General features: G+C 51.5%; 99 protein-coding genes and 2 non-coding genes across 101 annotated transcripts in view; 46 read left to right on the forward strand and 55 right to left on the reverse strand.

The window, feature by feature from the left end:
- Positions 1–2,321: 2,321 nt before the first annotated feature.
- Positions 2,322–3,706, reverse strand: J4E82_004674 (uncharacterized protein; the record flags this gene model as incomplete). Its single annotated transcript, XM_051730950.1, has 3 exons — positions 2,322–2,369; positions 2,439–2,598; positions 2,691–3,706. The coding sequence occupies 3 exons, from the start codon at positions 3,704–3,706 to the stop codon at positions 2,322–2,324; spliced, it is 1,224 nt and encodes a 407-aa protein (XP_051589157.1).
- Positions 3,707–5,014: 1,308 nt separating this feature from the next.
- J4E82_004675 (uncharacterized protein) lies at positions 5,015–7,180 on the forward strand (the record flags this gene model as incomplete). Its single annotated transcript, XM_051730951.1, has 5 exons — positions 5,015–5,144; positions 5,363–5,604; positions 5,659–6,411; positions 6,459–6,854; positions 6,905–7,180. The coding sequence occupies 5 exons, from the start codon at positions 5,015–5,017 to the stop codon at positions 7,178–7,180; spliced, it is 1,797 nt and encodes a 598-aa protein (XP_051589158.1).
- A 555-nt stretch (positions 7,181–7,735) lies between these two features.
- J4E82_004676 (uncharacterized protein) lies at positions 7,736–9,349 on the reverse strand (the record flags this gene model as incomplete). The annotated part of the gene is made up of 1 exon (XM_051730952.1): positions 7,736–9,349. The coding sequence occupies one exon, from the start codon at positions 9,347–9,349 to the stop codon at positions 7,736–7,738; it is 1,614 nt and encodes a 537-aa protein (XP_051589159.1).
- Positions 9,350–9,918: 569 nt separating this feature from the next.
- J4E82_004677 (uncharacterized protein) lies at positions 9,919–11,247 on the forward strand (the record flags this gene model as incomplete). Its single annotated transcript, XM_051730953.1, has 4 exons — positions 9,919–10,370; positions 10,435–10,591; positions 10,641–11,065; positions 11,127–11,247. 4 exons carry the CDS (start codon positions 9,919–9,921, stop codon positions 11,245–11,247), a joined length of 1,155 nt encoding a protein of 384 aa, XP_051589160.1.
- A 25-nt stretch (positions 11,248–11,272) lies between these two features.
- Positions 11,273–13,084, reverse strand: J4E82_004678 (uncharacterized protein; the record flags this gene model as incomplete). Its single annotated transcript, XM_051730954.1, has 3 exons — positions 11,273–12,411; positions 12,465–12,705; positions 12,764–13,084. 3 exons carry the CDS (start codon positions 13,082–13,084, stop codon positions 11,273–11,275), a joined length of 1,701 nt encoding a protein of 566 aa, XP_051589161.1.
- Positions 13,085–13,796: 712 nt separating this feature from the next.
- J4E82_004679 (uncharacterized protein) lies at positions 13,797–14,897 on the reverse strand (the record flags this gene model as incomplete). The annotated part of the gene is made up of 3 exons (XM_051730955.1): positions 13,797–13,851; positions 13,956–14,574; positions 14,645–14,897. 3 exons carry the CDS (start codon positions 14,895–14,897, stop codon positions 13,797–13,799), a joined length of 927 nt encoding a protein of 308 aa, XP_051589162.1.
- A 2,289-nt stretch (positions 14,898–17,186) lies between these two features.
- Positions 17,187–18,747, reverse strand: J4E82_004680 (uncharacterized protein; the record flags this gene model as incomplete). Its single annotated transcript, XM_051730956.1, has 3 exons — positions 17,187–17,538; positions 17,598–18,493; positions 18,547–18,747. 3 exons carry the CDS (start codon positions 18,745–18,747, stop codon positions 17,187–17,189), a joined length of 1,449 nt encoding a protein of 482 aa, XP_051589163.1.
- Positions 18,748–19,992: 1,245 nt separating this feature from the next.
- On the reverse strand, positions 19,993–20,982 carry J4E82_004681 (uncharacterized protein; the record flags this gene model as incomplete). Its single annotated transcript, XM_051730957.1, has 1 exon — positions 19,993–20,982. The coding sequence occupies one exon, from the start codon at positions 20,980–20,982 to the stop codon at positions 19,993–19,995; it is 990 nt and encodes a 329-aa protein (XP_051589164.1).
- An 883-nt stretch (positions 20,983–21,865) lies between these two features.
- MET2 (homoserine O- acetyltransferase) lies at positions 21,866–23,325 on the reverse strand (the record flags this gene model as incomplete). The annotated part of the gene is made up of 3 exons (XM_051730958.1): positions 21,866–21,976; positions 22,028–23,074; positions 23,131–23,325. The coding sequence occupies 3 exons, from the start codon at positions 23,323–23,325 to the stop codon at positions 21,866–21,868; spliced, it is 1,353 nt and encodes a 450-aa protein (XP_051589165.1).
- Positions 23,326–23,973: 648 nt separating this feature from the next.
- Positions 23,974–26,169, reverse strand: J4E82_004683 (uncharacterized protein; the record flags this gene model as incomplete). The annotated part of the gene is made up of 3 exons (XM_051730959.1): positions 23,974–24,622; positions 24,673–26,031; positions 26,084–26,169. 3 exons carry the CDS (start codon positions 26,167–26,169, stop codon positions 23,974–23,976), a joined length of 2,094 nt encoding a protein of 697 aa, XP_051589166.1.
- A 632-nt stretch (positions 26,170–26,801) lies between these two features.
- On the forward strand, positions 26,802–28,927 carry J4E82_004684 (uncharacterized protein; the record flags this gene model as incomplete). The annotated part of the gene is made up of 3 exons (XM_051730960.1): positions 26,802–26,828; positions 26,883–27,075; positions 27,132–28,927. The coding sequence occupies 3 exons, from the start codon at positions 26,802–26,804 to the stop codon at positions 28,925–28,927; spliced, it is 2,016 nt and encodes a 671-aa protein (XP_051589167.1).
- A 789-nt stretch (positions 28,928–29,716) lies between these two features.
- Positions 29,717–30,856, forward strand: J4E82_004685 (uncharacterized protein; the record flags this gene model as incomplete). Its single annotated transcript, XM_051730961.1, has 1 exon — positions 29,717–30,856. One exon carries the CDS (start codon positions 29,717–29,719, stop codon positions 30,854–30,856), a length of 1,140 nt encoding a protein of 379 aa, XP_051589168.1.
- A 134-nt stretch (positions 30,857–30,990) lies between these two features.
- On the reverse strand, positions 30,991–32,882 carry J4E82_004686 (uncharacterized protein; the record flags this gene model as incomplete). Its single annotated transcript, XM_051730962.1, has 2 exons — positions 30,991–32,769; positions 32,820–32,882. The coding sequence occupies 2 exons, from the start codon at positions 32,880–32,882 to the stop codon at positions 30,991–30,993; spliced, it is 1,842 nt and encodes a 613-aa protein (XP_051589169.1).
- A 1,597-nt stretch (positions 32,883–34,479) lies between these two features.
- J4E82_004687 (uncharacterized protein) lies at positions 34,480–37,956 on the reverse strand (the record flags this gene model as incomplete). The annotated part of the gene is made up of 1 exon (XM_051730963.1): positions 34,480–37,956. One exon carries the CDS (start codon positions 37,954–37,956, stop codon positions 34,480–34,482), a length of 3,477 nt encoding a protein of 1,158 aa, XP_051589170.1.
- Positions 37,957–38,822: 866 nt separating this feature from the next.
- On the reverse strand, positions 38,823–39,905 carry J4E82_004688 (uncharacterized protein; the record flags this gene model as incomplete). Its single annotated transcript, XM_051730964.1, has 1 exon — positions 38,823–39,905. The coding sequence occupies one exon, from the start codon at positions 39,903–39,905 to the stop codon at positions 38,823–38,825; it is 1,083 nt and encodes a 360-aa protein (XP_051589171.1).
- A 1,004-nt stretch (positions 39,906–40,909) lies between these two features.
- Positions 40,910–42,193, forward strand: J4E82_004689 (uncharacterized protein; the record flags this gene model as incomplete). The annotated part of the gene is made up of 7 exons (XM_051730965.1): positions 40,910–40,918; positions 40,974–41,173; positions 41,239–41,261; positions 41,329–41,365; positions 41,414–41,605; positions 41,661–41,856; positions 41,915–42,193. 7 exons carry the CDS (start codon positions 40,910–40,912, stop codon positions 42,191–42,193), a joined length of 936 nt encoding a protein of 311 aa, XP_051589172.1.
- Positions 42,194–42,640: 447 nt separating this feature from the next.
- Positions 42,641–43,997, reverse strand: J4E82_004690 (uncharacterized protein; the record flags this gene model as incomplete). Its single annotated transcript, XM_051730966.1, has 3 exons — positions 42,641–43,386; positions 43,499–43,712; positions 43,782–43,997. 3 exons carry the CDS (start codon positions 43,995–43,997, stop codon positions 42,641–42,643), a joined length of 1,176 nt encoding a protein of 391 aa, XP_051589173.1.
- A 362-nt stretch (positions 43,998–44,359) lies between these two features.
- On the reverse strand, positions 44,360–45,370 carry J4E82_004691 (uncharacterized protein; the record flags this gene model as incomplete). The annotated part of the gene is made up of 1 exon (XM_051730967.1): positions 44,360–45,370. The coding sequence occupies one exon, from the start codon at positions 45,368–45,370 to the stop codon at positions 44,360–44,362; it is 1,011 nt and encodes a 336-aa protein (XP_051589174.1).
- Positions 45,371–46,095: 725 nt separating this feature from the next.
- On the forward strand, positions 46,096–47,196 carry J4E82_004692 (uncharacterized protein; the record flags this gene model as incomplete). The annotated part of the gene is made up of 1 exon (XM_051730968.1): positions 46,096–47,196. The coding sequence occupies one exon, from the start codon at positions 46,096–46,098 to the stop codon at positions 47,194–47,196; it is 1,101 nt and encodes a 366-aa protein (XP_051589175.1).
- Positions 47,197–48,500: 1,304 nt separating this feature from the next.
- Positions 48,501–51,742, forward strand: J4E82_004693 (uncharacterized protein; the record flags this gene model as incomplete). The annotated part of the gene is made up of 4 exons (XM_051730969.1): positions 48,501–48,504; positions 48,755–49,868; positions 49,930–50,141; positions 50,565–51,742. 4 exons carry the CDS (start codon positions 48,501–48,503, stop codon positions 51,740–51,742), a joined length of 2,508 nt encoding a protein of 835 aa, XP_051589176.1.
- A 216-nt stretch (positions 51,743–51,958) lies between these two features.
- On the reverse strand, positions 51,959–52,932 carry CUTAB1 (Cutinase; the record flags this gene model as incomplete). The annotated part of the gene is made up of 3 exons (XM_051730970.1): positions 51,959–52,450; positions 52,507–52,811; positions 52,866–52,932. 3 exons carry the CDS (start codon positions 52,930–52,932, stop codon positions 51,959–51,961), a joined length of 864 nt encoding a protein of 287 aa, XP_051589177.1.
- Positions 52,933–53,705: 773 nt separating this feature from the next.
- J4E82_004695 (uncharacterized protein) lies at positions 53,706–54,452 on the reverse strand (the record flags this gene model as incomplete). Its single annotated transcript, XM_051730971.1, has 1 exon — positions 53,706–54,452. The coding sequence occupies one exon, from the start codon at positions 54,450–54,452 to the stop codon at positions 53,706–53,708; it is 747 nt and encodes a 248-aa protein (XP_051589178.1).
- Positions 54,453–56,325: 1,873 nt separating this feature from the next.
- On the forward strand, positions 56,326–61,292 carry J4E82_004696 (uncharacterized protein; the record flags this gene model as incomplete). The annotated part of the gene is made up of 7 exons (XM_051730972.1): positions 56,326–56,340; positions 56,583–56,648; positions 56,697–57,005; positions 57,055–57,568; positions 57,624–59,749; positions 59,811–60,119; positions 60,168–61,292. The coding sequence occupies 7 exons, from the start codon at positions 56,326–56,328 to the stop codon at positions 61,290–61,292; spliced, it is 4,464 nt and encodes a 1,487-aa protein (XP_051589179.1).
- Positions 61,293–61,716: 424 nt separating this feature from the next.
- On the forward strand, positions 61,717–66,271 carry J4E82_004697 (uncharacterized protein; the record flags this gene model as incomplete). Its single annotated transcript, XM_051730973.1, has 7 exons — positions 61,717–61,923; positions 61,973–62,770; positions 62,820–63,157; positions 63,204–63,316; positions 63,364–63,906; positions 64,718–65,781; positions 65,861–66,271. 7 exons carry the CDS (start codon positions 61,717–61,719, stop codon positions 66,269–66,271), a joined length of 3,474 nt encoding a protein of 1,157 aa, XP_051589180.1.
- A 1,079-nt stretch (positions 66,272–67,350) lies between these two features.
- On the forward strand, positions 67,351–69,678 carry J4E82_004698 (uncharacterized protein; the record flags this gene model as incomplete). The annotated part of the gene is made up of 3 exons (XM_051730974.1): positions 67,351–67,498; positions 67,558–69,435; positions 69,491–69,678. The coding sequence occupies 3 exons, from the start codon at positions 67,351–67,353 to the stop codon at positions 69,676–69,678; spliced, it is 2,214 nt and encodes a 737-aa protein (XP_051589181.1).
- A 449-nt stretch (positions 69,679–70,127) lies between these two features.
- Positions 70,128–70,988, forward strand: J4E82_004699 (uncharacterized protein; the record flags this gene model as incomplete). The annotated part of the gene is made up of 4 exons (XM_051730975.1): positions 70,128–70,130; positions 70,425–70,578; positions 70,664–70,900; positions 70,960–70,988. 4 exons carry the CDS (start codon positions 70,128–70,130, stop codon positions 70,986–70,988), a joined length of 423 nt encoding a protein of 140 aa, XP_051589182.1.
- Positions 70,989–71,632: 644 nt separating this feature from the next.
- Positions 71,633–72,187, reverse strand: J4E82_004700 (uncharacterized protein; the record flags this gene model as incomplete). Its single annotated transcript, XM_051730976.1, has 1 exon — positions 71,633–72,187. One exon carries the CDS (start codon positions 72,185–72,187, stop codon positions 71,633–71,635), a length of 555 nt encoding a protein of 184 aa, XP_051589183.1.
- Positions 72,188–73,423: 1,236 nt separating this feature from the next.
- On the forward strand, positions 73,424–74,058 carry J4E82_004701 (uncharacterized protein; the record flags this gene model as incomplete). Its single annotated transcript, XM_051730977.1, has 2 exons — positions 73,424–73,477; positions 73,531–74,058. 2 exons carry the CDS (start codon positions 73,424–73,426, stop codon positions 74,056–74,058), a joined length of 582 nt encoding a protein of 193 aa, XP_051589184.1.
- A 594-nt stretch (positions 74,059–74,652) lies between these two features.
- On the forward strand, positions 74,653–75,660 carry J4E82_004702 (uncharacterized protein; the record flags this gene model as incomplete). Its single annotated transcript, XM_051730978.1, has 2 exons — positions 74,653–74,932; positions 74,978–75,660. 2 exons carry the CDS (start codon positions 74,653–74,655, stop codon positions 75,658–75,660), a joined length of 963 nt encoding a protein of 320 aa, XP_051589185.1.
- Positions 75,661–76,162: 502 nt separating this feature from the next.
- Positions 76,163–77,303, forward strand: J4E82_004703 (uncharacterized protein; the record flags this gene model as incomplete). The annotated part of the gene is made up of 2 exons (XM_051730979.1): positions 76,163–76,502; positions 76,630–77,303. The coding sequence occupies 2 exons, from the start codon at positions 76,163–76,165 to the stop codon at positions 77,301–77,303; spliced, it is 1,014 nt and encodes a 337-aa protein (XP_051589186.1).
- Positions 77,304–77,992: 689 nt separating this feature from the next.
- LAP1 (Leucine aminopeptidase 1) lies at positions 77,993–79,236 on the reverse strand (the record flags this gene model as incomplete). The annotated part of the gene is made up of 2 exons (XM_051730980.1): positions 77,993–78,970; positions 79,045–79,236. 2 exons carry the CDS (start codon positions 79,234–79,236, stop codon positions 77,993–77,995), a joined length of 1,170 nt encoding a protein of 389 aa, XP_051589187.1.
- A 1,269-nt stretch (positions 79,237–80,505) lies between these two features.
- J4E82_004705 (uncharacterized protein) lies at positions 80,506–81,250 on the reverse strand (the record flags this gene model as incomplete). Its single annotated transcript, XM_051730981.1, has 4 exons — positions 80,506–80,535; positions 80,606–80,642; positions 80,691–80,899; positions 80,951–81,250. The coding sequence occupies 4 exons, from the start codon at positions 81,248–81,250 to the stop codon at positions 80,506–80,508; spliced, it is 576 nt and encodes a 191-aa protein (XP_051589188.1).
- Positions 81,251–81,817: 567 nt separating this feature from the next.
- Positions 81,818–82,236, forward strand: J4E82_004706 (uncharacterized protein; the record flags this gene model as incomplete). Its single annotated transcript, XM_051730982.1, has 3 exons — positions 81,818–81,829; positions 81,908–81,970; positions 82,027–82,236. 3 exons carry the CDS (start codon positions 81,818–81,820, stop codon positions 82,234–82,236), a joined length of 285 nt encoding a protein of 94 aa, XP_051589189.1.
- Positions 82,237–82,420: 184 nt separating this feature from the next.
- On the forward strand, positions 82,421–83,688 carry J4E82_004707 (uncharacterized protein; the record flags this gene model as incomplete). The annotated part of the gene is made up of 5 exons (XM_051730983.1): positions 82,421–82,556; positions 82,613–82,672; positions 82,727–83,011; positions 83,066–83,298; positions 83,347–83,688. 5 exons carry the CDS (start codon positions 82,421–82,423, stop codon positions 83,686–83,688), a joined length of 1,056 nt encoding a protein of 351 aa, XP_051589190.1.
- A 641-nt stretch (positions 83,689–84,329) lies between these two features.
- On the forward strand, positions 84,330–85,194 carry J4E82_004708 (uncharacterized protein; the record flags this gene model as incomplete). The annotated part of the gene is made up of 2 exons (XM_051730984.1): positions 84,330–84,615; positions 84,665–85,194. The coding sequence occupies 2 exons, from the start codon at positions 84,330–84,332 to the stop codon at positions 85,192–85,194; spliced, it is 816 nt and encodes a 271-aa protein (XP_051589191.1).
- Positions 85,195–88,468: 3,274 nt separating this feature from the next.
- Positions 88,469–89,035, forward strand: J4E82_004709 (uncharacterized protein; the record flags this gene model as incomplete). Its single annotated transcript, XM_051730985.1, has 2 exons — positions 88,469–88,592; positions 88,656–89,035. 2 exons carry the CDS (start codon positions 88,469–88,471, stop codon positions 89,033–89,035), a joined length of 504 nt encoding a protein of 167 aa, XP_051589192.1.
- A 146-nt stretch (positions 89,036–89,181) lies between these two features.
- J4E82_004710 (uncharacterized protein) lies at positions 89,182–90,141 on the reverse strand (the record flags this gene model as incomplete). The annotated part of the gene is made up of 2 exons (XM_051730986.1): positions 89,182–89,832; positions 89,884–90,141. The coding sequence occupies 2 exons, from the start codon at positions 90,139–90,141 to the stop codon at positions 89,182–89,184; spliced, it is 909 nt and encodes a 302-aa protein (XP_051589193.1).
- Positions 90,142–90,598: 457 nt separating this feature from the next.
- Positions 90,599–91,939, reverse strand: J4E82_004711 (uncharacterized protein; the record flags this gene model as incomplete). The annotated part of the gene is made up of 1 exon (XM_051730987.1): positions 90,599–91,939. The coding sequence occupies one exon, from the start codon at positions 91,937–91,939 to the stop codon at positions 90,599–90,601; it is 1,341 nt and encodes a 446-aa protein (XP_051589194.1).
- An 826-nt stretch (positions 91,940–92,765) lies between these two features.
- On the reverse strand, positions 92,766–94,061 carry J4E82_004712 (uncharacterized protein; the record flags this gene model as incomplete). The annotated part of the gene is made up of 5 exons (XM_051730988.1): positions 92,766–93,207; positions 93,261–93,462; positions 93,516–93,693; positions 93,748–93,852; positions 93,906–94,061. The coding sequence occupies 5 exons, from the start codon at positions 94,059–94,061 to the stop codon at positions 92,766–92,768; spliced, it is 1,083 nt and encodes a 360-aa protein (XP_051589195.1).
- A 1,092-nt stretch (positions 94,062–95,153) lies between these two features.
- Positions 95,154–96,112, forward strand: J4E82_004713 (uncharacterized protein; the record flags this gene model as incomplete). Its single annotated transcript, XM_051730989.1, has 3 exons — positions 95,154–95,220; positions 95,276–95,698; positions 95,754–96,112. 3 exons carry the CDS (start codon positions 95,154–95,156, stop codon positions 96,110–96,112), a joined length of 849 nt encoding a protein of 282 aa, XP_051589196.1.
- A 268-nt stretch (positions 96,113–96,380) lies between these two features.
- On the reverse strand, positions 96,381–97,520 carry J4E82_004714 (uncharacterized protein; the record flags this gene model as incomplete). Its single annotated transcript, XM_051730990.1, has 6 exons — positions 96,381–96,504; positions 96,564–96,771; positions 96,825–96,998; positions 97,049–97,232; positions 97,281–97,368; positions 97,417–97,520. The coding sequence occupies 6 exons, from the start codon at positions 97,518–97,520 to the stop codon at positions 96,381–96,383; spliced, it is 882 nt and encodes a 293-aa protein (XP_051589197.1).
- A 1,582-nt stretch (positions 97,521–99,102) lies between these two features.
- On the reverse strand, positions 99,103–100,774 carry J4E82_004715 (uncharacterized protein; the record flags this gene model as incomplete). The annotated part of the gene is made up of 4 exons (XM_051730991.1): positions 99,103–99,231; positions 99,279–99,617; positions 99,657–100,164; positions 100,236–100,774. The coding sequence occupies 4 exons, from the start codon at positions 100,772–100,774 to the stop codon at positions 99,103–99,105; spliced, it is 1,515 nt and encodes a 504-aa protein (XP_051589198.1).
- Positions 100,775–102,371: 1,597 nt separating this feature from the next.
- Positions 102,372–103,006, forward strand: J4E82_004716 (uncharacterized protein; the record flags this gene model as incomplete). The annotated part of the gene is made up of 3 exons (XM_051730992.1): positions 102,372–102,572; positions 102,645–102,912; positions 102,966–103,006. 3 exons carry the CDS (start codon positions 102,372–102,374, stop codon positions 103,004–103,006), a joined length of 510 nt encoding a protein of 169 aa, XP_051589199.1.
- A 619-nt stretch (positions 103,007–103,625) lies between these two features.
- J4E82_004717 (uncharacterized protein) lies at positions 103,626–105,255 on the forward strand (the record flags this gene model as incomplete). Its single annotated transcript, XM_051730993.1, has 3 exons — positions 103,626–103,667; positions 103,728–103,799; positions 103,855–105,255. 3 exons carry the CDS (start codon positions 103,626–103,628, stop codon positions 105,253–105,255), a joined length of 1,515 nt encoding a protein of 504 aa, XP_051589200.1.
- A 973-nt stretch (positions 105,256–106,228) lies between these two features.
- J4E82_004718 (uncharacterized protein) lies at positions 106,229–109,431 on the forward strand (the record flags this gene model as incomplete). Its single annotated transcript, XM_051730994.1, has 4 exons — positions 106,229–106,509; positions 106,614–107,043; positions 107,093–108,235; positions 108,283–109,431. The coding sequence occupies 4 exons, from the start codon at positions 106,229–106,231 to the stop codon at positions 109,429–109,431; spliced, it is 3,003 nt and encodes a 1,000-aa protein (XP_051589201.1).
- A 277-nt stretch (positions 109,432–109,708) lies between these two features.
- J4E82_004719 (uncharacterized protein) lies at positions 109,709–110,257 on the reverse strand (the record flags this gene model as incomplete). The annotated part of the gene is made up of 1 exon (XM_051730995.1): positions 109,709–110,257. The coding sequence occupies one exon, from the start codon at positions 110,255–110,257 to the stop codon at positions 109,709–109,711; it is 549 nt and encodes a 182-aa protein (XP_051589202.1).
- A 3,356-nt stretch (positions 110,258–113,613) lies between these two features.
- J4E82_004720 (uncharacterized protein) lies at positions 113,614–114,390 on the reverse strand (the record flags this gene model as incomplete). Its single annotated transcript, XM_051730996.1, has 3 exons — positions 113,614–113,937; positions 113,988–114,218; positions 114,268–114,390. 3 exons carry the CDS (start codon positions 114,388–114,390, stop codon positions 113,614–113,616), a joined length of 678 nt encoding a protein of 225 aa, XP_051589203.1.
- Positions 114,391–118,871: 4,481 nt separating this feature from the next.
- On the reverse strand, positions 118,872–120,932 carry J4E82_004721 (uncharacterized protein; the record flags this gene model as incomplete). The annotated part of the gene is made up of 2 exons (XM_051730997.1): positions 118,872–119,018; positions 119,067–120,932. 2 exons carry the CDS (start codon positions 120,930–120,932, stop codon positions 118,872–118,874), a joined length of 2,013 nt encoding a protein of 670 aa, XP_051589204.1.
- Positions 120,933–122,125: 1,193 nt separating this feature from the next.
- J4E82_004722 (uncharacterized protein) lies at positions 122,126–123,175 on the forward strand (the record flags this gene model as incomplete). The annotated part of the gene is made up of 2 exons (XM_051730998.1): positions 122,126–122,614; positions 122,675–123,175. 2 exons carry the CDS (start codon positions 122,126–122,128, stop codon positions 123,173–123,175), a joined length of 990 nt encoding a protein of 329 aa, XP_051589205.1.
- Positions 123,176–123,294: 119 nt separating this feature from the next.
- J4E82_004723 (uncharacterized protein) lies at positions 123,295–123,990 on the reverse strand (the record flags this gene model as incomplete). The annotated part of the gene is made up of 2 exons (XM_051730999.1): positions 123,295–123,533; positions 123,591–123,990. 2 exons carry the CDS (start codon positions 123,988–123,990, stop codon positions 123,295–123,297), a joined length of 639 nt encoding a protein of 212 aa, XP_051589206.1.
- Positions 123,991–124,498: 508 nt separating this feature from the next.
- Positions 124,499–125,282, reverse strand: J4E82_004724 (uncharacterized protein; the record flags this gene model as incomplete). Its single annotated transcript, XM_051731000.1, has 2 exons — positions 124,499–124,918; positions 124,977–125,282. 2 exons carry the CDS (start codon positions 125,280–125,282, stop codon positions 124,499–124,501), a joined length of 726 nt encoding a protein of 241 aa, XP_051589207.1.
- Positions 125,283–125,565: 283 nt separating this feature from the next.
- On the forward strand, positions 125,566–127,165 carry J4E82_004725 (uncharacterized protein; the record flags this gene model as incomplete). The annotated part of the gene is made up of 4 exons (XM_051731001.1): positions 125,566–125,631; positions 125,721–126,003; positions 126,109–126,481; positions 126,550–127,165. 4 exons carry the CDS (start codon positions 125,566–125,568, stop codon positions 127,163–127,165), a joined length of 1,338 nt encoding a protein of 445 aa, XP_051589208.1.
- Positions 127,166–127,500: 335 nt separating this feature from the next.
- J4E82_004726 (uncharacterized protein) lies at positions 127,501–130,517 on the reverse strand (the record flags this gene model as incomplete). The annotated part of the gene is made up of 8 exons (XM_051731002.1): positions 127,501–128,527; positions 128,578–129,745; positions 129,797–129,842; positions 129,892–130,022; positions 130,077–130,190; positions 130,241–130,285; positions 130,399–130,432; positions 130,500–130,517. 8 exons carry the CDS (start codon positions 130,515–130,517, stop codon positions 127,501–127,503), a joined length of 2,583 nt encoding a protein of 860 aa, XP_051589209.1.
- Positions 130,518–131,511: 994 nt separating this feature from the next.
- J4E82_004727 (uncharacterized protein) lies at positions 131,512–135,639 on the reverse strand (the record flags this gene model as incomplete). Its single annotated transcript, XM_051731003.1, has 1 exon — positions 131,512–135,639. The coding sequence occupies one exon, from the start codon at positions 135,637–135,639 to the stop codon at positions 131,512–131,514; it is 4,128 nt and encodes a 1,375-aa protein (XP_051589210.1).
- A 3,132-nt stretch (positions 135,640–138,771) lies between these two features.
- Positions 138,772–139,740, reverse strand: J4E82_004728 (uncharacterized protein; the record flags this gene model as incomplete). Its single annotated transcript, XM_051731004.1, has 1 exon — positions 138,772–139,740. The coding sequence occupies one exon, from the start codon at positions 139,738–139,740 to the stop codon at positions 138,772–138,774; it is 969 nt and encodes a 322-aa protein (XP_051589211.1).
- Positions 139,741–140,852: 1,112 nt separating this feature from the next.
- Positions 140,853–140,933, reverse strand: J4E82_004729. The gene has a single exon. It is a non-coding gene; the product is annotated as a tRNA-Ser (tRNA).
- A 1,067-nt stretch (positions 140,934–142,000) lies between these two features.
- J4E82_004730 (uncharacterized protein) lies at positions 142,001–143,671 on the forward strand (the record flags this gene model as incomplete). Its single annotated transcript, XM_051731005.1, has 3 exons — positions 142,001–142,485; positions 142,642–142,966; positions 143,294–143,671. 3 exons carry the CDS (start codon positions 142,001–142,003, stop codon positions 143,669–143,671), a joined length of 1,188 nt encoding a protein of 395 aa, XP_051589212.1.
- A 395-nt stretch (positions 143,672–144,066) lies between these two features.
- On the reverse strand, positions 144,067–145,532 carry J4E82_004731 (uncharacterized protein; the record flags this gene model as incomplete). Its single annotated transcript, XM_051731006.1, has 3 exons — positions 144,067–145,011; positions 145,060–145,191; positions 145,248–145,532. 3 exons carry the CDS (start codon positions 145,530–145,532, stop codon positions 144,067–144,069), a joined length of 1,362 nt encoding a protein of 453 aa, XP_051589213.1.
- Positions 145,533–146,093: 561 nt separating this feature from the next.
- J4E82_004732 (uncharacterized protein) lies at positions 146,094–147,273 on the reverse strand (the record flags this gene model as incomplete). The annotated part of the gene is made up of 3 exons (XM_051731007.1): positions 146,094–146,334; positions 146,382–147,106; positions 147,157–147,273. 3 exons carry the CDS (start codon positions 147,271–147,273, stop codon positions 146,094–146,096), a joined length of 1,083 nt encoding a protein of 360 aa, XP_051589214.1.
- A 1,011-nt stretch (positions 147,274–148,284) lies between these two features.
- On the forward strand, positions 148,285–148,830 carry J4E82_004733 (uncharacterized protein; the record flags this gene model as incomplete). Its single annotated transcript, XM_051731008.1, has 2 exons — positions 148,285–148,637; positions 148,689–148,830. The coding sequence occupies 2 exons, from the start codon at positions 148,285–148,287 to the stop codon at positions 148,828–148,830; spliced, it is 495 nt and encodes a 164-aa protein (XP_051589215.1).
- Positions 148,831–149,588: 758 nt separating this feature from the next.
- Positions 149,589–150,836, reverse strand: J4E82_004734 (uncharacterized protein; the record flags this gene model as incomplete). Its single annotated transcript, XM_051731009.1, has 1 exon — positions 149,589–150,836. One exon carries the CDS (start codon positions 150,834–150,836, stop codon positions 149,589–149,591), a length of 1,248 nt encoding a protein of 415 aa, XP_051589216.1.
- A 383-nt stretch (positions 150,837–151,219) lies between these two features.
- On the forward strand, positions 151,220–153,395 carry J4E82_004735 (uncharacterized protein; the record flags this gene model as incomplete). The annotated part of the gene is made up of 2 exons (XM_051731010.1): positions 151,220–153,223; positions 153,273–153,395. 2 exons carry the CDS (start codon positions 151,220–151,222, stop codon positions 153,393–153,395), a joined length of 2,127 nt encoding a protein of 708 aa, XP_051589217.1.
- A 4,717-nt stretch (positions 153,396–158,112) lies between these two features.
- On the forward strand, positions 158,113–160,613 carry J4E82_004736 (uncharacterized protein; the record flags this gene model as incomplete). The annotated part of the gene is made up of 5 exons (XM_051731011.1): positions 158,113–158,469; positions 158,517–158,544; positions 158,606–159,291; positions 159,341–160,134; positions 160,244–160,613. 5 exons carry the CDS (start codon positions 158,113–158,115, stop codon positions 160,611–160,613), a joined length of 2,235 nt encoding a protein of 744 aa, XP_051589218.1.
- Positions 160,614–161,525: 912 nt separating this feature from the next.
- Positions 161,526–162,799, forward strand: J4E82_004737 (uncharacterized protein; the record flags this gene model as incomplete). The annotated part of the gene is made up of 6 exons (XM_051731012.1): positions 161,526–161,569; positions 161,653–161,725; positions 161,777–161,859; positions 161,906–162,500; positions 162,565–162,696; positions 162,767–162,799. 6 exons carry the CDS (start codon positions 161,526–161,528, stop codon positions 162,797–162,799), a joined length of 960 nt encoding a protein of 319 aa, XP_051589219.1.
- Positions 162,800–163,016: 217 nt separating this feature from the next.
- J4E82_004738 (uncharacterized protein) lies at positions 163,017–163,661 on the reverse strand (the record flags this gene model as incomplete). Its single annotated transcript, XM_051731013.1, has 1 exon — positions 163,017–163,661. The coding sequence occupies one exon, from the start codon at positions 163,659–163,661 to the stop codon at positions 163,017–163,019; it is 645 nt and encodes a 214-aa protein (XP_051589220.1).
- Positions 163,662–164,061: 400 nt separating this feature from the next.
- J4E82_004739 (uncharacterized protein) lies at positions 164,062–165,043 on the forward strand (the record flags this gene model as incomplete). Its single annotated transcript, XM_051731014.1, has 2 exons — positions 164,062–164,751; positions 164,810–165,043. The coding sequence occupies 2 exons, from the start codon at positions 164,062–164,064 to the stop codon at positions 165,041–165,043; spliced, it is 924 nt and encodes a 307-aa protein (XP_051589221.1).
- Positions 165,044–167,182: 2,139 nt separating this feature from the next.
- On the forward strand, positions 167,183–168,320 carry FPR1_2 (FK506 binding protein proline rotamase rapamycin-binding protein; the record flags this gene model as incomplete). Its single annotated transcript, XM_051731015.1, has 7 exons — positions 167,183–167,267; positions 167,315–167,357; positions 167,424–167,488; positions 167,583–167,661; positions 167,730–167,750; positions 168,056–168,097; positions 168,281–168,320. The coding sequence occupies 7 exons, from the start codon at positions 167,183–167,185 to the stop codon at positions 168,318–168,320; spliced, it is 375 nt and encodes a 124-aa protein (XP_051589222.1).
- A 5,971-nt stretch (positions 168,321–174,291) lies between these two features.
- Positions 174,292–175,224, forward strand: J4E82_004741 (uncharacterized protein; the record flags this gene model as incomplete). The annotated part of the gene is made up of 1 exon (XM_051731016.1): positions 174,292–175,224. The coding sequence occupies one exon, from the start codon at positions 174,292–174,294 to the stop codon at positions 175,222–175,224; it is 933 nt and encodes a 310-aa protein (XP_051589223.1).
- A 7,303-nt stretch (positions 175,225–182,527) lies between these two features.
- Positions 182,528–184,409, forward strand: J4E82_004742 (uncharacterized protein; the record flags this gene model as incomplete). Its single annotated transcript, XM_051731017.1, has 2 exons — positions 182,528–182,666; positions 182,902–184,409. 2 exons carry the CDS (start codon positions 182,528–182,530, stop codon positions 184,407–184,409), a joined length of 1,647 nt encoding a protein of 548 aa, XP_051589224.1.
- A 1,119-nt stretch (positions 184,410–185,528) lies between these two features.
- Positions 185,529–185,982, forward strand: J4E82_004743 (uncharacterized protein; the record flags this gene model as incomplete). The annotated part of the gene is made up of 3 exons (XM_051731018.1): positions 185,529–185,639; positions 185,698–185,889; positions 185,944–185,982. The coding sequence occupies 3 exons, from the start codon at positions 185,529–185,531 to the stop codon at positions 185,980–185,982; spliced, it is 342 nt and encodes a 113-aa protein (XP_051589225.1).
- Positions 185,983–186,330: 348 nt separating this feature from the next.
- J4E82_004744 (uncharacterized protein) lies at positions 186,331–187,050 on the reverse strand (the record flags this gene model as incomplete). Its single annotated transcript, XM_051731019.1, has 2 exons — positions 186,331–186,628; positions 186,680–187,050. 2 exons carry the CDS (start codon positions 187,048–187,050, stop codon positions 186,331–186,333), a joined length of 669 nt encoding a protein of 222 aa, XP_051589226.1.
- A 1,568-nt stretch (positions 187,051–188,618) lies between these two features.
- J4E82_004745 (uncharacterized protein) lies at positions 188,619–189,804 on the reverse strand (the record flags this gene model as incomplete). The annotated part of the gene is made up of 2 exons (XM_051731020.1): positions 188,619–188,749; positions 188,805–189,804. The coding sequence occupies 2 exons, from the start codon at positions 189,802–189,804 to the stop codon at positions 188,619–188,621; spliced, it is 1,131 nt and encodes a 376-aa protein (XP_051589227.1).
- Positions 189,805–191,407: 1,603 nt separating this feature from the next.
- Positions 191,408–192,963, reverse strand: J4E82_004746 (uncharacterized protein; the record flags this gene model as incomplete). The annotated part of the gene is made up of 4 exons (XM_051731021.1): positions 191,408–191,709; positions 191,761–192,109; positions 192,159–192,780; positions 192,956–192,963. 4 exons carry the CDS (start codon positions 192,961–192,963, stop codon positions 191,408–191,410), a joined length of 1,281 nt encoding a protein of 426 aa, XP_051589228.1.
- Positions 192,964–194,353: 1,390 nt separating this feature from the next.
- On the reverse strand, positions 194,354–194,974 carry J4E82_004747 (uncharacterized protein; the record flags this gene model as incomplete). The annotated part of the gene is made up of 2 exons (XM_051731022.1): positions 194,354–194,764; positions 194,969–194,974. 2 exons carry the CDS (start codon positions 194,972–194,974, stop codon positions 194,354–194,356), a joined length of 417 nt encoding a protein of 138 aa, XP_051589229.1.
- A 1,444-nt stretch (positions 194,975–196,418) lies between these two features.
- J4E82_004748 (uncharacterized protein) lies at positions 196,419–197,042 on the forward strand (the record flags this gene model as incomplete). Its single annotated transcript, XM_051731023.1, has 2 exons — positions 196,419–196,719; positions 196,768–197,042. 2 exons carry the CDS (start codon positions 196,419–196,421, stop codon positions 197,040–197,042), a joined length of 576 nt encoding a protein of 191 aa, XP_051589230.1.
- A 1,463-nt stretch (positions 197,043–198,505) lies between these two features.
- On the reverse strand, positions 198,506–200,446 carry J4E82_004749 (uncharacterized protein; the record flags this gene model as incomplete). Its single annotated transcript, XM_051731024.1, has 1 exon — positions 198,506–200,446. The coding sequence occupies one exon, from the start codon at positions 200,444–200,446 to the stop codon at positions 198,506–198,508; it is 1,941 nt and encodes a 646-aa protein (XP_051589231.1).
- A 1,158-nt stretch (positions 200,447–201,604) lies between these two features.
- Positions 201,605–202,068, forward strand: J4E82_004750 (uncharacterized protein; the record flags this gene model as incomplete). Its single annotated transcript, XM_051731025.1, has 3 exons — positions 201,605–201,855; positions 201,914–201,993; positions 202,049–202,068. 3 exons carry the CDS (start codon positions 201,605–201,607, stop codon positions 202,066–202,068), a joined length of 351 nt encoding a protein of 116 aa, XP_051589232.1.
- Positions 202,069–202,200: 132 nt separating this feature from the next.
- On the reverse strand, positions 202,201–202,899 carry J4E82_004751 (uncharacterized protein; the record flags this gene model as incomplete). Its single annotated transcript, XM_051731026.1, has 1 exon — positions 202,201–202,899. The coding sequence occupies one exon, from the start codon at positions 202,897–202,899 to the stop codon at positions 202,201–202,203; it is 699 nt and encodes a 232-aa protein (XP_051589233.1).
- A 640-nt stretch (positions 202,900–203,539) lies between these two features.
- Positions 203,540–204,922, forward strand: J4E82_004752 (uncharacterized protein; the record flags this gene model as incomplete). Its single annotated transcript, XM_051731027.1, has 2 exons — positions 203,540–203,866; positions 203,921–204,922. 2 exons carry the CDS (start codon positions 203,540–203,542, stop codon positions 204,920–204,922), a joined length of 1,329 nt encoding a protein of 442 aa, XP_051589234.1.
- A 203-nt stretch (positions 204,923–205,125) lies between these two features.
- On the forward strand, positions 205,126–207,001 carry J4E82_004753 (uncharacterized protein; the record flags this gene model as incomplete). The annotated part of the gene is made up of 2 exons (XM_051731028.1): positions 205,126–206,478; positions 206,525–207,001. The coding sequence occupies 2 exons, from the start codon at positions 205,126–205,128 to the stop codon at positions 206,999–207,001; spliced, it is 1,830 nt and encodes a 609-aa protein (XP_051589235.1).
- Positions 207,002–207,651: 650 nt separating this feature from the next.
- Positions 207,652–209,378, forward strand: J4E82_004754 (uncharacterized protein; the record flags this gene model as incomplete). The annotated part of the gene is made up of 3 exons (XM_051731029.1): positions 207,652–207,655; positions 207,794–208,075; positions 208,141–209,378. The coding sequence occupies 3 exons, from the start codon at positions 207,652–207,654 to the stop codon at positions 209,376–209,378; spliced, it is 1,524 nt and encodes a 507-aa protein (XP_051589236.1).
- Positions 209,379–209,624: 246 nt separating this feature from the next.
- J4E82_004755 (uncharacterized protein) lies at positions 209,625–211,147 on the reverse strand (the record flags this gene model as incomplete). The annotated part of the gene is made up of 2 exons (XM_051731030.1): positions 209,625–211,038; positions 211,113–211,147. 2 exons carry the CDS (start codon positions 211,145–211,147, stop codon positions 209,625–209,627), a joined length of 1,449 nt encoding a protein of 482 aa, XP_051589237.1.
- Positions 211,148–211,687: 540 nt separating this feature from the next.
- Positions 211,688–212,182, forward strand: J4E82_004756 (uncharacterized protein; the record flags this gene model as incomplete). Its single annotated transcript, XM_051731031.1, has 2 exons — positions 211,688–211,879; positions 211,928–212,182. 2 exons carry the CDS (start codon positions 211,688–211,690, stop codon positions 212,180–212,182), a joined length of 447 nt encoding a protein of 148 aa, XP_051589238.1.
- Positions 212,183–212,297: 115 nt separating this feature from the next.
- Positions 212,298–213,901, reverse strand: J4E82_004757 (uncharacterized protein; the record flags this gene model as incomplete). Its single annotated transcript, XM_051731032.1, has 3 exons — positions 212,298–212,696; positions 212,775–213,611; positions 213,674–213,901. The coding sequence occupies 3 exons, from the start codon at positions 213,899–213,901 to the stop codon at positions 212,298–212,300; spliced, it is 1,464 nt and encodes a 487-aa protein (XP_051589239.1).
- Positions 213,902–215,000: 1,099 nt separating this feature from the next.
- On the reverse strand, positions 215,001–217,184 carry J4E82_004758 (uncharacterized protein; the record flags this gene model as incomplete). The annotated part of the gene is made up of 2 exons (XM_051731033.1): positions 215,001–216,775; positions 216,830–217,184. 2 exons carry the CDS (start codon positions 217,182–217,184, stop codon positions 215,001–215,003), a joined length of 2,130 nt encoding a protein of 709 aa, XP_051589240.1.
- Positions 217,185–220,227: 3,043 nt separating this feature from the next.
- Positions 220,228–221,808, reverse strand: J4E82_004759 (uncharacterized protein; the record flags this gene model as incomplete). The annotated part of the gene is made up of 1 exon (XM_051731034.1): positions 220,228–221,808. One exon carries the CDS (start codon positions 221,806–221,808, stop codon positions 220,228–220,230), a length of 1,581 nt encoding a protein of 526 aa, XP_051589241.1.
- A 523-nt stretch (positions 221,809–222,331) lies between these two features.
- Positions 222,332–223,813, reverse strand: J4E82_004760 (uncharacterized protein; the record flags this gene model as incomplete). The annotated part of the gene is made up of 1 exon (XM_051731035.1): positions 222,332–223,813. The coding sequence occupies one exon, from the start codon at positions 223,811–223,813 to the stop codon at positions 222,332–222,334; it is 1,482 nt and encodes a 493-aa protein (XP_051589242.1).
- A 352-nt stretch (positions 223,814–224,165) lies between these two features.
- On the reverse strand, positions 224,166–225,479 carry J4E82_004761 (uncharacterized protein; the record flags this gene model as incomplete). The annotated part of the gene is made up of 5 exons (XM_051731036.1): positions 224,166–224,591; positions 224,652–224,720; positions 224,785–224,938; positions 224,993–225,168; positions 225,222–225,479. The coding sequence occupies 5 exons, from the start codon at positions 225,477–225,479 to the stop codon at positions 224,166–224,168; spliced, it is 1,083 nt and encodes a 360-aa protein (XP_051589243.1).
- A 1,253-nt stretch (positions 225,480–226,732) lies between these two features.
- On the forward strand, positions 226,733–228,154 carry J4E82_004762 (uncharacterized protein; the record flags this gene model as incomplete). The annotated part of the gene is made up of 1 exon (XM_051731037.1): positions 226,733–228,154. One exon carries the CDS (start codon positions 226,733–226,735, stop codon positions 228,152–228,154), a length of 1,422 nt encoding a protein of 473 aa, XP_051589244.1.
- A 780-nt stretch (positions 228,155–228,934) lies between these two features.
- On the forward strand, positions 228,935–231,965 carry J4E82_004763 (uncharacterized protein; the record flags this gene model as incomplete). The annotated part of the gene is made up of 3 exons (XM_051731038.1): positions 228,935–229,370; positions 229,431–229,572; positions 229,655–231,965. 3 exons carry the CDS (start codon positions 228,935–228,937, stop codon positions 231,963–231,965), a joined length of 2,889 nt encoding a protein of 962 aa, XP_051589245.1.
- Positions 231,966–232,285: 320 nt separating this feature from the next.
- J4E82_004764 (uncharacterized protein) lies at positions 232,286–233,929 on the forward strand (the record flags this gene model as incomplete). Its single annotated transcript, XM_051731039.1, has 1 exon — positions 232,286–233,929. One exon carries the CDS (start codon positions 232,286–232,288, stop codon positions 233,927–233,929), a length of 1,644 nt encoding a protein of 547 aa, XP_051589246.1.
- Positions 233,930–234,083: 154 nt separating this feature from the next.
- Positions 234,084–234,922, reverse strand: J4E82_004765 (uncharacterized protein; the record flags this gene model as incomplete). Its single annotated transcript, XM_051731040.1, has 5 exons — positions 234,084–234,119; positions 234,173–234,552; positions 234,602–234,671; positions 234,748–234,843; positions 234,902–234,922. 5 exons carry the CDS (start codon positions 234,920–234,922, stop codon positions 234,084–234,086), a joined length of 603 nt encoding a protein of 200 aa, XP_051589247.1.
- A 349-nt stretch (positions 234,923–235,271) lies between these two features.
- J4E82_004766 (uncharacterized protein) lies at positions 235,272–241,297 on the forward strand (the record flags this gene model as incomplete). The annotated part of the gene is made up of 2 exons (XM_051731041.1): positions 235,272–235,647; positions 235,698–241,297. 2 exons carry the CDS (start codon positions 235,272–235,274, stop codon positions 241,295–241,297), a joined length of 5,976 nt encoding a protein of 1,991 aa, XP_051589248.1.
- A 1,203-nt stretch (positions 241,298–242,500) lies between these two features.
- J4E82_004767 (uncharacterized protein) lies at positions 242,501–243,547 on the reverse strand (the record flags this gene model as incomplete). The annotated part of the gene is made up of 1 exon (XM_051731042.1): positions 242,501–243,547. One exon carries the CDS (start codon positions 243,545–243,547, stop codon positions 242,501–242,503), a length of 1,047 nt encoding a protein of 348 aa, XP_051589249.1.
- A 645-nt stretch (positions 243,548–244,192) lies between these two features.
- On the reverse strand, positions 244,193–245,405 carry J4E82_004768 (uncharacterized protein; the record flags this gene model as incomplete). Its single annotated transcript, XM_051731043.1, has 5 exons — positions 244,193–244,408; positions 244,630–245,085; positions 245,138–245,196; positions 245,243–245,319; positions 245,374–245,405. 5 exons carry the CDS (start codon positions 245,403–245,405, stop codon positions 244,193–244,195), a joined length of 840 nt encoding a protein of 279 aa, XP_051589250.1.
- A 2,497-nt stretch (positions 245,406–247,902) lies between these two features.
- J4E82_004769 (uncharacterized protein) lies at positions 247,903–249,571 on the forward strand (the record flags this gene model as incomplete). The annotated part of the gene is made up of 5 exons (XM_051731044.1): positions 247,903–248,147; positions 248,203–248,300; positions 248,363–248,580; positions 248,661–248,897; positions 248,960–249,571. The coding sequence occupies 5 exons, from the start codon at positions 247,903–247,905 to the stop codon at positions 249,569–249,571; spliced, it is 1,410 nt and encodes a 469-aa protein (XP_051589251.1).
- A 1,981-nt stretch (positions 249,572–251,552) lies between these two features.
- On the forward strand, positions 251,553–251,641 carry J4E82_004770. The gene has a single exon. It is a non-coding gene; the product is annotated as a tRNA-Ala (tRNA).
- A 649-nt stretch (positions 251,642–252,290) lies between these two features.
- Positions 252,291–255,047, reverse strand: NIP1 (Translation initiation factor 3 subunit c; the record flags this gene model as incomplete). Its single annotated transcript, XM_051731045.1, has 4 exons — positions 252,291–253,544; positions 253,594–253,966; positions 254,017–254,629; positions 254,717–255,047. 4 exons carry the CDS (start codon positions 255,045–255,047, stop codon positions 252,291–252,293), a joined length of 2,571 nt encoding a protein of 856 aa, XP_051589252.1.
- Positions 255,048–255,987: 940 nt separating this feature from the next.
- On the reverse strand, positions 255,988–258,927 carry J4E82_004772 (uncharacterized protein; the record flags this gene model as incomplete). The annotated part of the gene is made up of 6 exons (XM_051731046.1): positions 255,988–256,778; positions 256,827–257,305; positions 257,354–257,613; positions 257,662–258,021; positions 258,072–258,352; positions 258,420–258,927. The coding sequence occupies 6 exons, from the start codon at positions 258,925–258,927 to the stop codon at positions 255,988–255,990; spliced, it is 2,679 nt and encodes an 892-aa protein (XP_051589253.1).
- Positions 258,928–259,835: 908 nt separating this feature from the next.
- Positions 259,836–261,527, reverse strand: SIDA2 (L-ornithine N(5)-monooxygenase; the record flags this gene model as incomplete). The annotated part of the gene is made up of 3 exons (XM_051731047.1): positions 259,836–259,958; positions 260,014–260,560; positions 260,608–261,527. The coding sequence occupies 3 exons, from the start codon at positions 261,525–261,527 to the stop codon at positions 259,836–259,838; spliced, it is 1,590 nt and encodes a 529-aa protein (XP_051589254.1).
- Positions 261,528–263,062: 1,535 nt separating this feature from the next.
- Positions 263,063–267,132, reverse strand: part of J4E82_004774 (uncharacterized protein) — a gene marked incomplete at both ends in the record, with an annotated part of 4,105 nt that continues 35 nt past the window's right edge. The window contains 4 exons of the mRNA XM_051731048.1: positions 263,063–265,651; positions 265,707–266,361; positions 266,410–266,569; positions 266,633–267,132. The exon at positions 266,633–267,132 is cut by the window's right edge and continues 35 nt beyond it. Coding sequence (XP_051589255.1) covers positions 263,063–265,651; positions 265,707–266,361; positions 266,410–266,569; positions 266,633–267,132 — 3,904 coding nt within the window. The remainder of the gene's footprint in view (positions 265,652–265,706; positions 266,362–266,409; positions 266,570–266,632) is intronic.

Consider the following 267,132-nt stretch of genomic DNA (forward strand, 5'->3'; position numbering starts at 1 on the left):
ATCTTATATCAGTCAATCCAGTCAGTTTAAGAGCTCTAAACTGAACTGACTGATAAGACGAGAGCTCTAAACTGACACTGAACTGACTGCCAAGCAATCAGTCAGTCAGTCAGTCTCATCAGTTTGGGTTGATTGTTAGCAACTCTGTCTCGTACTAACGTCGTAGCAGTCAAGGTACAGCGGTTATAGCGGGAGCTATTCCCAAGCTGTCTACTACCATTCGCGATCAGGTCAAGGGCGTCGTCCTCTTTGGTTATACTCGAAACGCCCAGAACCGTGGTGGTATTCCCAGCTACCCCAGTGATGACTTGGAAGTATACTGTGCTACAGGCGACCTAGTTTGCGTCGGAACGCTGACAATCACTGCCGCGCACTTCTCTTACGCGGATGAGGCTGCTGGGCCTGCTCCAAGGTTTCTGCAAAGCAAGATTGATGGAAACTGAAGTTCTGATGAATTGAAACTAGAAGAGTTAGACGGGAGAAAATGAGCGATTATTCGCGAACCTTTCGGATGATAGTAGATTGATTGGTTGGAGATTGACCAATAAGAGAATTGCCACTGATACAGATTTGTGATTGGCTGAGCACCACAATCCCTTGACAATAGTCAATGCCCTCCAACCGACGAACCTCATCTTCAGGAGCTCAATAACACCATCTCATGAACACTTTATTTGATTGATCGTCAGGCATTCGGACTAGACCCATGTGCGTTATGCTATTTATCAGACAGCCTCGTTGATTTGTACTCAGAAGTGGCGAGCCACCAACACCTACCAAGGCACCGCAAGCCGAACAACCCCCAACCGAAGGGAATGCCTTTCTTTCGTGAAAATTCGCAAACATAATCACAAATGCAAGACTAGGAGTAATAATGGCTTGAGGCGATTCGATTTTCGACTTCAAATCCGAGGTTGATGCGGAATGATGGTTTGAAGCGATGAGAATCTATACCTAGCACTCGTACGCACAACGAGATGATCTCCTCGAGACATGTACAGGTTGTATTCAGGATTGAACCACATGCGATAGACATATGTCTTCGAACTAGACATGCAAGTACATGATCTTCCGAGTAGCAGGCGATCATAACTCTCGAAGATTAGACTCTCAAGTGGAATGACGTACAGGAGGCTTGGTAGTGACTTGATGGTTGCCATTCACTCGATGTAGTAGTACTAAAAGATGGAGGAAATCAGAAACGCGTTCTTGTACGAGATAGGTTGTATGTGCGCCGACGTTGACCCGAACACTTTTCGCAAGGATGCAGGCAAACGACAATTCTTGACCAAGCCGATCACATGAACGTCCTCTGTTGACCGCCAGGTCTTGTCATTCATGGCTTATTCCTTGACCCCCCAAGAAGCTACTGCATCAGTCTATACAAATTTTCTTAATCATTGGAGACCTCACAAACTCCGAATTTCAGTCTATACGTGTTACTGAATCCTTCGCTGCTTCTATCGGTGTAAGTCTTCTTGCCGCTCGCTCTCCATTTTCCAATTCCGGCGATGGTAACACTTGTGCGTTGTAGATCTGCAAGGATTTGGGCTGCCCTATCTGGGGCTATCTAGACTCCACGTGCGAGCTTTGCGTTCCAGTATCGTCATCAAAGCAATCTCACATGTGAACCGCCACTATCAAGTGGATATCTCGGCATATGTTCCCATTTCAAATACAATGCCAGAGACGTGGTGCCAAGAATGCTGTCTTGTTTTGTTTTGTGGATGGTGGTGGTGGCTAAGCCTTTGCATGATGACTGCGTAAAAGGCAGCCAAGGATCATAGCCAAACGGAAAGTTTTCGTTGGATCTCAATAGCGGGATTCAAGGCCGCACTCATGTGGATGCTGACCATTGGGCATCTAACATCTCGTCTATCTCGTCCTTCCGTATTGAATGACTACGAGTCGGCTGTGCATCTAGACAGGATACTGTCGAACGGTGCTAGAAAGGCTATGTAGTAGTCCGGGAATATAAATCAAGTTGAATGATTGGAGGTTAGCGAACAGGGCGTATCAGCTTACGATAAGCCTTGTAGAGTTACTGGTAAGACGTCAATGTGCATCAAATCCGTCGGCGCATCGGTACCATCAGCTAAAGATCGATCTTCGAGCCTGAAAGAAACAGCACAATTCAATAGAACATAATATCGAGTTTTTGTTGTTTGTGGAACTGCGGTGGGTGCCGAGTAGCTTCCATAGGCTGAGAGCCAGCCTCACGCTAGATCCTACGCTAGGCGCGTCCGGCAGTGATAGTCCACAGCTGACAGCACGCATCAAAGGAAATTATTTCCGGTTACCTGGTTGGCGGTGTCTCATTATCAGATCCAGACGACCCGTATCTTGGCATCTGATTTGATAAACGAGTTCTAGGGCTGTAGAGTTCTAGAGCTATTGAGGCACCAAAAGTAATGCCACAGGAACGCAGACCTGCATACCTGCAGGTATTCCATAGCATGTTCACCCGTGCTATTACTCGGACACAAGATGGTGCTCAGTGAGACATGTACAGTTGTTTCGTATCTTGTTGCATATCTAAAATACATGAGACTGTAGAGACAACGCATGAAAGGCGCAAGTCTCAGCTCTGAGCTCGTACTATAGGATTAAGCAATTAAAATATAGGATTGCGTTGAACGCGAGAGGGGTATATCGAAAAGAAAGCGTCAAACAAATTATCCTCCTTTTACCACCGCATAACTTCTAAAAAATTGCGCAACGAGTCGGTATCTTTCCACTCCCTTTCCGAGAATTCCGGAAACTTTGGCAGGTCCAAGACCACACAACCCGTCTCAGAAAATGTGAGATGGGGTGTGTGCTTCTCCCTGATTTGTGCTTGTTGCCACGTCGTCATGACTGCATCCCAATATCGCAGCGGGTCTTCCTTCGCATGCCCAACGTGCTCACTAGTCTCAAATGGAATGTCTATAACGGGTATACCAGCGGTCTCGGTTTCTTCCACGTGTTCGGATACATCTTGCCACGCGATCAGCGTGTCGCTCTTTGAGTACAGGTAACAACGTGGTGCTGAGGGATCAAAATAGGTAGGGTCGATAATTCGTCGTCGGGTTCGGCTGATGACGTTGTTCTCGAATCCTTTGATACCAATGTATAACATCCATATACAGCCCAAGACTAGACTAGCGAATAATATGGCGATATGCCGTAAGACTGGGATTTGTGGCAGTGACTTGTTAAGCGCTTCGCATAATCGTAAGTATCGTGGATGACCCGGTGTGCTGTCTAAACATATTGCTGAAACGGGAAGTCGCATTCCGGTGAACCTGTAGTGAGCTTCTGCTAGCTCACAGGCCTTGTTACTTCCACCTTCGGAGAAGACGTGTAGTAGGATACCAGCTCCGGGCGTTTGTTCGGGCAGATATTGGTAGTTGGAAATGCATTCTATGGCCGGTCTCATGCGCCACTGTTTGCGTGCCGAGTTTCTGAAGCAGAGATCTTTCGCAGAGGTAGTGATGACCATGATACGTGTCGATGGAAAGAGGACTCGGTACTCTGCTGTATATTTGGCGATGTATCGATTTTGGGCTCCTGTCCAAGTGCACAGCAGGATGAGTGACGGTGCTGTAAGGTCGTTCGAAGAGAGACGTGGAAAGACGGATGCGGATCTCGGATCAAGCTCCCATATTGATGGAGCAATGAGTTCGAAGCCTGGGATCGTGTCGTTGTTTCCTCTGTTGTTTGCCATTATACTGAATGATAAAGTGAGCCCTGGTTCCGGAAATAGTGAGACTGCTGCCAACGGTTCGACTGATTCGAGATGTAGATTTGGAGAACGTAGTACTGTCCTCCTAGGACTTCATCCGTGCCTGTTTGTGACACGCGCTTATGTATAACCATGTTGAGGCTTCACATGCCCTTACTACAATTTCAAACTCTAAATAAAGCAACGAGGCTGGTGGTTACGCCATGCCGCATGAATGGCATCGTGATGCTACACGTCAGAAGCAAGCTGACAATCTGCGATCGGGTCCGCGCCGATTTCCTTTGCAAAGCTTAGGGGTGCTGAACGCAAATGTTTTCGTACTATCGATTGACGTCGCATTGAATTTCATCCAGGTCGCTTGCCTTCTCCTATTCAGGGGAGGGTCAGTGAGCGGCTGCAGCAGTTGACCAAAGCCTCAAAGGAGACAGAATGCGTGCCCTCCGACTTGCGACGGAGAATGCGCAGCCACGGTTCCCTTGCCGGCGCCGTTGCATGCGTTGGGACGGCTCTCCAATACTAAAAAGCCCCTAGGCGAGTGTTCAGGAGCGTTTGATGTCTGTGAGGCTTATGCAACCCTTTCAGAGTGCTGGCGCGGTCACCATGTGCTTTTGGCATGCAAGCCACATTTTGGGTTGCACGAAACATGGTCGTCTGGTGGTGTGGAGCCGCACCCCCGTGGCGCGGATCGCAAGCCGAAGCTAGCTATAGTGCCAAGATCGAGCGCTATGATTGGCCAATTTGACGCGTAAGGCTGATACTGCCAGCTGATAACGTAGAAGGCGGTTTCCGTGTATGCAGATTACATTAGCTGTCCTGATGTCACCCGAGCCGTTTTAGCGGTTATTTTTGTATACATTGGCCTCGATTCAACCAAGAGCAGGTGGTGATCTAAATGCCAGATGCAGCTGATCGGTGACAACAATCCTCAGATCAACAAACGCAACCAAGTTGAGATGCGCCACGGCTACCTTAACCGAGTGCAGTTGCTTTTCTTTGCGGATAGCTAGGATAGCTTAGCCAAGTGCGCGCTCGTTCTTTGTATGAAACGGTCAATGCCCTAAGCAGCAACCTCAATCCACGGGATCTATAACTTTCGGGATGAGCCTCATCCGTAGAAGAAGGGGGGCGTTCGCCGTACTTCAATCCGTCAGCTGAAGGTCAATGTCGGTAGCTAGGTCGACACACACACCGCTGTTGTCTAATTAGCTCCGACGATACTGTTGTACCCATCCTGTCTCCACGCCAAGCATTCCTTTGACCAGTACTCGCTCGTTCATCTCGCCCCCAAGGATGATCAGGACAGTCACAACCCATCACAATGAGGCCGACAAGAATTGGGAGTCATTATGCAGTACTCCTACCGATGAATACAGCGAGCAGCCCAGTGCATTTGGATACAGCCCCACCGGCTTTACTAGAGGTAAGCATGTCTTACATCCATGCCACGCAGTCCAGCCGCATGTCACAGTAACATATCCTGTACAGCTATGTTATGCGGACCGTATAACCGAAGCGATGTTGGCTGAAATCAGTGGCCATAAATTTGGAGTTTACCTGTGTCCAGTTCTTAGCAGCTTTGGCATATATTTCACAGAGAGCGTAAACTTACAACAGAGTCCTCTACTAATTGTGCAATAGATGTTGACAGCGGATCAGACTCGCTCGAAAAGCCTGCATTCTCGTACAACACGCGTCCAGTACCTGGCAACACATTCTTGGTAGCTGGCAATATGTCTGAAAGCAACATCGAAGCGAAGGGCGAGATGCAGACGCCTGATATGTGGAAACCGCAAAAGAAAGAGCTGCTCATCATGGTCAGCTTGAGCTTCATATCGTTGATGGTGGCGCTGGATGCTACAATCCTGGTCACGGTATTACCTGTCAGTTGAAAACTCTATCCTTCTCCCTTTTCAAGATGTGCTAATAATGTATAGGTAATTGCCCAGAAGCTGAACGGTACCGCTGCTGAAGCTTTCTGGACAGGAACGTCGTATCTACTCACCTCGGCCATCTTTCAACCAGTCATTGCATCAGTCTCCGCTGTCTTTGGTCGTCAACAACTTCTCATCACCTCGCTACTTTTCTTCACGACAGGTACCATCCTATGTTCCGTCGCGGACAACTTCACTACGTTGCTCGGAGGGAGATGCATCCAAGGAATCGGCGGCGGCGGAATCATAACGTTGACGCAAGTTATCTTTTGCGACATTGTTCCCTTGAGACAGCGCCCGAAGTACTTCTCCATGGTTCTTGGTTGCTGGAGTATTGGATCGATCGTCGGTCCAGTAGTTGGTGGTAAACTTGTCGAAAGCACCACTTGGCGATGGGCATTTCACATCAATTACCCGTTTTGTGGAATCGGCTTCATTGTAGCAATCTTCTTCGTCCACCTCGATGCAACGTCGAAGCTCACGTTTCAGGAGAAACTCAAGCGAGTTGACTGGCTGGGTGCGATGCTCTTCATTGGCAGCATGACAAGCTTGCTCATTGGAATATCTTGGGGCGGTATTCAACATCCGTGGGACTCAGCTGCAACACTTGCGCCCATCATTGCGGGACTGGTAGGGATTGCTCTGTTCTTCTTATGGCAGGTTTACAGGAAGGAGCACACCCTGTTGCCGCTGGCAGTTTTTGGCAGCTGGAGCGCGATTGCCGCTTTCTACAACTCGCTGATCAACGGCCTGCTCGTAAGTTCATATCTAATTGTTACCCAGACACATACTGACGTATCAAGCTCTTCACCACCTTATACTACTGGCCGTTTTACGACATGAGTGTTCGGGGCAGATATCCAACTCAAGCAGGTGTTGATATGCTGCCTGTCTGCCTCCTCACAGTGCCTAGTTCTGTCGCAGTTTCAGTTTTGACGTCGCGCCTAGGACGATTTCGATGGGCAATCTGGGGTGGTTGGGTCATCACTACGCTTGCTTGCGGATTGCAAATCCTTCTCGATGTGGATTCGACAACTGTGATTACCTCAGTGTTCCTTGCCGTCCTTGGTATTGGCATGGGCATGGTACTTACAAGCCTCAATGTTGGCATCCAGGCTATTTCCAAGCCGGAAGACGCGGCGATGGCCGCAAGTATGTACGGCTTTCTCCGAAGTCTAGGAATGCCGCTCGGTGTTGCCGTAAGTTCAGCCGTCAGCTGACTCCCCTACACGATGCTGACTCATCCAAGCTCGCAGGAACCATTTTCTCGAACTCAATGTCAGACAAACTTTCTGAGCTTGGTCTGCCTACATCGATCGCTCACGACTCCGAGCAATATATCTTCGTCCTACGTACTATGGCCGATTCTCCCCAGAAGAGTGCCATCTTATCGTCGTATATGAAAGGTTTCGATTCGGTCTTCATCATGACCACAGCTGTTTCCGCTAGCGCCCTAGTCGTCAGCTTGATCATTAGAAAGTACAGTATGGATAAGATTCTTCTCGCGCAATTTTCCGCGCGATGAGTCGCGATCAGGTATTGGAATACTGTTTCTGGTGGTATCGAAAAGTAATTTTGTTTTCAATTCTCTTCTGCAAGGAGGCACGAGCTCGCAAAGGCCCACTTGGGGTAGCTCGTTGCGTATAGGGGCTATACGGCGTTGGTTGAGCAAGCCCGACGATGCCGCGCATTCTCAGCGTGTCCGTTTAGAGCTAGGTCGGTCTTGCTACAGGTAGGAAATTCTGTTTCCGTGGGTGGCGCAATGGTGTTTGTTCTGATTGCGAGCGAAAGCTATGCAACATACATAAGGTTCGATGTATAAAGTCTACAAACATCTTACATACAGCTTGTATATAGAGGATACATGCCTCACGAGTAGCTGCTGAGGACCAATCAGTGATACCCTCGTATTGAAGGATAAAATTGACGCAAAAACACATGACAGAGGGGACTTGTCTTCCGTGTACGCTTGTTCGGAGAGACGTGGTTTTGGTAGATCTACTGTTATCCATACACCTGAAACATATCTGTCAAAGTCAATATTTGAACATAGAATCCTCTACCTACTCTCATCTATTGGCTACCGCTTCGTTATTGTCTTTTGCTCCTTTGCGTCATCCCTCATCTCCTGCTTGATCCTGCTGATTGTGCCAGCACCGCCATAGATCATGGCAGTATATACCTGTGCCACACTCGCTCCAGCATCGAGAATCTCTCTTGCTTGGCGTCCGTTTGTGATGCCGCCCGTGGCGAATATGACCTTGCGTGGTGCGTTTGGTGCAGGTGCAGTCTTGGGTGTAGAATGGAGGGTCATGGTAGGTGCCGATTCAGAAAGGTCGTCGACGTTGGAGGAGAGGTCTGTTGGGGCCGGTTGGTCAAGGTCGAGCGTTGGCTTGGTCATTGAGGAACCGGTAGAGGTGGATGAGGCGTCAGATGGCGGTGCGACATGCTTGGGGCCTTCGTCGAGTGCTTTTCTGTACCTGCTGACCAGGGCAAGTGTGCGCTCGAAGGTTTGTGGTCCCGAGTATCCGCCTTGCTCGAGAAGCAGCTTTGCCTCTGATTCAGGAAGCAAGTAGCCCTTGGGCAGGGGGTCTGGTCGCTTCTTCGTTGTGTTACCAACGATGACGCCGTCGACACCCGAGTCCCAGACGGCCTCGCAGATGCCAGATACCTGCTCTTCTGTGTCCTCATCTGGGCTGACTTTCACCATGACAACAGGCTTTGTCTTGCGATCGATTTTCTTGACTGCTCCTACAACTCCAGAGAGTAGTCGTGTCAAGGGCTCGACGTTCTGGAGAGTGCGAAGGCCGGGCGTGTTAGGTGAGGAGACATTGACGACGAGAATATCAGCGTACTTTCCGACATGGCCCACGGCAGTCGCGTAGTCGCGCACTACAGCATCGATATCGTTTTCGGAGGTCGTCTTGTTCTTCGCAACCTGGACAGCCATGAGACGTCCCTTGAGCAGCGAACCAGGTGGAACACCGGCTTCGCCGTCGAGGACCCGGCGCTCTGCGTCGTCATCTAGTCCAAGCCCGGCGTGGTAGGCAAACTCCCTGACACGTTGTCGTAACCTCGAAGCAACCAGCTCGGCGCCTTCGGAATTGAATCCATAGCGGTTGATGAGCGCGTTCTGGCTGGGGATCCTGAAGACGCGTGGTTTTGGGTTGCCTTCTTGCGGCAGTAGTGTAACAGCGCCGACCTCTACTACTCCCGCTCCAAGTTCGAATAGCGGTGTTGGTACCTCGGCGCCCTTGTCGATGCCGGCAGATGTTCCAATCGGGTTGTTCAGTGTGTGTCCAAAGACCTCGACAGCCAGATCGCCCCGTGAATCAGCCACGCCACGTTCTCTGGGGTTCAAGCCGAAGCTATGCAGCACCTTGAGCATGTGCGTTCCAGCGTGGTGCGCCTCCTCTCCATCTGGGTATATCAGGCGTAGTGCTGGCACAACGAGCCATTCGTGGATGCTTGCGCGCGTGTCGGTGGCGTATAGGTAGCCAAACGTACCACCGAGCGCCAGAAGGGTACCGTACACGAGGTTCTTGGTGCGAGTGCCCGTCGATCGAACGTTGGTCGCGGCCTCGGTGGCTGTCGTGACACGTCTTGTGGGGTGCTGCAACGCGCGGTGAGAGGGGCGGCAGCGTGGTATCGAGGGCCGCACGCGCAAGGCACGGATGTGGGCGGCGGTGTTCATGGTAAAGAGCGTAATAGGCAGCCCATGCGACGCTCAATGGCTGCGCAATCGCCTTGTCGAGATGAAGATGCCGAGTTGGACCCGTCAAAGGAAGTTCGGAAACCACCAATGACGTGGGCTTGGCAACCACCCATATCTTCTCCTTCCAAGACCATCTCGTCACATGGCCACTTTGCTACCAATTTCTCTTGAAGCAGTCACTCGTTCCCCACAGCATCACCCTGGCCTCCTCATCTATTAGATTACCCGTAGCTCAAGAGCCGAACAAGACCCGGTGGTGTTACACCTACTCATATGGAGAAACTACGACTCTCAAGAATATTGCACCGATCGCATTTCCCAAACCGTGTGTAAAGACTAGTCAGTTCACTGCAGGCGTATAGACGTTAAACCATGATCCTACGTGCTTGCGGGGAGCCATGGTCCCACAAAACAAGCATTCATAAAGCTTGACCATCTTAGCTATTCTCCTCTGCTCTTTGACATACAGGAATCTCTCTAAAATTGACAGAATGCTTCAGCTCAAATTTCTCCATCTATGTTTTCTTATCGTCCCAGCGCTGGCTGGGATGACCAAAACTGGCTCCCTTTGTACAGTTACCCCGTCCGGTTCCAAGGATGATAGTCCTTACATGATGGACGCCTTCAAGCAATGCGGACAAAACGGTCAGATCGAAGTCACAAAAGGTGACTATACCATCGCCAAAGTAATGGACGTCTTGAACCTGAAGAACTGCGACATCTCTATTCGCGGCAAACTGACCTGGAGCGATGATATTCAATATTGGGTCAAGAATAGTGTAGGCGTGACGTATGCTCAGCGAAGTACAGCGTTCCGCCTAGGGGGCGAGAACTTCACTCTACAGGGACACGGCGAAGCGCTTTTCTTTGGCAACGGGCAGAAGTGGTATGACGCAAATCGTGATGGAAGCAATATGGCTGGTCGGCCGATCAGCTTGACACTCTGGCAAGCGAAGAATGTATGGATTGATGGAATCACTTGGAGACAGTCACAATTCTGGTACGTTTGCAACAAGATAGCAACAAGTACCATTCTGCACATGAACATATTGCTGACAGAGCAGGCACACGTTTGTCGCCTACTCGCAGAACGTCACCATGACAAACCTCGACATGAACGCCACTTCGTCTTCACAATGGGGCACTGTCAACACCGATGGCTTCGATAGCTGGAACTCACAAGACATAGTGCTCAAAAATTGGGTTGTGACATGCGGCGATGTAAGCCTTGATGCTCCTCTCCTCCGTTGTAGTTCTAATATCTCCAAAGGATTGCATATCGGTCAAAGGTAACAGCAAGAACATTTACGTCAAAAACGCAACCTGTTACGAGTCCGGTGCCATGGTCATCGGATCAATGGGAAACCCTACTAACGTTCCTGAGACGGTTGACAATGTACTTTTCGAAGACATTACTGCAATTCATAGTTCCAACGCAGCTTGGATCAAGACGTATCCCGGTCAAGGCCATGTCAAAAACGTCACCTTCCGTAATATCAAGTTTCAAGACGTTAATCAACCCATCTACGTCTCGCCTTGTATTTACAGTTACCAAAACTGCGACTCGAGTCGGTTAAAGATTAGCGACATTACGTGGGAGAACATCACAGGCACTTCAAGATACAACGTGGCTGCAGCGATTTATTGCAGTCGCGGAGTACCTTGCACGGGTCTGAAGTTTAAGAACATTGATATGTAAGTGTGCCTGTACGAACTGCATATGAGACATACACTGACGTGGTACGCCCACATCTAGCAAGCCTAAGAATGGAGGCACTGCGAAGATACTGTGTTCAAACATGAACAGCGACAGTGGATTGGCATGTACTGGTACGTGTCCAGCGGGATGGAAGCAGCAGTTGAGCGGAAACGCGTAAGAATAGATTAGCATACTCGGAGCGCTTAGCTACTACCTGCATACAAAGCATCCAACTCCTTTTCATACATTTCCAACAAAGCCTTCTTCTGCACTGTCCCTTTAGCCGTCTTTGGGAACGGTTCTTCCACGACTAGTATCATCTCTCTGCCCACGCGTGCATACACAGGCGAGTCTTTGTTTACATCTTCCACCACACTCCAGATATCACTCACCTGCACGCCATCTTCCAGCCTCATAATCAATGAAGCTACCGGCCTCCTTGTACCCACCATCACCACCTCCGCGACACCAGAGTGGCTCGCAATTCTCTGTTCCGCCGCCGTTGGAAAGAACTTTTCATTCGTGAGAAAAACCAGAAGATCATCCGCACGGCCATAGTGTTTCCATTGCTCTGGGTTTCGGGGATGTTGCGTGAACAAATCCCCGAGTCGTCGCTCTTTTGCATCTGGGAAGATTGAGAAGATGGGTTGGACATAGCCATCATGCTCTGTTCCATTATTCCGGATCATAACGGCTTCGTATAGTGTGGTGCCGTCTGTAGATGTGGAAACAGGGTCAAACCGGATATTGGAGGCTGGGTGGAAGGTGGTGTACTCCCAATATGCGGTTTGCGATAGATCAGTACCGCTTGGACGAATAGTGGGCCAGATACTAAGTTCCGTTGACGCCATGGAGTTCAAAATGGACATTTGCGCTGCCACGGATTCTCCTGCGGCTCGACTCACGCTACCGCCACCCCAACCTACTTGTCGTGTTCTCTGGCTTATCCTACGTATGGCCTCTGGACTCTTGCCCAGATACTCGAACAAGGGAGGCACTAGTGCCACACAGTCTGTCGCCACGCCTCCGTCTCGTGCGGCAATAACGTCTAGCGCCTTCAGAGCGCCTTCCACGCCCGCTTCGGGCGTCGTCCATGTTGGTGGATAGATTACCGTCCCACCGATTGTCAGGGGAAACAGGACCATTCCGATCACGCCACTAGCATGAAATGGAGGGAAAAGGAGCATTATTCGCCTGCCTCTCCCTTCTTTCCTACTGTAAAGAAGCTCTTCCTGCAGGTCATAGCCTGGGGGTGCGTCAAGGTTCATGCTTCGTCCTGCGCTGTTTGCCCACTCATGGGTCCAGAGTATGGGTTTCGGGAAGCCGGTCGTACCAGATGTATCTGAAATGTGGGGTTAGGATCTGGAAGATCAGGACGACAACGTGTATACGTACGAAGGCAGATCAATGGTTCTTTGCTATGCTCTTGAAACGTCTTGTTGTATGGATATGGTTCTGCGGCCGACTTGAGAAGCTGCTCTACACCTGGTATCTGGAGTGTCTTCATGGATCTCTTCGATAGGACTCCTTCTACGACTGGTATTGGTACCTCCGGTGTTAGCATGACTTCCGCATCCACGCTCTCTATCAGTTTCACCAGTGCTTCAGCTCCATAACGTGGCGAAGGGAAGAGCATCTTTTGTCATGGTCAGTTGAGTCCACTCCCTAGTCTTCAACGTTCAAGGGAAGCCTACCTTGTAACCTGCAATCACACTTCCTAGGCAAAGCACTGCATAACGTATATCATTCGGCCCCATGTACACCAACGTCTGTTCACCAGTCTTCTCTTCTTCGCTCAACTTCCCGACATTTTCTTCGATCCACCATGCTATTGCATGAACGGCATTGGCTACTTCGGCGAAAGCGATTTTACGATACCCGTCTTCAATCCTGTTCGGGTCGTTGGGGAATTCTACGTATGTAGCGGAAGGGTTCTGAGCCGCAAGCCTAAATAACGTATGCGGAAGGAGTTCATTGATAGGCGGCGACCAAGGAGTAAGGCGTGGTGCATTCATGATGAGTTGTTGGAGTATCAGAAGAGACAAAACCGGAGAAGGATACAGTAAAACTATATGATGGGCAGGATAGAAGGTCTTGGATACCTGGGCTCACATCATATAATCTTACCCCATCATTCCACGTCTGACACTAGTCGCAACATTGTATAACACCTGCATGTATGACCGCGTAACCGCGATGACTTTGTTGCCTAACAAGGCTTTCCTAGGATACGTGGTGAAGCTTCGGCTTCTCGACTTGGGTTAGATCTCAATCTAGTATAGCTATGGTGACCACTCGGAACATCTCCCTAGACTTCACTCCGCTCACTACAGACTACTGGGGTAGTCATACAGTAGTGTGGGGCTTTATAGGCCAATATAGTGCGTACGTAAGCAAGGCAGGACCGAATGATCGACTAGCCGATGTGGATGTCTGAGCGCTAGATGTTTCAAAAGTGTAAACTTCCAAAAGCGTCATTAGATTGACATGCCGAAAAAGTTTCCTTTGTGGGGAAGCCGCAAGAACCATGCGGGCGCTGTCTTGCGCCACAATACGAGCTTGTCTTCGAGAAAGGAGAACAGAGAAGAAAGAGATTCTGAGTAGCTGTGGGTATAGAACTACGACCATCGCTGACAAGTGTGCAAGCATAACGATAGGATATCCAACAAACGCCATCCGGTGCAGATATTATAAATCTCTTTCAGACACTTAGGTTGGGGTTAGATCTCAAGTTGAAGATAGGTGCGCCCATCGCGCATCGGGATCTACCTCACCATCCTCACTAAGATGCTGTCAGCGCACATATTCTACGCCCTGCACTCTAGATCCCTCCACTCGACATACCTACCACAATACACGCGGACCAATGAAGTCTCGCAAACCTACCAATCATAAACCCATCCGGAGTTGGCCGTCATGAATTCCTCACAAGCCTCCTTGAGTGCTATGTTTGGTCTCAGATCACCAATCGTAAGTGTCTCTCTCGTCAGCGGGTCTGTAGGACTCCGTTTGAGATGCTCAATCAGCGTAGCCCGCTCATACGATCTGCCGTTCTTGGTAACAACGGGATCATGCATAATCTCAAATGTTATGCCATCAACGAGGTAATCTGGTACTTCGCGTTTCTGCTGATGTTCCGGATCTGATATAGCAAAGGCGGTCCGTAGATCATCGCGCTTCTTCTCGAATTCCGTCTTGCGCTCTGCTTTCTCTTCCTGCCCGTCTGATCGACTAGTTTCCCCAGTCTCCATGCGTGCTTCGATATCATCCATGTCCTTTTTGAATTGTGTCTCTAGCATCGATTCAAGGTCGGAGAGGAGATCGCCGCGCCGCCGTATCCGTTCTCGTTCGCGGATATCCCATTTAGCTTTCTTGCATTTTAGAACGAGGGCAGATATGGTGGCTGCGTTTGAGGTTTGTTGCGCCGATGTGGTACATAGTTCGTAGGCCATGAGACTTGAGGAAAGAGCTTCGTTGGGGTGGTTTATGGCGAGTTGGGCTTGTGCTGCACTGTTGTTAGCCTTGAATGTGCTGTTGCAGTGCTTGGCGCATCTGCGCAGAGGGTGAAAGCATACCGAGATAGAAGAAGGCCTTCATGTTGTCCTTCAACAACTCGATGCTCCGTATGCAGTCATCAATCACACCTTCCCACTTCTCCAGCTTCAGCCTCGCATTCGCGCGATTCGTGAACAACAGAGGGTTCGCTGAGTTCTTCTGGATGGCCTGCGAGTACAGCGCCTCAGCTTCTTCATAGTCGCCATTCTTGAAGCACTTGTTGCCGGAGTTCTTAAGCTGCTCGGCGGCATATTCGTTGCCTGGCGGAGGCATAACGGGGTCAGTGACTAGGCGATAGAGGGGGTGAGGCTGCAGGTTAGTCAACGGAAGTGATGGCGGACTTAAGCTTCAATGATTGGTAGCGCCGCGGGGGTGGGGCGGTTTTGTTGCGCCTCGGTATGGAAGCTTCGAGACGGCGACGACGATGCTGATGTGAGCAGTCCGGAGTCTTCGGATGCCATCGGTACCTGCAGACAAGGCCCTGATCAGTTGCTGCAATATCGTAGAGCTTCCAGCACTGCATCGCTGTGTGCTGTATGCGCCACGTACACTTTGGTGTAAACACGCGCACAGCCACGCCATCGTCACCTTGGTGGGACACGAGAACATCTGTCGCGTGCCGTGGTCAGTCGCGACGTGGAGGATAACTACCAGTCAAAATTATACACTACAATCCTAGACACTAAGAGTTGACATAGACTACACTACCATAGTAAACTTATCCCAATCGCCGCATTTCTCCAACACACAGGCCAAACATATCAAAGTCGCTAGTCCGTCAAGTGGGGCACCGCCGCGCTTGCTTCTGTCAAGTTCACAATGTCCACTGCGTGCGTCTTTCCTTCGCCTTCGCCTTCGCCCTTGGAGTCTCTCCTGTCTTCCCTATAGAGGTTCGGATAACTTCTCTGTCGCCGAACCGCACCACCCTCATCCGTCTCTTCACCCCTGTGCCGACTGGGCGGTGCACTTCTCTTTCGGAATCTCCTTTCATCTTCGTCGCTTTCGACGCAAGCATCATCGGCTTCTAACAATGGACTCCTAGTCCTTCCTCTGCTACCGCTTCTGTTGCGAGCCCGCCCCCGGAATGTATGATCCGGCTCGGCATCACTGCGCCTTCTAGTCTTCTTCTGAGCGGATGTCGGCGGAGAGATAGAAGACGTCGGAGACGAAGGTCGGTGGTGTTTGCGGTGATGCTCTCTGTATCGGGAGCCGCTGCGGCGATCGTGGCCACGAGATGGTGAGGATGCACGGCGTGGAGAGTGTTGTGACGACTGCCTACGTCGCTTGAGTCGGCCGCGTTCTTCTGCGTCTACATCTGGTTCGACGATGGTAGGGACATCTGTTGTCATATTCTGTAGAGGCGCGGGCTCCGTTGGCGGGTCCGACATTGTGACTGCTGACATTGGGGGAATTGAGGTTTGACAGGCTCAGCTCAGCTATAAAGGGTGAAAGGCAGCACGCCAGAAATCAGTAGGTCTAGGCATATCAGAACCGTAGAGTCTGAGGGGTGCATTAGTTCCGTCTGATGTAGACGGGCCGTTTGGATGAATGATCGCCTGGGCCTGCATGTGAGCAGTAGTTCAAGCGTCAGATGTAGGGTGTAGGGCAGGTGCGACGTCATTTGCCTAAGCGCCTCAAAGCGCTAGCCTGGTAGGGTCGCTTCAGTTTCCATCATCGTCAGTATCGCGACATCAACATCACAGTACGTACGCACAAGTCCCAAGTCTCATACATGGGATCAAACTTCATTTTTGTTGTGTTTAAAGCTATGGTACATGTTCTCTACACCAACTGGAGGAATGGCATTTCATCCACGCTGCAAACAGCTCGTCAGCTTGCTCATACTCACATTCGATGTACGAACGATCAACACTTGGTCAGATAGAACGGTCCAGCGGCAATGACTTTAGGGTACCAGATGGACAAACTATTATGACCGAAGATGTCATAGACAGCTTTTTGCTGACACCACAGTCTACTCGTTCTAGATAGAGCCAAGTTTTCCTCATTCATCTTGGCTTACAACAGACACCTGACGACTTCGGGAGCTGCGGAACCGTGGCTTACACAACACAAGGGCAGCGGCGAAACTATTTTCATTCTTGGGCTACACAGGGCTACCGCTGCATTGCTCGTCTATGTACGATGCGCAGCGACACAATCGGATATCTTGATAATCAAACCTTCAAGGCATGTAACATGCTACTTTTCGACTTCATCTGGCTGTAAACCACGCCGTGTTCGCATATACACGCACACTTCAAGGTCATCCTACACATGATTTGTTAGGACCAACATGCAAATATGCAGATTTGGGTACACTCAACCCTCTATGTTCGCATAAACACTTAGTGCAGCACAAAACACTTGAATGACACCGAAGATGCAGTATAATAAAGGCTAGTATTGCCACGTAAAAGACCCCTCGCTATGTGGGATATAACCCCTTTTGGTAGTAAAAGTAAAAAATCACACCTTGGGTGGAAAGGTAAAAATGTCACACCCATAAACACCTGTCTAGCGCCTGACGCTTCTAAAAAGTTCCAGTAACAATCTCACCAACTACGCATCATGCTGTTGTTGCAATCCATGATGTTCCTTTTCCTCACTCTCACTCTCCCTCGGAACAGCAAAGCTCTTCCTGATAGCCATATCCGCCTTGGTCTTGGTCATCAACGCATCACGGATATCCTGCTTACTCCTTCCGGCCCAGGACGTGTAGTTCTTTTGGCTGAGGGGCCAGATGGGCATGTTACCGTCGCGACGCATGAACTCACGGGCGGTAGGAGCGGGCTGGGCGGTGATGGTGTCAATGTCCATCTCGAGCTCTTCACAGTAGGCCTCGAGGGGTAGATCGTTGACGTCGTGTCCGAAGGGGTTTTCAATTTCGCGGCCAATGGCTGAGAGACCGATGCTAGATGGATTGTTAGATTCGTGTATGAGTGGGGGATGTATATTTCGACAAAAACTTACATAATGTAGGCAGCGAAGATACAACCTGGGATAGTGATCCAGCGGAGGTCATCCCAAAGTTGGAAAGGCAACATCATAACGTAAACCCATGTGATTTGCGAGATGGCGATAGAGTAGGCGATAGGTAGAGGAGTTTGCAGGACACGGTCCATACCAGTAAGGGCCTCGTTCAGCTGTACAACACCGGTGATAGCTTGGTTCTGGTAGAGACCGACTTTGAGCGTTTCATTGTCGATGATGCTGTGGACGTAGCAGGAAAGGTGGTTCAGAATCTCAAGAGACAAGTTACCAAGAGGCTTCTTGGAACGCTTAATCCTCTTGCGGGGGTTGGACTCGGCGAATGTAACACCAAGGTATTCGCCAACGGCCTTGATCTTCTTCTTGTCGCCCGGCTTGGGAATTTCGAGGTCAGCAGCGCGGGCAAAAGTATCCAGGTATTCGATGCGGTCGCGAAGATCAGGGTAGTCGATACCAGGCTCGAAGCGGAGCCTGTGCTTTACAGAGCAGGCAAAGGCGTTAAGCAGGTTGAGCGCAGAGAGCTTGTTGAGCAGGTCCTCCTTTCCAAGTTCGCCTTCGCGCTCAGCAGTGTGGTACCAGATTGTTCGTGCCATATTCTGACTGACGAAGATCAACTGACTCCAGTATTTTCGGCCCTCGGTGTATCGCTCATACGCAGTGCTTGTTCGGAAGGAAATAGCAAGACCGACGACGAAACCGAGCACGGTCAGAAGGAGTGTGCTGACTTTAAGCTCAAAAATGAACTGCGAGACGCATGTAATCAAGGTAGACCACAGAGTCACTACTGTGAGTGGTATTATCATCTTGGGAAAGACGGAACCGTGCATTCGCATAAAGTACGGCCATTTGCTGTGCTTGGACAAGTCGCGAGGACCAACCTATTGCTTACTGTTAGCAAGCTGTGAGTCTGCAGCAATTGTGAAGAACCCACAAAGTAGTCCTCAGCATCCAAGCTACCATTAGTCTGCCTTCGTGAGGGGACTTGGTATGTAACAGTACGGTGTCGCCATGACCGCGGTGATATTGGTCCGTCAAACTCCTCGTTTGGCTTGGCTGAACCGCTTGTCGAAGGTGGTATTTCGATGTTATCTGGCCGAAGCGTCTTCGTAGTCGAAGCGTTGGACGCAGCCATGGTGTCGGTGAGTCTCAGGTTTAGAGTAAGCAACCGTCCAGCAGTTGAGAGTAATGCTTTTGAAAGGACAGTATATGGTCAATGCTAGCGAGTGTGTAGAGATGATGGAGTATTTTGTAGAGACTGGGAATAAGAAATAAAGAGAGGGAAGGAATGACAGAAGCAAGAGTATGTAAGTAATGAATCAAGCGAGCAAATCGTCCCGTCAGGAGTAAGGATCTCCAACTCAATGTTTAAATATAAAACACGCGTATCTGCACCTCGCACAAAAAATCCTCGCAAACCCATGGCGCCCACGGGGATTCGCTCCCGCACCTTTGGCAGCGCCATCATGGTCTAACATGCGATCCGCGACACACGTTGGCATGCAGGGGCCGTCTTGCACATTGTGCCCCTGAGCCAGACAGACGCGGTCTGGCCAATCGAGTGTGGGGTGCAGTGGAGTCTCTTCGTAAAGTCGAGCATGGCGACGAATGACGGTAGGGGCGCAGCCTGAAGCAGCAAGGGGCGTGACGCGGAGGCCCTGTTTCACGAAACGTATTCCGCCGTGCCAAGCGCGCCACTGAAAGTGTTGGATGCGATGTAGTCAGCGCTGGCACGCCTCATAGCTTGACTTGTTATCCGCCACTATGATCGGACCGCTATCGATAGCGATCTTTGGAACACTATAGCTGGTGTGAAGACGGCTGCATAACAGGACGTGCTGGTGCGGACAATTCGTGTTCGATCGACAAGACTTTGTGTCAGGATAAATGTTCTCGTCGATGCTGGGGTGGAAGGTCCAGACTAGGGCGTGCCGAACCGAGGCTAAGATTACCCCTGACAATGTCGACGAATGGGAACGCTCGCGAACGATTCAACGTGAAAAAGCCTCGTCAGCAATTTCAAGAGCATCGGGAAACTACTCAGGCGGGCAATTTGGAGATTGGCATGCAAGAGGGCCGCGGCAAGCTAGCTACGACGCCGCATCCGCAGCGACGCGGAACAGGAAGGCTAGCTTGACTCTATGGGACCTCGTCTCGATGAACCCGCAGCATTAAACATGTCAAGCACGACGTGTGCATTACACAAAGCTACAGAACGGTTTTGCTTCGTGCGCGTTCTTCTAGACACATCGAAAACGCACAGAGCCTTTACCCAGTCGCTTCATCTCCGGACGCTCGATCACTGTTCCCACACCGCTACGAATCTCTCCGATCAGAGAAGGAAGGAAAGCCCTTAGCTATTCTAGCGGCGCCTGCCTGCCTACCTCCTCTCGATTCTCCTCATCTCGGCTCTTCCTCTTTCGAGCTCGACAGCCAACTCTCTCGTCTTGAAAGTCTTTCCATCTACACAGACGCGGACTCTGTTGATCTTCTCTAGTAGCATTCGATAGTACCGTGCCTGATAATCAACCGTGTTGAAGTCGTTCGCAGTCCAGATCTTTTGCCAGATGTTGACTAACTCGTGGCTGATAATGACAATAGGGCTCTCTGGTTTGAAGTATATATCGTGATCCATATCGTTGCTACCATCTGGACTGGAAGTCTGGGAAGTATTGCCCAATAGGCATGCAGGCAGCAAATTCAAGACGACTTCGTCAATAAATGCTACCTTTCGACTCCTATGAATGGGGTCCGGGCCTTGCTCGAATATATGCTTGAGGACTGCGCATATCTCCCATGCAGTTTGATCATGAGGAGGGAGTCCGCCTGTCTTGGCTGGTGTAAAGAGGCGAATGTCTATCCGTAGCTGCTCAATACTCGTTGTGTAGGCTGGTGTCTTCGCGACGTTGCCGACAACGTGGTGATACGTTCCACCACCAAGAAACAGAGACGCCCAGCTTGATAGGAACCCACTAAGCCACACGTGCCTATCCTCATCTCCGTTTCTGGGCGACTTGTTCTTTTTTGTCCTGACGAGCGGCAGGGAAAGCCAAGTGAAGTAATGTGTTCCATCAATTTCCACACAGTCCATGCATGCAGCAAGCCCCCATTTCCGGTTCGCTCTTGCAATGATTTGCATCAGTTCCTCATTAATTTGACGGTTGCATGCCAGGAAGCTAGCACAGGTGGGCGGTGTGCCCTGTGATGCGATTAAACAGCCATTCTCCCACGGCCCTTCGGGTTCCCGTACGCGGCACCAGCCAGTTGCTGATTGTGTGTTCTTCAGACTTGGAGAAGGTCGACAGGATAAAAGCAGCTCTGTATATATCGCATCGCGCAATTCGCGGGGAAGATCTAGGAACCGTACCATTTTCGATTAAATGTTTACTCTGCTATCACAGTCATGCAAGGATTACAATGCAGCTGTCAATGTAGAGACGTCAAATCCACATCATCTCCACTGTATTGGAGCCTCGCTTGTCGCCCTCAGTACAAGACGTGATCCGAATCCGAAGTCTGGGGTAATACAGGGATGGATGGCGCCTTTCTTCTCTTCTGCGGTGGCGAGTCTGATGGCGTGCCTGAGGCTTGTTTCAGACGTGCAGGTACACCTTGTAATACCGCGGGACACTAAGTTTGGGATGAGTTTTGGGGGACGGCAGATAGCCGTGGTTTAGGAGCTGCAGAACTAGAGGTGACTCTGAACTTCTGAGTAAATTGAAATACGATGCAAATCAGCCAACTTGTGAGGTAGCTGAGATGCGTTGTGCTATAAGTCGGAAGGTACGGGGTTCCGGGACTTCCTACAAGCACGTGGCGTCATGCTTGGCACGAATCTGGAAATTCATCGGACTACCGTCGGAGTGTGAGGCATGATCTCAGCAATATGCATATGTTCGAGTCAGAAGACTTTTTCATCCTGAAGCACATGATTGAATTTGCCATGGTTTTGACAATACACGAAATACTAGGAGTACCAGAGGTTGGATGAAAGCTAATAAGTTGATGTTTTCATTGAACGACAAGGAGATCTTTTTATTCCACAAGAACTCCCGCTAGCAGTAGCTATGCTTATCTAATGTAATCGGACGAATATCACGTTAACATTGGCTTCTCGAGGAAGACAATGACAGAGGTGACTGGGTCAGAGAGAGTTCGGAAGTGAAGCCGACATGTCTGTCGACGTGTGCAAAAAGGGTATCACGTTAATCTACTAGGCAAGCAGAACAGCGGTGACTAATGGGAACAGATGTCTATGACTCTGCTGGAGCAGGGGCCTCTGTGGGCTGGCTTGAGGCAGGGGCCTCTGCGGCCAGGGCTTGGAAGCCTTCGGTGGTGATGTTCACCGCGCCAGCTTGTACAAGCTATACACATGTTAGAGATGGAATAAAACTTTTCGACAAGGCAAAACTTACAGCGCGGCTCAGATCATCCAAGAGATCTTCAGGGTCCTCGATACCAACACAAAGTCGGATGATGTCTTCAGGCATGTTCCTCTCCTTCCTGGTCTTCTCATCAATGCTTGCGTGACTCATACGGCAAGGCATGCTGATAAGGGAGTTGACGCAGCCAAAGCTGACACTAATGCCCCAAAGTCTAGCGCTCTCGACGATGCGTTCGCTGATAGTGACGTCGCCGGTTTCGAAGGACAGGACAGCGCCAGCGCCACGTGCCATACTCCAGTGCAGATCGTACTGGGGGTGTGATTTCAAACCAGGGTAGCGGACCTTGAATCCGTGGGATTCGAGGAACGTGGCAACACGCATAGCGTTTGCCTGTTGCTTCTCCATGCGAACACCCAGGGTCTTGATACCGCGGAGCAGCAGCCATGAATCGAAAGGCGACAGGCCACAGCCAGAAGCGTTGATAGTGAAGAAGAGTCGATCTCCAAGCGCAGAGTCGTTGATGGCAATGACACCTGCCATAAGATCGTGGTGACCCGAGAGATATTTTGTGCCAGATTCGTAAACGATATCAGAACCAAGGTCAAGCGGGTTGAGCAACATAGGCGACATCATGGTATTGTCGACAGCGACCACTGCGGTAGGGTTTGCGGCGTGAGCGATGCTGGCAATGGCAGGGATGTCGCAAATCTTGATCAGAGGGTTTGTAGGCGTCTCAAGCAGAACCATGGCCGTCTTGTTGTTCACGACCTCGCGTACTTTTTCCGGATTTGTGGTATCGACGTGGTGGACAATGATGCCTCCGTGTGTCGAAAGGTACTTGAGCAATCGGTTTGTTCCGCCATACAAGTCGTCGCCAGTCACTACTTCATCGCCCGGTCGTAGGAGACGGGTGATGACGTCTAGCGCACCCATGCCAGATGAGACGACAAGCGCGCGGTTCGCGTTCATGATCTTAGCAAGGTGTCTTTCGAGATGTGTTCGTGTAGGGTTGCCGGATCGTGTGTAGTCGTACTCGCCGCCGCCTCCGGTTGCGGACTCCTGCTTGAAGGTTGCCGACTACGCATGTTAGCCCTTGACTCGATTAATGCTGATGACGGTGAAGTGTCGCATACCTGATAGATGGGCACAGAGCTGGCATTGTACTGGTCGGTGCTCTCTGTGTAGACCAGCTCTGTCATGAGCGCATACTTCCTGCCATTGCGGGGCGAGCTCGGCGCGGGCGACGGCGGGAGGTTGTGGCCGTCAATGTCGAGCGGGATCGCAGCCTTGCCAGCGGCATTGGCCTTCTTAGAGCTCTCTCCGGCCATTGTAATGATGGTGTGTCCGCGGTGCGGACTTGGTGAAAGCCGAGTGGCGGGGTTTTACAAGTTTCGAGCTTCGCGTTGAGGCGATGACGAAACAGTTGTATGTAGAACAAAGCAAGACTCACGGCGAAGCGGTCTGGACAATTGCGAGAATTCAGGTAATGGGTGTATGAGTACAAAGGTCAAAAGCATAAACAGATGTCATTGAAGACGTGCGCACGAGTAGCTTAGCCCCATCTTGTGGGGAGTCACCGCTGGAATTGCGCCATCGAGGACAAATCGGCAGTTCTCCCTTGCTCCGAACGTCGCCCGCGTGTTTTCGCCTCCGACTTGCGGACGACAGGGGGGCCTCTACCCCAGATTGAGACAAAGAATCCACAGACAATCACCCACGAACAAGCGAAAAAAGTGCACCGGTCCAAAATACCAGGATGCTCGTGACTATTTGATATGCGGGTATACCTACTTGGACAAAATTGACATTACAGAAAAAAATTACCTTCCTTCCCATCAAGTACGCTGTGCGCCTGAACCTATTCGCCGAACCAAATGCCATACCGTCCCGGAAGTGCCTTGAGAAATGCAGGAACGTTAAACAAGAACGCAGTAAAAAAGCCATTCTGGAGCCAATGTAACGCCGGAAAGAGTCCATCATCGGGGATTGACAGCAGGAAACGACTTCCTGATATGAAGGTTCATCTTGAATTCGAAAATGCCTTCCTCCGTTGCACAATACAGAGTGCGTCCATCCTGGCTCATGGCCAGTCCCGCCGTCCGTACGCCTAGTCTGGAATCGTGCGTCGTGCGGCTTGACCCGCGCAGGCCCAGACTGAATTCATAGGATTCAAGGATGGGCTGGCCAGCACGCGTGATGCGGAGCCGCTCACGCGCCTGCGTCAATTGACGGATACGACGAAGCTCGCTGCGGAGTTCGGGTGCAGTGGGATTGCTGTCAGTGGCAGCCGCATGTGCAGTAGTGCCACGAGTCGTAGCGCGTTGTTGTTCAGCACTAAGTGCCTCTTCAACAGTACGCCATGCTTCATCTGTCGAGGCTACTATCTCGTTGCTCACGCGACGCGCGTGTGCAGGCACCGTGTTTGGCGAACGCGTGAGAGCAGTGTCAGTAATATTGGTGAGGGTAGCAGGTGCATTGACTGTGCCTTCGTTTATTGAAACAATGACTGAAGTCCGCCGATGAGGAGTTGTGCGCTCTTGGAGCCAGTTGCGTGAGTGCGCCTGCCCAGTCCTCTCTGCCATGAAACGAGCCATAGCGTCAGCGACCTCTCGGGCAGTGGGCTCCCTACATGCTGTTAGTCAAGTCTCACTACAGCAGTCGGGTGCGTAACATACGGTACAGTGTTGAGTTGCTCAGAAGTTGTATAGTTGATACTCCGGGGCGTTATCCCCTGCCCACGGGCCTCCTGGATCTCTTCACGCTGTCTATGACTGGTCCGTAAAGCACTAAGCACCTGTCTTTCGCGTGCCGTTAAGCCAAGTGGATCGTTGTCCGACTCTACGACACCCAGCCGCCGGTGAAGTCTCTGCCGCTCTGAGTCCGCTTCGAAATACTCATTCGCAGCATTCATAGCAGCTGTGTTCCCTTCCGAATCCAAAGCACGTCGATATCCTCGGATGAAATCTGCTTCTCTGCGAAGCTCGTGCATTTCTGGGCTAAGACTGAGATCAAAGTCGGCTATTTCGACGGTCTCGAGACCTTCTTCTTTTGGATCCAGGTTCAAGATTTGTTTGACCTTGAGACCAGCTCGCAAGTCCGCGATGCACACTCTACCTTGGTCTTCGCTCCAAACGAGGAAATCCCATGGTGCCGGTGAAAAGTGCATCGTCCGTACCGCGCCGGGCCCGGTTCGGCTGTCTGGTCTCGTGGAACTTATCATCTGTAGAATTGCATCTTCACCATACTCGACAAGCTTCAGCAACTGGACGTCAAAAACAGTAATGTATCCGCATTCTGAGCCAACAGCACAGAGGCTTCCTGATGGTGACCAAGCTGTAGTGAAGTAGCCGTCTGCATGCGAATGTGCGGGGCGGTAGAGAGTCACTTGCTTCAGTAATTCCCATGCTGGAGGTGTTGATTGTATATGCCCCTCAGGTGCCTTATTACCAGGCTTAGGTGACTTTGTGCGCTCGAAGAAGTAGCCAATAGGGGCATCGCCGACAGCTACCAACATTTGGCCATCGGGCGAGATGGCAGCGTGGTTCATTGCAAAGGGCAAATCAAGCACCGCCAACTCCAGATTTTGAGTCAACGAATAGACGCGCACCGTCTTGTCATTGTTGGTAAGAACTGCGACGATGTCATGCTGACCCTCGCTTTCACCCGGCAGTTTGTGTATGGATATGGAGTTGACGATATCGGTTCCGATCTTCTCGAGACGTACGCGCGATGCAGCGCCTAGTAGGGGCGGTCGAGGCAGGCGGTGCTCGAAGTCCAGGGGCAACGAGGCGTCGCCACGGGACGGGTCTGTCGGAGGAAAGCCGGTCACCTGGATGGCGGCGAAGTTGCCATGTTCCTCTCCACCCACGCAGACATAGCCGTAGCCGGAAGCAGTGCAGCGCGCTTCCCAGGGCAATGTGGTGACATGTGCCTGGGTTCGTGTGGCCGCATTGAGGCAGTAGACGGCCGCGCCGCTTGCATAGTAGAGGAGATCGGGTTCAGGGCAGGAGATGAAATGGCGCAATTGATAGTGTCTGCACTCGTCAGCGTTGACGCACCGTGTGCTTGTCTTTGGCCAGCGCTCACGCGATAGGGATCTTGGTAGGGTAGTAAGCCTTCTGAGCCAACACAAAGGTATCCGTATCTCTGCTCAGGGAGTCATCGACGGCCATAGTTTGCGGTCAGGTCGGAGAAGGCTGCATGTCTCTGGGACGGTAGCAATCTACGTCACAAGTCGTCTAGGCGGAGAAGTCCAAGGGGCCCCGGCAGGAATACAGTGCAGATGGGTTTGCAGGCGAGAGGAGGACGGTAGTTGTGATTTGTGGTCTATTCTAGCACGCGTTGCATGTGTCGGAGCGAGGGTTGATAGAGTCGCAGTGTTTCGAGGTGTTCCAGGCGTCACTATGGTCAAGCATCTTCCCCACACGCGAGCCATATGCGCCAAGCCTTGAACACGGCGACTCATGGTGGAAGTCATAGCACAAAGGCCAGAAGGCGTCATGGCGCCATGATGCAACATTCACCACCTGCCACTGGCAAAATCTGCCATTCGCCTCCTCACCATTCCGAGTCAAGTCGCATGGTCAATTGAATTGTTCGTAGCAACTCGGAAGCACAGACGTTTACAGCGGAACCTCGGGCGGCGATTTTACACCAAAACGAGCTAGAATCTTCTCCGAGAATTTTGTCCATCGTCAAAGCTTCCATCACTACATCATATATACCATCCACCCTCCCACTCATCATCTCTACATCCAATCTTCTGTCGCTTGCATCCCCTCACGCAGCGTCTCACACATTCACAATGTTGTCCTCAAGATTATCACGGACTGTAAGTAATTGCCTTTCTGATTATGCTCGTCAACATTCTCTGACCTCATCATAGTTTTTGCCTCGTGCGGCTTCGGCGGCGCGACGCACACCCGCATTCAGGGCTCCCGCCATGTTTGCGCGAGGGTATGCTGAGGGCGGCGAGGAGAAGGTCAAGGGCTCGGTCATTGGTATTGACCTGGGTACCACCAACTCTGCCGTCGCTGTCATGGAGGGCAAGGTCCCTCGCATCATTGAGAACTCTGAGGGTACGTCAGAAATGATTTTTCACCCAATTCGATCAAGACGCTAATTCTTTCTTCAGGTGGTCGAACAACACCTTCCGTCGTTGGTTTCACCAAGGAGGGCGAGCGTCTCGTCGGTATCGCCGCCAAGCGCCAGGCTGTCGTCAACCCAGAGAACACTCTTTTCGCTACCAAGCGTCTCATCGGTCGCAAGTTCACCGATGCTGAGGTCCAGCGCGACATCCAGCAGGTCCCATACAAGATCGTCCAGCACACCAACGGTGATGCCTGGCTCGAGGCCCAAGGACAGAAGTACTCGCCTTCCCAGGTTGGTGGTTTCGTCCTCGGAAAGATGAAGGAGACTGCCGAGTCATACATGGGCAAGAACGTCAAGAACGCCGTCGTCACCGTCCCCGCCTACTTCAACGACTCCCAGCGTCAAGCTACCAAGGACGCTGGTCAAATCGCTGGTCTCAACGTTCTCCGTGTCGTCAACGAACCCACCGCTGCCGCTCTCGCCTACGGTCTTGACAAGGCCACCGACAACGTCGTAGCTGTCTACGATTTGGGTGGTGGTACTTTCGATATCTCCATTCTCGAGATTCAGGCTGGTGTCTTCGAGGTCAAGTCTACCAACGGTGACACTCACCTTGGTGGTGAGGACTTCGACATTACCCTCGTCCGCCACCTTGTCGACCAGTTCAAGAAGGAGCAGGGCATCGACCTGAACAGCGACCGCATGGCTATCCAGCGTATCCGTGAGGCCGCCGAGAAGGCCAAGATCGAGCTGTCCTCTTCCTCCCAGACCGACATCAACCTGCCCTTCATTACCGCCGACGCCTCTGGTCCCAAGCACATCAACACCAAGCTCACCCGTTCTCAGCTTGAGAAGATGATGGACCCCCTCATCAGCCGTACCGTTGAGCCCGTCCGCAAGGCCCTCAAGGACGCCAACCTGAAGGCTACCGATATCTCTGAGGTCATTCTCGTTGGTGGTATGACCCGTATGCCCAAGGTTACCGAGTCCGTCAAGAGCATCTTCGGTCGTGACCCCGCCAAGTCGGTCAACCCCGATGAGGCTGTTGCTATCGGTGCTGCTATCCAGGGTGCCGTCCTTGCTGGTGAGGTTACCGACCTTCTCCTTCTCGACGTCACTCCCCTCTCTCTTGGTATCGAGACCCTCGGTGGTGTCTTCACCCGCCTGATCAACCGTAACACCACTATCCCCACCAAGAAGTCCCAGGTCTTCTCCACTGCTGCCGATTTCCAGAGTGCTGTCGAGATCAAGGTCTACCAGGGTGAGCGTGAGCTCGTCCGTGACAACAAGCTCCTCGGTAACTTCCAGCTCGTTGGCATTCCCCCAGCTCACCGTGGTGTACCCCAGATTGAGGTCACTTTCGACATCGACGCTGACTCCATCGTCCACGTTCACGCCAAGGACAAGTCTACCAACAAGGACCAGTCCATCACCATCGCCTCTGGATCCGGTCTTTCTGACGCTGAGATCGAGAACATGGTCAAGGACTCCGAGCAGTACGCTGAGCAAGACAAGGAGCGCAAGAACGCCATCGAGGCCGCCAACCGCGCTGACAGCGTCGTAAACGACACCGAGAAGGCCCTCAAGGAGTTCGAGGACCGTCTCGACAAGGCTGAGGCCGAGAAGATCAAGGAGAAGATCACATCCATGCGCGAGTTCATCGCCCAGAGCCAGTCTGGTGAGGGCACCGCCACCGCCGCCGAGATCAAGGAGAAGACCGACGAGCTCCAGAACGCCTCTTTGAGCCTGTTCGACCAGATGCACAAGGCCCGCTCCGAGAGCCAAAACCAGAGCGAGCAGCCTCAGCAGCCTGAGGGTGAGGGCGAGAAGAAGCAGTAAATGCTTTGATCGTTCAGCACTGGTTTTGTCTTTCTCGTTGATGGCTTCTTTACGTCCAAAAGCAGGCGTCTTGCATCCTGTCATGATTGGTCTGGTTTAGGTCACGTCTAGACGTGTACATGTCCCTACACATGTTTGAGCATCTCTGTATCATATTTTCCGACGATTTCTCTTCTCACATTAGCGTTTGTTTTATTACCCTTACGGATCCTTGGTACACGTCGGAATAACGAAAGAGTGATATCCACTGGTGGTCAGGACATGATGTGGAAGGGACGACATAATGGCGGAGTCAATGAGTGTACCATAGCTTAGAGACGCGAGATGGTAGCACTTCGCTTACTTCTCCGCTCTACAATCTACGATTTGAAATGTTCATTACCGTCGATTACAAAGTGACGTCGTTCATTGCCGACTAACAGTCGCCCTGTACAAGTAATCATTTTGGATTTTACTATATGATGTGCCCCGCTATCTGAACCTCGGGATTGCTTCATCATTTCGACCCGCTAAACTCTTACGTCATTACTAATCCGCGGCTTCCGTTCTTTAATAATACACAGTCAGTTTTGTAGCAAACCACCTCCTATGATTCCAATTCGTGGCATTATAAAGCACACTCTCCTCTTCGCACGCGGATCCAACACCACTAGATCCATTACCATCGCATCTCTATACTCTTTATTTAGAACCTTTTCACATCCTACACTTGCCAGCAAAGCATTGATTGGTGGACACATCCAACCTCCCTGTAGTATTCGATATAGCTCTACGAAGGCCAAGCCCAAGATGACAGACGCAACGAATCACCCCTTATCTGGCCTCTGGCAACCTACTCAGCTCCAGAAACTGCATTATGGTGCTGACTCCGTGAAACAACATCTCCTCTCCTGTCTTCCAAAAGAGTCAAGCAAAGCCTTTGTCATTACTGGAAACTCTCTGGCCAGCAAGACGCCTCTGGTGAAGCAAGTTGAAGCGCTCCTGGGCGATAAACATGCAGGTACCTTCTCAAAGATAGGCGAACACGCGCCTGTCGCCCAACTAGACGAAGCAACCGACCTTGTGAAGAAGGATCAAAGCATCGATACCGTAATCTCCATTGGTGGCGGAAGCCCAATCGACAGCTCAAAAGCCATCAGCTACCGGCTGAACGAAAAGACGGGAAAATACCTTTACCACATCGCCATCCCGACAACCCTAAGTGCAAGTGAATGCACCCTGATGGCCGGCTACACACAATCTGACGGCGTGAAAACTGGTGTTCGAGCCAAAGAACTCGTCCCTCACGTCGTCATCTACGATGCCAAATTCGCCCTACATACCCCTGAACGCCTTTGGATGTCAACTGGTCTCCGCGCCATGGACCACGCCATCGAGCTACTGTATCATCCCACCGCCACTGAGATGCCCGCTAGATGGTTGACTCTACAGTCTGCAGCTACACTCTTCGAAGCCCTACCAAAATACAAACAAAACCCCAAAGACGAGGATGTTATTACAAGGTTGCAGCTTGCCGCTTTTGCTTCCCTGGGATTTTTGGGCTACAACATCAAAGGCGGTCTCGGCCTCTCTCATGCCCTAGGCTACGCGCTGGGTTCTCCCTATGGTATTCCTCATGGCATCACATCATGCCTCACTCTGGGACACGTAGTCAAGCTCAAGGCTCAAGACCCCGCTGCAGCAGAGCAGGTAGCTCGCCTGCTTCCATTCATCGGAGAGTCGGCGTCTGGCGATGCCAAGGCTGATGCTGAAAAGGTTGGAGACGAAATCTTGAGGCTGGTCAAGGATCTAGGGTTGGATAGTGACTTGAGGAATTACAAAGTAGGCAAAGATCAGATTCCTGTCATCACAGAGCGGGCAACGGGTGGGCAGAAGGAAGGAAAGGCCTATGATGCTGTTGAGGGGTTGGTAAAGGGATTGTTTGTTTGAGTAATCGAAATGAAGAAGTTATAGGGGATGGGATTTATATTTTGTGACAGCATCATACAAAGACGCTTTGCCAGACATCATGTACTTGGAGGATCACTTGTACTCAGGTAAAGTTTGAGGAAACAAGTTGTTGATTATTCTACTTCACGATTCGGGTCCATAATTCGGGCCAGTTCCAGCATGAGGCGGTATAGATAGATGGTAAAGTCCTCTCTTCGAAGCGCCTTCCCATGCCACTCGCGACCCGCATCGGCTATCTCCTTCGCTCTCCTTTTACCATCTTCATGGCTCGTTAGATATCGCATAGTTTCTGGCAGCTCGTCCATGGAGAGGCTGACAGGGATGTAATGCACCCATGGTATCAAGCGCTCATCATGCCATTCTCGCAGGATCGTCTGCTTAAGCACAACGCTCCGCGATTGTAACAGCGTGTAGTATCGCCCACTAAATGAATTCCCGTCGATGTCAAACACGAAGCGGGATCGTAGCTGTTGACTTTGTTCCTCTATATCTCCAGGGTTGAAGAACTCTTTTTGGTCTTTGCAATCCTGCTCATTGCATTGGAGCACAGCAGTGAATTTCACGTCATAAAGACTGCTTTGATTCTTGACCGCGCTGTATGGTATCCATTGCCCTAGTTTGGATTGCTTGAGAAACGTATGACTGGTGTGATCGATGGCCTGAACCAGCTTCACGAAACGTTGTCGGTGGGAATGTTGCCAGCTGCTGTTCCAGCTATAGCTTCCAGTTGTGCTACCAGCCCAGTATAGGTTGTCATTCTTTGCTTCCCAAGCAGGATCGTCTACCTCCTTATAGTCTCCTTGATATACCTTATCTGTATACCAAGGACTAGGATATATAATGTCGCCAAACGAAGAAGGCGCAGCTTGCGAAAGGATGGGGATTGGAGCTTCTGTCGTCAGACCAGTCATGGGAGAGGAAAAGAAGCCATGCATACTCTCGAACTCGGGATGTGAGCAGACTTCCCGAGCGTGCGATTTGTCTTGGACGAAAGGAAGGCCATAACTGGAGATGAAGGGATTCGCCTCAACACTAGGATTACCCCAACATAGATCATTGGTTTTATCCCATATGGAGTTGTGATTTGCATCTTCGAATGAAGGACGTAATGTACCGCCATTATCGAGCGTTTGTCGCGTGATGATGAACCTAGGTTCATCCAATAAATTGAGAGCAAATACAACGTCAGGAATGTTGCGCGATACTTCATCAAAGAGCCCTCCGAGGTCCTTCCCAAGCCAGTGGTCACTTGCCGAATTATATTCTCCATCCGCAAAGGCGCACTTACGGAGTGCAAGATGGTCGAGCTCAGTGACGTTATTGATATTTTCGCGTAGACGGCGAGGTTCGATCTTCCAGAATGGCATGAGATCCTCATTGATCATGTCAAAGTCATCGATCAGAGGAGATTGGTTGGCTTTGGCGTAGAAAAACCACTTATTAAATCCCGGCGGTGGTTCGCGTGAGTTTCTTCTTCGATACTCCTTTTCGGCTGAACGAAGTGTTTTAGATTGTCGTTTCTGAAGATGCGCGAAATCCTTCCGACCCTTCAGAGCAAGCTCTTCGACAGGGTGAAGTGAGCTCGGTGTTACAGTGCCAGTTGACACATACGGCCATACTGCTTCAGGCAGCGAAGGAACTTGCCTCCCCGTCGAAGTCAGCCGTACAAGCGACAGCGCCGGCCAGATGGCGAACAGATATAGTATGAGACGCCCTTTGGAACTCTTCGGTAAGAAACAAACAATTTGGTACAGACTAAGAATGGCGATTGTTGTACGGGCAAGTGTTTGAAACCCCCCTAGTGGTGTAGTCGCATCCGGAGTAAAGGCATCGGCTGACGCTGTGACATAGCCCCAGATTACAGGCACAACTTCCCACTGTACTTCTTGTGTCTGGTTGTGTTAGCGTGCGATCGGATTAGCACAGATAGAGTTATACATACAAGCCAGAATACGGCAGTCCAATGCAGAGCTTTTACGATGCCAGCAAATAGAGCTTTGACCATGGAAAAAGTTCCACCAAACGGAGAGAGAACCACAAAAATGGTTACCGCGATGCAAAGCCCAGCCGTGCGAAACGAGATGGAGCGGATCACATTTCCGGTGCTCATCCGATGGCCTTCATCTAGGTATTGCCGTCCCAGGTTGAAAATATCGGCGAGTGACCCATATATCCCCACAAGGCCGAGTGCGGTGGGAACAGCGTATACTATCCTGACGGTATCAAAAGTCGGTGCGAGTGCTACAACGAGGGCTGCTCCTAACCCCGATACAAAACATGTATATTTGATATATGACGGCAGCAGTTCGGATAGGCGGGCGAAGGGCGCGGTACGACTTCGAGCGATGAGTGCAAACCCAACTACAGGCTGTCGAATGTATGTTAGCATGCTTGATGAGTCAGGAGATAGCAGGAAAATCCTACTGTGACCCATGTAGAATCTATGACCGAGGATAAAGCTGCTACCATAGACACAGAACCCGCCACTATCCAATACAAGTACTTGATGGAGGGCTTCAAGCCAAAGTTCTCATTCTTCCACAGCCCTGGTACGAAGCGCGAGGAAAACCCGAAAGACACAGTGACGAGACTCCAACATATCACTTCGGCGAGCGCTGGGGCGTATCCATCGAGGTTGCGGGGGTAGAATTGGGCTGTTAGAAGAGCAACTCCTGTTGCTACAGCCAAGTTTGTGACTCGATTTGTGACTGACCACCTCATGACGAATCTAAGAGCAAGTTGTGTCGCGCAATTGGTTGGCTCACAAACTATCCAGAGGCAGAGTAATAGAGGGAGAATTCGCGCGATGGAGGACTCATGGGAATGTTTGGCGTACACGCGGGCCCCAATGACTCGATATGGAAAGATAAAGTGTAGTGAAAGAGCATGAAAAGCAGAAAATAGCTTTCACGAAAATATTCGACCTTGCAAAATTAAGCAAAATTCTATAGGAATAGAGCTAAACCAACAAACCTGCATCGAAACAGCCGTTGAGAGGCCGTGCATTATTTAAAGCTGTAGTAAGCGTGGAACTATCCAAATTTGCGTGCAGTTCCGCCGTTTGTAAATATCGCTACGATTGACTTGGTTTGTACATTTGATCTAAGGGACAATAAGCAACATGCACGTACGAAATGCATCTGAGACTTACACAGACTCCAAACACTTGCATGTAGATAGTGCGATGATCTCTTTGTTTCACTGCTTCAGCATCGGCGCAATTTTTCACGACAACCCAAGCTTTCACCCATCAAGAGCTACGATAAGGTCAAATATGAGTTGGACCAGAAACATCTAGGTACTTCGTGCTGCCTCTATAGCTTTGACAAGGCCAAGCGCTCCGTAGTAGATGGTGTGATCCGGTGCTTGTGATTCTATTCATCTGAAAGCTGTGTTCTCCGTTTAGCTGTCGTCTGTGACGGTGTGTTTAGGAAGTAAGTTGAAATGTACAAGAAGGGCAGGTATGATAACAAGATATGACACTAGAACAATGGTTTACATACACACTCGACCCAAACCAGAGCGGTGAACAGCCTCGCGAACGCCAAACAAAAAAGGATAGCAAAAGACAGCGAGTGGAGAATCACCTCTCGTAAAGCAACTCAGCTAACAACTTCTCCAAGCACGCCAGCCACATAGCATACTGCGGCAGCCCAGATGGCTGTCTTGACTACACCAGCTCCTTTGCGGCCTTTCCTCTTGCCTTTGGTCTCCTGTTGGGCTGGTCCTTGTTCGTTACTGCTTTCCTCTGTGCTGACAACGCGCTCAGCAGCTTGCCTACGCTCAGTGAACTCTTTCTCAAGTTGTTCTTGGCTCTCCTCTGGTCCGACGTAGCCAGTAGGTGAGAGACGGGTCGTCCCATCTATGGGATTGATATTACCTCTCTCCACCGTATTGTCAGTGTTGCCTTCCATTGCGCTCGAGGTGCTCACAGTGGCGAAGGGCTTAGTGGGCGATGTGGGGTTGAGAGCATCGCGCAGTATAAGCATATCCTTCTTCGCAGTGACAATCTCGAGGCCGTCTTTGATATGTGGAATGAACTTCGCAGGCTGATCGAGCTGCGATAGCGCTTCGTGTAGTGGTATCACAGGAGGAAGGTCACGAGGTACAACCGATGTAGAGGTGGTGAGCGAAAGCTTGCCAGTGTCCGGATCGTGCACAAGGATCGTGTAAAGCATCTGTGAGTCCGCTCCTGATGAACGAGGTGATGTGACCGGAGACGATACCTCAACAAACGTCTCATCAGACGCTTTGCCCGGCTTAGGATCCAAGGTAGCGGATACAGGAGATGATGGAGTGTGAGCAGCAGTCATGGTATCCTGAGCAGTTTCGGTTAGAGCAGCAACTGATGTAACCTCTTTCTCAGCCACCAGTTCTGAGCTGTCTAGCTCGTTCACCTGGGTCAACGTCTCGCCTATTGTAGGATCATCCTTCAGCATATCAAACTTGTTCACTTCATGATCTTCCTCGGCCTTGTTATCCTTGATCGGGATCTCTGTCTGCTCGTGGTCAACAGCAATTGATCCATGCGTATCCACATATGCCTTTTGGGTGTCATCAACAGGTGTCTTGTCGTTGAGTTGGTGAATCGCTTTCTCCTCGACCTCGGTTGTATCTACTTTGGACGGCGTCTCCTTCTCTAGGCTCTCCAATACGGGTCCGAAAGGCCTGAATAGGCTGTGAGCAAGAGGTCCTCGCTCCTCAAACGACTTTTTCAGTTCCATCTTCGGTATGCGCGCGTATCCATCGTCTGAGAGCCCACGCATAGCGGACTTCTGTGCATCAACCTCGTTGGCAAGACGTTCTTCAGCTGCTACCTTAGCGCGAAGCTGAGCTTTTTCAACCTCAGTCATACCAGTGTGTACTTTACCTTGGGCTGACTGCCCATGATCCTGCGGATCTTGCGCATTCTGATGTTTACTGGAGGTTTTGATGTCTTCCCACGTATTCGGTGCTACACCATAAATGAGCATGGCACGTTCTAGCAATCGCGCTAAAGCCAATTGTGTGTCTCTAAGGGTCAACAAGCTGTTTGCGACAGCTTTGTAGTTTGGTAGCATAGTCTGGGCAATTTCCGCGTCCTCGAGATGACCCTGTAGACTCCAGATCAAACAACGCGTAAGGTGAGCATTTTTCTGGGTGATTTTTGATGCAATATTGAGTCGCCGTTTGAATGCTGAAGACACGTTCTTTGCCGCATCCGACTTGCCCAGTTCCTCGAGCTGTGCGTATGCCTTAATAAGATCATTGTCTGTGCTCTGGTACTTAAGGCGCAATTCTTGGATAGCTCTGACTTTCTTCGGTGTCAAGGAATGCATCTTGCCAGTTCCTGGACCCTGCCGAAGGGCATTGATAGCAGAGTCCAGTAGATCCTCGTCCGCTTTCATGCGCTTCAAGAGAGGCTTAGATGCTGGAATTTCGGCCTCTAGATCATCAATCACTTGCTTCATAGTCGTACGGCCTTTACGGATACGCGCCAAGATCTTGTCGAAGAATTGCCGTGTTTTTACCACGTCCGCCTCCTCAGTAGGGTCTTGCCAAAAGAAGCTGGAAAACTTGGCGCCGCTTTCTTCAAGCCATGACTTCATTCGCTCGACACTAGACTCCAATTGACTTTCGGTCTCCACGGAATGTGTCTTCCCAATCGGTGTACTTGTTTGCGGTTTGTTAATCTCCTGAGACTCAAGTGGTTTCTCTGGCTGCTGCATTTGTCTTTCAACTCGACGGACGAATTGATCGTTGATGACCTTGGCCTCAAGCATCGGATCGATGACATGGTGTTTCTTGTGAGTATCCTCAAAAGTCTTCTCTAATTTGGCCCGTTCGGCCTTTCTGAGCTCGTCGCTAAGGACTTTGCTCCTTCTCGCGGCCATGTTTGCACGTATGTGATCTGCACTCAAGAAGTCCAAGTCATCTTCAGGCAGTTGACTCAAAATCTTGGACGTAGACCGGGAAGATGAAGTAGTGCCTTGGGGGGCAGGCTCTTGTTGTGTTGAAAGTTGTTCTTGAGGAACATGCCGTCTCGTGCTTGGAAGGGCCGAATCTGTAGGAAAGGATGTAATATGTTCTTCTGTGGGTGACACTGAGGGTGCCTCATGGATCTCCACAGTCGCTGACTCCGGTGCCGAGGGCTTGTCTTCTGCTTTTTGCAGAGGCACGGTGTAAACCTCAGGCTTTGCTACGAGATCTTTTGAAGATCTCCTTTGTAGCGAAGTTTCTCTCCAAGTACCATTCTCAGTTGCACCGCCGAAATACGGATCCTTGTGTCTAGGCGTCTCCGTCAGGAATTGATCCATGGAGGAATCTTCCGTATTCGATGTAACCTTGGCAGATTGTTCGATCTTTGAGGCCGCATCGGATTTCGTCTTCGTAATGTACTCTCCGAAGGACTCTGTGCTCTTCGGTGGCGTAGGCTGCTGGAGATCGTAGCTCTGTGAAATACTTGCAGGATATGCAGAGTTGGTCGCGCTTGCTTCGGGATTGCTCGGCACTTCTGGAAGGCGGCCGGAAGACCTGGCATGAGGCTGATCTCGAGGTCTCCTGAAGTCTGAAGGAGATTCAACCCCAGTCGCGTCATCACGGAGCAGTTGACTTGCCCGGAAGGATGGTTGTGGGAAGTAAGATGCTCGTTCCTTGTGCTCGTGGGAACTCTCATTCTTGACCTCAACTCGTCTCGGATATCTCGGATTGGGATTGCCATCTTTATCATTTTTAGGCGACGATGTGGTGTCGTCATGGATGTCCAGCTCTCTCAGCAACCACTTTGGAAAGCTTTTGCTGGTCCATTCCCAGTCTTTGAGCCCCTTGCCACTTAACATATCGTTGCTAGCACCGAAGATAGCCTGGTATGGGTCGTCCATCAGCCTCTTTCGCCATCGCTGGTATTGCTGTAGCTGCAGCCACTCAAGATTAGACATGCCAGATGGACGCTTGCTGTCATGGTTGTCTTCATGTTGTGCAGATTCAGAGGGCGTACGAGAGAAGCATCGCGTACGGAGAGCAGCCTCGTGGGACCGTAGGATGCGTTGCGCGTAACGTTGAATGGGACTGAAGGTCGGGTCACGGCGCCACCAAGCCATGTTCGAGACTGGGGAGTGGTCCGAATGGAGCTGAAGTCAGAAGATTGGGCTGAAGGTCTTGGCCCTGCATCTCGTCAGTGTCAATTGACCATGTAACATAAAACGAAACATACAGTTGTACCGATCTGTGGTATCTTGTCCAAGGCACCAACAGCTCCTCGGAGCTAGCCTAGGTGAAGGGGCAGTGGCTACATCAATAGCCAGACGACTTTCGCAGAGGGAGATAATGGCGCACCCAGGGTAAGAGGATGGTGCTATCAGAAACGTGTTCAAGACAGAGATAGGACTTCCAAACGAGACGGAACGCTCAGGCAACCTCCAGGGAGTGATGGCGTTGCCATATCCCCGCGTAAGCTCCGTGCCGCTTATCATGTTTCGCGGGGTACGTTACCACCCTCCGCGTGATCGCTTGTTCGCGTCACCACTCCGTGGCGCCGTACATCTAGATCTCGCCACATATCAGGAGGCGCCTTTTACTTTTCGGTGGACACCTACATGTTGATGCAAGCGGCCGTGGATCGCCTTGAAATGACAGACCTCGACGATGCTTGACGCGTACCAAGTCGCGTCTCACAGCCGAGGCCGATAAGGCGATAAGGCAGCAGCGCCAAGGCTCCATCTGTCTCGATTCGACTCTTTGTAAAGTACAACCCTTTACAATTCTCATCACCCTGCTCGACTACACGTGATAGTGCGCAACATCAGCACGCACAATCTCGTGCATTACTAGCACCCAGCCCATCGGACTGGTTGCTCTTGCAATTGACCGAGACTATGGTGAAAGATTCCAATCTCAGTCCAGTCTAACTACAGATGTCAATCTTCAAGGCATACGTTTGTTGCAAATTCATCTATCGGATCTACACTCAATGTGCATTCATCATACTCGTCTCGGAATGGCATCCAATGTACTCGAAGAATTGCTGGTTCGGCTCTAGCACGTAAACCTCGTGGAACAGTCGGAGCGATAACACGTTGTTGAGCTTCTTCGCATACATCAGAAAGCCTCCGAAAATATTGATATGAGTTTGGTGGCTCTTACTCCAGTACTCGAGAGATGCCAGGTCATCAAAGTAACCGAGACCGAACGTCCTCTCACGGTTTGCTGAGAACGACCTAGAGTCTACGACGTCCCACAAATTCATCGCATAGCACCCAATTTCGCGACCTTCATCGCGCAGAAACCTCATACCCTCCATGAGCACGGGATGCATGGTATTGAGATAGAGGTTGCGTTCTTCAGGTAGCGTGTTGGACCAATCCTGACCCGACCGAATTACACACAGGTTGGGCTTGCCGGGTACACGAACGCGCTTTGGAACGTTGTCGCTAACAGGCGAGCCATTGGCGCTGCTGTTGGCAGAGCTCAATTTGGTGCCATCAAGTCTATTGTCTTGAGCAGCTGCCAGCCGGTCGCGCATGCTACCCCAATATGCATGTTCTTCCATCTCGCCCGAGATCCTCTCCTGCATGTTGGCGGCCCCTTCTGGATTCTCGGGGTTCGAAAACACCGTCTCAAAACGATCGATCGTTGGACGCAGGACTTCTTGGAACCAGCCATGTCCATCTTGTTCCCTGTCTGGACTCTGCCACCATGTATCGAAACCAGATTCTTGCTGCCACTTCTTGTGCACGTCTGCGCTGCGCCAGTATGCAATGACAGCAATGCTGTACGCGCCTCTCTTGTCGACAACGGAAGCCACTTCCCAAAACGACGGTCGCTTTGACTCTGGCGCTTTATTGACAAAATCTTGCAGCTTAGAGATGGCCGTGCCATCGTTTCCAGCGACAGAGGCATACTGTGCTCCTATAACTGCCATGACGAGCTCGTCCATCTTGGTGGGAAACCTGGCGCAATACGCAGGGAAAGGCGGAACATAGTTGGGCGGTGTGCTAACCGGGCATGTTCTTTCCTTGTGGAGATGCTCTGGGATCGCGCATTCCAGCATCTTGGGAAATTTCCGAGACTATACTGACAGTGTGGAACAACTTAGGTCGAACTTGTCGTATCTATTCGCTCTACCAAGGAAAGCGGTTCCAAACAAAAGTCTATTGAGAGGCAGCTTTGGGCGAGTTATATTGCTCGCATTTCACAGCGTGCTTGAGCCGACGCGGGACGGCAGCAATGATCTGGAGTAGGTTCACAAGCGTCTTAGCGGACCGGAGGAGCATCTCAAAAGAAGGGCCGGACCTCGCGCTAGACCTGTCACACCCTGTCGTTTGTCCGCAGCTCTACCAAACGACATACCCCCAGACCCAAATTGAGTGTCTATGTGGCGATGAATTCCTTTTTGTGTGCAAAGATCCCACGGGCCTGAGACTGACGTAGCATCTTCGGGTATGCGCGCTTCGACACTGCCACCTAGAGATTCCGCAGAGACTGACAAATCCGAGATCTTCATTTGCGACGACTCCTCATGCGCTTGTTCGCCTGCCGCTAAAGCATGAACGATCATGTATGGTTAGGGACTATGATTCCAACAGACGCTAATCCAAGCTGGTGTCTAGCTGACTGCTACCCCCACCTCATAAGACCATACAAAGACAAAAAGCATATTGCGAACCAATGGTCTCCGCGTCGTCATAGCTATCGGGCCGTTTGATCTTCATGGCGATTTTGCAAGCCTGTTCAGGGTCATATTCTAAGGTTGGAAAGCATACGGAAGCGACGATCATTTCCGATGCGAAGGCGGGAACTTGCTGCGCCCTGACGGCTTCCTGTCCTACAAGGACACCCATACTAATTGCCTTTGCACCCTCACGGATCCATCCACACCCGATTGAGATTCTCGATCTCCATCGTAAATCGCATGTCTTTCGTTTTTTTCCTATTGTTTACTTTTTGCACCAATACTCCTTGTTAAGGGCCTTGTTACCCTGAATAGGTTCAATTAGGACCATCAACTGGTCATGCTCACCCTAGCAACATGTACAACCCTTTCACGACTGAAGCATGGACGGAGTATGCAGTCGGTATGGTCATAATATTCTCCCGCATCACAGCACGTTGTTGGCAGGTCGGATTGAACTGGGATGGAGACGACTACTTCACCATACTTTGCGCCCTCTTCTTTACCGCTGAGCTTGTCATGCTAGAGCTCATTGGTAGATACGGTTCCATTACAGGAATGAGTAATGAGATTGCATTGCAACTTACAACTGAGCAAAAACAACGCATCATTGTGGGTAGCAAATGCCTTCTCGCTGGGTGGATTCTGTAAGAAATGTCCCTGTACCAACTGCACGTGTGATTTGAACTGACTTTGTACACGCACTTTCTAGGTACACCACATTGATCTGGTGTTGTACGTACTACTTTAAGGACTTGCTGCTCACGGTACAAATGGATATACTAACAGTTCGGTATCACAGTGAAAGCTTGTATGCTATTCTTCTATAGAAGGCTCACGTATGGTCCCTTTGCCGTCTTTTGATCACTTTGTGCTAACGGAAACAGCCTCAATCTCCAGCAAAGGAATCTCGTCAAGATCACTGGGGCTGTCTGCATCGCCGCATATATCGCCACCATCATTGTATTTCTTACACATTGCCACCCCATTCATCGGTTATGGCAAGTCTATCCGTATCCTGGTGACGACTGTGCGCTCAACATTTCGAAGTACCTAGCTTTGGTAGTCACAAACGTAACGTAAGTGATCACCGATACTGCTATTTTCGTTGACACAATACTTACTGGCCTTCAGTACCGATCTCATGATCCTTTTCATTCCGTTGCCTCTACTATGGGGCGTCCGTCTACCTTTCAAAAGGAAGCTGCTGTATTTTTTCTGGCTCTGCACAGGGATCTTCATCATGACTGCGACATTACTCCGTTGCATTCTGTGTCTCCAAGACGTTTCCCAAATTAACGTTGGTACCATATGGTCGATCCGCGAAACGGTATGCTTTCTTCGCCCCTGTATGCCATCGCATGAACTTTGTTAATGCATGTCTCTAGTTCGTCGGGATCATAGCCGTCAACGCACCTATCCTCAAACCCTTCTTTACTCAGGCCAAGAAAGCTGTTTCCTCCGGCAAGCCATCACACAACAGTTCTGGCAACGGTCTCCCGGATAGTCTTCGGTTGTCGCACGTTGAGAGAAAGGGGAAAAAGAGAACTGTCCATGACATCACTAATATGGACACGATGATGAATGAGAGTGAGGAGCATATCATCAGCCCAGCGGGTAGACCTCGCAGCGAGATCAGTTCAAGAGAAGAGAGAGGCGATGTGTGAAACAACCACTACAGATAAAGCACATGCGACCCTCACAGGTCATGAGCCTATGAGTAGAAACGGACGAGACGTGTGACGCAGGTGACGCGGCAACGTTGATCGAAATTCCGCGGAATCTGCCTTCTCCTCGCGATGTGCTTTTCAGCAAAGCGATGCCTGAGGAGATCCCATCGGCTGCCACGCAATACACCACATATGTGGGTATGGCCTAGTCACGATCTGCGCACGAACACGAACACCAACTCACGCGACGCCAGCTGCTCCCAAATTCTGCGCTACTAGTCAGCGAAGTTATAGAGGGGAGGATGCCGGACGGCAGAATAATCTGGGTAGAGTAAGATTGGAAGAAAGGATCTGTGTTTACTAAAACACATCGAACCCCACAACGAAGAACGATGCGCACATGCATGCACACATTCGTCACGATACTATGTAGCCAGCTCTCAATTAATCGTCTTCTCGCAACAGCCTCCTCTCCTCATCGTTCACAGCCTCAACCTTTTTGCCCTTTCCATCCTCCTTCTGTAGACTGACCGCGATCGCTGCTCCAATAATAAGCACCGCCCCTACCAAGCTCTCAACCGGCGGTGTAGTCCCCCAGATTAACTTTTCAACTACCAGTGCAAATACAAGTTGTAGGTAGGTTAAATTTGTTGCTCTTCCACCCTTTTCCCTCTGCAGACCTTCCGTCAGCAGGAATTGTAACAGAAATCCAAAGAGTCCAATGATTGCGATCAATCCCCATTGGCCGAGCGTCTTGGGCATAACGAAATGCAGCGAAGGATGAACCAAGATGAGCACAAAAGAGGCCATCGTTGCAATGAAGGAAAAGTAGTTGACCGAGATTAGCGAATGTGCGCGTTTACCTATCACACGAATAGTAGCATACGCAGTGCTTGCTCCAAAAGTGCCTAGGATAGCAATGAGGATCGCCATAGTCCGTTGTTCTGCCGTTATTGACGACGCTGGCGCTTTCCGGTCCGAGTCATCGACTACAGGGTTCATATGTGAGGAGGGAAAGAGCCATGGTGGTCTCGCGACGAAGAGAACGCCGCAGAAAGCGATGAAGCTGCAAAGCGCTTCTTTCCAGGTGAACGGCTCACGTAACCAGACAAAACATACGATTGCGGTCATGGTTGGAATCAGGAAGGTTATGACTGTTGCATCCGAGATTTCGAGCCAGGACAGAGAGTCTATGATCGTGCGTTAGAACTTCCTCGTGCTCGGCTCATGATATAGTATTCTCCTCACGTCCTGGAACGCCAGCGATTCATGCGAAAAGAGTGGAGAAGAAGCGATACCTACAGTATAATCCGAAGAGGCCCACAAAACCCGCAGTACCTCTCAACACAAGCAATCCCTTGATCCCTTTCTGGCCAAGAGGGAAATCAGGCACAGCGTGGTACCAGGAGTAAATCGAGCATATAATTGTCGTGCACAGCATGCGGATAAAAATGATTTGCAGGGCATGGAAATTGATCGATGGGTCATTGGCCAAAAGTTTGGCGGCTGTGTTCATCTAAAACGGCTGTCAGTATCAGGTTCGAATGAAATGCAACCACTGCACAGAGAAAGAGGCCAGACGTACGATGCTCCCACAGGTCTGAGCTAAGAACACTAGGAACAGTCCGAAGTTGCGGTCATAGAACACCCTCAAACTTGCCGTTACCCTTCTCCACAGGGCTGGCTGATGTGCTTCTTCTGCATCTCGCGCAGTGTCTGAAGCTGCAGGTTGCAGATGTTGTACGAAATCTACATCTGAATGTCCTGGCGCCGTTGGCGGATCTACTGTTCCATATGACATCTTTTGTCTGAGGCGATATATTGGTGATTGCAGAGTCGAATGCAACAACAGATGTCGTAGCAAAGAAGAGCAAAATCCTACCGAGACCAGACCCGCTGACCCACTAGTGGGTCGCGTTAGGCCGGGAGCCGTGTCTAGCCCTGCTTACATCAGCTGGACCTGCTCAAGTCACCAAACACCATCTATCGGCACTTGCTGTAAGAGACGATCCGCACAAACTTTTAAAATTGTTATGAGAGATTTGAGAAGCAGAATGGTTTCAAGATGGATGATTGATGAAGAAAAGCGACACTCAGTGCCAGTAAAATATATACAAGAAGACACGCCTTCACGTACGAGCTACATCCGTGAGCGCGTTCAACCTAAGACATGTAGGCTGCATCAACCCAGTTCTTGTAGTCGCTACCCAACACCGTAGAGACGCCAACAGCAGCCGTGAGCTTCTTCGAGAAGGACGCCCTGGTACCCTTGGATCCATCACCAGTGTTCGCATACTCGCCATATGTGACCTTGTCGGTCCTGGGGTCGTCGGTGTTCCAGGCCCTCCAGCCCGCGGCGTTAATGACGTTGGTCATGCTGGTGTTCTGGACGACGACACGAGAGTAGTTTCTCCAAGGGCGACCGAGGAAGTACGCACCGGCCTTGACCGTATTACCAGGGGCCGCGGCGATCTTCGAGTTGTTGATTACGTAGTATGAGGGATTGCTGTCTGATTCGCGACCGTTTGCGGTAACATAGCCCTGCGAAGCTGCGAGAACACCGATAGAGACGTTTTCGAACCATGCAGTGGCTTTCTGACCGAAAATGAAGTCGGTGGCACCCTCGATGTAGGACTTGGCATAGACCTGGTTACCAACCTGGGCAAGGATGGTATCTTGGTAGCCCATGAACTGGCACCCATAGTAGCCTTGCTTGTCGGCGTTGGCACTCAGGGCAAGAGCTTGGGAGCCCAGTCCACGAGTGTTGACCAGGTTGATGTTGTAAACCTTTAGGTTTGGAGTCCATGCGCGGAGAGTGGCAGTTTCGTCATTGTTGGGAGTATTGTCCTGACTCTTGCCTTGGGTGATGGTCACGGTGTTGCCGCTGTAGCTGCTGGTGTCTGTAGTCTCGCCGTAGATGGTCAAGGCTGACTTCAACGGCTTGATGTAGACTTGCTCCTTGTAGGTGCCTTTGGCGATGTAGATGCACTGCGCAGCCGTACCGGAAGCGCTGAGTGCGTCAACAGCCGATTGGACAGTCTTGTACTTTCCGCTACCACCGACAGCCAAGCAGCCTGCAGGAGCAGATGTGCGCCCAGCGCGTGGCACCAGTGCCGTTGGGGCTGCGACAGCAGATGCTGCGAGCGAAAGAACGAAAGCGAGGGATGCAAGCATTGTGAAGAAGTGACAAGAAGCTGTAAGGAAGGAAAGTGAGCGAGCGAATGTTGAATTAAGCCTGAAGACACGCAGTATCTATACATGCAATAAGCTCGGGATGCCGGGTATGCAAACTATATTGGCGGACTCTCACGGTCTGACCAAAACCTCGAAACAACCGCCTAGCGAGCTACGTCGTCGTTGTTTCCCCGCTACAAAGCTTGTCGAAACAAGTAAAGCAAGCCATCGGAAAATTTACAACGTCTGCACCCCAGAATGCAGGCTGTCGAGTCGCGGAACGGCTGCGCATATAGGCGGCTGGTTGGTGGAAAACTAGTCGTTGTCCGTGCAGTGATTTGGTTTGATTGTAGCGTGTTACAGAGGGCTGATGAAGGGTGGAGAATTGATCCCCGGAGTTACGCCGCTTGTTCGTATCGCATTGCTGGGGTTGTTATAGCTGACGCGTTTGTTGGACCCGCGGATGCGCCTGTGTGATCATAGGCCGATGTTCGGGATTGTGATGTGCGACGCGAAGTTTGTGGGGTAAAGCAATCAGATGGAATCTCAGTCCGTGCTCGTATCACGTGATTTGGCGTTGCGCTAAGATCGACACGTTACGATGAACTCTAGCTTCCATCCGTTGTACGACGCTGGGGCCGACTTACGAGACTCAGCGGCACTGGAATCGATTATTCACGTTGTATTACGTTGGTTTCCAGCTTGCTGCCATTCTTATCCTTACAATGGCGCGCTCACAAACACCCATTGATTGGGATTCACTCCACAACAATGGCCATCAGACAATCGACCTCACTCTTTCTTCCCCAGAACCAGAGCCAGAACCTCGACGACAGCCACAACCGCGGCAACAGCAAATGCCGCCTCACAGACAAGCTCAATTGTACTTCGGACGCGAGCAACGCCCGTACGGTATGCCAAACGTTAAGATGGAAGCTAGCCAGCCGGTGACTTCCGCGCGGAACCATGTTGCGCCACAAACAGCGCGTCCCATCAACCCTGAGCATATTAAACAGATCATCACCACAGCCGACCCGCGCGCCCTGCAGAGAGTGCTGCTCGAGCTCTGCCAGGTATCCCCGGCCTTCTCTGGTGCCCTCATGCGTGGACTTGCGCCTCACTCAACATCTGCACAGAGCATAATCAGCCAGCATTGGATACGATCGCGACAGCCTAATGTTAAGGCGCAAGATGATGAAGGCAGTGACGACATCTACAAAGCGGCTAAACTGAGGCTAGCTAGGTCTGTACATCCAGCCCAAAATCACAGCAATCATCACGCACAATCTCGTGAAGAAAGCAGAGGTCGAGCCCTACAAGAAACATATGGCTCTTCGTCCACACCACGAGTAAAGCGTGAGACACGTGGCCGTTCGGCCTCTAATTCGGATAGTGAGCTGCATCTTCCTGGAGCCTATCCTCGAACTACACCACATCTACCCACACTACGAACGCCAATAAGGACTACGCCCGGGCACCGACCTACTTTCAGCCAAAGCCCAAGGCTGTTGACCAAAGTTACTCCACAGCCAACCAGTATCAGCAAAGCGCCTGCACCTTCCACGAAAACCTGCATCGTATGCCACGAGCAATTCGTGGATGTGAATGCACCCTGTGTTTCTCACGCTGGGCGTAAGATTCGACAGGTAGACGGGTCAATTATGTGGGATTGTTGTGGCGAAGATGACGATCATCCTGGCTGTAACTTCTACGGACAACACGTTACTAAAGAGGAGCCTGATGGAGATGGTCTCATTCAACGTAAAAGACCGAGTGTATCACCGGGTCCGAGTCGTCCCACACAGAAGAGACCCCGGGCATTCTAGTGAAAACTCCAGGATCCTTCTAGATAGCCTATCGCGTTTTACGTCTAAAACCAAACGCAGTAGTTTTATGCTTTGATGATGAAGATCAGCAGAGTACGGCATTGTGGACTCTGGCTTGAAGTGGTTCAAACCATTGGCTCATTTTTGGTCTTGCGGGCATAGCTTAGGCGTTCTGGATATGAGGACTGATAAGACTGCGCAAACATTCAGCTGTTTGCAACTTGAGCCTGCATTGATTTAGGGAAATATCTGAGACACATCTTGGGAATGTCCCGTTATTAGATATAGCGGCATGCTATCAATATCGCCTTCACATGGGAGCGATTGTCTTATCAGTTCTTCATGGTTCTTTGGGAGAATCAGCATACGTTTGTCCTGCAAACTGACAGATATCCACTGTTGAATGTGGGATCGGTGCATCATCAGATTTTGGCTTTGTCGACTTTTAGGGTGAGTAGATACTTTTTGAGGAAGCAGGAGCCCATGGTTGACTTGTCTGTTGAAAGGGCAGTTCCGATTCGAAGCATAATGCGACTGTTGATCCGCTCCCATCAAAGGGCTGAAAGATCGGTTGCAGTTAATGAGGGCGCGGCTTCGACAAATCAGACTTTAGTCATATTCATTTATCTATGATAGGTACTTCTACCTCCCCTCCCCTGAGAGAGAACTTCTAGTAGTATACAAATCAGTCGATCGACCGGTTTGTCATTTGGCGCATGGATGTTACTCATGTTCCTGAATCGTTATCTGCGGGATGTCGATTCTGAACTCGTTCTTCTTGTGTGACGTCATGCCAAGTCTCTTGCCTGCATTATCAACGATACGCTAGCCTCCGTCTCTCCCACTTCTGCACGAGCTGTCAGAGCAAAGTACCAGGTGCAACGATATCTGCACTCCGCGTTACAATAACTTGCGAGATCGAACCGAAGTGTTGACTATATAAGTTTGCTAAGATGCCCTGTCATGGCGCATCTGAACTTTGCCTTAATATTAAGCTTTCGCGTCGCCTATCATGAGGCTCGCATCTTTTTTGCACTTTGCAACCATCGTGGAAGCAACTACCGTCTTTCAGCTTAACTCCACATCGTACTATTCCCCAGACCTTGTCGCAGCAACCCTCGCATTTGAGAACGAGAGAACTGAAGCGGTGCCAATTACCTACCTTTCTTTCGCCGAACCTACCCTTACTGCGGAGCTACTAGAATCGACCATCACTTCATTTCTTTCTCACGATGATGTGTACACAGAACCTTATCTCTCGACGCTGGTGCTTGGTGGCTTGGGTACCCTGTCGGACGGCGCGCATGCGTAAGAAAAGCTCCTGTACGAACTGCACAAGAGACACACACTGACTTCGTACGCGCACCTTTCAGGTACGTTACTTCGCTCGGATGCACTAAAATATATAGCGTGGTGGATGTCGACTTGAGTTCTGGTCCATATTTGCTCCACCCATCAAATGCTGTTACTAGGGTTTATCGACTGTATTGGGATCACAACTTTGCTTTCGTGGAATCTGTCACTGAGGGTCCAAATGGTACTTTCGTTCCTGTCACAGGTTTGGCTTTGACAGATGCCTATGGAGCTCTTAGTATCGCAGTGCCGTCTCGACTATACTATCCACTCCCCACAGAAGACAAACCATTATCAGGAAAGCGACTCGGGGTCAAAGATATCTACGACCTCAAGGGAGTTCGCACTAGTGGCGGGAACAGAGCGTACCGAGACCTCGTCAATCCTGCCCCTGAGAGCGCGGCAGCATTACAAAAGCTGATTGATCTGGGCGCTGTCGTTATCGGAAAGACGAAGACCACACAATTTGCGCTTGGAGAGCGGCCAACCGCTGACTATGTGGATCAGTTAGCACCCTTTAATCCCAGGGGAGATGGTTACCAGCATCCTCAAGGGTCGTCGGCGGGTTCCGGAGCTGGACTCGCATCATACAACTGGATGGACATTGCAACTGCGTCGGACACGGGTGGATCTGTTCGCCTACCAGCCATGGCAAATGGTCTTTTCGGCATGCGTGTCACTAACGCCTCACTGCCGCTTGATGGAATTCTACCCATATCAGCAATTTTCGATACGCCGGGCGTATTGGCTCGCTCGGCTCGGCTGCTACAAGCCGTACATAGAAGATGGTATCCAGCCAAGGTATATACGTCTTATCCCAAGCGTATCGTTTTACCCGACCTGTTCTGGCCCACTGTGAATGGAACAAGCATGCACATCTTCGATTCGTTCATCTCCCAGCTCGCTACCTTCCTTGATGCCAACTTGACAACCTTCAACGCCAATGCCAGCTTTAATACATACACGAACACTTCCGAAGGCCCGGCATCATACATTGGCTCCACATACTCTGATATCACCAACGTCGATCAATACCGCGACCTAGGTCTACCATTCAGGGAGCAGTACATCGCCAAGTTCGGCAGAGCACCGTATTGGAATCCACAAACACGAGCGCGATGGAACCGGGCTGCTACCTTGCCAACCTCCAGTTACACCACTGCTATCGAGCGCACAAAGACGTTTCAATCATGGTTTCGAGAAACTCTAACGCCCACATGTGAATCCACATTGGTGTTATATCCCATGGGCGCTGGTACAGAAGACTATCGTGACATATACACCACTGCACCGGGTGGTATCTTTGCTGCGGGGCTACCGTAAGCTCTTCTGTATGAATCACACTTGGCACATATACTAACTCTGAGTCTTTGAATATAGCGGGAATCAGATGTCTGTTTTGGCTGCACTGCCTGACTACACTATTCCAATTGGTGAAAGGACTTATTTCAGCAGGGTAACCGAGAGAAATGAGACGCTGCCTATTACAATTGGCATGGTAGCTGCTGCAGGATGCGATCATATGCTCATGGACTTCGTCGCTGAGCTTGCAGACGCTGGTATCATTTCTGGGGACGTGAAGACAGGCTCCAGTATGTACTGAGATGAGCGCAGCAAGTGGGAGCACCTCTACGGAACACAATACCCCGACGAACCGAGTGTATGCTTGTATACGCTACACATGTTGCAGGATCTGCACTGCATCGCTCTATCCCATACTTGTCTGAGCGCATCCTGTGCCGTGATTGGCGGACTAACGTTTTAGTTCCCTTGTCGATCATGAACATCTGGGGTAAATTAAAGGAACAATCCACCCTGTTTTGTCCACCTAACCGCGACTCAGGATGCTGTCCACGAGCAGCGAGCTGCAATATCGCTAGCTCTTTTCATTATTCCAAGGCATGCCATGTAGTGGATTCGTATAATAACACATTTGTCTGCCCATGTTTCTGTTTTTCATCGCGTCCATTATATCACCATAAACATGCATATATTTGCTCTTCTTCCCTTCCTAGTGGCTTCCGCCGCTGCCCTTGCCTTTCCAGGTGCAGAAGGTTTTGGTCGCAACGCGGCCGGTGGTCGTGGCGGTACCGTTTACGTTGTCACCAACCTCAACGACAGCGGTGAAGGCTCGCTCCGTGATGCCGTTTCCAAACCCGACCGCATCGTTGTGTTCGCCATCGGTGGGTTGATTAAGATCACTGAGCGCATGGTCGTGTCGAAACGCATATCCATTCTTGGGCAAACAGCACCTGGTGATGGCATTACAGTATACGGCAACGGCTGGAGTTTCAGCAATGCTGACGATGCAGTCGTACGGTATTTGCGCATCAGAATGGGAAAAGGAGGTAGTAGTGGCAAAGATGGCATCACGATTGCAGAGGGGAGCAACATGATCTTCGACCACGTCTCTGTAACCTGGGGCCGAGACGAAACTTTTTCGATATCTGGTTCAGAAGTCGGTAACATCACCATCCAGAACAGTATCATTGGGCAGGGTCTTCAGACACATTCTTGTGGCGGTTTGATGCAAACAAATGTCGGGAATGGTATCAGTCTGTTCCGCAACTTGTACATTGACAACAAGACGAGAAATCCAAAAGTCAAGGGTACGAATGACTTTACCAACAACGTTGTCTACAACTGGGGAGGAGGCGGCGGATACATTGCTGGAGATTCAAGTGCAGCGAGCGAAGCGAATATCGTTGGAAACTATTTTGTTAGTGGCCCGAGTACCAGCGTAACAGCCTTCACGCGAGGAAACGAGAACTTCAAGGGATACGTTGAAGGAAACTTCTATGATTCTAATCGCGATGGTGTATTGGACGGATCGGAGCTTGGTGTAGCATCCAGCAACTATGGCGGCATGAACATCCAGGCAGCAAAATTTCCTTTTCCGGCACCCGAGAAAGCCTTGTCAGCCAACGATGCGTTGACGCTTGCTGAGAAGTCTGTTGGTGCAAGCAAAGTCCGCGATGCGGTTGATGCGCGACTCGTTGAAGAGTTGAAGAGCTATGGGAAGACGGGAGAGTTGATCAGTGATGAGAATGCTAGTCCAATGGCCGGACCAGGAACTATTGATGGCGGAGAGCAATGGGTTGACGCGAACGGTAATGGCATACCCGACGATGTCGAAGAACAATTCAAAGACGTGGAGGAATGGGCAAATAGCTTAGTACCGAGTAGCTACTAGGTGAATTTGGTCTGCGTCGTTAGCATCATCTCGCACGACGCATCGGTTAAGTTTATTAACGATTGGCTTAATTCGAAGACTAGCGACTGCTGTAAAGACTGCATCCTTCATGTAATAAGACATCCGAGCACCTGCTTGAACTGACAACCGAAACGATAGCACACAAAGTTTTATCCATGTATGTTACACGGTGCTCCTCCAAAACCTCAGAGCCAACTATGCTGCGGCGATCTGAGCCCTCAAGAAGATGGGTGCCTGCACAGCAGCCTCGTCCGAGTACAAAAGATGTGCGGGCGTAATGATGAGCGTACCGGTGCAGACCAAGTCTCCAGTCTCGCAGTAAATCCTGGTCTTGCTGGTAGGAAAGTTGGGGATCCTCCCTCCATTCTGCAGGTTCTTAGTGTAGCCGAACAACACCACACCCTTGATCTGATTTTGCACAGCCGCACTGAGACCGGGGATCGCATTAGACATGACCGCAGCACCTTGAGAGTAACCACCTGCAGTGATGGGCGTGTTCGGGCATTTGCTCGCGGCAAGGTTGAAGAGACGCTGAGCTTCGCGGATGGCGGCTTGAGAAGTACCGGCTGGAAGAGTGTTCTCTGCGATACCGGCAGTGTAGGGGCCACCTACGCCCTGAATCCAGACGTTTGACGCCCCGTACGCATTTTCAAGAGCGTTTGCTGTGAAAGGGCCGACAAGTGCGCCCTATGATGGTCAATTACTGACATAGAGAAGTATGTGGTGGACCTGTTTGTGCTCACCATATTTCCAGCTTCGGTGCTTCCCCTTGCAAAGATAAAGATGGTGCGTGGGCATGCAGCGCTGCTTCCTGTCTCGAGCTCATTGCTGGTGGCACTAGACTGACGGGCTTCGAGAGTAATAAGTTGAGGCTCATCAGCGGGCGCAGTGACGGGTACTGCGACGGCGATGGGCGAAGTAAGAGCGAGAGAAGTGAAGAAAGAGAGGATCGCAAGATACTTCATATTGGCGATTGGGATAGCGATAGACTGTGCCTGATGGCTCTGGAAGGTGGGTATTCTGAGGAAGTTGAGAGTCGACTGCTTGGCTGAGCTGTGTCTCTAATCGTAACGCATCCCCTTCCTTTTATGCTCTTTCTTACATGTACAAGATACTGTCTTCACACTGGCACCCTCAACGACTGCCTCGGTATCTAAACTGCCTAGCATCTTGGAATGCATCTCTGATATTGATGAACGGACATGCTGTCCCCAAAGAGTGCTGTAGCCGTTCACATACCATCTTTGGGAGATCGAGATCTGGTGTTTACTGTTGACTGTCGATAGTCTGACCAGTAAGCATCTTGGTCGCATCTGAGCTTCCTCGGCCCAGGAATCTGTGCCTGGGATCTGTGTCTAGGCATGCATATGAAGTAGACATGGATGAACGGCTGATGGTGGGATGGATGGGTCGCGTGGTACGGGGACGAGGATTTGCTGCGGGATCGAAAGGACACTATCGAGCGTTGCGGTCAAGCTCGCGAGTCGAAGCCGAGGCACGGTTCAGTGTTCATGGATGCAACGAACCATCATCCTGGGTGAGATGACAACTCGTGATGTGGGGTGCATACATCGAAGGTTCCGTTTCGCGAGAATACGTACCCCGCATCACATCCACTGCAGAATTCAGAGAGCGCTAGAGACCCCAGGTAACGCGAAGCGAATGATTGCGCGGAAAATACCGGACTGCGATATTTGTAGTCTTGACAAAGGTCGGAACTCTGGATGTTGATTACCGCCTATCGTCGAGTAAAGGAAGAACGGCATGGGAACTTGGTACCTTCCCAAAAGAGAGTGTGTGCATTCAACGCATACATTGCAGAGGTGATTATCCCCGGGTTCAAGATCCTACTTTCGGCATTTATCTCAAAAGCAATCATGACTGCTGAATTGCGGCTAAAAGGCATTCATCAAGCGCGGGATGTCCCATCCCTCTTCACTGTCTACCCTTGCAGCGGACTAGCTACTGCATTCATCTTCTTAGGCGTCCGAGACTTTCGCTTTGGAGGACTCAGAGTTACATGAGACATGACATGTACACTGGCGCATACAAGCACGAAGACGAACGCATAGAATGCCAGGAGGTTTCGAGCCAAGACTAATGTGATCATGCCGTAGATCAAGCTGGAAATCGGCCAGAAGAACTTCTGTACGTACAACCAGGTATCGCATAGGTTGCAGAAGAGGTTTTTCAGCAACAGTTGAATGCGAGCTCGGTAAGCCTGAAGGTAGTCGTCCGTTGTTGGCGGCGCAATTATTCTCTCCCAATGCTCTCGACGAGCATCATGTGCCAATGTACGTACATCGAGAGATGTAGGCGCTCTTGTCTCGAGGAGGTACTCCCATACGATCTTCAGCTGTCTGTTCCAGCCATATGGTTTTTCTCGATGCATGAATTTTTCCCATTTCTTCACGGTCCCGACTGCCATCTCTTCAGTAACCTGAAACCATTCCTTGTGTACCGATTTATGTTTGTCGCAATGAAGCGGCACGCAATGGCTTTCCAGATCAGTATGCACAAGCTTTTCCAGCCGAGAACAGTTTTCAATCTCGTGATCCGAGACGTGGATTATATCAGCTGTGAAGTTGCAGCCCTTCTCATGTTCGATGATACGTTCTCTGAATACTCGAGTCGTCCATCCAATCTTGTAGCCTCCTCTCTTATTGTGCGGATCACACAAGACATACATGAAGCCTTTTTGATCAGTAGGAGTCAACTTTCTCCGTAGCTCCCTATATAGGCTATCGTGGGTAGATCTGGCGGTCTTCGGGGTCATGCCTGGTGAATGACTATTGTTGTCTTGACGGACTTGTCGAGTCGTTCTTTTGTTCGTATCGGGGGTCGATAGAGAAGCCGAAGACCTTGATGTGGATGAATTATCCACATCCGGATCCGGACTACCATCGGACCGCTGACGCTTTCGCGGAATAGATTCCCTGGGAACTCGAACTGCTTCTGCAGCAATTCGTTCTCGATCTTGGAACGGATCAGAGACGAACCGAGTAGACCGATTCAAACGAGTGTTGCAGGTAGCCGAATCAACTAGGCTGTGCGATCGGGTGGCGATCTTGCTGATGGGTGAACCAGTAGAGGCTAGAGTCTGAATGCGGTGGTACGAAGTCAATATACGACCCACATCCAATTTGTGCCGGGATACTCACTGTGGGGTCGCTGTTGGTGGCTGTGAGTCGTTGTCTCACCGCAGGATATTTTATGGTTGTGAGATTTGGATCATTAGGTTCAATTTTAGATTCTGATAGTGAGCTTGGTCTTGATCCATGCAACTGACGGAGGCAAGAGGTGTCTGAAGGGGTGCGGGAAACCATACTTGAGTGTGAAAATTATGGATGATAGATGATGTACGATATAGAAAACTGGCCATGTGGTAGAAAAGAAGTCCATACGCTAAGGTTGTCATTTAAACGTATCAGTTGTGTTCATTGAAGCGCTGTAGGATTGCTCTCCAGCAAATGCAGAGATCGCATGAGCGTACGTGTGGCGGTGCGGAATGTCACTGCTGTACCATTTGTTTCGCATGTTTCATAACGCATCCTCGCATTGACAACAGGGTAAGAATGGCACGTTCAACAACATCAGCCTCAATCGATACTGTCCATGTCTATTTTAAATCAGTAAACGATTCGGATAAGGCCGTAGTGAGTGATAGCCAGCGACGAACGATGTGGTCGTTCGATACCATCATTCGCAAGTACTGATTGCAGTAAGTTAGACTACGCCGTGTTTGTCTGGTGCAACAGACGTGCATATCCGACCGCTGTGCCCAGTCCAAGACACGTAGATACAACTAGGACGGATGTCTGATGGATGTCAGGCTGGTGATGGCTTTGGTCCCTACATCGCATTTGCTGTAGGCAAGGCTGCAATGTAGGAGCCTCGCAGCCTTCCTAGGATCGGTGCCATACTTGCGCAACCCAACAACCGAGCGTCTAGATTCGCAGTCTAGACACTGGACCTGTCTAGGATGATGAAGTGGCTTGCAGTGGCGGTGGCTGGCAATGCCATGGAAGAAGTAAAGACTGTGTTCTGGGCGCGCTGACGAAGGAGATGCAGGCAGCGACGTGGGGTGCGTCATACTGTGCTCTCTTCACATGGTCGAGGCGCCGATATCGAACAGTAGGATTCGTCCTTCAAAAGCGAGATAGGAGGGCCAAGGTGGTTGGGAGGGAGCGTGGTGTTTCGTCTATCCTTCGGTTCTTCCGAAGATTGCGCCTCTTCTTAGCGCCTGCTGCATTAGCGCGTATTCGTGGGAACACAGAGAAGGACCACGATGTCATCGACCTGTACCCCCATCATGGTTTGATCGGTGAACAAACTGCATCCTCTAATATTATTTGTGTCAATGACGCGTTTCCGCTTTTCGTCTTACTGTGAGCGGCAAGGCCATCCCGTCGGCATGCGTTTAACATCCCGAGCGCGCGCATGCAACCTAGCTCTAGTGCTACCTCATGCAGGAGAAAGGTCGAGCTGTGATGCTCCGGTGCGTGTAGGATACCAGATACTTCATACTGCGATGATGTTCTGCTCTCTCCCGAACACCTGCAATGGCCATCAGTGGGGTACGCTAGTGCGGCCGGAGCCAGTCGCCGCGCCGTTGCCGTTGCCTTTGAAGACTTCACCGACATTCGCCTCGCTGGGGACCTTTTCCATTGATGCCTAGGAAAACCGCGTAAGACATTGTATACATGCTCACTACTGCTCGACCAAGTGTTCATCGGCTGGGGCTCAGGTGGAAGGAATTGTTGTCTAAATAGGTCTTGACGCGCAAACGTAAGAGGCAAGCATTATGGCGTCCTTCCAGATCCCATTGTCTTCGGCTCCAAGATTTCCCGATATACCACCAATATCGCATTGCCATCGAATTTGGGTCAGTACAGCTTCAGATAGCTTCTTAGAATACAGCTGACCTCACCAGGATACAAGAGCAGCACAATTTACCCCATGTGCTCTGCCTTTTGTTGCAACTATACCAGCTATACTCGCGGCATTAGTACTGCTCAAGTACTCGCTACGGGTCATCGATGGGTATTGGCCAAGATGGACGAAACCTTTTGTACACGAGGCAAAGGAGAAGTCGAGTGAGGCAGAAACACCTTCGACACGTCGGCCTGTGATTGGGACATTTTCCCTCTTGGCCCTAGCTACGATCGGCCTGACATTCCAAATCCTCAATGTCTTCTTTCCCAGCCGTCAACCAACAGCTATATATCCAGCTATCGCATGGGTACGTGAGCTCTAGCGTAGCTGGGATTGTCGACTAACAATTGTTTTAGGCCATTACAGTGGCGATTATCCTCGTAGAGCGTCCAAGAAAAGCTTCTTTGCCACTGTTGCTTCTGTTCACGGGTCTCTTACTGGAACAGCTGGTCGCACTGTCCCATAGGTCATCTAAATTCCTAGCTAAGGATGTTCCCTGGGTCGTCGCGCCTGCGGCCGCTATATTGGGCATCATTACGATACTCAACATGCCTCTTAGAGATCCTGCATTACCAAGAGAAGATATCTGCCCTGCCTTTGACACCCCAACAGTGCAACTTCGGACTCCTGAAGACAACTTGACTCCCTGGCAGTACATGACGGTGTCTTGGATGGAACCGCTGATCAAAAAAGGTGTGACACGCCAAATGGAAGACGAGGACATCTGGGACTTGGGTTGGGAGTTCAAGCATGCTCGGCTCCACGAGGCATTCCGAAAGCTCCAAGGTTCGGTGACGAAAAGAATCTTTGTCGCGAATGGTATGGACTTAGTACGCACCACTGTCTTGAACGTGATACGATTGTGTGCGAGTAAGTCTAGAATCTAAATCCTCTACTTTGCTTAGTATGGATCTGACGAAAGCAGCTCTACTCACGCCGGTACTCTTGCAGCGAGTTCTCGCTTCCTTGGAGGACAAAAACAACAGCGCTACGATTACCTACGCCTGTGTCATCCTGGGGTTGCGTCTGATATCTGCTCAGTTGAACACCTTCAACCTATGGTACCAGAGACGAGCGTACGAGAGATGTAGAGGTGAGCTCATCACGATGCTTTATGAGAAGACACTCCATCGCAAGATCTTGGGTGCCAAACAGGAAGTCAAACAAGACCAAACCAATGGTCACAGTAACCATGAGGCACGCGCAACGAACGGCGTGAATGGTGGTGATATTGACGCAACGATCAAAGCAAGTCCCAAAAGTTGGTTAGGACGTCTGAACATGTCCGTCCGATCAGTCTTTACGAAGAGCGTCCAAGCGCAGGTCAAAGATGACAAAGACGCCGCATCAATGGGAAAGATCCTCAATCTGATGCGCAATGATGCGTACGAGATAGCACAACGCTTCTGGGAGTTTTCCGATATCGTTACTAAGCCTGCCGGTGCCATCTTTGCGACTATACTGATTTGGCGCATGCTGGGTTGGGCATGCCTGCTCGGTGTTGTGGCACTAGCAGCTTCACAGCTACTCAATATCGTCATTGCTCGCTTTCAGGTCCACTTCGAGAAGAAACGCAGAGTGGCAACGGACGAGAAATTGCAACGTACGAGCCAATTTATAGAGTCTATTCGTCACTTGCGCTGGTACGGCTGGGAAGGCGCATGGCTGGATGGGATACTGGAGTCTCGTCAAAAAGAGTTGCATCTTCGCATCATCAACATCATCTTTTCGACATCCCTCTCTTTCATTCTACGATTTGGTTCTGGGCTGTTTCCTGCGGTTGCTTTCTACGCCTTCACCAAGTTGGCCGGCCAAAACTTGCGCATTGATCTAATATTTCCTGCGTTTGATCTGTTTAACCTGCTGGAATCGTACCTTCGAGCATTGCCGCAACTCGTCACTACTTGTCTCAATGCATACGTCGCGATGGGCCGTATTGAGGAGTTCATGGCTGAACCAGATAAAGAAGAGACGGATGTCGTGCCAGAAGGATCTGCTGATCTCGGTCTCCATCATGCATCTTTTGCCTGGCCTGGAGTAGATCATAACGTCCTCGAAGACATCACGTTGTCTTTCCCTGCTGGGGTCACGGTGATATACGGCGAGGTTGCCGCCGGTAAGACAGCGCTGCTGCAAGCTCTTCTGGGCGAGCTTGATACAACAGCCGGTGAGCTTGTGCGCCCTGATCAGGTAGTTGCGTACTGCGCGCAGACCCCGTGGCTTCAAAGCATGAGTATTCGCGACAACATACTCTTCTCGTACCCCTATGAAGAGAGTCGCTACAAACAGACCTTGGAAGCATGTGCATTGTTACCCGACATGACTGAGCTCAAGCATGGAGACTTGTCAAATATTGGAGAGAACGGCATTGGCTTGTCTGGAGGCCAGAAAGCTCGCGTGGCGCTGGCGCGAGCTGTCTATAGCCGCGCAAAAGTGCTGCTGCTTGACGATCCGTTGTCAGCTCTAGACCACCAGACAGCCGAGTTCATCGTCGCCAAATTGTTAGCTGGACCATTGCTCGAAGGTAGAACAACCGTCCTTGCTACACATCGAACAGAAATATGCCATGGCATTGCGAAGCAATGGGTTCACCTAGAGCAGGGCAGAGCTACGATCCACGAACCAAGTCAAGTTGAAGATGCGAACGCACTGAAGCGCACTCAGACGAACGAAACTGAGGCAGAGGAGGACGCAAAGAAGCGAGAGGAAGAACAAGCAGCGGCTGTACCCGACAAGTTCATCGAAGATGAACATCGCGCAAAGGGAGGTGTCAAATGGAGTGTCTATTGGCGCTACATCCGAGCAGGTACTCTCCGATGGTGGTCTGTCGCTATATTCGTCATGGCGTTGTTCCGTTTGCTTGACGTTGCGCAGACCTGGTTTATCAAGTCCTGGGCTGAAAGCTACGAGCCGGGCAAACACAAGGGTATCTTTGACTTCCTACCACCACCAGCGGAAGATGTGGTTCCTTGGCTTTGGACTTTTTTCCTGTTCATCACGGCGACCGCGGTACTCTTTTGGTGGACGAATCTGATCATGTTCGGCGTGGGCGTAAGTGTCTCTCCACAAACTACATGTAAGACATGCACTGACTTGATACACCTACGTTTAGTACCACGCTGCCAAGACCATATTCAGGGAAACTGTTGAGCGCGTTGCCCATGCCACGTTCAGATTCTACGACGTAACACCAGTAGGGCGATTGATGAACCGATTGACTAGTGACATGAACACCATTGATGGAGAACTAAGCAACGCCTTTATTGTGTTTGCATGGCAGGCCATAGGCTGGATGAGTGCCGTCGTCATCATTTTGTCTTCGACCCCAACTTTCCTGGCTTTTGGCCTGCTGCTTGGTTGTGGGTTCGTCTATTACTTCTTCCGCTTCCTGCCAACGTCACAGAGTTTGAGACGACTTGAGGTGAGTCACGCAAACTCACACAAGGTTTTGACTACTAATCGGAGACAGATGGTATCGCTATCACCACTCATGAGTAACTTTGGTGCGCTCCTCGAAGGCCTTACCACCGTTCGAGCTTTCAGTGCACAACGGAGATTTCAAGCTCGTGTTATTGAGGTCGTCGACAACTTCCAGAAGAACGATCATTTCTACTGGTCGCTCCAAGCGTGGCTTGCGCTTCGGTTCAGTGTTATGTCGGCTAGTGCTACGTTCGTTATGACACTCATCGCCGTGTATACACATATAACCCCCGGACTCACTGCGTTTGTGCTCATCACCGCGGGCAAATTCGTTGTTCACACAGAGTGGATGTGTAGGATCTACGGAACACTGGAGATGGACTTTACCAGTGTTGAGCGTGTGGTTGAGCTGCTCGACATCGAGACGGAAGCACCCGGCGTTGTCAAGCCGCCAGCACACTGGCCTACATACAGTGGCGACATTGAGTTTGACGATGTGACGATCCGTTACGCAGAGAACCTTGAACCTGCGCTTCAAAACATTACCCTGAAGATTCCAGCAGGTTCCAACACAGCCGTCATTGGGCGCACGGGTTCTGGGAAGTCGACTCTGGCCCTCTCCCTCCTTGCCACCATTGCGGCGGAGAACGGGCGGATCTTGATTGATGGGATCGACATATCTACTGTGGATAAACAGGCTCTCCGCAGCCGTGTTACGTTCCTCGCCCAAGAGCCTGTCCTCTTTCCAGGAACCATGCGCAAGAACTTGGACCCTCTGTCTGTCTACTCGGACGCTTCTTGTCTATCAGTGCTGCAAAAGATCGGTGGCGACCAGTACGACTGGACTCTTACGACGCCTATTGAGGGCGGCGGCAAGGGCCTTTCGCAGGGCCAACGACAGCTTGTCGGATTAGCTAGAGCCATGTTGCGGAGGAGTCCAATACTGATCATGGATGAAGCGACGGCTAGTATTGATTTCGAGACGGCACAGAGGATTCAAAGCGTACTGCGGGAGGAGATGAAGAGTAGTACGGTGGTGACGATCGCACATCGATTGGAGGCAGTCAAGGAGGCGGACTATTGTGTGGTGCTTGGGAAAGGCAAGCTGATCAAAGCAGGTAAAGCCCAAGACATGCTTAGAGAAGGCGGCGAATTTCAGGGCATGTTGGCCTAGATGTCGAGGTCTGAGATGTTGTTTTTAGCAAAAAGTGTTTCATGTAAGGATGTATAGACTACTTGTGTATGGATTAGTTGATTCTTTGACAATTTGCTGTCGCGTGGAAAAATAAGTGGCTGCTGAAGCCGGGTTCCGGATTTAAGCATGAGGCTTGCGTGGCACCGCCACGATTTGCGTTAGCAGCAACAAGGATGTGTGGGCGCAATGGGGAATCGCGAACGCCGCATCTTCCGCGTCTGCAAAGCCTCACAACTCGCAATCCAACGCCAAATCCTCAGTCGTCAGCATGCTGTGACACCCGAACAAGCTTTCCCAATCTCTTGCCCAAATTCCGATCTCTCTGCCATCTCAACAAGCGCGCTACCACAATCCGGAGGTGTAGTAAGCTCCGCAACCAAGCAGCATCACGCGGATCCCCGACATGGCTGCTACGCCATCAGACAGCAATGGAGCCTCCCCGGGCGACCACGAACTCGAGGTCATGGCGGACAACAAGCCCAGCCTCCCAGTGGAGGAGGACATAATGCAGTTGGCTCGGCTGGGAGAAATTGCGGCTATCCAGAAACTCTTCGACAGCGGCAAGGCGGATGCGACATTCAAAGATGAGCAGGGCATAACACCGCTACATGTGCGCACACCAAATGGCTTGAGAATGACCGACTGCTAACTTGCTGCAGTGGGCCGCCATCAACAATCACTATGCTCTCTGCCACTTCCTTATCCAAGCCGGTGCGCCCATCAACGCAAAGGGCGGCGATGCTGTTGCGACACCCGTCCTCTGGGCTGCGAAGCGTTGCAACTACTACATTGTCAACCTCCTGCTCGACCACGGCGCCGACCCTCTCCTCACCGACGACCAAGGCTTCAATCTCCTGCACAGCGCCACGCTCGACGGCAATGTGTACCAGATCGTCTTGCTGCTCCACCAGGACATACCCGTTGATATTCCAGATCCCCAGAGCCATACCCCGCTCATGTGGGCTGCATACAAGGGCTATCCGTCTTGTGTTGATTTGTTCCTCAGATGGGGCGCCAACGTGTACGCGACCGACGACCAGGGCTTCACTGCACTCCATTGGGCCCTGGTAAAGGGGAGTCAGGGATCAATACAGAAGCTACTAGAGTATGGCGCCGACCGATTCGCTAAGAACAACGACGGCAAGACACCGGAGGTCACGGCGCAGGAGATGAACACTACTCGGCAATGGCGTCGCGCCCTCATGGAAGCTGGCTTCGATCGAAATGGAAATCCGAGACAGTTCCCCATCCCAGGTATCAAGGACACGAGATGGTTCCTGAGTCGCTTCATATTCTTCTGGCCGTTTGCTTTACTTTTCACTGCCCTTTTCCTCGTCAGCCACTACCCGGCGTTTGTTGGTATACCCTTGTCGTTGATTGTCGCCTATCTCATGCAATGGGGAGCACAGTGGCTTTTGCGATGGGGTCCCTCCAACATGCGAAGCATACATCATACTGTACGTCGACTGCTGGCTTACTTGTGCCTTGTCGCTAACCAAATCCCAGCCTTTTTTGGCCGGCATCTTCGCCGGCACACTGTTCTGGGTCGGTCTCCGTTGGGCAACAACAGTCTTACCCTGGACAATTCGAACCAACTTCTTTATAAACTTTCTCTTCGCAGCATTCTACGGACTCACGGCCTATTTTTATTTCTTCACCATGACTATTGATCCCGGCTTTGTACCCAAGTCGGCGAGCAGGAGTGCTTCCAAGGCAGTCATTGACGAGCTTATGGAGCTACGACAATTTGATGAACGCCACTTTTGTGTAAACTGCATGGTGCGGAAGCCTTTGCGTAGCAAGCATTGTAAGAGATGTGAGCGCTGCGTTGCAAAGAGTGATCAGTGAGTAGTTCACGTTGACAGCATAGGATGGCGCTAACCGTGACAGTCATTGTCCATGGGTGAACAACTGTGTGGCGAACAACAACCACAGACATTTCGTGCTGTATGTACTATCTCTGGAACTCGGTATTGTTATGTTCATAAGGCTGGCCCTTGCTTGTAAGTCAAAACCTGGTATGCTGGTGTCATAAGGCTAATGTTAGTAGATCTGGAAATACGTGACGCGCCCAAAGATTTTCCCAAGTGCGCAGTCATCTCGCCGGATCTTTGCAAAGTCCTCAACAAAGACCCATTTACGATTGTACTGTCAATATGGGCTGCCTTTCAACTAACATGGGTGACCATGCTTCTCTGTGTTCAGCTTCTTCAGATCGCGCGCAATCTCACGACCTACGAAAGCATGCGCGGACACCTTCATGGTGGCACACCTGCGGATGCGCTCAACTCATTTGTGACCACCGGCGATACGAGCCAAGACGTGTCCGGCGGTGCCGGGAACGCGCCCACGAACGGTTTCGGCTCTGGTCAAGATACAGGCGACATTCCACGTCGTCCTCAACCTAAAGCTTCTATTTGGGATCAATGGAAGCGTCTCCTTGGAATCGACACCTTCCTTACAATCGCCCTTCACGGAAGCCAAGGAGAACAAATAATGCGACAAAGACGGGGCAACCCCTTTTCACGAGGTATCGTTACGAATTGCAAGGATTTCTGGTGCGACGCCAGTCCAATGTTTGGTTCAAAAGAGAGTGGGTATGCAAGGCTGGGTGGTGAGAGAGTGGACTATACAAGGTTGTATGAGGTGCCCAAGATGAGGTATCAGAGAGGTGGTGGAGGTGAAGGAGGGAGGTATGAGAGTGTGGCTGCGGAAGAGGAGTCATGATCACGACGCAGGTAGCGATAATGGTAATGATGATGAAGAGTATGGAACGCTAGTGGTTCCCAGGACCATACAAATACTTTGTCGTGAACTATGCTGTTCTCACGTCGGCTACTGAAATGTGGCCGAAATCCCTGCAGTTGTACCAGACCGGAAGTCAAAAGCCGAGGCTGCAGCGAAGAAACTCCCCGCGCCACCCTAAACAACCCGTCGTGGGTCGCGCACATGCTTGACGCTCCACTACCCTGTTCAACTTGGTCGCCTGGCTTTTGCTGAGCTTTCTTTTCCACTATGCCCTAAGTCTAATTTACTTCTTTTCCTTGTTGTTATCGTCGCAAGCTTTTAGGCTGTGCGCCGAATGTCGAAAATGACATCATCCGAGGCCCTGAGAGGGTTGAGGACCCTTTCGCGATGCGCTGGCCCGACGCCGAAGAGAATTGCGGTGGGACGCAACCTGACAGTCGATGGCAAGAGGGTGATATGCACCAACTGCACGAGAAGTTCAAGACAGGCGAGGCATGCGCCAGGGCACGCTCCTGCGCGCCCGAGCAACGTTGCCCATGTGCCGAACAGAGTTTCCTTTGCGCCGGTAGGTTGCAGAGGGTACGCGCAGGCTGCGCGTGAATGTACGTTTCGTAACTGAAAAGACTGCTTTTCAACATGAGTGCTGATCCTAACAGATGCAACTGAAGACCCTGAGCGAACCCATGGCCCCATGGCCGAGTACGATGCGCGCGTCGAATCCGGGCGATTACGAGACGACGAGCACCAACGCAACATCATCAGGAATCTTCAAGACCTCCACGATATGCTGCAATCCTATGAACAACCGCCCGTCCAGCAACCTACCATCGAGTCCCTTCAGCCACCTAAAAAGTCCTTCTTCTCTTTCCTCTCATCGTCCAGCCCCGCAGGATCGGCCCTGCCACCCATACCAGAATCACTACCAAAGGGCATGTATATGTTTGGAGATGTAGGCAGTGGGAAGACAATGATGATGGATTTGTTCTACGACACACTTCCGCCAAACATTAAGAGAAAGACGAGGATCCATTTCCACGCCTTCATGCAAAGCGTACACAAGGACTTGCACAAGATGAAGATGCAGCATGGGAATGACATTGACAGTATACCCTTCGTCGCAGCGGGTATAGCAGAGCGGTCCTCGGTTCTTTGCTTCGACGAATTCCAATGCACGGATGTCGCCGATGCCATGATCCTCAGGAGATTAATGGAGAGCTTGATGGCACATGGAACAGTCATCGTCACGACGAGTAACAGACACCCAGACGACCTATACAAGAACGGTATACAAAGAGAAAGCTTCATACCTTGTATCAATCTTCTAAAATCAAGACTTACGGTCCTGAACCTGGATTCATCGACAGATTACAGAAAGATCCCACGGCCGCCAAGTGGTGTCTATCACCACCCGCTAGACGCCTCCGCGCAAACGCATGTAGAGAGATGGTTCCGCTTCCTCGGCGACTTCGATAACGACCCACCACACCCGGCTGTTCACGAGGTCTGGGGAAGGGAAGTTCGCGTACCGAAGGCTAGCGGGAAGTGTGCCGTGTTTAGTTTCGACGACATCATTGGACGCGCTACGGGAGCAGCCGACTATCTGGAACTTACGAGGCAGTATGAGGCGTTTGTCATTACAGGGGTGCCTGGGATGAACTACAGGTCAAGAGACTTGGCGCGGAGATTCATCACTTTTATAGATGCCGTGTACGAATCAAGGGTAAGCGAGATACTGGCAGTGCGGGAGCTCATACACGGGGGCACGTGGTTGGAAGTATACAGTACTAACGGAAGACCAGGCCAAGCTAGTAATGACAACAGCTGTTCCCCTAACAGCCCTTTTCCTCGACCAGTCCGAACTAAACGACGCTGTAACCGCTACACAGAAAGCTGGAAAACTTCCCACTACGACCTCTCCTTCGCCCAAGCCACCTGCCAAATCTGCCGAAGCAGACAACCATGAAGCTATCTCGGATGTTATGCGTAATCTCATGGATGACCTTGGCATGAATATGGACATGTTGAAGAACAGCAGTATTTTTTCTGGTGACGAAGAACGATTTGCGTTTGCTAGAGCCTTGTCGAGATTGAGTGAAATGGGAAGTCAAGAGTGGGTTGAGCGCGGGTTGGGATTGGAGAAAAGAGGCGGAAAGGGAGAGATGGAGGGGTGGCAGAAGGTTCGAAGCAGATGGAGGGAAGATAGCATGTAGGATTGACCGCTTACACTATACCATATCTGAGCTCAAGGACACGAATTTGCGTGTTGAACACTTGCTACCGCTGGACGCGGGCATTACTCTTACCTCTGAAGTGAGGTTGTGGAGATTGAGAACACGGAAGACGATTGCGGTACATTGTTTCGATCTTGATTGCAGGAAATATTAAGATAATCAGGATCGACGCATCTCTTGCTAAGGTTAACCGCGATGTGCGGTGCGATGCTTGTATCGGACGATGGCGTACGTGTCATTCCATGAATCGTCGTGATCGTATCAGTGTATGGAAAATATTGCGATATTGTGGTGGTGAGAGCAAGCATGCGGTTGATCGACCCGTTTCAATTGACCGAAAGCTGTGGAGCCGCGGTTTGGCCGACATGATGTTCGTTGGCACAGACGCGATCGCCTCGTGTTCGCCAATATTGCTCCGTTCCAACAGGGTTGTCGGGCAGCAGCGTTCGGGCTTATGGGCTGTTTCTTACGAATAGCGGCTGCATATTCTGACAAGCACGTGTTACAGGCGGATAATCGCACAGGCAGTGTCGCGGAAAGGGCGGATAGGGCAAGTATCGCGTGCGTTATTGCTGTGGCTGGAGAGGTGTTGCAACGAGGACCATGTCTGCGCATGTCTGAGCACGACTAAGAGTGTTGGCGGTGAAGGTCGAGGCAGCCAATGAGGCGGGCTGTCTCAGCCATACCAAGTCACATGGACCTTGGCAGTACGTCATGGCACTGGCGCTAGCAATGGTAGCCGCGATATGCACCAACGCGGACCAGCGATAACACTCTTTCTTGAGCACGCGCATTGTCTGTAGTAACCACATGTTTGTGCTGCCTCCCCAACGTGGATATGGAGACTCCACATCCCGTCACCTGTCCTTATCGTGCATCTGCAGCGGCGTGGAGACTTGGGCCGTTGGTGTGGAGAAAGGGTCCTCGTGAGTCTTGCTCAAGGAACTAGTCATCAGAGCCTTGGTATCGATTACAGGGTACGCCGTATGATATAGACCTTACCGTCTCTTACATTGCTCTTTCTCCGGTTGGAAGTATTACACTCTCGGACAGACGCCATGGTCAACTTCACCCCCTGGCGGAAGTCGCAGTCAGCCGACGAGAGTCCCGTGGCTTCGACTGCCACATCCACACAAGAGAAGGACGCCCCACGACGGAGGTGGAATCTGGGGATTCTGAGCGACCCACAGACTGACGAAGTGCCTGGTAAGGACTTTTTTTATTGATTGTTCTAGGCGAATGGCAAACTAATCCTCTCCTCTCAGGCTCCGTTATTCTCCTGTCGAAAACGCACAACCGCAACGAACCGTTGGGACTCCAGCATGCCCACGCACGCACATCGGCCTCGTCGCTCCCCACCGCGTACCGACCCAGGCCTCAGCGAACTGCCTCGCAACCGGGCTCCCGCCAGTCGTCCCGTTCTCGGCCGCCCGAGAAGAAGCGGACAAAGGATGGTCGTTTCATTCTGGACCCACAGCCCGAAGAGTCGGCGAACGATCCGCTCAACTGGGCACAAGTGCGACGAGATCTCGCTCTCTTGTCGCTTGGATTCTACTGCATGGTCGGAGGAGGAATGACGCCGCTGTTGGCCGCTGGTTTCAATGATGTGGCTCAGACATACGACGTGACGATTCCCCAAGTGGCCTTGACTACAGGCCTATACATGCTGGGACTTGGTCTGGGTAGCGTGGTTGCGTCACCTACTGCCATTCTGTTTGGCAAGCGGCCCGTATATCTCGGTGCCATTATACTCTTCACCGTCTCCTCCATATGGTGCGCGGTATCGCCCAACTACGCCTCCCTCGTAGTGGCGCGCATTGTCCAAGGCTTTGCCGTTTCTCCAGTCGAATGTCTGCCTAGCGCTACTATTGCCGAGATTTTCTTCCTCCACGAGAGAGCGTACCGCCTGGGAATCTACACGCTACTTCTGCTTGGCGGAAAGAACTTGATTCCTTTGGTCAGTGCCGTTATTGTGCAGTCTTTGGGCTGGCGATGGGTCTTCTGGATTACCGCCATTGTCGTCGGTTTCTGTTTCTTCCTCATCTTCTTCTTCGTGCCCGAAACCTTTTGGGACCGAGCACCCAGGCCAGCCAAGCGACACAATCGCGCCCGTAGTAAGAGTCCAGGACAACACCATGGACACTTTCATCTACCAAATATGCACCACAAGAAGGCTGTCGATGCATCGCAGGCACAGAATGCATCAGTACCAGCAACGCCCTTGCCCACATCGCCTCTGGCAGCGCCCAACGAGGTGCCCGCCAAGCGTCACAAGAACACACATGTTGGATTCGCCGAGCCAGACCCTGACGAGAAGACTGGTCATACAGATATTGCTGATGGTACTGGGCGACACGCAAGTGTGCCGCCGACTCCACGCTCTCCGATGAGCATCCACTCCACGCCTGGCGAGAACCCGCGTCATGACTATTTCGGGCAATTTCCGGAAACCTTTGTAGCTGATCCAGAGAAACAAGATAGTCGTCCTGGCAGCGAACATATATCGACGGATCCTGCCGAAAATGACCATGTGTCAGAACAGTTTTCGATTCATTACACCGACTACTACCGTGACGCCCCGGCAAAGTCGTATCGCCAGTCGCTCAAGCCGTGGAACGGGCGTCTTGTCAAAGACAAGTGGCTTCGCGTAGCCATCCGCCCATTCATCCTCTTTGCCTATCCCGCCGTCCTTTGGTCATCGCTTGTTTACGCTCTTGCAGTTGGTTGGCTGATTGTGCTTTCTGAATCGGTTGCCCACATCTACCACGACACGTCGTACAACTTCACCCCACTTCAAGTGGGTCTTGTCTACATCTCACCTTTTGTAGGTGGTGTTCTGGGTACTGCAGTAGCAGGCCGAGTCTCCGACCTTGTGGTACGATTTATGGCACGCAAGAATGATGGCGTATACGAGCCAGAATTCCGTCTCCTCATGGCGGTCCCGATCTCCATTAGCACTGTTATTGGACTTATGGGCTTTGGTTGGAGTGCTGAAGAGAGGGACAGCTGGATTGTTCCGACCGTTTTCTTCGGCGTCATCAGCTTCGGCTGTTCGCTGGCTAGTACCACAGCCATTACTTTCGTGGTTGACAGTTACCGCATGTATGCGGGTGAGGCGCTTGTCACGCTTAATTTCTCAAAGAGTACGTCCAGCCTGATGTTACCTACATTTACATGGAAACTAACGCATTCTGACAGACGTTTTACACGGCTTCATCTTTTCTCTCTTCTTCCCGCATTGGCTAGAGTCGAGCGGTAGCAAGGATACATTCTTAGCGATCGGAGGCATTCAATTGGGATGCATGCTTTTCAGTATTCCCATGTACATTTATGGCAAGAGAGCACGGATGTGGACCGTGAGAAAGAACCTGATGGAGAAGTTCTAGATATTTTTCACTAGATGCGAGGGTGTGAATAGAATGGAGTTGCAAGATAGCAATATCTCCGTGTCTCAACGTACTGAGCATATGGTCTCATAGTTGCAGGTGCAAAGTGCGGGATTGTCTTGACTGAGCACAAGATACGGCCGCTCGTGTTGTATATGCACTAGCTAGAGGATTCTGAGCATTTCTTGGAAATCGATAGCTTGTTGTTGTGCCTAACATGGACGTTGATGGACACAGCTAGTACACCGCTGGTTGCTTAGACGACGGCGCATCGCCCTTGGCGGCGGGCAGTATTTTGCGCTCGACGCACTCGGCGGCCCACGCTCAGGATACATCTAACAGCCCCTTCAACACCAGATTAAACCCTCACACCGCCTATACCACCGTTTTCGGAATTGCTGAATATATTTCTTGTCACCAAGCAACTCTCGCAGTACACATTATACACAATGGTAAGTCGAGTCTTTTCTTCTTCGGAACTCGGACCCCGCATCGCTCGTGGCCTCTGGGCAATCGTTGGTTGGCCGCGGGCCAGGTCGTCCCTGCCCTGGCGTGCGGGCAACGGGCAGCGGCGAGTGGCCGCAGCAAAACAACGCGCGTGCTTCATTCTGTTGCACATGGTGTCAACACTGCAACTCGACTTTTCCAACGGCAGCATCGCAAATCCACGCCCAACAGTCCAACAACCCCACCACTAGCGATTTGAACAAGACGAGAGAAGAACAGCCATGGATAACAGTCATCAGGCCTCTACCAACTACCGCGAAGCTTTCCAGCTCTTCGACAAGCGTGGCAACGGCCGTGTCGACCGCGGTGCGCTGGGTGACCTCCTCCGCGCATGTGGACAGAACCCTACACTGGCTGAGATTGCCGATCTCGAGCGCGGTGTTGGCGCAGACTGTACGTATCCGCCATGCACGCATTCGCTTTCCAAGCGTTTTGCGCCTGCTGCACATGGGTTCCGGGGCTAACAGGTTGTTCACAGTCGACTTCGACACCTTCTCCAAGATCCTCAACCGCCCCGGCGGCTTCCGCGAACCCTTTGACATCGAGGAATACATCCGCGGCTTCCAGGTCTTCGATAAGGACCGGAGCGGGTTTGTCGGCAAGGGTCAAATCAAGTACATTCTGACCAACCTGGGAGAGAAGATGAGCGAGGAGGAGGTCGATGAGCTGTTCAAGAGCACCATCGATGCAAGCAATAACGAGGTGGACTACAGGGGTAAGTTTCTACACCTTTGAACAGAGCATCAGGAGACTTTGACTGACTGGTGATTGCAGAGTTCGTCAAGACTATTGCGGAGAACTAAACGTTGGTTCTTGCAATTCTTGTTCGTCCCTTCTTCTCCTTCTCCATTGAGATTTTATGCGAGCATGTCTGAAACGGGTCACGGTTTTTTGCATGCGGATTACGTCGGCGTTGGAATTGTCTTAACATGATACATATATACACTTCTTTGATATCTGCACATTGTAGGGCAGCAGGGCATGGGAGTCGGACAGCTCGAGAGCAGCGAATATGATGCTAAGACAAGATTGCATTAGTGAAGTCTCACACTCACACACGCACACAGATGCACACCAGTGATATCTTGATGTAAACAGGGAATACAACACTGTTTTTGGATCCATAAGGGACGCTGTCTGTTTGTAAACATATAGGCTTCTTTCCTCCTGTAGCATGAGAAGCCTTGCGCGTTCACCAATGGGGTATCTAAATGTACTGATAATGATGATGATGAAAGGAAAACGTCCCGCTGATCTACACGTCCCGAACTCCGAAAAAGCAACTGAAATCAATAAGCGCCGAAAGCAAGACTCGTCAGGGCAATCGTAATCATGATTCCATAAGAACGTTCTGTTGAGGAAACCTGCGCATGCTTCCCCGTGGAGTAAGCTGCGGAAGGCGGGGAGCCCCAGAGTTCAACGGCTGACGCAGGTCGGACGGATCCGCCTACGCTTTGACTTGGGTGACACTGACCGTGCCCATGCCCGCGCCGCCGACTGCTGAGGCGGATGTCGATGCGGTAGCTGCTTTTCCCATGATCATGTCGCTCGTCTTGACGAAACCGCCTGGGAGAAGGAAGACGTAATCCTCGCGCCTACCAGACCGGTCGACAGAGAACTGTTGCCAGTCCAACTGGTATCCTACAACCAGATTGCACCGTCCACAACGCTGTAGGTAACGCTTCTCAAAGCCCTCGTCGCTGGTTATTATCTCAGCTTGGCGGTCTTGTCGGGTAGAGAGGAGGAGTCCATAGTGATCCTGCGACGGCGCGTTCTTGTTGCGGCCCGAAGTGGGTGCTGGCGGAAGCGGCATGATATGTGCAGCATCGCGTGTATGTTGGCGTTTGGGTAGAGAAGGGAGCGGTGTGGTGGTTGCCAGTAGGAGGTGGTTGCACAGGCAGTGATAGGTGTAGACTGTGTTGCTGGCCTGGAGGGAGATCTTCTCCTCAGGAGTGGGAGAGGGCATGGCAAAGTAAGCGCGGGAAGTAGTGGCGATATCCATTATGGAAGTTGTAGATGTGTGAGTGAGTAGTTGGATGGTTGTTGTATCGGAGATTTAATGCTTGTGAACCGTAAGAGGAGATGCCGAGAGACTTTTATATATAGTCGGCTAGGAGTGATGCGCGGTACCGATCAACGGAAACCGTGGTACGATGAGGACAGCGAGAAGGTGGGCTGGAGCGTGTGTGGTATTCGCGCTATGTAATCGGAGTGGAACGTTGTGGAATATGGTATATCCGACTTGGGGGCCAGAAGAGCAGAAAATCGGAGGTCCGACCCTCTTATACTTGGACCGAAGGAATCTGTAAACGAACCCTGATGCTGGTTCTTACGCTTAGGGAACAAGCGTACGTGGTGGGACTGTGGGGATCCTTCCTGTCTCGTCGTCAGGATGTAGGATCGCCGCAGCGCAGAGTGCCAAGTCAATCAATAGTAGCTTGTCGCTCGTCTGCACAAAGGCGGGTGAGGCGGAATCGTGTTTGTGCTGGAGGGTGATTTGTTTGAAAGACGGTCCGGGCTCGAAACCCAATACTCCAGCCAAGCTCACTTGTGAGACCCTCTTGGCGTGTCTTGCTGGTGGAGTTGCGGCTGTCCAAGTAGGCTAAGCTGGGAGTCAGAGGTGTGTGCTAGCAAAAAGGTCTGAGTAAAGGGTCCACCAGGTGGCTCCACAGTAGTAACGGGTATTGATAAGAGCAAACAGGACGTATTGGAGTCACACAGAGGCTATGTTGAGGAGGTAAGATTTATAGTGTAATAGGTGGCCGGCGGTGGATGAGTAAAAAGACAGAGCAGGAGGGCGGCGGCGGCGTCATGGCGCGTCAGCACGCACACGGAGCGGGCAGCCAAAAGCACAGGGCAAACCCCACGATGCGTCCCCACGGTGGTGGACGTGGATCTGGTTGTGCGAATGGATTTGCAGCAGCTCACCACGCGTCGCAGCTGTTTGGACTCTGATTGCGCCGCTGCAACTCATGTGACAGGAGCTGAGATTGGGCCGAGAACGGGGTCCTCTGCTCGCCTCGAGTTTCCGGTGTAGCGTCGGCGCTAAAGGGCAGTGGGGTGAAGGAGGTATGGCGTGCATACCGCAGCACGCAGTAGAAGGTGCGAGGAAAGTTCCGTGTGGTTTCAATCTTCGGCGCGCCGCCGCCGCCCGCGCGCGCCCTTGCGTTGAGACTGCTTGGCGCCTCAGTACTTGCGACGCCTGTTAGACACGACTTGAGGCGACGAACCGGGGAGAATGCCGCTCACAAAGGATGTCATCAAGTTCGGCACCTTTGTGGTGACGAACCAGGTGCAGCCACAAATTCAGACCACACACGACACAGGCTAATCATGCGCACATAGGTCTTCCACGTAACGCGCCTGTCCTTTGCCATAGTCAACCTCAAGCCCCTTCTGCCTGGTCATGTCTTGGTGTCGCCACGCCGTATCGTGCCGCGTTTCAACGATCTGTCCGCCGCCGAAGTGCAGGACCTATTCTTGACCGTGCAGCGGGTGTCCCGCATGGTGGAGCGAGTCTTCAGCGCCTCGTCCCTGAACATCGCCATACAAGACGGCGTAGACGCAGGCCAGAGCGTGCCCCATGTTCATGCACACATCATCCCTCGCAAGAAGGACGACTTGGAAGAGAAGGGTGGCACCGATGCTATATACGGCATGATGGAGAGCGAAGATGCGGACCTGAGCAAGCAGCTTGCCGACAGGGAGAAGGCAGCTAAAGCACATCTCGCGGGAGAAGAAAAGAAGGGGCGCTTCCCTGCTGTGGACAATGATAGCCGCAAGCCCCGGACCGACCAAGAGATGCAGGAAGAAGCCGAGTGGCTGGCAGAGGAGATGGCGAGGGACGGAAGAGACGAACAGAGCGTTGTCTGAAAGCCTTTGTCCAAACTGCATCTGCGCTCAATGCCTGGTCACCAGCTATGACCTCCTCCGCGTTCGAGCCTGAGCCTCGCGTCACTACGGATGGACCTCTGTCTCTTCTACAAACTTGTGCCTGTCTTAGACATAATACAGATAGGTTTTGAGGTCCTTCCTCTGTAGTTGACCCCATTTCGCCCATGTGCTATCGTACCTTTCACACTTGCCTGACGTCGAGCAGAACACTACTTTCGGAAACAGTGGGAAGGCTCGCTTGGCGATGCAGCCTGCAACTGCGCCCCAACACCACGCCGTCTTCTGGATCTCACGTCTCTGCTGCTGCCCTACTTGAACTGCTCTCTTTGGCACTCGCGCCGCCCAAATACATGTTCTCCCACTACTACACTGGTCGTCCCAGCTCACCTCAATACACCATTTCGAGTTCGTTGCTGCCTACGTAGAACAAGTGATCTTGGCGCACGTGGGCTTTGCTATTTGTCCCTGCTCATCTCGCCTGCTGAGTTCGTTGCGTTCACCCACTCGACTTTTGGTCACTACCGACACCTCTTACAAGTTCAACATCGACTAAGCCTCCTTGCCTACGAAACCATGACAAACTTCCGCCTTCTTGATCTTCCGGCGGAGCTCCGATACCATGTGTACTCTTTCTTGATCCCAAATGATATGGTCATCACATTTGAAAATTGTGGTTGGTTGAGGAGCGGCGAGCCTGACTGGACCACATATGGCATCCGAAAGGGTGAAGACGTTCCTAGCAGGATAGGTGGAAACCCCTTCTACAAAAACACATTGGTGCGCCGCTGGAACCATATCACGGTCGAGACGCAGCTATTTCGGGTGAGCAAGTTCGTTTCCAACGAGGCGCTATGTAAGTTGTCACCATATTTGCATTCACTTTTGTTAACTGTTTCAGCGGTTCTGTATGGACTGAATACCTATAATTTCACTGTCCATGGGCAAACCATGTGGCCAAAGTCACTACGGAGTCCGTTCGTCTTCGGACCTCTTGGTCATCCCGATCGACTCCCATTGTTACGCAATCTGCGGCGTATTCATATCGAGGTAGTTCCCGATATCAACAGCCATTGGGCCGTCAAGCGTCAGCGGTCACGACTAGAGTACCTTGTCGAAATCCTAAAAGAGTATGCAGATGATAGCGACCAGAAATCTCTATTGGAAGACCTGAAGGTCGATTTCCAGCTTACTTCACAAAAGCCAGCTCAATCTGCTTGCGGGAACACTGTTCGGGGCATCGTATATTCCTGTGTTCCCAAGGACACAGAAAAGTTCATGTTCGGTCTTGAAAGCCTTGCATACCTTCGCGGCATCAAGGACGTAGAGATTACTGGGCTACCAGAGTGGTATACGAAGTGTCTACAGTTATCAATCCAAGGTAGAGGCGGAGGCGTCGAGAAGATAGATTGGCCGCTTGTGGAATTCAGGCGCCGCGCGAAGGGGAACAGCACGCAGTGGAAGAAGTATTTGGTGTCGGCTCGCAAGTGGCATCAACCTACACTGAACTGGAAGGAGTTTGCCGAGCGCAACGAAATCACTACTCCAGCTGATATTGAGGATCTCTATGCGGCTGACGGGTAATGCTATTTGGTTATGATGTTTTTGTGTTGAGCTGCTCATGTTACTTTCATAGAGAAGCTGCAGAAGCGGAAGGCGACGGATGACATGTGATAGACGGGCTGCGTACGCTTCGTATTTAGCTCGTACAGCACACAAAAGAACCACGACCGTCAATAACTACATCATCACCTTTCTGGCCTTGAACGAACATAACGTTGAGTGCATGTACAGTCACAGACGTGTGACTCTTGCTGTCTCACTCCATGATGCGCGGCTTGCCCCACGTTTGCCGCTTGATTGGCTTGCGAGCACGACGCGAACTACGACCATGACCTAATGACTCTCCTATCGCGCCGCGGCCTTTATCGCCATCTGTCCCTGAACACATCTTCGGTGTGTAATAGAGCTTCTGTCTCCTTGTCCTCTATTCAGACATCTTCTTGCTGGGTGTACTAGCACTTCCTCTCTCTTGGACTTCATCTATACTCCTCTTCTCGTAGTTCACACCCTCAACGCCACCACAATGGCCGTCGGCGATATTCCCTCAAGCCCCCAGCAGGCAACTGCCCCACCTCAACCCATCGATATTGAAGCGTGGACCGAGCAGGCGACCGTTGCGCTCAGTTCTGTGGCCATATCTGCCCCTGGAGATGCGCTTCAGGGTACCTCGGTTACGCTTGCGATCCCGCTCGATGAACACGATGCGCCTGCAGCTGCCAGACAGCCCGTAGGTGCTTCAGCAGCTGCAAAGGAGGGCGGCTACTACCGTCGCAAAGAACCACTCCGCCGCGACAGCTTGAAGAGGCGTGAAGCTCTGCTAAAGGGCAAAGAGGGGTCTAGGCGCAGGCAGCGTTGGGAGAATGGTACGTTGAGGGTGTCCCCTCCCCCTCTCTCAATGACACTTTGCGCACTACAACACGGCTCTGTCATCACCACTTGCAATTTAAGCAATTCATTCTTCAAAGTACGCGTCCATTGATTTCTAGACAGACCGTCTCCTGAACAACCCCTACGCCGAGCCTCCACTGCCAAAAGACTGGGAAGTTCATCCTACCTACACGGCTAAAAACGTGCCCTACTATCTTGCTCCCCTCTGGGATGCCGGCCTTAAGCGCCAGTCCAACGAACGCAAGACCGCTGCAGTCGCTCAAAAGGCTGCGACCAAGACCGTAGCCAACAAGCCCACAACTCCCGGTGTCGTGCCCAAGGAACTGCGCGAGAAGCTCAAGCGATCGCGCGGCGCCAAGGGTCTTCTCATGGACCTCGAGGGCGAGGTCCGCAAGTTCGTCGCCGACTGGGAGGAGAAGGAGCGCAAGGCAGAGCAAGATGGCTTACCTGCTGATCCAGACAGCGAAGACGACGAGATCGTCTTTGTTGGAAGGAACGGACAGATGAACGATCTACGCTCACCCACAGAGGCTGAGGCTATCAAGAAAGAGCTCATGCTCTTCGAGACACCTGAGGAAGACGTTGGTGGCAGCTTTGGACGCTGGCTCGTACATCATATCGGTGTCTACTATGGCTTGAAGACGTGGAGTGTCACTGTTGGCAACCCAGCCAGGCGCGAAGCATACGTTGGCTTGAAGGGCGCGAAGCTCAAGGCAGGAAACAACGACAGCCAGGTCTGCAGCTCTTTGCCGCGACCACTCTATGGCTTGGTCTAGTTCTCCGTGGCCTCGAGCTCGTCTCGAGACCCCTCGCATCCTCTACATTCGCTTGTTCAGTCTGCTTTACTCATGTATACGGCCTGACACGAGTTTATACTCGCACTGCATCTGCATATAGACGGATGGGTTGTTACCATTGAATTATATATGCCGCTTTTGTTGACAGTCTTGCTCAACAGCTAATCGTGCTGCTTTTGCTATGCCGCACGCACCAGCAACTCGTCATCCAGAGCATTCGCCGTTTGTACCGTGATGAGAATATCCTGTGGTTTATGATGCACAGGATAATGTACCACCACCCCATAATTATGTACGTGCATACCTACAAACCAGGGCTTTGCAGCATGAGAAGGGGTGTGTCGGTGTCCAGAGTGAAACCCATGACGAGTACTCTGACGGTAACGACTTAGATGACGTAGAGGGTAGAGGTGACTGAGACGGAAGCTATAGAAAGAACATGCGGCTATCAATAGGGCATTGTGCTAGTATATAATTCCTTTCCGCAAATCCTGTAACATACAGTGCTGAAGGTATGCATATGTCACATATATTTAGAGAGCTCGATGATTCTTGAGCATCGTTCATGAGGTTGATTCATAAATATAACATCGTTGGCTGTTCGTGCAATGACAATAAACCATTCAAGTCGACTGTACAACTTAGATCTCATTACATCCTATCCGACGCTACTCGAACTTTGCAAAAGCAAGTTCGTATGCCAGAGCAAGTGTCATCCGCGCATGCTGAAGCATGTGGTCGAAGCTTAGAAACTCAATCTTGTCCTCGGTTGTGTGAATCTTGTTGTCGCTGTACTTGAAGTCTGACTCAATGACGAAAGCTGACGGGTAGCCGGCCTTGGATGCGCTGGCATGATCGGAACAGGCGTAACCACACTTGGTCAGGACATACGGAATGCCGCAGTAGACAGTGATGATCTGCTTGATGAACTCGGTGAGGCCAGGATCAACAAAGTCGGTAATGACACCAACAGACTCTGGCTCGCCTGCATCGAGCGTCTTCTGAACGTAACCAGTCATGTCCTGCTGAAGCATAGCCTTGACTTTGCGAGCCTCCTTCTCGTAAGACTGGAAGATGGCCTGCGATCCTAAGAGACCTCCCTCTTCGGCAGAATACCAGTGAAACTCAATTGTGTTGTCTGCCTCGCCCTTGAGGATCTCCTTCGACTTGAGCAGTACGCGTAATGCTTCGAGGATGGTAACGGTACCGCTGCCGTCGTCGTCGGCTCCTGGGGCAGCCAAGAGAGATGGGAAGAAGAGGTTTATGCTGTCTTGATGGGCACCAATGACAATCGTATTATCACTCTTGCCAGGGATTGTGGCAATGATGGAGGATTGGCCCCAGGGGTGGGGAAACGCCTTCACGGAGGCGTTGAGAGCGCCTGCATCGGCGAGAGTCTTGTCGACCTGCTCAAGAAGCCATGCCGAGCTCTCTGCACCGTATTTCGACTTGTAGTATCGGGTGTGGAATGAGGTAAAGGTCTCGAGATGCTCGCGCATGTTGTTCTTTTCCAGCTTCTTGAGTAGCGGAGCGATGGTTTCATTGTAAATGGGCTTTTCGGGGAACTTTACGCTCTCAGTCTTGAACTGGCGGTTGAGCGTACCGAGCTCTTCGTTGTGCGTAATGTCGAAGAAGTTGATGTTTTGCTAGGCCATGTCAGCGACAAGCCTCTGAACGTACATCACGCGGATAGCTCTCGACGTTGGGTGGTTCTCCATACCTTACGCAGCTCCCACTTCTCGTCTTCGGTGACCCATCTTGTCTCGCCAGGTGATAGCTCGATGAGATACTCATCCGGCTCGACGATAGTAAGCTGCGGCTCTTGCAAGACGACTTGGGGGTCCTTGGGATGTGAAACCGTAGCAGCAAAGGCTGCAGTGTAGAGTGGTAGCAATAGCGTAGTTGACTTCATGTTTGCTGAGAACGAAGATGGTAGTGAGAGCTATGATAAGGTGCAGCCTGGAGACCTATCGGTGGTTGACGCGGTGATGCGGAGATAGCGGTGGAGCTGTCGTAATCAGGTTAGCGTGTTGTCGCGACGTCACGCGTCATCTGTTCCGAGGTTCCTTCACGGCAACCCTTGAGGCTGTTTTTCGCTCGCGTCACACACACATACATACTTCAAGACCATACACGTTCTCAAATAACACGACTCTGCATTGCATTCTGATCCATGTCTTCTATGATAAACAGAATATATGTCTATGGTATCAATCCTTTCGCCTGGTCTACACACGCTGACAATGCTTTCTCACGCATCTGATATCTGCCACGGTTTATCAGGCGTCCACATGACACTTGCCCATTGAGAAACTCTCTGACGATGCTCCGAGCCTTCACTATGCTTGGTTACAGCCAGTCCCAATCTGAGCACGCCCGTGGCAATCGTCCGCCAGTGGATGCCCATAACAATACCTAATTAGACGGAACGACCAAGCTCTCGTAATAGAGCCCATTGGTTTCTCTCAGGCCCGCAAAACACAAAATCGATTGCTTCTGGATACCGTAAAAAATTCGTTGTCCGGAATCCGGACGCTTTCTACCTTGGTTCGAGCCTCTAAGGATATGACGTTTGATCCACTAGACGCTCTACACTCGAACAATGACTGCTGTTCTTGCTGTCCTCGGTGTGGCTCTTGCTGTTCCTCTTGCGGCTTTCCAGGAGTGCTCTGACGTCTCTGATCGCGCTGCACCCTCTTCACCAATTTGTAGAAGGACTTTATAGGATGCGACTGCTCCATCTTCACCCATTCCATTTGACGCCCAGGGATTCCTGACTTCTTGCAAGCCGTGTGCAAATTCCGGGCCAGTTTATCAATCTGATTATCTTTCAAGTCGTTCTCCATCAGAGACAACCTCAACACTAGAAAAGATCGTTCAGGATTTTGTCTCTGGAATGAAGCGTCTCTTTGGGCGCTGTAATTGAGGTGGTGAAGATCGATATTCCGGGTTTCACGCTGGAGGCGGTTCCATATAAGTGCAGTATCAGACGTTCGTTTTTTGTTAATCGTCTCCCAGAGCCGGTATACGGAGAAGCTTTCTCCCTTGGAGTCTCGAATCAATTCTTCGAGTGAATCACAAAACGCCGTGGTGAACGATTTTTCTCCTGGACCATTCGTATTACCTTCGAACGTCGATGCTGCCAACAATTGATATGCTCTCAACTCTATGCTTCTACCCTTCACTGCTGCAGTGCTAGCGCAGCAACAGTCTAGGATGGAAAACACATCAGCTCTGGCGAGAGTACGCAAAGGTTCCTCTGCTAGGCCCCAAAATGCGACCGGTGCAATGTCACCATGTCCGCTCGAGTCTTCTGTTCTGAGTAACGTTAGCATCACATCATCACACAAAAGATTTATGCCTTACGCAGACAGCTCAAGATTTCGAACCTGACCATTTCGAACCTGACTTCCATGGCCTGTGTAATACACAATGAGCAGATTGTCATCTCCGTCATGTTGGCGTATATGCTGGAGGATCTTGAGGTTGAAATCTACTTGCGGATGGTCATCTTTGATGCTTGCGACCGTGACCCCATAGCCAAGATCGGAGAAAATGCCCTCCAATCTTTGGACCTGGGAATTGTATCAGTATTGGCATTCTACTTCCATGGATCGAAGCTTCACCTCCTGATTGTGGCCCTTTCCAAAATCATCGATGCTTTCATCCCAACGGAGTATGAGAACTTCGACTTTGCGGTATCCGTTGGGTATGTCGAACTGGTTATTGGATATCTTCTGGAACAGGGTTCGCCTTGCCGCTTCACGTTTCAGTTCTTCTGCGTCATCACTAGGGCGCAATGAGGTGGTAGTTTCGATCACAATTGGGGAGTTCTGACGGGACAGGTTCTTCGGTGTAGAGTTTTGACCGGCATTGACATACGTGGCATTACCATGTCGTACGGTGGAATGACGTGAGGCTGTCATAGTGGGATGAATTCCTGGGTTGAACTCGCTGCGCAACACGACAGAAAGCATTTGCCTTATGTAACCCTATCGCGTCGTTCGTCGCGGTAACACAGCCATCATGAAGGACCTCAAGCGGCTGTGTACTCACTACTCAGCCCAATACCTTGTTCGTCACGTTCATCAGTCGCGAGAACACCTGTTCGCCTAGTTTGCCTACGGGTCCGCCTTGGTATCTATTGGCTTGCGGGATCTCGATACAACCCCGCTATCGTCCTCCAACGCCACCACTTTATCCGCCAACCATAGCGCGAACCGGTCCTACCTTACAAAGCCGTGCTCAATCTTTCATTGGACGAACGGGGGATATGAGGCTCAAACTCCAAATGAGGGCCGGTCCGATCGCTCATGGGGTACTTTGATTGCCTGTAGGACTGGCTACACTATGGCCCTCTCGCGAGGCTATGACTATAAGAATCACTGCTGCGCACAGGTCTGCCTTGCTGCCTTGACACCTTAATATTTCTGGTCTAGAGGACCTGTACTCAAGGCGATCAATCTTTTGAAAGCGGGCATTGGTTGCCTGCCATGTCCTCTCAGGTAATGTCACACGGACCGCATTTTCACGTGCGACCTTTTATTAGGTTCACGCTGACCGGAGCTCTGTCATTTCTATAGGCGACTATACCCGAAGGTGAGCGAAAGAAAGCCAACGTGGCACGAGACGCGAACGCCGCTGAGGTGAGTTCAAGCGATACGCTCCTAGGATCAGAGACAAACTGACCGGCCCTCTAAAGCGCGTAGCAGGTTTCAAGGTTGGGGATAAAGTCAAAATGAAAGTCATAGAATCTCTGGAAGATGGTAGTACACGAACTAGCTTCAGAACGTTCACAATTTCTACTGCGCACGACAATGGTCTTCGATGGGTTTACCAGCTTAGCAACTCTGAGGGCTCGTTGCACGAAGATGGCGCCCGGTTCCCCGAAACAGAACTGAAGGCCGCTTGAAACTCATCTCCACCGGAAAGCTAGCCTTGCGCTAATCAATCAACAACCTTCACGGCATAGCCACCACCTGTCGTATCTCAGCCTTATGTGACGACTGCTTTGTCTTAAGAAGCCTTTACTTTTCCACTTCTTTCGTAAAGCATCTTTTCAATCTGATAACAGATCTCATGGTTTTCTCCACAACATGCAATCCTCCGCTCCATTCGCCGACGTCGAGAAACGTGGGTCAAATAGCTCGCAAGGCTCTGGAGATGCTGTCATCGACATCGACATCGATATCGGCAGTCGTGCAGTCACGCTAGTGAATAAGGACATACCCCGTTCGTGCTCCGCCCCCTAGCAATGCCTCCTGAGTCGTACTGAAACAATCTTCCAGGCCCAAAACTATCTCGTGCTCAGATAGATAAAGAGATTAACACAACTAAGACCATACCTTGTGAGATTCGCCCATCGAATCAGCCTTATGGCATATCACTAACGTTCTTATCAGTGCAGGATTATTCGACAGGCTACCCCCTACAAGCAGCCTTCCAGTCGAGTGAGTCAAGCTGGTCCATTTACCGTGGCTTCAGCTATCTTCACGCTCGTGTCATACTTGACTTGCAAGACGAGTTACGCTGTCTGGAAGAAGACCTTGAAGAGATAGATCTCGAGAACGAGGGGGAGAACCGGCTGCGCTCCCGTAAAGATGACCTCAAGTACGCAAAGGAGAAAGGTGTAGTGAGCCCGCGTGCATGCATACTGGACAACATAAGGAGCAAGCTCATTAGCTACGGTCGGTAGTTGATCCTTTCGCGATTTCGCAGCGTTTAGCTGACTCTTTGATTAGATGAAGTACTTCTCAAAGCCAGAGAACTCAACGCTTTCCAACGACCGTCGAAGCGCGATTATCGCAGCTTTCGCACATGGTTTTGGAACAAGAAACCGCTCAGCTACGAACTAGAAGAGCAGTTCATAAAGCGCAAAGAAGACCTCGTTTCACTCCGACATGGTCGCGAATGGTCTGGTTTTGATGGCTTCATCGAGTCGTGCATCCAGAGAGTGCATTGTCGCATCGTCCAGGTATGATCTTTCGCATCCACTTCAAGATTTACACTAAACAATACATAGAGGATCTTCGCAACCAAAGAGCTTCGTGAGAAGACCAACGACGAGCATGTGCACTACTATTCACAGTCTCGTATTGAGAAACTCGTCGGTTTATTTATTACGCTCATAATCTTCATACTACTTGTACTTCCAGTCGTCGCCATGTACAAGTTGACCTCTGTAGGAGACCGCAACTCCACCTTTGACGCCGTCGGCCTCTTGGTGGTGTTCACATTGCTGTTTTCGGCTGCTATGAGCCTTTTGACCAAAGCCAAACGCCACGAACTCTTTGCTGCAAGTGCAGCGTACTGCGCAGTGCTGGTAGTGTTCATCAGCAACTTCAATAACGATTCGAGTCGCTGATAGGATCGAACCGAATTCAATAACGTGCGGTACAAGCGGTAGCATCTCTCTTGGTCTTTTTTTGTTGTGCAATTCCTCGTTACTTGTCCTTTTCTTCATCTGGCCGCTGGTTATGTGCTTGTAATGTAGACCATCCTATAGGTATGATAGTTTCAGAGTTCCTTTTGAAGCTGGTATTTCCAATCACGGACCATGTAGAACATAAGATCAATGTATTCAGGTTTCCTCGTATCTGGGTGGTCCCCAATGCCGGTCCCCTGATGACCGTGGTATAACCTCGAGCCCTGGGAGCAAATCTGTAGGGGCGTACCAGTAGTAGGCTAGATCCAGGGTCAGAGATCGCCATTCTATTGACGTCGGTGCCCGGCACTGGCACGAACACCTTTTCATGTATGAGGTAAGTTACGGAAACATGTTGATCTCCTTAATAACAATAGTTCTTCAAGTACTACACAACTCTCAGAGCAATGTGTTGTTGTTATCTGCTATGGTCGTTGGTAATGCGGGGGACTTAGCTCCGGGTGGGGAAAATCGTCAACAGCACGATAAGACCTCGGGGTTATAATGATATACTCTCTACGAAGCTTGCTCAGGTGACACCTTCAGAACTCATTACACAAGCTTGCAGCCTCTCGACCAAAATGACCGACCCACGAATTGTTCTTATCACCGGTGGCAATACTGGCATCGGCTACGAAAGCGTCAAGGCTTTGTATGCTTCGCCACAACCGCACACCATCCTAATGGGTAGTCGCTCCCTCGAGAAGGCGGAAAATTCAATCTCCAAGCTCAAAGCCGAGGTCTTGGAGTCCGAATCGGAGGTCGTACCGATACAGATCGACATTGAAGACGATGCATCTATTGAGAAAGCGTTTAGAGAGGTCGAGAGCAAGTATGGAAGGCTTGATACTTTGGTCAATAATGCCGGTAAATGTCTTCCTTTTCTCCGTCGATATGATAATCTGATTCATGGTAGGTGGATCATTCGACGGCATCATGCGCGAAGATCCTAGCCCCAAGGGCATCCGCGCAGCTTGGAATAAAGCCTACTCTCTTAACACAACCTCCACCCATGTGATAACACATGTCTTTGCGCCCCTCTTGATCGCCTCCTCTAATTCTAGGCTTATCTTCATTACCTCTGGTCTGTCCTCTTTAGAGAATTGCTCCGGCAGTTTTGACTCCAAGCTCCTCAACACGCCACCGCCAAAGGGCTGGCCTAAGCCACCATCCATGGCTCAAACAGCATATCGCTCTAGCAAGACTGCTCTGAATATGCTGATGCTGCACTGGGCGAAAACTCTTGGCGTGGATGGTGTCAAGGTATTCGGTATCAGCCCCGGGTTTTTGGCTACAGGACTGGGGGGTGCGGGGCCGGAAATGATGAAAAGATGGGGTGCTGGCGATCCAAGCATCGGTGGTGGCTTTATCAAGGATGTTGTCGAAGGACAGAGAGACGATGATAGCGGAAAAGTCATTAACAAGGATGGCGTGCAGTCTTGGTAGATCTGACACCTACAACATGATTGGCCACCGCAGGTCACACAACCTTAGTGGTGTCTAATAATATCTACTCATGTCCGTCTCGCACTGTTGATTTGTGATCCAAGCAGCCCAAGTCTGCTATGCCAATGTCCTTACTCTGCAGCTATTTTACTGATACCTAACTATGTTAAGTTCATCCTCCAATGTATACTTGACTCTACCAGTAGCAATCTATTGGGGCATAGCTCGAAAGATCGTGCATTACACTGCATATTATGATAAGGCTGACCCGCCTCGCAATTACTTTCGATTATTGCTCTTCCAAAGTTCTTCAAATTCCTCTTCAACAACTTCTGTGATGGATGTAGAGCCTTCTGCCGCATAACAGAATTGCATCCGATATAGATATTGCATCGCGTAACACTGTAGCTCGACACGAGTGTAATTGCAATACTTTCGCCACTCAGCCTTGTGTGTTGACTTACCTTCTTAGGTATCTCGTGGTCTTTTCCGCCCCCACCACCTAAATGCATAAGTCTATCGTTTCCGCCGTCACGGATTGTCGTGATAGGCTCATTGGAAAATCACACTATGCTGCGCCTCGTCACCTTCGGCCCTTCCTTTCTTGGGTTCTACGGTATGCTTCTTTATCTATCAATATGACAATCTTGTTTGTACGTGCATTCTACATGGATATATGAAACGCCTCAGGTCCAGCCCCAGAGAAATTTCGGTTTCATTAGCCATCATATAGAAAGCCGTTAGTGCCCCTAGAAAACACGTCAAGATCGTTGCCATGGAGTCTGAGCATGAGTCGGTGTATCTTGGAATCTGGACGAATTGGTCTCATGGCTCTGTTGCCGGACTCACACTCACAACCACCCTGCAAAATGGCGGCTTGCTTATTGCTTTCCTCGCGCTTTTCGTAAGTAAATTCCTTGTATGAGCCATGTTCTTACATGTGCTAACTTCGTTCACTAAATTCAGGTGACCTTTACTGGAACATGTTTCTGAGCAATCGTTTCGTTTTCTATCCACCAAAAGATGAGTAGGAAGGCACCCCAGAGTGCATTGTACCACCAACAACAAGCGATACTTCGAAACTCAGACACAAGCACAGCAGCGCTATGGAGGCTGTCAAGGATGTCTTGGACCTGGCGCGGAGTTGTGCCATTGGCCATGCTCAAATCTGTCTCGCTGCCACTAGTCATGAGCTTAGCAACTTTCTGCGCCTTCACTACCGCTGGAGTGTTTTCTTCGCGAGTTGCTACATCGAGAGGCAGTGAGGTTCTTGTCGTAGGCGATAAATGCGCTACGCTAAACGGGTCGCTTTTCACAACACAAAACATCCGCTCGTCACAATCATATCTTGCTAGTCGAATCAGATCGAGCGCCAACTATGAAGCAAGTTGCTATGGGAAGTCCAGGTCGGCAGAGAACTGTCGCACTTTTGTCCGGGATACCCTTCCGATAACGATCACAAAGGGCAATACCTGTCCTTTCCCAGGAAATGATAGGATATGTCGTTCGCCGGCATCTGCCCTCCGTCTGGATTCCGGATTCTTGGATAGTCACCGCGACCTAGGTATCAATTCGCAGCCATCCTCAAGATTTCTCTATCGAACTGTGAACGAATGTGCTCCGATAAAAGACGAAGGTTATATGAAGTGGAACACATCAGCGAGACCACGGAATGTCCAGTTTCTGTACGGAAACGATCCGGTGATATGTGGAGAGGACCAATCCGGGTGTACTAGGCAGTTCGATGTTGTGCGTTTTGGGGAGGGAGGACCAAGAACAGCTCGCAGTGAGTACGGTATCTCGTGAGTATAGCTAATGGAAAGACATGTCTCGTCACTAACACCTTGGTCAAGTTTAACCACACGTTATGACGTACGCGTTGAAGACAACCTTCAATCCCATGACTCATGGCAACCTATCCCTGAACTTTCAGTCTCTGATGCTGATGTAAGCGTCTTCTTCCTTGAGACGAACGATATCGTTTACTCGACGCCTGTCGTCGATCCGTGGTTTGCCGCCGAAGAGGGTCCCTTCAGCCGTTCCACGAGTTACGGGAATATCACCTACTACCAAAGTAATCTGCCGGTGAAAGCGCTAGCGTGCGTACAGCAGTACCAATTTTGTAACCCTTCTTTAAACCACAATGAAAGCTGCACGCCATTGATGGGTATATTCGAAGCAGCAAGATCAGCTCCTGCAACAGTGTTCTCACAATCCAAAGACATCGATCGATTTCTCTGGTCTCTAAGTGCCATCCAAAACATGGCTGGAGGTTTCACTGAAATCAGCATGGTCTTAAGAGGCGGATCTCTCCTAGCAAGTGACTACGTGTCTCAATTCGGACAAGATGGCCTACCTGATAATCAGTGGGAACTTGAACTTGAACATTGGTTCAAGTTCACCATGGCCGATCTACAACGGGCGATAGTTGATCAAGCGACTGGTCCAGTCGTACCAGAGGCTCAATCATTCCACTCACCGCCTACGTCTCCCGAAGCGCGAGCAATCTGTAGCAACCAGAAGATTCGGAGCGATTCCTATACTTCCTTCAATGTGCTCGGCCTTATCTTGATATTCTCCCTTGGTAGCCTTATAATGCTCATCTCGGCTTGCCTACCAACCGTTACTGCGCGTGTGCAAAGGTACAAAAGCCCGTTTGCCAGTATCGAATGGGTTACAAGCGATACGTTGCAGCTCCAGCGGCTTGCACATGAGGCCATTGGCGCTGGGCAGTGGGAGGGCGCATGCGACGACTATCCGCGAACACGAAAAGGCGATCTTCTGGCTGTAATCGACATCTCTGGCCGGCAGCATCCAATACTCCGAGCTCCTGGAGAGACCAGAGTTCCAAAAGAGGTGAAGCACGCAGATTGTCAAGGAGATGAGAAGAGGGTGTCAGAAGAGCAAAGGAACGACTCGGCCCAGGAGTCCCTATTAAGTGTAGAGCTCCCACGCATTTCCTTGGAGCTATCGCATCATTTCGCAGCTGGAGTATGTTAGTTTGCGCATAGATACTTGATTTTCTAGGACAGCTCGTACGAATGAGAGAAAAGTCTCAACAAATTCATGGACGATATACTTAGCCTACCCATGTTGATGATGATTCTGGAAAGCAAAGGCACGACACCGGGGATCGCGTGCGGATGACGACATGACGCGTGCCTCGGTTACTTAGGACGTTATCGATAAAACGCCTAGGCATGCTGCACTATTACAAACCAGCCCTCAAAACCACTGCGAAATAACAAACACTATTGAAAGATAAGAGCTTCACATGCCAACAACACGAGGCCAAAAGCGCGACGCGGAGATGGAGGCAGCACTAAAACTCTTTTTCTCAAGCCCACGCTTCGCAGTAGCCGGCGCTTCTTCCGATCCATATAAATACGGGCACAAAAGTATGGTAACATCGGTTCTTCCAGTCGTACCTTCCGTACACCATATCTGATGATATGTTATAGTCTTCGCGTGGTATCTCCAGCACTCTCTCCCTGCGACGCCACTAAACCCAAAGAGCCCGACTGTCACGATATTAAACCGTGCTCATACCACTGTGCCTTCACCACTCGCTCTCCAAGATCCACCAGCATCAGATTATTCTCTATCGGTCATCACGCCACCTGCCGTTACAAGGCAGTTGCTCAAAGAGGCGAAAGAGGCAGGCATTCCCGCCGTATGGCTGCAGCCTGGGAGCTTCGATGCAGAGGTTCTGGAGTATGCGCAAGCTAACTTTAAGGCGGCGATTGGTGGGAATGGCGGAAGGGGAGGAGAAGGATGGTGTGTACTTGTTGATGGAGAGGAAGGATTAAGGGCAGCTGGACGAGAGGCGTCAAGACTTTGAACCGGATGGAAGATCGATTATACAGTATGTTCTTCGCTCTGCTCCGAAGTTTGGAAATGCCCGATGATGTAGATTGCTCACGGAAGTCTATGATTACAAGTCGCTGCGCAATCCAGTTTTCACTTCCTCTCATCAGCTGGCCCCTCTCAGCCCTTCTTCCACGCGCTTTCCGTCTCAAGCCAAGTCGCAAAATCCTTCATCCCCGGATTCACCTTCTTGCATCCCTCAACATCTGCGCCAAATCCCACGTCACGGAACCAATTGAACATATATCCAAGCTCTTTTGACATCCAGCACAACGCGCCGGCAACAAATCGATAAGTCATCGGAAGCTTCTCTCCCGTCTTCTTCTCGAACGTTTCTTTGAATTGCTGAAAAGACAATGCCTCGCTTGCTAGCGATATGCTCTTGTCCTTATATACCGGATCGTCATTTTTGAGAAACGCTTGAGCGGCGAAGAACCCAATGTCACTGGTGCCAATTAATTGCAACTTCTTTTCCCTAGGCATCTTGATCGCCCAACTCGTGGTGAAGACCTTGCCAAAGAAATTCGGTGTCAAGTTTTCGAAGAAAGCTACAGGACGCAGGACCGTGTACGTCATGCCACTTTTCTTGGCCTTAAAGAAGAGGTGCTGCTCGATGTTGTGCTTCGTGATGAAGTGTGGGACTACTGTCGGATCTGTGTCCGAGTTTGCACCTCCACGGTCCGCAGAGGAGAAGATGAAGTGGGATACACCATTCTTGATGGAAGCATCCACAAGGTCTTTGCCTTGTTTCTCTTCGTTCTTGCCGAGGGCCTGTGGGACTATTTAGCAAAGCCCAATGGTCAATCTTTGAAGCGCGCTCACCTGAACGCTGTAGACCCCCCAGATTGGGGCCTGCGTCGATTTTCTGGCTGTCTCGAATATCTCATCGACTGCATCAAGGTTTCCAGTGACTAGCTTGATGTTCGGAGACTTTTGCTGAAGCTTCTTGGATGATGAAGATTGAGCATCCCGCGTAAGGGCTAGGATCTCATAGGGTGCGTTCGCTTTCAGTAAGGCATCTACGACCGAGCCACCTTGCTTGCCAGTTGCACCCGTGACAAGAACTGTTCTGAGAGCCATGGATGGTTGATAAAGTATTATATGATGAGGTTGAGGCGAAGAAAGCGTGACTTTGACTGTTGTCGATATTGGAAATTGGGTAACTTCTGCATGTCTTATAAGGGCCCATTATGTGACGTATAATGTTAAGGCATTATCAAAGCATTGCAAGTTCGCATGGTGTTGCACGCAGCGAGCGCGCGAGCCGGCACATTGTTCGTCCGCTTTTGGCAGTGGCTGACATAAATGACGCTGATTGGTGCTCGGCCTTCCGAACAACGAACGCGAGGCGGCATGACAGAGCGATCCTCCCGGTCACAGCTCCATCACATTATGTAAGCTAACAACATAAGGTAACCATGTGGATGCTCATTGACAAGTAGCGCATTAGAGCGCAAAAAAGGGTATATGTATATGCTAACTTTACAGTTCCTAACATTCCGAAATGACATGTATCGCGTTACTTAGCCAATGAAAGTTACATCTCCTTCGCAACAGCCTCTAGAGACTCCTTGAAGATGTTGCAAGCCTGGCTCAATTCCTCCTCGCTGATTGTGAGTGGTGGGATGAATCTCAGTACGTCGAACACGGAGGTACTGAGAAGAAGCATGTCTCGCTTGACACACTCCTGTACAATCTTGGGTGCTATCTGCGGCTGACTCTGACCATTACGTGCGGCGGTGTTTGACGAGTCGCGTTGTAGCTCCGGGTTCGCGAACTGCACACCGACCATGAGACCTGATCCACGAACATCTTCGATCAAATTGCCGGCCTTAGTCCCAGAAGACTTGAGATCATTGAGGAATGAGAATATTTGCTTGGAGCGTGCAGCGACGTTATCTAGAATCTTTTCCTCGTGGAAGGCTTTGATTGTTGCTGTCGCGGCGGCGCATGCGACTGCGTTGCCCGCATATGTTCCACCCATCGATCCGGGTTTCTGGAGATCCATGAGCTTCTTGCTGCTGGCGATACCAGATAGAGGGAACCCATTGGCAATGCCCTTTGCGAAGACAAGAATGTCTGGCCGTACGCCCGACTCTTGGACAAACCACTGGTGTCCCGTACGACCCATACCAGATTGGACTTCGTCGGCGATGAAAAGGACATTGTGCTCGTCGCATATTTGCCTGACACCATGTAGGAACTCTGGAGGGGCTGGGACGTAGCCTCCCTCACCCAGAACAGGCTCCAGGATTACAGCAGCGGTGTCTGCCGGAGACGTTTGCTGCTGCAGAGTAAGCCTCAACTGAAGCAGTGCCTGGCTCACGAGCTGGTCCTTTGGTGTGTCTGGTGGGAGGCCAAACTGGCTATAGTATGGGAACGCAGACGCGAAGACGCCGCCCATTAGCGGGCCATGACCCTCACCATAGATAGTCTTTGATCTCGTCATCGATGCAGTGGCGTTTGTGCGGCCATGGTAGGAGCCTTGCATGACGATGATGTTGGGCTTCTTCGTCGCGGCACGAGCCAGTTTAACGGCGGCTTCAACCGCCTCAGCACCCGAATTCCAGAAGAAGACGGTATCGAGTGATTCGTGCGGGAGGATTGGAATCAGCTCTTTGAGAAGAGCGATCTGTGCGGAGCTGAAGCCAATGTTGACTTGGGCGTGGGTAATCTTGTTGCATTGTGCCGCTGCAGCGGCACTGACCTTGGGGTGACAATGACCAAGGTTCACGACTCCGATGCCAGCAGTCATGTCCAGCAGCTTAACGCCCTTATCCGTGGTGATGAAGGTGCCCTTGCCATCTTCGAAGACATGCTTTGTGAGGCGGCCAATGCCCTTTGCAATGTGTTGTTCGCCGAATGCCGCTGTATCCATGTCGGAGGACGCTCGTCGTGTAGTAGTAAACGTTCGTAGATTCGTTCGGACGGGTCGTGGGAAAGAGGATGCAAGGCTGCGGGAAGCTGGCACGCCGGCTCTAAGAAAGGTAGTTGTCTTCATTATGTATCGTTGTGATGGTAGTGCTACGCTCGAGCGCCGTGGAGTATAATGCGGAGGGGTTCGGCTTGAAACGGCCTGACGTAGCTAGTACGCACCGTTCGTCGTTTATCTCCGAAAATAGACGCCTTACACGCGTTCATGTGACCTTCGCGACAATTCACGGTAGTCAACAACTCAACTATAACATGCCTACTAACCCATTTGGGCAATTCAAGAGAATTTATCGCCAAGACTGTGTGTATGTTTTGCCCAGTAACAGATTGTCTACACGCCCCACACGCCCGATCTCTGTAGAATGACCACCAGCTGTTGCTTGGGCAGATTTTGTTTCAACTATGACTACTCGTATGCCGCTCTTGACTCGGCGGCCCAACACACCACCTTACAAGCAACTGAACCGAAGTATACTGATTGGACGGTAGCTTCAACATCTATGACTATCTTACAAGCGTGGGGTATATCGGGAGATAAACGATGAGCTTAAACTGCCTTCTTCGGCCTATTCTCGGGTAGTGCAGTACTTCTCCGCAACCTCCTAGAACGTCAATGGACTGTGGTTCTATGGAGAATACAGCATGATGGGAGCCTTCCACGATTACGTTCAGAATATAGAGAAAATTGGGTGGCGCATGTTCGTTAAACTGTTCAAAGCCTTTGGTTCTTCGACTTCGCTCGGTTTTCCTTTGATTGTAGGCACATAGTCTCAGACATGGCTTCCCTCCTTACGGTCCCAAGACATTGACCCATGGTTTCCATGGCCTCCGGCAATTGTTGATGTTACAGTGAACTTAGTCTCCTTGATAATGTTCTTCTGCGAGTCGCCGTCGCTATGATCAGCGTCATCATTGTCACCCAAAGTCTGGAATGTGTCCATAGCTATCCCACGCGAGCGCAAGGTGGGCTGCCTGCCATTCGTCCCCGATTGGTATGCTCTTCCACTGGATGCGGCAGGTGTATTAGAGCCTGCGGATACCCTGATGCGAAGGGAGAGGAGAGGGCGAAGAGGAGGCAGTGAGCCGGCGATGAGGCCGATGCCTACTTCGGTCAGAGACCAGAAGCCGATTTTGCCCGTACTGTACATGAACTCGCCAGGGTCACTGTAAAGCGTGAGGTACTTCAGGCGCACGATGGTGGCGCACGATGCACTGAGTCAAGTTAGTTGTTGGCCACGTAGTATGAGGGGTGGTGGATGCCCTACAAAGAAGCGAGCGCTAGCATCACCGCCACTGAAGCCTTGACAGCCCCCTTCATCTGAACATTCCAAAGCAGGATCGCTGGCATAATGGAGAGACTGAAGTCTGCTGCAATTTCGATGGCTGAATAGAATAGACTGACGTTCGTGTTGAGCTGCAGATTGCAGGTGCCGTTTGACTCGCCCCAGAGAGTGTTGATAGGGTGACCTAGTCGAGTCGTTAGCAACGGTATGTACCCCATATAGAGCAAGTTGACCCACAGATATTTGCGATACCTATACAGAAAACAAGGGCTGCAACGATAGTAGCCCCAATAAGAGCCCGCAGACCCCATGTGAAGAATTGACGATTGGCGGCGATACGGAGAAGCGCCACTGCAACACTGATCTTAACGAACATGGCGCTGACAGCATAGAAATACTCCGCGATATAGAAGAGCTGGTAGACGTCAGTTTGGGTCCCAGTAGAACTTTGTGTAAAGGATGTATCTACCTTTGTCCCCTTGGATATTGTTACGGGTGGCAGCTCCCGTGCAAATTGCCCGGAGCCATAGAAACAGCAGACTATGCAAAGAGAGGCCGTGACTGAGAATAGAATCTGTAATAAGCTATCAGCCTGCGTATCACATACTGGTGGTGTCCAATTCTTACAACTCCAACAAACATAAGGTAGTCATCCATACCCCACGCTTTTCTCCATACCCGAACTCCGACTCGCATGGAGAAAACGACCCAACTCAACACGAGCAATATGATCGCGCAATACAACAATGCCACTCCATCTCTAGCTACCTCGACAGTCGTCATACTCCCCACGCAATAATGATAAACAGATTAAAGACTCGAAACGAAGCAAGCAGGTGAAGAACAAGAGATCCTGGGGCAGCTTGGGGCAGCTCACCGGACGACATATATTGGACGTTTCATCTCTACCATGTTGTGCCATAGGAGGTTGCCGCTTTTCGGTCGATTCATGTCCTGAACTGTGAGCCGTGCGAACAGGGCCTCGTGTCGAAATGTTAGGCCGCGGGCGCTAGACGGAAAGAGCTTCGTCTGGATGGGATCTAATGTGTCACTTAGCCGCGGGACCTACCAACGTGGTAGTGTTTGGTCTATCAATGCCGGCTGGTCCGACATTCTCTTCGAGACCCTGCCATGCGGAAGTCTAGCTTTCTTCACGCATGGTCCATCACGGGCCGCGACGTGACAGGAGCTGCTTGCATGGAAGGAGCTTTCTGTGTGCTATCTTGCGATTGGCTTCAAAGATAGAAAAGCCGTTGAAGCGTGGTTGACCCCTTACCATGCTCTATGTACGTACACGATACATGGGTCGCGTGATTTTCTTTTCCTGTCGGGCCGTTGCCAGTTAAAGTGGGCCTTGCAGCTTTTACAACCCTGAGCTTTGTTCCAGCATCGGCCTTACACAGATTACGTGAGTAGGAAACGTTCGTTCCCAGCCAAGACGCCGGGAAAAGTTGGGCAATTGCTCGGGCTGGTCTGCTGCCGTTGAAGTGCAGCCTCTGACTAATTGCTGGGCAGGCAAAGACGCTTGGCTTGACACCGATTTTATGGCTCCTGGGCCGCGGCTCGCTTACCACGAGCCGCATCCTTCCCTGCGATAAAAAACGGGCCCTGTCTGGAAGACCTTTCCGAGTTCGTTGTCTTCCCTGTAAATCTCCGGAGGCTTCCCAGATCTTGTTTGAGGTGATGTTTCTAGGCCTAGAATCCCGGCAGCCTCACATTCAGTCGTTGACTGTTCCAAATCAGTGCACTCTTGCATGAGCTTGAGCCGATACGCTCTGATGTGCAGGGGGCCCGATATGTCTGCATATTACCCTCTCCCTTTCTGGTTTTCGTTTGAACTTCCATTCGTCTACTTTCATCATACCTAATTTCGCCATGACATCCTTCCAGATCCAAGACTCTGACCTAACAGGCTTCCAGGGCAAAGTTGCCGTCGTGACCGGTATTACGACCCCGTCAAATAAGCTTCGAGAACCAAAGTACTGACATCGTCGTAGGTGGGTCATCAGGCATCGGCCTCGCCACAGCTGAGCTATTGGTCTCTCTAGGCGCACTAGTTGTCGTTGGCGATATTCAAGCACCACCGGCGTCTGTGGCTGATTGTCACTTCGTCCAAATCGATGTCAGGCGCTGGAACGATCTTACGAAACTTTTCAAATCCGCGAAAGAAAAGCATGGTCGAGTTGACTTTGTATTCGCCAATGCCGGCATTGGACCAAGGGCGAACTATCTGGCTCTTGACATCGACGAAAACGGCGATCCAAAGGAACCAAATGAGGACACCCTAGATATCAACCTGGACAGCGTGGTCAAGACCGTTACGCTTGCTACTCATTACATGAAGGACCAGGCCGAGGGTGGATCTATTGTCATCATGGGGTCCAGCACCGGCTTGCATCCCGTCCGAGCAGTTGATTATTGTGAGTAACAGGTTCGCCGATCATATGTAGATCTCTAACTGACAACGCGACTCAGCGACGGCTAAAGCGGGTGTTCTAGGCTTCGGTAGGAGTTTCGCCCTTTTGGTAGAAGCTGCTGGTCTGCCTATCCGTGTCAACACACTCGCCCCTTCATGGACAGCAACTCAAGTCTTGCCCAATTTGAAGGGCCTTCTAGATGCGGTCTCAGAGAACTGCCAGTCTACCGCAGTGGTTGCCCGGGCTGCCGCATATTTGATGGCGGACAAGTCTCGCCGCGGGGATCTCATCTTTGTCTGCGATGGTAAATACACAGAAATCGAGAAATCCGTGCTCGCGCCAGCGTATGCAACCATCAAAGGAGATGGACCGAGTGACGACGCCGTACTCGCAAAGGTTATGGCTCTAGGTAGTTAGGAAGTTGATGAATTCGAAAGCAAATTTGAATGTATTAAAATGGACGGCGGGCACACCCGCAGCTGGGATAACAGCGTGGTGACATGAGTAACGGTGGCAAACCCGTGGATTTGGAAGAACGACAAGCCCCTGCCAAGACGCTACCTATCATCCCGCTTCCGATTAGGCGTCCTGGTATCTAAATAATGCAAGCGCGCTGCAACTTATGCTAGTAATAACGGGAATTCATCATACGAGCTGTCAGGCCTAAACACACTGACTGTAGTAGTCACCGTTCGCCTTGCATGTTGATCCACTCGCACAGTTCGTGCATCCACTGTACGTCATACCGCCACACTGCGCATACTTTGCTACTTCGCATATAGGGGCAGCCGATGCAGTCGGTGCAGCAGCTGTACTAGTTATCAAAGTAGTAGGGGTTGCTGGTTGAGCTGTTGGTGCAGCAGAAGACGCTGGAGCAGGAGCATTCCCCGTACCATCCCAGACAGCGGGGCCTGGAATAGGGTATGTGGTTGCCTTCATAGCTTCGGGAGAGTCGATGTTGAAAGCGATTCCGGGTTCTGTTCCGGTGTATGCACCAGGGAAAGACACGAGCGCAGATGACGGAGGGGAGGCTGTGCCAGAACCTGTCACGGTGAACTGAGCGCATTCAGGATAGACTAGCGGGTGTCAGCTGATGTTGTGATGCAAGTGCATCGAATAAGAAGCTTACACTGTGGATTGTTCGCCTGATGGACGGCGATGAGCTCATGTCGGATCAGGTAGTTACCCGCTGCGAGTGTGGCTGGAATGGTGACCGTGGCATATAGAGTGTCAAGGATGGCATCACCCGCCCAGATTCCTGCGTTCTCAGTGCCGGATATAAGACCTTGCTCGAATATCTTGACTGTAGTTACGTGAGCAACGTTTTACATCCAAGGGAGAGCTGACACGTACACCAGACCTTGCCTGCTCCATCAAAGCTGTCACAAGATCCTGGACATTTCGCCATGTATACGAGAAGTGAAGTCGGCCTATGAGTCCATTGCTTCCAGTGTGTCTTCAACTTTGCGCCAGCGGCAATGGTACCTGACACGCCTGTACCGAGCGTGCCCTTGTTGTTGCAACGGATGTTGACTGTCTATGGAGTGTTAGCTTCTGCTTGGTCCACCTTGGTGCAAAGTCTTACAGAAAGATCTTTGATGTACATAGGGTCGTAACTTGAGTACTGTCGCTGAATTGTCTTTTGACCCGCAGCCGAGTTGTAGGGCGACCATCTTGAACTTGTTAGAGTACGCAATAAACAGACATGATAAGATCGTTACCCTTCATATGTTGTACCTCCGACAATATACTGATCAACTCCACCATGTGCGGTTGCGGTCGCTATCAGCGAAGCAGCTCCTGTGAAGACTGTAAAGAACTTCATATTGCCTTTCGATATTACTGAGGAGAGATGAAGGATATTTTGTTTGGCTGTGTGAGAAGACCAGAAGTCGTACAGACCGAGAGTGCATCATCTCATATACACTTCGTCTGCCCCTGCAAGCTATACTAGCGTGTACCGCGTGACAAGACCGGGTATTCAGTCATGTCGCGGAAGCAAATCTCCACATGTGCCATAGATTGATGTCTACTGCTAGGCCGCATGCTCGGTTTGCCACAGCCGCATGGCGCCTCGGTCTAGGGAGAAGCTCGTGTTATCGGGCTAGATCTGGGGAAGAACAATTAATCTTTTTGGTCGACCAATGATGCTGGGAGACGAGTGAGGCTTTTTGGGTAGTCCGACGGAGAAAGCAGCCGTTGTGGGTGTATATAGATGAAGTTCGCAGGGATGTTAATAGCCGGAGGTCAAAATTCGCGGGAACATCGGTAGCTTGTGCCCATGACTTCGATGCTTGGTATATGAGGGTGTGGGTCATCTATAATTTGAAAAAAGTCTTGAATCAGAGATGCTCGATGCTTGGTTGACTGTGGAGACCGCCTAGGTGAAGTCCAGGGCTTGAGTCGCATGGTTGTCTGGGATTTGACTCAAGACAAAGCTGGTGATCGACATCAACGAACTACTGTTCCTGTAAAACATAGGCAAGATTGATTACGCACAAACTTGTAAGAAGTACCGATTCGGAGGCCGTTTACCGAAGAGTTGTAAAATCGCTTATGCGCGTTGCGACAGTATTCATTGCACGTGCAGATTTGCAGACCATGCTGAGCGAGATGGAAACCTGGTTGGAAAGCTTGGCTGTGGGAACATCCCATGTCATTCCAGGGTGCGATGGCTTGTCTGAGCGAGGAAGACTGAACGGTGAACCGAATATATTCAGAACATACAATGCTTCGGTAGCTGATGTCCTCGTCACCGGTGGAGGTAGGTAAGATCGTGCGACCGAGGTATCGGGCAGGCTGTCACTTAACCTGGTCGTCTGACAAGACGGTATAGTGTTCAATAGCGCCATGCAATGATGCCCATCGTCGGATAAGCACTGGTATGCGTGGGGTGCCATCCTACGTTGAGCAGAGAGTCGATAAATGAAGACCGATCCGAGTTCCAGGTCCGAAAGCATCTCTCGGAGACGGAGTGGCGCTCAAAGCTTAATTAAGGCTTCTGGTAAGTTGGAAACAATTTGGTTGTTGCCGGACTTACTCAAATGGCAACCTGGCTGGAGGAGAGTACCATGCGAAGAGACAACATGATAGGAAATGACTTTTATGCACTACCTGGTTCCCCAAACGCCATAGTGGTGGTTCTGAAATAGTTCGGTAACCAAATGATGGAAAGCAAAAAGCAGAGTGGCGAAGGACATAAGATCTTGAATCAGGTGCCATGCAGACCCACCCATTTTCCTCGGCAGAGACTGATAGATCCGCCATGTGTGCCGCTTGCGGTGTCGCAGAGATAGACGAGTTCAACGACCCCAAACTTATACCCATCGCAAATCGCAAAATCCAACCTGGTGTACGTTCTCCATGAACAGCAAACTCTTTATCCAGTCGAGCATACGCAAGCCAGACTACTGTAAATAGCTTCCAGGGTTGCGCCCTTGAAGTGTAACAAGGAGATCGTAGAAGTCCTTCCTCCAGTCGACACACTCAAGGTATTCCCACCAGAGGCGAAGTGCAGGTTCTTCATCCATATCAGACTGTATTTGATTAGCTTCCATGTTGTTTGCAACTCCATGCCACTTACCGCATCGAAAGCCTTGAGAATAGACTGCTTTTTGATCATGGCGGTCTTCATATTGGCCTCACGCTCCCACTCGCGAAGTTGTTCCACGTACTTGCGCACGTCTTTGGTCATCTTCTCGGTTAGTGCGATCTCTGCATGAGAATCGATAGTGGTTTCGTGGTCTAGGGCAGCAGAAAGACGGCCTTCGTACTCGGGCTTGCGAAAGAAATGCTTTTTGAGCTCTTCGGTAACCCACTCTTCGCGCGTTGTCGACGTGAGCTCCTCAGCCCAGTAGTTCTTGACGTGCTGAGGTACTCTAGCTGTCATGGTGTCGTAGTCCAACTTATCAGACCATCGTGTCTGGGAATAGTTTCCATAGTACATGTAACGCTTGCCGACCAGAACAAACATGGGTACGTTCTCGTATGAGTTTGAGTCGTCATCAAGTAGATCCGCAAACTCTTCCTCTGGAGCCTTATTGAAGAAGGCAGTGAGCTTTGCACCATGGTCTCCAGGCGCCTCGGGAAGGTATGGTTCGTTCTGCGGGTCTAGCTGGTAGTACGTGCGGTTCTTGAGGATACATGGACCCTTGCCTTTGACGAAGCGTAGGCCCGGTGACCAAGAAGATCCGCCAAGGATGTTGGCAAGGAAGTCAGGATGGAATGTGAAGGTAGTGTCGCCTGGAAGAATTGGACCTGAAAAAGCGTCCAGAGTTGTAAGATGGTAGGGCTTCCAAGCTCGGTTCAAGGAAATGCGTTCGAGAGACAATGCTTGATCCTGACCAACAGTCTTTGGTGAGACAGGCGGAGTTGGCGCTGGCATAGGAATCTGCTTGACTGCTACATCAGTCTGAACGTTGCTAGTGACATGGTTCTTAGAATTGCGGGCCACGACCTGTTCTTTAGTACTGCATCACGGTCAGTTTCGAATAAAGCACAATGTATCAAGTATTTTCACGCTTGTAGGCGGTAGACTCACCTGCCGTCATTGCTGGGTTCGGCTTTCTTGCCACGCAAATGTGGAGGCAGCGAACTCTTGACTGTACCGCCACTGGTCACACTAGCAGCTCTGAGATGGGGAGGCGTACTGCCATTCGTCTTGGAGGAGGCAATATCATTCGCCTTTTGCACGTCAGCGCTGCCCTTCACAGATGCGTGTACCTCGTCTTTGAGGCTTTCCAACTCTGCCCGGAGTCGTACAGCATCCTGGTGTGATGTCTTTGCGTCCACTTCTTGAAACGGGCCAACATGTACTGGCCAACCGCCTTTCTTTGGCTTGTCGACGGAGAAGGAGAGGCCGTGGTACAGTTCTCGGAGACCATTGACATCCTCGAGCAAGCTTGCATGTCCCTCCTCCAAATTGAGAACCCGTGCCTCCAGGTATGACGAGGAAGGGCTGCTCACCTGGCTGGCCGTACCGTTTTGCTGAGGACGGGTTGGAGCGAAGTTGTTGGCCGTAGGGTTCATCATGTACTGTGGAGAGTACGGACCGTGGAGGACTGGATCGCGGTCAGACATTGTACCTCGAGATTACTGGACCACTCCAAACCAAGGCGACTTGTGAGTCTGTGATGATCTGGAATTATCTGGACTGCAATACAGTGTGAGTCTACAATGAATGTGAGGGAATGAGGGTCGGAGTCTCACCGTGAGATAGTGATTCAAGGTCGTGAGAAGTCGTGAGTAAGTAAGGCGTACTTGAGTAAATGGAGCAGAGAAAGCAATGGGAGGGAGATGGAAGAAGAGACGGTAGCAAACCTCATAGGACTTGCTTATATAGGCTATAAGTGAGAGTACAGAGGCGGTGATAAGGCGGCACCTTTCGTGCTGCCTCGAGTGAGAGAGCAATGGACGCTGTCACATGTATCGATAGTGAAGTTTGCTGACAAGCATGAAGTAAAGTTTGTCCCACCAGGAACATCAGTACGGCCCTCGTGTATGGCGCTGATGGCATGTTACTAGGCATTCAGAATCACCATGTGGAGGTGGATGACCCGTCTTCTGTTCTGTGATTAGACTAGGAACTATCGCAGGCTTGGTCAATCGCCATAGTCGAATCTGGCATTGATCACGTCCTGTAGCATCTGATGTGAGGCTCTCATCGTGTCGTTCAGTATGTAATAGGCACGCACGTATCGCGTACCTGCCGCCGCCACGGTTAAGCTCTGGCACTAGCTTTCCCGTGCTGCAGCTCCTTCCTCGAGATCACGGCTGGCCGGATTTGATGCCTACGCATTGGTACCTGCTGGGCATCGAAGTGAGCTAATCGCAAGACGCGGGTGTCCGGCTTCCGAGGTCTCACCGACTCAAGTTGACGACTGCTCTTTGTCTATACTCTGACAACCACTCACAACGACGCCGGCAAATTTCTCTCGCTCCGTGGCCTTTCGCTTATCGTGGTTCCAGTTCCTGGCTCTTGGTACCCCGCGCTTACGAGGTCGACGAATGTCATATCGGAATGCGCATCCCGAAAATTGATGCATACCGTCTCTCTGTCCCCTGATGTACTGCCATGTGCTGAGATGGATGGAGTGCCCTACCTACCATAGCGCGTCTCTCCCGAGTCAACTTCACACCTCAGCACTAGAACTGCACGGTCCTGTGTCATGGTCAAGCCTAGGGGGTATTTTCCGGCCATGTACACCGTCGAGCTCTGTCTGCAAGGCTGCAAGTCTCCGTGTATTGACAAGTGCCTGGCGCTGCCATTTGGGGATGCACTACGCGAGCGACCGGGATAGTGGGGAAGCCGCGGCACGCGACATACGCGACACAGCGTGAAGTAGGAGATGGCACCTAGGTGTATCGCCAAAACAGTCGGAAGCGCAGACACTCTAGTAAACGGCACATCGTGTGATAGATAACACGTCGAGATTGGAAGGAGCTCGTAGTAGCTTGGCCTAATGCAGGGGAAGGGAAAGGAGGACCCTGACCGAGAAGCGCGCCAACGTCATTGCGCGCTTGGGCCTTGCCCGTCATTTTGCTCTCCATCTCGCTGGCGATCAGTACACGACCACCGTAGGCTCATCTTCGCGAAACCCTAAGGGACCCTGACAAGCTTCAGAGCAACCGCCAACACATTTCACTTGTCGTCGTAACACGCCATTGGTCCACCACCATGCCCCCAAAACGTACTCATGCTCACGACGAGGCGCACACCTCACTCAAGGACAAACTGCAGAACCTCCAGGGCTCCAACGCGCGGGGCGGCCGTCGTAACGGTGGGCCGAATGTCGCAAATGGCAGTGCTCTGAAAGAAGTAGACAATGCTTCTACCCACAGCGGCCAGACTTCTACCGATCTCAGCTCGTCAGGAAACGTTCGTCGCGCCCTTGTCCTCACTACCTGCACACATACATTCGCGGTCGCTGACACATCACCTCTGCAATAGATCAAATGGTCGTCGCAAGACCCGTCCGTCCTCCAAGGCTACCGAAGAGCCTATCGCCTCGACTGCCCTTCCAGCTTCAAGAACCCGCTCAGCCACGTCGTACTGAACCAGGGCATTGGACGAATGTCTCCGACCATGGCCCGACCGAAGGGAAAACGACGTGTTCACAAGGACCAGCTCGGCATGGCTGTCAAAAAGAGCTTCAACTCTCAGGCTGTCACCGAGAGTGACGTGATTGTCGACTGGCTGTACAAGTCGAAACACCAAGGTAAGGCGTCCAGACACGGTCCGGCACGTTTCCTTTGCTGATCTGCATACCAGACAATGAGTTTAGAGTACGATTCGCTCCTCAAAGGAAGTGACTGGGTCACTCCGCGCATACACATCGCTGTATTTCCGACTTTCTTCGACGATACCCCTCTTTGGCACGATAGCCACCACTTTTACATACGGATTACAAGCATTGAACAGGAGTTTGGGATACTGGGCATTAATGAATAGGGAATGGTTATGCATCATGGCTCGGGTTGGCCGCGCGGGATCGGTCTGGTCTGGACACACAACGTGAAGCATGGCATGTACAAGCATGAGGGTTATCAATAATGAGTATTTGGTAACGCTGAGATTTGGGCTCGAGGCTACGGATGCGCCGCAGGCGCATCAAGTTCATAGCACGTTTGCCATGCGCCTCCCGCACAACGAACCGAAGGTAAATAGCAAAACCAATGGCATGAACTGGAAAGACCAGCCGTAATATATGCATCTGCTCGTTTGTCTGCCCCGGCTTTTCCGTGAGCGGCAGTCGCGTCGTGGTAAACTCTCGAAGCTTCGACGCGCTCTTTACCGAGGGTGACCAATGACGGTGCGTCACCGGCCCGTGCCCGCAAAAAGTTGTCAATTATCGGCTTATACATCACTGGGCGAAGCGGAGAGCGAGAAGCAGCATCAACATACCCATTGCCCTCCCCAGATCATTCCAAGATGAGTTTTGCTGGTCCCATGCCGCTCAAGGCGGTGGCTCCTGTACGCATTGCTGGCTCGAGATCTTTCGCCAAATGTCAACGACGATGTATAGCGACGCAGGCCTCAAGAACACAATCGCGGAGACCTTCTATCGCGCAGAAGCAGCAAGTCCACAATGCGCAGTCAATACGGGTATGTGTTCTCATCCGTGCCCTTCCAACTGTAGATACTAATACGCTATGCACAGTTCTTCCACGCCTCTTCCCCGTCCTTCGCCATGGCCGACCCGTACAAGACACTCGGCGTCAGTAGAGATGCATCCGCTGCCGACATAAAAAAGGCCTACTATGGTATGGCGAAAAAGTACCACCCCGACACAAACAAAGACGCCGGTGCGAAGGAGAAATTCGCTGCCGCACAATCCGCATACGAAGTTCTCTCGGACGCTGAGAAGAAGAAGGCCTTTGATTCGTACGGAGCCGGTGCTTTCGATGCAAACGGCGGCTTCAACCCTGGGGCCAGTGCGGGAGGACCAGGAGGAAACCCGTTCGGAGGAGGCTTCGGCGGCTTCGGCGGGTTTGGTGGTGCTCAAGGTGCGGGAGGATTCCAGGATATCAATTTCGAAGACTTGTTTGGAGCATTCACGGGTGGGCGACGAGGAAGAGGGGGAGGTGGGAGAAGGAATCCCTTTGAAGAAGAAATCATGGTGGGCGACAACATCGAAGTGCAAACAAACATCTCATTTTTGGATGCGGCCAAGGGCGTCAAGAAGGATATTCACATTAGCCCCATGGCAGAGTGCGGGACATGTAGTGGCAGTGGTCTGAAGCAGGGTGCTAAGAGAGCAGAATGTAAGAGCTGTGGAGGTACCGGACAAAGGGTGACGAGCATGGGTGGCTTCCATATGAGCGCAACCTGTTCATCTTGCGGAGGATCCGGATTCGCGATACCTAGAGGCTCGTCTTGTGGCACTTGCGGCGGCGATGGAGCAGTCAAAGACCGGAAAACCATCACTATCGACATACCTGGTGGCGTAGAGGACGGCATGCGGTTGCGCGTTAATGGCGAAGGAGATGCACCGCTGACAGGTCACGCCATGTCTTCTGGCTCCGTCCGCGGCCAGAAGGGAGATCTCTACGTCCTGATTCGCGTAGCAAATGACTCGAAGTTCAAGCGCAATGGCTCTGATATCCTTCATACCGCTACCATCCCATTCACCACTGCTGTCCTCGGAGGAGAGATTAAAGTCCCCACGCTCGACGGCGAAGTCAAAGTCAAGGTTCCTACTGGATCTGGAACTGGCGACCGCATCACACTTTCTGGCATGGGCATGAAGGTGCTCTCGGGCCGACGTGGCGGCAAGGGCGATCTGCGTGTTGAGTTCAAGGTCAACATGCCCAAGTATCTCAGTGTCAACCAGCGGACAATTCTTGAGATGCTAGCGGACGAAATGGGAGACAAGAGCGCGCAACGCGTCATCAACCCCGGGAAGATGAAGGATGAACATGGGAACAGCGTAGGAGACGACCACTCGAATGAGGGCTTCCTGAAGAGCGCGTGGCACAACCTCACGGGACAGCACAAGCACCTGGATCCAGAGGAGAGGAGGAAGGCGGAAGAAGACGAGAAGAAGAAAGGGTCTGGCTGAGCATGTGGAGAAGTTGTGAGGTGTTGTATAACAGGGCCGGCGTACAGGACGACTCATGCGACTCATGTTTTCATGTTTGCAGCAAGACGATTGAAAGCATTTGATGGCGTACATGACGATGGCTTGGACATGGTGTATAGAAGTATCCGTATTTGGCCTCTCGACTCAGGGCTTGTATAATATTACGCTGTTCATGATCAACCAAGAAGGGCATAGTTTTGCAGTGTTCTTGAGATGCTTGACTAGCTCTGTAGCCAATATCGCGGGCGCGTAACGAGGGCCAGATTCGGCCTCCTTGCATGGTAATTGGTCGACGCGAGCCGCACAGCTGGGGTTGGCTTTGAGGTTGCCATAGATTGTCGCGACGGTGTGACGAGGTTGAAGAGTCACATATCGATAGCGGTCTGATTCTCGTGGCGTGCCTGAGGCATGATAGGTGGGTGTGGATGAGGAAGTCGCAGCTCTGGTGTTGCTTATGCATGTGCCTGCGTCTTCCCCACCAACCTCGCTCGCACCCTCCGAGCTCACCGTCAGCACCAGACATCGTCTGCATCGTTACCACGTAGACTTTTAAGCGTCGCCTGCGCCGCACGACAATCGTTCCCAGGACCCGGATTGACTAGACTGTGCCTCATGCGGCTGTTTCCCTGCGAACGCTTGATTCGGTGAACAGCCACCCGACCAGCGCATCGTGCCGCTGTGCATATCCCTACTTTCAACGCCATCTGCTGCGTGATCGCTTTGCCGCCCCCCAGGGACATTCACTGTATTCATACGAGAGAACTAGGCAGAAGGATTGCCAGCTACCGCCCTAGCGTATCCTCCGAGGCCCACGACAGCCCACTTCCCACGTTGTCGCCTACGCCATTGTCGCCGATCACCACACCCGCACGCCCAAGGACCAACCCTCGCGGCGATACCTCTCCAGAAAGCGCGCCCAGCGGCGGCCTCCTCAGCGCAAACACCGCCCACCATGACGACGCAGATACCCATGATCTCGGTGCCGCTGAAGCAGACGAGCGAGATTGACTGGATAACCCCGCTGAAGCAATACATACGCGCCACGTATGGCGACGACCCAGAGCGCTACAATGAGGAATGTGGAACGCTGAACCGCTTGCGTCAAGACATGCGAGGAGCCGGCAAGGACAGTGCAGCGGGCCGGGATCTGCTCTACAGATACTACGGACAGCTCGAACTCCTGGACTTGAGATTCCCCGTCGACGAGAACCACATCAAGATCAGTTTCACATGGTACGTCCCGAACCGATAGTTAGGTTGAATGGAGCAGAGGGCAGAGGCAGAGGGCAGATAGGGGCAAAGTAAGCAAGAGGACAAGCAAGACTAACGATTGCCAGGTTCGATGCCTTTACGCATAAACCTACCTCTCAGTATTCCCTCGCATACGAAAAAGCTAGCATCATTTTCAACATCTCTGCCGTCCTATCTTGCCATGCCGCACACCAGAACCGCCACGAGGATGTCGGGCTCAAGACCTCATACCATTCGTTCCAAGCCTCGGCCGGCATGTTCACATACATCAACGAGAACTTCTTACACGCACCGTCGACCGACCTTAGCCGCGAGACAGTCAAGACACTGATAGCGATTATGCTGGCACAAGCGCAAGAGGTGTTTCTGGAGAAGCAGATTGCTGACGGCAAGAAGGTCGGCTTGTTGGCAAAACTGGCGAGTCAGGCCGCGTTTTTGTATACACAGGCAACGGAAGGTGCGCAGGAAAACGTCACAAATGCCGTGTTTGAGAAGGTCTGGCTTTTGGTTTGCCAGGTAAGAACATCACAGTAACTTTTGCAATTGGAAACTGACCGTCTCGCAGATCAAATCGCATCACATGGCTTCGCTAGCCCAGTACTATCAGGCTCTGGCCGACGACGATGCGAACACCCACGGTGTAGCCATCTGCAGACTACAAGTCGCCGAAACGCATGCCAAAGACGCCAATCGAACAGCTCACGGCTTCCCGAACAACGCGCCGGCAAACTCGAATCTGACCTCGGAGACTGGGGGAATATTGGCAGAGATGACGAAGAAACATCTGGCCAACGTTCAGGAAAAGTTGGCAGAGTTTTCCAAAGACAACGACTTTATATACCACCAAGGCATTCCGAATGAAGCGGCCTTGACGCCAGTGCCGAAAATGCCTGCTGCCAAGGCGATACCCGTCAGCGAGTTATACCAGGGACAGGACATCCAGAGAATCATCGGTCCAGACATCTTCCAGAAGATTGTCCCACTCGCAGTCACTGAATCAGCTAGTTTGTACGATGAGGAGAAGGCTAAGCTCATACGCGCCGAGAGTGAGCGTGTCGAGGTCGCCAACGATGAGATGGCCGCTAGCCTGGACTACCTGAAATTACCTGACAGTCTAAATGTACTACGAGGAGGCATGGACCAAGACAACCATGTCGACAACGAATTCCGAATGTGGTGCGAAGAGCTCGCTGGACACCAATCGTTCGGCCCTGCGTTTGAGCAACTGGATAGGGACAAGTCGGAGATACTGGGTTCACTTGATGCCAGCATGAAACAACTAGACATGGAAGAGAGTGTCTGTGAGAAGATGAGGTCCAAATACGGACCTGACTGGACACAGCAGCCTAGCTCTCGGTTAACGTCCACGCTGCGAGACGATATCAGAAACTACCGGGGCGCCGTTCAGGAGGCGAGCACTAGCGATGCACAATTATACAACACATTTAGGCAATGTGAAGCCGACTTTGACGAGATGCGATCGGCTGGCGAAACGGATGAAGCCGATGTATTGTACTCAAGAGCTATGGTCAAAGCAGGCGCAAGTAAGGGCAAAAGCCCTAGGCCTACTGAAGGCAATCTCATCGATGATGACATTGATGAGGGTCCATCGGTAACGGATCAGATTGCGGCTGTTGAAGATATCTTGCGGAAGCTGAACCTTGTCAAGAAGGAGAGGACGCAGATACTCAAGGACCTCAAAGACAAGGTATGTGATCATCGACGCTCGAGTATGCCATGTATTGACTTTGACAGGTTCACTCTGATGACATTTCTAATGTACTAATTCTGAACAAAAAAGCCATTGCGAACCAGGAGTCGCAATTGTTTAAAGCTGAGCTGGAGAAATTCAGGCCCCACCAGAATCGCATACTACAGGCCAACCATAAACAAGCTTCATTCCTGAAAGAGCTCACTCGAACTTACTCGGATTTACTCAAAGACAAGCGCGTGCGATCTGAGCAAAGCAAATATGAGGCATTTTCAAGACAACGAAACATCGTCATGACCAAATATCGCAGAGTATACCAAAGCTTCAATGATCTTGTTGCTGGATTGTCGCGCGCTCAAACCTTTTATTCAGAGATGAAGGACACAGTGTTAAGCCTACAGAAGAATGTTGAAACTTTTGTGAATAACAGACGCAGTGAGGGCGGACAGCTCCTGACTAAGATTGAGGAGCGCAACAAGGCACAAGGCGCAGATCAGGAACAACAAAGAATGAAGGAACTAATGGAGAGGATGTCACTGGAACCTTCAGGCTCACCTGTATCACAAGGTGGAGGCCGTAAGAAGAGCATACCACCTCCGCTTTCCTCAACACCTGGTTATCCGTCAACATCAGGAGCTAGCCATCCGGCGTATAATCCTGCAGCTTCACCACCTGTTACGCCACGCTATCCAATGACCACAGGCCCAAGCCAACAGTTCATGTCGCCACAGCAATCCTATGGCCAACCCTCGAACGGCTACAACCAGCAGCAACCCCCACGACGGGAGAGCTATGGACAGCAATATCCCACGCATCAAACGCAGAACTCGCAGAGCTCATCGGCTTATAACCCCGCGATTCACAACCAATACAACCCCACCTCACCACCAGCACACCAGCAATTCTTCTCTCCACCGCCTGCACAACACCAACCACATCAGCCATGGGGTCAACCTCCTTCAAACCAGCAGCAACAGTGGGGTGGTGCACCTCAGAATAATCTGCCACAGGGTTATGTTCCACCGCCACCTCCGCCGGGACCGCCGCCAAGTCAATATCAGCAAGATTATAGTCACTTCAGCCAAGGAGGCTATCCAAATGGACCCGGGGGATACGCGAACCAGCAGCGACCGGCACAAGGACAGGGTCAGAACGGGAACGACCCCTGGGCGGGATTAAGTGGTTGGAAATGATGAATGTGGAGAGATGGAGGGAATACTACCTTCGCGCAGGATACCGTCGTAACAAGAAGAGTAGGGCCCGGATCATAAATTCAGTTCGTTCATTATTGGCGATTCGAAAAGTGGACTTGAAATAACATCAGCGTATTGCTAAGGTAGGTGTAGATAATGGATACATCGTACATCATACACGGCAGTCCTCACGGACGTTGGCTTTTGGTTTAATCTTTACTCTTTTTCATATAGCCTAATTCGTGGTTTCAAACATTTGACCTAACAATCAGACAAGCTATTCGCCAACAAAGTCGTAGACCATCCTCACTCTCAACTCTTCACCCTTCTCATTGCTAACTCTTACACGTCTCGTATGCCTTCTCTCCCCATCAACCATCTCAAAGCCCCAAAGGTGGCTAGCCTCCCATTCACCCTGCTTCTTCCCCTCCGCATGAATCAACTTTCCCTCGCTATCCCCTTCAATCCATTCACCCTCGCCCTCGCCAACTACGCCCGTCTTCCTCCCCTCCTCGACACTGACCCATCGACTTCTTCCTGATACCTCACCGAAGAAACCATCCTGGTTGGTGCGCCACTCGTAGTCCAAGGTATAATCCTCTGTAGTACCAGGGATTTTGCCGCTAGTTATCGACTGCGCCATCTTGATATGTTGATCGTCTGGTTGACTGATTTTGAGATGGATAGATGCTGCGGTGGCTGTCTTGCGGACTAGAACGTTTACGCCTTGGAGCGCGAGGACTGATGCAAAGTCATCGGAACAGGCTTTGTTTAGTTGCCATTTACCCGATAAGGACTGTAGGGATTTGTTGGATGGAGCAGCCATGGTTTGTGACGTGTTGGTCGTTGTAATACAGAGTACTGTGAGCAGCTTTGACAGGTCTCAGATGGTGTGAGGCGCCGTTTCATAGTCTGGAATCGTGTCGTCACCACCCGCATGCTTTCTGTTCATCTTGTTCCAAAGCAGCAACCCTTCTCTATTAGGCATTAGAATAGCTCAGTAGGTTGATTTGACGAACACCATAAACACCAAGAGCATCATGGTTGTGTGATAATGGTAGTTGTCTCGAATTACTCTCCGTTAGTGGACGTGGATCGCCTTGGCTCTGATGTTGGTGGTACCACTTCTTTCCACGGATCTGGTCTTCTCTATCCTCGCACTGCATTAGTTCTATCAACAACACAAAGCGCGCAGCATCAAGTCTGAGACATTCTATCACCAACTAGGATGCGACATAGATTGCCGTTCCAGGATATCCCCGCGTCTTTCCCAACCTTGTTGGGGCGGTATCACAGCGCCGGTGCCTTTGACATCATCGCGGACAACGCGGCATCTTTGAAGTATTGCAGACAGCTATGCTCGTTACATCGTCCCCTTGCTAGGGAAGCACAAGTCAGGGTTGCTTGGTATAATCGCATTAGAGGTGGCTATGGGCGGCGATCTTTGGTAGGCTAAATAACGATAGACGCACAGCGCTGGGGCTGAATGCGCTGACGAGGAGGTTGGCCCTACCAGCTACCCACATTGACATCACACCAACAGGCATCAATCAACGAGGCGCAAGAATACTTATATAGTATTCAGCGCTTCTAAAACTGCGAGATCACTCACCAGCGATAGGAACCGCTATCACATACATTTACTTCGACATCTAAACAATCTCTAACAGTTGTTGAACCCGCCGCGATGTTGCACACCTCAGCCGCTATTCTCGCAGCAGTCTTCTGCTCGTTGGCCTCCGCGCTACCCACATCCAATATCGTTGCTCGAGCAGGCGGGCCCGCGATCACGCCTATACCCTCGAACTGCACCGTTACGGATCCTCTGCCCACCGATCCAAACACGTCTTACGTGCCAGCACCAGCTGCCCACGACGATATTCTATACAGCTCTTACTACCCTTCCTACACATCAAACACAACTGCCATGGCACAACAGTGCCTCCAGCAATGTTACGGCTACGGATATCATGTCGAGTGCAAGACAGCATACTGGGCAGAGAACGTCGTGGTGCCGGCAGGATACTATGGCACGGCTGGCGGACAACTCGAGACGGCTTGTCTAATGTTCAGTAGAGCACTCACAGGCGACGACTTCGTGGCAGCACCAGAAGGCCAGGGCACGAGTGCAACTGCGAGCAACATTGCATGCTGATAGTGTCATTCCATGATGGTCAAAGTTTATCTTAGCGAGTCGGCCCGTTGGTCATGAGAAACGATCTGAAACATGGAGTTTTTGGAGTCTGGCTTTACGTCATAGGGTAAAATGAGGATATACAGTAATTGCCGTTTGGCAAGATAGGGTCACCGGTGTAGATGGGGTTTCACCTTCTCTCTAGGCCAAACGTTCAACCGAGTTAGATGATAGACGCTACGTAATGATTTAGCCATTTGTGTCTTTATGAGTGCAGATGTCACTAGTGTTGTGATGGTACCCTACAACTGTTGGTGTTCTGACGAGTAGGATTATAGAATGGTTGCGGAAAGATGTCAAATGCTGGAGCCAACATGGCAGTACCTATGAATTCGTGGCATCTAGATGAGTCGTCTCAAAGACTCACCAAACAATAAATCTACCTAGCTAGCAATGTCGTCATGCCCACTACTAAATTAGCGAGGTCGTATCGTCTGGAAGAACCTATTTTTGGGTGACACAAGCGGCAACGTCCGTCTCGTGAAAAGTGAACAGGGTAACAATCAAGCTTTCTTAGGTCAAAAGCCTCGCGAGACCAGTCCGTAAAGAAGCGAATAGTACAGATACAGGCTGTGAGTCCCGGATCGCATCGTCTATTCTTACCTCTTCGCCTTCCCCGTGTTGTCTAGCTTTGACGGATTTTCCAATGCACATGATGGTGGGGCAAGAAAGACGCTGGAATGCAAGCGGTTGGCGGGCTGGCGTGGTGCGCCTTCAGCCGTTGCGTGGAATGACCTGCATTTACGAGGTCACTCTCGCGTCGCGCTTTCTTTACATCTTCTCGCCTGTTCGCTCTATTTTTTGTGCTAGCGTCTCGAAAGCGCATATCGGAATGGTCTACTAGCATAGCCAGCTTCGGTAAGGTGGGATATACAATACGTCCCAATAGCATGGCTGTGGGTAGCCAAGCCTTTGAGGCGTTATCCTTAACGGGTGTACTTGCTTGGTGGGTCACAGGTCAGGAACATCCCTGATACATCACATTATCTGGATAGCTAGAGCTTCTCAATGCGTGGATATTGGATGCAAATTACCATCGCACTTGCCTCTAGACTCGAGGAAGACGGTCTTTCCGCGGTGAAAGGTAATGCACGTGCAACAGCATTCATGGCGGGCCGACCATCCGGGTACCTGTCCCGCGCTACTTCGTCCCTCTCATACTTCATGTCTCTCCTCGGATTTTGTCCAACTCACACACAGTCTATTGTCGTGTTAGGAAGTTGTTAATACGGAGATAGAACGGAACTCTATATGTTACTGCACGTGCTACAGTTATTGCGTTACTCTACACCGAAGCCTATCAGATGAGCACTTCCCTACCGCCTCATTTCGGCTCATTGGATGCCACCAACATAGCTACCTTTAGGGCCGCCGTCAAGGTTTCCCCATTCGCTGTTAGCCCTTGTATACCACAGTCAGATTTTGGGGCTGGTCAGAATGAGCGTACTCCGACCGGAGCTGCTGAAACGTTTATTGGTGGCATTGCGGAGATGTGTGGAGAAGGGGGCTGCTGATGACGGGCCGGCTTCCTATATCGGCATTGCAACTGATCTTGTTGGGAATATGGGGGAGTGTGGGGGCTGGAACGGTACTCTCACAGAAGGCAGACATTCATACTTTCGTTCTCCATACGTAGACTACGCACGGATTCAAGAGGGAGAAGCTCACAATATTCATGACTCAGATATGTGGTGGTTACAAGTTGGTATTAGGTACTATATAGATAGATCGGCCGTAGCTTCGTCAGTCATGAACGTATAGTGAAGATGTAGCCGACTGCAATGGTCAGCTCGCTTGCTAACAAACTAGTAGCTCAGAAGCTCATGATAGGTGCCAGATCACAAAGGGAAAAGCAATTATCGCCACAAAGGGCGCCTTAAACACATCGTCCAATGACCGCTGGTTTTAACGCAAAAGCAAAAAGGGTATAGACAAGAAGCGAAGTAAGAATCATGGAAATCTGTTACCCCATGTTGAATGTCCGCAGACTAAAATACTTCTGTTTTCACCGGTGCCGTTCCCTTGAACTCTCCATGCAATATATCCAGGAGCTTGCGGAGGGTGTCGGAATTGCTCCCTCGTCTACGGGCGATTGTTCCTTCCTCGTCTTCACCCTCCGCATCGTCGTCCTGTGTGAGAAGCTCGATTGTCCTTCGGAGCTTTTCATAGGCAGCATTGAGTTCCGTGTGCGATGTTTCGAGCTTGGTGTACTTGTCGTTTAGGATCGAGAGCTGGGCTTCAAGATCTCTGGCGTGCTTTTCTTTGCGCTCTCGAAACGCACGTTGGGCGGCACGATTCTGAGCTCTTCGGCGCTATTCGCACGTTAGTTCGAGCTTGTGTATGTAGAGTAAGATATACATACTCCCGAAGTAGTGTGGGTTCGTTCTGCTGGTGCAGGCTTGTGGGTAGTTCCGAAAGTAGGTTCAGTGTGCTGTAGTGGCCTCGGACTGCAATATGGGCTATCATGCTCTGAGCCAAAATCCGAGGGGGTCATGGGCATGGGATATGATCCAAAGTGCATGGGTTCGTCGACGATGTGAGGGTAGTAAGCTTGGTGGATATGTGCAGGAAACTGGTCATATGTAGAAGAGACCTTTGAAAGATTAGTTGACAAGTTTTGAAGACACAATCATGATACTAACAGGTGATCCACTCAGACTCGGAACTTTAGAGAGATCTGGAGGCATCTCGAATATGGCTGTCTGGTGTGGTGGTGCGATATAGTTGCCTTGTGCCATCCAGTAATCGAATGATTGAGAATCCATCGCTCTCGATTTACAGTTGTATAACAGTGAGGACAGGAGTCGATACGTCTGTGTGCTCGCGAAAACGTGTGTAGAGACGAGTGTTGGTATTCTCTCTCACTAGGTCTATATTGACGACCGCTGATGGTATGACGTGCAAGTGGCTTGTTGCTTCAAGTTAAGATACTTATGTGGTGGAGACAGCTTACACAACGGTGGGCAAGGTGAGATCTTATACACCGTGGGGACGTCGCGTATCTCTCCGTCGGAACCGCGTCAGTCACATGAGATGGCGGCAAGTGGCTTGACAGGGGTGGTTCTGTCATGCAATTCTGCCCACGACTAAATTCAACGGCCACGGCAGACCCTGAAAATGTGGCTTCCAGCGGGAATACGTGCAGAAGTTAGCTTGAGCTGCATGTTCACACAGCTTGCTACCGGCACACGGGTCCGAAGCACGGTCCACCACTGCAGGAAGCACATCAACTGTTGTTATTCTCGTCTTCGAGTGGTTCCCAGAGTTACACAACCAATGGCCATGGGGCAGGGGTCTGCATGGAGGCGTGCGCTATACTTTTTCGAGGCCTTGATAAAAGATTGGCATGCTTGCTGAGCCAAAGCGTAATGATTTCCCGCCAACCAAGCATACAGCGGCCAGGTTAGTCCGTCGTCGCGACCGTAGTAACAGGTAGAGGTACCTGGCGCTGTCTTCTCGAAGAGTAACTCCACTTTAGGATTATCGTCCCGCACACGATGCATGGTAGGGCTGTAATTTTCTCAGTTCAGAAACTCTTGGCTGCGATCGCACATTCGTGCGATCAATCAAACAAGATTCTTCTTGCAGTGAGACGCCCACATAGCTAGACATGATTGCTCTGTAATGCGCTGGGTCTAAGGACCTCAGCTAGGTGACGACATCAGAGCGACATACTGACCCAAGGTTACGTCCAGCTGGCCTGTTGAGTTTTCGCTTCGAGAGCTATGGGCCGAAGTTCGGTCGTAGTGAAGTGTCGTTCGCGCTAGCCGCGAGCAGTGTAAAGTGCATTCCAATTCTGTCACCGCTTTTCCTCGCTGAGCACCGATCCAGGGGGCCTACTAGTCACCGTTGAAGTAGCCTGCTCAGTGTGGCGCCTCTCTTATGAAGGCAGCCATCGCCAGCCCCGAAGCCTTCGAGGTTGGATGCCACACGATATCGAGTTGTGACCATCGAGGTGGACGGCCATCTCATACTTTGTCCGCCTAGTGAAAAAGGACAAAGTGCTTGGCAGACCTTTTCACATGCCTTATCGTGCAGCTAGAGAAAGACAACAGATAGTTGGCGAGGTTGATGACCGATCGGTGAGTGTCGGGTACAGTTACCTAGGGCGCGCCGAAAAGAAAGCCTATAGTGGCAACACGTGGTACGCTAGGTTAGCGAAAAGGCTACGTAAGCGCGTTTGCCATGACTTATCAGTAGCCATGTCCATGTAACGTTCCCAAGCGATTACCACCATCACGAAATGCTCGGCGACGTGAGGTGATATATCCTTACCATATTGCATTTGATCAGGCAACATGGTGCAGCCTGCTTGCATCGTGGGAATTCCAAGGCAGTTGAATTCAAACATACAGTATCGCAGACCAGGCCGTAGACAAGGCCTCATCTTTACCCTATGGCTTCGTTCTTACGCGGCATTCCCATATGGTTAGGAAGACAGCCCTACGGCGCTCTGCTACGACTACGCTGGACTACTTACCCAAAGCAGTAATTCTGCACTTCGAAATGTAGCAGCGCACTAGTGACGTAAGCGGGGAGAACTGGCTAGACCTGCACCAGCGCTTCTGCTGCGGAACGTGCATGAGGGCTGAAAATCCACCGCGTCTTACGCATCCTTCACCGGATCCGCTTTGGGGCTGTTCAATCTAACTTTGTGCAGCATCGCTCATCGGCCGACACATACGCAAGCGAGACCGTACATCTTATCTGATGGTCCTTCCTTGACCGATATGCGACTCGTACCGCCAACAAGCATACTCATTCGGACCGCGTACAGCCTTGATCTTGGCCCTGCAAGACATTAGCTCGCTATCCATAACAGGAAACACAACGCTTCTGCCCCGCTGCTGACACAGCTCGTCCTTCGCGACATGAGCCTCCGGCCTCGCTTCATGAGCCTACGAGATGCCGAGGCTAGCCAACCGGTTAAACAGTAAGCAGCAATGAAGGAGACGAGCCTATGAGACACTCTATACGATCAAGTTACACGTTTGACTTCATCTGTTCCGCATCATAGCACAGCCGCTCCTAAAATCGTACGCAGCGCTAGGCTAAAGCTGTCGAATGTTAATGCAAATACTCTGCATTATCTACACGACATAGTCAATACTGTCCAATGCGAAAAGTGTTTGCCATGTCTTCACTTACTCCAAGAATTAGAGGATGCAGAGTAGCTCACTGGCTGCCTGCTGTACCACTGTGTGTCTCCCATGACATGGTCATGGATCAAGTGTCTCAGTCAAGTCGAACCTCTCCGTTTCCAAGTCATCTTATCACGGTCCCTAAGCGTGATAGTGCTATGGGACGGATGTCAGGGTCCAGCGCTTGTAGATCCTAGCGGACACTAGCAGCCCTACAGGAAGCACGGCTGGCTTTAGCCCCGCTCCTTGTCAAAGCATAACCGTCCAGACCTATCGTACGATGTAAGACCATTATACATGTGCTAAGTCTGAACGGGTGGGATATCTGGCAGATATCGGGGAACCACGATGGCTTCCGCCTACTCCATCTGAAAACGGCGCTTGCTAACGTACAGACGGCCCCCGAAACATTAGAAGATATCCAGAATACACTGTGGACCCGCAAGCATAAGTACATCCAGCCCCCGAAACGTCCCGTATCTTGTCAGATTCTCCAGGTGTACAGAAAGTTAATCTCAAGCTCTGTACTGTGTTTCCAAGCGGATCCGAGTTGGCACCGAAGACACCACCACCATCACCACCACCACCATGGCGCTGACTGCGTACCCGTCTCGCGTAAGCTTCCCAACACGAATCAGAAGACGAGCTACGTGTTTCGGACCCGATCTAAGGCCTGTTCCTTTCGGTATCCAATAGGCTTACGCCTCACGTTCGTCAGTGCGCATTCTGAAGGTTTTCCAGAAGGTGACTCCCTCCGCTTGGACACTGGGGAAGCTTCGGAGATCTCCAAGCGCCAGAGCCTCATCACCGCCTGACATAGGGCTGCAGATACGAAGGCTTGTGCTAGAGGCTTGGAGAGGCTTCGTTAGCGGCTCTTTCCTGCTGATGTCTACACCCGTTGTCGGCTAGACAGCCATGGGAGTCTATACAGCCACTCACCAGCCTCTCTTATTCCCACACAAGGAGTGATGTCACCGGGCACAGACTCTCACACTACGTCACCCATGCAATACTTCGTGTCCCATTGGCATCTAGTATTGAGCACTGACCCTATCCAAACTACATGTCCTTTCTAGAAGGCAGAAGGCACGGGCTTCTATGCGTGTCATCCGTCTTGCATTTGCTACACACACTAGCGAGCTTACACAGTGTACGCCCTACAACTCGTCACTCTCGCATATGCTGTACAAAGGTTAGCACGATGTTGAATGTGCGGCTTGTATTTCTTCCTTCAAGACTAAGTGCCCGTTCAGACGCATAGATACAAACTACACATCACAAAAAACCACTTTTTCACTGTGCTAGAGGACTCCAGGTGACAGCAGGGAGCAGAAAGAGAGTTTTCGGCACAAATATTTGAATTCTCTACAAAAGTGCTATAGGCACAATCTCCTCCCTCCATATCATAACTACCCGTGTCATGTGCACTATTGTGCCTCTTGTTTCGCATCAATCAACATGTAACATCTCACGACAAGCTGTACGATAGGTCTACAGTTAGTAATTGTGTGGTTGGGGATGAGCTGTATATATCAACGTGTATACACAATGCATGGCAACATCACCTCTGTGAGCTTCGTGAACATGAGCGAAGCATCACAGAAGGGAAGAATGAACGCGGATGTGCAGGAGAGCTACTGGGCCTTGGGAAAGGGTGAATGCATGGAGCAAAGGTCGATCAAAGGAAGGATTGGGCGCAAGGTCTAGGTTCGGGTGTATGGTGCGGTGGTCTGGGCAGCTGATATCGTGTGGTGGGTTGTTTGCTAGGGCCAATGCTGCATAGGTAGGGGGGTCCAAAGTCCGAGTAGGGGTTTTATGGCCTGGATGTCGCAAAGAAACCAATACGGGGGATGGCGTAACTGCTTGTTGCTTGGAAATAGTTGTCGCAGGGCGCATCGACAAGTGCTTCGGGGTCGATGATGTTGCAACGGAGCTTACCTTCACACTTCACCTCGACACCACTCATCTCCATGTGGGCCAACGAAGCTGAACATCTAGGTGTTCAAATGCTACAGATGATTAGCAGGAAAACTCCAAAACTCCTCCCATTTTGGGTTCCTTTAACGCCTTATCGCTATGCAAGACAAAAAAACTAGGGGAATACTTTATAGTGTCCACAGACCGCTGCGTCGCTTGCCCATGGGGTAAACAAGAAGGGCAGCCATGAACAGACCAACAGTGATGCCGATAGCAATCTGGATCATGGACGCAGCGACGTTGAAGACGATTGCGTTCAAGCTGTCGGTTGTGGTCTGCATTACGTCAGTGATAAGTTTGGCCGGGAATGAAGAGGTGCTCACGTCGGCCGCTCCCCCTGACCCTTTAATTAGGGCAGATGCTGTTTGAAGAGCAGAGTTGATGCTTCCACTCGATGCAAGAGAGCCTGGAACTTGGACGTATACTGCAGGCAGGAGGACGGCGGCTGCAACTCCGTGACGCAACCGGCTGTAAAGGTTTGCCAGAACACCAATGGTGAAGGCGCCGAATGTGTAGGCGATGGGCGCTGACGACGAGAACTTCATTCCGGCGTAGAAGTTGACGATGTAGCCAGCAAAGGCGATGACAATCATAGCTGGCATCTGCTTGTACTTGGCCTGCACGGTAAACGTCGTGAAGAAGACGTAGAGCGGGACCATGAGAAAATTCCAGTAGGGGTTCATCGGGCTTTGGCACTGAGTCGAGTTGGTAGCGTTAGAGTCGATGGCGCCATATATAGCGGTACCAACAGTGATGCCGTATCCAAGAAAGAGCGAGTAGATGATGGCGAAGACAAGTCGGATGGAACCTGGTACGATAGCGCGAGACTGAAGCTCAAGGGCTGAGCTAAGCACCAACCATCCAGGAAGAATCAGGGCGATGGCGCTCTGTGCAATGGCCGAGAAACAGAATAGGTTCCCGTTGTTGATGCTACCAAACGCGCGTGCAAGGAAGCTCATGAGGATCGTCGCGGTGATCTCGAAAACGGTGCTGTATGTCTTGGATAGGGGGGCGATGACAAGCTGAAGCAGGCCTAGGACGATTCCGAGGACGAATATGACAGGCATGTCGATGGGCCGGGCCTTGAAGAAACAAGAAACCGCGGCACTCGCCAAACCATACATCAGTACAGTCAGCCACCGCGGGTGACGGTCCTTGGCATTGATGACCTCGTCTAAACGAGCGAGAGCTTCATCTAAGCTGATAACATCGTGCAAAACCTCCTTGTAGATGTCGTGGGTGTCCTTGAGCTTGCCAAGGTTAACTCCCTGGGCGGTACGAACAATCTTGACTTCAGCCGTGTGAGTGAGGTTGTCGTCAAAGGAGATGATCATGCAGCCGGGGATATAGAGAAATTGGCTGTTGATCTCAAGGACCTTGGCGGTGGTCGCGAGGTATTCTTCGAGACGATGTGTAGGCGCTCCAAAGAGCATGAGGGCGCGGCACATGCGGATGATGTACTGTTGTCGTTTGAGAATGTTGGCTACGTGGATCTTAATCTTGGCATCCTGATCTTCCTTTGCCTTCCAGACCTTGGCGATGATGTTGTTACTGCTAGTTCGCCTGTGGTTGCGGGGGCGTAGGGGGACATCCTTCTTTTCGTCCTTAGGGTTCGCCAGCTTGGCTGAAGCGCCGATAAGAGTGGCCAGTGTTTCTGTGGACTGTATGGGCTTGTTCGCGTTGTACCATTTTCGCTTTGGGGTGCAGGCGCCTGAAGAAGATCCGGGCCTTTGTGAAGGTGACGTCTCGCTGACTTCTGATGATGTGTCTGTGTAGCCACGCACAGGTGTCTTGTAGGCTTGGAGGAGTTGGTAAAAGACGCCTCCGTTGGCGTTACCTGTAACGGTGTATGCGCCATCAGGGTCCACCTCACTCAATGGCAGAGCATTGAAGTTTTGTGCGTTGAGCTCACCAGCGTTGTGCGCGTTTAGAAGTTCTTCCGCATCGACGGTGTGCTGGTTGGTAGTGATCTCGTTGGAACCGGACTCGCTAACGCGGCTATAGCTACGGATTTGTTCGAGCGGCGGCGGAGGGACTTCAACATTGGCAGAGCTGTTGAATCGTACTCTTGTCTTGCCTGTTGCTTGTTCGGGTTGTAAGGAAGGTGTCGGGTATGTGGGCGGTATTTGCTGCATCTCATGCTCGTCGACGTGGGTGTGCTCTGACGAATTGGTGGAAGAGGGCTCCATTGCGACAGCTATAGCGTGGGAGAGTGTCGCGATGTTGTATTACAATATTTACTGAGATGAAGGGAAGAGTCGAGAGGAGTCGTCACATTAGAGGCGTCATGAGACTTGAATACTACAGCTGCCAGGCGTCGGCATTTCTCCGTTGCGTAATTGTCGTCGGACCGGTACACCCAAAATACATTTGCGTTTGGCCGCGACTTGGCTGTGGATCCGGAACGAGGACCACCGGGTAGAGGCGATCAAAGGGGGTCGCCGAAACAGGAAGCACACTTGCACATGGAGCCCAAACGCGTCGTCGTGGATAAAAAATGATGCAACGCCGACGTTCGAGAGCGACACCATGTGTCAAGGAATTGCTCTGATTGGCGCGTTCCCTGACTAGAACAAGTCCGTTATATCCGTGCCATCTTTGAAATATGGATCTTTGCATCAGCTTTTGGAGAACAGCGCGCATCCCCGAGCTCAACATTGTCAATCCCCATGGGGCGTGCGCATAAGCGTGCACTCAATCCCTCTGTTCTTTGGTGGTGCGTCGGGTGAATAGCAAGCGCAGGGACTGTCGAGTCATCGTGGCGGAAAATTAGGTATCGTCACTTGACTGCGATCATAGCGCAACATCTCTCCGGACTAGCAGCGCGGTACGGGCTATACGTCTGGGTACGAGCTTTGACTAGCATGTACCTCGTTTGCTTCGTTCATAGATCTTCAGCTTTTCGAGGGTCACTATGCTGGAGACCATGACGCATGGTGTATTAGTCAGCCACGAACGTTCTATCGTGTTGACGGCAGCCACACATACTCTGCTTCCACGTTTTGAAAACCAGTCACTCGAGCGATAAGGTCACTGATACTGTCACTCATTATTGTGCTGCATACAAGTTCTGGAAGCTTTGTTGCTATACATGTATCTCTTGTCTGGAGCCTAACTAGGTAGCTTACTCCAGCTTGCGCCAAGGTCTGATAACAGTATTGAAGGGTCGAATCAACAGTCTTTCATGTAGGAGAAGATGTCATGTGGCTGCACCTGTGCCGCTGCTGCGGTAGTCAGACATTGGTATGCACGCCCTGTGGGCAACATGTCAGTTGAACTCGACATTCTTCACAGCATCCTGCTGTTGAAGCTACTCATCATCTTCTTCTGAGCGTCTGGCAGAAGAACGGTCAGATCCAACATCCACACGTACGCAACCGTGATGGTGAGTATGCAAAAGGTCTACGTGACCTACGTGGCAGCAGACTGCGGTTCTATTATCCCAGGGAAGTCCGGAGCAGCCGCGGCTTTCAAAGCAGTCAAGATTCATCAAAAACTGCTCCAAGCAGGTATAGAAGTTGTCGACAATGGGCCTTCGGGCTACCATGATACGTCTCCACAGCTAGACGTGCTCGAAGAAACCATGACTTACCAACCAAGTCCTTTCGTACCGCACGACATCCGCAACAGAGCTGATAATCTGGAGTTCCTTCGCAAAGTACGACGGAGAATGACCAAGAACTTCGACCAAGAGCCCAATGCCTTCCAGTTAGTTCTTGGGGGCGAGTGTTGCATGCTGCCAGTGATCCTCTCTTGCGTTAAAAGACAATACAAATCATACGACATGGATGTGGGCTTCGTATATGTCGATGCGGATACTGATATGCATTCACCAGTGGATGCCGATTGGAACGGCTACTTTGCGAGCATGGTTAGTAGTGTCCTGTACAGACTGGACGTGAGACATACTGACTTCATAACCAACTTCTAGACTATGACGCAGCTCATGGGACGTCCTGGGTCACTTGTTGATTCAAACGCTGACCCTGTGCTCACTCACGACAAGCTCTGTGATGCTGACAACACCGTTTTCTTCGGGACAAATCTCTCCCACCCGGGGAACAAGAATGAGCACCTAGCCTATCTTCACGACGAGCATTTCAAAGTTTTGTCGTCACAGTCGGTTGCACTCGATCCGCAAGCACGTGCGCGTGATGCTTTGGAGCACCTGGAGCGTAAACACAAAGCTATTTGGGTTCGTCTGGACGTTGATTCCATCGATCCAGGCGAATTTCCTCTGGCAAATGTCCCCAACTTCACAGGAGTGACGTTTACGAACATGATGTTAGCCTTGGATGTACTCCTGGCTAGCGAGAATGTTATTGGGTTAACAGTTGCAGAGGTCAATCCAGATCATGATCCTGGCTTGGTAATGACGAAGAGATTGACCGAAACAATTCTGGCTATGCTTGCGAGAAAAAGATTCTCATAGAAGCCCAAAAGAGTCCAGAGCTATGGCGAGACACTCGGAGATTTGGAGATGGTATTGGCATGGGCGAGTAGGACTGTCAGGTTTCGAGGCAGTCCAGCGCTATTCTATTGTGGCAGCATCTATCGTCTGGGTTCATACACACAAGCAACTTCTTCGTACATCTCTGCGCTGACAGGCAATCTGATCCTGCCCCTTTCTGTGAACCCAGCTTTCTGATAGAAGGTCTCGGCTGCCTGAACAGTACTATCCAAGCATGCCGGCACACCCTCTTTGTCGCACAAGTCAAGACCCCAGCGCAACAGCATTGAACCTATGCCCTGGCGAGCATAATCAGACGACACAGCGAGCCACGTGAGATCTTCAACACGAATTAGTCCGTTGCAAAGTTCATCTTGCCGAGTTCAACATGACCTACCATAATGCGGCCTATCTCCAATAACCTCACGCGAAACCTTTCCAGCAGCTGCCAACCAGGGCCTCAAGACACTCCAATCCGTGCCCGCTGGCAGCTTCCAAGCCGGCGGTTTCCAAGCTGTTCCTTCGGTCCTCACAGGATGACACCATACCGCGTAGCCTATAATTTTACCTTGTTCTCCCGTTCCAGCCTCATCAGTATGTCGGGCGACGAGGACCGTCATGTTAGGATCATGTATGTCAGCCGTGAACTTTTCTTCTACACTGCCTTGGAATGCTGCCCAAATAGCAGGGGTGGGATAAATGGCTCGCATGAGGACGTTTGAACTGAAGGCTTGGACATGGAGGGCGGCGATGTGAGGTGCGTCCTTGGGTTCTGCGGATGTGATGGATATGGCCATTGTAAAAGATGCTTTGATTTTTCAATGGATGGATGATGTTCCTTGGCCAGAATTCAGATGTTTGTTGTATTGGTTACTCTACAAGATTGTGGCGCGCATATGTGGAACGTGGCTGGGCTCCATTCGATAGTTTGGATGGGTCATGGGGTAACATCCGCGCTCGTGTACCGCATTCGGTGCCCCCACGAGCGACTCAGCTTGAGCAAGGACAAGTAAGAAACGGAGCAGAATAATTCAGTCTTGCTGCCCAAGTTCGCCCAGGCAGAGGAACAGAGTCGTGTAGTCCGTGGTAGGCGAGCGCACAGCTTCCTACCTTGCCCTTGCTTTTTAGCCATTTTATTTTGCACCGAGAAGGCGTTTACAAAGGAAGAAAGAAGATTGCATGTTGGCTAGAACGGGCTGTTTGTTCTTCAAAGGGGGGACGTGAAAAGTTGAATTACGAAGAATGGCTCGTGCCTCTACCATGAAAATCCGTCAAGAGCGCAATGCGCCGTGAGACTCATATATCTTACCACCACCGCGCTCCAAAAATCTTGGGCGCGACGCTGCTCGATTTGTTCCCAGCTACTAGATCAATCCTCTGATGCCCCTTGACATCCACGGCAAGCGTCTCGTACTCGTAATCATTCTGGCTTGGTCGCTTGGTCAAATGCACATGTACGACACCCTGACCCAACGGACCTTCGACATAAAATTTGAAGCGCAGGTGCTCTGTGCCCCACTTGTCTGTCTCTTCAGTACTGCTGAGGTAGCGGTTGCGCGCCCATCGCGACCAAGAGCCTTCACCAAATGCAGCAATTTCAGCGCCGGGGCCGAGGAGTTTCTGACATCGGGCGTCCTGGCGTATCATAGTTGTCGCGCGGTTGAAGTAGGCGGTCTTGGAGGAGGGACTGAAGACATCGGAGAAGAGAAAGTAGCCAACGCCGCCCTTGATATGTTGTTAGTGTTGCGCTCGCAGAGAGAGGTGGGGTGAGGGGAAACTTTACTGTTGCTACTATGCCCACCAGGACTACTACCAAGTTGAAACTTTGCTGTGTAGTCCGCACTGCTTTTTCACCCGGCGATAGCTCAGACCATCGGACTTGGCCCGTGTCGCCTGTCAAGGAAATGGATTTCCTCTGTGGTTTTGGAGGCGGACTGCTCGTCGAGCTGTGTGTAGCTTGTGCATGGTGGGTAGTGGAGAAGGCGATGCGCCCGACATGCGCTCTCCGCTGTGAGGCATGTATGCGCGGCAGGACGAAAGTTGGACGGAGTAGTGCAATCGCTTCGGTAGGTTTGTATATGGCAGCCATTGTGACTGTGGTTGTTGTGTGTGAATTGTGACGTTCAAGACATGCGATGATGCCATGCGATGCGCCGATGCCGATGCGGAGCGGAGCTCGTGTGACGCCGGAGGTGAATGCAGCCGCGGCTGCAGGTTCCATGGTCGTGGCGGGCCGGTTCCTGGACTGAACCTTAGTTTTGGCATCGACAACGCTCGCTGCAGCAACTCTCAGAGCCGACTTTTGCTTCTTGAGCACGATTCCACGCCAGATCCATACCACAGAGCACCGCTGAAGGCGGAAACCCGGCACCATGAGCTCAAATAAGAAGAGTAGCCTCACCGGCTATCTCCCCGACATCCTCATGGCAGCTGCAGCAGTACGTCCCTTCCCACACATGCGCCGTGTCCTCCCCACATCTGCCCTGCCCCTCACTGTCCTGCAAAGCACCTTCTGACACCTCGGTAGCCTCTGATAGCCTACTTCGTCATTCGTAACCTCCTCACACGCCTCGACCCGGAGGCTCAACAAAAAGAAGAAGCCCGCGCCAAAGCCTCTGCTGCGACGCGTAAACTCGACGCCATCCTTACAAGCAAGCGGCGGAAAAGCTATGGCGAGTACGACAGCGAAGATGACGACACAGAATCCAGGCCCAGACGGCCGAGGATACAGGACCTCAACCTGAGCACCTACGAACAGACGATTGCCATGGAGGTTGTTGCGCCTGAAGAGATTCCCGTGAGCTTCGAGGGTACGTCACAAGCTCCTTCAAGCTTGGCCCTTGGGCTGTAGCATCTGGCGCATGCCAATTGGCATGCTTGAAGCCCTGGCGCAATGGAGAACTGACACCTCGCAGATATCGGTGGCCTCGACTCGATAATCGACGAACTCAAGGAATCCGTCATCTACCCCCTTACCATGCCCCACCTCTACTCGCACTCTTCCTCGCTCCTCAGCGCACCCAGCGGCGTCCTCCTCTACGGTCCTCCCGGTTGCGGAAAGACTATGCTTGCAAAAGCCCTCGCGCACGAATCGGGCGCCTGCTTCATCAACCTGCACATCTCGACTCTGACAGAAAAGTGGTACGGCGACAGCAACAAGCTCGTCAACGCGGTATTCAGTCTGGCAAGGAAACTGCAACCAAGTATCGTCTTCATCGACGAGATTGACGCAGTTCTCGGACAGAGGAGGAGCGGTGAACATGAAGCCAGCGGCATGGTCAAGGCCGAGTACGTTTACACCTCTCCAACAGCGTTCCATTCAACTCGCGACCAAGTCAAGACTAACCCTTCCCCAGATTCATGACCCACTGGGATGGCCTCGCCTCCAGCACCTCCTCCGGCACATCGACTCCTCAGCGGATATGCATTCTCGGCGCCACAAACCGCATCCAAGACATTGACGAAGCCATCCTCCGTCGCATGCCCAAGAAGTTCCCCGTTGCCCTCCCTTCAGCTACACAACGCCACAACATCTTCTCCCTCATCCTACGCGGCACAAAAATCGACCATCAGAACTTTGACTTGAACTACCTGGTTCGCGTTTCGGCTGGAATGAGCGGTTCCGACATCAAAGAGGCATGTAGAGACGCGGCTATGGGCCCAGTCAGGGAGTACATTAGGAGGAAGAAGGCAGACGGCACCCTAAAGAGCAGTAAAGGAATGGCCCAGGGCGATGTACGTGGACTGCGTACAGAAGACTTCTTTGGTCGCGGAAAGGGCCTGCGAGAAATGGAGTCCGTTGACGATACACGCGAGGAGATGAACGCACGCGTACGCAGCACAGTGCACACTACATCTGAGGAGTCCGTGTCCGAGGAAGCGAGCAGCAGCGAAAGCACAGCGAGTGGCGAGGACAGGTTCCGCGATTCGGCATACCAAGGCGCGGCCAACGAAGAGGCAGTCGTGCGGTAAAGCTAGTCTTCTGCCCATGTCTGGTGTGGGAGAAGTATTTGTAAAATGTTTGTACATTTTGGAATGTTACCAAGACGACACGAACGTATATATGGGCGGCGTTACTATCATGGGCTAGACATATGTCTCCAACAAGAGAGGCGATACCACGTCACATTATATCATGTTACAACAAATCACTCACAACTTTGATCATGACATCTGCTTGCTAAACATCTATATCTTTGTATCATTTTCCGTTACCGTACGTACGCTACGTGTAGCAACCACACGACAAAAAGCCCAATTGCAGCTAGAATGCATCCACTAACCACGGTACCACTTTACTTGCACACCTACTTCTCCTCCTCGCTCTCTTCTTCCTCGTCATCCTCTTCTTCTTCATCTTCCTCTTCCTCTTCTTCAGCATCGGCAGCAATCTCCTCGTCCGCGTCCTCTGCCTCTGCCTCATCTTCTTGAATCAAAAGATCCTCCACAGTGCCTCCTTCCTTCTCCAATCGCAAGTATTCATCCCATTCAGGGAACATCTCGGCGTCGCCCTCGCCGTCCTGGGGTGGCGCGCCAAGGAGTCTAGCAACCTTGGTCTTGTTCTCCTTCTCCAGAGACTCCTTCCATTGCTTGACAAGGCCAGCCGTCGCGCTTGGCTTGTACGTTTGGGAGAAGAGGACGGCCTCGGCGAAACGGTTGGTCTTGACGAGTAGGTCGATACACGCCTGGACATCTCCGACCTGCCATAACGCAGAGAAGGCTACGTTATTTGCTGTGGCATTCTCAGCCAATTCAGCAAGTTCACGAAGACCGGCCGTGTCAGACGTCGCACTGTAAAGCAGAAGGAGAGAGCCGAGATCCTTGGCCTTCACAAAGCACTCTTGTGCGAGCTTGACATCCCAGTTTGTGAGGGCAGCATCGCCGACAGTCTTCCACTTGTGTTCTGTGTCTTGCTCGCGAGCAATCTCAACAGCCTGCTGCAAATCGCCAAGAGACAAGGCAAGGTCGAAACGGTGTTCAGGATCGGTGGCAACCTTGAGCGCCATTTCCTTGTAGCCTTGACCTTCCAAGAATCGAGCAATCTTGTTGTTTTGGTCTTTGGGCACAGAAGGAAGCGTCTCCTCAGCGGCTTCAAGGTCACCTCGGAGGATAAGCGTTTGGTACTCAACAACTGCCAGAGACAGGGCGAAAGAAACCACGTTGACATCCTTGTCGGCGATATAAATCCTGGAATCACGGGGTAAGTACCCAAGGACGTAGTGTGGTGAGTCGAAGTGAGAGATGGTGTATGTTTGATCGCCAACAAGGTAGTTCAGGCGGTTGGTGCTGTTTGTGTAGATGAAGCAGTCTCCAACCCAGGTACCAGTGCGAACGCTGTTTTATCATTAGCTTCAAGGTTTCAATCATGTCTTCTTTGAACATACCTCTCGTTGATGTCGCACACAACCTCGAATGCAGATTCGGCGCCGTCCTCGTCTACTTCGCCGTTTTGCACTGCCTCCAGGTAGTTCTCTCTGGAGTAGCGTAGCACGTAGAATGTGTCTTCTGTAGCCAAAGTGACCAGTTCCCCGCTCTCAGACCAGTATACACTCTTGGGTTCGACCTCTATCCGTCGGACCAGAGCACCAGAGTCCCAGTCGAACAGGCCAATGCCACCTTGACCCTTCACACCAAGGAGTACGCCGCCACTCAAGCCGTCGGCTGAGAAGCCTACATTCAGGACACTCCGCTCCTTGAAATTGCGGAATATCTTGACACTGGTGGAGGATTCCCGGATGGCGTAGTCTTTGTCATGTTCTTTCGAGGCCCAGCAAAAGTCAAGTGCGCTGCCGAAAGCTTGGTTACGAAGAGCAAGCGCAGTGTAGATGATGTATTCGCCATCACCGCATACTGCGACGAATCTTCCATTGGGCGAGTGCAGTAGTGCCTGCGGGTATAGCTCGGTTGAGCCAAGGTCCTTGCTGGGAAGGGAGAGGCGCTCTCCATCCTTGAGCTGATCGCTGCCCTTGATCACCGAGGTGAGGATATCGTTGTTCTTCGCCCAAAGCAACTTTCCGCTACCATCCATGCTGACTGCCGGCTCTTCGCGACCCATGGTAATGACGACAGCGCCGTCATCGAATCCGAGCGCGACACCATTCCTTCCTTTCTGGTAGGAAACGCACCATGCGCGCTCCAAGCCATAGTTTAGGGACTGCTCCAACCGGTATGTCGAAGAGTGCCAAATCTTAATGGTACCATCTTCAGATCCAGAAATGATGACAGGGAGCTCGGGATGGTATACGGCGAAGCTGACGTTGGAAGTATGGCCTTCGAGTGTCGCAATCAGCGCTTTTGTGGTGTAGTCCCAGACCTTCACCGTCCGGTCATCAGAGGTTGTGAGAAGGTATGGCTTGTCTGACTGGGGGTAGTAGTCGATGAAGTTGACACCCTTGGTCTCGTGCGCCTCGAGGGTAAAGTTGGGGGTGGAGCTGCCGAGCGACCATATCTTGACGGTTCGGTCGAGACACGCAGAGGCGAATGTGTTTGGGTCCTTGGGATTTATCGCGATACCCATAACATAGTGTTGGTGGCCAGCGAATTCTTGGACACCTGCAGTGTGTTAGCATACGCCATGATGTGTGGCACAGCAGGTCCACATACACTTCCATGACTTGTCCCAATCCCACAGCTTTATTGTCATGTCATCCTGAAGCTACATTAGCTCGATCCTTGTGTTGTTGGAAATTGTTACCCACACTGGCGGTAAGGACGAAGGGTTGTGTTGGGTGCACAGCAATTGCGCGAATATAATCGGGATGCGCCTCGAAAGATGTGACCTTCTCCGAGGTGTTGTAGTTGTAGACGCGCAATTGGAAGTCATCGGAACCTGGACGGCCATGTCAGCCTCTCTTCCTGAGGATTCGGGTGTTTGGGCCCTTGCCTGCTACTATCCAATTCTTCCTCGCGATGAAGCGACCGGCGCGTACGGGTACATCGGTGAGCTCGAAGGTCTTGACGATGGATTGCGATATGTACGACCAGATGTGGACGTGGCCTGCTTCCGTCAGCGCTCTGCCTATGTTGGGGGCTTCCAGCTATGCATACCGCTATACAAGGTCGTGAGGATCCATGGCTCGGTTGGATGAAAGTCTTTGGTCAGGTTTAGCGGCGAATATCTTGGGTAGAGGTGCTGTTCCTACCAATGCCTATGATATGTCAGTTTACCCTCTGGTGGTTGATGTGCGTATGTCGAGTCTGCTTACCTTTGACACGCTCCGACCGCGCGAAGAGCTGCCTCTGTAGTCACAGTCGAGTTAGATTCACCCTTGTCTCCAAAGATATGCCATAGCGCATTGGTGCGTACCTTTACGTCCAGACGCATTGTTGTAGCTTAGGTGTATATGTTGCGGAGGGGTGGATTATGGGAACGTGGCTTTAGTAGCCAGTCCACAAATGCGCAGGCAGACGCCGAAGGATTCGAGGATACGGGAATGGGTATCGCTTGCGTATATGGTCGACAAAGAGGAAAAGCTAGTCACGGGAAGAGTTGGCGTCTAACTGCCTGTTGTCCTCCGCAATGTGTTCGATGTTCGGCGGAGCTGCGCCAAGACACCGACAGGGTTCACGTCGCTACTTCCCAACAGGGCATGTTCGGAAAACCATCGATGGCAGACGAAATGCGAACAATACCACCTCCGCTAGCTGCACGGTTGTAGATCAGAGGCCAGCAGAGGAATCACAAGGTCAACGTGTCACCGATGCTCAACTCTAGTTGTCCATGAGCGTGGCGGCCACAGAGGGCCTCGAAACCTCACGCCTTCTCTTCACGTACATTGGTAATTCTCAGCGAGTAAGTAGATTTTTCAATTCCATCCCTACAACTATATACTCGGAACATCAACCTCCCCACAAGTGCCCCTCGCGCTGCCGCCTATGCATGCACGACGCATCATGAAGATTCTGACTACACTCCAAACCTTCCACCCATGGCAAATATGGCCATTCCATATATCGACAAATCGACGACAGGAAAAAAAACGGTCTAGCTTGTCCGCAAGCATAGACTGGTATCTTAGAAGAGAAATACAGTGAAAGGAGAATATATGTTAAAGTATAGTGTGTAAGTTTATGGTGGTTTGAGCGAACGTGTTGGAATGATAGTGACGAGAGAGAGATGGTTTGCGGCTAGATCTTGTCAAGACACTAGCTTGGATGAGGTCGGTACAATAGATGGTCGTAGATATGAGACAAAGCGTGTTGCCGTGGTGTAAACACATCGGAAGGCTTCCCATCATCAAGGCGTGCTGCTGAGCTACTCACGTCCGGTATATAGTACAACCGCACAGTCTCAGTGAGAAAGAGCAAATCGGCAGTCCTTAGTTCCAGCCAAGAGAGTTCTCGGCCATGACAGGAGCAGAAATCTGTTGTGTGCGAACACTGCGACCCTGAGTGCTACTGCTACCTTGACTGCCGCGACTACCAGGCGTCATCCGACCATTTCGAGCACCGTGCATCCAAGCAGCAGCGCCGCCTGGAATCGAACCGTAAGTCATGCGGCTTGTGCTGGGCACAGAGCTTGCGCGCTGGTGGGCCATGCGCTTGTTCCTGTATCGGCGGGCAACGAAGAACATGGCCGCACCGTACGCGATGGCACCGACGATGGCACTGCTGGCAACAATTGCACTGGTCTTGTTCACAGTGCGGCTGGCGCCGATATCACCACCCATAGCACCACCGTCACCAGAACCGCCAGTAGAGGTGGCGCCTGGCTCTTCGGCCGCGTTGGCAGGGCTGCTGTCACCTGGAAGCTTGCCGGCGGGGAGAGGGCATGCAGTGTTGATCAAGGTAGTAAGGTCGTTGACTGTCGAGTTCTTGTTGTTCCAGAAAGCATCCGCAGGGTTGCGAAGCTGAGCTGCGAGCTTCGTCTGCAAGTCCGCGGGGATGGTGAACAAAGCCAGCGTGGTGATGAAACCCTGGTACTCCATAGTGTTCAGTGGCTTGAGTCCGAAGTTCTTGACCTCAGTGGATGAGATGTTCAAACCATCAGCAATAGCCAGAGGCAAGTAATGGAAAATTTGCTGTCCACCGTCGTTTGCGGAAACGAATGGGTAGTTCAAAGGCCACTTGAAGCACACTTGACCCATGAAGCTGTTCTGAGGGATCTCTGAAGGCACTCCTCCGGGTGGCGCAATCATCCTTGGCAGGTTCGATGGGATAGTGCTGGCAGTAGGGCTAGGAGTGGGCATTGTGGAGGCCTCTACAATTATGCTAGTACCGACGATGAGAGAAGTTGCGCTGTCTGTAGCGGTTGGCTTGAGGGAAAAGATCGGTGGTGCCGTCTTGGTGGGGGTTGGTGTCACCGGGATGATGAGGGAGGGAGTTTCACTCTTGGTCGATGAAGGTGTCTCGGATGTTGGCGGTGGCGTGGACTTTGTGGAAGACGGCAGAACAACGGAGCCGGTGCTGAATACTGATGTGGGAGCCTCGCTGAGTGTAGCATTGGCAGAGCCTGATGCACTCAGAGTAGGCGCGGCGCTGCTAGGAGACGCGGTCGAAGTAGCCGATGAAGGCTCTTCTGAGGCCGGGACGCTGAGTGAGCTACCTGACGAGGTTGGGACTGCTGACGCAGATGTTCCGACGGAACCTGTACCAGAGGGAGTGATGCCTGAGCTTATCGTGCCCGAAGGCAGGATGGTATCAGAGAGTGTCGCAGAAGGTGTAATGCTGGCAGTTTCTGAGGGTGTGGGCACAACGCTTTCAGAAGCAGGTACGCCCGACGAAGACAATGCCTCAGAAGTAGGGGTAGGTACGGCACCAGATGGCAACAGGCCTGAAGAGGGAAGCACGCCAGATGAAGGCAGAATGCCAGAAGAGATTGGAAGGCCTGAAGATGGCAGAACACCTGAAGAGGGCAACAAGCCGGAAGATGGCAGGACGCCAGAGGAGGGAAGCAGTCCCGAGGATGGCAATACTCCAGATGAAGGCAGGATACCCGAAGACAATAAGCTGGAAGGCAAGATGGTCGGGATGATGACAGGACCAGTGCCAGTAGGGAGAGCAGAGTCCAATCCAGATAGAATGCTCGACAAAGCACTGGGCAAAGCAGATGCTGGAAGATCCGAAACAGCCGATGACAAGAGCGAAGAAAGAGCTGGAGGAAGGAGACCAGACGCGCTGGCAGACGCTACAGGAGTGGGTGCAGTGGACGCGAGACCGCTACCAGTAGGCAAAACACCAGGCAGTTCCGACACGACCGACGAGAGAAGACCTGGAATATCGAGGATTCCAGAGCTGGTAGCTGCGGTCTCTGAGGTGGGAATGGCACCAGAGCTTAGAAGAGTCGGTGTCGGAGTTACAACAGCAGATTCTCCCGTGCCTAGAGCGGTGGTAATTCCAATGACGATGCCAGAGGATGGCAAAAGTGGCGATCCACTTGAACCAGACGCAGCGACGCTTGTAGGAAGGACTACGCTCTCGGGAATACCTCCAGTAGAGCCTACTTGGGTGGTGGCTGCAGGAGCTTCGGATGCGAGAAGGGAAGACAAGAGTCCACCGACCAGACCGCCAGATGAGGTAGGCTGCACAACGGTCTCGGGAACGCCTCCGGTAGAACCAACTTCTGAAGTAGGCTGTACAATGGTCTCGGGGAGGCCACCAGTAGAGCCAACTTGCGAAGTAGGCGCAGGTGGAAGAATAGATGAGAGAAGACCGCCAACAAGACCGCTGGAAGAAGTAGGCTGCACAATGGTCTCAGGGATGCCACCAGTAGAACCGATCTCGGCAGTGGGTGTAGGTGCAAGCAGCGAAGAAAGGAGACCACCAACAAGGCCAGCGGAAGAGGTGGGTTGAACAACCGTTTCAGGAATTCCGCCAGTCGATCCGGGGACGATGAAAGGCCCAAGGAAGCTTGATGCATCAGGAGAGCTTGGTGCTGCAGAAGAAGCAGGAGCTGCAGTGGGTGTCACAATAGTCTCCGGAATGCCTCCAGTAGAACCGACAGCCTGCTCCGATGATTGAGGCACAGTCGACGAAACGGCCTGGGTAGGCTGAACGACAGATGTGGGAACTCCGCCAGTAGAGCCGATGATAGGGTTCAGGAGCGATGAGAGAAGTCCGCCAACAAGACCGGCAGAAGTTGGCGTCGCGGAAGGCGACTCAACAACCGACGATGATGGCTGAACGATAACATCGGGCAATCCACCTGTAGAAGCAGGAGTGTTCTCGATACCAGGAGGCTTAGAGGTAGGCGCAGTGGAAGTTGGCTGTACGACAACATCAGGGATACCACCAGAAGAAGCGGGCACGTTGTTTACCACCGATGAAGATGGCTGAACAATGGTCTCTGGAAGACCTCCAGTAGGAGCAACAGCCGAGCTCTGAATGGCTGAAGTTGGCTGTACAATGGTCTCAGGAATGCCACCTGTGGAAGCTGGCTCACTTCCAACAGTGGGAGACGACGGCTGCACAATCACATCAGGCAATCCTCCAGTCGAAGTCGCCGCTACGCTCTGAACAGTGGAGGTAGGCGGCACAACGACGCTGGGCACGTCAGAGGAAGCAGGGATGTTTTCAACGGCAGAAGATGTGGCAGCAGCTGAGCTCGGGGCAGAGGAGGTTGGCGGGACGATGACGTCCGGAAGAAGACCGGTCGAGCCGAGGATAGGACCCAGAATAGGGCTGTCGGCCTTGGTGCTGGAAGCAGGGCTACTCTGTGCTGTGGAGGTAGGCTGCACAATGGTCTCAGGGAGACCGCTGGTGGTACCAATCTCTACCGCTGGTGGTGCAGATGACTGAGCAGCTGATGAGGAAACAACAGTGGTCGGTTCAGGCTCAGGAATAGGCTCAGGTGACGGAGTAGGCTGGATGATGGTCTCTGGAAGACCACTAGTGGAGCCAACTTGAGGGGGGTTCTCCACAATGGGGGTTTCGGCTGGTTTCTTGCTTTGCGGGGCCTCTGGAGTGGGGGTTGAAGCAGCCTCAGAAGTTGGCACAAGGATGGACTCCTGAACTTGGCTCGATGATCCAATGCTGGAGCTTGACGGTGCTGGAGGTGGAGGAGGCGGGGAAAAGACACTGCTTTGCGAGGCAGAAGCAGACGAAGAGCTCTCGGGCAGTGTTGTTGGGAGATCGTCCAGTGTGGAAGTCAGGGTGCTAGTTGTGTCGACATCGCTGGTGCTGACAAGTGAGTCTGAAGAGGCAAGAGCCGAAGTGTCAGAACTGCCACGGAAAAGCGATTCAATGAAGGACGGGAAGTCCATCTGACGCGATGTGAGTTGCGAGGAGTAGCTGCTAGACTCTGGCTCAGGAGACGGAGACGGAGTGGCCGCCGGGGTAGTCGAGTTGGTTACGATCTGTCGCTTCACTTGCCTAGGAAAGTAGTATCGGGGACGGCCTTGGGTTTGTTGAGGTCCTGGTGCAGGCATGGCCTCCGCTGTCGTGAGCGGAGAGCCAGAAAGACTGGCCAGAACAAGGGCGGCGGCCCATACTGTGGCTGAGCGCGGCATGTTTACGATTATATTCCCCGGTTAAGTAGAATTAAGTGTCTTGAGGGTGTCGAAGGTGGTATACGTGAAACCCTGCTGCTGTCAGACATGAATTTTACAGGCAAAGTCAGAAAACATACTGTCAGGGCTTTGGTAAACGAGTGTACTTGACGAATGTCAATGGTTGGTAAAGAATGGACCTGTAGGCTGTCAGTCTCGACGAAGAAGGCGCCTCGCTGAGCGGGCAACTCACTAGACTGTCGATGCAGCTAGGAATAGATGGCGATGCGGTTACAGCGTCGTCGCAATGTAGTCGATTTGGTCGCGGGCCTATGCTGTCATGTTTGACACTGACGGGTACCGGAGAATAGTCGTCGCGCGGTCTAGAAGCACGCGGTAGTGGACCAGGGCCGAGCAGAGGTTGGTTCACACGTGGGTGTCAGCCAGGAAGCAGATGCGCAACAAAGAAGCGTAGCGGTCGGTCGAAGCGGTGGTCGTTGCTGTCGCCTAAGCAGGATTCGTAGCGGGAGCGTTTTCTTTGTTCTGAGCAGCGGGTGGACGTGCGCGTCGTGGTTGGATGCAGCGGGGTTGGGGCGCGTCTTCGTACGTGTGCGATGCTAAAACGAGCGGCGGCGACGTTGATAGGCAACGGTCAAATTACTAGTAATTGCGACGATGGAGCGATATTGCTTTTGAAAGAGTGGTCGTGATTCGGAGAATCGTGCAAGGGAGCGTAAGGCCTGGGGCGACGTGGAGAGCGGTGCTTGTCGGTCGGAGGAGAGAGCCACGGGGAGCCACGGGCGGCGAATGCGCAAAGTCGATATATGAATGCGCCCGTTGGGGGGATTGTCGGCGGGTGGTGGAGAAGAAGTCGGCTTGGGAGCGTGGGCGACGGGTAGTGAAGAAGAAGAAGAGGACAGGGCAAGCGTCAGCAGCAGCACTCGCCCCGGTGTCCAGGCCAAAACGGCGGCAGGCAGGGGTCGCGGGCGGAAGAGGGCAAGCGCAATGGGCTGCGAGTCGCTAACGTGTGCTCCCTGCAGGAGAACCAACTGCTCACCACTAGTGCGAGCGTCCACGACGGGGAAAGGCAGGGTTTCGGACGGCGGGCCTCTGCATTCGATAGTCGCAAAATAGAACGGCGCTTGCTGGAGAGGGAGTAGTCCGGTATTGACGTTGGCGGTGCATTCAATGCAAAATATTTTACAAGAGGAGACGGGAGACTTCAGAAACGAAGACGACGACAACAAGAAAGCCAAGTGGACATTGTGTCCCCATCAGCAGCAGATTGCGCATGCCACCAGTGGATTAATTTGCATCTGGCCGCGAGGCCCTGGTCGTGCAGACGGCTGTATGCTCAAACCGCACTAGCGATGGGTAATATATACCCCGGCTATCCATCCTACTTGATCGACCAACACACTATATCCCTTGCCCGCAACACTACCGTGCAACACAAAAACCCAGAGGAGCGTGAATGCAGCAAACTCCACAGTCTTGCTGTTCGTTTACAGCGCCGTCCTCGTAGCTGTCGATGCGGAGGGTTCTGGCGAACGAGCGACCATCAGGCGGCCAATGAGAGATGGCGCAGCCCCTGCCCTTGCCCAGCCCTTCATTTCGGCATAACACGGGTCCCACTCGCATGCGAATGATGATGATCGCTCACCACCGCGCCTCATGCTGCACCTGCACCCGTGGACATGCTTTGATTATCTGCCTCCAGAAGCAATATCGCGGGACTTTCCCAGTGGCCCTGCAGACTGTAATGCCAACGTCTCTACCGGCTGACATTCAAGGCATGCAGGCCCGTGTATCGCCTGCAGCCACACATTTCGCCTCGTGTCCACAGTCATTCCGAAGTGCGACCAACTGCTACTCTGACCACGCTATCGTTTTTGACGCCCATCTGCCTTTCGCTGACATCTTCGTCTCTACGACTCGCCAAAGTTCGTCCTAGGGCAGACGGCTGGTTTCGTCTTTCTGCTCGCCGCCTCCACGCTTGCGCACCAGGGAACGACATGAACTTTACAGCTGCCCTAGGCAGGAAGTACCATGCCTGCCACCAGCCCCTGTCCGTGCCTGGTCAGCCTACCGGTACTTTCTAACTGGATTGTCCTTCATCTTTCAACTGAGCCTGGCCATGACTGACGCCATTGCATCGACGCCTCAACTTCACATTGCGTGCTCTAGCGTTTCACTTTCCCACACGCCTATAATTGGTAGATGCCGACCCTCTACAAACATTCCCGCATCGTGGTTGCCGAGGTTCGCTGTCCGTGACTCGTTTCAAACTTCTGTGTGCGACTGTACGAGGAAGGCGCCAATATTCAGAGCTCACTGTAGACAAGCCCTTGGCCGATCCAATGGTCTAGCCAATGTACCGTGGCATCGGGCTACGGGGATTCCCCTTTCCGTCGCTTGCTATATCGTCAGTTGCCAACTTAACCGTAATGCCAGTTCAAGGAGACTTCCGTCGCAGCGGATGAAGATGCCATTACATCTCGATCGAAAATGGTTCATCACATGCGCCGCAGAGCTGTACTGAGCGATAGGCCCCCTTATGCCAAGTATCGTTCGACATATCGGGACTGCCGGCATGCGCTTGAACGTTTCGAAACCGCTCCCGTCAACTGAAAAAAGAACATCTCTTAACAAACACATTTATAGCCCCGCACTTACATTGGGCACGGTCACTGCGTTCATGCTATGTTCCTTCTCCTATACTCTGCCTCGGTTTGATCCCAATCCTTGTTCCCATTCTCTTACATTAACCACCGTCTGCTCCATAGTTCGCCTTTGTCTTTTCCCAACTTACGCGTTTGTTTCCTGTCAGATCCACATCCAGCAGGGTGACTGTTCATGGGCTCCACGTCCCGAAACGTGTTCTGTATCGCTATCGCGAGGATCGGTGGGGCATGACGGCACGCATGAACCCAGGAACCCAATCTCCACTTTTTGCTCTGGCATCTCCTGTTCTTGTTGGCTTCCAGAAGTTCTAAGCATGGCTGGTTCATACCTATAATGCTGTGTGAACAGCCATATTGGGCTGCGAGAAGCCACGCAGGCTTCGATGTCACAGCGCTTGGTGCAGGCTACGTCTACTTGAAGAGAAAGATGTTAATATTTGACATGGTTCCGCAGTCATCTCCACGCGATCTAGACAAGATCTACGATAAGAGTTTTTTTGCCTTCAGCTAAACCCCAGTCCCCGACGACCGCTGCGTTGACACTCGTCATAACCCCTCTGTTCTCTCTTCCCAACGCATACAGTACCCAAGCTCCGACCCAACTAGCAAGAATTATCAGCATAGTGCTAACGCGTCCTTCGCCACGACACACAGTGTCATAACTCCACTCCAACCATTCCCAGCTCCTTCGCTCAACTCCTCTCGCTGAGTGAATGTGCCCACAAACGTGTAGTCGTGGTTTGGCACGCCATAGTTCCCGTTGGAGATGAGCACAGCCCTGCAAATACGTAGGATTTGAAGCCGAAGAATCGAGATGTCCTTTGGCCGGGCCATGCGTTACGAGTATGTCTGTTGATTCTGAGATAGTATTGCACCATTTGTCTTCGTTCTCTGGATATTGAAACGCCCAGTTGCCATATTGTGGTGTCATGGGACTGCCGTAGACCCGAACGGTACGGTCCCGGATGTCGAATGTCCTTGATTCGTTGTTCAGGTACATCACACTTCCCCATTTCAGCTCTTTCATTTTACGTTCATTGTCTGGGCTTGCAAGTCGTGGGTTGCGATGGAAAAAGGATTGATCGAGAAGCAAGTCGTGATTTCCAGCTATTACAATCTTGTGATGATGTGGCAGACTGTTTAACCAACCGAGTTGTAGTTGGATTTCTTCGAATGTACCGTTGATGGTCATGTCCCCAGAGTGAATGAGAATGTCGCCATTAGGGACATGTAGTTTCTCGTTATGGGTGTCTGAAATGCACACAACCTTTACTGGTGTACCGAATGTGGGTCGTGGTATGACTATGGGCGGCCGATGGGCGTATAGCCATTGTGCGATTATGAGTAGCGGGTTTCGCTGCAAGTGCTGCCATATCGAGGGTGATTCAGGCGCAAAGATGTTGTTTCTGCCAAACGCAGATTTTGTGTTAGTAGTCATGTTGCTATCCTGTGTCCGAATGAGCTGCTGAATTTTTTTATAGTTTCAGAACTTGCGTTGAGATTGTGTGCGAGTGTGAGGGAATGAGAGAGTTTCGGTGTGGACAAGTGGTCGTGCTACTAGGCAGCAAACCCAATACCAGAACAGTAGAATAAACCACCTGATAATTGCATTGTCCGAAACTATACCTTTCAGAATCGTGGGTCGTGCATTTGGTAGCGAATCCACAACTTTACTGTCGGTTGACTATCCCATGGGACATCGATGTATCTAACACCGTTCGACGAACAATCACACTGCACCAACAGCCTCTGAACCAAGTCTATCGAACTCAAGGGCCCGATGCTGTTTCCACAACCGGCACGATAGCAACAGCGGTTGCAAAGTCTCCATCGTGGCTGATACTGATTTCGCACAGCTGTCCATCAAGTTCGCTCACGTCCACACGTGTCGACACTACGACTGGTGCATCGTCAGAGCTCTCTGTGTCATAGACTTTATCGAGTATCAACCCTTGGGGTCGTGCTGACTGATGCTCGCTGCGATCCACCGAGGTAACGGGTAGAATCATGATATGCTTGAATCCTCTCTCATCGATATCTAGATGACTGCATGCTTTGCGACAAGCTTCCTTCGCCGCAAATCTTTTATTGCGTAAGCCTTCTGCTCGTATCTAGAGCATCACTCGTACACACCTGCCAGCGAGGAATTTGGAGACTGAATCCATCCTCTTGGAGATCGTTTCTTCTGGTCCAAAACGGTTCCAGAAGTACTGGCGTTCGTGATCAGTAAGAACTCGTCTCAAGTATTGGTGTAGAGGTCGCAGAGGCTCGCCGCGATGGTGGCGCATAAGAACGGCTCGTAATCGTGGGACATGGCAGATGTCGGTGCCCACTCGGAAAGGATATGGAAAGGGTCGCAGTGGCATCGAGTGAGTCGAGTGTCACAGAGCATTCAAGCTGTAGGAGAGTGTGAAGGTGCTAGGTTAAGGCTTGGCAGGGTCAAAATGCGTAGGTATGCTGTTTCTCTCGCATCTTGTATAGGACAGGGGCGCGCAAAAAATATAGAGCAGCGGAAGCACCTCTCTCCACCCACTCACTCATCAAAAAATACGACGTTGGCCAGATTCGAACTGACGCTCCCGAAGGAACAAGATTTCTAGTCTTGCGCGATAACCACTCCGCCACAACGCCTCGGTTGTTGTTATCGAGTACTTGTACTTCGATGAAAAGTTGTCAAGCCGCTGTGTATATATTTCAAGACTGTGGTCTTAACATGCAGGCCGGAGAAACTGGCTCGTTTAAACCCCACTTCCAGCCCGCCTCGTCTCCACCACCGCCTACATTGTCCCTATACCTCAAGACCTCGAGGAAGACTTTGACTCTGCATACGTCCTTGCCCTCTTCCATGCGACAGGTCGCTCGATCCAAGTTTTCATGCGTGGCAAAATACGCAAGTCCGTCGATGCGGGCAATAAGCTTTTGTCTCTTTGATCGCGCAAAGAGCCGCGTCGTCACCTTTCGGAGTTGAAAATGAGGCGACAAAGATACTCCCCGTCGGATCCCGACAACCAGTAATTCTCTTTGAGCCTCGCGTCGCATCCCTTTGATTCGCTTGCGCCATGCAGCCTACAGGACCTTAGCACCCGACGTCTTCGCTGCTGACTGTAGCCCATGCCAAGGTGTCCGCGACACTCCAGGGAATACGTTGGATGCAAACGGCACCGAAACCGTCCCATGGGCTGTATAGGTTAGGGGCCCCGGGACGTACGACGCTGTTCTGGGATCCTGGTGGTACGGGACCATGTACCTCAAGCTACGGTTGGCCCGAGGTCGCCTTGTGCGAGTCCGGCGTTGGAACAAAGAGCTGGGGCATCGTGGCTGATGTGCATGCGGCCATGCGCTGGTAAGATTCTGCTGATGGCTATCGCGGGGTGCGGTGATGTTCAAATGTGGTCGATTCCTCGATGATTGTTTCCCTTGTGTGTGTCCTTCACTCTATCGCATGTTTTGAGTAGTGCATACGCGCCTGCGTCGATTCAGGTGCACGCAGTCCAATGCAGTTACAAACTTCTCCACGCCTACCAGGCGTCCCCATCCTGAAACTCGACTCTACCGGGCCGGAATACTCTCGCTGGCGACGTAGCGTCAAATTTGCGCTTGAAACGAAGGATACCTGGAAATACTGCAATGGCACTTTGCCCATGCCCATGCCCAGTCCAAGGTTAGCTTCGTCCATTTGTGTAACGGAGACGAAAGACATGCAGCCGGGCTTGCTAGAAGAGCGAAGGTCATGGGTACGGAAAGATCGAGAGGTCAAGCTTGATATCTTTCTCTCGCTGGCAGAGGAAGTGATGCTGGAGCTGTTTGAAGTCGGACCACCATTACCACCCTCCAACTTTAGCTCGCAGGAGATACTTGAGGCATTGGATGAACGATTCAACGTGTTCAGCTTCTCTGGCTACCACCACGCATTCTGCCATTTCCTGAACCTGCACGTTGATCAATACGCAAGCATCGAGGATTTTAATAACGAGTTCACGACGGTGCTGGAAGATCTGATCGACTACGGCCATCCACTTTCCAATACCCAAGCATGCTCCGCCTATTTTTCGAAGCTCCGATGTACCCAGAATCCATGGGTCGCAAAGAAGTTGGAAGACTGGGATATGCTGCCAGCAATGCCTGATATTTACAACCTCATGCAAGAATCGCCGCCATGGGCATGCATACGACCACTGCGCAGGTCGTCCCAAACTTTTCCTGTACCAACAATATCAGAAAAACATCCTGGAGATTCATGGAGTCATCCCCAGAGCGATATACCGGGTCTCTCAAATAGTAGCACTGCGTCATCCGATGGTTCTTGTTCAAGACAGCTCTCTAGACAAGTAACTCATAGTCAGAAGGTCGCTGTGCATGCTTCAGACAAGAATATCGAACCCGATCCCCAGGACTTGCGCGAGGCAATCGAGAAGCTTCTCACCTCTGCCGAGGCTAAGCATTCTAGCTTGAAGACCGATGCTCCAGTAGCTTCAGTATGCGCTACGCCAGACTGGTTGAACGTACCGCAAAAAGTTGCCCCGAAGATACTGTCAACACCAGAACTACCACCTCCTGTCATATCACTGCCTCTTCGCAAGACTCCCACTCAGTCGCGTGCACGCTCCGCATCACCACGTCTTCCATCCGAATCGTCTAGAACCTTGTCGCAAGCAAGTTTGACAGTACCAACAAGGACGAGACGTCCACGCACAGCAGATATGCCATATAAGATAGTCCAGCCATTCCAGCCTCTTCCGCCCGTACGGTCAAGAACACCAACGTATCCACCACCTCCACTGTCAGAGCACCCGGCTTTTCGAGACAGACCCTTGTTCCCAACGGGACATGCCCAACCAGATTTAATTTCCGTGGATTACTTCAATAGACCTCATCACCATTCCGCACCAATATATCCGCCATATCAGCACTCAGCCTACTCGTCAAATAGTAGCAGCGCGCTTAGCTTGCCACTACAAGGGACCAGCGAGTCGTCATGGTGCTACACAAAGGACAATAGCGAAGACACTCAGGGGCACTACATCCCAATCCTCACGTCTTCTATATTCCTCCAAGGCCGGAACCCAGACATTGCCAATGAGCAAAGCAAAACGTCTCTGCAATCCTCGTCTGCGGACATTACTGCTTTGCCGTCTTTTACCTCAAATATCGACGACTTGATCCCGCCGCTACCAAAGAAGAAGATGTTACGTAAAGCATCGTCTAGTATGGACATACTAAAACGGCTCAGCGGGGATAGTCTGCTCGAGTCTAGCGACGAAGTAAGGGAACGCGAGGAGAAGAAGGTTAGAGAGAAGGAAAGAAAAAGAAAGGGGTGGACTATTGGGGTGAATATTGCGAGATTCACGTATAGCAAGGGCATTCAGTAGACGGGTGCATAGCATGCAACTGTCTGCTGTTCGTCGGCATTTAACATTGTTGCTTAGTTGGTTGTGGCCAGAGTCCATGAGCTGTATACCCTATGCGTTCATCCAAATGTACTACTGTACCAGTTTGCAACACGAAGTGAAAACCAGACGCGCACATTGATATTAATCAACCGGACATTCCTCTTTTTCGGTGTCTACTAGTTTATTAGCGCACTCGATCAAGTGAAATCGGATCTCCACTCCATTTCATGATTTTTGAGAACATAGTCAAGTCTCTGAATGAGGTGAGGATTTAGTCTATGCTAGCTCTTCTATCTCGTATATTCGTAACACATTCCCGGTACCCGCCGTGTCTTAGCCGGTCAGATTACCGAAGAACCTTCACAGGTTGCTATCTACTGCGTCTCCCGCACGACCTTGTCAACAGCCTTGGCAAAGTAGTCAATGTTGTGCGTGTTCAGACCAGCCATGGAGATGCGACCATTCTTGGTCATGTATACATGCGAGTCTTCCCGGATCTTCAGCACTTGCTGCTCTGTCAAGCCAGTAAAGCTGAACATGCCGATCTGCTCTGTGATGTGGTTCCATGTACCTGGTGTGCCCATGTCCTCGAGCTTGCCGCGAAGCGCCTTGCGCATCTCCTTTATACGGCCAGACATTGTACGGAGGTTGTCTTCCCACTCAGCAAAGAGTTGGGGATCGTTGAGGACGGTCGAGGCGATACGGGCGCCGTAGGCGGGAGGATTTGAGATCTCAGAGCGCTGGAGGATGGCGAGCTGCGAGGCGATGCGCTTGATGGTGTTTTCGGCATCGGATGAAGGAGAGGTGACGAAGTGGAAGCAGCCTGCTCGCTCGCCGTACAGGCCGAAGTTCTTCGCATATGACTGCGCGATGCAGAGCTCGAAGCCTTGCTCGACAAAGTAGCGGATTGCCCAGCCGTCGGTTGCGAGATCGCCGGAAGCAAAGCCCTGGTATGCTGTGTCGAAGAAGGGGAAGTGCTTCTTCGACTTGATCACGTCGGCAATCTTCTTCCACTGCTCCTGCGTAGCGTCGACACCGGTGGGGTTGTGGGCGCACGCGTGCAGTACGATGATGCTACCCTCGGCGGCATCCTGCAGAGCATTGATCATGCCATCAAAGTCGAGGCCCTTTGTCTTCTTGGAGAAGTAGGGGTATGTCTTGTGTTCGAGGCCGACATTGGAGAAGATCTGGAAGTGGTTCGCCCATGTGGGGTCTGAGAAGTAGGCGGTTCGCTGGCTCTTGGTCTTGTAGAACTTGGCGAGGAAGAGGGCGCCCAGGTGGACGGCACCGGTACCGGAGATGGTTTGCAAGCTGGCGACCTGTGTGGTGTGAGCTCAAGTCATGACGTGGTGGAGTGATGTGCCTACCCGCTTCTCCTTGATGGCGGGGCTGTCACCGCCGAGGACTAGCTTCTGGGAGGCGGTTGTGAACTCTGCGAGACCGGCGATGGGGAGGTACTCGTGGTTGAGGTTGGGGTCGTCGCGGAGTCTGTCATCGGCCTGTGCATGGTCAGTCGCGGGTAAGTCAGGACAAGAGGAAGGCGTGGTGGGCGCACCTTCTTGACGACGGGCAGGATCCAGGGCTTTGCATTGTCGTCTCGGTAGGCTCCAATGCCCAGGTCGACCTTGTTGGGGTCCTCGTCGCGGCGGAAGGCAGCCATCAGCCCGAACAGCGGGTCTTCGGGCGCCTGGGGGACGACATTCGCGTCGAAAGCGGTAGCAGCCATTGGTTCGATGTGCGAGGAGATCTGGTTGAGTCGGGTCTGGGAAGAAGTCTGGGTGGAAGTAGTGGAGAGGGAGAGGGAGGAGGTGAGTGGTTTGAGGACAGGTGAGTCTGGCATGATGATTACGGCGTATGAGCTCTCCCACGTTTACGTTTCACCGCTGCCGCCGCCTAACTATGGGAAGCCGTGTCCAGCCCACGCTTAACCCCGCAGTTTTCTTTTGGAAGGCGAGATGCGGAGAACCGGGAGGCCGGTTCGAGACGATGCAGTAGAACAAAAGTTGGCTGACATGGCGACGGCATCGCATCCGACCAGCGCATTATATAGAGGTGAAGCTCGGAAGGTATGCCGCAGGGTCGTGTGAGCAAGCAAGCCGAGGCACAAGCTGCCGCTTCCGCAATGATGTCAGCTGTACAGCCCTTCTCACATGCAGGGCAGTCACCATCACGACTTCTTTCAGATGAGTAAACTTGCTACCGCTGTAGCTAGCTACGAACCGTTGTGGGTCTGCATGGCCTGCAGGCTGGCTGCTGGTTCAAGTATGCCGACCCCACATGGCTGCCATTGCTGCTTCTGGAAACTTGGTCCACTCAGAGCGCCCCGGATACTGACGGACGTAGCGCGATATATTCACATGTTGGGTATCTACCAAGAACACCACCGCACCTTGTTCCACTCTCATATGAACAAGTCCCACACAACAAGCGTCGTGCAGAAGATGCTTGTAGCCCAGAACAGCTTCTGCGCCGTACTGCCCCGCTCCGTCGCGCGCTTGAGCTCCTTGTTTCCACTCCCAACGTTCTCCGTTGTATTGAACGAGTCTTCAATGAGCTGGTTGATGTGCGTCTCCTGCATGCTGAGGTTGGACGCGAGCGTCGAGTGCAGCTCCGAGATCTCCATGAGCGACTTTTCGGTTGCACTGCCGGTGTCAGTAGCTGTTCAAGACGAGGGTGTCGTAGCACATACCGGACTTTGTCGAGCTGGTCCTCGTACTGCTTGAGCATGTCCTGGTTCTCCTGCGCAAACAGCTGGAGCTGCTCTGGGTCCAGCTGATTCTCAATCACCGCGCTCGACTCATCCGGGTTATAAGTCGACTTGGCCCGATAGTCCCCAGCCTTGTTCCCAGCATTGTGGCTCTCGTCCATGTCACTATAATCGCTGCTGGCTGGCCCTGTAGCCCTCGTCTTGTACAACACGCTCTTGCTCTTCTCCACCTCCCGCATGTGTCTGATTTCCATCATGTCCGTCTGGAACAGGACGCACTGCTCCAACTGAAAATCCAACGTCCACAATATGCCCTTTCGGTGTTCCCTGATCGTGTTCGCCTTGGCCTCTTCAATCTCCTCCTCGACGCTCTTCGCTGTGATTGCCCCGCCTGCTGCCCATCGTCCAAGCGCACCGAGGCCCTGCTTTGCGCGCTTCTTCAGAGCGACCTGCGTCTGGGTCTCCTGCCTCACCTGTTCAGCAGCCCCTAGCTTCTCAATCGCATCCTTCAGCTGATGTATCGATAGTTTGGCCTGGGCGTCGATCTCGTTGCGCTGCGTGTCGCTAAGGTATTTGGCATCTTTGTCTGCAGAGGCCGATGCTGCGCCTGCTCGCGCGTACTGCTTCCGGCGGGGGGCATGTGCCGTCGAGAGATAGCTCTGTCGTATCGACTTCAAGTCTGTGTGAAGCTTTGCAATGTGACCTCGCTGTGGCTGTTAGCTTTCACCTTCAGGTTCACGCGCGCAACGTGGCCTACAATGCGGTATGCCTCTTTTACAAAGCCGTCGAGGGCTTCGACGCGAAACACGGGAGGCTCAATCGGACGCGCATCGTGCTTCGCGAGCACCTGGTTAAATATTGGCGTGATGTCCATTGTGTTGGAGTGCAGTCAACTTGCTCATGTGAAATGACGATGCTCCCCGCGGGAGTGTCATGCTGGTCTTTCGCTTCCCAGCCAATGACGCACTATTGCGCCTGCCTAAACACCTACCATCACTATTCACTGCTCAAGATTCTTTACATTGAGGAAGGATGCTTCCTATCATGATTTAGAAAAGATTCGCATCAAGCATCTGCAACAGAAAGGTTTATCGCCCCGTAATATGTCTGATGATAATGTCACGTTCGCAGATGTCTTGGGCGTACCTCATTAGCTCTCACCATCTGTCTGCCGCCGTCGCCTTTGTCTGCATGTTCACGACGCTCACGCGCCCGATTGGACGTTCAAACATAACTATACTTCCAACCACGAGAACGTTCAGAGAGGCTAAGAGCTCAAGGGGTACTCGGGACCCAGGGTGTCAAGGCTAACTCAAGTCCAACTTTACTACACAAAGGATTCGCTATAGGATGAGGTGTTGTGTATTCCCAACAGAGACATTTGATACAAGCTCTGTAATAGCCGCTTTGTCTTCAATACCAGTCCCTTGATATATCGCTCACGTATTGGTTGTACAACCCAACACCTGGGCTCAGCTTATACCAAGGCCTGTCCAATCGCGCCATCAGCCGCAAGGCCACCTTGATTGACCTCACGGACTGGTCATGTTAGCTTTGTACAGCCACAGTTCGCTCACTACTTTTCACCTGCTCTTCGTGCGTCTGATTGAGCAAGTTTCTATTGCCCACTTACCCGTTTGCCTCCGCTGACCCCTCCAACAGTACGCGGACAGTGACTCTTGACTGTGTGCTTACGCGCTTGTTTCGAGCATATATTTCTAGAACCTATTCCTGATTCTACCTTCTCATCATCTCAATCAAGTAATTTCCAACTTCCCAACTTAACCTGATATTATCTTTCCAGTGCGACCAACAGTCACCACACTTCCTAGCCTCATCGACACGAAGTTCCACTTTTGTCTACAACCAACATCACAAAACCAAGATGTACTTCTCAAATATACTCCCGGTAGTGTTCGCCGCTGCTGCCATAGCCGCTCCTACTACTATGAACGGCCGTGGCGAGGAAGGCTGCGTTCCCACCTCCTACACCATCTCAGACTACAAGCTAGTTACTTCTCCGACCTCTGGAAGCGTTGATTTTACGTTCAAGTCTGTCTTCCCCACCGGCAGCACCATCGATGACCCAGTTCAGGTCGGCGCTCACTGCAGTGGCTCTGGAACCTCTGTACCCAACAGCAACGAGTGTCAGGTCGCTAACCGTCGTCTTCTATTCGACCTTCGTGGACCTCAAGATGAAGCCTACTACCAGATCACCCATTCCTGGACCTGCTCAGGGTAAGTCTACTAATATTGTCACCTCACAAGCAACAACTAACAGTACAACAGCAACCAGTGGCTATCCGGCAATGCGATCAAAGTCGACTCGCTTGAGTGTCACAACGAGGGCGACAAGCGCGTCTGCACTGGTGGACCCCAGACCTTCGCGCCTCAGAACGTGCGCAAGGTCTGTAACTTGCCTCAGTGCTGATGGCTTCGGTAAGCTCCTTATTGTCCCAAAGTTGAACCGTAGGTCCATCCCCTGGATAGGCGGTGTATCAGCGGTGTGAAGGGTGTAAATCGACTTTGTATCTTCATGGGCATCATTTGGTGTTATTGTGATTCTGGTTATTTTTGAACTTCTTTTCTCTTCTCAATCAATGTGCATAGCATCAAATGTAGAAAATGAAATATAACACACATTCAACTTCTTCATCTCCGTCGCACCGACTCAAAATAGATAAACTTCTTTGTACACTTCAGTATGACACATCATGCTTAATTACCTACTGCGTGACAATTGATCGTTCTGGTACAAGAGATCGGCTGTGTTTGTTTTTCTACACCCGGAACTTGCCAGACGAAAACAGATGTGGTTGGTACATAGCAAACATTGCTTATCGTTCTTTTTCCCTGCCGCCTCTTACGCCACAACTTGTGCCTGCATACGTAGGATTCCAGAAGGGTTTGGCGTCCAGAGGGTTTGACTAAATTCTCTCATTTGTCGAGTCCTTGACGCATGTGTAACAGTTTCTACAAAAGAGCCGGAGTAGACTAAGAAAATAGGTAGAAAAGTTTTCACCTACTACATGATATCATTTGGTATCTTTTCATGTATTGTAGAGGCTTCTAAGTCGTGAATGGGTATATGGCAAAAAAGCAAAATTTGTTCAGCCACCAAAGGCTTGGTGTAGTGTCCAGTTGGCGAAAGTCTTCAAACAACGTAGTCGGTGAAGCTGATTACCGGCCTTACCCAGCAGCGTGCAACTGCTCCATGATCTTCACTAGATTTCTGCGTTTTGCGTTGATACTGGACAGGGTTGCAGCTTCACCACCATTGGTTGCAGCTCGCTCGAAGAACGCTTGTGCTGCTAGTAGCTCCTGATGAGCCCTTCCAAGTCGCTTCAGCTGGTCTGAGACTGAACTTGAGTATCTAGGTAGATCCATATCCCAGTCCTCATCTGAGCCCATCTTTCCCATGGTGAGATCACTTATCCACAAGGCGACATTGCCGCGGAGTTCTAGAAGACTTGGCTGTCTGTCAAAGGGTGGTGACATGATGACCTGATCGAGGCGTTCTGCAATCTCCAGGGCTTGGGTAAGTTCTTCCATTTGGATCGCCTCTTCTTTCGCAGAGAGACCGTCTGACCTCTTACTGAGGTTACTGTCGACCGACACACTTCGAGAAGAGCGTGTTTGATTCGCGATGTCATCACGCAACTCCGTTCTTGCGCGCTTGCTCTTTTCGCAAACCTCGTAAATCCACAGTGAGAACATGGGCGGGTAGAAGGTTCTCTCATCGACAGCATGAGGCTGCAGTTTCCGATTCGGGTGTTGTATGATCAGACGATTGTAATATTCACGAGCAAGCTCAAAGCCCTGTTCAGAGAATCTGTGCTCATTCAGCGTTTGTGATCCACGACGCAGGGCTATTTCAGCACCAATGCCCCAACGTCCGTGGTTACGCGGATCTACCGGGCGCCCACCAGCTACCTGCGTCCGCAAGATCATGCCCCACGCTCTCCCCGCACGCTCGTAATCTCCCTTGAGCAGACAGCAATGCATCAGCGTGGACAAAGAGTCAAGGTGCGCCCTCTTCTGCGCCTCTGGTTGGCCTTGAACGACACCGCTTTTAGAGGTGGCGTTGACGGCGTAGAGGCGTGAAGGCGGCCTGGCCATTTCCTCTTGGACTTTAGCAGGGACATGATGTGGTTTGGACACGCTCGCAGGCGCATGGGGGAAGGGTGCTGGAGGGACCTCGTTCTCTTGGCTGGGCAATAGGCCTGCGACACGCAGCTGAGCTATGCCAGGCGCGGTAGACGAGGTGTACGATTGGACTGTGGCGTCTGGCTGCGTTTCGTCCTCTCCTTGTAGGTCGAAAAGCGATTCGTCTTGTTTCCTTTTCTCTTTATTTCTTCTCGACTTGCGATAATGACTCGCGCGCAGCGAGCGTGTCCTGTTCTGCTCATCACGCAACTGCGTGGTGAAGTGCTGCATGGTTGGTGATGACGCAGGACTGCACGCTCATGCGGCTGTCTGAGCTGCAACGGCCCCTGCTTAGTAGGCCCGGGATGCAGCGGTGAGGCTATGCAGCGGTAGCGGCCACGCACACACTGCGCGAAGGGAATGGGAAATTGGAGTCTGTAGAATAAAGGTGCGGCGAGCAGTTTCAGTAATAGACTTGAGGCAAGAGCAATCGACAACGGTAGCCCCATGCCGTTAGCGCCGTGACTGATTGGGAAGGCTCGGCTGCGCCATACATCACCGCTCTGCCGCCGCTGGACCTCGTCGCTCTGACCGAAGACACATCGACCCGACGACACCCTCTCCGACCGTTTCTATTCTCGAGGCGCGCCTTCCTCGCCGGACGGCCTCACAACATGGGCCAGGCAAACTCGACGGGCGCTGCGGATGCGCAAACACGGCGGCGATCGCGGCCGCTGTCATGGGCGCCTGGGTTACTGGCCTCGTCCCAGCCTAACGACGACACGGTGCCAGAGTTGCTGCATAGAGCCCCGGACACGCCCTCGCGATCCCGCCCCAGTACCACAAGAATCTCCAACCGCCTCTCCTCTCACTTTGGGCGCCACGATGCTGGCTCGTCAGCGCCCGAAGATGCCCCGGTCCCCAGTCGCTCGCGGTCGCGGCTGCACCGGGCGCGCTCGTCGCTCAGTTCCATGACGGGCCTGCTGTCGAGACGACCGCCGCTGCCTGCCCGCAACACCGAGCCCACGAGCGGCTTCGCGGCACCGAGTACGCCCAACAACACCGTGCCAAGCCGCGCTGCTCTGAGGCATACGGCGAGCGACCGAGGGCCCTTCCTTCCACGCGTGCAGGTCCCAGAACTAGGACTAGACTTTGACCAGCTGCTGCGGACCAACTCACAAGCCGAGCGGCCAGACGGACATAGACAGCGACCGCTGGTTCCCTTGAGCCCATTGCGACGGGATGGACGCGCCCTCAGCATCATTCCCTCGCAGCGCCGACTACGCAACATGATAGGACACCCGCGGAGGAGACGATCGCTCTGGCAGGATGGAGAGAACATGGACAATGTGCAGCAGCTGAGGCAAGGCGAGGACCAGGCCGATGTGCTGTCAAGGCTGTTATCGCTGGCTGCAGCTGCCACAGCAGCCTCGTTGGTTGGCGACGACAACCAAGCAGCAACCCGAGACGGTACATTCGACACGTTCCTACAGTCACTGCAGAACGGCAGCATAGCATCGGCGCTAAGAGGCAACGAGGATGGCCAAGGTGGCGACAATCCCGGAGCCGCACAGGCGCCCCTCAATTTCTTCAGAATGTTCAGGTTTGGCACCAGTACCGACAACGCAAGGAACGACACTACTGGGCGCGGCGGCAGTTCATCAGGGAACGGTGGAACAGAAGGAGAGGAAGATGGCGAAGGCAGGATGGTGCCGATAATCATTGTGGGCATCAGATCTATACAGCCCGGAAGCGGTACGGGACAAGAGGATGCCAGCATACCGCCCTTCCTCGACGCCCTCTCAAGCTTCCCCACACCTCCCACGTCACCAGGCGATACCAATGCGAACATTCTACAGCCACCGCAGAACGGGACCCGCTTCAGCCACAGAAGACGAGCCTCGATGGGCGGCTTCAACTTTCCTTCGAATTACGACAGCCAAAGACACCACCGTGGGACGACACAAGAGCGCTCTCGTCCATGGTCATCCGTCACCGACTCGCCTCCAGGGCCCCTCCCCCCACCCTCTACGCCAGCTACGACGCTGAACTTCTCAGCTGGTCCGTCAGGCGCAACGACCCCTGCAACTTCTACCTCGCCCTCTTCACCGACCACACAATCCTCAGCACCCTCGCGGCGGAACAGCTTCGTCCGCAGGGCTGCTGGTTCGACTCTCGAGCCCACCGCGGAAGAACCACAAACACATACCCGGAACGCTCGGCCACGGCGCTTGAGCGAGTCGGACTTCACAAGATACGGCTCAGGTGCACCTCGCAGAAGAGGCGTCGTGGAGCCAGACAACAATCCTGGGGAGGGTTCACGGAGCTGGATCATCTATGTGCTAGGTGGGAGCTATCCTGAAAACCACCCAATTCTTACCACTCCCAGCCTGTTCACCGACTCGCCCACTTACGAAGATATGATGTTACTCTCATCTATACTCGGACCCGCCAAACCACCCGTCGCGAGTGAGGAGGATGTAGCTTCGGCTCCAGGCCTTTTCAGGATACGTGGTGATGCCGGTGCTCTTGTAGCTGAAGCTGTTGAGGGTCAAGAGACAATCAACCTTGTTGCCGGTGCGCGCTGTCTCGTCTGCCTGTGTGATTTCGAAGTGGACGAGGAGGCGCGGAAGCTAGTCAAGTGCGAACACATGTTCCACAAAATCTGTATTGATCAGGTGAGTTGCTAGCTTGATTCGTAGCATTGCGCATGCTAACTTACTTTAGTGGCTGACAACTGGACGCAACTCTTGTCCACTCTGTAGAGGAGAGGGCGTGCATGAAACGGTCAAGGAAACCGATGCCACCTCAGATGCTGCTACGCCTTCGGTGCCGCAAGCAGCCGCTTGATCAATTCTCACTTGCAGCAGGTGATGTTCGGCTCTTCACCATGAGGGCTTCGCTCATTTCTTCACATATACCCCTTTCTTACATGATTGGCTACTCTACCCGAACTATTGGATACGAAGGACTATCGGGTCAGGCTGTTTTCTCTATTTCCTGCAAACTGGAGCGTTCATGGCGTCCGCAATGTATTACTTGGATCTTGGCATATTTGGCATCACGGCATCTCAGGGAAAAAGGGATGGAATTTCGACTGTTTTTCTGGCGGGCAGCATCTCAACGACTTGCTACGAATCTCTCACTGTATATGCGGTAGAACGAGATGGGGGAGTGATCTAGTCTTCGAAGCTACACCGGGCAGACATGACGAACTGCTACGCTTGTGCTCAAGACAGCCGGGCAGGCAGCAATAATGACAAAGGATCTTGTTTCGGCACATCACTTCTCCGACTTGCGTTTACAACGAATGCATATATGGATGCATAATCATTCACATAAGCCTGCCTCGTGTCATGCACACGTACCTTGGTGGATTAGTTGAGGTGATATAGATGCCAACCAACCGCCCTGGGTGCGAAGAGTCGCCCAAACGTTACGGAACGCGTCGTGCCGGCCAATATTCGGTCCTAGTAGTCCGAAATGTCCGAACCGTCTGGCCTCGCGGCCGTACGGATGGGTGTATACGGCGGAACGTTTACGGTAAACGGCGAAGAAGCACAGGACGAGTGTTTCGTTCTGGAACGTGTGGTGCTGACCCGAACCGTGTAGCAGGAGTAATGATAGCCGGGGCGGGCGGCCGCCACAACCGTAGTAATCATACGATGTGGGCGAACTGGCCAGAAGGAGGTCAACGCAGATGTATATCAGTGCACACACCTTTTGATGATGGCGTACGCCTTTTCACAGGCAGCCGCCAAACCCACGATAAATAGCGTCCAGCTATGTCTGGATAGGGCGTAGACGGGTGATGATCTCCTTGTCGCTGCTTCCGCGGAGCGTCGAAGGAGTTGTGATGAGTGAACAGCTTAGCTTGATATAGCTTGATATAGGCTGCGTGGAGACTGAGTTGAAGAAGGGAGGGTACAGAAACCGAAATGGCGTGCGCCTGCTTTCGGGACGGGGAGAGTCGTTGCTGATCGTACTGGATATCCAGACGGACGTGTGCCTGGTTTCGTTATTGCGTGGCATGCGTGGCTGCGGCAGAGTTGGAGACCCTGCATATCGTGGACTATGGATGTATACACATCAGGCGGACCTCCATCTTACAACGGGTGCTATCTGTTACGACATTTGGGATTCATGTTCCTCATGTCAGGATATCTGAACAAGTCGCCCAGTTGCTGCAGCTCGTATATAGTAAACAAATGCACATGGACCCATAGGTAAACAGAAAAAAACATTGGTCATAAAGGATTGTTGTGCAGACGTAAGGATCATCCAAGATGGTGTTTGATGATTCAAGACCACTATCGACTATCGGACCCGGGATGTGCAGTCGCATTGTGTCGGGGTACACCTCTAGGTCATCCCGGCAGCGGTCTAGCGGTCAACACCAAGGGCGGACCGTTGCGTGGTGTCGTGTCTAGATTGTTTTCCAAGTGGCTACAAGCAGGTTATCTGGTCGCCATCTGCGAATGGCTACAGGTTGGCGACCCAGAAAGCAGGCACCGATGGCCAAACCCCGAGCAGCTGCGTGCCCAGGATCAATGGTCCACCGAACAGCTCGGAGATGAGGTTGCCGTTTCAGGCAGGAACAATGTCTCTCGGTCAATACGGAAGGAACTATGAAAGCTCAAAATGTCTCACAGCCTTGCCTTGGAAACTCCATGACTACGTGCCGTACAGGATTGTGCCCAGTCCAAGTAGCCTGAATCTTGACGTTTCACTTGCGACGACTCGACAGCTGATCCGCATGATAGATACATGCGGAGACGATCGGTAGTGTTTATGGGAGGCAGGTAGAAATGACGTTGATGCGAGGAACATGACACTGGAGGATCTCGCAGGGATAGACTGCAGTCGCACATGATGCATCTGGCAGTAGACTCCAGTTTTATTCTGGGCTTACTCAATGTCAGCAGCAGTAGTCGTTCCTTCCCAGACAGACAGAGAAGACCCATTGGAGATGTTGTCGGCGACGTGCCAGAAAGCGTAAAATTCACGAGACACTCTGGTGGAGAGAGGTCACGGAGCGTTTGAAAGTCGGCCTCCTGCTCTTCTTGTTCCATGCCGATTCTCTGGGTCGTCTTTTTGGAAGTGGGCATAACCCTGTCAGCTACACGTGGGTCCTCTGCCGCGGAATAGTGCATCTTCACCTCGCGCCCTTATGTGACGAGTCGTCCAATCTAAGCCTGCTCTTCCTTCAACGACGGCAAAAAAGCTCGACGGCCACCCCACACACTACCTCACCTTCTGCCGTTACATCCAGCCCGTCATTCGCGGCATGCAAGACGCAAGCCACCGGCACACGCAGTCTGCGATTGGCATGCCTGGGGTGGCTTTGGAGCTGCGGCAATGTTTGCGACAATGGACTTTCCAAGGTTCCGCCAGACGTCGCACAGCGTATCTAGGCCCGTCAGCATATGGGCCTCTCCAGCTGCGAGGCAAATGAGATGTGGTGTTAATCATCGAGAGATCCACCCAAAAGGCCCGCCGCTCGCATGACGCACAGCAACTGCACGGTCGCGTCCCGCTCTTTCGCTCGCTCAAGGTCCACCAGTCAGCTGCAGCCGGATTCGCCATTACAGCAGCCGCCATCTACCATGCTGGTATAGGGCAGAACACGACATCAACCTCTGTAAGGTCTCACTGACTGTCAGGGCCCATGACGATATCAAGTCCTGCCCCGCCTTGGTCGAGTCTGCAGTCGCTGCGCACAGGCCAGACAGACGGTTCCTGTTGGCCACTCCTGCATGGCACGAAACAGAGACAGTTACCTCATAGTGCCTCCAAAGGGAACCAGTCTGGCAGTAGAGGATACGGGTCTCCATGCCACTTCTCCCAAGTGCCGTTGCCGCCTAGTGGTGCTGGGCGATAAAAGGCAGATGAGGCGATCCTCATCAGGCCACCTAGCTCTGCATTTGCGCGCCAATCTTCCCGCGGCATGCCAGCAGCATCGCCCAACGTGCAGACAGCCGTGGCGCCTCCGTGCCCTGGGAGACGCAGGCATCCAAGAGCTACCATTGTCACGGGACAGGGACCCGGGGCTGAGCTCGATGCTGCTGATAATGGTTAGCAAGCAGGGTCGCCATCTTCTCGAAGCAGGCTTTATTCTCCCGTCAACGGCCTTCGTTGACTCAGTACGAAGGAGCCGGTGGCGCTGCATGGCTGGCTAATTTGTGGCCGTCCTCACTAGCCGCGTTTGTGAGATGAAATATCAATTTGATATTCTTCCTAACAGGCACTTTGATGAGGCTTGAAAGTCTAAAGGCTGCCACCGGGCAATTGCACTGCATTGCATCGGGGCACTCCCCACTTCAGGAGAGTGGAGTTCGCGGAAAAGTCCATGGATATACCGGCCCTGCCCTATACTCAACGACACCCTCAGGTAGTCTTGAGTAAGGGCATTCGTGTGTAGCGCATACGAGTGTGTGCACTAACTCTGACAGCCGCTTCCAGAGCAGCTTCACATCACGCCCCATTCGCTGACGATTGACCTAGCCCCATGGCTTCTCTAAACGCCCCACATGCCTCACCACCTTGGTGAAATCGGGGCCGATGCACATCATGTCCCAATTTTGTGCTTGCCTCCTATTAGGCTGGGTCCGTCTGCTGCAAAGGCGATCCACGACCTGCCTCAAGCCGTAGCTGACTGAAGTTTATAGTCGCCGTGGCAGCACGCCTAAGAGTAGTTGACAGGCGGGATCAACGGCGGGGATGTGTCAAAATATGGACCTATACGGCATTTTGGAGCGACTGTTCCGGACAGACCCTTCTATTCTCCCCAGAATTCATTCCATGTGGATGCTGGCGAGTGGACCAGTTCGCACGGTGATCAGGAGCGATCAAACCTGGGATCGCAGAGGGCGTCTTGCACGGAGCTAATCCATGGCTGCGCGGAAGGCGGAAGCGTTTAGGTGCACGGCCATAGCACAGCGGCCTGGGAGACAACTCAGCGGCGTGCGGCTTGCTTTTTCCCCTTCACTGCACCCCGGCCTTAGATGCAGACGTTTGATAAAAATTGAGACTATCCATTCCTGGCATTGGACATTGCTTCTTTGTCCGAACTAGACACAAGCCTCCTGTCACGGGCTGACTCTCTCACACGACCTCTGCCTGCGGCTGCTGTACTCTCTCTTCCTCAACGTTGCCCAGTTTCAGTCTCAGACTGGTACTGCACATGCTTCCGTCATCAGCAATTGTGGTGCAGGAGACGGACTTGCTCCTTTGTGGACGAGACGCAGGTCTATCGCATACTTATTCCAGGCCGCTTGGTCTTGGTGCTAGCTGGGGCCAACACCCGCGCGCCCAAACCAGCGTGCATTGAACTAAATCACGGCTTCGATCCTGCAAGCGTGCTTCTACAAGTATATCCCTCCAAAATCCCGTACCTGGCGCCCGAGCCATTGTCACACCCGTGGACACGGCGATCGACCTCGGACCCTTGCAACTGGATGACGTTGATCCTTTTACGGCAAGCTTTACCGTCCACGGCTCACCAACATCTACCAATACAAACAACCTACACTCCATCAGTTTTCTATCCTCTCCAACCCTCCTAGGCATGTCTGGATACTATCCTCCTCCTGGGCATAACACTCCGCCTCAGTACTACAACCTTGATCCGAATGCGATCCCCAATTCCAACATTCAGCATGCCCCACCAACTATAATCTCACATGGCTCGTATGCACCCACCTTGCCAGACAACCCGTTTCAACCTGGTGTTCCTGGACCCTTTGTACAATACGAGAACATTGGTCAACCAAACTACGTTGATCAGTATGAGGACATATCTGGGCCAATGGGCTCAGCGCATGGTGCTAATGGCCGCGCACGAAGAAGGCCAGCGCCTGGCGAACAGGTGAAGCATCGCAGAACACGGAGTGGCTGTTTCACATGCAGGCAAAGAAGAGTCAAGGTATGCGCTCTACCTTGTGGGATAGAGGCTTGACTGATAGGTAACAGTGTGACGAAAACCATCCCGTGTGCGAACGTGAGTATCCGCGCTTGCTCTCACACACTCAAGAACTGCTTAGTCTGACGTGTTTTGCTAGGATGTCGCAAGGGGAGTCGCGAGTGTATCTACCCAGATTCACAGTCCAGTCAGAAATCGACACGCAGTGGATCGAAGTCAGGCAAGTCTGCATCCGCGGGGGATCAATCCTCACCTGAAGCCCATGAAGGAGAGGACAAGGAGCGCCTTCCTGCGATCATGGATGAAGATGAAGAGGACGATTACGTTGAGTATGATGATGACGACGATGACATGTCGAAGAGTCAAGACGCTCGCGATTCTTCACACACACCAGGCTCTTTCCTCGATCAAAGTACGTCTCCATCCACTGAAGCATCCTCGATACCGCCTACGGTACGCCCATCCATGTCTCGGAAAGGCAGTGCGCAAACTACCAAGGGCGCTTCGGCTATGGCGCGAGACCTCCAGTTTTACTTGAACTACTTCCGGAACCACATGAGCGTACATCATTACTCTCTCAAACGCGACACGCATGGCTTCCTCAAAGGCGATTTCCTGAGTTGGGCGACCAAGTTTGAGCCCTTGAAGTACGCTGTAGCTGGTTACGCGGCGTATTTCCACACGCTTGCGCAGCCTGATGGTCGCATGTCCACCTTCCTCCAGTTCTACAACGAATCTGTTTCGCGACTGAGGATAGCCATCACGAAGAACAAGAAGCAGGGGCTCGCAACATTTTTGACCATATTGCAACTTGCGAGTATTGAGGTATAGACCCTTGCAGAAAACCAATATCTCATGCTGACACCGGTTCCAGGAGATGCTCGGCGACTGGGTCAACCTTATGGGCCATCAAAAAGCAGCTTTCGAGATGCTCACCCGTCTATACACGCCGGAGACTATCGTCAAATCCGATTTTCTTTGCAAGGTACTTCTTTGGTACATCCGATTCGACCTGTTTGTTGGCTTTCAGTCCGGCGGTGAAGCAGTGCTTGGTCGCGAGTGGTACGAGGCGGTACATGAATGCTACGTTGAGAAAGTACGCGACAAGCCAGATGACATTGAGATGCTGTACGAAGAGCGCTTTGCGCATTCACGACTGGTAGCGAAAGATTCGAATGACCTGTTTGCAAGGACTGCCAAAGGTCTCGTCAGTCCTCAGGATTTTATGACACAGCTGCCAAAACTGAAGGAGAGGGTGGAGGCGCTCCGAAGAAACCTAGGCGACAAATTGACGGATCCCAGTTACAAGGTCCATCAGATTCCAGGAGAACCAGACCCGGAAGACTTCGTTAACCCCTACGAGCCGGATGTCATATGGGGTGGTCCGCTATGGACGTCGAACTACTTGCAGCTGGATCTATGGGGCATCCAGTTCATGTTCGCCATTTCGTCTTCCATGGCGCTGAAAGTGCCTCTTGATCCGGAAGTTACAAAAGAAGCATTTAAGGCGGTGCAGGTCTTTGAGGCTATATGCGCGTATCCGGAAGCTCCCCCAGGCGCACTACTAGAGGCACAGGTCAGTTTCGCGATTGCGACCCTGTTCCTGCCGAAAGATCAGAAGACTGTGCAATGGCTTCGACGAACGTTTGCGAAAATTGAAGCAGCAGGGTAAGTGAAATCTTTTGTTCGTGCAACGACGGGAGATTAGAGTGTTTTGTTCTAGGCACAGGCTAGTAACATGAGAGTCTTACCGAACCTCTACTAACAGGAGCATCAGGTATATTTATTCTGATGTTCTTCGAAACCGCATGCTCGAATCCATGGGTCTCGGTCCATCAGACTGGTGGCTCCCGAACGACGAAAGCTGCCCACCGATAATCCGATCCATCAAAGACTTCATCAAGGACCGCACACAAGCGCCTAAAGACCAAGTGTCAGACGATCTACGAGAGATGCGAGGAATTTTCAGCTCCCTGACTATCTCGGACTCACCGCCATCTGATAATATGACGGTAACGAGTGCCGACGGCTTGGGTTCGACATACGGATCTCCGGACTGGCAGTCATCAGGGTACGGAAGCGACCGCAAGTCGTCAAGCGCAGAGGCTTATCCGCCGGGGTCACAGCAACAATACGTTGTGCAGTAAGATGTGTGGCGCGCAAGAAATACTGAAGTTATTTAAGACAGTTGCATAAGACATCAGGACTGGTGTCCATGATGCGCAATGCCACGTCGGCAGCGCATACGCCCACGTTCCTCAGACGACGGTTGCGCGCATGACAGTAGAGAGTATTTCTCGTCTAGAACGCTCTATCAGCCCTGTCTTGCCGCGGCCCATGGTCGAGGTGGCCTTCCGAGAGGCGTTCTGTGAAACGTTGTTCCACAGATATGGCCTGGCTTGCCTACTGGTACCACTGCCGCAATGCACAGCATGAAGGTTTGTGTCTAGATGCCGAGGCAGGTCAACACCAAAGAGGAAGAATGGAGCGATGGACAGGGAAAGCTATGTGGTGTAACGTTTGCTGGCGCATGTTAGTTTCAACGTCCCATGGAGATCGGGTGTTCGCTATCCTATCGATAGAAGCACGGAGTAGCAAAGGCGGATCTTATGCATACGGAGGGAAAGTTTGGTCGTGATGGAGGAGGAGACCAAGTTATCATGCGCACTGCTAGATAAGCACACCGTCACCGTAACGCATTGTGGCTCACAAGCGACATGCAAAAGAAAAATTCAACAAGATGAAATAGAATCCCTGTGCATATGATAGCTGTGCAAGCTGTGCGTACCGTGAGAGAGTGTTTGGGTGAAGTTGAGGCGTGGCTGGTTCCGTTGCGGCGCAAGTGGAGCGTTGGAGATGGCGCCCGAAGCAGGCTAGTATGCAGGGATGGTGGGCGGCCCTGACAGGAGCGGGCAGCGGAGACACATGAAAGTCGCAAGAGCACCCCGACCACGACGACGACGTTGACAACAACAGCAACAACAACAAAGACGACGACGCCGCCCAGCCAGAAGACGTGAACAGGGCTCTGAGAGACATAACACGCATTATTATTCGCCATGGACAACCTCGGAAAGATCTCAGCGTTCGGAAAGAACATCTCGTATGCTTTTTCCCGCAATGTCGACCCGCGAGCTGCGCGACGGTTGGGCACGAGGTGGAGATATGCTGACATGGCTTCTGCAGCGCTTCCTTTACACCTTGGGCTGCCCGGACGCAGCAATATGTCAAGGAGCAGGTGGGCAATGTCGAGGACAAGGTATGGCTACCCTGGCAGCACACTTGGGCAGTACTGATACGGGCTCTGCAGACTCAACTCCCCCCGGACTACATCGAGCTCGAGAAGCGGGTCGATGCGCTGAAGAAGGTGCACACGACGATGCTGCAGGTCACGTACGACACCTCCCTCGACGTGCTGGTACTTGGTCTGACTGCCTAGCTCACAATACGCAAACGAAGCCTACGACTACCCAGCCAACATCCGCGAATCCTTCAACGACCTCGGCCGCACCGTCTCCGAGAAGGTCAACCTGCTCTCCAGCGCCACATCGCCCGCCGAAGCCCAGGCTGCCCTAACTGCTCCGCCCTCAGCAAAGCCCCAGCCCAAGACGTTCAATCATGCCATCGCCCGCGCCGCCCTCAACTCGTCGCACATGCTCACCTCGGAGCAGACCAGCTCCAGTGAGGACCCCCTTGCTACCGCCCTCGAGAAGTATGCCATTGCCAGCGAGAAGGTCGGCGAAGCCCGACTAGCCCAGGACGCCCAGATCCAGAGCCGCTTCCTGGCCGGCTGGAGCACCACGCTCAACACCAACATCCAGTTCGCTACACGTGCTCGCAAGGCAGTCGAGAACTCGCGGTTGAGCCTGGATGCGACCAAGGCCAACGCAAAGGGTCCTGCTTTCACTCTGCCCGGTCAGGCTCCAAAGACAGCCATGGACGACGACATCAGTGAAGAGGCGAGAGCCAAGATCGAGCAGGCCGAAGACGAGTTTGTTGGCCAGACTGAGGAGGCCGTCGGTGTCATGAAGAACGTACGACTATAGCTTCCAGCCCGCACCCCCATGTACTGGCACCTAGACGCTAACCAAACAATAGGTCCTCGACACCCCCGAGCCTCTCCGCAACCTCGCTGAACTCATCGCCGCCCAGCTCGAGTACCACAAGAAGGCATACGAGATTCTGTCCGAGCTGGCACCCGTCGTCGAGCAGCTGCAGGTCGAACAGGAGGTGCGTAGACACCAGTCTTCGGATTACTAGCATGTCTTCACCGGACCCGACTAATGCATTGCACTGATAGGCCAGCTACCGCAGGGCTCGCGAGGAGTTGTAGAACGCCTCTGACGCACGCGGCCAAGCAAAAGGAAAGATTGGAGACAAACACTAGCTCAATTTTGGTCACGTCACAATGTCGTCTACGGACGTTCTTGGTGGTTTGCTTCACATTCACACGGCATCTAGTTTATTAGCTCAGTCAATTCCTTCTTTCTTCCGCCATTCCACTTCTGTGACGCTACATGCCAACACACCGTGACTGCCATACCGATATCTTATTGAAATACACCACTCTCATCCCTGAATTCTGCCGCTTGCCCTCTAGCAAACTCCGCCATCCTCTCCCTTTCCCCTTCTTTTCCATCGTCATCTTCCTGAGCCGGAATATACTTCCTCATGACATCCCTCACATAGTCTTCTGGCACACCTAGCTTCACAGCATCTGTGATCCCTTGGTTCATTCTGTACATATACTCCTCTCGCGGCTTATCCGACTGGACACGATTCCTATCGATGTAAACTAGCATGTCCTCCTTCTTTTCCGGATCTTTGCTAGTATCCACTTTGTGCTCTGTGTCAGAAGGCCAGAACTCGCATTGTAGCATCTCTTTTGTGTAAGCCACGGGCACGCCTTCGTTCTTGTCTAGTCTCTTTTCATCTTCTGCTTCAAGTGAATAGACGAGACCAAAGACTACGTCGTCGTAAGGAGACATGGATGTGCTGTTACTATCGGTCACTTCGACGACGTTCGCGTAACCGCGGTCGTTTATTATCCACTGGTAGTTTGGTAGGCGGGCGACTCCTAGGTAGGTCGACGTCGGGCAGCGTGTCGTCATTTGGTGAAGCCAGAGATTTGAACCGTAACCAAAGTATATTATGGGAGATGCGGAGGGCGCCATGGGTAGTTGAGGACTTGCCATGTTGAGATTGGCGTAGATGGCTTTGATTATTGAAGTTGACGACGCGACTCTGTTGCGTACTTTGGGGCTGGTGCAGAGTGAAAGTCGTAGACTATGCCTTTTTGGGCGTTCCGAGGCTGACGGATTACATCATTCGTCTCGTCTCGCGATCCCGGCCAGAACTTTTGGAAGGAACGCGGGACACGCTTGACAGTCTTGCGGATATCTTTCCAAGTACGTCCATCCATTGTGCTTGGACGCATACAGAGCAATCTTTCGTCCTCGCCTAGCTCACGGTCCAGCAGCTTTACTGGTGAAGTAGGAGTCGTCCTTTGAAGGTACCCCGCTACACATTTTAGCTAGCTTTGACACCAGACAGCTACACGCTGCGAGGAATTGAACAAGTAGTGACTGTCGAAAGATGCCTTACTCCCACCACAGCCATTCTGGCCAATTCTGTGGACATGCGCAGAACACGCTTGAGGAAGTCGTCCAGGCAGCAATAGCCAAACGCTTCCATACTTTCTCCTTGACGGAGCATATACCCAGGCCGCAGGAAGACTTCTATCCTGAAGAAGCCGAATCTCACACCGAGCAGAGTCTCGCGAAGCTATTCGATGACTTTATCGTCGAAGCCCACCGACTACGAGACGCGTACTCGGACCAGATCCAGATACTCATCGGCTTCGAAACCGAGTACATCCGCCCATCTACGCTGCACATCATTCGCAGCATCCTCGACAAGTACACCTTCGATTTCTTCATGGGCTCTGTCCACCACACGCACACGATACCAATCGACTTCGACCGCGCCATGTACGAACAAGCTAGAGACAAGGCAGGTGGGACCGACGAGCGCCTCTTTGAGGACTACTTCGACTCCCAGTACGAAATGCTTCAGGAGCTACAGCCACCAGTGGTCGGGCATTTTGATCTTATTCGCCTACTTAGCGACCATCGCGACGCCGATTTCCAGGGCATGCCTGGCGTTTGGGACAGAATAAAGCGCAACTTGGAATACGTAGCCTCTTATGGCGCTCTTCTCGAATTGAACTCGTCTGGGTTGCGAAAAGGTTTGGCCGAGCCGTATCCGTGCTTGCCCATATGTCAAGTCAGTCACACCGCCATATGCCCGAGCTCGGCGTCGAGTTTACTAACGTATGTCATAGATGTTCTTACGCATGGGAGGTGGTTTCGTCATGTCTGACGACAGTCATGGAATCGACCAGATAGGTACAAACTATGCGCGGCTATTGGCTTTCATACGCAAGGCAGGGATAGACCAGATACATTATGCTGACCGGGCCGGTGTGCGCAAAGACAGCCGCTTCCCCAATGCGGGCTTCTCTAGTATTGCTGTAACCGACCTGGCGCAATCGCCCTTCTGGGCGAACCTAGGGTGATATCATCTTCGCCATGGGTAGCCCTTCGGTAGTTGGAGGCGCCACTGAAACCCTCCTTGTTGAAAGTTTCGGGCCACGAAGCCGGCGCCACGCTATCAAGGAACTTTTGTCAACGGTTGGTTCGAGTGAACATGCAGCGCGCATTGCCTTTCGGGTATTTTATTTCGAAGCGAAATTGTCCGCTGATATGGTAATGTGCAGTTGGTGTAGTCCATATCACTAGTCAACTGGGGCTACATGCTCTGCTATTACGATGCTGCACTCCAGATACGTGGAGCTTCTCCACGACTCAGTTACCGCTGCAAGCGCATTTAAACTAGCCAATGTGAAGCGTGCAATGCTCCCAGACCACGCTGTTGGGCTCTCGGCTCAACGCACAGGGCTCGCGATCGTCTTCATCGTAAGTTAGCTGATGGACTGAGAAGGGGATGGTTGAAGCACGGTCAAAAGACCACGTGTAATGGCCATCGGATTCACACTCTTTAGCCCCACACTACTTGCGCTCTCTTACCCTGGTCCAAAATATTTATTCGTTTGCCGCGAGAAGCACGATAACCAGCAATCCCGCATTTGGCTCTCTTGACGAACCGCTGCAATACGGTTGTTCTCCGGGTGGGTCCAGCACCGTACGGCAATCGGCTGTGATCCCGCTATGCCTCTGATTGGCAAACCATAATAGACTTGAAAGCAGAAATATAGCTAGGGTTCTTGGGTCCGCATCTTGTACATGGATTAGAGGCATTGATGAGCAAAGAAGGGGTCTTCAGTTCGCACATTAAGAGTGTGATTTATAGCAGCAGAGTGGATTAGAGGAACGATCAAGTTGTACAAGACCATGAGAGTTCTGAAACCGTGGGGGTACATCTACCGCGGATGAACAAACATTTACTTTTCTGAGAACGGTTCTGCGTTCTCTCACATGTACGTCACCCTTGTCCATACCCCATTCGCAAATCTGTATGACCGCCACTTGTGTCCTCGGAGCTTGAGGGGAGTTTTGCAATCAGATTCTTTTGCGCCCTACTCAGGCTTGATAACAGCCAATTATGCAGGTCCTGATGTGCTGCCGAATCAAAGTTTACACATAGTCTCTGTGACTGTGTACCTAGGTAGCGCAGCGGTCGTGTCCTATTCGACGAGGCCGAGGTTTGTAGCGTCAGAGGCGCTTTTTCTTTTTTGCTTCCATCATGCCACTGCTGATGAGATAGGGACCATGGCCGGCTTATTTGCGCCTTCCGGCTTCTTGGAAGGGATTAAGGTTCTAGCGCCAACGCCGTGCGCACATTTGATCGTAGTGACAGTCACCGCACTTCGCGAGCTTAACCATAGTCTCTTGCACACCACCACCCCTACTTCGATCTACTACCCCTATCGGTGTAATTTCGCACAAGGTTCTTCATCATTGTGCCCGTGTCAAACTAGGAGTGAGGCCGTCTTCGGATGCGACTAAGCCCGCGTTGTCACAAAACAAACGTCGGTAGGTATCCAACTTGGCAGGCCGCTCGGTAGTCGCGGGAAAGTTTAGTACGGGTACAACCTTCCACCATGTCACTTGTGGAGCCCCAATCGCGTGTCAGCTGGGATGTTGCAGATGAAGAGCGGTTTGGAAGGGCTAGACCAACCTTACTTCTGACATTCAAAACGGCCTGAGCTTCGGGCAGGATTCCCCGAGAGACGGACACGTTCTGACGGCTGTGGGTCGTACCATACGTAGCCCGCAATTGCCTTCGAGCCAAAGATGTGGGACAGGCGCATATGCGAAGGGGCTAAAAAGTATGCTTGACGCATCCGAGCAGGCCAATCTGTTGCACAGCTTCGCGGGAAAACCCTGGTATGCTTTTGGTCGAAGCAAAAGCCATGTAAGTCTAAGCTCCAGTCAGAGCCTCTACGGAGCTTCCTGTTCTTGGGTTCACATATCGGCACCACTATTAAAACCTGGGATCCACCCACTTCCCGACCTACACATCCATCTTTACATATTCTCGACTTCTAACAAACGTCCTAGCTCTTTGATCACCACCAAGCGAAGTGTATACTCTACATATTCTGCACATTGTTCGCCTTGAGCTTCACAACTCCCCTCCCCAACCAAGAAGGAATCCTCTATCCTGAACGCTATCCATGATCGACTCCTGCAGTATGGGCGTAGAGAAGCTCGTTATCAAGCCGGGCAACGGTATAGACTACCCGAAGAAACACGATGAAGTCTCTATGGAATACACTGGTAAGACTAGCGTTTCACCCGATATCAATATCTAACGAACGATCCAGGTTGGTTGTTCGACGATGATGCTCCAGACCACAAAGGTGGACAGTAAGCAAGCCGGCAGAGTTCATTGCTTTGGACTCCAAATGGAACGTCTCATTGACTGTATCTCAGATTCGATACTTCTGTAGGTCGGGGTGACCTGATTACTCCCATCGGCGCAGGCCGAGTTATCAAAGGTATGTTCTTGCTGTCCGAATCATCCTGCTTCGTACCTGGTGCATGTGCACTCTGCAAATCTAGATCTACATGTCGACTGACGCTTATGCACAGGGTGGGACGAAGGCATTCTGGGCTCCGCAGAAGCGTCACCCATGACGCTGGGAGAAAAGGCAACTTTGATCATAACACCGTAAGTAATGGTCTGATCGACATGCCTTCTCACGCGGATGCACTGTGCTAACGACACGTGCGATACAGTGATTATGCATATGGTCCTCGGTGAGTCCGATTTACATTTCATACAGCCCGTGACTGGGACGGGAACCAGCAAGACAGGATGCTGCCGAAGTACACACCACTGCGGATACGAAAGCCACACGGAGCTAAGGACCAGCACGGCTTACGACGTTCCGAGGATCCTTTGAGCCATTCTTCTCCGAACTTCCCGAACTTCTGGACGTTGATGCCGCGGCAACCGCGAATCTTGTACGACGCGGGTGTCTGCAGCCTATGACAACCCCTGATTCTGGAACCTCGATGATCTGATAAGATGATGGAATGCAAATGCTGACTGCGGACAACAGTGGATTTCCCGGACATATCCCCGCGAATGCCAAATTGATCTTGTAAGTGCTCAACTTTATCTTGTTTGTCGTTGGAGATACTGCAGCACGCTTGCGACGCCTCTTCCATGGGCTACTAGCGTGGGTTGTTCTTCTATACGACGCACAGCTCACTAGCTGTTCATTTCATCTTGCTGTCGCCAAATCTGTGCATGGGTTGCAACAAGAATGCTGACGCTATGACAGTGACGTCGAGCTGAAAGCCATCAACGGAAAGAAAGCATAAAGCGCTTCGCCTTTGGTATGCACCATTGCGCAGCTGCTGAACATGTTCGTCGACATATACCCCGTTACTACCCGACCTTCGCGGCGCTAGTATTTCATAATTGAGGTCAGCACATGTGTGAACAGGAAATGTCCACCTGCACCGAAGATCAGCGCATGTGCTGCGCCAATCACTCCAGATCCTTAATGATCCTTCGCATGCTTGCAGACGCAAAAGCTTTTTGGTTTCTCTACCCTTTCGGAGTTTGGCGCTTTATAGAGGTACAAGAGACCAGCAGACTCAGTTCAACCCGAGCTGTCCTTGTGGGTGTATAGATACGGTGTTCGTGGCAGAGCTAAGGAAAGCTCATGTTTTTTTGTATCTGATGAACCATTTTCCTCTACACACATAGTGTTACTGCAGCCCTCAGATTTTGTTTCTCTTCCCGTCTGGCGTCACACCGCTCATTGCTCCTGGCAATGGTCAGGCTGTAGAGCATGATCCGTAGGAAGCTTACACAATGCTCGAGTCCAAATATCCGTCAATCAAAAGCAAGCACTTTGCTACGTGCCGCAAACATTTTAATCTCTCATTTCTCGCTAACGAATGAGCTTCTCAAATGGTAAACGATTTACCATAATATTGTTAACCAATGGTATGCAGTAACCCGGGTTAGAGGTTTGCCTCGACGCGGGATAATATTCGGCTGAACACTTTACGGCACGAGCCGATGGCAAAGCTGTACACCGATGATCTTTTCTTCAACCTCACTGGACCACGTTGCCGAAGTCAGATACAAGCCGCTGTCGGTATGCCGAAGACCAGCGGCATGACTCAAATCGCAAGTGTTTCGTTGGCTGGCGGTTGTGGCGGCTTACATTTAATCCGGCAGATATGGCATGTTTTCACCGCAACCGTCGCGCTTGGTTATCAAACTCAACCTTCGCGAAAACCTTACAACCCCCCTTCTTTGCCGTTTCTTGCCACGAGTGGGGAAATGCTGCCACAGGCGAAACGCATCCTGCGAAGGGCGTACCACCATCTGACCTACCAAGACAGACAGCGCATCCGTCGTTCAAAAGTTAGGTGGCCTCTTACCAGAAGTGACTTTCTCAACATCCGAGTTCTAGACCTGTTACTCTCATAACGGGTTAAAACTTCCGAATCTTAAAGTCTACATGGTATCTCAATGAGGCACTTGGCACTTTGCCATCGCATACAACCGGCGCACGAATTCACCGATCAGGAACCGAGTATGTACCTTTGTAGGAGCCTCATCACCACGTATACCATGTCAAAACCTAGCCCTCCCGTATCTTGAGCTTACCCAGGCACCGATCACGGGCCGTGGCTGTGGCCGTTTGATCCATCCTTGAACGTTCCCGGCCGTACCGATTGCGGAAATGGCTCTTGCGCTACATGCGCGCCCGTAAACCTGATCATCGCTCAAGAAAATCTAGGTATGTAAGATGGCTACAGACGGCGTATGTCAGATGCATGTGGAGTTGGGCCCATGCAGCTACATCATGCACGAGTCGATCATGCGCGTGCGTGGCACGGTAATGATGCGGGTCGAATTTTTATGGGGTTCGATGCAATACTACTTGACCGCATAGCTATCCTGCTGTCGTTTAGTTTATACCTTGAGCTATTACTTGGGTCCCGCGCGAGCCGCTGCTTCGAAGCAGTACTTTATTGGATATGAATATGCACGGCTGCTTGTGTCTGTCGCGCCAGCAACCTTGACTTGTTTGTTGCACCAAGGCTAGCCCATATTCTTGCCATCTTGACAATCAAATCTTGATGGTACTACACCTTTCTCCTGCCTTGATCAATTTGATCTTCACAGTATCCAAGAGTATCGAGATGGTCTCGGGAAGTGGCGTGTAGATAAGTTGGTCATGTTGGATATTGAAGATCGGTGTCATGGCTTCCATGGCCCAGCTCCTCAGGCTCTGTAGATAGTAGGACGATTGCACAACGCCATTGCTAACAAGCAATGAGCCACCGCCAGTTCATCGAACAAGGATTTCGTCATAGGTATTTTCTCGTCCCCGAGATTCCTCAGGCACATCTTTGTATTGGCAGTGGTGAGCAAACGTAAGGGGTAGATGTTTTGCAATCAAAGGCAGTCAACGCGAACCTACCGCCGCCACCGCAAAGGCGCTGTTGTATACCGTAAGCAGGCGTAGAATTGCATCACCACTTACCCAAACCATGTATCAATATTCAATGCTGCTGCGAATCGTGTGGGCACTGCAATATGACACACGATTGCGATAAACGAGCATGTACATGATATCATAGGAGCGGATTGCCTCGTTTTCGCTTGAGAAAACACATCACTATTAGTGTACATCGATGATGGCGAACTGGAGTATACCAGAATTAGACCGCGACCGTTATGGCTACCTAGGTACTTCCAACATCGCTTAAGAATGATGTCTGGTTTAACCAAGTTCGACATTGTACATGCCTTGCGAAATGCAAGAATTCTATGCGTGCATTGCCTGCAGAAGATCTCCGCGACGATCACTACCTCCGCGGTGCGCTTCGAGCGCACCTGTGGTATGCTGGTATGGTCCTCCAAACTGCCGCGTCTCGAACTGCTGATCATTGCAGCCCAACCTACTTTTCCATTGGAGACTGCACTTGACAGCGCTAGTTCATTTACCTTTTTTTTCCACAGTCATTCCGTCCACTGAGGTACTTGTGAATCTAGTCCTTCGCATATCGTTCACCGTTCGACGCGCCAAGTAGTTCCTCAAACCGCACCGCTGGGCTATTACGCAGTGTTCTGCAAACGGAAGTGTAGTACGTGAGGGGCAGAACTAAGGAGATACGCCATAGAATAAGCGCAACGATTGCGGGGTGCCATTAAGGCGACCAACCTGTCCTAAACGGTAGAGAATCCGGACATAATGCTCAATCCTGCTAGAGCATTACATTCTGGCGCACCAGGATCTCATAGTATCGAAGTCGGCTATCGTACAGTGACGGACGTGTCAAGACACTGTAATCCTAGGCTTGGGCTGGATACTCCTGATCGGTTCATCTGTCTCGCGGAGGTACAATGACTTGATAAGGAGCCGGATAACGAAGAGATACAATCTGCCAGATGCGGATCCTTGGTACAACTGGGCCGTATGTATCCGGTCGCTTTGGAGGCGGCTGCAAAGACAATGTGAAATCCACCGACGGGCGGCATAACCATGACCGCAACACAGCAAAAGTGGCGCCTACCACGTCTGGACGAGTAAGCATGCAGCTTCCTTTAGCTACATGCAGAGCCGCGTGATACCTGTGACATGAAAACGCATTCGCTTATTTGCAACGATTGAGTATGAGTTAAGCGCTTTGCTTCAAGATAGTCTCTGTAGAGCGCCTCTATCGACGCAGGAGAATAAGCCATACAGCAAAGGATATGGTGGCATGTTTTCCGTGGTCAGTATCTGACAGCTGGTAGCTTTTGGTTGGCGTATCCGGAGCTGATCCAAAAGCAGGTCAGCAGCCCGACTGAGGTGGTACCATAACAGGTGAGGAGCGTCGTTGCTTCGATCGTTGAGTGGGAGCGGATACCGCCGCCAGCCATTACTGTATTCCGTTGATATCGAATCGACCATGAGTGTAAGCCTGAGTGGCCAATATATGGTGCGCTGAACAGCGGCCACTGAGGAGCATGGCGAAAGCGTTCAGAGTCTAAGACAGATGTTGCTCACTGAATCTTGTCAGTATCTCCTGTGATACATACAGTTTGTGTAATGTCTTCTTAAGAGCCAAGATACTACGCGCATTGATCGAATTCTAGCAAACTAATGAGAATGTAATCTAGACGTCTTTAACGAGTGTTTTCGCCTACGCAACCGGATCTTATCAAGACATGAGGGAACTCGATACCAAAAAGGGCGTATGCTCATAGCTTGGTGATGTGCATAGATAGTGATCCACCTAGGAGCTGGCGGCGTCTGAATCTAGCCTATTGCGCTTTGGACTGCTGTCCAGCAGTCGATGGTGGCCATGTCGTACTACGGCTCAAGTAGTCGTGGGACGTTACTCATCGCGTTGTCAAGCAAGACACGCTTCTATACTAACCCGAGGCCTTTAGCTCCACGTGTGCCGAGGTATTCGTGCGCAAGTCATATGGCACAAGTTTATTCCTTGAGTTGACGTCGTGAAATACGCAGTGCGTGATATAGTAACCGCCAATACCTTGCCTGCATGGATTCAGCGTACTATCGGTACCATCGAGCCACAAATTCCCCGTACAAGACTCTGAGCAGAATAACGAAGGAGCACGCATTGAATTGCGGCGCATCTTGTGTGGGCATATTATACCTACCTGGGTAGTTGGACTTGCACTGTGAAAGCTTCCGAGCCGACACGACACGGATTGACGGGGCATGTAGGCGAGATGTCTTCTTGTGGAGGGAGGTCTCGAGTAACATTTACCATTTTCTAGAGCTATTGGTATCAGCTATACTATTAACTGTTTGTTGCATTCAAGATCCGTTTGTCGAAGAAATACGATAGTGGATAAGAAACTGTTAGCTGAAGAAGCAGATCTTTGATGAGCGAACCTTTGTCACGTGCCGAGCAAAAGGCCCCACCGAAATTCTATATGTGAGGCCTAGCTAATGTGAATCTGTGAAGTCGGGCAGATAACGCTTCTCGACGAAGTGCACAACCAGAGCACAACTACAGACGACTCGCTGGCAGATTGCTCTGCATACTCAGGTATGAATCGCATTGCCGAGATGGTCCAGTCGTTGGGCGACGACATTCGTCGCACGCTGCACAGCGCTACGCTCCACCTCCAAGCCAGCCAAGGTCAGTCTTTGTTTGCTTCGATTGAGCGCAATAAAGGGCAACAAAGAACAGAGAGCTGTCATGTGTGGCTGTATTGATCTCATCTTGCACCGCCTACGGTGGGAGACTTCCGGTTGGCGAGGCTGGGAAATGAAAAGTGGAATCGGGTCCTTCCTCAATGGTTCGAACTACCGGCTTTCTGCGACATTGCGACAACACACTGGCCTGGACCTCGCACTTGTCGATGCATGCTCCTGCTACACATCCTCGACTAGTCGTCATCACAAGGATCGCGCAACTCAACGATTACAACACGATTATGACAGCTGTCTTACGACTTGTCCTTGCATACTGTTTGAACGTGATTTGTCGATCCAAAAACTTGTCGCAGATGACCAAGTTCTGGAGGGATTGACAAGGCCTGGACACAGCCCCTATTCAAGCTTTGCGAACGGGAGATGTATCGCTTAAGAGGATAGTCGGGCTCGCCAAGCGGAGTCATCTCGGGTTCTTACACCACCAACTCGAAGACTTCCACATTGCGCACTTCAACAAAGGAGCGCCCAACTTGGTCAATAAGCCAAACAAATGCTTCGCATCTATGTTGTAGTCAGAGTACGACGCGCCCAAGAAGCTGCCTCGTATTAGCCGAAAATCTCTGCAGCCAGTGCAATCCAGCAAGACAACAACGTCGATCGGCGACATCCCTGCCGTAATTTACTCTGCTTTCGTACTTTACCCGACATGAGATGGTCAAAGTTACAACCACTCGCGCTGTAACTGCCCTGACGATCAGGCACCGCGCTTGGCCGACTGGATTGCCCCTTACCCAGCTTGTCCACAACCTATCTGTTCGCGGCTAGCACGTTGTCCCATGCATGTCCTCCGGACTAGCGACGACGTTTGGCCCCGTCCTAAAGAAGTCCATGCCGTGGCGACGACTAGTTCCATGGCGGACGGGCTTCTAAGTGGGCCTGGGCTGCGTGGACTAGGATACAGCCATCTTATTTACTTGCGCATCCCCCAGGTCCCAAACTTCTCCTCTACCGCCCGAGCAAGACTTCGTCACCCACGTTCATTCGCTGAATAACTTCACTCTTTCAGGTGTTCAGCCGACATTCCTTCGATCGATCTCTTCGAGTCTTCAGCTTTTTGTCCAGTTTTATACCGGTCCAACTTTCCAACAATGCAGCTCATTACCTTCGTTTCCGCGGCCTCTGCCGTGGTCGCAACCACCTCTGCCACGATTTTGAGGAGCGCCGTCTCCTTGAACAAAGACTGCGACATGGAGAAGCCCTACGCTCGCATTATCAACCGTTGCGACTACGATGTCCATCTCTGGTCCGTTTACAAGGGTGATGGATGCCCCGACGACGGCATGGTCACTCTCAAGACCGGCGAGACCTACGCAGAGAACTACCCCGAATCCACTGACGGCAAGACTGGTGTATCTATCAAGATCTCCAAGACCAAGCAGTGCAAGGGCAACGACATCACTCAGCTCGAGTACTTCCGCGAGATGTCAGGCGAAAAGCAGTACCAATACAACTACCTCGACGTCTCCTACGTTGACTGCGAGGGCGAGGATTGCCCAGCACGCAAGGATGGTTACTACCTGGTAGCAGGTGACCAGTCTGGAGTCAATGTCGCATCCGCTGGCAACACATTCTGTCCCGTCTTGTCTTGCCACGACGTTGCCTCTTGCGACAAGATCTCTTACGTCCTCCCCGATGACGTTCAGACTAAGACCTGCGCTCTCAACCAGAGCATGGACTTCTACATGTGCGGTGGAGAGGCCCCCTCTGGCGACTACGGCTCTTCTCCCAGCGAGGACGAATCTTCTTCTGAGTCTTCCGCTGAGCCCTCGACCAGCTCCACCAAGCAGGCCGAGTACTCCGCCGCCAAGCCTACTTCTACCTCCGCTTCCGACGAAGATTCCTACACCGCTGATATCGAGGTTGCTGCTGCCGCTGTCACCCCTGCGCCCGCCAAGCAGGATGAGAACCCTTACTCGGGTCTTACCAAGACCAAGGTTGTCTACGTTACCGCGTACGAGTACGTCAACGCAAAGAGGCACGCTCACGACCATGCCCGCCGTCACCAGCCTTTCCATGCATAAGCTTCCTATGTCACTTGTACATTATGGCATTAGTGTTTAAGGGACTGGTTTCTTCCACATTCTACGAGCCGATAATTCAGGATACCTATTTCGCGATATACCCAGAAAAACTAGGAAGGGGAGATTAGAGTTGTTCCAACTCGAGTAATGACAGAGGTAGACAGTGTCGCAGGCCCAATCTATTCATTTTTACACTATGTTATCGACCCGCACCTGTCATGCTTGATTTTGTCATCTCCATTCTTACCCCACGTCTCCCATGCTCTCGGAACGACATATTGGGTGTGTTGTTCGGTCATCCTGAAGGTTGGCGCCTCTGTTCTCTTGCGCATATATTATTTCTCACGAAGTCACGATACGGGATACCACCTTGGGGTTCTAGCTCTCCTCAGCCGGGCTAGCGGGATACTTTTGTTTCATTCATTCGTTTCGTCAAGGATTTTTGACTCCTTTTTACTTAAACACAGACGTGGGGTTGTATACAAAGACGTCTTGGTTTGGTGAATTTGTTTGTAGTTCGAAAATAGATTCAATCGCTGTTATCTCACCGACGCTTTTTGCTTTGTGAACTTGACTAATTCCGGATGTATGCGTGGCTGATTCGCGTCCCATTGCGAATCTCCTTAGACTTGGTGCACTATCGCAACAGAGGTTTGTGCAGGTTACCCGATGCAACCTGTTTTCATTTTGTGTCGCAAGAATCGAGTGGGCTGTGTTTCAAACCGAGTCGTGATAAAAACGCATTTCGAAACACGGTTGCATGCTTATTCGGCTGCGCTGCCTCCTGATATGTTTTGACCACGCGCTCGCCTTGTGCATCACGTCGCGAGCGCAAGCTATTTTGAACCCAGGTCGCTCTGATCAACATGAACATTAAGCTCGTGCATCAGACCATTCGGTGGCTATTACCGAACATGTCCGCAAAACCAATTCATGTCGCAAATACTCCAACCCCCCTTCCGGCGTCACGCATCACCCGCACGAGCGACGTTCCCGCCACTGACAGCGGTCGGGTCGGTCATGGGTGGCAGGTCGCGCACAAGCCAAAAACAGGCCACGCAGCCAGACCTCCGTTTCGAGCCACGGTTGAGGATTCTACCTGTGGAAAGTTCGTATGGCTCACCAAGATTTCTTGAGATCTGGGCGTTCAGACCCAACCTCCGCGACCCGTGAGTCGACATCCATTGCGTCATTCCTTTGCAACGGGTCAGCTCATGGTGCGCCAAAAACTGCCGGTGCCTTGCAGCGTGCAGCACCAAGACGACCCTTGGGGACCGTTCAGTCACCAAAGCGTTGGTTTCTATATGGACCAACGGCAGTCGGGCGTCAGGTGCAAGCCGAACTTCTTAAGAACCACATACGTCATCGTCCGTTTGGCCATACAACATGCTCGCTCTACAAACGATTCGCACACCAAAGAACCAGCAAAATTTGCACTGGATTTTGCGTCCTGCAGTAGTTCGACGTTCCAGAACAACACTGTAGTTGGTCATTTTGCTCCACGCCATCACATTTCTCCACTCATCTATGGGTCCACCCCACACTTACGAAGCTCAGCGGTCGCATCTATCGTTATCGATATCGATCACATATATCTCTCGATACGGTCCTGTACGAACGTACGTCAGCAACGGAAGTTTCGGGCTATCTTACCCGTTGCGGTCCGAGATTTCTGGGGGTTTTAGGACCAACGTCCGGACTGGAGTAAAAGGAACTTCCGGCTTAGTGTACCATAGCATTCTAGATTGTTGACACCGCTTTCGACGGTAACCATCGGTCCTCAAGGCAACTGATGAATTCTGATTGCCCTTCCCGAAGAAGCATGAGGTAGGCATACGACGCATGCGGAGTAGACGGACATTTCGGCAGAACACGCCGCGTACTCTAAGTACATTAGCAACTCCCCAACGAGTACTATTCACTATTTAGCGCTACCACCATGAGCGTCGTCCCCTAGCAGGTAGCTGTAAAGAAACAATCCCTCTCTACTACTATGACTTAGCCCCCTTGTGTGAGAACCAACGTCGTCTCGAGCAACTTTGCGCATGCCAGCCCGTCTTTGGAGCGTCCACCCACTCCACTGCTTCACTGCCTCCAACCACCTCAATGCCCCAACGCCCCTCCCCATCTCTGCCTTTGAACCATCCCAACATAGCTTTGACGTCGTTGGCTTTCTTTAGTCCTACCCCTCGTTCTTCTACTAATCGCATAAGCTGATCGCTACCCGCGACGAGCACCAGTACATCAGCGATGAGTTGAACATCGCGAATCATAGGATTGGTATATTTTCGTTGCAGGCAGCTGACCACGGCTGTAGTGCCTACAAGCCAGATAATGATTGCGACTGACAGATACGTGGCGATTGAATTCAGATGAAGAACTTGAATTCGACGGGATACCAAGACTTCGACCGTACGATTGGTGTTGCGTTCCACGTACTCGCGCTGCGGCAGAGCTCTGCCATCCCGTGTAACTGGTGCTCCCAACATATCTGTACTGTTGTCACCAATCCTTTGGTAGCCAAGACCACCTTGGTCTAGAGAGAGACCATGGCTGATGAAGTGCTGGAAAAAGGTTTGGAATGTTTGATCTGCGTGAGCAACAAGCGTAGCATAGTCGAGCAAAGCCTGTGGATCTTTCTTGGCGAGACTGTACATGCTGTATGTCATCAGATCCATGTTCATACCTATCTCGCGATCGCGCATGACAAAGGAATTATCGTAAAGAGGCTCCATGACATCGCCGGCGAATCTTCTTAGGCCGAGAGTAGGGTCTGCAGCTCTGAACATAGAGCCCATAAATAGAACCCCATAACTTGTGGTTATATTCAACGGCCCATCGTATTCCTCATCATAATGCTGCGTCGAATTCCCGTAGGTCAGAGCATGTCGGACAAACACTTCCGACCACGCTGATTGTGCGGGGTCAATAGACCCTATGACCTCGTATGAATGAACTGTGCCGGTCCTTTGGTCCACAACCACTTTGGCATCTGCCGTTTCGACGATTGGCACGCAGCGAGCGGCCTGTAGATCTGGTGCGTCTTTGAATAGTAACGGTTGTCCGTCCTCCTGGTCCGGCCCAGTGACTGTGAGAGGCCTACCAACAATCCATTTCGTAACAAATGGGATTGGCCACTGACTGTTTGCGTTGGAGAAATTCTCAACATCGACTGGCGACCAGTACCCTATTACTGCTGTTTCTGAATCGCCGTTCGTTTCGTTAGAACAACATGCTAGCGTGGCGTCGGTAGCAAATGCTGACGTGTTTGACGGACTGTCATAGAACATCGTACGATTGAAAGAATAATAATCCTTCAAGCCTTCCAAATCGTATGATTCATCAAGGGATTCGGTGTCGTTGGAACGAATGAGCCATGTTGAAGTGTTGGCAACTTCGGGCACTTCCTCGCATTCTAGCCGAGCTCGAATAGCGGATGTTGTAAGCGTTACGTTGTTGGGGGATTGTACGCTAATCGTGTCATTTGGCTGCAGAATGCTAGCAAGATTGAGAGGCACGAAGCTCCAGCCATCATGAGTCCAGGAAGGTTTGGTACCATTGAGTGATAGTTGAATAGCAGCACCTGGTAACCAACTTCTAGGTGGGTCAAGAAGGAGACTATCGAGCACTTTAAATGGAGGTAGTTCTAGTCGAACAGCTTGAAGTCGCCCTGGTGTGGTCGTCACTGTATTGATGATCGGGATCTGTCGAAGCTCTAATGTCCTTTCAAGAACCGAGTGATCAGATATGTTGGCGGCTTGTCGCTCGAAGAGCGCTGACATCGAAACAGTGACTAAGGAGCCAATATCAGCAAGCTTACTGGTAATTGAGGGGGATGAACCATACGAATCTGGCAAAAAACGCTCCCAACAGCGACTAGGAATAACATCCAGTGCTTGTTGCGAGCGGCCTTGATAGCCGCTCCAGCCCAGGTTTTGGATCGATATGTCAGACCTGCTCCGCTGGAAATCGGTGTCGGTTCTCGTGACATCGCGATATATGGCTGAAGGGTTCTAAAGGTTGAATCTAACTGATCCCACCATAGGCCGATTACTATACTGACGACTGTGGGTGCAATAGATATAGGGGCGAATGTAGAAAAGCTCAAGCCCAATCTCGACACATCGGCTTGGTAGATGAAAGCAAGCTGGGATAATCGAGACCTGGCAGAGAATGCGTTCAGTACTAGGACAGCCACAAGAATAAGGATAAGAAAACAGGAAAGGGAGAGCAGCGTGCGCAAGCGGATTACTAAGGGCTGCCGGAAGCTGGAAGACTCAGAGTTTGTGGAAGCTGTTGAATACATTGTTAGTTCTCAGCTCTGGTTATTTAATAGTTGAAAACTTACGTGTAGCTACACAATCACCACTATCTGCCGTATGTAAACGACCGTTCTGCGTGTAGAAAGTGTAGTTTCTCAGAGTTCGATGAAACTCATAGCTTGGTGCACGATGACCATCCCGAAACGCTGACGACCGCAGTGGTTGGGACCGAAGTAACATAGCATGTCCAATAGAGCTACTAGGGTCCATGTTGAGGTCGAGTGGTCGAAATGACAGTCGCGAGACCCATAAAACTGTGACAAACAGCAGGAAGGACACCAAAAATAAGACAGCCAATGCGATCCCAATCTCTCGGAGTACAATAATCCTATCTTCGGTCGTAGTTGCCTCTCCTTTGACAATACTGATAGCAGTTGCACCCGGATCGCTGAGAGCCTCACGAAGACACTCCGTGAAGAATCGCCCTTTAACTCTTGCCGCTTCAGCTATGAATGCTTCGTCATCTAACATTCGGGTAACGTTGAACGTATAAAGGGCGCCAAGCAGCGGACCAAGTCCAAAGAACGATGGCTGGGGAGTTGTAAGGTTCTCATTCGAGTAAGGACCCTCATATCCATCAAAAGCACTTTCCGCGTCTGTCGCTACGCCTGCGGCGTTGAAGTAATCTTTCCAAGTGTCTCGTAGTGTCATGGATTCGAACATAGGAATATCGATCAGCGCCTTCGTAACTGGCTCGCGGTGGATGTTGTCAGATCGTATGGATGTGATGTTCGGCTCTTTTCCATTTCCTATCGAAGCTGTAACGTTACGGTCCTCCAAAGAGTATTGTGATTGACAAAGCAATGCTTTCATGCGAAAGTCAGGCGAACGTTCGTAGGTCCGATTGAGCTCGATCCCACTTCCTGCGGCCCCACTCATCTCTATTTCGAAAACCTTGGTCCATGGAGTGCTCAGAATGATGATGTCGCGGTCTGCGCATTGTCTGGTAGCGTTGTGGCGTGCATATGGACTAGTTGAAGAGACGTTGGCAGGGAAGGGCATTTTACCAATAGGCAGTACTCCATCCGTATCTACGTAAAGCGTAGAAGTGTTTGACCACTTTAGCCCTCCATTCGCGGCTAGGTCGGCTGCAGGATGAAGACTCATTTCGTATCTGCAGCCATCGTCCGAGGATAGGACATAAGTTACCATAGGTTCCGTGCCCTTGTACGGTCCGTGACCCATGACATCGTAGGCTTTGTATCCCTTTGGCTCAAGATCGGCACTCTCTAGTGCCATATTCTGGCATTCTAGGTCCGCATGGAGTATTGTCGTCTCTGCTGTCCAGGACCTGAATTGAGATACCAAATTCGGACCGAGTTGCGCTGTATCCGTTGATGGCCAAAACGGAAGGGTGATAGAAGTGTCCTCGATCCATACGGAAGTAGATAGGTTTCTCATCAATGAAGACATTGTTCTGAAGTAGGTTTCCCTGTTTGCGACGATTGGTAGTTGGGAGTCAGCCCTAGGGACGGTTTTGCTAAGGTCAAGCGCCTTGGTGATTACAACTTCCTCAGATGTAAGAAGTGCGGAGGACAACGGAGATATAGCGAGGAGAGCCATAACGTTGATGAAAGCGGTGCAGACAAGGCACCAGCTGGTTTTACCAACCGACTTTCGTCTGAATATGATATCCAGAAAAATAGCCCACCATGCTCTCGGCGTCTGAAGCACTGTACCGTAGGCACTGACACCTTCCGAAGGTGCCTGGGCTAATCTTGCGAATGGCTCCGTTCTCTTCGCGTCTTCAAACAGAATGACTGTCATTTGAGTGTATAACACTGCTAGCAGGGTTGGTGTGAAGCGCCATCCAAAGAGGATCGCAGAGGATCCATTATCTGTACCAATGCCGTAATGATGTTGGGAGTACCAAATCAGGAGTGATATAGCGATGCCCAAGGTGGCGGTGGTTGTCATCGGAACCAGCAGGAAATACCATCGAAAGGTGGATGGAAGCCAGCTCCCTTTTTGATCCATCGGTGATTGTGCTTGCCACTTTGTCAGTCGCCTAAATCCATAATGTACGCTTGATATCTAACCTGTGCATGGAGCTGAGGTATCAGCTTCAGGCCGAGCATGAGGACACACTCCGATGGGGGACACAAAACGGTCCGGCATTGGATTCATTGCTATCGACAATCAAAACTCAACACACGATCTACAAACTTGAGAAGTAGACATATACAGACTATTTAAGTCATGCACGTATAATACCCAACCTGTACCTGCATCGGCTCTGTGCGTAAATACATTGCGGCTCAGCAACGTTCATTCCACTTCTGACCCAAGGCGATACCGACGTAGTGGGTTTGTCGAGCTCTCGAGGTCATTGTGCAATAATGTAGTCTGCTAAGCGCCCGGGTGGGAATCGGGTGTGATCCAGCGGTTGGCGCCAACAAGCCAGCGTCAAACACGCGCCGATGTGGGAATACCCGGTGGAACGTCGAACGGAGCAAAGCTCAAGTAGGTCGCTTGCTTCTGAGACATTTTGCAAGAGAGACGAAGGAGCCGCAATAGAATAGCAGGTTGGCGCGCGTTCGTCGTGCGGGCGAATACTACCTAGGTACATGGTCGCTTCTCGCACGACCCCTGTTGAAGCTTCTAGCGGCTACTAACCACAGATAGCGTAGCGTCCTGTCATGCGAACAAGCCAAACCCTTGAGTGTTAGGTAGCATATTTCCGCGCTCTAGCTATGGAACGAGATAGACTTGAAGTATGTAGGTGTGCTGGCTCCACGATTCTCTTTCACGTTCACTTCGCTGATCACTGCGACGCAATGCCTTCTGCCTGACACCGCACGAACATCATCTGATCCACTAAGATAATTGAGAGAGCGTGTTTTCCGTTTCAAAACTCGCAAGCATGTTCGGCCATGACCTTGGTTCCTGCGCGCCTTTCTATGCTCTTCAACTCTCACTCTTCTCAACACTCACAACTTAATATCTGGAACACTTCTGACCTGTATAACATGAGGAATCGCATGCTCAACAATTCCAAGGAAGCCACATCACATGAGAAGAAGCGCGTGGCAGATGTGGGAAAGTTCTTGCTGGCGGCCGATGTGGAGGTGAGAACGCCCAACTTCGCCGATATGCCACTGAGCAGCGACATTTCGACGCGTAACATTCAGTAGACTTATAGTCCAAAACTGCATAACAAGGCTCATAGAAGATTTGTGGAAGCTATAGTAACGAAAGTGGAAAAGGACCGCGTGAAGCTACTTCGTGAACAGGACAAGAACTTGAAGGGTCTTCTCTCGCGGATGGTCAAGACGAAACCGAAATCAAACACACACATTTTCGATTTTGAGAATAAACAAGAAACTAAAGAAACTTAATACTAACATCCCTCTAGAAGCAGATACTAAAGCTCCCAGTGTTGCCGATTTTGTCACCAAGCAAGCGGATGCGAGCGATTTGCAGGCTGAAGGTATGGAAATCAGACGTTTTAAGATCAACCGAGCAAGAGACGACACTCTTAGCTTCAAACGGAACGCCGGGGACGCTCGACGCGGAAATCCCACTCGACCTGTCTTGAGCCGTGCGCTAGCCGTCGAACGCTGTGCTCTTGTACGCGACGCCATCATAGAGGATTCGACCGTCGACACAATCATCTACGAAGACGGCATAGACGGCAACACTGTCGCACGTTTCATCGCGTGCTTCTCGGTCCAACCTGCCTACTCACGATGTTGTCGAGATCTCAGACGCAGGTCACCAGGGTCTGCTGGCCACAAAGATAGAATGGTCTATGAAAGAACTGGAAGATCTTTACAAGTTCGCACACATGCAACGGGAGATTGCGACATGTGCGACATGGTCATTGACCGAGTTCACGAGGAGCTACATCACCCCCAGTATTGCCTAAGACGCTCCATAACTGGTATGAAGGCGGCGTTCAAGCTTTTGGATATTAGTCCTGCGTTCTTGAACCTCCTTTCGAAATACGAGAAAAAGGGTTTCGAGTTCTTCGCCGAAGTTTGGGTTACGACAATTGAAGACACACTGGAGTTGCTGAAGACGTCCGGAATCGGTAGTTGGCGCCACCAAGTCAAGCATACGCTAATCGAGAAGCTGGAGTCTGATGGGGCATCCGAAGCGAGCAAGAACAACACAGCCGCAATCTGCCCACAATACCATCATCGTCAAGGCTCAGAGGTAATATGCTGCAAGTCGAAAGTACCCGAAACGCTGACGGTGGTTGCCAGCGCTATGCAAGAGCTACCCATTCTACCACCAACACCCAAGAAGCAAGTCGAGCCTTCCAAGTGCCAGCAGTCATCTAAGAACTTCAAGCGAAGGAGGCTACGGACTGACAAGGTAGCCTTTGAAAAAATCGAACGTAGAGCCAGAGAGGCGAGTGAGGGTGTACATTCTGAGTCGAACGACGAACGACCCAAGTCGAGGTTCCAGAAATCTCAACAAGAGCTTCATGACAACTGGAATGAGTACAAGGGCATCTGTGATACCGAAATCTTGTCAGAAGATGAAGACTGCAACGCGATCGTTGTTCGTCTTCCTGAGGTGTACAGCAAGGCTCGTGATTTCTTCCGAAGCAGCACTGGAAGTTATGGAGAACCATATAAACATGCCCATGTTTTATCTGGCGCGAAGCAACGAAAGCAGAATACTCGGAGCTCCGATGGTTTGAAGTACCGCGACAAGGGAATGAACCTTGTCAAGGATACGGCGGAGGTGCAGCGCAAGAAGGTAGCAATCGTCGAAGAGAGGCTGCAAACGTTTCACGACTACGGTTATGTGTCGGACAGCGGGAAGCTTCGAGGGGGACCGAAGACTATGTCTAGGCTGGCAAGTAGAGACGTTGAAATGATGGACAAGGATGAAGGTGACCACAGGATCTGAATACTGGTCAATGTAGCGCGGCGACAAAGGTGGTGGTCGTTCGAGCCAGGATGCTTGTGGTGATGTTTGGGCTGAGGAGCTGTTTACGCAACCTAGAGCACCTCATGTTAATGCGGTAGGTCAGCGTATATCAGGGACTGCCTAGGTAGTGTGCCTAGAAATCACCACAGCAGATGTGGTACACAAGCATGAATTCAGCAGCGGACTTGGAGAACAAGACCTACCCAGTGAATCTGAAGAGGATGCTCTTGGAGCTGGTTTGGAGTAGCGCAATAGAAGACGGTAAACACAATGCTTCCATGGTGCACATGCTATCGGTCAAAGGGCAACAACCGATGGTACCTTCGTGATGTCGTTATAGCGATACCTACGTAGTGCAGGTGGTCAGTACCTAGAGTCTCGGGGATTTACGCGCGTATCGTAACATGGCCAAGGGGATGTGGAGTGTCGGTCAAACTGGTTTCAGGAGTCCAAGCCATCGACCTTCCGTCTTTCGCTCCAGAGCACTTATCTGATGTTCTGCGGCGAACGTGCAGGCGTTGATTGAGTCAGCTCTCCCGAGTTCTTGGCCCCACACACGCGCGCCAACGTCATCAAGCCTCGGTCAAATTCGCGTCCCCTTCTACCTGAACCTGCTCATTTCCTAGCCCTACAAACAAGCTCAATTACAAATACGCTTGCCACAACAACTGCCGACTCCTACACAAGACGTCGATAACGTACCAAGGCCACCACGAAGCTGAATACCACAAATGGCGATAGCGCCTCGAATGTTACCCCGGAATACAGCCGGTGGGGCAGCTAGGCGCATTAATCTAGGAGATTGCGCCGTAAATTGTCAGTTTGGCGTTAATCTGTTGGTCTGTGCAGGGTATAGCGATGGTACTCAGGTACATGCTTGTGATATAAGTGTACTTTGGTTTGTGCATCGTTTCCCATTTTGATATCCCAGCTTTACATTGCTTCAACATCGTCCTCAAGATGCAATTCACCATCCTCGCCTCTGCAGTGCTTGCACCTCTAGCCGTCCTAGCTGCTCCAGTCGAGTTACACAGCAGGTCAGACATACTGGCAGCACGCCAGGCGCGTCCCACAAAGCCAGCACCATGCGTGCGCGCGATGAACACGACCGAAGAACAAACTGCGAAACGCGCTGACGCCTTTGCCCAAGCCTTTATCTACAAGAAAGATATCAGTGAGGCATTCAAATACATCTCGCAAGACTATATCGTAAGAGAATTGTGACGTCTACAACAGGATCATCGACGACTAACTAAATCATGAATAGAACCACAACCCCCTCGCACAGAACGGATCTGACTCCGCCTGGAGCATTCTTTCCCCAATTTGGGCTTCGCAAAATATCACACCGTTACGTACAGCTTTTGAGTACCCGCAAAGCTGGCTCAATTACCGAACAGGGAGTTTTGGGGAAGTTGTTGACCGGTTTCGTTGGGAGGGCGGATGTATCGTCGAGCACGTAAGTTTTGCATTGGTGCTGAAACAGAATTCTTGCTAACTCTGCAACTTCTAGTGGGATCAAGGAGAGAGATTCCCAACGCTATACGCTTAGAAAGCCGATAGTTCATGTATAAAGAGACATCTGGGCGCCTAGACTAAAGAGAACGTGTACATAGACGAAATTGAGATGACAATATGAACGTATGTCAACCGCGGGCGCCAGAGTACCATCACAGACTGAGCAAAGGAAAGTCCTATACCTTTTTCATATGTATCAATCGCCATGACGCCAAACTCATCCCTCTAGATTTTTAACAGACCACTACGTCCGTGCATGGGCATCGTTTCTTACCATACCCAATCTCACTAAGTCAAACCCTCCCTCCCTTCTCCTCCGCACCCAGGTGTTGTGTCCCATGACTAGTGCAGATGTCGCACACTCACTCGACTGAGCCCTAGCTCATACATCGATTATGGACTTCCCTTTACCTTCGTCCTTGACATCGCACTCAGGCCGTAGCTGCTCCTCGGAAGGTCTGGCACTTGCATCGATGTATGGCTCCGCATCAGCATCAGTATCAAGGTAGTCCTCTCCACGCAACAGAGTGTAGCGCTCTCCACCCTTACTTGTCTCCTTGTTCTGCTGGGCGCCCACTGTGAAGTTGTTGTGGCAGTTAGGGCATTCGTGCACCAGTGGAGCAGCGAACAAAGCCCACACTGATCGAGACTTGTGAGCGAAGAAGTAGAAGTGAACAAACCTAATAACGTGTTAGCTTGTGACCTGCTTGTTGGCCCTCAAAAGAACTTACATGTTGACGATCATAGGAGCCGTTGTATATCCAGTCAATAGACCATATCCTGGCGCCCCTAACTCACCAATCTCGACCGCCCAAATCGGAATGAGTATCGCCAGATACGTGATACCCGCCAGTCCGTCTAGAAGTGTGAATTTGGGCCCTGGTACACTACCACGCCTTCGTTGGTGGATTATGCTCACAGCAGACGCAACAGCGGTCATAGCGAGTGGAATATAGCCAAAACAGAATGCCGTTACATCGCGGTGATTGTACCAGGAATTAGACTCGAGGGATATGATCGTCGTAGCAATGAGAAGAGGTGTTGCGAGCGCGCTGGTAAAGAGAGTAAGGGTACGCAAAGTGCGTTCTTGAACCACAGCCATCTTTCCTATAGAGTGGACTTTCCGGGTTTCTGGATGGAGGTCGGGGTGAACAGTGTTGCAGTTTGACAGAGATGAACGATACTGTACAATGAAAAGAAGTTGAGCCTACCAGCCTGACAAGTCAAGTATGAAGTATATAGCTGTTGCACCATCTCCCAGGCAACAACAAAAGTACATGTAGCCGCAGTCGCATTGGAGCCGCGTGTACATACATAGCGTCTTGTAGCACTGCCATCCAATTGATCCCACCTTTTCCGATCAGCAACCGAAAGGCCCAACAGTCGTGAGACAGCCGAATCGTGTGTTCTCCCGAGTACGGGTTCTGACCAATCAACAGTACGAAGGGGGTGGCTGTGTTGGCTGTATTCGGTATAGCGCAAATGTGCGGTTTACTCGGGTCCTGTTTGGACTTGCTACTCCGGGCCTCAGCGCATGGATGTACGGTCTTTGAGAAACTGCCTTGCGAGACGGATTACTGATTGTTGTTATTCTGTCTTGCTTTACCGTAGAAGAGCCTTACGAAGCACGTGCCATCATCACTACCGCATCTACTCTATCATCACGGATGCGAAGAAGCTTGTTTTCTTTTTGGTAAGACATCTACGACAGTTCCGAAGGCGATAATCCCGGCATCTATGGTGCACCCTCCAACATCTCTTGGATAGGTCTGTGGAATCGCCTTTCTCAATGCTTGAGGCGTGTCACCAGAAGTAATGAGAAATAAGACTTGTCAGCAACATCAAGACTGAAGAAACGCAGCAGACTAAGAGCGGCTTGGATGAGCACATGGATACAGGAAAGCGCGATACGTGTAAAGACTGTGGGCCTGACTAGAAATCCTTCGAGCTCCGAGCACTCATGGCCGACTAGCAGGCTCGATGTTGGTAAAACCCTGAACGACTGTAACAACGCACGCGTAGTAGTCGATTAAACAAAGTATACCCAGTCTTTCGTCGCCGTAACATTGGTGTACTCCTGATCCTTCTAAGTGGCAGATGGGAACAATTCATAGAAGGCGGTCGGAACACTTTTCCTATCTGGGCCGATGACGCACTTTTATCGATAAGATCGCGTTCTATCCATAACAACGCGAAGCCGACCGTTCCGATACATGTTGCGATGTAAACAAGGACAGAACACTAAACCTACGGGACGCTACTCAAGCTACTATGACCAACCAATAGCCGCTAGAGAGATTCTTTACCTTCGCATGCGATCAGCGGGCGGTGGGCGAATCGAGAATCGCCAGCCTAATTCCAGGAACGCGTCCAAATCTAACGTCACCATCCAGGTGCTCGCCCGTGATCTCAGATACCGCGTCTCTTACTTCACTTACCGCTCCCGAGAGACAATGGCTTCTCGAGACAGCAACACTTCCCTGAGGCGATCTTACTAGACACCAATTTCTGCTAGGACAAGTATGCTTGTAGTCATGCGTTACAACATCACAGAAGCTTCAAAGTGTGAGACAAAGTGGCTTGCAACTAAATTCAGATATATACAACTTGCGAATCCTACTAGCCATGTCTTTCTCGACAACCATATCAAAGACTGCAACAGAGAACAATCTAACCACGGGCCAAGGTGAGTCCGTAAGCCGACAGGATCTCGTTGACGGGCTGGAAGTAGGTTGTGCCACCGGATTGGCAGTTGCCAGAGCCTCCGGAGGTGACACCCTGGGCTTGAGAACCAGAGTACCCTACATATCAAGTCAGTATGTGTACCATGGGGAGTTGGCATAGGATGTTGCTTACAAGAACCGCCGGAGTCACCGGGCTCGGCGCAGACATTGGTCTGGGTGAGGCCAGTAACACGGCCCTCAGCGTAGGAGACGGTAGCTCCCAGAGCGCGAACGGTACCGCAGTAGACACCAGTGGTGGAGCCGGAGCGGCAGACACTGGATCCAGTAGCGCCAGCGGTGCTGCCTGAGATGGCGATTGTGCCGCCGTTGTAGTTGTTGACCCTACCAGCGTAGGTGTTTCCAGTGGTACCGCGGATGTAAGAGTAGTCTCCGTTTCCTGGGAAGACGGATCCAGCGAAGGTTCCGATAGTGGTACCGGAGGAGGTAGTGGCGGTGTTGCCGGTAGTACCGCAGTGACCAGCAGAAACGAAACCGCCAGTGACAGAGAAGCCGACAGAGCATCGTCCAGCTCGGTTGATGTAGTAGGCATCACCACCGTTGACCGTGACAAAGGTGGTTGGCAGAGCGTCAACGGTCTTGACCTCAAACTCGGACTCAGTAAGACCGACCTGCTTGGCCAGCTCCTCAGCCTGAGCAGTGCTGTCTGCAAGGGCCTCGAGGATAAGCTTGTTGGCGGCAATGTCGACATAGTATGACGCAATTCCGGTAGCAGCCTCCGAGCGCTTGCCAAGGGCCGACTCAATGTCGAGGTTGTCAAGTGCCTTCTGGGCGTCCTGAAGCTTGGAGAGAGGAGTGTCAACGACCAAAGCAGTGGCACCAGCAGTGGTAACATCGGATGTCAAGGCCTCGTCAGTGACAGCGACCTTGAGCTCGCCATCGACGAGCCAGGCACCACCGAAGGAGCTGCCAGCCTTGGTACGGAGCTGCTCGATGACCTCGGTGGCCTTGAGCTCGCGAGCAACACGAACATGAGCCTGCTCAGCGTCGAGTCCCAAGTCACGCTTCATGGCAGCGAGGATCTCGGGGTGAAGGCTGTTGGCGGCCGTGGTAGGGGCGCCGTAGACGATAGGCAGGAAGACTGCCAGGGCAGCGAGGAATCCGGTGAGCTCCATGGCGATAGTGTTGAGAACAAGACTGAAGAGACGAGGTGTCGATGTTGCAGAGACGAGATCCTAAGAAGATGAGTCTGCGGCACTGATGGAGTGATTCAACTTGGACGAGAACACATACCTATACTTATACTTGGTCCAGCTTCGCCGTTGTGAGTTGCATCATGCCCTGGCCATCACCATCCAAGATAGAGCCCTAACTTGCATCCGGCGCTACGAAAAGTCTCCTTCCTCATCCGCTGCACGGTGTTGCTACGCGATCCAGCGGTATCAGAAAGGTAGTCCGTAATAGGCATTTCATAAGAGATCCAAATTGCATCAGCGGCAACCAAAAGATCTCCTTCCTCATCGGCCACGAGGTATCGCTACGTGTTTCAGCAGCATCGGAACGATGATCCCCGAAAGGCACCTCACAAGACACCTATCCCATCGTGTTAATCCCCAAAAGGCACCTGACAAGACATCGACCCCAGGGCGTGACTTCGTATCGAAACAGCACTTGTTGACAGGAAACTGAGCAGACTGCATGTACCCCTACGCTACACCATGCCAGTGGCCTAAAAGGAAGGAGGTAGAGATATCGTAGAACTCCAGTAGTATGGAATTAGAAAGTCGCTCGGATCATGTGCCAGCCTTAGGCCATCACCCCGCACGGACGAATCGTAGATGGAGAACCCCTACACACCTCTTTACCATACCTTCCCAATTGAACATACATTCCGATGCCAAGAGCCAAGACCTTTATCGCTTGTAATATCGAAAAGACGTCTAGTAGATAGGAGCTTTGCTACGGCTGCTCTGATTGGCCGACCCCTCATGGCGCCATATTCGGGCGTTTCATCCTCTTGGCAAAGATCGAAGGCATAGTCGACCTCGTCCTTTAGTGCCTTGTCGATAGCAAGTTCCGCCTATAGCAATAGCTGTGCATCGTATCGGCAAGGGTCGCGCTACACATGAGTGAAGATCATAGAGGCTGGATTGCAGCAAGATGCCCGCTTTGGCCGACCAGAGGGTGCGCAACGTCCATCGCCTCCCACGCCCGTCGAGGCTAGCGAAGTACCGGATCGAGCACCTTCGTGATACGCCTCAGTGAACGCCTTCCAGCGGAAGCGGCCTTACCCGCAATGATCGACCGGTAGTCTTTGGGCGATGCTGTGCCAGGAACGCTCCCCGTATCGCCTGGGTGAGAATAAAACAAGGCACCGTAGAGATATCGAAGTGATTGATGATTCGACAGCTTGACGAAAGGCGCGCACGTACGGATTAGGAAGTTGAAGACATCGATGCACTTGTGCGCGTCGAGCCAGATGCGCCGGAAGGAACCTCGTAAGACCCCACATGGACCCATTGCCGTGCGGGCTGCGCCGCTGCGGGCTTCACCTTATCGCATCCTACTCGCATCCTGCTCGCCACGTTGAGCCCATCTCGAGATAGTCAGGACTATCCTACATCTTACACGGACCAATCAAATATGAGGCGAAGAAATGTGGCCAAGCTTGCATCAACAACAACGGTTTCTAGCTGTCTGTCTTGACATCCGCACAGCGCGCTTCGATGGCATGGTCGCTCACACCATTGTCCTACTTCCAACTATGCTGATCATTGGCTATATGTAGATTTCATGTATCCTGATCATGCTGATTACTGATATTCCTTTCACATCTCTCGAATCTCTCAAACTTGTCCTCTGCACACTTCGAGCGCCCGCTTCATCGGTAGCTGCCATAGCAGCATCGTCAGGCGGTGGCTGTGGACCATCTGCCACGTGGAAGCAAAGAGAAGCGTCGACGAAGCTGAGGTCGTCATCAGTTTCTGGTCTGAAAACGGTAATCTTGGTGATAGTCTTCTGGCCGAGCTGCGCTTTGTGCTGCATGAGAAAATATGCAAAGGTAGCACCGTTAGGGGAGCCTCTTCTGTCTTAGTCTTTGGAATCAGTTGTTGGTGTTAGAGGAAACCTACCGAGAAGCGCATGACCTTGGTCTGTAGTAGTAGAGAAGCTAGTTCCAGGCCACTCGCTCAGCTCGGCACCAGCATCACGTAGACAAGAAGCGATGATCTGGTTGGTCAAGTCGTTGGAGATGCCTATCATGAAGAAGTAGCGAATGTTTCTGACGTTTGGGTTGTTGCGAACCCAGAACGCCCACATAATGTCTGAAAAGGCACGGAGCTGGGGAAGATCGTCTCGGTTCGGCTCTTTTGTACCACCACCCCAAATGCTCTTAGCAGAGGCTAAAGCACTCTCAAGGAAAAGACCATAGATGGCGCCGCCTTTGGTGTTGATGCCAAACTCGAAGTGTGCCTTCGTTGCCTGTTCAGATATCAGCGAGAATGTGATTATCATGTGAAGGGAGACTCACGCGGTACTGCTTGTCGTGACCTGGAACGCTGTACCACTGGTTGATGGCCGGAATCTGGTTGCCCTTGTCATCCCTGTTCTCTGGATTCCAATGTTCGATCCTGTAGCATTGATTGTCTCCGCCTTCTGACGCTGGTTTTCCGTCAAGTCCGAGTGACCGCATCGCGTGCGCAAGGTGCCAGTGCTCAGAAAAACTGCAGCTGAACGTCGATGGGCTAGTTTCTCGCCAGTACCAGTCATGAAGCTCAGTCTTGAGATCGCTGTTGTACCGACTCGCGGCAGATGGGGGTTCGCGAGTGTCTCTAATTTGACGACCTGCAACCTGGTCGGAGCCCTCGAGAGCGCATATTAAGGCTCCCCCTTTGGCTGCGCTCTTCTTCCAATCCACCTCTGTAGCGTGATCGTCATCCCAGAAAGCGACCGCAGGGCGTTCTTCGTTCGGTTTGCGATTGATCAAAGCTGGGGATGTGCCACTGACATTGCTGTTGAAGACGCGTGTGGATGGCGAAGGAGTCTTGATGGTTCCTGCAGTGACTGAATGTGTGGCAGCGGCGATGGCGAGAACCAAGGCGAGCTTCATGTTGTCGGTCGCTAGAAGAGGAAATGGAATACAAGGGAAGGTGCTGGATAGGACAAAAGTGCAAGGCTAGCGTCCGTTTCGATGCTGTCGCAGTGACTTCATGGGTGAATGAGCAATTTTTCAACATCGTGGTCCACGCACAGCACTAGAAAATTACTGAGATTACAACATAGTCAGTCAGTCGCATTGACTTGCATTTCCAGTCTCGCGCAGCTCACCTTACCATCAGTCTCGTCCATTGCTCGTCATCACCATACGACCAATGCCATCGATTCGACTGCTGTTGCGGATCTAATTATCCGTCTTTGTGTCTCTCTAAGCGTTCCTTACCTTTCTAAAACACCACGTACAATGCCCCCATCTGCTGCGGCATCGCGTCTCTTTGCTACCATCGTACAACATCCGGTCTTACGTTTGCTGTAAACATCCAATGAATAGAGCGTTTCTCCATTGGCTGTCTGAATTGATCGAAAACTACGAGAGTATTCACGCCAAGTCACGATTGCATTCAATCGCTGTTGTATTTTGAACGTCTGTTAATCCTGCCTTCCGACTTCAATAAATATTCATTTTACAATACATATGACCATCAGGCTCGAGCAAACTGATTAGCAGAAGACCAAGGCAGAACAACCCTTCCAAGAGCACGGAACAGTAATTTGTCGAAGCCAGCAGGAACCGTTGATTGCTTCGAGGGCCTTGTCTCAGCACTGAAGTATAAGTGGCTAACTGAAAAATGGATGGCAGGATGGTTGATAGGGAGTATTTCTGGCGGTATGCAGCCGCCCGCTCTTTCACCTGAAGCACTGGCCACGCCTCTGCCTACGAAGAGTTGCCTCACCTTCTCGCGCCTTTCTCACGGACCCTTACCCTCACCAACTTACTAGTGCGCTTGCCTAGCACCTCCCTTCCATATGACCCCGCCATCCACTCGCATAGTCTCTTTTGCACCACACCGCTCACTTAACCTTTCCGCCCATTCCTCAACTCGTATATCTCCATCGCCCTTTCCACCACCAGAGCAATTGCGAACGACGGCTGTAGCTCCCGAGGATGCGGTTGTCACTCGTCGCTCTGCTGGCATTAGCCTCCACCGGTAGCTATGCCAGCAGCTTCCCGTCCATCGAGGCAACTTCCACGACTGAAGACCCTCTGCTTCCTAGGGAGCCTCAGGGTATACCAACTGATCCGATTTTGATCACATCATCTGTGCGCGGTACCCACATCAAAACTTCCATCGCTCACAGCAACCCGCCAGTTGCCTCGAGTGTCGTTCCGCCAGGTGTCTCGAGTGTCGTCGTTCCGTCTCACAGCATCATAACATCGGTGCAAGATCCTGCAAAACCTTCTTCTGTGGTTCTGAGCAGCCAGTCATCATATCAGATGACCTCGTCTCACATAGAACCTTCGGCACCAGCGCCTACTCCTCCGTCTTCAGCTACATCATCCCCTTGGCTGTCCTCAGTACACGCACCGGCCCCACCTTCCTCTGTCGTTTGGAGCGATCAGCCAAGCTCTCAAGTTGCATCTTCCCAGTGGGTACCTGCTCCCTCTTCATCAGCGACTTGGAACAATCAACCGTCTTCCCAAGGAGGTTCAAGCGTTGTAGTTCCATCTCAGACTGCGTCTTCAGGCTCAGCAAACTCTGCTACACCATCCTCTGGGATCTCTACTCCGCCACCTTCTGGAATAGTTATTCCAACACCTTCTGGAACTCCAGTTAAGCCATCTTCTGGTACCCATGCTGCACCATCTTCAGGGACCTTCGCTGCACTACCTCCCGCGAGCTCTGCTTCCGGTTCCTCTACACCTGCAACTTCTCCACTCGCAGGGTCATCGGCTTGGTCTAGTGCTGCAAGTAGCTCTGTACCATCTTCTGCCGTCTCAGCAAGCTCAGTTACTGGATCATCCGCGATCTTGTCCTCTAGAGTATCGAGCTCTCCTGGTGCCTCTGCCTCCCCTTCGAGCGTCTGGAGTAATCCTACTGGTAGTACTACAGCTACTGGGTCTTCGGTGCCACCTGATAGCTCTGTGTCTGTTCCCAAATCATCTGCTCAGCCTTCTGGTTCATTTTCCACGGTGACTTCTAACTCGCCAAGTAGCTCGGCTGCACAACCCTCGAGTGGTGCAATCTCAAGCGACGATCCAACTTCGGTCCAGAGTAGCAGCACTCCAGGAGGTATCATCGTCATTCCTCCTGGTATCTTGACCAGCAGCACTCCAGGAGCTACCCCCATTATCTCTTCTAGTATTTCTGGTAGCAGCACTCCTAGCGGCATCCATCTTTCGAGCCAAAGTATAGGGCATTCTACTAGCACTCCCGGTAGCATCAATCCTCCAAGTTCGGCTGGAAAGCCAAGTGGTAGCACTCCAGGCGGCACTAGCCCATTCCCCATCGTAACACCGTCTAGCAGCAGACCAGGGGGCACTGGGCCAGTTCCTACTGGAACGCAGTCTAGTAATCCTCCGGGGAGCGTTGGGCCGTTTCCTATTGGAACTCCATCTAGTAGCACTCCAGGAAGCATTGGACCAAGTTCTAGTCGGACTCCAACTGGCATCACTTCGGGAGGAATCTTTTCCAAACCTACTGGAACTTTGAGCAATATCCCCCCTTCGCCCACCACGACGGGCTGTCCCCAAGAGTGCTCTTCGTTTGACTGGTGCAAAATCTACTGCGAGGGATGGCCATTTCCCCGCCCGATAGATGAACAGCCGCCAAATGAATGCCTATTGCCCGAGAATCGTGCTTGGTGCCACCCTTGGTGGTTTGGTCCGGTGGACATTGACGGTAGTGATGGTGATCCAGACTCTCACTCGGATAGCGACCCCGGTTGCAAAGAAAACAACTGCATTGCTGATTGCATCTCGTGGAGACTTATGACTTTCTTGCTATTCAAGCGGCCTGTATGTCCTTGTATCCCGACGAAGTGTGACAAGGATGGTGATAGCGATAGTCCAAGCGATAGCGACAGGGACGATGACAAGGGACCCAAACCCAAGCCAACGTCATATCCCAAACCCAACAAACCAGAGTGCAAACTACTCGGTTGCGGATACGGGTGGATGGGTTTGAACTACGGGCCTGGATGTCCTGGTGTAGACTTCGAGCTAAATATCCCTTGCGGTCTCTTTGGGTGTTCCCCCTGCACCTTCTTTGGTAGTTGCCCGGGCGATAAGCAACCCGTCAACGCCATCTTGGGCTACGGCGGATACTGTCGAGGAGAAGGATGCTCACCCTGCCCACCGGAGCTCTGTAGTCGTCCAGGATGCACGATTCCTGGAGGTTGTGGACCGAAGCCTGGTCCTGCGCCAACTAAGCCCGCGGATGCACCAGATCCGGATCGTTGCGAGGACAAGCAGCGCACTGTTATCACAGAGCGGTTTGTATTTTGTACAGAGGGGTTTGATATTTCAGCTATGCCTTCTACCTCTCGGGGTACTGGTAGCACATCGTCTACGATGATTTCATCAATATGTGTACCGTTAATCGATGCTACTCAGACCATCTGCGGGCCAGCCTTTGGATTCGATACTACTACGACGAAGACCGGCACAAACACGCTCACCTCCGATGCTCCAGCATGTACTCGAGCGCCGCTTTCTCTAGATGATGATGAGGGAAATAACAATCCCGACGATTCGTTGTTTGAAACGTCGAGCATATTTGCCAGCAACACCACAATGTTTGCAAGCTCGACTTCCAAGGGCACTTCTAGTATGACTCCCCGCAGCTCTTCAACAGCGCCAGCACCGAGTCATACACCCATGGATAGGAACGGTCATTGGAAGGTGAATATCGGTCAATGGATGTGGGACGACTATTCGGAAGTGGGATGGACGCTGTACGATCCCAACGGCTTCGAGGCTGGTAAGCACACGACACGTGGAAATGGCCTCAAGGAGATCAAGGAATATATCCAGTCGGTGAATCGTCCTTTCGGTGACTCCATGCCTTTTGGAGTCGACATGACCGCCTCACAGCGTAAGCGAAACTATACAACTTTGTCTTTCTTGTGCTAACCTTTTGCAGCCCACGACCACGATCACTCTAGAATCACCTTTAAAATTAAGAAGGAGGTCAAAGGCTGCGGGGAATGTTCGCCTCACATGACGACGGAGGACTACACCGAGAGCCGGCCATTCGAGATCAATGCTTGCGAAAAGTCTTGCTCAAAACAAGGAAAATCTAGTCCTTTGAAAGCCCTGTCGGATTTATGGTGCGATGACCTTAATACGGCCGATTGGGAGACTTTGGCCAATGGTTGGAAGCGCAGTTTTAACTGTGGTTGGAAGGGTTTTGATTAAGGTTTTCGTCATTTCTGAGTCAGTGTGATAGAGCACGTAGATGGAAGGTTGCTTTGTGCAGCCAATAGAGCGTAACACGCATCAAAAATTTGGAAGTACAAGAACGCAGTGACATGTAACGATTATCTCGTCGCTCAAACTATGGGATGGTTATTTGAAATCGAGCAAATTAATACGACAAGCTTGAACAAGAGATCAGGCTTTGTTGTAAAGATTGAAATGCTTCTCAATTTCCCTCTCTTCTCTGCTTCTCTTCCCCCTTGATATTCTTTCGATCAACGTACTCCATGCCTGTTCCCGAGTGCGTGTTACTCCCACTCTTTGAGTGTTCTTTTTGCGCTTCATAGTCTTCTTGATCCCGCGCTGCTTTCTGGGGAGTCTTGGCGGACTTCTGAACGCCAAATGTGTCCTTGTGGTGGGAGGGGTCGTTGACTTGGTCTGAAAACCTGGGTGTCAGCGAAGAAGCACTCGTGGCATTGAAGCCCTGCGGGAGAGAATGTACCGGGCATGGTTGCTAGCAGTGGGCTGTAACTATTGCATGAACTTTCCAAGATGATGCTTTAACTTTGGTTTCTAAGGCACCTCTAAGTATATGAATACTCTTTTGAAAGGCATTGTGTAGATGTCATCAAAACCTGGGATTTTGTAAACGTCAATATGATGGATCGCGACTCGGTCTAAGGCTCCTTCTTCGCATCAACATATTTCCACACACCGCACATGAGGGAGAAGCTTAGGATTGTCAACTTCGATTTATTCGCGTTCAAGAAGTTTCGCTAATGTGTTCTCGAACACCCGCTGACCCGATGAGGTGGTTCTGTGTAGGTGTTCCTGATCGACGGTCCTAACCCCGCATCTGCCAACCACCTCATTCCCAATCATATTAACCCTTCTTCTCCTGACCCTTACCGCTGTCCTTTTTGTCTGCGTCTTTCTTCGATGCATCGCCCTTGTCGTTGGATGTCTGAGGAGCTGGTGCGCCACTACCGCTGTTCATGAACTTGTCATCGAGTTGGTCTATAAGAGGATTAGCTATGAGAACATACGACATCGAACACAGAAGGCGTACCAGACATATTTTGGTATACGAAGAGAAGGCGAAGTAGGGTTGAGTTTGCTGAGAAGGCTTTGGTTTGTAGAGGAGAAGGGGAAGGTGGTCAGACTTTGGAATGCGGTTTTGCAGTACCTGTCTGGTGGTACGGCATGCGACATGACGTTGTTGTGCCTTTCCCCCTCACTTGACTACTAGGCTAGGATCTAGATGCTGCAGGGCGTTAGTCTGGCCGTTTAGCCGTTCCAGGACATCTGTGCAAGGTCTCACGAGGGAATATTACGAAGAAGTGGGAGGCTGGGGACGATTTGAGTTGTTGTTCGAGGTAGGTACTATTCATCTTGCAAGTGAAGCTAGGAATCGCGCGAAGACCAGTGCGATTTGCAATCGACCAGAGAACCTAACATCATCCCTAACGACGGCCTCTACCACCGCGCGACCCGCGACTACCCCTGTCACCACCGTGACCACCCCTGTTTGGGAAGAACGACGGCTTTCGCCAACTACGGTTACGAAACCACCGTCGGTCATTGTACGTGACAAGCACACCCTCGGCGATGTCTACATCAGGTTCCTTGGCCTGGCGCATGAGGAAAAGCTGACTCTGGGTCAACGGCATGATGGAATAGCCAGCGGCGATACTGTCAGTAATGGTGCGACGCAAGAACGCTGTGAACTGTGACTGGGACGGGAGTTCCTTAAGACCCATCTTAGCCAGGAACTGCGGAAAGGTGTTGAACTCGTGGATCTCACGGATGTCCTCAGCCATGCGCGTTGATGTGCCTTGCGGAGGAGCCCCATGCGCGTCGAACAAGGAGTCGCGTAGCTCGATAAGATTCTTGTTGGGCGGGCGAGCTGCTGAGCTGAACATTTTCATGAACATGATGAGGCGGTACGAGGTGGGCGAGGCAGCGTACGTCATCTTGGTACGGTATCTGGAGATCGCTGAAGGCTCCAGGTATGCAAGCTCAGCCATACCAGCACCTTTCTCGTCGAGCATCCATACAACGTTGCGTAAAATTGCTTCTCGGATGACTTCGTACGTCAGTTCTTCGGTCAACCCCGCATCGCAGATGAGAGTCGCTATCAGTACATGGCCAAGATCAGGGAACTGCGTCTTCGTACGCGGGCCGACCATAAAACGCTGGATGATCTTGTTAGCACTAACGACAATCTCCTCATGCTCGGTTGCAAGGCATAGCAACAGATGAAAGAGACCGAAATAGGCGTCAACGGCTTTTTCCGATGCGTGACTTAGGGTGCTACGTTCATCAGGACCAGCATAACCTTTTTCCGCATCGGATGAGAACTGAACGACAACCGTGTTCATCATGCGATACAATACGTCCACATGGTAAGGCTCATGGCTGGGCATGGTCGCGGTGTTGTGAATGTTCCGGAGGCATGCATTCACCTCCGTCTTGACTTGATTCCAATGACGTCGGCTGAGCGGCATAGGTAGCCAGTTGTCGAAAGAAACACCCTGAACACTGTTTCGGACACCGTATACGGAGAATGCCTCCCAACTCAACAGATCGAACTCGGATCGGAAGACTGACCGATTGCCGCTCTTGGTGGAGACGCCTATGCCGAGCTTGCTGTTCAGGAATGATCGCTTAAGGCAAAAGCATTGTAATTCGCGGATCCGAATAAAGTCGTACGAGCTGACCATGGTCTTGATGGAAGGAATAGCCTCGGCAAAGGCCAGAATGTCACGAGTCTCGAGCTCAGTGAGTAATGCGAGAACGATCTCATCTGATAGCATGAACAACCTTGAGAGCGGATTTGGATGTCGTAGTGGAAGAGATACAAGAGTGGGCACGGGCGCTGAGTCGACCTCCATTTCATCAGTCCGTGTCGACGATGAGCTGATTCCGAATCCACAAGAATAGCATACGAACTGATGTGTAAGTCTCCCATCTGCCTGAGTAACTTGCTGCCGGTACTGAGTCAAGTTGATGGTATTGTTACCATGGTCCTGCTCGAGGGAGTCGCTGCAGAAGAAGCTTAATAATTGAATGACGATACCCTTCAAGGTATACGCTGGTGTCCAACCCTCTTTAGTATTAAGCATCGTAGCACAAATGTAGTCACCGAAGACATTGGGATGAATGATTTGACTTTGAATCTTGATTTCTGGCGCAATCAGTGGATATCGGTCTGGAAAGCTGATCGTGAGGTGGAGCGGCTCCTGTCTATCCGGAGTGAGGACGAGGCACGCCTTCGTGACGTCGTTGTCATTGAACTTGAGGTTGACATTAGGATATGGATCTTGCTTGGTCTCTGCGATGTCTTGAAGGAGCCGACGACGCAGGGAGTTTGACTGAACCATATTAGCTTGGTAATGTGCCATGATCGTGAAAGAATAGTATGAGGTTGAGATCGCAGAGTTGTTGTTCAACCGAGATAATGATGAAGAAGATTTACAAAGAGAAGGGAGAGGTTATAGTACCTAGAGGATGTGCAAGTCCAGGCTGAGACACACACGTGACTAGGCAGCGGCGATAAACGAATAGGAATGTGGGTCACAACGCCCTTATGGGCAAGCTACCACATCGACATCTTACCGCTGTATTGAACATCTGTGGTCGGTTCTGTGGAGTCATAGCGTCGTTTTTCTAATTGGTCAGGTTGTCTGCATAGCACACAGGCATGTTTCAAGCAACCTTCTGTAGGACCATGATGGAGTGGAGTGAGTGAGGGCTATAAATGACACGCGCAGCCTTCTTAACAAGATCAGTTCATAAACTGGATAAGGAAGAACCACATAGACCTCATCTCCTTCAGCAAATTCCGCTCAAACGAGACATTCTGGCGCCCTTCCGCTGCGGAACTTAGAAAAGGGCGCTATGATGTCTACTTGTTAGGCTCCAGGAAGCTACTAGTTAGTACTATACTGAGCTTGCTCCATTGAGTTTCGATAGATTTGGTCTATAAATCCTTCGTAGTACGAGATCCTGTCGAGATGGAAATGAAGACAAAGTAAGGTTGGCACATAGGGTATGCCATTGCTCATAGGATATTATCCTGACGAGCGTTTGCCATACATTTGAACGTGTTTCCCCAGTATGATCATGTTCACAGGACTAAGCCCGCCTAGGCATGTCGTTGTTCTCGGATATTGCGTTTCAAGCCAAGCTGAAGCGATACGAGCAGCGAAATTAAACCTGAACGTTTGTGCAACCGGACACAGCGCGCATTGGCATATTTAGAAAACTGAATGCGAGAAATGCGAGCATAAATTATATAGCTTGACATACAAAGACACTCCTATTGGGTAGATCTGATGTGCAAGTGTTTGCTAAGAATGGTTGAGATGGAGAGTGAGTAAGAGATGCCGACAGTACCACCATCTCCACGTTGTGCGGTCAAAGAACACGAAGAATGCGAGAATAAATTGATACAGCCAAGGAAGTCATGATCGCATGTCTGAGATATAAGAAGCCCTTACCAGTCGACTATCTGAACCAGTCGCCATACCAAGACCTCATTGCAGTCAAACAAGCACATCATGAAGATCACAGCCCCGGCCCTCGCTTTTCTCACGTCCACTGCTTTCGCCCTAGACCCTACAGTCTATCGCGACCCTCTCGTCGGAATAGAGAAACGTGCCATCGTCGGCGCAACCGTCCTCGTAGACGGTCTACGTTACCGAACGTGTCCAAAGACGAGCTGCACAGCTCCGGGCCAGTACGCTAAAGGTACCAAGATCAAGTTGAGCTGCTTTACCAGGACGGATACGACTACGGTGAATGGCGACAAGTAAGTAACAGCATCAATCCGAAAGGTATGGTAACGGATCAAGCTAACGTGAATGAAGAGGCTGGGCCAAGGTCTCTGGTGGCGTTGGTAATGGAAGATGGGTTGCATTGGCTGGGGGCACGTACGTGACTTGGGATGGTATGCTAATTCCGTATTCGACCTTGAGTGGAGGCAGTTCACTGACCTGAGACAGCACCATTGAACGCTTGTTGAGATTGGGGTCCATATTGGGAGGTAGTAATGCTATCATACTATCCTCGCTCACGCGTTTGCGACGAGCTTCATGATGAATTCGCTGTTGTCTAGTTGAGAATACGACAGACAGCTGTATTGGAATAGCAGAACCTATATTGGAACTCCCGCCTTTCCCCAAGTAACTTGTGCATCAGAAGTTGATCGTGCTACAAGCTTGTGACCCGTGATGGCTACATTCTTCCACTTCAGATTCGTACAGTTAATTGTGCCTTTGAACTTGCGACAGTCATTGCCAGCGAAGACGATGTATCCTAGTTCTGTTTCGTGGCTGCCAGCCTTTCTGGGTACACTTTGAGCAGCATCCATAGATTCGCCGCTCCATCGAAACCAGAACTTTGGAGAGCGAAAGCTGTTCTTCTCGAATGTCTCGAAGCGTGTTCTTTCGGGAGATTCAGGCTCGGTATTATCGCTCTCCTCTTCTTCCTCGTCATCGTGCCCGTCGTCTTCCTCTTCGTTCGATTCATCCGGTTCCACCTCTGCAATCGTTCGCCTAAGACTGTCACGACTGCCGGCTAAGATGACCGACGCTTGTAATACTCCTGGCAAAGACAGTCGGCCAACGACACCCTCGCCACCTTCGGTGAGACGATACAACTCCAGCGATGCATCCTGTTCTGGCGGAGCATCTCCGTTGGCACTTAAAGCTTTCTGCCATGCTGGACATTTTACTGAATAACTTGCAAATGTTTTGCGCACATCGAACGCGGCCGTGTGTTTGGACTTGCTACCGCGACCGTTGCGGTTGTGCATATGTCGCGACGAGAAGGCGGCATCCTGCCAGTCGTCCATGGCGAATGATTGGGGTACGTAGGGAATTCACACTTCCTTCTGATGGTTTTCTTAAACTCGCGTGCCTCGTTGCGAAAGTGAGTTGACGTCATAGACTAGCAGAAGAACAATGTGGGCGACTAGACAAAGCATGCAGTCAGCCTGGCTCTTTCGTTCCATCAGAGTGGGTGGATGAGCTACAGACACGAGGACCAGTGAAATGAAGGTGCATCGCGGGGTAGGCATGCGGCACACCTCCAGCCTGTTTATATTATTGTTTCTTCCACGATGCAAGCCATACGCTCGTGATCAGGCCAATCAGCTGTGGCCTTCCGCGACAGACTTGCTAACTGTTCTTGTGTCTCTGGTAGATTCCATCGTTTCGTGCAATGGGAATCCAGCTAGAATGCCATGTTGGAAGACAACATCATATCTTACGGGACGGGTCGAAATCTTTACCGTGATCATGTAGCTATAGCTCAAGTCTTAAGTTAGTTGGGAGCTGATACCGCCACTTTAGGCCAGAAAATGAGAGGATGGTGTTTACATGGTATCGCCCACCTTGGCAGGTGCTCTGCAGTGCTCACGTGAACAGGCGTCTGTCGCAAAACGGGAGTCGCGAATCGCTCCGTCAGCGCCGCCCCAATCACCAACGCCAGCGATGCCACCCAAAGGCTCCAAAAAGTCAGCGCCTGCGCCACCGAACAAGACGCTCGTTCTTGATAATGGCGCATACTCGATCAAAGCCGGTCTCGTTCCCAGCGGTGTCGAATATACCTACGACGAATGCCGCGTGATTCCGAACTGCATCGCGCGGAGCACGCGCGATAAGTGCACCTACGTCGGCGCCGAACTGAACTCGTGCAAAGACTTCGGAGAGTTGGCATTCCGCCGTCCGGTGGAGAAGGGCTTCATCGTCAACTGGGAGGCAGAGAAGGCGATATGGGAGCACGAGTTCATGGGAGACGCCATGGGGGAGGGGCTGAGGGTGGGTACGCACAATCGCGAGCTTATGGCGGACGCATTGGCTAACGGTGCATAGTGTGACCCAAAAGATACAAACCTGCTTCTGACGGAGAAGCCAAATTGTCCAAAAGAACTACAGAAGAACTGCGACGAGATCATATTCGAGCAATTCGAATTTGCTGCGTACTACCGATGCGTGGGCGCGACACTGAACGCCTATGCTACCCCCCAGGCGCACACTGAGTCCTCGTTGTTGTCGCTACCGCGAGAATGCCTCCTGATTATCGATACCTCCTACTCAGACACGACCATCCTACCTCTCTACAATGGGAAACTCATACAATCGGCGGTGCGGCGGCTCACAGTAGGTGGGAAGCTGCTCACAAACTACCTAAAGGAGCTTTCTTCGCTGCGACACTACAACATGATGGAGGAGACATACCTGCTCAACGAGATCAAGGAAGCAGTGTCATACGTCGTGCCTTCATCGCAGCACTTTGCCAATGACCTAGAGCGAACATGGAAAGGACGACTGGGAGATAGAAGAGAGCTAGATTCGAGCATTGTAGTCGACTATGTGCTGCCAGACTACGAGAACGCGATACATGGCCACGCGCGACCCCACGATCCTGCAAAATCACGCATGCGTCGGGGGCTACAAGCGCCACAAGGACCAAGGGAAGATTTACTGCCATTAGGGAACGAGCGTTTCGCTGTGCCAGAGCTGCTCTTCAATCCCTCTGATATTGGCATACAGGAAGAAGGCATACCTGGCGCCGTCATGCAGTCGCTGAGTGCATTACCCGAAGCTCTCAGGATAGGTCTGCTAGCGAATGTTGTGGTGGTAGGCGGAAACTCGCTGATTTCTGGCTTTATGGAACGACTGCGAACAGAATTGAGGGCTCTGGTGCCTGCAGAATATCCGCTGAACGTAGTACAGGCAGATGACCCAATCAAGCATACATGGCTAGGAGGAGCAAATGTTGCTAGCCAACCCGAGTTGCTGAAGGAGTTGCTGGTCACCAAGGCCGAGTACGACGAGAGGGGCTCTACCTGGCTAGTAAAGAAGTTTTCATGATAGGCAATTCAAAATAAGCAGCAACCGCGACATCGTTTGTAGATGTACTGCATCAATTCCAGTCGTGTGACGATTTGAGCTGAAGCTGCTGCACTGCTCGGGGCTGCTGTGGCTGTGATTGGCTCATGTCCGGCGGCTTGGCGTGCTGGTCAATATGTCGAAGGAATTTCCGGTCCACGGGCATCACCCGCATCTCGAACCCAATGCGCCGAATACCGCGCCCCTCGCGGGCAACTGATCCCTCAAATCTCCTGTCCACATCGATACGGCAGACACTGTCGCCATTGCCTTGTCGCTCCGCCGTGTCGCCCTGCACCCATCTCCGCAATGCAACCGCCACTTTCTCCACAACCACACCTCAGTCGTTCCTCCTACCGGGCAAGCAAGACAAGAAGAAGCACCAGCAGTTCGTACGGAGATGGCAGAAGCGTCTGCTCGGCGACTCGGAGCCCATTGGCGCACACGTTGACCCATACGACCCAACATCACCCGTCCGAATAGCACCCGAAGACCAGGGCGAATACGAAGAGGTGCTTGAGGAAGACCCCAACTTCCCCAAATACCGACAAGCAAAGAGCATAGCCGGCCTCCAGCGTGTCGGCGGCGACGAGTGGCTCAGGCAGAAAGTCGAAAAAGACATAGCCAAGGAATTCGAGAAACTGACACTACGCACTTATACGCCGCTGACGCTGGGCATGGCCGATGAAATTGAAGAGCTCACCGGTACCCCATACACTCTCAAGGACGAGAACTTGATGATGGCGCAAACGATGCACGAGAAGACGAACCGGCCGTATACCCAGTACAACTTTGGCCTCCATTCCAAAGCCTCCCGCGTTACCGACATCCGCGCTCGCTTTACGCAAGCTGTCGCCGAGATCTATGCTCTGAAGCAAGCCGGTATCGACATGGACTTGTCCAAATTCGCTAACCGAGGTGTGTACGACCGGCCACGCTGGGTCAAGGATGTCAAGTTGGTCAAGACAGAAAGCGGCGAACTTGCTCTTGCCTTGCCGGAGCACAAGAACCTGGATGATCTTCTGGCAACGATGCAAAGAGCACCATCTTGGGAGGCTGAACAAGCGGAACCAGATGAACTCCTTGTTGAGGAGGTCATTGAGGAGCTCGACGGTACCAATCTTCCACAAGAGCAAGTACCGACCATGGATCCCGAAACACCAGCATACAAGAAGGCAGCAGTGGTCAAGCAGGATGCTGAGAAGCCGTTTGATTTCATGTCGAACCGGCCAGTACCCCGCGCAAAGCCCGTGGCGGAGCAAGTCAGTCAGCCAGTCTTTGAGGAAGTGGTGGTTCAAGAAACCCTCAACACCCCTCCTGTCCATGCAGCCGATTCTAAGCCCGTCAACGAAGTCGCTCCAGCAGCAGCGAGCGAGTCGCGACATGCTATCCTCGAGGAAAGAGCGCAGCGCTTGGCCGCCGACTTTGCAGCTCTGAAGAAGTCGGTTCAGCAAAGCAGGGCACAGTCTTCTGCCACCAAATCCGAAGACACCAAGTGGCGACATATCCCTGTCACTGACATTGACGTCAAGTTCGCTGTAAGCCTACTCACGAAATTTACCTGATATCCGCTGACATTCGTAGCTGTTCAAACGGCTTTACCAATTGACCGGCTTCCGCATCTCAGACCCGCACCTATCTTCAGCACAAACCCTAGGCGATCTATACAGCTACCTCTTGGAGGCCGCCAAACCTCAACCGACCAGTCTTTACTCCGCTATCCACGTAGAAGGTCAGAAGGCACGTGAACGAGCGAAGCAGCAAGCCGCATCGGAAGCCGCTACCAAGCGACGGGCCGATCTGGGCGACTTGATCAATCTGGGCAATGTCGAGCTACGCCGCGTCAAGGCTAACAAGACCGAGAAGCGCAGCAAGACCGGTCTAGACAAGGTGGTAAACTATGCTCTGCGGGAGCGTGGTCTAGGTAATGGAGTGCCTTCCAGGATTCAAGAGATAAGAGCGAAGAAAGCACGCAGTGTAAGGCATGTGCGAACACAGCGTGAATTCGTCAATCCCTTGAGCAGTAAGGCTGCCAAATTTCTGGAAACTAGGACGCAATAGTTGAAATCAGCACAACAATCAGCTGTCTAGGTTGGATTATGAATACTCATGCACTCAATGTAAGGGTCATGGCATGCTTTGTGTCGAGCGACTCAAATACACTGTATAGTATGTACTCTATGGGCAGGATCTGGAATGCATGGAATCGTGCTTCTACTAGAGCGCTCATCAGCACGCGTTCTACCTTAGTTCACAAAACAGAAACTAAGCAAATATGGTGAACTGCAACCTGCTGCATGACAGATAAAGCCATCGCGTAAGCTCATTTCAAGATTTCTGCACCTCATACCAAGTACTGCGTACCTGCATGGAAGCTGCAACATACTCATCTACTCTACACCCATGACATGAGAACGGCACCATATCACCAAGCTAACCAGCCCATGTAACAGCTAGGACAATTGCGGGGGCCGAGTCCTGATAAGCTGTCCACCACATGCAGGGCACACGCGCAGGATTTCTACCGAGGGAATAGTCGATGATTGCCGGAAAGCTAAGCTTTGCCCAGAATTGCTTGTCAAAGATAAGAGTGGACCTACTAGCTCTTGCAAGCCACACAAGCTAGGCGGCATACGGCAACTCTTTTTTCTCGTGCCCTGCCACCGGCGTCAAACGGCTTTTCATGACGTGGCCGGAGCCGATTGTGCGCGATGGGTGGGGTAGTGTACTAAAGAGCAAGAATGTTTCGCTCGGTGCGGACCCTGGACGGTTCACACTCTTTCATGATTACTACTTTTGTACCACCATTCTTCTGAGTATTCGTTACCACGGTACATTCCATGATGTTTTCAGCGGAAAAGGCCCAGGACGAAACCAGCGTCTCAACTGACAGCGGGAGGATCGGCGATGCGACCGTCACCCGCGAAACGGGGCTCCTGGCCAAGCTACGCCGCTTCGAAGCCAGATTAGACGCGAAGCTGGGAATTGAATCAGAAGCCATCAGTCGCAAGCTGCCAGAGGAAAAGGGACACGTACCATGGCATCACCAACTCAACATGTTCTTCCTATGGGCATCTGGAACCATGAACACGTCTTGTTTTGCCACCGGCCTTCTGGGACCTCAATTCGGGTTGAGTAAGGATTTTGCTCCTCCCTCGCTCTTGCGAACTGGTCGACTGATTCGTTTTGTGTGCCTATAGCGCTTCGCCAGAGTATCGTCATCACCATCTTTGCGTCTATCCTTGGTGGCGCTGCCACCGGATTCGCAGCCACTTTTGGTGCGCCGACGGGACTGAGGCAGATTTCAGTGTCAAGATATGCGTTTGGATGGTGGCCTAACAAGCTCATTGCTGCTCTTAACACTATCGTGCAGATTGGCTGGGCGTCTGTCGCTTGCATCACAGGTGGTTTAGCACTAACGGCTGTAGCGGATGGCCATATCTCCCTGATCGTCGGTATAGTCATCCTCGCTGTCGTTGCCACGATAATTTCGTTCGTCGGTCTGCGAGCGATCCTGGTATACGAACGCTATGCATGGTTCATCTTCTTTATCATCTTCATCATCTTCTTCGCGGAGACAGGCAAGTACGCGGACAACAGCACCAAAACCGACCTGAAGGGAGCGGACCTCAGTGGACAGGTTCTGAGCTTGATTGCTATTGTCTACGGAAGCTCAGCATCGTGGCAGACCATGGCCTCCGACTACTATGTCCACTACCCTGTCAACGTCTCGCGCTGGAAAGTCTTCCTCATGACAACCTTCGGCATCGCTATTCCCACTTCTATCGGTATGCTAGCAGGCTGTGTGGTGTCTTCCGGCATGCACAACCGACCAGAGTGGCAAGAAACGTACGACAATGAGGGTCTGGGTTTCCTCATCCAAACCATGCTCTACCCTCGCGGTTTCGCCAAACTGATTCTCACCCTCCTGGTCCTCTCCGGTATCAACGTAAACGTCATTTCCATCTACAGTGCCGCCATCTCTTGCCAGCAATTTGCCCGCCCTTTCGCACGCGTACCCCGTTTCATCTGGATCCTGGTTTGCTTCGCTGCCATCCTTGGTCTCGCTATCGGCGGCCGCGAGCAACTCAGCGTCTACCTTGAGAACTTCCTTAGTCTCCTCGGCTACTGGACTACGCAGTACTTTGTCATTCTATGCAGCGAACATGTCATCTTCCGTCGTATGAACTTTGACAACTACGACCTGGACGCGTGGAACGATCCCAGTCGTCTTCCGCTCGGTATCGCTGCTGGCACATCGTTTGTCATCGGTATCGTGGCGTGGATTATGGGCATGGTAGAAACTTGGTATGTTGGACCGCTGGGAGGTCTTATTGGATCTGATGGTGGTGATGTCGCGAATGAGTTTACATTCGTTGTAACCGCGCTTGTGTATATACCTGCGCGATATCTTGAGAAGAAGATCGTCGGGAGATAGGAGGATGGTTTCCGAAGCAGCAGTGTTTCCGGGTGCGCAACTGTAAGGCTGCCAGTAGGATTCCTGGATATACACATAACGAAGAATCGATAGCGTATTGTTGAGCCATTCAAATCTTGCAACCGAAAAGTGGTCTTCCAAATATAGGAGAACTGCTTTTGGTCAGGGCTTACACAACCAGTTGCGACGCAGCCACTCAGCTCTTGATCTCCTAGCTTACCAACGATGAGAGATCTGTGGGCACGTTCACATCTCCCATGCCCTCTTCGCGACGTCAAGCGTGACATCTCCCTTCAAGAGTCCCACCATCCAGTTCAAGTCCTCAGACCCCAGTGCCGTTCCAGCAATGATCACAGCCCACTGAACGACAGGGGAAGCAAAGTCCATTTCCCCACGTGCACGTTTATGCTGTAGATAATCCGAAATGCAACGGGCAATATCCAGTCCTGCAGCCTGGATAGAGGGATAAAAAGAGCTCTCCTTTAGAACGCTTGTATCTGCGTGTCCTTGTAAGAGGTTGTCTGGATCATGGTGAGGACTGTGCTGTGTAGTTTCTAAAGTCGCCATGATCCTAAGTACGTAGAGCAGAGCCGTATTATACAGCATCAGCATCCGCGCGGCTGAGTCGTTGATGAACCTGTAGATAGTTCGTGGTGATGTCCCAGCTGTAATGGCCTCGACACACTCTTCAATATAGATGTTCTCCTCATTACCATCCCACCGAACTTTCCAAGCCTCGAGGAATATGAGTAACTCCTCGGCTCTGCACTGGATCTTTTGTCGTCGCCGCGGGAATTCGGAGCCAGATACACGCTGAGCTTTGAAGGTCTCGTCGCTGACAGCCATTAACACCGAGCAATCTGCGAGCACGTCATGTAAGTCTTGTTCTTCCGGAGTTTCCAACGAAAGCGCTGTCCTCAATACGGATTTCCACTCTGGTCGCGCAAAGATGGAAGGTGATCTGTTCCTCAGCGATGCAATCAATATCATGTGTCGCACGCCTTTGTATAGTTCCAACGTTCTAAATGACGCGTACACCAGAGATCCTGGGTCACGTAATGCCAGAAGCTGTTCAAGGCCAAGCATGTGTTTGAGCCAGTTCTTCGGGCCGGTAGGCATGAAAAGCTCAAGCATCGCCAAAATGATGACGGAAACGATGACATCGTCGCACATACGACGCTCAGGCTCACTCAGAGCTTGATTCAGTCGCTTGAGGGCTACACCATGTATGGTGTAACCCTGGGTGAGAATTCCATTCTGCTGGTAGCGCGAACCAAAGAATAGGGTTGCGAAGCTGAGCGCAGCCTGAATGAACAACGGGGCACCCTCTTTCGCTATCGATGAATCCTTGGTATCAATATCTGAGGCTTGGAGCTCCTGAAGCCCTAAATCGATCGGGCCATTGGGAAGAAGATGGCGGCGCAGATAGCAAATGTAGACCTCGTTTTCGTTGAATCTGAACCTCACTTGAGGAATGGCAATCTGGTTGTCAGGAGATAGAGATGCCGACTCTTCCACATCTTGCCTCCTCCAAGTTGTTGTTGCATCCGGGCCGGCCACACTATCCTTTGGCTTCTGGGATCTTCTAGATTTGACAATCTTGCCTTGTATGAAAACAGTGGTTTGCGGTCCGTCGCATTGGAACCCAGCCTTTTCGCATCTTTGACAGATAGGGTGAGTCTCGTCTTCAAAGTTGTCAGCCTTACATCTAACGTGCAGGTGACTGGCGCTTACCGCACTTGACACGGCGTCTGCGGCAGGTTGAGCATCCTTTCGAACGACCAGCTACATTGACCATGGCATGAACCTGATTTCTACGAGACACATATAGCTGGGACGAATGCGGTACATTGAACGAGATGGCTGAAAAGGAAGGTGGGGAGTAGATGGGCTGACTGCAGCTAGCACATGTCAGCCTAATACAGGGTCGAGCTAAACCACTTGCGGCTCATTGGGCGAGGTGACAGGCCCCTCACATCTGCACGTAACGCCCGGTCCTAGTCTCTCCCATCGCGACTCTAACACTGGATTTCTTGAGCACACCTGTAATGCCAGCATAGCTGTGCGAAAAGGCTGCAGGTGCATGCCCGCGTATTGAGCCGCAAAAGGTATAGCGAGCTCTTTCACCAGGCGACTTTAACTGTAGACATGTACGCACGAGAAGGTAGATACGCTTCTCAATATATAAGTATCGTCCAGTGTATCGTCTCCTCCCATCACATTTAATCTCAACTTCGCCTTCATAACACCAAATCGTGCTCGTCAGGCTTGCTCAATATCCACTGCATCTCAGCTGCCACTCCATAGCCATGACGGTCACAGCAAGCATCGACATTGCATCCCCACCAGAAACTGTCCGCGCGAAGTTCCTCGACTTTGCATCCCTTTCCAAATATCACAAAGGCTTCTTTACGTCCCTAAGCCCACTCGGCCCGGTCGAATCAGGGAACAAGATACGTGTCGTCTTTTCATCTGGTCAAAAGATGGACGCACCAATCGAAGTACGTGCCCACTACACTCTAGCTGAGCATCATCTGATACAATTACAGCACAACACACCCACCTCCTTTGCATGGACCGGCTCAATACCGCTTCTGTTTACAGGCACGCATTCTTTCGTTTTCGAGCCCAGCAGCACCGTTCCAGGTGGTACAAAGTTCACACAAGAAGAAGTCTTCAGTGGCGCACTAGCTTTCTTGATGGGCGAAAACGTGGTAGCCCGACAATTCGGCTTCCCAGAAAAGACGAGGAGAGGATGGGAAGGTTACAACAATGACTTGAAAGCGTGGTGCGAAGCACAATGATGTGGTTATTTATAGATTTCCTTTTTATGCCGAATATCTGCAATCGGGTATATCTCTTTTAATGTATAGATTGTGTACTTTGTTTTGATGATATATTCTTCCCCGTTTATATGCCTCACGCCTTGACCAAAAGCTTCCACCCTTTGAACGCTACCCGCGCGGTGACAAGCAGCACAGCGCTTCCAAACAGTAAACACCCTCCAAACACCCAGAGACTATCGAAACCGCTATGGCCTTGGATTGCGCCTCCAATCGGCGTTCCAACAAGCAGGCCCACAGCCACGACTCCAAAACTTTGGCCTAGTCTCGTGCCGATCTTGTCTCGTGCGTCGGTGCTCAAGTGAACAATGATGGTGGGTGGTAGCGAAACGAAAGATCCGGAGAAGAAGCCGTAACATGCCATAAGGACAATTATGCCGGCAGTGGATGAGACGGATATGAAGCATATACAGAGGAGGCCCGATATGATAGTGCAAGGAATTACGACGTTGAAGGGACCGACTTTGTCAGAGAACTATTGTACACAAAAGTCAGCGAACTGTAATCATCAAATGCAATGATTAGGAAGACGAGTAGGGCATAAGAAGCATACCAAGTTGGGTACTATACGACCAAAAACACTCGTACTGTTCATGACAGCGAGGAGGTAAAAGGCCAGACTCTCGTTGGTAATATGTTCCTGGATGGCGTAGACTTGTGCGTAGAAGAATGGCATATACAGTCCCATGAACCCGAGAAAGAATCCAGCAACTTGAAGACTATACGCTGGGATTAAGAAGGCGCGAAGATCGAGAAGCGAGCGTGATTTTGCTGGTAGGACGCGGACTCGCATGCATACATTCGGTATGATCATGGTGGCGAGGATGATGAAGCCCAAAACCCTCGTCGTCCATGCAAATCCAATCTGGGGAAGAAGCTTATGGAATACGATGGGATAGATAACACCTCCAAACGACGATCCAGATGCGGCGAGTCCAATAGCTGTTCCGATCCTGGTGGAGAAGTACGTGGAGAGGATAGCCACACTGGGGATGAACAAACAGCCTGTCCCGATACCTATGCAGAAGGCCTGCGCGAGGAGTACTTGCCAGTACGTATGACAAAGGCTGAGCATCATTTGGCCCAGAACCAACATGACACTTCCCACGATGAGTAGTTCGCGAAAATATCCTGCGTCATAGATTGGGCCAGTGAGTGCGCCGACCAAGAGAAGGAGGAAAGCCTGGATGGAACCGATCCACGATATAGACGAAGGGCTCGAGTCGGCAAGTAGGTTGGTCTCATAGTAGGCTTGATACGATCCGAATGTGTTGATGATGCCCCAAGAATTGAATAACAGAAAAAATCCACCCAGTACCTGTAACCACGCCCATAAGCCTCCATTTGGGATCTTGGAGACATCCTTCACGCTGGGATGCACCGATCGAACCTAAAAGCCGGTGAACGAAATCAGAATATGTCTCATATAGTCTAGACGGGGACATCACTTACAGGCTCCAGCGTCGTTCCTAAGCCTGCAGCGCGTTCTTCATCCGTAGCTTCAGTCACGTGTTGACCCTTCTCTTGACCCTGATTCGCCACAGAGGTGTTCGCGCTGTGCAGTGAATCCAGAGACGCCTGGTGACTAGGTTTCTCATCAAAAGTCGTTGATGCATCTGATACCGCTGCTGCTTGCGTATGCCGCTCGAGCGATGGGTCGTTGGCGTGTTCTATCCCCATTTCCGTAGCGGCAGCTGTCGTGATCGACAGCGCTGTTGACCCTTCTCGGTGTCACGACGGCGGATTGGTTGGGTCGATAGTAAGCGTCGAATTAGTTTATTCCCGAGAATATGGTTATCACAACGGCTCAGCCGATTTACTGCGGCCAAGAAACGCGCAAGAAAAGAACGATGTGAATGTTATAGAGCTGACGGCACCGCGTACGGAAAGGAGATCGGAAAGGGATCTGAAGGAAACAAGTGGGCCCGGCAGATCATATATCAAGCTTAGGATAGTATGACTTGAGGCGTCCGGCTAGACGATTCTGAATACAAACACGGACTGCACCACACGCCCTTTTCCTCCCTTGAGCTTCTCCACCATAAGCAGCTCGCTCGAAGTTAAGACCGAGCAACACCAAGCGAAACGTGCTTGCCGCGCGACCATGACCTTTGCGGGTTCGGACTTCCGTTAGGGGTTTCTGTTATTAATAAAGTCTGATGCTTTAGCCGAACCTTGGGAAGTACACACAACGGAGTGCGGCGACAAGCACGTCACGAAACGTGCTGGGCGTTATTTCCGTCTAATAGCCGTGTATTCAGCCGAGGCAAGCTTTGTTTGAGACTGTTCGCTAAGGTTTACTTTTCTGTGCCTACGTAGTCATGACATTTTATCATCTTCATTTGCGTGATTCGTTTAATACCATCAATACTATTTTTCCGCTTTTTGTGCGGTCTATCTAAACCTCCAGATCTCAACTTTCACAGTTGTATACCAGGCAGCGCCTAATTCGACGCATCTGCCCCAGACGCCATCATCATAGAGAAAGGGAAACATGCCGTAATGATGTACAAACAGTGCCAAGCTGCCATGCTATCGTAATCTTGGGGAATATGCTTCGTCATGTCGTTTCATACTTTTGGTGACCGAAGGAAAGGTTATGGTAGAAGGATTCGCTCACAACGCCTGCGTGAACGCCCATAAACGCTCACTATGCTATACAACCCAAGGAAAGAACCTACCCGATTTGTATGTTTCGGCCAGAAAATGTGTGCCGATATCGAATTTTGACATGAGAAAGAACTAACGTCGTTGAGGCTCCACTTGTTCGGACGGCCCCTCAGGTCTCACCAGCGACCCGTTTTGTCGCCAAGCGATGACCGGAAGGATGCAGCGGCGACGGCTCGACCTGTTCCACGCGCTCCTCAAGATAGACATTGCTTAGTAGCCCGGCAGGAATCGTGCCATCTTGAGTCGGCTTCAACTGGCTTCTTGAAGCTTTCTGGCGTCGATTTTCGCGCTCGTTGACGACATCCCGTAAGATCTTATTAGCACCAGTCCACCCAATCTGGCTAGCTGTCGCACGATGATTGAAGAGGCGCTCTACGAGCGGAAGCGGTAGCGATAGAAGAATGGTCGACAACACGACAGTCGAATGGCTGGGCTGGTGGTCGTCTTCTGTCGGTGCATCACCGAAGCGAATCTTGCTTAGCCGTGGATTATGCGCGGCCTGGCGATTCTCAACGACCGCAGGCAGACGTGGTGCGTCAGAGAACTCAGGCGCTATGGTGTACAGCTTGAAGTCGATAGGAAAGGTGAAGGCAAGGAACTCGAGAGCGTAGTTCAGTAGCGTTGAGATGAAGGGGTCGTCCGTATCAGGTCCTTCGGCTCTTGACCGTGGTCCAGAATTGGCTTGCAGTATGTATTGCAAGACCTGTTCCACAGTGTCCCATCGGAGAAGCATCCTTGCAATCTCGATGCCACGTGCCTGCATGCTAGGTATCTGGAAAGTCCTTGCTGCCGCAATATAACTCAGGATTTGTTGCATGCGCCGGCGAGCGTCATTGGAGGGAGTTGCTTGGTCACTCTCGTACATGTAAGGTGCGAGGCCATAGAGGAAGGTCTGGGCGGAAAGAAGTGGGGCACCATACAGCACTCTGACAGCCTCTCCCAGAGATTCGCCAGTGGTGAAAGGGTCCAGCGCGACGACATCGACTAGCCGACGCGCATCCCTACTACGATGACTTGGGACAGGACTGCGACGGATAGCTTCTGCTATGACTGGACTGCGTACCACTATGATGCCGTGCACAGGCACTGATACCAGGACCGATTCCGGAGATCGGACTTGGAGGACAAAGTCGGCGAATTCTGGATTCCCAAACTGCGTAGAAAGATAACCCGCAAGCTCAAAAGGCGACTCCTCTAGGCGCTCAGCGGGAGGAGGCGCAGTGCCGTTCTGGTAGGGCAAGGCACGATGCTCCTCCCCATGCTCTGAAGTCGGTACCGTTTCGCCAAATTGTGCCTTGCTCGGTGACTGCGAATGAGAGGTGAGGGTACCATTTGCGACGAAAGGTGCCTGTTCCGGCGAGAAATGGCCGTTGTAAGGGTTCGAGTAGCCGTCCGGACCACTAGGAAACTGGGAGGGGCGAAAATCAGAGCCGTTTGCGTACGTGGGATCAGGCGGCGCAACTGTGTTTGGGGGCATGTGCCAGGGCGCTCCTGCCTGAGAGGGATGCTGAGCATGACCCGGAAAGAAGGGCGCAAATTGCTGGGGACCAAAGCCAGGCGGAGGACGGGGCAGCACATGCTGTTCGTGTGGATGCAGGTCTGGCTCTTGAGATGTCACAGGAGGTGCTGGTGACTCATTTGCGCTCCTGAAGACGAGGGCGCCTGCACTGAGCTGGTGTCGATGCGATGGAGTGTCACTCCCCTCTGCCGGCGGCGTATCGGTCTTGTTCGAGGGATAGAACGGTGGGGGAAGGTGAGAGGGTATGGTCAACTTGCGGTGCACCCCGTTGACGGCTGGCTTCGTTTCGGCGCTGGGCTCCGTCGGCGGGGGAGGCTTCTCGTCGGCATATCCATTGGTATGTCCGTTGACTTGGTTTCCTGCATCTTCAGAACTTAGTGCATGTTGGGCGTTAGAGGCAGCCCACAGCGGAAACCTACCCTGAGCGTCTGATGGCGCTTTGTGCCCGTTCTGCGATGGGCTAGCCAAGCCATCTGCTGGCAGCTCTCCCTTGTCGACACCAGAAACGTCCGACTCGGGTGTGAGAGGGGCTTGCACAGGCTCTGCATGCTTCTGTTCCGCGTGCTCTTCGATCTGCTTCTCCGGCACTCTTTGCGGCTCCGGCTGCGGCTCAGATAGCTGAGCGGCGGCGCCTTTGTGGGAGCCTTCTGGGGTAATGGGTCTGGCAGATGGCTGAGACTTGGACAGACGGTATGGGATGGCAGGCACGATGCGCGATCCTGGGCGACGGTGCTGCTTCTGCGCGAAGCCTGGGCGTGCGGCGGTGTCGGCCATGTTTGCTAGGAAGGTGGTAGTCTAAGTGCGACAGCGGATGCGGAAGCGGCTCCAGGTAATTGCAGCTTCGTGGTTCTTGCCAATTATCCTGGAGCGCCCTGGGACGGGAGATGTGTGCGGCGAGGGTATTTGCGAGGTGGGGTTAGTCGACAGCAAAGAAGTCCAGGCAGAGATGGAGAGATGGCTTCCCCACCAATTTTAGCTCAAGCACTCTGAGGTCATGGCCCTAGCTTAAGCTCCATTTGTCATCTCCCACCAGCCCTCACTGAGACACGGCGAGGCGACAACTTTTCTTTGTCTACGATGTGTCACTTTACGCGTTTGTCTTATGTGGTCTCATGTTGTGTCAACTTCCAGTCAGGGTGAAAGACTCCACGCTAACCTCATCGGCATCCATACCTCAGCTTGCACTGGTCGTGCCTTCCTTGCCAAGAGAGAACGCGACTTCTTCGTGCTACGCTGGAAGGCATAACTAGAGATATGGTTGCACAGCCAGCGTTTCCTTCCATAAAGAAACAACCTTCCGTCACATGCCATCAACACTAGACTGTCTTCCGCATACTCCATTCTCCTACTATCACACGTCATAACACCGAGATACTAAGTCCACCATCCCGTCACCTCGTTCTCATTTGCTCTATATTTCCTAGTCCACATTGCCTTTCGTTACACCTCTAGCATGATCCTAGGACAAGCTCAACCATCCTACCATGACAAGACCTCCATGCCGCTCTCCAAGCCTGCGCGTCCTCTCAAGGACTATCGCTGCCCCGATTGTCGAGAACGTGATATGGGAGCCACCTCTGCCAAGTACTGCTTGACGACTTGTCCTCATCAGCATGAATTCACCCCTACTCGTTCGTTGGCTCCCATGTGGATGCTATCAAGTCACTAAGTCATCACAGCAAACAGATTTAGCATTTTGGCAGAGCTGAACCAGTTGACCACCGAGACGAGATAGGATTTCGATCTCGTACCCACCTCGAGTAGAAGCGCAAAGCGGCGAGGCAAGCGGGGTGGAAAACGACATAGAAGCAAAGAAACGTCTAAGAAGGACACTGCAGGGCGCGATCACAACAGCATTAGCGTGTTGTGTAAGAGGCTCGCTGCGTTACGTCTTCATGATGACAAGCCGTCCCAACCAGGGATGCCAGAAACTCCTCCCCATATTCCAAGTACCGCAACTACCAAAGCTACCTCCTTTGATGTCGACAGGCCTCTCTGGGCCCCACAGTTCCTGCCGAACTCCATGGCCGCTGCGACCAACCCTGCGCGGACAGCGATGATATCGGAGGAACACAAGCTGCCCGACGAGTCGCAGCCATGTCAGATCAAAATGCCGCAATGTCAACCCCGTTCTAGTGTCCCAAAGGCTGAACGAAAGAATCCACGATGTTTCCCACTTTCCGCGTTTCTTGCCTGCCCAGACCCTTCAGGACGGTATCCATCCAAATCCAGGTTTCTGGGAGCAAGTTGCGTTCAGAAAGACTTGCGTTGTCCAAAATTCTTAGTTCCATCCATGTCCTCCTCTCGTACACAGGACGCAGTAACAAGCGCAGCATGTTCTGCACCCGCGTCGAAAATTCTCGAAACAGTGCCTATCAGATCCACATTCGACTCAGATATCCAGCAGGAGAAACCAGCGTTTCCAACGCCGTTGACACAGGTTTCGAAGACGTCTCGTCCAATGCTCTTCGACTTTCCTACAAGATGCAACATGCCACCCAATGCGTCTACAACATCCCCAATACAATTAGCGCAAACTATTCTGTCCGCCGAACATCGCATAGCAAACAATGAGAGCCATGGTTCGATTTCTGATTGCAGCTTGAGACGAGAACAGCCTTACCTTGATGATGTACGCAAAATCGTCAACTCACATTTCCATGGCCGTTGGCAACGCCCTTTATTGGCAGCTGACCCTGATACGCCTCCCGAATGCAATAGCTTCCCTTTGCAACCTAAGAAAAAATCGAAGTTCTTCGCCGATGGGCACCTGATCGGGCATGGTAGCATTCCCGCATCCCAGCAATCTGTGACTGAGGCCCCAATTCTCACAGACAACAATGCAGCCGCTCTTATCGACTCATCCGCCTCTATACCACCAGAAGACTGTTCTCGTTCACCAGTTACAGAGTTTTACGATAGGCTGAAGACAAAGCGTGCGTGGAATGCCGATTTCGCTTCAGGTGCACAGGTACCAAATGTCGTAACAGCGGATATATCTTCATTGGACACTGTTACCTTGTCTGATCCCTACGATTGTGGAGAGTCTCAGCAGCGCATGTCACCACTACACGAACCCCGCCCTGTAGACTTGGATCCAATCAAACAGAATTATCGCCGTCCGATTCTCAGTACCGTCTGCCACCTGGAAACTGACATTGGAGAGAGTATCTCAGATTCAGACGCTGCTGAGTACGATATGATTAGTCCAGTTTCCAGCCAAGATACATGGGTCGAGCTTTCAAACCCTGCACAATGCAGCTTCGACATGGCGTCTAGCAGCGATGACGAGAGCGATGAAGAAAACGACGAGTCTTACTGCGGGTCTTACTAGGCGGAGACTTCTACTGCATGTACCAACGACAACCAATGGACATACGACGGAGTAGATACGAGTGCGATAGAATGGCCCACTGTGCAAGAGGCGATGAAATTGGAACACACTAGAAGTGGCGCCAGTCCAGGCTCGACGATGGACGATGATGATGACCCCACCTACTGGGATGGTGTTACCGATTGGTTCATATGAATTCCCATTCTCTAGGTCGAAAACGGTCGTACTTCGTGTTGTGGGTGCTGGGATCATGGTAGTCTAGATCTGAGAGTTGATCCAAGTCTGCTTGTCCCATCTCCATGAGGTCTCCAAGATCTTCGAAGCCACGGTTCGCTTATTTGGCGTTGTGTCTCTTCTACGGTCACTCTAACCTTATGTATTTCTGCTTTACAAAGCTTCAATAACACATGCACATAGACCAACGATAGACACTTGGACTGTCTTTGGCTTCCATTGAAACGCATCAAATAATGAGCTAAACATCTAACTATCCCTGAATACCTCGCCTTCAAACTCCTGACACAACTCATCCCATGGTAGCCATTCACCCTTGTCCGACTTCGCTCCGCCCTTCTCTGCAATTGGACTCCACCACGCCTGCTCCTTCCCATCATCATCGTGCACGACAGCGACGGGACCAACCGGCCCGGCAGCGTTCGACTCGAATAACTTTCTAGAATGGTTGAAGTACCACATGCGATCCCAGACCGAGACGCGCAGCGACTTCAGTCCGTCTCGATGAGCATTGTGGTGAATGAGACCAGGAACAACGCTCGTCCACATGTTGGTATAGAGAGGGACATCACGCCAGGTTCTATCTTCAGAGAAGCTGGAACCGGGAGCAACGACTGCTGGGCGAAATGGTGGCTGCGAGTCTGTGACGTCTTGGGCGAGGTCGTGTACGCGTACTGGCGCAATTTTGAGCTCGGCGGAGGCTTGCGCGATGGACTTGGGGTCATCATATGTCACCCATGCTGAGTCCTCCTCTGCAAACACCGTTGGGTGGCCAAGCAGACTAGCATAATCCAACCCTATACCGAACTCATCGGGTTTTCCTCCTTTGTGATCGCGCAAGTGTCGCTCAGACTGTGGGTTGAGGATACTGTTCCTACCAGTTAACCAATCTCCCATCTTCTGGAAAACATTCCGATGCCGCTGTCTCATGACCTCTCGCTGAAACTCCTGGTCTCCGAAGATCTCACTGAAGATCTTTTGATCACTACCGAAGTTCCGGTCCTTTTCTGCCTTTTCCATCGCCCGCTCGAAGAGGGCCTTCATCGCCCCTACGCGACCCATCGCATCGCCAGAGTTGAGATAGCGTTGCCGGAACTTGACGTATGGGTTCTTCTCAAATCCAATATCCGTATCCGTTTCGGGGCCGTAGATGTCGTTTGGCAGCGAAGACTGCGGCACAGCGTAGCAAGGTGGGTCTTCTGGCTTCCATGGCCAGCACCGCTTCTGCGCAGAAAAGATAATGTCTTGGGTTATCCCTTCTGCAGCGGCTGCTTTCGAACCCATAGTCTGCTGTATCCGCGTGTTCGCCTCGTTGTTGATGGCGTGGAAGCGCGATACCAGCGCGCTGGGACGCAGTTGAAACCAGATATCATATCCATCCACAAGTAATAACAGGTCGTCGTCGCGCTCCGGTCCAAGTGTACGCAGATACTCGAGTACACCACTAATCTTGGCTAAATGTGAACCTCCAGCCACAAGCGTTTTATCGTCGAATTTGGCGCCCCAGTTGATCAGTGTTGGAGTTGGATATCCAGCCACTGCGGCGCTTAGCATCGTTTTGCAAAGATTGACATCTTTGTGATCCGCAGGAATGAGAAGGTGAAGGATCGCGGACTTCTTCGGTGTATCTTTCTTGCCAGAAAATGGAGAGGAGAGGGATGAGGGTATAGAATTTGGAACAAGGTGACGGTCACCGTTGACAGCAAAGAGTAAAATGACAAGGAGTATGAATGTCGCTGCGACGAGTACCCGGCGCCGTCGACTCAGAGTCGGTAGTCGTCCGACTGCGGCGTCCAGGTACTCGCTCGAGACTTGCTTGTACCCACGCATCGATTATGCAGATGCAGTCACACGGCTGGAGTGCGACGTTTGCACTATGTGAGCTGGCAAAGCACTTGAACCTGAGCAAGCGTATGGCACATGCCGGCGATGAGCCGTGTGTGATATCAGTCCGCTTTGCTAGTATACAATCTTACATTGGGACTAATCGGATCCCATAGCCGTGTGGCGTTGGTAGCGATGTTCGCTAGTGTATTGTCGATTCCACTCCGGGAAATGGCGGATGGACGTGCAGGGTGTGGGTACCGAAGTGTGGTTGCAGGCATCGGAACAAGTCTGCCGAGACAGGTCACTAGTGTTTCCACGGCATTTGACACCTATTCGGTCGATTACATATCATAGTAAGCGCAGGATTTCTAGTGAAAAGCGCTGATACGCGGAGGTGTGGAAAATGAGACTAGACGTATATTTGCCAAAGATAACATGTGGCGTAATCTTGGAACTCAACGATTTCGTGTAAGGTGTCTATGATGATATTGAGATGTAGTTAATAGAACGCTCGTCGCTTGAAAATTCAATGGTATATTATCTCCGCAAACGAGACATCTTCAGGTCCCGACTCTGCACTGTACAAAGCACGCTCGTGAGATCCGCAAAGGGCTTCCCATGAGAGCGCTTCTCCCTGATCACTCCAAGCTCCAGATTTCTCTTCAATCTTGCGTTCTGTCTCATCGTATGGTATGTTCTTTGTCCATGAAACCCCATCGATAAGGTCTGATCCGATCTGCGGATCGTGTATCTGAGCTGATGCACGCTGAAGGCGTTCAGCCTCTTCAAAATACCACATGCGAGGCCACCAAGTGTCTCGGAAGGACTTGTCGCCTGTGAAGTGCAGCAGTGGAAAAGCCTGCCCAGTGACAGTGTTGAAGCCGAGAGACACATTACGCCAAGAAGTCTTTTGTAATGCTGCGTCGTCAGAAATGGCAGCAAAAGGCTTCTTGGATTGTAACACGTCTTCTTGTAGATCTATGCGGTACGGTTCCACGGACGTTGATGTTGATGGAAACGAAGACCGGTTTGTCGTCATCCACGCTATATAATTCCTGTATCCAGCCGCTGTCTGGAATAAGCTTGATCGGTAATCTAGACCGATATGATATTCAGTCTTCTGACCCTCCTCAAGCACCGGTAGACCAGCTTCTTGGACCTCTTGAGGTATCCCATAAGGCACATCCTCATGCGATAATATACGCGAATATTCCTGGTCGCCCCATACATCCGCAAAATACTTCTGGTCAGAGTTGCGCAACACGTACTCAGGATCATACGTCTTATGGATCTTCTCTTGAGTCGCACGAAACATATCTCGCATTTCTGCCGCGGGTCCGATGATGGTGCCAGAGTTTAACCAGCGTGGTCTTGCGTGTAGCATATCGCCCCAACCGTCGGTATAAGGGCCAAATGCATCGGGTTGGAGGGGCGACTGCGGTACAACCCAGCATGCTAAACGCTGTATATCTTCAGGGAAGCATGTTTTGTCCGGACCAAAGAGGATGCTGTTGTGCATGTTGTGTTTCCGCATATGGCTCTTGCCATACTTGGCAATCAAACGCTCGTTTGCAGTAGCCGTTTCCTCGAAGTACCGTTTTAACAAAACGTCCGGACTGAGTTGAAAGGTGATGTCGAAACCGTCCAGGAGAAGGACTATGTCGTTATCCTGAATGGTTGTTAGGTTTTCGAGGTAGCGAAGAGGACCTGCGATCTTCGCAAGGTGGGTTTCTGCAGCATTGAATGCACCCTCTCCGGCCCAGTCGATCAAAACAGGGGTTGGGTACGAGAGAATGGAGGCGGAGAGAAGGAGGCGGCATAAATCGAGGCCGCTGCTGGTAGCCACTATGAGTAGGTGAAGACGTGACTCTTTAAGACTGCTCGTGAGCGCATCTTGTGCCGTGGCTCCACGTATGGCGTCGAGTGACCCAAGATGTAGCGCAGTCCAGAGAAATATTAGGGTCGCAAAAGCCACGATTCCAGCAGCGAGAGTCCTGGGACGAGGCATGGCGCAGGTGTGTTGAGCCACAACTCTCTAGAGTTGACTATGATATGATCAATGGTAAGTTAGTGCTAATTTTAGTCTGCTCACAGCCAAGCAACGCACGCCTTGCGGTGCATGCCGTGTGATCCCGTGGCAAGGCATGTTGTGGCGTCATGTATGGTATTCTACTATGGTTTTGCATGAATTGCATAATCCCTAAAGAGGTTGATGGAGCGAGGCAGATTCCGCTGGGAAAACGGGAAGAACGGAACGTTGGCGCTTCGCTTGGCGCCCCAAGCGATCGGTTGGACGTGCTCATTCATATCCATGACTAGCGTGCCACACTAACAAAAGCCTGACGCGACAAGTCATTCGTTCATCCACTGGCTCTCGCCTTTGCCCTAAGCTCTATGCTACTGTACCACGCTCCGCCTGCAAGAGCTAGGAGTATGCCGGCTCCATTCATGGGACTGACAGGCACGTCCCACAAGAAAGCTCCCAATACAATGGTTAGACATTGCTTCAAGTTCGCGCAGATAGTCAATGTCAGCGCGCCTGCCAGCTTGTTCGTCTCGAAAGACGCGACATTAAGGCCAAACGCAAGCAGGCCGTTACCCGAGACTGTCAGAATCCTCTCCGCTGTCAGATGCCCAGCTTTTACGAAATCAAGGAATTCCGAGAACTCGCCAATGAGTACGGAATAGAGCAGAGATTGCACAGCAGCCAAGGGACCCATGCGGAGGAGCAGCTCCAGTGCGGGTAGTCGCAGGCGCCCTGTCATCAAACGGTTGGTAACGACCGTCTATTTTAATTGTCAGAATCCTTCGTGAATAATGTACATGATCCTTCGGATTCTGCTTACCTTTATGGCTGCGAGGACCACACCGATAAGAGTTAGAGTGAAACCCAGGGCGGTGAAGTAGTAGTCGCCCTAAAGATTGGTATACGAAGTCAGCTTGTGTCTCGCATGTATTTCGTGCAGGGGCGTTACTTACGAAGGTCGCTAGACCGACACCCAGCATTACAGGGACAATAGACAGATATGTTATGACAGCATATCTTCTAGAGAAAACGAGGCGATAGATCAGGATCGTAAAAAGTGGACAGGTTGCCCGCATGATTTGATGGAAAGGAACTGAAACCATAGCCCTGTAAGTCCTCATTAGTGACTGACTCAAGATTGGAGAGGGCACGATTGCTTACAGCGACAGGTTAGACATTGCGATGTTCAGCGTGAACAGCAGCGAGAACATGAAATGTACCAGGTGCTCGCGCGTTGTCAGTCGCGTCAACTGGAAATATCCAAACATCAAGAAAACCAAACTTCCAAGAGCAGCACTCCCGGTGTGTACTGCTGTCAGAATCCATGGGAATGGGAACTGTATGTTCTATTAGCTCGATGTTCACACCCAATCTGATACGTGCTACATACCGAACCCATGACTGCTTTATTGTAGAAGGTAAGACTCAGATTCATTATGAAATAAGTTGCCAGAAACACGAAAGTCTTCGTCCGGCTGACGGCCGGTTCGGTTGCTCGATGAGCAAGCTCCTGCTTCTCCTCATGTTGACTCTCGAGATCTAGCAATGGTTCGTTCTCTTTGAAGAGGTGTTCAGCAGGATACTCTTCGTCCTCGCTGGTTGATTGCTTTGGGATCGGCTCGGGCTGAGTCATCTCAATTTTTTCCATGTTGCTGTTGTCTTTGTTGATTGAGAGGGGAGAGTCGTGTGCGCGCTGGCAATGGGGCTGCGTACAGTCAAAGACTCGTCCAATTTGAGTTGGCTGAACCGATATCTGGGCCGACAAGGGGTGGTAGGAAGAGACTATAGCGCCACTGCGGCTATGACCGACAAAGCTACTTAGCTTCTCATCGTCAATTTCGGAGACTGCTGCGGTTCGCTAACGTCTTAGCCTCTTTACATGCGTGTCTATTCACGCCCCGCAAGGCATGATGTATGCCATGTCACGCGATGAATCCTCGTAGCGTAAGACGGGGATGACCGGATTTAGGTACTGTATCTCCAGCGTGAACGAATAAGGTGTGATGACTGCCTCTATGTGTTGGCTCACCGATACAATGCTTGCAATTAGCTGCACCATAGAGCCTAGCTCAGCCATCATCTTAGGCACACTGCCTCACCTTGCTGTGATTATCTGTTGCCGAATTCCGATATTAGCTCCTTGAACATGGTCTATTTTTGTTAGTGTTGTGTAGTACTTCAATCCTCTGCGATGTCCTCGGACCAGAGGGAAAAACTGAACAACTCGGCGTGGATCTAGAAATTTTGCAACAAGACTAATCGAACGCATGAACGCATAGCCGCACTTTGCTCAATCCAGCAGCAAAGTTGAGCCTCGCCGAGTATTGTGGGGTTTCCACGCTAAGGATTACATCACTGACTTTACGACCGACGTTGCTAAGGCTTGCTTGGCAGGCACCCCGTCAATACCTAGGAAGCCGTGGCGACCCCGGCACTTCCGAGGCGCTAGTGCTCAACTCCTGACCAAACGCTTCCAAACGGTCCAATACGTCAAGGCCCATGCTCGGCACAGTAGGTGCAGATTGGTACTTTGTAAATAAAACCTAGGTGGTAGAAGATGCCGATAGCCGTCCAGGCGAGTATGAGTGCGGGTGGTCGCTTGGTGCTTGTCCGCGGCTTACGGATATCTCATTCGAGATCTCGATAGCCTTGTGTACCTATAGGTATCCTTCTGGCTTCCATAGCGACTACTTCATCATTATCCAACTGAGCAGACTAGTTGAACCCCCCTTCACATTCTTTCTCAACTATCTTATACCTTTCATGTCTACCCACACGCGGCAAGATGCGCCTATTCCGGCACCCTCATACCGCTCCAGCAACGAGTCCAAACTATTTGGCCGCATAACTAAGATATGTTGCGTTGGTGCAGGATACGTGGGAGGGCCGACTTCGGCAGTCATGGCGAACGCGAATCCCAACATCCAGGTAACAGTAGTCGATTACGACAGCAAGCGTATTGCTGCATGGCAATCAGACGAACTCCCCATATACGAACCTGGCCTCATGGAGATGGTCAAACCATCACGCGACGGTATTCCAAACAAGAGGGCACCAAATCTCTTCTTCTCCACAGATGTCGACCGCGGCATTGCCGAAGCTGAACTCATCTTGTTGAGTGTAAACACCCCAACCAAGACATTGGGCCAAGGTGCAGGACATGCGAGCGAACTGTCGTATTTGGAGTCTGCTGTTCGAAAGATTGGAGCTGTAGCGACGGACAATAAGATTATTGTAGAGAAGAGCACTGTACCTTGCCGAGCAGCAGACACACTTCGAGACGTTCTGAGAGCAACGAGCAAACCTGGAGTAGAATTTGAGATATTGTCGAACCCCGAATTTCTAGCGGAAGGAACCGCCATTCAAAATCTTTCGAATCCCGACCGCGTACTGATCGGGTCTCTGAAGACTCCTCAAGGACTGGCGGCTGCACGAGCCCTCGCCCAGATCTACTCTGCTTGGGTCAGCACGGAGCGTATCATCACGATAAACCTATTCAGCTCTGAGTTGGCAAAGTTAGCTGCAAACGCTCTGCTTGCTCAACGGATCAGCAGTGTCAACGCGTTGGGTGCCATGTGCGAAGCAGTAGGTGCAGATATCGATGAGGTATCCTACGCCGTCGGACTAGACAAGCGCATTGGGTCTAGAATGCTCAAAGCATCGGTTGGGTTCGGTGGCTCTTGCTTTCGCAAAGACATCTTATCCTTAGCATATATCGCGGAGTCGCTGAACTTGTTCGAAGTCGCTGCCTACTGGCGATCGGTAGTCGACATCAATGAGTACCAAAAGGACCGATTTACCCGCCGTATTGTGCGATGCTTGTACAACTCGCTCTCGAATAAGACACTTGCGATCCTCGGCTTCGCGTACAAGAAAGACACAGGGGATACTCGTGAATCAGCAGCCATCACAGTTGTCAACAACCTTCTCGCAGAGGGCGCGAATGTCAGAATCTACGATCCCCAGGTCAAGGAATCGCAAATACGGCACGATATCGAGAGCAGTAACCCACACCCGCAAAGCATCAAAGGCAGGCTCGCCGTCTGCTCTTCGACCTATGACGCGTGTACTGACGCCGACGCCGTGGTCATACTGACGGAGTGGGACGAATTTAGCAACAAGAGCAGTTCTGCACATGCCCGTGGAGACTCGGTACGTAGTGGCGACATGGATGCAATGCGCAAAGAGATATCATGGAAGCGCATCTCGCAAGTGATGCGACGTCCCATGTACGTGTTCGACGGGCGTAATGTCGTCGACCCTGTGCCTCTGGAGGCATTGGGCTTCCGATACGAAGGCGTCGGTAAATCGAGGGAGTTGTAGTCACTTTTCTTCATTTTTCTTCTTCAGATATCCAGCTCGTATAGCATAATTGGGACGATACATAGCTAGTACCTGTAGTTCGGCGTCGGGTCAGGTAACAGACGACAGGAATGAAAGCCTGATAATAACGTTACTATTCTGATGATATTTTTCGAAGACGTTGTTCCCTACCTTTGGATGCTCGCTTCCGTCGTGTTTTGGGTTAGCGCCGGTAGCTCGTCCAGGAAGGCTGGGAAGCCGCACCTGCCTCACACTTCTTCCCAAAACACGACAGCACATGGTCGAGTAGATGGACGCTGTGATGAAGTCACCAAAAGCTTCTCACTCGGCATAGGTCACACGCACAGTTACGAGGATAACCAAAGCGTACCACAGTTTGTTGAGGCCTGCTCATTCGGAGCTCGCTTTCCCCTGTCGTCAGTCGCCCACTGGCTACGCGCATCACCTTGCCAGTTCGCGATTCTTGATTTTGTCCTTTCCGGACTATTGTCAGTCCACTCTGAGCGTTTGGATCGTTTCTTGGGTGCGTAGTCGGTCTCCATCGCAGCGGCTGCCTCATGGCGCGTCGCACGGCATCCTTCGCGCTTCCGTCGTACGCGCAATCAGCGAATTACTGTTGCCGCCACCCCATGTCGATGCATCACAAGTTGTCGCAGCCTTGCTGCGCCTTCATCCTGCAGAAACCCAGTCTTTTCGCCCCTCGATGATATCGTCTTACTGCCTGCCCCTTGCCTACGATTTCTTTGTCTTCAACTAGTCTTCCCGTCCTCCTGCAATGCCATGGCGGAACTTGCAGCCCTTAGTGTCGCTGCTAGCATTCTTCAGGTTATCGATATCAGCGTTAGGGTTGCTGAGCGTCTCAATGAATATCGCAAGAAAGAGGACAGTCTGCCCACTGCTTTCAAACATGTCAGCACCCGACTACCTATCTTTGTTCTTAAGCTTCGAGATACGAATGCGAAAGTTGAGGATATGACAGATGATGCAAGGAGAGCATTAAAGCCCGCGATCGAAGAGTGCTTCAATCAGATCAAGAAGTTGGAGACGATAATTGACAAGGTTTTGTTTAAACCTGGTGATAAAGGAGCTACACGTAGCTGGAAGTCCATCAAAAGCGTTAAATACGACAGCGATGTGAGCGAGCTAGATAAAGTCATTCGGAGATACATGGAAGCCATGAACTATGGCCTATCGAGCGTGGCACTCCATTCGAGTAGTACGTATATTCCATTCTTCAACACTATTCCAAGGACGTAGGCTAATGTCTTGTTTTCAGATGAGAAATCCTCACTACAACCAACAAGCACTTGTCCATTTGAGCGAGAGGCGGACTTCGTGGAGCGAGACGTCATGTGTGACGTTACGACGCGATGTCAAGCCGGGTCAAGGTCAGCTTTGATAGGTATTGGCGGCGCTGGGTACGTGCTCGAACTGACGCTGGCAACGGATGATACTGCCAATCATGATTTTATGTATGACTCCCGCTGATAGCTGGTTTAGCAAGTCACGCATAGCTATCGAATACAGCTATCGCGTAAGAAAAGCCGCACCGGATACTTGGGTGTTTTGGGTGACATTCGATACGCCAGCCACTGTCGCTCAGGACTTCCGGAAGATAGCGAAGGCAGTCGGTCTTCGAGGCTGGGACGAGAAAGCGGCAGACATCTTTACTATGGTACATGATTGGCTCAAAGACGACTCTAACGGTCCATGGACCCTGATCCTGGATAATGTCGACTCTGTTGACGTTCTGACTGCGCCTGCCCCAAGAGTCACATCCAGTAATAGCATTGACGATGATTCATCCATGCCGCAGATTCGAAACTTTATCACTACTTCGACAAAAGGGTCTATTCTCGTCACATCAAGGAATATCGAGGCTGCGCAGATGATCACCGGAAACTGCGCATACCACATTGATGTCGATGAGATGAATGAGTCTGAAGCGATTGCTCTCTTGAAGAAGAAGCTCAGCAGCAAGGTTATCTATACCGAAGCTGAAGCTGCTGAGCTTGTCAAGTCAGTCGACTTCATGCCATTAGCAATATCTCAAATTGCGACAAACATCAGCATGAACTATCCACGCCTCACACTTTCGAAGGCCACTGAGAGAATTCAGGCACCGAGTGAAGAAACAGTGCAGCTCTTAGAAACAAGTGCGCACGAAACAAGTCGAGATACTAGAAGGACTAACTCGATTGTCAAGACTTGGCACCTATCCTTTCAGTATGTGCGCCAAACGCATCCTTCGGCTGCAAGACTTCTGTCGCTGATGTGTTTGTTCGGTCGACAGGGCATTCCGGAAACGCTTCTCACCGGTCAATATGGCGAGGAAGTAACCGCCTCAGCAACCCCACTTCAGCCCCGCCTGAATTGGTGGAAGCGAATCAGACGGCGGCGATTATACCTAAGGCGACGCCAGCGTGTGGCTCAGCAGAAGGCAACTGGTAGTAAAACCACCACGTCTGCTTGTTTCGACGAGGATTGGAGAGTGCTTACAAACTTTGCGCTTATCAGAACGAACATCGACGGATGTCATTTCAGTATGCACAGGCTAGTGCAATACACTACTAAGAGGTGGTTGGAGATCAACCGAGAGCTGAAGGCCTGGATGCAAAGATATGTCTCCATCATTCGAGATTGCTTTCCGAAGCCAGAACACGACAATTGGCAGGTTTGCCAGTACCTCTTCCCGCACGCTCAGCAGGCCGCCAGCTACCGGCCAGAGGATAGAGTCTTGCTTCTGACGTGGGCACCCCTTATCCAAATGATATCACGATTTGCATATGTGATAGGGGATTATAGCTCAGCGGAGGATCTGGGTCGCACGGCACTGGCAGCACTGGAAGAGGTTCAAGGTCCTCATTGTGAAGATACCCTTCGCAGTTACCACCAACTCGGTCTAGCGATCAGCGTTCTCAATCGACATAACGAATCGGAGAAGATGTTTCGAAGGGCACACGAAGGCAGACTGACTTTGCTGGGCTCCGACCACTTGGATACACTAGACAGTGCAAATCAGCTGGGAGCACGATTGAACAAGCAGGGAAAGTACGAAGAAGGCGAGGCCATACACATGCGCACGATTGAGGGATACGAAAGAGTTTATGGACCTCGCAGTATCGAGACGCAGTCGCTCATGGCCGGACTTGCGCTCACATACATGAACAACGAGCGTTTCGAGCAGGCTACAGCGATCCATCGACGAGTGCACGCTATACAGAAAGAAGCTTATGGCGAAGAGACCAATGATACATACCAGGGCTTACGTGCTTTGGGCGCCTTGCTCAACATGCAAGGCAAAGCCGCCGAAGCCGAGAACATACATCGTCAGGTTGTAGAGTACAGGACGAGAACATCTGGACTGGACCACTCGGAGACAATTAAGAGTGTGAACTTTCTATGCGAATCGCTCATCAAGCAACGCAAGCTGGACGAGGCAGTGGCGCAATATCGTAGCGTCATCGACATATATACCGACCTCGATGAGAAGGCGCGACAAGAAGCCTTGCTGACAATGAATAGTCTCGCTGAGACGCTTGTCCAACAAGGCCATCTCGATCAAGCGGAAGCTGTCTGCCGTCGCCTCGTTTTGGAGAGTGAAAGACTGCTGGGAGCTGATGACTGTGATACCTTGATTGGTGTTCATACGCTCGCAGATACCCTTTCCAAGCAAGAGCGATATGGAGAGGCTCTACAATTATATGAGCGGGCTTACATTGGTACCGAGAAGCGTTGTGGCGCAGACCATCCTGACACGAAAGAGTTTTTGGAAGATTTCAATCGTGCGAAGAGGACCATGTTAGTGTAGCTGATTAAAACCAGCATCTCCTTTGGGCTATTAAGCGCTTCGGCGGTTTCTCCGCGCAGAATTCTCACAACCTGAATATTTGTATATCCTGACTCTCATTGTGCTTGTTGCACCCTTTGGCTACTCGCAATAGTGCACACTGTGTATACTCCCTTCAGCCACCAAGGAGCTCTCCTTCTATTCTTATCAAGAGTATTCTTTGGCTTCTATCAAAGGAATGAACAGCATTCCAGACAAATCACCTAAGAGCATGACGTCAGTGAAAGTGAATGTAACTTATGTCTCGAACAAACGCCATTGTAGGAGGGAGCTGGTAACCCATGGACCTTGCACCTGACCCGAGCGCTCCAGTTCCCATTTTCTTAGACAAAAACCATACGAAGCCCCGAAAGAGATACATTCAACTCTATACCATTCTCAACTCTTGGTACCAGCTTTTCACTGCCAACCTCAACTTTTTACTACTGAGTCACCTTTCAAAAATCAAGCCTACGTCTGTCTCGGACGTGCGATCGAAGCTGATGGGGGCACTGTCACAAAAGATCGAGCCCAAGGCCTCCGCGCTCTTCTTATCATACGAACTCACAATCTACAAATTCTGGCGCCAGACTGTCCTCGGCGTTACCGAACTAGATGATGACGACCTCCTCCTTCCCACCGCTTTCGAACACATGGACTTCGAAGAGTGGCGTGCGAAACAGCGCGTCGTGCTTCGTGGGCCTCCAGGTTCGGAAGACAAGTTGCCAGAAACAGCGTTTGCAGGATTTGTACTGGCGGAGCGTTGCAGACACCCAATACACCCTGGTGATCCCCGTTTAGAAAACGAACACATACAGGAGAACGAATCAAATGAAGAAGGTGAAGAGCGAGACAAGATCACTTGGTGTTCTATGTGCATTTTGCAAATTCACCTTAAGCTTCTAGGAAAGTTATGGGATAAGTGGATGGAGTCTGGCGGTCCTTGGCGTATCATACCTCCAGGTGGTACTGGCGAGGACCTTCAGGTTAGAAAACGTGCATACTACAAGCGGAAGACCGATTTTGTCAATGACGTTGACAACTTGGACGACATAGCGTTCTCGGAAGCCTCATGGGAGGCCGCACATCCCACTGTGGACGTTGAAGCTGCACGCTCGTATAGCGCCAGGGCAGCTATGGAGGTGTACGCAAAGAGCGTCCAGTTTCCCGGACGCTTAGCGGAAGTCGATGAGATCGTTCCCAGAACACCAACTCGAAAGGGTAAAAAGAAGCGCCTGTCTTACTCACCAGACACACCAGAGGATACTAGACATCGCTCAAGTGGTCTTTATGCTCGGAGACACCCCAATTACGACCCCGAGTCCCCACATCGCTGTCCTGAAGACAATGGATGGGCTGAGACCTCGTTCAACAACGACTGGGAGTACAATGTACGGCAATGCCGCCTTTTGTTGTGCGACAAAGATCCGATCGAAAAGAACGTCACCTACTGCGAGCTCACCGACGAGAACTCTAAAGATGTCCTCATCAAGGGTATCGAAGAATGGTTCAGCATGATGCAGGAGGATTGGAAGGCGCCCTGGATTAACACATTGCTTACTACAACCGATTTGTTTGTCGTTTGGAGAAGCTCACCTGACAGTGAGGGGTCTGATACTGATTTCGACAGCTGGGACAGGCTCGAGACGCTCGTGGGCACTAATCTGGAGGCCCATGCGCGACGAATCGGCGACCTTACAGATGCTGATATCGAGCCAATCCAAGGAGAAAACTTGGAAGACTTTTTCGACCAGGACTCTGTCGCATCTGACTCGAGCTCCGAAACGGATGACGAAGCACACGAATTCTCAGATCCTATGGATCTAGCAAGGAATGAAAATGATGAAGTCATTAACGTCGTTGGGCAACAACACCAACCTGACCACGCGACACCGACAGCCACCGGGATGGGGAGTTGTCAGCCTGACAAAGTAAGTGAGCGCTAGGTATAGGCGCAACTAGCATATATGTGTACCCTAGAATACGGAATGTATTGTTCGTATAGAGTGCAAACGGTATGCAGGATTACTTGTCTCGACTATGAAGTCCCGTTGTGAACGCCCCAATAAGATCAAGAAGCCAGCAAAGCGACTCCAGCATTTACATGACGATGCAGCACGAGTTCTGCTTTTTGGCCTGGAAAGGGTGTTAGCGTCCAATCGCGTAACCTTGACGTATTCCCGACATACCTGTGTGTAGAACATCTTACTCTGGGCACTCAAGCCGTCACTCTTCTGAACCAGGGTATCAATCTTCTCTCCACGCTCCAGCACACTCTCGATAGTCTTGTGCAACACAATCTTGGTCTCGTCCAACTCCTTCTGAATCTTCATGATACTGTCTGCCTGTTGTGGGTCCTGGTACTTTTGTACGTAGTCTTTGAGCTCGGGGAAAGACATTTGCGGGCTGTCCTTTGTGGCGGAGGCGTAGGCGGATTTGGGGTATTTGGAAACGAATTCATCGAGGACTTTGGAGAGAAGCTGATGGGCGACAAGCTTGGGGTATTCGAAATCGGTGATTATGATGCCGCAAACGCCTTCTGAGCGGCTGTAGGCGTGGAAGATGTAGTCTGACGGTGCTGTTAGACAAGGAGCGCGCAAGAGTGCCATGTGTCGTACCTTTCTCTTCCACATCCTGTCTTTGTCCTGGTCTTGTTCGTTCGGCGACTTGGCCTGCAAAGAACGACATCTACGCGTCCCATCAGCTTGACTGTCTTTCCCACGCTGCCATGGTCCTAGGCCATCTGCTGGGCCTTGTCACGTACGAACTCGCTGATGCTTCCTCGTGTGAAGCGGCCGTAGGAGCTGAGCTCGCGCTCACATGTCAGCTCGACGCTGGGTTTCGTCTCATTCTTCCAGACCTACATACATTGTTAGCGGCTCGAGGCGATTTCTCCAAGGCGGTGAGGAGACACTTACACCAATGTAGACGACCTTCATGTTAGCGGCTTTTTGTGTGAAGTTGTAGGTAAAGGTGCGGGTACAGATAGACGACAAAAGAGAGTGTAGCAGAAGTGGGCCCTGCGGCTATCTGGTCTCGAAAGAGGCGCCTGCGACAGGCCCGTGATAGCGCATCATGCGTCGGTCCCGCCAGCAAGGCGCGGCGCTCCTGATTATGTCATGGCGCTAATGCGCGGGGGCGGGGCAAGTCCAGCCGAATGGAGCCCAGTCATCCATCATCGATTCTGCCCAGCCTGCCAAAGAGGCAAACCACGCTCCCCATTGTGACAGGCGGTCAAACGCGTAGACTCCCATCACGTTGACGACAACACCCAGGCAGGCCGCAATCATGTCGCCCGCAGTCGAGGATGCTCATGCCCAATGGCTCCAACAGCTCGATGCTATGCGCAAAGCCATTGCCGAACTCAATCTTCCTGCCGATGCTGAAAAGGTGCCAGCGTACGGAGACGACCTTGAATTCGATGATGACGATTTCTCTGGAACTGCCAGCGGTGAAGATATCTGGGATATCATCAGCGATGAGTACGAGGAAGAGTACAGCAGTGACCATCTGGACCAATTTCTGGACGGACAAGTTACAGCAGAAGCTTATAGCCAGCAATGGCTGGCAGAAAAATGTTCCGAAGTATCCCGAAGCAGTTCTGGCTTGGATTCAGGAGCCTTGAAGGAGCAGATATCAGCAATCTTGTCGAGTGATAGCAATGGTAACGCATCATACCAACCATCAACATACCTAGTATACTGACTATAATAGACGAAGAACTGCAGATGATGCTCGCCGATATTGTGGGCTACGGAGAGCTGGACCTGGTGGCGGATCTAATCTCACATCGAAAAGACATAATGCGATCCCTGCATGAACCTACTCCAGCTCAGGGCAACGGTGTCATGGGCCGTTTACAGACTCGAGCCGAACGTGAAGAAGCGTTGCGCCGAGCAGACTGGGAGCACAAGACAGCTGCATTGGCGCCTGCTATGGACCGAACGGGACCGCAATATCCTCACGTGTACCGGACTCACGAAGCTGGCAACAAGCTCTCAGCTTATGGCAAGAAGTACGCGCTACCTCCAGACACTGTGCACCGCGATAACAACCTCTACGAAGAATACGAGATTCCTGCAGTAGCTGTAGGCACTGTTGGCGTAGGCCGAAAGCTGCTGGAGATCCAGGAACTGGATGGCCTTTGCCAGCGCACCTTCAAAGGCTACAAGACACTTAACCGGATGCAGAGTCTTGTGTATCCAGTTGCATACAAGACCAGTGAGAACATGCTGATTTGCGCACCTACTGGTGCTGGTAAAACAGACGCTGCCATGCTTACAATTCTCAACACCGTGGCCAAGAACGTTGTGCCGAACCCGATTGACGAGCCGGACGCCACCGACTTCACTGTAATGACGGAAGACTTCAAAATCATCTACGTCGCGCCGATGAAGGCGCTCGCTGCCGAGGTTACTGAGAAGCTTGGAAAGCGTCTGGCGTGGTTGGGTATCAAGGCTCGCGAACTTACTGGTGATATGCATCTTACCAAGGCTGAGATCTTGGATACACAAATTATAGTCACTACACCAGAGAAGTGGGATGTTGTCACAAGAAAAAGTACCGGAGACACCGAGTTGGTACAGAAAGTACGACTGCTCATCATCGATGAGGTCCACATGTTGCACGACGAGCGTGGTGCAGTTCTGGAGAGTCTGGTAGCACGTACCCAACGACAAGTCGAGAGTACTCAATCACTGATCCGCATTGTTGGTCTCTCTGCCACACTTCCCAACTACGTCGACGTAGCCGACTTTTTGCGGGTGAACAAAATGGCTGGCCTGTTTTACTTTGACGCTTCGTTCCGCCCTGTTCCTCTTGAGCAACATTTCATCGGCGCAAAGGGCAAGCCGGGTTCTGCAAAGTCCCGTGAAAATGTGGAAAAGGTCGCGTTTGACAAGGTTGTTGAGATGCTCAAGCTGGGTCACCAGATAATGGTATTCGTACATTCGAGAAAAGATACGGTCAAGACTGCTAGGCGTTTGTACGACATGGCTATGGAGGAGCAGTGTACCGACCTGTTCGACCCGCAAGACCATCCTCGGTACGAGAACGCTGTGCGCGACATGAAACAGTCAAAAGGTCGAGAGCTACGTGAACTGCTTGGTAAAGGCATGGGTACTCACCACGCCGGTATGCCTCGTTCTGACAGAAATATGATCGAGCGTCTCTTTGCTGAGGGTGTGCTGAAGGTGCTCTGTTGTACAGCGACGCTTGCGTGGGGTGTCAACTTACCCGCTGCAGCAGTCCTCATCAAGGGCACTCAAGTCTATAACGCCCAGGAAGGCAAATTCACCGACCTTGGTATTCTGGATGTTCTGCAGATTTTCGGTCGTGCTGGTCGACCTCAGTTTCAGGATACTGGTATTGGCTTCATTTGTACGACACACGACAGGCTTGATCACTACATGCGCGCTGTGACCGAACAACAGCCTATTGAGTCAAGGTTTTCCGCCAAACTGATAGACAATCTCAATGCTGAGATCTCTTTGGGTACAGTAACCACAGTGTCTGAAGCTGTAACATGGCTTGGTTACTCGTATCTGTTCGTACGGATGCAGAAGAGCCCGCTAATGTATGGTATCGAATGGTCAGAGATCCGCGATGACCCACAGCTCGTAGGACGACGCCGCAAGCTTATCATCGACGCTGCGCGAATTCTCCAGAGAAGCCAGATGATAATCTTCAACGAGACCACCGAAGATCTTCGAGCGAAAGACGTCGGGCGCATCGCCAGTCAGTATTACGTTCAGCAGTCTAGTATAGAGATTTTCAACACCATGATGCGGCCTCGTAGCACGGACGCGGATGCCTTGGCTATGGTCAGTATGAGCGGCGAATTCGACCAGGTGCAATCGCGTGAATCCGAAGAGAAGGAACTTTCAGCACTTAAAGAAGAAGGACATGTCATCACAGAAGTCAAGGATGGATATGCTACATCGCACGGAAAGACAAACTATCTCCTCCAGGCTCATATTTCACGAGCTCGACTAGAAGACTTCACACTAACCTCGGACACAAATTACATAACCCAGAATGCTGCACGTATTGCGCGTGCGCTTTTTATGATCGCGCTTAATCGGCGTTGGGGTTACCAATGCCGGGTACTTCTTAGCCTTTGTCAGTCTATCGAACATCGATGCTGGTCTTTTCAGCATCCGCTGCATCAGTATGACCTTCCACAACCGGTTCTGCGCGCGCTCGACCATAAATACCCGTCAATACAGACTTTGCGCGATATGGACGCGATGGAGATAGGAGATATGGTGCATAATAAGAAGATGGGCGGCGTGATCGCCAAGCTTATGAACAACTTCCCGACTCTGAGCATCGAATCTGAGATCGCCCCGCTCAACAGGGATGTGCTACGGATACAACTATTCCTTACACCCGATTTCGTTTGGAATGATCGGCACCATGGTACTTCCGAGTCGTTCTGGATTTGGGTAGAGAACTCCGAGACATCTGAGATCTACCACCACGAGTTCTTCATCCTCTCACGAAGGAAGCTGTACGATGAACACGAACTCAACTTCACGATTCCTCTATCCGATCCTCTGCCTACGCAAGTATACGTTCGCGTCTTGTCTGATAGGTGGCTGGGCGCAGAGACGGTTCATCCCATATCTTTCCAGCATCTCATCAGACCTGATACCGAAAGCGTTTACACGGATCTGCTCAATCTCCAGCCTCTACCAATCGCTGCGTTGAAAAACCCCTTGTTGGAAGAAGTTTACGGACAGCGCTTCCAGTACTTCAATCCTATGCAATCGCAAATTTTCCACTGTCTATATCACACACCCGCCAATGTTCTGCTTGGATCGCCGACTGGTAGTGGAAAGACTGTTGCCGCTGAGCTTGCAATGTGGTGGGCGTTCCGCGAAAAGCCAGGCTCAAAGGTTGTATACATTGCACCTATGAAGGCACTTGTCCGAGAACGAGTGCAAGATTGGGGCAAGCGACTTGCCGGGCCAATGGGTCTCAAGCTTGTGGAATTGACTGGTGACAACACACCAGACACACGTACAATCCGCGATGCCGATATCATCATCACGACCCCTGAGAAGTGGGACGGTATTAGTCGTAGTTGGCAGACTCGAGGTTATGTTCGCCAAGTCAGTCTGGTCATCATTGACGAGATTCATCTCCTAGGTGGAGATCGTGGTCCAATTCTGGAGATCATCGTCTCCCGTATGAACTACATCGCATCGCAAAAGAAGGATGGCTCTATCCGCCTGTTGGGCATGTCGACAGCTTGCGCCAACGCATCAGATCTTGGAAATTGGCTGGGTGTCAAAGAGGGCTTGTTCAATTTCCGGCATTCTGTTCGCCCGGTGCCCTTAGAAATCTTCATCGACGGCTTCCCCCAACAGCGGGGCTTTTGTCCGCTTATGCAGTCGATGAACAGACCTACTTTCCTTGCGATCAAAGCGCACTCGCCAGAAAAGCCAGTCATTGTTTTCGTAGCTTCGCGTCGCCAGACTCGTCTGACAGCTCGTGATCTCATCAACTTCTGCGGTATGGAAGACAACCCGAGGCGCTTCTTGCACATGTCTGAAGACGACCTGGCCGTTAATCTCGATAGAGTCAAAGACGACTCACTGCGAGAGGCGCTGAGCTTTGGTATTGGTCTGCATCACGCTGGTCTTGTCGAGACTGATCGATCCCTGTCAGAAGAGCTCTTTGCGAACAACAAGATCCAGATCCTCGTCGCGACCAGTACACTTGCTTGGGGTGTGAATTTACCTGCCCATCTTGTTGTTGTCAAAGGCACGCAGTTCTTCGACGCCAAAACCGAAGGATACAAAGATATGGATCTGACAGATGTGCTGCAAATGTTGGGTCGTGCTGGCCGTCCTCAGTTCGACGATTCCGGTATCGCCCGCATCTTCACGCAAGATGCAAAGAAGGAGTTCTACAAGCACTTCCTGCATACTGGATTTCCCGTCGAGTCGTCGCTGCACAAGGTGCTTGATAATCATTTGGGCGCCGAGATTTCTGCCGGTACCATTGCCACAAAGCAAGACGCATTGGACTATCTGACTTGGACATTTTTCTTCCGTCGTCTACATAAGAACCCATCCTTCTATGGACTCGAAATCTCGGCTGAAGAGCACAACACAATAGCCGCGCAATCCTTGGCCAACGACTATATGGTAGAGCTGGTCGAGACTTCTCTCAGTGAACTAGACGAGTCGTCTTGCGCGGTCGTGGAGCCAACAGGCGAAGTAGACCCAACTCCACTCGGCAAGATCATGAGTTACTACTATCTCAGCCACAAGACAATCCGCTACCTTGTAAAGAACGTCAAGCGTGACGCAACCTTCTCGGATGCTTTGTCGTGGATTTCACACGCGACTGAATATGACGAGCTACCTGTCCGCCACAACGAGGACCTCATTAATGCTGAGCTGTCGAAAGCTCTCCCGATTCCTGCGGACGATTTTGGTCTACCCATGTGGGATCCGCACGTCAAGTCGTTCTTGCTCCTGCAAGCCCACTTCTCGCGCATCGACTTGCCAATCTCAGATTATGTCGGTGATTTAAATAGTGTCTTGGACCAGAGCATCCGTATCGTACAGGCATCGATCGATGTACTCACCGAGCTTGGCTACCTCTCTTCATGTGAGACGATGATCTCGATCCTTCAGGCTATCAAGACTGCTCGCTGGCCGACCGATGGGCCACTATCGATTTTTGCAGGTGTGGAAGTCGACAAGGAGAAGAAACGTCTCGAACATCCCAAAGCTAGTCCAAAGACCCTGATTGAGACAACCACTGCATCTTCCGCAGTGCTTGAACGGGCAGCCAAGTTCGCTGGTGTCCCACACACTGGCATCAAGAGGTTCATGGAGCCCATGTCTCGATTACCTGTCTTGAAGCTCGATCTAGGCAACGTCAATGCGCTCGGTTTGGACTTCAGGATCTCACGCCAGAATCCAGCTAGAATACAACAAGGTGGCATACGCATTTTTGCTCCACGATACCCGAAGCCGCAAACAGAAGGCTTCTTCGCCATCATCTCGTACTCCAGTACTGACGAGATCATTGCTTTGAAACGCGTCAATTGGCCTGACCCTAACAGGAATGGCGGACAGGGACGAGGTGGACGCAGCGCAAATGCATCTGGAGGCGCACACTCCAGACTGCAGGCTTCTACTAAGGTCTCGCTACCACCCGAGGCGCAGGGTAAAAAGGTGGACATTGCCGTACTAAGCGATTCATATCCAGGTATGAAGTGGAAGATAGAGGGAGTGGAAGTGCCTGAAGCGCCTGTTGTAGACGCATATGGAAAGGGCAAAGAGAAGGCATAGTAGGGCACACACGTACTCTAGATACAGCTCAAAAGGTCAAATATTGCACTAGTTCACCATCCTCCCAATTCAGCCTATCGCAGTCTACCTCGTAATTCCTAACATCCACATGCTCCTTCCCCAGAAGATTACACCCCTCCTCATAAGCTCTCTCATAGAAATATTTCGCAGTCCCTTTCTGTCCAGCCTTCTCCATCACAAAGCCCAACATCCACACACTCTCAACTGTTTGCTGATGCATCTTTCCAAGAATCCTTTCTCTTGTCTTTAGTATGTCTTTCACTAAACTTTCTGCCTCTTTGACTGCACGAGGTATGTCTTGACATGCTAGGCTATACGCAAACTCACTAGTAACTTGCAATACCTCGTGATGTGTCTTTGAGAGAATACGTGTGTATCCTTCCAGTGCCCGCCGGAAATACGACTCCGCGTCTTCAAATCTGCGCTGAACAACCAGTATTCTCGCGATTCTCATAAGAGTTTCGTATACTTTTCTATCGTCGTGAGAGAGGGTTGCTTCTTTGTAATCAAGTGCTTCGCGGAAATGATCTTCAGCTTCCTTCCATCGGCCTTTCATCTGGAGTTTGAGGCCGATGAGTTCAAGGTTGTGACACCACTCGGCATCGTGGGCTGAGGAGGAGGTTCTACGGTACCAAAAAGCGCATTTCCAGAATTTGTAGGCCCTCTCATGCAAGCCATTGAGATGGAACCAGAACGCGAGTTCATCGGCCCAGTCTTGGATCTCAGTAGCAGTGGAGATGAACTGGGGCAAGTACAAGGCCATAATGTCTTTAAGTGACGAGGCGGGCACGATGTCGCGATGATGAAAGGATATGTAAGAGTTCCATGTAACGATGATTCGAGAATAACGACGAGAATTATGGAGATGAACGTGCACGTGTGAAGATAGTAGATTACTGTCATCGATGATGCATGAGTGTCGCTTCGATCACTCGTATACGTGCTATGAAGTCTGTTACTCCTCTTCACCATCGCGCCGCGAATCGGCATCTGCCAACCATTGTTTGGTATCCGCTTATATCCTTTGCCTCTTTCTTCATCGAACGCCGTTCTTCACGTCTGTGCAGCGTGTCTTCCCTCATTTGTATCTGTACGCTTTGTGCTCATCGCTTCATGGTATGCGGCGCACTGCGTGTGGTAGTCATGTGATAGTAAATGTGTATCGAACCGCTGTGAATCAGCTCAGTCATCGCCAAAGACGATAAAGCTCGCCTCTTCCTCGATCTCGAAGTAAATTCCATCACCGTCACCATATTCGTCACCATATTCAGAGCTTTCTTCGTCAGAATCAAGATCCTCCCAGTCACTATCTCCGTCGTCATCTTCGATCTCATTGATTGAGTCAAGAGCCAATTGTGACTCCTCGTCTTTAGAAATGTGACTCTCGTCGACTGACTCTTCTGTTTCACCAACATGATAGACCTTAACCTGGGAGTAGTCTTCCGAATCTTCCGAGATCTGATCCTCGTCCTGTTCCTCCAGTGCCACAACTGTATATTTCCCAGGCTCGTATCGAGGAGATCGCCGGTGGAAGTAAGGGTTTGGTCGTCCAGGCGCGAAATCAGTATCTTGAGCAAAGACTACTGTCGCTTGCTTTTTAGTGCGCGGTAGCTTTTCCAAGCACCCTGTTGTTTCTGACCAGTACAGCTCCACCGCCTTTGCTGCGGTTTGCGTCTCTTCGTGTCTTGCCTCTGGGTGCTGTGTGGACCATGCAGCCTCTTCTTCAGCCATGGCCTCCAGCCTCGACAGCTCCTTGAGTGTGCTAATCTTCCCCTTGCACCAGGCGCTATAGACTGTGTCTTGGTGCTCAGAACTGGTGAGTGTACAAGAGGGCGCGTGACCACCAGCACTTTTGAGAGCTTCAGTCAGAACGTTCATGTATCTGACGTGCAACTCAATAGTACAGACGGGACATCGTGGTTGTGGCTGGTCCGCTGCTACGGGGTGCATTGCATGCTGACATATCGATGCAACTGGCGAGTCGAACGAAGATGACGTTGATTCGGAACGACTATCTGAGATGTGACCAGTGATATCATCGAATATGTCCGAGAAGTATCCTGAGTCTTGTCGTTTCAGCCACTGGTGGAAGTCTTCGTATTCGTGTGCTGAAGGAATGTAGCCTTGCTCAGCTGGTCTAACGTTGGTGTGCAAGCACTGCCATCGCTTGTATTGCTTCAGCTCCTTGGGCGGCATGATGACGCTTGCCGGTATCTTTGTGCAACTCATGGTAGCGGTGGGTTTTGTGTCTGCTTGTGTGGTGCAGGGCTTTGGTTGCAGTTATTATGTCACGGAGGGCGTAAATCGCAATGTAGAACTGGACGTGCCCGAGGACTCGTCCGGTAGATGAAGGACGTGGCCGGCGAACAAAGTCACGCGTGTGCGACAACCACGGTTGAGCGGTTCGTTTGCGGAGAATGTGATCACTGGTACCGGAAAAACTCCTGGAAGCGCGGATATGCCTTCGAAGAGCTTCTATTCGGCTACTGCTGCGGGCACTGTCGTGATGGTTGTGCACGCGCTGTAAACGGCGGGTATGCGAAGAGTGTTTCGGATCGCGCAGACGCCCTTTGTCACAGATCAAGACTTGTGAAGGCGACGGTCGCTACGTTTCCGCGTCAAACGTCTTTTTTGGACGTTTGCCCTTCTCGCCAGTAGAATTTTATTCGTGTAGAAATATTCGGAGTCCCGGTATCGCGTTCAAACGCGGTGACGGGTGCTGACGGCTTCGCCCAACTTGGCAATCTTAGGGAGATTTGAGTACCAGAAAAAAGCCATGATTTTCGGGCAGATATAATCCATTCCTATCGCGGCTCGTGTTTGTGTGAATGTTGGGAGGGTGTCGCCGCCGTTGATTTGGGCCGGCGTCGGATGCTAATGTGGGGGAGGCGGCGTCCCTGGAGCAGGCGGGGCAGACGCGTCTGCTATAAATGAGGCGGGTGCGAGGGTCTTCTGTCGGGCTTCACTGTCGATCGCGAGTGGTATCGCGTCTTCAGTGTGGGTAGGGGTGTAGGTCCGTTTAGGTGTGAAAGGGTCAAAGAGCTTTCGTGGGCTGGGCTTCGATGGTGCGGGCAGTCCTGCGTCATGACCCTGACTCATTTAGGGGACGCTGTGGCTGTGCCATGATTTCAGCCACTCATTTTACTTCACACATCTCAGCCGACTCTTCACAAAGCAAACAAAAAACAAAATAAGGTTTCACGTAATACCGGTTTGCGAAACTGCCACCATGACGCCCATTTTCCAACACTGTCCCACGACTAGCTCAACGGCCTCGCTGCTCTGGCAATGAAACACTGCACCTGGCATACCTCTTCGCTCGGCAGCTCAATCTCGAGATTTTCCTGTAAAATCTCAAATTTGAAATCGCCCAGCCCAGCCTTTTCCATGAGCTTTTTCATCTCGCCCTCTTTGTATTGCGGGGGTTTGACTTGGCCTGACTGCTGAACAGCTTCGCTGCTCAAATGGCTATACAGATCCTGGATGAACAACACCCCACCAGGCTTCAACCGCCCATCCAAAAGTCGAACAGCATCTTCCGCAGATGGAAAGTGGTGCAGAGCTGACCCGACTGTGATGAGATTAAAATTCTGATATTCTTCATCAGCCAAAAGAGCGCGTTCAGGTGGCTCCAACAACAAGTTTCCGACAATGGCTGCAATCTTTTCGCGGCCAGGACCGAACTCGTTCATATTGTTTCTGTACCTCTCAATCATGGCAGAAGACGCATCGACTGCATGGATCGAAGACACGTACGGCCCGAAGATCTGATCACATAGTCAACAGAGAAACCCTCACTTGCACTCCAATTTCACACACGTTGCTGAGAAATCCAGGTCCACATGCGTAATCTAGCATCCGAACTTCCCTAACCACCTCTATGCTACCGGAAAGTTTAGCCCAGTCGATGCCGGCGAAGAAAACTATCGCGTATCATCTGGGCGAGCTTCTGGCGATTGGCCTTGTTGATCGGGCGCTCTTCGAACCAGTCTGATACTTGTCTGTTGCACTGTTAGCTCTACAGCACTGCAGCTTCTTTGAGTGATATTGCGTACCCTATCTCGGGTTCCTGGGGCAGGGAGGTCATCCTCTCTAGAAATGCTTTATCATACAATACTGCATTAATCTGCGCCTCGCTACATGCCCGTGAAGCACATTTTATACGGAATCGGTTGAGAATACTTGTTGATGAGTACCCCTTTGACGTTCCTCGAATTTGCATAAGTCTCCGTCTTCACGGTTGTCGGCGACTTTTCATGATCATGTTCGGATACTTGAGGGTTTCACTGGAGCAACACAGGGATTGTCCGGTTGATAGGGCAGAACATCAGAATCAAGTGAACTTAGGGGCTAACTCAACGTAGAGACATGCTGTGCGCACTAAATTGTGTGACAGAAAGAGCGTTCCTGGCGCCTGCTCACGATCGGATCGTAAGCTCTTACAGAGTGCATCAACATCAACCAGCGCGCATCGGGAGACTCCTTCCATACTAACTCGAACAGACACTATCGGCCCTTACCATGTCAACCCTTCAGTCTTCTTTCAACATCATCTTTCAATGTCATCTGCTTTGGTTGCAGGATCCTTTCTGAGCCCCCGGGTTGTTGCATTGGTGTCTATCAAGCCGCGCAGTTCCTTCGTAGCACTGCATATGATGGAGAACCAAACAGGTACACTCAGCTTATTCACTAATCTGCAGCGTATCACAGCATTTACATAGCCATCGTCCATACATACATGTAAATAAGCTTGAAGTCTATGTTAACCCAACACATTTAGTTTTATTCTATCACATTTTATCGCAAATCCCAGAGTCGAAGATTTGTCGGCTTCTGTTTGGGTCTCCCTGCATAGAGCGGAATGCATCGTATTTGCTTTTCGTGCGCAAATGCTGTCGTACATTGCCGATACCTAGGCAATCTCTTCGTTAACAGGATCGGCACCGTTTGGACCCCAATTCTAGGTATTGTGCGCTTACCGGTAAGCTGCGGACCATTAATGAGCCACTACGCCTTGTGGAACCTAAATCTGCAAAGATGAGCTCAGCTCGAGACACGGTTCGAGCGCGAACTTTGCAGTCGCTGGAACGCGGCTTATCCATGTCTATGAATCCAAGCCAGTCACAGAATGATCTTGCGAGTTGACAAGTGAGGCGACTTGCAATGGTTATATTGGCAAAGGCTGTAGCGAGGTACACGGCTTGAGTACGCTGTCCTCTCCCCATTGCTACTCAAGTGTGACTCCAGATTCCGGGGTCAAAGTTGCGGGGTTGTCGGAAGCCTCCCGCGCTTCGCTACATCCTCAAAGGAAGATCACTACTCGACCCCACCACACCGTATATCAACGAGCAAGCAGGGCTTATCTTCTCCAGCTGATATGCGCTCGGCATCTCCGGGCTAAGAGAAAGTGCATGCAGTAGTACTGGGCTCGGCGAATCACCAACCTAATATTAGTTCAGCTCTCAGCCCTGGCCTAAGGCCACATGCAGCTGAGCTTCCAGGAAAAGCCACAATACTGTACTTCTGATGGGAATACCATAATATTGCGCTGGACACCTAAAGGTTGGCTGTATCATACGATGAAGTTGTGTCGCGCGACCATTATCGGGCAATCGCATATTCCTTCCAGTCCTTAGGCCATGATGCGCTCACGGTAGATCTTCAGCTGTCGAAATGCATAGCATACTGGGTTTCTTGCCTACTATGTATGCAGCTGATCGAAGTATAGCTACCTAGTACGCAACGGATGACAGCGCCGTCGCCCAACATCATCCGGTTACAGCGATGCTGACAGAACGCCTTATGAATTCCGATTGGTTCTCTTCATGGCTACATATTAACTGCTGTGCTTACTATGGTGCAGGAAGCAGGCATTAGCGTAAATGCAGATGATCCATAGTCCAGAAGTATACGGGCGCACTCAGGCGTGCACGCTACCCTGTCCCTACCCTTCAAAGTTCGTTTCCCACATTCTTTTGAGGCGCAGCCGCATTGGGCCTATACCAGGCTCAAGGACTTGGATCCCTCCGTTCAGATTCCGACCCACCCTTCATACCTAGACTCTTCCATTGAACAAGATGGATCACCATGACCAACACCACGACGATATGAGCAGTCCTCGGAGTTACACCGATAGTCAATGGAGCCCTCCTCCACCAGGATTCCGAGAGCTCGATCAGATATATGCAGCGGATGGTTCACCTCATACCTACTCTAACCCGAACTCTCCACCAGCAGTATCCCCACCTCTACCGTATGAACATGAGTATCATCAACATCCCCAACCACAAAACTATGAAACCTATCAACAGGGGTATGTCGCTTTCGCTTTATCAACAGATTCATCGCACAAAACCAAGCCGTCTCTTTACCTAGCCTCGTAATCTGACCCTTCAACAGTTACTCAACGGAGAAAGAGACACCATACGGCACAGTTGCTCCGATCGGCAAACCTACTCCGGATTTTGAGGGTCCTGAAGTGTAAGTACCCCTGCTTGAACTGTTTATGATACATGTACTGATCTCTCACACCAACATCTAGAGTCCCAGGCCAGTTCAGTCATTACCCTCATGGGGGTCGACCAATGTCACCCTCATCACATGGAGGCACCACCCTTACCTCTCCCCACATTCGGCCATATGGATTCAAGGAACATGTCGACCCATACGACAATCATGAAGCTGCTCCTCCGCCCGTGCCACCGAAAGATGATCGGAAATGCGGCATGAAGAAGCGGACGTTCTTTATTCTCATCGGCGTTATTGTCATTGCGATTATTGCTCTCGCTTTAGGACTCGGTCTGGGATTAGGATTAAACAAGGACGACTCGTAAGTTTCCAATACACGTATCCTATCTCATACACAAGGCGCCTAAACTATACAGAGATGAGGGCACAGTTCATCCCTTCTGTCGCGAGAATCCTGAGTCATGTATTGGTGGCTCTCTCAATTCCGAGTACCTGTCGAAAAAGGGCGTCTTCAGTAAGTTGTTGCTCACCATACAAATTTGAACAAACGCTGATTTGATACCTACCGCGTCGCAGATGGTACAGGTATCGCTCTAGCTGGAGAGTCTTGGAACAAAGGCCAACGACGAATCTTCACGCTTTACTTCCAGCACCATACAGGCGACATCAGATTTATGCAGTATACCACGGACAGAAAGTGGATTGGTGGAGGCAAAGCCCAGACCGTTGCTGGTGATGCAAAAGACGCATCACCTATATCCGCAGTCGCTTTTGCCCTTAATGAGACCCAATATGTGAGTATCATCGAGCAGTCTTGTCGCGCGCCAGAACTGGCCAGCTCCCCACTCTCGAGCAACATCCTAACTTTGAATAGTTCCACATCTTCTACATCGATAAGAACAACACTGTCAAGCAACTGATCCAGTCCAACACAAGCGACATCTGGCAGCCAGGACCACTCAGCGACCTCAACCTCAAAGCCTTCGACTCACCGACTACTGGCTTGCAAGCTTGCTACAAGGGAAACTTCTACGGTGATAACGACTATACGAAGTTTCCCACAGCTTCAGGTCTCAATAATACAGAGCAATTCGAGGGACAAACAGGCATGGTAAGTTTCAGAAGTAAAAGCTATCCTCGAAGCATACACTGACCGCATTACCATCGCTACAGAACATCTGGTTCGCTACCGATGACTCCACCTTCCTTCAGTACGCCTGGTACAGCGGCCAAGACGATACATGGGCGAAAATCGAACCATGGTCCGGGTTCAACGGACATGCCGGCGTAGGCTGCTACAGTTGGGGTGCAGGCACCACATCGTACGCCATGCTGAACAACAAGGACAACGATGTGGAGTTTTGGTGGAAAGACACCAACCAATCCGCTCCATCCACGCCGACACGCCCCATCAACTCCTGGCAAAACGCCAGCATGGGCGCCATCAAGGATGTGTACCCCATCACGTCTCTTGGCTACACAACGTACTTTTACGCGCAGATGGCGGATCGAAGTATCAAGGGGTTCAACATCACGTACAATGCTGAAAACACAACGTACATCGAAGACGAAACATTCACGGTTACTGATATATCAAACTCCGTGGTAGGACTTGGCGGCACGCATCTCACTGTTACAGCATTTGCTGAGAAGCGTGGAGAGGAAACGTTGTGGGACAGTCTTTATGTCTTCTTTCAGACGGCGGGTGATGATATCACGGCATTTACGAGGGGCCTGAATGGGGGTGAGTGGACAAAGGGGTCTTTGAGTATTCCAGATGAATGAGCATGGGGTGTGGCGACGGACTTGATGATCTGCTTACGGTCGTTTGCCATTTGTGTTTTTTTACTCGCATCCTATTGAGGATTGGTGTCAGGCGTCTGGGACGTGATACCTTTCATACAAACACAGTAGTCCAATCTGGTAGTTTGAATGTATTGCTCGGTTTATGGCATCATCCTATAGTACTTGACACGTCTCTATGATATCGTGTTATGCGAATGCACAAAATCATAGACGTTATCCAACTCAGCGTCTGAGAACGGTACTAGTTCTTGTCCTTCCAAGCACCAGCACCAGCACCATAACCAGCAGTGGGCAGTTTTCCTGGAGACGAAAATGGTAAGCGATGGAGCCGTACACAACGGGCAGATGGTGGTCTCTTCGGAGAGCGATTGCGTCGTTCAGTCCTTGAGCCGCGTACCTGCAATGTCTTCCTGAGCGTCTCTGACGAGGAAGCTTGGGGAATCGTTAGCACTAGTTACCTACAGAATACGACATGATCATTCAACTTACTTGTACCACAAAACAGTCGGCAGAACTGTGCCCAGATGCCACAGGCTATGTGCATCAATCATACCCTTCCAAGGCGGGAAATCCAACAACTCTAGACTCATAGCCAAGATGATCCAGGCAACACACAGACCAGGCCAGACAGCCCATGTCCTCCCAATCTTCTGGTACTGGACGTAACTGAAGCCACTCCAGAGCAAGTTGGCTACGACGCCAACGGCAACATTGGCAGCCATATTGTACGTATAATCCCAAGACCAGAGCGAGAGGTACAGGACGTGAAGCGTATACAAGGTGATACAAAGCCCCGTCCAGAGCCTCAGCAAGCTCTGTTTCCTTGGCTCCTTCCTGTCCAGTCTGAACACCCTAATGGGCGCGTAATACAGCCCATATAGGACATTCGCGCCAGCCGCGAAGTAATCCAGCTTCTCCGTAAGCCCAAAGTCCCTGGTGTGGAAGATCATGCTGAACGTCCAGCTCGCCAGACCCACGTATCCAAACCACAGGTAGTATTTCCGCAGCGGATACGAGGCGGGAATCTTGTCGCGGAGCTGCGACATGCCCCAATCGTGCGCAAGGTAGTTGAAGAGGGAGAAGATGACGCTGAATGGCTCTTGCATGCCCATGAAGCGGTAGAAAGGCCATTTTCCGTGGAATTGGTAGATGGGCTGCATGTATGGAGGGTCGCGGGCGAGGCGTTGGGCAGTTACAATGTGTTGGCATGTGTAATCGCATTCCGAGGGACAGTCCCAGAGAAGGAGTCGGCGGTGGAAGGCTGCGCGAGTTGTCAGTACTACGCATGAGACTGGGAATTGGGAACAGATATGGGTAGCATACGTATCGACGTGCCATCTGGGCCGCAGTTGGCTTCTTTACAGACCTGTGGACATGTTGTTAGTCACACATGCTCTTCTGGTCGAGAAACCGACTCCCATCTACACGTACCTGTACACAGTCCTTGAAATCAGGCAATCTGTCGCCCAAAGACGCCTGCGCTGTTCCACCCAGCAGAAGCAGAACAGCGAGGGTGTGCCATGCTGTAGCTATCCGGAACTTCATCATTCACCAGTGTGAGGCAATTGCGGCTGCCATGCAATTGTGTCTTCAGTCTCCTCCAAAAGTTCCCAAGTCGCGTGTCGCAGAGCGATGGATCGACAGGGTCTTGGCGGGCCGGTAACTCCGTCGTTTCCCCTGGCCTAAGGGCAAGTCCGCTGGGAAGTCGATTGACAACAGCAACAACAAATCTCACGGCATGGACAACTCTGTGTCCCTTGATTTCGTCTATTGGGTTTCTAGAGGCTCTTGCATCGTTCTTCAGTGCTCAAGATAGCTAACGAATGGGTCGATTCTGTGGGGAGAACCCACAGTGCAGACGGCATTCGGCAACCTTTCGGCAACCCACCATGGCATTTTTGTCCACAACACCGTCACTATTGACGATGTAAATTTCAAAATATCCATAATCAAATCACCAGGGCGTATAGCTCAGTGGTAGAGCGCCTGCTTTGCATCTTAATTGGGCAAAATTGCAGGAGGTCTGGATTTCGATCATCCATCCGTCCACAGCTGAGTAACGAGTCTTCGGGCTCGCCCATCTTTTTTTGTCAATTCATGCCCCACACACAAATGATCTTGGAAGCCTTGCTTGCGTATGCTGTACCTCTCATGCTTTCAAGTATGTTCGTCTCTTTTTTTTTTTAATACTATTACTGTATCTATCGTACTCGCTGGTTCTAAACGCATATCATCGTTCGTGTCGACAGGTCCGACATCCAAACCTTGCAAAGGGAGTGTAGAATCAAAGGATAAACTGCCTGCACTCACGAGGCTGACGCCGCGCGAGCATTGTGACTATCTGGATATTTATTGCGGTGAAGGTCACTCCCTTGGTTGACAAGTAGACGTAGTTTTGAACTACTCTTCATCGATTTAATCATTCTTAGGTGCTAAAACTACGGCAGTATGGTCTCCTCCCTCAAAAGTCCAAGTATTCTAAGCAAAAGCACCATAGGGTAATCGTAGAACCAAAACTCGGAACCCAGATGATAGCTGTGGTCGACACGAACATATGACCATGTACTTTTTCATTCCTGCGTTCTCACTCATGATCTAGCTGAAAAGCATTCGCATTACCACGGAACTACCAAAAGGTGCAGCCCGACAAAAACCGTATTCGCCGCCCATGTTGCCTCCCAGAAGACGAGATGTACGTCTAAGCCTGGATGGCACGTCCCAAAGCACCACCAGTGAACTGCTGATTCCTTCCTCCCCTTGGTCCGCCTCCTCCACGACCACCACCGCCACGGCCGCCTCCTCGGCCACCGCGGTTACCACGTCCACCTTGCCTCTCAAAGGCATTGGCGGTACCTTGTGTGCGTTGCTCCAGTGTCTTCTCATTCGACTCGATGAGGCCTGACGCCTTGTCTGATAAGCTCAGTGCGAGCGTCTGGAGTCTTGACAGCTCAACACCCTTCCTGAAGATGATGGCCGAGTTGACCTGGTCGAGAGCAGCGGCGAGTTCCTCGTGTGAGATCATCTTTGAGACGACCGCCGAAACCTTGCGCTCTGACAACTCAAACATACCCGCTAGAGTGGAAATGGAGAGTGTGTCGTAGAAAGGTGCGTACGTGAAGAGGTAAGTGCGGAGACCCTCCTCTTGGATTTGCGAGGACAGCATTTCCTTGATCTTCTCCGAATCGGCCATCAGCTCCCAGATCTTGATCGAGTTGATGAACTCGGCTGCCTTCTTCCATTCACCAGCAGACAGTGCCTTCGAGGCTTGCATGACGTGGTCACGGGTGTTCTCAGGCGGTCCAGTGAAGATCTGGCGCTCATGGTACTCTAAGAGACGGCGGTAGGTCTTGCTGATCACCCGCTTCCTGAGGTCTGGTGATGAGCCGAGTTGTGCGAGGAGAGGAATCTCAAGCAACATAGAGCAAGTCAAGTAGACGCACTCTAGCAGCTCAAGGTTGATGTGCATGTGGAAGGGAAGTTGTCGTTGACGCTCAAGACGCTCTTGCTCGGGCGAGATCTGGGAGTACCGCTGCATCTGCAGACCTTGTGCGAGCAACTCCTTTTGCCTGTTGCTACCGCAGATCTCTTGTAGCGAAGTTTGTGCTTCGTAGACGAGACCGGCGCGGAAAGCGCAAAGGCCGACCTGAACCAGCGCACGGTTGAACAAGATTTGTGTGTTGACGTCGAAGTTGCTGATAGTCTCTTGCAAGTGAGACATGAGCATCATGTCGCGAGCCTTGTAGTACTGGTCGTGAAGAGACAAGAAGTAAATCTGGCACAACATGGCGCGAGCGCGAATGATGCCCTCGCTGTTCTGGAACAGGTATGTGCATAGGGTTTGTACGAGAGAAGCGGTGTCGTTGGAGATGGCGCGGGGGGTAATCTCAGAATCAAGGCTCTCTGGAATTGCCTTCCAAACGTTGTTCTCGAGGATCGTGATGACTTGCGAGGGCTGTGCATGTTAGCATGAACGGATACAAAAGGGTAGAACATTCGCATACCTTGAAGTAGACGTGTTCCAATCTCCGCATAACGATGCGGTTCAGTGGTTCTTGTGGAAGTTCTAGGTTTGGGTTCTTCTTCATGCTCTCAACGTATACCAATGTGCGTACGAGCTGAGCGTACAGAAGGGCCTCGTCGGTCAACCGTTCGATGTACTCGGAAGTGTGTGGGTCGATGTGCTGCAGCGAGCGAGTAAGTTCGTCGTCGAGCCTCTCAACAAAGGAAACGATGCTTCCTGGGATGCGGAAGATCTCGCCAGGTGTGATAGTGGGCAGCTTCTCGTCGTCCTCCCACTCCTCGGCGTTCTCAATGACAACAATCTCATTGCTGTCCTCGAGGATCTGGAGGAGCTTTCCGAATTCTTGGTCCGCACTAGGCATTGTTAGCAATTAGCGGCCATGTAACGGGTCGGAAATACTCACAGCTTCCACTGCTCCTGATGCATGTGGCTGGCAGTACCGGAGGTCAAATCGAAGCGCGTCGAGATAAGGGTCAAGAGAACGCGGACCTTCTGGTAGTCGTTGACGGCTACGTCGAACAACTTCTCCAGTGTCCGGATGTGCTCCAACTTGTCCGAGTTCTTGCGACCGCGCTGCTCGACAATAGCACGCAAGTGTTTGAGGATACCCTCAGCGGTGTATAGGACAGCCTTGCCACCAGCTCCGACTGTGATGAAGCCATCGTCGGTCGCCTCCTCAACGACGTCGGTACCGAGTTGAGGGATCTTGTTCTTCTTCTTCTTTTCCTTGGGTGCCTGAACAATCTCCTCCTCCTCGCGCATGAATTCCTCCTTGTTCTCCCGGTATGCGTTGATGTCCTTCTCGTAGTCGCGGTTGTGCTTCTTGATCTTTTGACGGACAGCGTTGAACCCACGACCGTTGACAGCGTTCATCTTCTTGGGAGTGACCTTCTGCTTCTCGTGTGTCTCAACTACAGCCGTCTCGAGGTCGGCGACGGCCTGAATGTAGAGCTTGGGGATCTTGCCATCGTTCTGCTTGGTAAGGGTTGGCACCTGGCGGATGAGCTTGTCGAACTCTGTATAACCATAATGTTAGCAATGTTCGTGTACCCCGCCACCATGGCTCATGCCGCCCTCCAGGGCTATTTCTGAAGTGAACATACGTTCGGAAATGACAGCCCAGTCGCTGATCTTTTGCGCATTCTCAATGAGCCTAATGGTTGCCTCCAACTCGTCGAAGCGCTTGTCCTTGGCACTCTTCAGCACCTTGTTCACATCCTCGTCGTCGCTCTCGCTGTCGCTGGAAGCGTCCTTCAAGAAGCGGTTGGCACCAGTTTCCGAACCCGAGTCGGAGTCGGAGTCGTCGTCATCGGACTCATCATCGGAATCCTTGTCGCTGTCTTCCTGTTCAGACTCCTCGTCGTTGGAGTAGAGTTCCTCCTCGCTGGACTCTTCCGAGGAGCTGTCGCTGGCGGCAAAGAAACGGGACGCCATGATTGCGGTTCTCGAGAGTTGGGATTTGCCGGAGGGGTCGGAGGCAATATATGTGGCAGGCGCCGGTGTGGGTTGACCAGAGTTACTGCCGCCTTGTTTGAACTTTCCGCAACCGAATTTCGAGCAGGCGCCAAGCCATGACTGTGTGCCCCGCGCCTAACCCTAAACAGACGCGAACACATTCACCCCAGTCGCACGCTACCACTGAGGTGCGCCAACGCCAGTTCCATGTTGAGATGATGCAATGATCAATGCTCACCAGGCATTCACTGAGAGTTCCCAATATCTATTGACTTAATTTTCGTCCTTGGCCGAACTACGTACTTCAAGCTTGTCCCAGTCCGATTTCATCTCACTTTTGACATCTCTGTCACACAAGCCATAATGATAAAAGCTCAACGCGCATATTCGTGGCTACGAAAACACAGCCAAAGGGTTTATGAGAATGCTTCTAAAAGTACACGTGCTGCCATACACCACTGCCCCGATTGCTGAGCGCTTTTGAGTCATGGCTCGACATCTGGCGACACCAGTCATGCTGTTGAACATGCATCTGATCCGTCCTGCTCTGTATCATCCAATCAAGGTCCAGCTTACCTCGCTCGACGAATCACAGCGCATGTCGTAGAGTCATCAATCTGACACAGCAGAGAGCCCCGTCTAAAGCCAGGTGAAGGCGCTGAGTATCAACAGGGCATACTACGATTTGAGCAGACCGTATGAACGATATGCGGCCTGCGCGGTCATCCGAGTTTGGCTCCACCCGTTGGTAGCATGATGTTGCTTATCCATGTCTCAAACGACGATACTGACGGAAGCACCATGAGGAAAATGGGCATCAAGGAGAACTCAGAACGCCGCGACTCATCCACCATCGGATCTCCACGCCGTGCAAAGCGTTGTTTTCGTGATATGAGAACTACTCATTGGAGCCGTCCCCTCACTGCCAATGATTCTGACCCATGAAACCTTCTTCAAGAGTCCGGTCTTCCAAATTTCGTACAAAGTTCTGGTTACGGTTCGAGTTGCCTGCTCGCGACCCTCTTCTCCTAGCGGCACTGCTCGCGCTTTCAGGGGCGCCATCAGGCGGCGGCGGGTAGTATGCTGGTGACGGTTGCAAACGGACGGGCGCATTTGGATCCAGATGACTCATGACCCTCTGGAGCGCGGGTGGGATCCCTGATTGTCCCGACTGCTGCTGATCCATCGTGGTTGCTCGTTGCCGTCCTGCGCGGGTCGTAGCTTGGGCATACAGGTTCTGAGGCTGGTTGTACTGCCGCGGCTGTTGTGGCTGCATCATATTCATCGGCTGGCCATATTGTGCTGCTTGAGCAGGGTAAGGCGGAGGGGCGCCCTGATGGTTTGGAGGGTACATGTTGTAGGGATTTTGCTGAGCCTGCGGACTTTGTGCAGCGGCGTACTGGTTCATCTGCATGTTCGCATACGCAGCGTGTTGGGCCGCTTGGGCTTGTTGCTGCTGCGCAACGGCCTGCTGTTGTTGCTGCTGACGCTGTCTGCTCATGCCCTCATATCGCTGTTGCTCCTGAACGCCAGGTGCTGGGGATCTGCTCGAGCCGGACTTGAGAGTCATTGGGGGTACGAACGGCCCAGTGAACTTGGCCTGAGTGATGAAAGGATGCAACTTGGCTTGTGCAGGGGTCCAACGTTCTAGAGGGTTGAGGTTCAGCAGTCCTTGAGCAAAGTCGATGAAGGCGGCTCGGTTGGACATTTCTATCAATCGTTAGTTGTGACAGCAACTTGGTTGATGTGCTTGCTTACCTCGCTCGATCTCGTTGGGTTTCATGTTCTTCCGCGGCATGGGGTAGTTTTTGATAATGTCTGGCAGGGTCGTAGCAGAGAAATATTTCTTGCTGGGTTGTTCCTTTGTGCCGTGCTCCCGTGAATACTGGTCCATCGACTTGAGTCGGTACTGCTTACGACCGTACTCATCCTGTGACTTTTCGTAGAATTCGCCTGACTGCTTGCCCATTTCGAGCATCCAATGAGGGGGCAGCCCAAGCATCTCTGTTATCCTTGACACTTGGTTGTACTCAGACGAGCCAGGAAATAGAGGTAAGCCGAGGAACAACTCGACTACAATGCAACCCAGTGACCACATGTCAATTGCCGCCGAGTATGGTAGACCCAGCAGGACTTCGGGGGATCGGTAGAATCGCGATTGGATGTACGTGTACACAGTCTGACGTTCGTCGCATGCGGAGCCGAAGTCGATGATCTTGATGATTGGACTCTCAAGGCTATCACTGGGTCAGCGTATGCACATCACCACCAAATTGGTTACCTACTTCTTCAGAAGAATGTTCTCGGGCTTCAAGTCGCAATGTATCAGCTTCGCCTTCCCAAGCAATGCCAGACCGTTAATTAGCTGCTGTGCGAACACGCGGACCAGCGTGGTAGACAATCCACGGAACTGGTTTTGTTTGATTAGCTCGTACAGATTGACGCTCAACAGCTCAAACACCAGACACAGATGTTGCCTGTGGATGAATGTGTCCTTGAGTCGCAGAAGATGATGGTCGTCATTCTTGTCCATTTGTTTATTCAACTGCGTCACGTTAGTCTTGCCTATACTTGCTTGTCATGGGACACTCACCAGATCAAGCACAGACACCTCCATCATACTCTGGTTGAAGTATGCTGTCCGGTTCTTGATGACCTTTACTGCGACAACCTCCTGTGTCTTCAAATTCTGGCACTTGACAACCTGTCCGAAGGTACCCTGACCCAACACATCCAGAATCAGATAGCGGTTCTTGTGCCCAGATTCTTCCGATCCCAGGATGTCGTTCACGTAGAGAATATAATCGCTGTCCTCGTTGTCATAGCCATCGTTCTTGACACCCTTGCTCGGTTTCGTGAGTACTCGGCGAGGATTGCGTGATGACTGGTAGTTGAAGCCGCCATTGCACAGCTTGTATGTCATGGGCAAATGTGCAGTGAGGGCTTGCAGAGGCTAAATATCACTATCAGCATATGGTTCCTATAGCAGACTGCTCAACCTACGCTAATAAATCCGCCCTCTGGATTGGCGCGACGAAAAGGCGGCTGGGCATTGATCTTGGGTTGCAAGTCGGCAGTGTTGACACACTTTTCGAATTTTGGGACCGGGCCTCGTCCCATAGGAGGGAGTTGTGGAGGAGGGTTCGAGTTAGCAGATGCGCGCGGCGATCGAGCGTCTCTGTTGTAGACTGCGTTTAGCTGCGCCGTGGCAGATTGCGGGTAGAAACTCTCTGGGCTCATGTTTGACTGTATGGGCGGCAGTTGAGGCGCATGCGGTCGGGAGGCTAAAGCAATGCTAGTCAGTATCGCAGCGCTAAGACGGGGGTAAACCAAAGCACAAGATGGACGTACACGGCGGAGAGTAGTAGTTGTTGTTGTTGGGCGGCGACATGTAGGGATTGTTGCGCGTCGGGCTCTGCCGGTTGCCTTGACTCTGCGCTTGGGCCTGAGGGGTAAAGCTGGTGTAGTTCTGGCCAGCCTGCTGTGCGCCGGCCGAGTAGGGTGAGGTAGGAGAGAGGTTCATAGGCGAGTATCTGCGTGCGGCGGCACTTTCCTCTTGCTGCAGGTACTGCTGCGAATGCCTCTGTTGCTGTTGTGGGCGCGCCATGCTGTTCAGCCGTGGCTTGTATGCATCCTCCATGGGCACATCGCCATCTCCGTCGTTGTAGTCGGGCCCGCGGCTAGCAGTGCCGCTGGGCGATTGCAGCGGCATTGAACTCTGGCGTGACGGGGTTGCGTAGGGGTCCTGCTTGATCTGCGAAGACACGCTGGCGTCTCTCGAGGCGTGGGGAGAGGACGTCATGCTGTGCGAGTACCGATTGCCCGGTGCCTCTGAGTAGGCCGTCCACTGTGGCTCCATGGCAGCCGGAGATTGCGGGTGCTGAGGGTTGCAAAGCGACTGTGTCGCAGGAAGAGACGCCAATCAGTCGTCACTGCGGGTGTTGCATGCCGAGGGTACGCGCTGGCTGGAGAGGTGGGCTGAGCTCCGTCAAGCAGCGACTGCGGCGCAGCACTCGCGTCTTGATTGCAACGGGCGTGCGTGGGCTGGAGGTGAAGGGGAGCGCGCTTGTTGTTATGGGCCTGGCCGTACGAGCCTCGAGGGGACGGGGGTGCGTCGTCTGGCTGTTGCGGGGTGTGGTGTGTTACGTGGTCAACGGCTGTACGCTGTTCGCAGCAGGACCTGGAGCAGCCGCAGAGGAACAGACGCGCAGATTGGTGCGCACGAGCGAGTCTTCACAGGGCAGAAGGGAAAGGATGGGTTTGAGGTCAGCGTAGCGCTGATGTCGGCGCCATTGCAACATGCATGGAATTGGGCTCTGTCCTTGGTTGCGCTAGTGACCAAAGCGGCCAACCTCCTCACGCCCATCATCGTGGGGTGATTGCTGCATTTCACGCTCCTCATCGCGCCTTGCTGGCTGCCGTTTGCTCCTCGATCCTTCCTGCCCCAGCTGCACCACACCCGCCCGCCAGAATTACTCTGTGCTGCACTGCTCGCTGTTGGCCCGCGTCCGCTTTCAGGGTCCTCAAACAGGAAGGCGCGACCCTGAATGCTACTTAGGCTCTGATATCAATTCCAAACAAGCGTTGCTTTTTTATGCTCGCCTTCTCCACCGCGCACAACACGCAATGCAGGAGTGCGACTTGCAATTCAAGCGGCTGACGGATAAGCGAGTGGGCATGGTCAAAGACGTCATAGTAGCAGTCGAAGCAAGAAAAGTAGAAGATTACCTATGTACAGTTTTTAAAAGCACGAGCCATGCCTGCACATCACTCGCGCATCTCGTACCCTCCCAGGACATCGCCATTGTCCCACTTGGCTGGCTTCTCAAAGATGCTCCTCACCATCTCACCTCCCCTTGTCGCAAGCACCGAAAGAAGCGTGTCGCTCAGCTGTCATCGTCGTTAGCACGTCTCGTCTCCAACAGTGACATGGAGCACAACTTACACCATGCGTCGTTTCACAGCAGCCTTGCAACCAGACACCAGCATCTTCGCCAACGCTCTTCTCTGTGAAGTTGATCTTGTAGTCCCTTTGAACCTGCCACTTGGCGCCCTCGAGCTCTCCGCCGGGCATCAAGTGTCGCGCATCCTTGAGCAGCGTCTCGTGTAGGTCTCTGTAATAGCCTGTTGCTACAAAGACGGCATCGACGTCCAGCGTCTCCTGCCTTTCTTGCCCACCCGCACACTCGGAGAAATACAAGGGGCTAGTGTCTTGTACCTGCAAACGCACACCACCCTGTCGAACCGGCGAGTCAGTCACGTCAATGACGCGACGGTATGGCATTATACGGTGCGGCCAGTTCTCTTCCTCGGCAGCCGAGTTGCCATGACGAATGCGTTGTAGGTAGAGCGTTTCGTAGATGTGCTCGAGGAGAGGGAGGCGAACGACGCCGTAGTTGGTGCCCTTGTCTTCGATGAGCGTAGTTGCCCGAAGCTTGGGCGCGCGGTTGAATGTGCAGTCTGTTCGCGAAGGGTTGAAGATCTCGTTGACACTGGCATGGTTAGCAGGCAAACACTGTAGCTGGTGGCCGTCACTTACAACGGCGAGTCGTCACTTGGTCGCAGCGCTCCTCCCTTGATCAGCATTCGTGTTCGTGCGTTCGGATAGTTTGCGTGTAGGAAGTCGAAGATTTCAGCGGCACTCTGGCCGTTGCCAATCACTGCTACGCTGTACGGTGCGTTGTGGTCTTTCAGGAGCTCTTTGGACATGAACGAGAACTTCGACGAGTGGATAACTCTGGGGTGATTCGTGGGGAACGGCGCGGGGATGTTGGGCCTTCCACCCGCGGCGACAACTACGTGTTTGGTTCTCCGCGACTCGGTGCGGCCTGTCAAATGGTTACGCGAAACCACGGTGAATGTAGTAATCTCGCCATTCGGTGACTTCTCTGGCATGATCTTGACGACTTCCTGGCTATACGCTACAACGTCCTCAAACCAGCTAGCGCACCACTTCATATAGTCCTCGTACTCTACACGAGCTGGTAGGAAGGTGTTGAGATTGGCAAACTCCACCAAACGATCCTTCTGATGCAGGTAGTTAATGAAGGTGAATTCGCTCCTCGGGTTGCGCATGGTAGCCATGTCTTTCATGAAAGTAATCTGCATCTTGGCTCCTGGTAGGAGCATACCAGCGTGCCATGCGAATTGCGACTGCTTCTCGAGAAAAGCGACTTTTGGTGATCTGCTCTGCAGACCTGGAACATCTACAAGGGAAGGGTCTGTTCCATCCAAAGCATCATGCAGGGCTACGCCAATAGCTAGTGAAGCTGGTCCAAAACCGACACAGATCAGGTCGTGTAATTCATCTTCTGGGGTGTATCGGAGGTGTGACCGGTTCTCAAACGTGGGAAGCTGGCTCTCTTCAAAGTTCTCGCTCAAGATACCATTGAACGCTCGTTGCACGGCTGGGGCCGGTCCTTCGGATGTGGTCGACGACATTTCCGCGTGGGGACTCATGTTTGCGTAAATGAACAGCAGGTGTCACTACGAAAAGCACAGCGTCGTTAGTATCGTCAATACAACAGGCGCGACATAACATGCGTCGCTTTGCTTCATAGACTTCAGAAACACGTACGCTGACGGGTTTTACTGACGCTCCAGAGGGAACTTTTGGACTGAACAATCGGCCGTGAAGGAGCTTAATCCGCAAAACTGTACGCGCATAGCCGAAAGTCAGCGGATTCATGTGATAAAACCAATGACGTCTACACTAGACGCGAATGAACAACACGAGTGGACTGGCAGGTGCCAACATACCTAATCAATCCTTTACTTGGAAATCGCAAGAGACTTCAATCGCTGGATATTCATACAGTCGCCGTCTCCAGGTTATGGAAAAAGTTTACGAGGCCCACGGCTTGTACCTGGACCATATCCGTGCCCAGGATCCGTTCTTGCGTATAGCTCATCCATGTCGATCGAGGACCGCTGCCACGCTCGTCAGAGAATGGTCCGATGTCACTTCGTAAGAGTAGACCCTGACGGTCCGTTCCAACCTGGTGTCACCACCTGGTTCGCTAACCAAATGATAGTAGCACAATCCCCATGTCACTGATCTACGGACGCGCCATCTGATAAGATGACGGAGCTCAGGCCGTCGAGCAAAAAGCTCACCTGGCGCCCATGGAACGCATGACGGAGGCAAAATTTTCAGGCATGGCCCCGCTACACTTGTCCTCAAATCGCATCGGCTGGTTCGAATAAGTTTAGTCTCCGTGGGGTCGTGGGTAAAGTATCAGCTTGGCGGAGTAGAAATTATCAGATGGAAATGGATCAATCCATCAGATTAGATGAAGAGATTTCCTGCGAGTTCGGAGCGGCCTCGGTCTTACTGGTCCATGCCCAACAACACCACCATCTGACTGCATGTCTCGGCGTTGTTACTAGGCTCGGTTAGCACGCCGCTGCCGCCGATCACTCAAAAGCAGGTCGTATTAGCGCAGGTAATGTAGGTTAATGACGAACGAGGCGCTTCAAGACCCTTTCTTGGTATCGCCCTAGCAGTTCTGTGTGCACTCAGTGACAACAAGATAGAAGGAGTACGATGGCTTAGTTTTGTAGGAACAAGTTGCTGCGTTAGTATCAATTACACCATTATGTAAAAATCGGGCTTATATGAACATCGTCGGTACACAATCCTGGCTCGACCCGGGCATTCATCATCATAGCCCACATCTGGTGCATATGATATGCCACTAGCATGCAATGGCGGCGCGGTAGACTGAATAGGAAGCACCATGGCGAAGAAGGCAGGAGGTACTTGTGTATCGTAGTTGATAAATTAAGTATTAATTATGAAAAGGACTGTGATGATACTGGTAAAGAAATTGTTGCGTGCGCCTTGCCATGCGAGTACCATATCTATAGCTGGTCGAAAAGTGAACATACAAATACATGCATATGATACAGTGCATTGATTGCATAAGGAAAGCAACCAACATGGACCGCCAATGTTGCATAATGCAAATCCGGAAAGGAATCGTGAATGATGTTTAATCCAACTCTTGCGTGGCTACCATGGCGGCGTATATTCCCCCCATAGCCACAAGCTCGTCATGTCGGCCCTGCTCAACGATACGCCCAGTGTCGAACACAAAGATACGGTCTGCGTGCTGTACGCTTGCTAACCGATGTGCGATCATAATTGTAGTTCGGCCTTTAGAAGCAGCGGCAATTGCTCTTCGGATTTCCCGTTCGGTATTGGCATCCAGTTGAGATGTTGCTTCATCAAGAAGCAGTATTTCAGGATCGCGTATCAGAGCTCGAGCGATAGCAAGGCGTTGACGCTGACCCCCTGAAAGTTTTGATCCATGAGAGCCGACCTCGGTGTTATAGCCTTCTGGTAGGCTCATGATGAAATCGTGGAGCTCACATTCCTTAGCCACACGTTGGATGTCTTCGTCACTGGCTGAGGTGCCCGGTCGTGCGCCCAGACCAATGTTGAACTTGACTGAGCCTGGGAAAAGATCTGGCTCTTGCTCAACGAGCGCTAGGCGAGCGCGATGGTTGCGAACAGCTTCTTGTCGAATGTCTTGCCCATCGAGATGGACTTGCCCTGCATTTGGATCGAAGAATCTTTCTATCAAATGAATTGTGCTTGACTTGCCAGCACCTGAACGGCCGACGAAAGCTACGTTCTCGCCCTGTCGAATTTGGAATGAGACGTCGTTCAAAGCGGGAACATTTGGTCGACTCTCATAGTAGAGGCTGACGTTGCGGAATTCGAGCTCGCCCCGTACACCAAACGTACCATATGAAGCTGAAGGGCCGGACAACAGGGCGTCTCCGTTCGATATATTAGTAATGGTAGAGTCTAAAGGCGCCCGATCTGTGATGATAGTCGGTTTCTCATCATGTAGTGAGAAGACGCTTTGAGCAGCAGCCTTCGCCCTAGTTACTTCCGGAGCCAAGCTAAAGAGTTGACCTGCAGATTGTGCGGAAAAGAGCAATGCAGGTAGCACTATGAAGAACTCCCGTTGACTATAATTGCCGTTGCGCACTTGTTTAGACCCCCACCAATACGCCAAAGAGTAGACGAAATATGTGATTGAGAGCGAAAAGGCGAGCAGAATGTTGCCAAGCACGCTGAACCTGAGGTGTTCTTCATACGGTTTACGGATCGCCTCTCGATAGCCGTCGAGAAAATGAGATTCAAGTCCAAAAACTGCAACGATTTGCATGGAAGATGTCGCCTCCGAAGCAAGAGCTGCTGCGTCGTTGTACGCCGTTTGGTGATGTTCTTCTGCCATAGCCAAGATACGAAGGCGCAAGAAGCCAGCCAAGAGCATGACAGGGACGGCTGCCAGCAGCACTATAGCAATCTTCCATGCTACTATGTGGGCCAGCACAATGCCACCAAGAACAGACGTCGCAATTGAGAAGACGGTTCCGAGTATAACTCCAGAGAGCCCACTGATACTGCCACTGTCCGAGTTCAGACGCGACATCAAGGCATGGTGGGAGTGACCAGGCTGAGAAAACCAGGCAATGTCCTGCTGCAGGATCGTCCGGAAGGAAAGATCTCTGACTCGCAGAGTGAGGTTTTCTGAGACCATGCCGAATGCAGTTTTGCCAAAGGAATGGGAAGTCAGAGCGACAATGGCCAAACCGAAGAAGAGCAAACAGTAGAACGCGATTTTACTGGTGACATCGTCCGCTCCAGTTGTGTCGTTCAGAAGCTCGACCAAGTTTCCGAATATGAGCGCCTCGCCAATGATGACTGCACCACTGAAGATGGAAGAAACCAAGCCGACAATTATGGCAGGTGTTTCACGGCGGCTTAGTGCTAATGATCTTCCAATCAACGTCAGCGCACTCATCTTAGGCGCATCGCCTTGCGACTTCGGAGTTGATTGAATCGTGTCGTTTGATTCACTCGAAGAATCTTCATGCTCTTTGTGCGATGAGCGAGTGGTTGACCGAATCGATGAGGCTGCGGACGGTTGTCCCTTCTCGAATTGTTGTGCTCTAATAAGTTCCGCGTAGACACCGTTCTTCTTAAGAAGATCCTGATGGCGCCCATCTTCTTCTACACTTCCGTCCTTCATAACGACGATGCGATCGGCATCTCGCACAGTCGCCAGGCGATGTGCAATGATAACAGTAGTTCGAGCGGCGCTCGCAGAAGAACGACGTAAGTTTTCCAGTACGATTGCTTCGCTCGTACCGTCCATGGCGCTTGTAAATTCGTCCAAGAGAAGAAGCGATGGGTTCCCCACTAGCGCACGCGCGAGCGTTATGCGCTGCTTCTGACCGCCGGACAGTTGAGATTGAGGCCCAGAGCTGATCTTCGTATGTATGCCTTCCGGAAGACGGTCTAGAAAATCGCAGTATGCCTCCGTCGCTGCAGCCTTGCACCGCACAAGTATCTCGTCCTCGGTCAATTGCTCTCTTTCTCGACTTGGTATACCATGCTTGATATTATCTAGTATCGTCCCAGTGAAAAGGACAGGATTCTGTGTGACCAGCGCGATGTGTGAACGTAGACTGTGAACATTGAATGACTTCAGATTATCATTGCCGAGATATATGTGGCCGTAGGTTGGATCGTAGAGCCTCAAAAGTAGGGATGCGATAGTGGACTAGAAAACGGGCACATTAGTAACAAGACTACGTCTCCCAAAGAATTATGCTTACCTTTCCCGAGCCGGACGGTCCAACAAGACCGGTAACTTGCCCGGACTTTATGCGTAGATCAATACTGTCTAAGATCCGGACAGTAGGTCGAGCAGGATACACGAACGAGACGGATGAAAGGACTAGGTCTTTCTCGAAGTGTACACTTTCCGCTGGCTTTCCTTTTGGAGAGTACACATCTATATCGGATGTCGGATGGTCTAGAACGTCCAGTACGGCAGCTCCTGCAGCAGCAGCCATAGCAAATGTCTGAATGAATGGACCAAACGATCCAACGACGAAAGAAGCATCTAGTATGAGAAAGACGACCGCATAAATTGTGCCAGCTTCTGCGCTACCATCTCGTAAGCGGTCGCCATACCAGAAAGCGAGTGCATTCGTTGCGTATGCCACGAAATACACCGAACCAAGCATGACAGCACCTGCAACACTCTTTCTGATTCCGATTCTCAATGCTGACCGCAGATGATGAACATGTTCCTCGCTTAGCTGCTCGAAGAGGCCAAAAGCCTGTACAATTTGGACTGCACGGATTGCACTTTCAGCGACGGAGGCAGCTTTCTCGGTGTAAACTGTGGCCTGTTTGGATAGATCGGAAACCTGCTTAGTGCCGTAGATAACAACGAATGCCATGGAAGGTATCACGGTGACGAACCTGGCTATATTAATGACTTTTCCTTGGCTCGGCGAAGATGATTATTACATTACTCCAGTCAATCTCGCATTGAGCATGAATCCTACAGTGAACGCAGAGATAAAATAACTTATTGATGCGATGAAAAGGCCCACCTTCTCCGAGGTGCCAAGTTGGATGGTTTGCGTCTTCTCTGTAAGAATGCTAGACAGATCAGGTGAGACCGTGTCTGCAGTAGGCATCTCAAGTCAATATGCGATCTACGCAAGGCAAGTTTCGGGCATGTACGCACCGTAGTAGGTCATATCCATCCCCAGCGCACGATGCAGAAGTCTTTCTCTGGTTTTTCTACTCACGCGTTCTCCTATAACAGCCCAGCAAACAGCCCAGGCCCAGGTAACGACGAAATAACCGACTGCGACTGACATAAGACGGAACAACAGATGCTTCAACTCATCTGGATGAGGTGGGAAGTTGTTAATAATGCGACCCAGGACGACGCCTATCAATGGAAGCGGCAGCCCAGCCAAAACCGCAGTGACGATACCCAACACGAGAATGATTTTCGACCCAGCATCGTCCAGTTGTCTGTACAAAGTAAAGTAGGAAGTCTTAAAAGGGTTCAAGCCTAGGATTTGGCGGATGAACCGTTGACGAAAGACAGTAGGAGCATCAAAGGCTTGAGGTTGGACGGTCGCCAGCGATGGCTCTACGTGTCTTTCCCATTGCGTACTGTGACGGACAGACGGTTCGTCCTCGATCTCACTTTCCTCTGAGTCCAGAAGGGGCTGG

This window comes from Alternaria postmessia (assembly GCF_024291825.1).
Source record: "Alternaria postmessia strain BMP 2775 chromosome Unknown scaffold_23, whole genome shotgun sequence".
NCBI lineage: Eukaryota > Fungi > Ascomycota > Dothideomycetes > Pleosporales > Pleosporaceae > Alternaria > Alternaria postmessia.